At 40.7% G+C, this 220,063-nt stretch overlaps 4 protein-coding genes across 8 annotated transcripts; 3 read left to right on the forward strand and 1 right to left on the reverse strand.

Annotated features, from left to right (window-relative positions):
- Positions 1-54,567: 54,567 nt before the first annotated feature.
- DARS1 (aspartyl-tRNA synthetase 1) lies at positions 54,568-111,245 on the forward strand. The gene is made up of 16 exons (XM_067549516.1): positions 54,568-54,780; positions 56,417-56,474; positions 57,650-57,742; positions 66,290-66,392; positions 82,616-82,718; positions 84,038-84,118; positions 84,815-84,874; positions 100,037-100,148; positions 101,992-102,126; positions 103,121-103,268; positions 104,252-104,398; positions 105,837-105,879; positions 106,734-106,814; positions 107,509-107,620; positions 108,846-108,917; positions 110,599-111,245. Exons 1-16 carry the CDS (start codon positions 54,715-54,717, stop codon positions 110,688-110,690), a joined length of 1,506 nt encoding a protein of 501 aa, XP_067405617.1. The 5' UTR covers positions 54,568-54,714; the 3' UTR covers positions 110,691-111,245.
- Positions 111,246-122,632: 11,387 nt separating this feature from the next.
- Positions 122,633-154,110, forward strand: MCM6 (minichromosome maintenance complex component 6). The gene is made up of 17 exons (XM_067549909.1): positions 122,633-122,805; positions 124,323-124,469; positions 125,013-125,123; positions 125,903-126,152; positions 127,572-127,737; positions 127,820-127,965; positions 128,960-129,110; positions 130,334-130,475; positions 135,744-135,885; positions 136,050-136,157; positions 139,801-139,956; positions 140,827-140,955; positions 141,540-141,701; positions 146,689-146,824; positions 147,108-147,275; positions 148,876-149,015; positions 153,598-154,110. The coding sequence occupies exons 1-17, from the start codon at positions 122,699-122,701 to the stop codon at positions 153,709-153,711; spliced, it is 2,475 nt and encodes an 824-aa protein (XP_067406010.1). The 5' UTR covers positions 122,633-122,698; the 3' UTR covers positions 153,712-154,110.
- A 7,428-nt stretch (positions 154,111-161,538) lies between these two features.
- LCT (lactase) lies at positions 161,539-189,035 on the forward strand. Its single transcript, XM_067549517.1, has 17 exons — positions 161,539-162,196; positions 163,421-163,500; positions 164,855-164,938; positions 168,163-168,265; positions 169,477-169,555; positions 170,300-171,008; positions 171,378-172,023; positions 174,451-176,013; positions 177,196-177,464; positions 177,669-177,959; positions 179,791-179,989; positions 180,781-180,983; positions 181,508-181,617; positions 183,544-183,678; positions 185,880-186,103; positions 187,747-187,983; positions 188,802-189,035. Exons 1-17 carry the CDS (start codon positions 161,539-161,541, stop codon positions 189,011-189,013), a joined length of 5,802 nt encoding a protein of 1,933 aa, XP_067405618.1. The 3' UTR covers positions 189,014-189,035.
- A 1,868-nt stretch (positions 189,036-190,903) lies between these two features.
- Positions 190,904-216,865, reverse strand: UBXN4 (UBX domain protein 4). 5 transcript variants are annotated; one of them, XM_067549518.1, is made up of 13 exons: positions 216,663-216,865; positions 207,784-207,886; positions 207,061-207,089; positions 205,861-205,979; positions 201,552-201,702; positions 200,943-201,051; positions 198,304-198,358; positions 197,924-198,088; positions 196,636-196,763; positions 194,355-194,457; positions 193,732-193,863; positions 192,838-193,043; positions 190,904-191,513 (listed from the first exon to the last, which is right to left on the reverse strand). In XM_067549518.1, the coding sequence occupies exons 1-13, from the start codon at positions 216,742-216,744 to the stop codon at positions 191,375-191,377; spliced, it is 1,521 nt and encodes a 506-aa protein (XP_067405619.1). In that variant the 5' UTR covers positions 216,745-216,865; the 3' UTR covers positions 190,904-191,374. The 5 variants fall into 5 exon arrangements, with proteins under 5 accessions (XP_067405619.1, XP_067405621.1, XP_067405622.1 ...); XM_067549520.1 differs by having other exon boundaries at positions 207,837-207,886; positions 216,663-216,811; XM_067549521.1 differs by lacking the exon at positions 207,061-207,089 and having other exon boundaries at positions 216,663-216,761.
- Between the last annotated feature and the right edge of the window lie 3,198 nt (positions 216,866-220,063).

The raw sequence follows: 220,063 nt of genomic DNA on the forward strand, positions 1-220,063 counted from the left end.
CTTGCCCCCAAGAGGTCTCAGAGAAGAATGGCCAGGCTGCAGTACGTGATGCACTCCACCCCGGTGGAGGTGAGCAGAAAGCTGCGGCGGCCCCACTGACAGCTAGCCAGCAAGCAACCACCCTACCCCTTGAGACTGTGAATGAACACTTCCCCCCTTCACCCATGACTTGAATGTTCATAAATAAAAGTTTGCATCATTTCAACACATTTCTTTTTTAAATCATATGTTGTCCTGGAGGGATTTGGAGGGTACAGATATCAATTTGGGTGAGATGTTTAGCAAAGGCAAACAACATACAGGAACATAAATCAGTCCTGCATCTCATTGCAGAACCTGGTTTTCAATGCTTCCCTAATGCAAAGCGCTCTGCAGTTAGCTCTAAGCATACTGCTAGCATCTGGCTGCTCATAATTGGGGGCCAGTCTTTCTGCCTCCACAGCCCAACCCTGGGGGAACCTCTTACCCTTCGCTTCATGCACATTATGAAGAACACAGCACGCAGATATCACCAAAGGGAGGTTCTTTTCACTCAGCCTAGTGAGGAGACTCCTCCATCTGCCCTTTAAACACCCAAAGGCACGTTCTACAACCATTCTGCAAGTGCTTAACCTGTTATTCAAACACTCGTCGCTGTCAAGGTGCCTGGTGTACGGCTTCATTAGCCAAGGAAGCAAGGGGTAAGCAGGATCACTATGGGCATTTCCACACCCCCAATATGAATTTTTTGGTCGGAGAAAAAAGTGCCCACCTGCATATTAGAGAACAGCCCCGAATTACGAAATACGCGTGCATCATGCACCTTCCCAGACCACCCCATATAGATGTCGGTGAAATGACCCCGGAGATTCACAAGGTCCTGCAGGACCATGGAGAAGTACCCCTTGCGGTTTATGTACTCAGTTGTTAGGTGGGCAGGCACTAAGATAGGGATGTGCGTCTCATCAATGGCCTCCCCGCAGTTTGGGAAGCCCATTCTGGCAAACCCCTCCACTACGTCCTGCACATTTCCCAAAGTCACTACCCTTCATAGCAGAAGTGTATTGATGGCCCTGCATACTTGAATCATGGCGGTGCCCACTGTAGATTTACCGACTCTGAATTGATTCCCAACCAAGCGGTAACAGTTGGGGGTTGCCAGCTTCCACAGAGTGATGGCAACTCTCTTCTCCACAGTCAGAGCTTGTCTCAAGCAAGTATTCACGTGCTTCAGGGACAGGGCCAGCTCCGAGCACAGTTCGAGGAAAATTGCCTTTCACATACAAAAGTTTTGCAGCCACTGGTCATCATCCCACAGCTACATAACGATGAGGTCCAACCAGTCTGTGCTTGTTTCCCGGGACCAGAACCGGCACTCCACGGACTGCAGATGATGCGTTACAGCCTGCAGCAATTGGGAATTGTTCTGCTCGATGGCTTGTAGCAGGGCAGCCTCGGTGGCATCACTGTTGCCTATGCTTTGGCTTCTTGCTCTACTTCGAAAATACTCAATGATAAGCCACGATGTATTTGTGACGCTCACAATAATAGTGCAGAGTTGAGCTGGCTCCATGTCTCCACAATAATGGCAAGCGTGTGGAGTAAAAAAATGGTGCGAAAATAGTTTTCCTGTTTGGGGGAAGAAGGGAGAGGGAAGCAGCGTTGCATCATGGGACAATGATCATCCCAACAGCCACCGCGGCTAGTTGCACTGTGGGATATCAACCCACAGTGCACTGCTTTGAAAGTCAAAATAAGCATGGTGAGTGTGGATGCACAAGACCTGCGCAAACAGCATGGTGTGTACACGCTGCTACAACTTTAAGTAAGTCGACTTCACTTGGCAGTGTAGACATACCCCTAGTAAGATTTTTCACTATGTTAAGCCTGAAGACTAGCACACACCAATGACTAGTAAGAAGGGCAGTCTTTTATGGTGTTGCATTGATCAAAAATAACACATACCCCAGAAACAACAAGAGGTAGCAAACTTAGTAGAAATAATGTCTTCATAGGTAAACTTTATTCTCTTTTTCTCACCACAGCCTCCCAAATTTACCCCTTCTCTTCCCCATAACTATTGTTTCAAGAGGCACAAATACCAGTGTCAAAAATAAATGAAAGTCTGGGTTCTTAAGGAGGCCTTCTTTTAACTGGATTCCTTGGAAGAAAAAGTGTGGATTTTTAAATTATATTTTGGAAAGATTTATAAAAACAAATCACAAAGATTTATTAAATTGTTTAACTTCATGCAATTTGAGCAGTTGCATTGAAATGAATAGGACTACTCCTGGTACATAATATTAAACACATGCATGAGTCTTCAGAGAATCAGGGCCTAAATGATTCTTCTAAACGAAAGACTTGAGCAGATCTCATTTTATATGACGATTAAATGAGCCAAATACCTCCATCATATAGCTCCTTTAGTCCCAGTGTTTAAAGCATTTAATAGAAATCAATAGTATAACATGTATGCAGAAAACCTTGCATATATTGGAACCATTTAATCCAGATGTATGGTAATTGGCTATTAAGGTTCAGACCTATTTTAGATGATATTTTGGTAAGGATATCATTATAAATCAATTAGATAAAGATGTCTATAGCACATAAATACTGTTGGGTCTTTGCATTCCATAGGGATTAAATGAATACAAGGCTAAATGTTTAGATGGATTCCTTTCAACTCAGAACTGATAAAATTTTACATTGTATCCTCTACCACTAACTTTTTACACCCTATCCCATCTGTACCTGGAGTCTTCCACAATTTAAGGCTTATAATTATTTCACTAATTTCCTAAGTGGTATTTGGGACCCTTTCTCCATTAAGGAAGTTCACATTGGTACAACTACATAGACTGACATCAGTCCGAACTCCCAGTGTGGATGTGCTGTACTAACACAATACAAAGCTTATTCATGTGCAGCTTATTTCAGCATGACATCAGTTATGCACACCTACATTAGGCATTTGCATCAGTGTTGTTTCACCAATGAAAGTTACTTTTATGTAAACAGGGCCTAAGATTACATTTGTCTACTGTATCAGTTGTAACTAGGTTTCTCCTTCAAGAATTGTATCGTCATGAAAGGTTCCAGTCTTGGAAACTGAACAGTTTACAGCACAAGCAGTGTTGGTACAAGTTTACCCTCACACTGTCCCAACACTGATTTGGAGAGATCACTTCTGTAAATGAAGAGAGTGTTCACATTCCTTCCATTCACTCCTTGGCCTCTATAATCAGACTGCCACATGCCAGGTTGCCAATATGTGATGTAGATTCCTGTCTAATAGCAGCTGGACTGAGACTACCAATGTATTTCACATAAACCACCAACAGCCATCAGATGGCAAAATCTTTGTCACTACCAACCCAGGCAGATTCACACCAGGGGCCTAACTGTAAAGCTGACCAGTCTAATCCCATTACAGTTCCCCTGTTAAACTGATTTTGTCAAAAAACAAACAAACCTAATCAGGGAACCATTACCCAGATTAAGCCCTACAATAAAAACACACATTTTTCCACTGAAAAACACACTTGGAAAATGCTAGATATTAATTCACTCTCTGGACATCTCACTCCTAAAGAGTTCTAAAATTTTAAAGCATTTTGAATAATCAAAGTTGCTGAAGTACTTCAAAGCACAAAGAAATACCTGCTGGGTACAGAAAACAGACATATTGACCTCATAATCCATAGATATTGAATTTCCCTCACTGAAATTTTGTTTTAAAAGTTAGTAACCAAAAATGTAAATTCAAGTAAATAAAACAACCACCTCAACATATAAGAAAAAACAAACAAGGCTTAAAAATGAAAGCCTTAAACAGTCCAAATTTCAGAAATATCTAAACTTAGATTCTCCCCTTCTTCAAGCAAACAGACCTTGGAAACCTTCCCTCATCACCACCAACACTAACAAAAAATAAGAAAAACCTAAATACACAAATCAAGACTCACTGAAGGATTCTTTGTTTTAACCTGCTGAGTGCACAGATGTCTTCAAAGGTCAATCAGCTAGTGGTAACCAAACCATGGAGCCTCAAGGACATCTTCAAAGTGCCACTGACTACCAACCTGAGCACTAGAATACAGTGACCTTTAATTGACCTATCTAAAAATAAGGAACATTAAATAGAATCTACTGTGGTATCAATGCAAGAATATGTCTATGACTGAAAGGTGTAAAAATGAAAAGAGCAGATCTGAGTGTTTACCTGCACGTCATTAAGGCAAACTATTCAGTAGTATTTGTAGCAGTGTTGGTCCCAGGATATTAGAGATACAAGTTGGGTGAGTAATATCTTTTATTGGACCTAGTTCTGTTGGTGAGAGAGACAGAAGTTGGTTCAATAAAAGATATTACTTCACTCACCTTGTCTCTTTGTTAAGGCAAACTGTTAGTTAACAATTGACTTTGTGAGAGTCATAGGTAAATCCTAGTAAAGTCTTGGCTGCCAAGTGTGGATTCGATTAACATTCCTTATTGTTAGTTAAAATAATTACCCAAATTGGATTATAGATAACCAAGCTTTAGTTCCTTCCCTATATATGTTAAAACATGCTAGGCTGCATTACCTTTCTACCTTATGAAATTTACTGCAACTACATAGAATACTCAAATTTAGCCCATCTAAATGTTGTGGATTAATTCTTCTTAATCCTATTTTAAACGGATATACCAAAGGAGAAATATCATGCTCCAAGGTTGAAATACCATATCACCAGATTTGCAACATGCACACTTAAGGAGACTTAAGTGAAATCTGTTCTGGCTAAAACAATAAACTGATGGGTTTCTACTGACTCCAAAATGTACTCATCTTGAGTTAATTGCAGCTCAAAAGGAGGCATGGTAGGGCAAGGACCATCTTTTTGTTTAGTGTTTGAATAATGACTAGGACAATGGTCCTTGTCTAGGGCTCCTATTGCTACAACAAAACAAATACTAAACATTAATTATAATAATTAATAATGCAGTGTTTACTCCTATTCTACCATCTTGGGCTCACTTAAATGAAGTCTGTTTCAAAGGTGTAAATTATGCTTGACGGTAGGTGAAATAACTCAGGGTATGTCTATACTGACAGCGGCAAAGTTGCTGCCATCAGAGCGATCTTTCTGGATTGATTGAGCGGTCAGTGAAGACCTGCTCAATCGATCGGGAAGTCGATGCTGGTAAACCACCCCCTCAAGTGGCGTAGCGCTGTGTCAACGGGAACACAAGGCCTTAAACAAAATGACTCACTCCATTTTTCCTCTTTGTCTCTCATCATACATACATACATACATCAATTGCAGTTTCATTTGTGGGAGGAAACCTTTGGCATGATTGATCCTTAGATTCATCTCCCTGCCTGGGCTCCTGAATGGAGTCCCCCAGCTGACTGCCAGTCCACAGTATTACAATACACCCCCTGCCATAACACTTCTGAGTCTGACTGCAGGCCAGAGGGAGTAGAATCTATGGCTTTGTCTTCACTGACACAAAGGTGGTTTTTTACAGCTAGATTAGATAACTAATGCCGGATAGTTATCTTGCTGTAAAATCCTAACTAGATACAATGCCCACGGCTGATCTCATCTAGCTTACCTCATAGTTAGACTGCAGTGCCTTATCTCCACTAGGATTTTACATGCTAATGCATGGTAGTTAACCCATGGTAAAAAAAACACTCCTTTTCTCACTGAAGACACAGCCAATGATTCTGCTCTAGAAAGGGGCAGTTACAGGGAGCCACATAATGCCTTAAATTGTACCTGATATATCCCCATCTCAAGCAAAAGCTGCCTCCACAGCCATTTACCAAAGCAGACCTCAGGAGCTGGCCTGTGCCAAATGCAGCAGACATTGTTCTTTGCCTGGTGCCAGGAACTCAGAGGAAGACTAGAGGCCCCCACACACACGGAATTTCAGTGAGTGGCACTGCAATCCAGCGCATGCAGTCACAACATTGTTTAAATTTGGCTTGGTTGCCCCTCTGTCATGAGAGAGGGGCACCTGGGTCAAACCTAAGTGGCGTTGTGACCCTGTGCCCAAGGTCCCAATGCCAAGAGAGGGGAGCCAGCCCCAGCCACTATGAGGTGAGTGCGGGGCAGCAGGGCTGCACAGAAGGTTTTGGGGACCCAGAGTAAAATCTGAAACTTTCCCCCCCACTATTTCCAAAACATTAAATACACTGAGGGGAAACCCTAAGGGTTAGATGCTCAGAATAACCTGTTACCAGGACCCTAAGTCCTGCACTGCTTCTGATAATGCCTAGTTTGATCCCTCATTTCCTACTTATTCACAGACTTTCTTAAATAGTACTCTTTCACACTTTGCAGCTTAGCCTAAGGAAATCCTGCAAGAACAATGTGTGACTGAAATACACGCAGGTTGCCCAACTGGTAGTAAGATCCATCAAGGCTGCTTCAGTTAACAACAAGGCAGAGAGCTCTGCTACAAGCAAAACACAAAAGGTATTTGTTTAGTACATGATTATTTTTTATTCAAGGTTTTCCAGTTTTATTTTTCAGTATATCACATAAAGTTCCTCTTAACCTGACGGGCCCATCTCACTGTCAAACTACACTGCTTCCCCTGATAAACCCGAGTAGGTAGAATCTCCAAACTCTCCCAACATATACACCCCTGCCCCAATAAGCATTCTCCTACCAGCCTTTCCAGTTCATGAATTCTCTTGAAATCTCCTTTCAGCTGCTGAAATCACCCTGTGTCCTGTGACCTTTTTTTTTTTTTTTTTTTGTTAAATTTAAAATGAATATAGTACTGGGAAAGATGCTGGCTTGATGGCACTGGAGGCTGACATCCTGTATTTATCTACAGAAAAGATGCAGCACAGATGGTGGCTTTGCAAACTTCCCCTACACTGCCCTATCAAAGTCCTTCAGTCTTATTCCTGAGAAAGCACCTCTAAAGGTGAGGAGATATAGTGCAGTGTTCAGGGACCCTGGATTCCACAGCCTATCAGCTGAGATTGTCAACAAGGGTGCCAATTGATTCCAATTATCCACCTCACAAAATCAACATTCCATCTTTCTACTGTGAACTGGATTTAGACCACTAATTTGTTTCACATAGGCTAATAAACAGCCACCAGATGGATGGCTTTCAGCCATTTCAAAAACAGGCTGGATTTGGATCTGGAAGGGAAAAGCTCTGTACCCCTTTACAGAATCTCCAAGCCAACCAGTCTCCCTTTATCCTGTTTCTTTGTATGTATTTATTTAGATTTATACAGTGCCTACTATCATCTCTCACTAGTTAAAAGCAGTTATAGATGCCTTCTATTCACAGCACACCCAGTGGCCATGCCTTCTCATTTTCCAATGTGCCTTCATTGTGCAGAGCTCCTTCAGTAGAGGGTGCATGCAGTACAATTCTATTCACAACAGGCGTTATGATTCAGACAGCGGGGGATGTGAGTTAGTGGGGAAAAAAAACTTGTTTATCTCTCTTTCCCAGAAGCTGCTCATATTGGCTAACCAAACATTTGATGTTTCCATCCTCAAACTCTAAACATCCATTTCCATTTTTTTATTTGGAAAAACCTGATACGTTATTCATTAAATATATGTATTCAATATTTTTTATCCACTGAGATATTTACATAAGACATTTAGATGATGCAATTACTGAAACTTCTTTGTTGACTCGAACATGAACAATTATCATAAATGTATCTTACGTATTAGTATAATTTCAGGTATGACAGTAAAGGAAAATATAAACCTACAATAAGATCTAAAGTTCATAGAATTTTAAAAAAATAGTTTTACAGTCCATTGCTTCGTGACACATTCTCTAACTTTAGTCATGAAAGATAAAAAGAAGCAACAACCTAAATCACTGGCTTCAGTTTGTTCTTATGCTGGAAGCTAAAAAGCAAATACTGCTACCCATCCAGTTCTGACAAGAAGAGGCATGGCATGAGAAGGATTATATGAACAAAGCAGATAGTGTTACACCTTTTATCAGGCCAACAAAGAGATTTTAATCCTCAGAATTTTGAATTCACAGCGCAAAATGTTCCAATGAGAGCACTGTTGCATTATGTACCTTTTGCTTATCTTTTACACTTAAAAATGCATTTCCTTCAGTTTTCTGTAAAAGAAAAAGTGCAGCATACCCATTTACCCACTGCAAACCTCATTGTGCTCAATCATCCTAGCTCCAACAACTCCTTCTCTCCTCTTGGATGTATAGCCTTCAAAAAGGATGGACTCTGGCCTAGAATCAGATCCAAAGCCCACTGGAGACAATGGAGACTCCCACTGACTTCAGTGGGCCTCTAAAGCAGAGTTTCTGGTACATTAGCTTTTCCAATTTCCTTCACCATGATCACAGTTAGCTGACTAATTTTGATTAATTGTGATTTTCAAATAATTGGATCTTTTCAGAGGAAGTGTCACACTGTGCCTGTGCAGCTTAAGTGATGCAATGATCAGAAGAACCATGGGTTTTCTCTGTCTTTTCCTATTTTATATGTTGGCTTTTCAATATGTTTGCTCAAATTAAAATATTACCTAACTAGGCATTAGGACTTCAAAACCAGCACCTCTCTAGTTATAACCCTGTTTTGTATAGCTTCAAAAATCAACATTCATTCACCAATCGTCGATTTCTAAGCACTTTTGTTTTTCTGAAATAGCCCAGCCATTTGTCTGATGTAAAAAATGGCATCTGTTTGTAATTTCCATGCTAATTTGGCATCATAACCCCCTTTTGATGACAGTCTGTACTGTTTCCCCTTTTTCTTCTGCTCCCTTCAGCTGCAGGACCCAGATGTTAAGTTCAGGAAAGTATTTTTCCTGGCAGTGATATCTGGGTCTGTCACTGGCATCTTTGCTGGTGGCTGTTGTGAAGCTGCCTGTGAGATGGTACAAGATCAGACTGCAGACAGGCTTTCTTATGTTGATTGCGAAAACCTTTTTTAGTTGCCTTAATTATGAGGAAAGTAACTAAAATATCATGGACATGTTCAAATTGCAGATCCCATGATCTATTATGCTGCTTATCTGTTTCCACTCTTAACATCTCTTTATCTTCCTCCCTAGCATCTATAATCAGAAACTGGAAATGGGTGGTAAGGGGTAGACTTCCAAAAATGCCAATAAAGTACTAGAGGTGGTGGCACAGTCTTAAAAATTGGCCCAAAAGCAGAAAAGCCAGGTGTAAAGGAATCAGGGTGAATGATGAGAGAAAGGGGAAAGAAAGAGAAAAGAATGAATGGAAAAAACACAGGAGATTAAATGTTTGTGAAATTTTTAAGGTATTCTGCTATCTGTCTCTAAAAATGTTGTTAAATTCTTTCAAAAATGAGCAAAGAAAAAGTGTTTATAATAATACTTTTCTGCAATTTTTTCCTTTTTTTTTTTCTCTCAACCCCATTCTTTTCTCCTGGGATCGGTTGCTGCAGCATTTGCTTCTCTATCACATAGAAAAGGTATTTATCTCCTCAGAGGCTGTATTGTGATGATCTTACTCATCACAAACCAACTGGCCTGGAGTGCAGAATGAGTCAAGCAGCTTGCATCTTCTCCTGAAGCACAGGAATAGCACTTGTGCACTTAGTCTCCTCCAGCCTCATGAGTGACAAATCCATGTTTTCCTGAAAAAAAAGGCCACCACAAGACTGTACAATGTGCTCCCTTTCCACTCAGATGGAAATATTAACTCTGCAGTCCAATACAACTACTTTTTAGAAAGCATCCAGCATAACCAATATTACCAAATGCTTTATAGTGAAAGGCAGAACAGAACAGAGTTGGGTACAGCAATTCAGAGGCAGAAAGGGAAAATAATGCACCGAATCACAGTCATATAAAAGAGAAAGCTAGTAGAGATTTGCTTGGTCAAGAAGCAAACAATTATCCTTGCAGGTTATTAACAGGGGGAAGAGGACAATACAAAGGTATGATAATGTGATAAAGGAAAGATAAGTGGAATTTAATCCCAACAGTAGATGAAGGTAAATCGAAAAGTTCTAAAATGAGATACTACAACTACGTAGCACTTGTGTAGCACTATTTATCTTCAAATGGAAACTGATCTAACTAGACATTAATACTACTCCACTCCATGGTACTTGAGTGACACACAATCAAGAAGTAGATAAAATTTGTATTACCCACCTTTCACAAATGAGGAAACTGAGGCAGAAAGATTAAGGGTCAGATTTTAATAAGTGGACTCTAATTTTAGCATCTCAGTGTTTGGCTGCTCAACTTGAGACATTTAGCACGATTTCCAGGAATGTTGAATGTCCACAAATTCAGCTGAAATCAATAGGAGCTGCAGGTGCTCAGAGCCTCTGAAAAGGAGGCTCATGATATCTCAAATTTGGCACACAAACTGAGGCATGCAAAATTAGAAGCCCTTTTTGAAAGTTTAAGCTTATGTGTCTACTCTAGGCAAAAGAGGGAGTAGCTACAAACCAGGATTAGAACTCAGGAGTTCCCAGGGCCCAGTCATCTGCTGAGACCACTAAATAACACCTCTCTTTGGGCTTAAACTTGCAAGACGCTAAACACTCTGGCTCCTGTTCAGCAAGTCATTTATGCACGTGCTGAACTTTAGGCATGTGAGTAGTGCTATTAAAGTCAATAAGATGATTAAATGTTTTGTTCCTGGGACCAGAAGGCTCAGTACAGTACAGGATCAAACCCTTGAAAAGAGAAAGTGAAGAAGAGAAACTCTAGCTAGGCAAGGCAAGGCAAGGCAAGGCAAGTGAAAGAGCAACTCCCAAGAACAGAAAGCTGCATGGAGGAAACAGAGAGAAGGCCATGATTGGAACAGTGAAGGTAGGTGGGTGGATGTGAGATCAGAAAGGGAGAAAGTGGAGCAAATCCAGGAAGAGATTTGAAAATCAGGAGAGCAATTCCTGAATCTGATTTGGAGGTAGATGGAGAGTTAGTGAAGTTGACAGAGACTGGCAATGAAACAATCTGTATTCCAACACTGAGAGAATAATCTGATCATAGCATTTTGGACTTCCTAAAGTTTGGAGATTAGGCCCTCTTTAAAAAAAAAAAAGAAAAAAAAATAGTTATTTGGGGCATCTGACTTGGGATATGTTAAAGGTGAATGACTTTCAGAAGTGCTGATCATACCCTCCCCTCTAGAAGTTGTCTTTTGAAAATGTAGGCTTAGAGATTTAGGGACACCACAAAAGAGGCAATTGCAGTAGTCAAGATGGATGTGACGAATGTCCTAATTAGTACAGATTGTAACAGAGGCAGGCTGCAGGACAGGGTAAAGTCTGGCAGTGTTCTGGAGGTGGTGACAGACAGGCTGTCCAAAAAAAGAGGTGAAAGTGAGTTTGGGGAGAGCAAGGTAAATTCCAATATGTAAGTCCTTGGGATCAAAATAAAGGGTTGAGCAACTGAGAGCAGTGGCAAACTCAGAGGCATGGAAAAAGACGACATTTTACCTAGTTGGACACACATTGCACACCGTAGTAGCAGCAAAAATGACAGTTAAACTCAAAATTAATGTTTTTTTTATTTTCCTTCAGCAATGTGGAAATCTCCAAGAAATTATTCTTACAGCTCTTCTTACAAACAGGCTTATGGAGATTAGGTGCTGTTTGGAGTTTGTGATCAAAGTATTGGAAACAATCGCCTACACTTGTAACCGTGAAAACTTTAAATCTGAGTGTGCAGATGGAAAAAGAAAAGCATGCCCATAATTAGCTATCTTGCATATAAAAGTTAGAACAGTGACGCATACTAATACAAGTGAGATTAGCGGCAATAAGTGGACAAAGGCAGTAGCTTCAGAAATCCCACAGAGATATTGTCCGCTCCCTCTGTTCATGATGTTCAGCCATTTTTTGCACTTGCAGGGTCTTCTACTATCAGGGAAAATCAGAAAGAATAAAAATGTGCATGTATACAAGCACGCGTGACCTTCCAAGATAAGATGTAAAGCTTGGACTCCAGCTCCTCTGTGAAATAGTAGTAATCTGGAACAGTACTCTGGGTATTGGCATGAGAATAAGCACAACAAGGTGATTAGTACAAGTAGGGATGGATGAATAGGCAGATAATTGTATTTAGATGAGCCCCGTACTTGGAGGTTCTGTTATGCGAATAATAATGGGAGGATATACAGTTGAGGAAAACATGTAATAGAAATAATGGGGTTACAATATAAACCATGTTGGACAGGGAAGCAAGAAAAGCAGCAGCAACTCAAGAGCAAAAAGAGAGGAGAGATGTGTTGTTCCTGAATGTGGGTGTCTGTTAGATACTGAGCCCTTCATCTGGGCATAATTAGCAGACAGATGTAGGAAACCCCAGCTGGGCAGGGCAGGGCAGAGCAGGAAACCGGAGTGAGAAGATTAAGCACTATAGTAGAAGCACTGTACTATGAAGCAAGTAGCAGAGGGTCAGTACACACAGCAGCAGCAAATGGGCAGCATCACAACCCCAGCAGGCAGACAAGAGAAAACAGAATTTTGGTTTATGTATTATTTTATTTTATTATGGGTCTTAGACAAGATTATCTAACCATTTCCTTCCCTGACAGTCAGATAGGATGCAATTAGATGAAACTTTATGTGGGTGTGTAAATTAGATAAGTGAGAATACAATGAGATATTTTTTGTCCTGCAGCACTGAGACCAGCAATTTCTTCCAGCTAATTCAGCATCCATTATGAGGAAGAATACTGCATATGGCTGAGCTACATACATCACATAATAGAGAATCTAAATTCAGTCACCAATTGTTTGCAGTGCTCTGAAGAGACAGAAATTTCCCTCAACCCTCTAACCTGGGTTTCATGCTGTGTGAATATCCAGTATCTGAATAGTTTCCTATGGCTAGTAGAAACATGTCACTCTTCAAATAAATTATAAATCTATACATTTACTATTTGCTTCACACACATTTAGTATAGAATTATAGATGTTAGAAATGGAAAAGACCTATTAGATCTTCTAGTCAGCCATCCTGCAAATGAAAGAATGTTCCTTACTACTAGTATCAAAAAAAGTAAAGTAATGTTGTAGCAACATCTTTGTGACAGTAGTGTGCTACCACTGCAAAGAGAAGTAGTTCTCATTGGTTAGCAGCAGCTGCAGAATGTGAAGGAATTTCTAACGGTGTGTCTTAATAATGAGTCATGCATAATGAAGTATAAAATTTCTACTGGAGTTCATGGAGAGGCAAAATTCTGGCACAAACGATCAAGGCCTTGAAAGGAAAAAAATGTGTTCTTAGTTGAGATAGCCAACTCAAGTTCACTAGGACTTTACGTCAAGTTAGTTAAGACCAGGAAGTTTGTAGTTTTCACATGATTTAGCAAGTCAAGTTAAAGACTAGCCTCCCCCATAGGCTTTAATTTGACCTGCTAATTTATGTGAAAACTACTACTGCAGCCTTGTCTTCACTAGGATTTTACCTCGAGTTAGTTAACTTGAGTAAGAAAATGTCTCCATTGCTTTAGTGAAGACAAGGCCTGAAAGGAATGAGACAGATGGAGAGGGAAGCAAGAGCAACATGACAAGGGCAAGCATGGTCCAGAGTAGTTCTGTGATTGTGAATTTATCATCAATCCATTTTCAAAGACTTGTATAGGTGTTTACAAAGAAGAATCAGCCGACAGCCAGGTTAGAGCTACCTAAATCCTAAAACAAAGCCTTCTTGTGGGTGAAGTTTTTCACTTTGGTTATACACATCAACTGTCCTCATTCGGGAGAGACAGTGTCTATTTTTAGACAAATATTTACATTCTGCCCCTTCAAAAATTATCTGGGCTTGTCTTTACTATTTGAACATGACTGTGACCATAAGCCCATGACTTTGTGGTCAGTGTAGACACACTCAGCACTATGTCAAATAACCATGGCCCGATTAACTGACACAATTTGGCCTCGTCTATACTGACTGCAAAGTTGATGTCTGCACTGTCAGTTAACTTGATTCTCCACAACTGTGTTCAAACATGGTAAAATTCTATAGTGTAAAGAAGCCCCACTGCTCCAATTATTTCAAGGGAGAGGACTTCAATAACTAGTCATAGATTAGGGGTCTATTCCAGGAGTGGGTGGGTGAGGTTCTGTGGCCTGCGTTATGCAGGAGGTCAGACTGGATGATCATATTGGTCACTTCTGATCTTAAAATCTATGAGTTAAAAGTTATTCCTCCTTTTCGTACTGAATATTTATAGGTGTCAGATGCTGACAAGAACTATTAAAATAAAACCTACAGCCTCATATATATTACTCATAACAAAATACTGCAGTATTCTATGGTCATCACCCAAAACACTGGAATAATGCCACTGTAAGTAAAGTTCGTGAGAAAATGTTTGTTTCCCCAAGAAAAAGTCAAAAATTTCCACTGAAAGCAGAAGTTCTACTATGAAAGTTGTCTTGGTAAAACTAATTGGGGGGGGGGGGTGTTTATTGCTGCTCATAACACTACAACGCAAATGTGCTTTGTTTATAAGTACAAAATGAAATAATTTTCCAACTGTAAGTACTACAAATTCAGCCTGGGTTGTGAAAGTCAAACTTGGTTTTTTGAGGTTTTTGTTTTATTTTGTCTTGGGGCGTGAGGGGATACACAACAATACAAGATTCTTCAGGTCTATACCTGCTCCCACTTAGCTATGCAAATCAATTGTCTCCTAGTTGCTCAGCTCTTGTAGGTCAAGATCATATTGACTTCTGCACCTCTTCAAATCAGAGGCCATTTGTTAACAATCCAAATGAAGATGTATAAACCATGAAAAAATCTGTGTCAGTTCTTAAAAGGAGGAATTGTGTATACAGGCCACATATTTGAATATTTACCTACCTGATCTCTATGCACAGCTGCTGTTTGCACACAAAAGCTGGTGATAGAGGGGGAGAGCTTATGTGTGCAAAGGGTTGTTGGACAGATACTTGCATTCACAAATAGTTGCAGGTGCAAATGTGCAAACCTGCCACTTTGAATACATGGCCCATTATTATAAGATTCATTCACAATAAATTAGACAAGTACCTGCATTGTATCAGAAAAATACACAGTGTATGTATAGTGAGCCAGAACTTGTTAGGCCACAACTTGTTACCCATCACCATGGTATCAGAGTGCATTCCAGTAGTGTATTAAGCAATATTACTTACATCTGTCACATGTGGTTCGTTTTCTCTCTCTCATCCTCTCCCTCAGAGCGAAAATTGCATGCGCAATGTAATTTTGGTTTCAGTAGGGCAGATCATAGACATGTAGGACAGCTTTATATACAGTTACATTCATCACTATTTAAAAACAAATTGTAATCACTAACAAAGGCATTTGACAGTGAAAGCTCATTTGTGAACCATATTGTCTACAGAAAATACTTCATGGAACTCCAACTCCCAAAATTCTTTTGAAGTTTAAGTACTGATATGCTCCTTTGAAAGTATTTCAGACAACTTTGTTATGAGAGAAAAAGTCATGAATATTGCCAAATGCCTTCTGAAGAGTTCAGATAATTGCACCTTCATAAAAAGAAAAAAAGTCATCCACATTCCATGTGATGTTAGCTAATCAGAACTTTTGTCACTATACTGTAGACACAACCAAAGCAGGTTTTGTTTTATTTTTGTTTGTTAGAAAGACCAGCAGAAGGAAAAACAGTAGCAACTTGCAAGCAAAGGAAAAAAGGTACTCTAAAAAGAAAAATGCTTACTGTTAATGTGATTTGTTTTCAATAGAACTGCTTCTGGGATTCGCTTTCAAACTACAGACTTATCAACTTTAATTTGATAAGGGACAATGCTATGCAAACTGTCTGAGCCACTTCGACACTCTCACCAAATAAAAGAACACATGTATCACACTTGCAAGTACGAAAACATTCGAGTGCAGGTAACTCAAGAATAAAGAGAAATGGCCTACCATACAAATGTGAAAATAATTACACTACAGATAGTAAAATATAGTCTATTAAAGATGTTATGGCACCAATTCTGCCCTGAGATATGCCTACAAGTTATCATGGGAGTACTTTGTAATTACGTTCAAGAGCATAATTCTGATCTGTTTTATAGCGCAAACAGTCACACTCTATTTAGACAGATCTGTCATTGTTCTTTAGAAACAACTGCTAAAGTTTCCTTTTATTATGATTTTCTTTCATTATCAAGGGATGTGTTCATGCCATCACTGCATTGCTTGCTTCCCTTTATTACATCCTTAGATATTAGTTCACTAATCCAGTCTCTCTGTACTTTTTGTGGTCAGAATCTTCTTACATTTGAGAAATAATGATGGCAACAAAGCAAGCTGAAGATTTTGGTTCATCATACCTACAGCAGTATGACACATTGGGGAAGATTTTTAAAAGACACAAAGAACAGTCCAATGAATATTTATTTATTATTTAATTAATATAATATAATATAATATAAATATAATATTTATTAAATATTTATTAAATGTAGATGCTTAACTACCATTTGTGCCTTTGAAAATCTCACCCATTATTAATAATCTCCCCGTAATCACCCCTTCCTGTACAGGAATAAGTTCTACTGATATCAGCATCTTAACTGGTATAGCTGCATCCACCTAACAGGGAGTGTAACACTTTATCTATGCTGGTAAGCAATGACAAAGGCTAAGGGTTAGCCTACACTGCCCAGAATATGCCAGTACAGCTACACCAGGATAGCTACAGTGGCAGAGCCCCCTAGTGTAGATGCAGCATATGCAGAGAGGAGGAGTTTTTCTGCTGATGCAGTAATACCACCCCCCACCAAAAAGCACCTACATCGGGGTAGGTAGGTTTGGGTAGGTTTTTTTCACATTCTGACTAACACAGCTATACCAACAGAACTTTGTAGCATAGACCTGGTCTAAGGGACTTTACTTTCTGAGAAGTACAGTAATCTCTCACACATCATGAAATTGAACTGGAAAATAAAAAATAAGGAACTACATCTTGAAGTCCTTTCTAGGTTTTCAACTATGCTGATTTCAAGAAAGATTTTGCTTTAGTAAAGACTCAGTAAACTAAGCCCCAGAGCCTCGCCTCCAGTGGATACACCTAGGGTGCTGGCATGAGAGGAGGAAAACTGAGCTCATTTCATGTAGTATAATTTCATGGCAGGGAAAGAGGCAGGCAGAATGAGCTTCAGTGCTATCTCCAGAACCCAGAAGTTCTCCCATAATCCAAGCAGATTCTGTAGATCTGCTGAGGGACAGGAGCCTTCTGCATAGGGGACCTAAGTTTCCACACTGGCTCTGGAGCCCCTATTTCTGTGACAATGTGACCCTAAGGCACAGGTCTAGTCACTGCTGCTCCCAATATCCTGCTCCTGTAGGGGGATCTTCGGTGCAAGGTGGTTCAAGATAAAATGTACAGAACCAGGAGCTGCACTCCCTTTTCCTGGTCATCTATGCAGGACTAGTGGGAGGACAACTGTGGGAAGACAATGTGCCACCTCCAACCTGGCCCACCCCTTCTCAGCACAGGCCTACTCACTCCCTTTACATAGAACCTGACTCTGTGGATAGTTGTCTCCAGCGTCACAAGAAAGACAAGACAATGCCAGGGAAGCTGGCACAGAACAATGAAATCTCTATGCAGATGTAAATTTCTGGCCTGTCATTCTCTAGCTTTGTGACTCCATCAACCATTCCTTCTCCTTCCCCAAAGAGGGAGGCTGCCATTGCTGCAGACTGCAGAGGCCACTGTAGACTTGAGGCTTCGATTGCAGAGCAGTTCCACTGCAGCTCACTAGTCTTTGAGTGAGATTTGAGTCCTCCCCGCCCAATCCAAAAGAATTCCTCAGGGCACAACCAGATTATTCAGGCTATGTGCTAACAAAGAACTTCAGGATCTAGCCCAAGAGACCAAGCATTAACTACAATGGGAGTTTTGTGTGTATAAAGACTACATAAACTGACCCTAAACATTCATTCAGATTATTCCAACAACAGTTCTGGACCGCACTCTGCTTTGGAAGCAAGAGTGCCCAGCTTCAGGGGGTAGGAGAAGAAAGAGTACATTGACATGCTCTTCAGCAAACCCTGTGGCACAACTTTAGAGTGATACTGATGAAATCTGAAGGGAGTTCCATGCAACCCTCTCTCATAGAAAGCTGCCACAATATAGGAGCTAGGAAGAGGAATTCCTCTGTTTGAAGACCAAAACCCTGACCTACTGCATAAGACGTGGCTTGGAAAGCAGGCTGAAATATTTAGACCAGTTATTTGCAAATATTTTTGGAGCCAAAATGTCAGCATCTGAAAGTTAGTGATTGATTCCTACCTCAATAAAATACCACTTACAGCTGATATTATGCTATATATAGCTATACAACAGACTTTGTGCTCTTTATATTTCTCAGGGGAATAAACTTTTTACATCATTGTGTTCTCTCAGAGAATTTACATTTGCGCTACCTTATTTTGTTGTTTCCTGTCATCTACAATAAAAAGGCATCCACACAGTAAGTATATAGTTTCTCTTAATGCACTGAGAAAGATAAATTCTCAATGCTTTTATTTCACACATGAAAGACTGTACTTTTAAATATTTGTCTGAATTGCATCTTTCACTTTGTAACAACTTCTAATAGCTCAGTGCTTCAAACTCTTACCTCTGCCAATGAAATAGGTCTATCAGTATTAACACGTTAATTCAAATATGTGATCTAATGGGATCCTGGCCCTTAACAAGCAATACTATCTGCATCCGTAGTACAATCAATGTGAGATGGCTAAATTCTCACATATCAAACAAATGTTCAGGACAGAAATTAAACGGTTTGCCAAAAGACTTAATCTGATATAGTACTATCAGTTTTCTAGTCTTTCTTGACTATCCATGTAGCATGCATAGGATATATAAAGGTAAATGCAAGCTAACACTACTGAATTTGTGCTAAAATCAAATCTCTAGCTCTAGGTTTTGAGATAAATTAGTTAAAACAAGATTTTGAATGATTCAAAATATGTTCTTCAGATTGTGTTTGCCAAACCGTAATGTGTTTGTCTACAACATATGGTATAGTCATTACTTAAAGGCTGGTTCTCAGCAGCACACTTCTTTCCCTATAATCCACTATGGTGATTGAATTTGGGGACTCATCTGCTCACATCTATTGACTTCTCAACATAATCTCAAACATTAAGTTAACTGCTGCCACTCTAAATATTGTAAGTGTTTTTTATAGCATAGGTGAATAATAGGAATGTGATTTCACTTTATCCAGATCTATTTTAAATTATTGTCAGAGAAAAGAATAAAGGGAACAAACAGCTGCAACACTGAATCATGTAAATACAATGACATGGCTATATAATGTAAGCTCCTTGTTACACTGCTTTCCTATTTTTTAAGTGAGGAATGTTTTTTAAGCGATAATCATTCTAGTCTAGCATCAGAACACTTTAAAAAATATACCCAAGAACAGGGGGGTACCTCTTATATTGGGGTATCTAAGAATACACATAAAAAGAGCTTTTGAGAAATTTTATTTTAATTAGCTTTATCTGAGTGTGTGAGCAGTAAAAGGGAAAATCAAAGGGTTGCCTGTGTGGTGCCTCTTGGTAAAATAATCAGTTTTGATGTTACTCTTCTGATAACCCACAAGATTTTGGGTCGAGCAAGGGGCAGCTCTTTAGGATTTGCTCCCATTTGACACGGCTTTGACAAACATATGTAGATTTTATCCCAAGCCAAACCTCAGAACACATTGTATTGAATGATCTTTATAGTTTATAAATTTATAGTTTATAAATATACTTTTTCCAAATACTGATTTTCCTTGAACATCCATGCAGCTAAAGACTGAAGAGCAGAAAATGTGGGAGAGTGAAACTAAAAGAAAAAATCTAAAATTATAAAGAAAATGACAACTGAGTCAATGAGCCACCTCTGTTAATGCAGGGGCAGATCATCTGGTGTGTAATTTGTCATAGCTCAATTGACATCAATGGATCTCCCAATATACAGAATAAAGTGAACTCAGATTGGATGGATTGAGTACACATTTCAAGAATGTGTTCATTTTTAGAAGCATACATTTAACACCAATTCATGATAACTAAAACATAAATGTTGGTTACCACTCTGACCAGTCTGGCCTTTTACCAGAATTTACCTCAGAAAGAAGTTTTCTGTTGTTAATTCCGTGACTTCACTCTGTAGCACTCTGTAGGAATGAAAGACTAAAATGGAGAGATAGAGGGAGACAGACAGAAGAATGCTGGAAAATGGTTAGGAGAAACAGAAAAGTATGAAGATTATAGAAGCCTGTTGGAGCATGGTACAATATGAAAAAATGCATGCACAAAAAATAACATGACCAATATTACAATCAGAAAAATACATTTTTTCATGCTACATCATCTTTGTATATTTTCAGTGCCATATTCCAGCTTTTTCACTTATATACCTCAGCCCTTCCTTTCTCCAGAAATAAATCTAGAAATCAGTTCTTTTCTTTTCTTCCATAGCTTTCCTCAGCAACAGACTCTATGGTCCCATATATATTGGAACAGCGCTAAGTAGAATCATAGGGTGAGATTCTGTGCTGAGTCTCCCACAGGGCTTGTCTACACTTGAAAGTTAATCCAGATTAAAATAGTGTATAAATTTAAAGTACAATAGCTATTCTTGAGTAACTCCACGTGTAGACAAACCCTAAAAGGAGCAACACAGAACTCCCATCCCAGGGACGGGGGAGATTAAGGTGGGAGGCCCCCAACATAATGTAAACATGGGGTCTGTATAAATTATGGCAACCTCCTGGTTCTGCCCTATGCACCATAGCTCAGCCCAGAATCTTGGTAGCACTGCATGTTTTGAGACATGCCATAGCCTAGCATGCCCCTACACCAAGTTTTATGAGGGGTCCTTGGAGGACAGCCTTATGGCTTTCTTCTTCAGTGCCTGCACCAGGGAAATCCTTACCTGACCAGATGCAAGGCTTTCAGAGTCCATTTATGCCACTCTGGCTTTTTTACCCACCATAAAAGGCCAGAGCAAAGTCAAGTATCTCAGTCCTAGTCTTGAATATGGCTTTTGAACACTGTTCTGACATAGCTTGGCATCACCCACCCCAAAGAGCCAAAATCATATTAGAAAATATTTTTAAAAGAATCATGTTTTTCTTCCAAACATGAATCCATTCTCAGTGTAGACAGCAGCTACATCTATTACTCTTTTCATAGGATAGTTCTGCTGGAGTTCCCTAAATAGTTTTAGGGTTTTTTAGATGTCACTTTTTTAAAAAGAAAAATGTATCTTGCTGGTTTTGATCAATCCTTTTCACAATTTTGTAAACTTTCAGCAATGAAAGATGGTTTGACATATATTATCAGACTGAAATGTATTCCAGAGTTCTGTTTGCAGTAATAACTTATTTAACCAAGTTTTCTATTACACTCTCCTTTTTTCATTGTTTTCTACAGTACCAACAAACGTATGGCATATGGTGCACATGAGAATAAGTCATCTAAAAAATCAGAAAGGGGAAAGTAGGAGAAAAAAATCACAGGAGCTAAGTATACTTACCAGTTGGCAAAGAAGGAGAGTTAGTAAGCAGCAGCAAGTTACAAAATGGCCACCTTAGAACTGCAGCTGTGTGTCTCTGCCATATTTAAAGAGTCAGGCTCCAGAAAGGCTTTCTGGAAAAAAGTTCCTATAAGAGAATGACTTCGTATCAGAAAGGCTTAGAGGGATCAGAAAAGAAAGTGCTCCTGGGAAAGCAGGGCTAGCCCTAGACCAAATGGTGCCCCAGGCGAGGAGCATCGACTCTTTGGTGCCCTCCTCCATTTGTTAAACTTTTGAAAACCTTATTTTTTATTGCATTTGTAGCCCATTTCATTACTTTGATGCGTGATTTGTATGCATGATTTAATTTTAAGAGTAACTGAAATGCAGTAACATCAAGAAATTGAACACCAACATTGGGTGGCCCAATATTAAATAGTGTTACAGTAGGTGAAAGCCTTAGAATGTTAACCCTAGTTCTTTAGTTCCAAAAGTTGCTTTTCTCACCTTTGCCCACACGATCTGAAGCACAGCATCAGAAAGATCCAAAGACTGGCCACTGGCATTTTCAAGAGAGAAAATAGCAAGCAATGTCTGTCTCTCATTGGCCATCGTGGATCAAGGACATGTTTTAATGAGCCTGACCTTTGAAAAGCTGCACTCACCATTCGCAACTGTGACTGGCAGTGTGAGCAGAATCCTCAAAGCCATGCACACATTAGGAAAAGTGTCCTTTGGCTCTACATCATGAATGAATTGGAGAACTTGGAGTGAAGAGGGCTTCCCATGTGGCAAAACGTGATAGATGTTGTCCAATTCAACATAGAAGTCTTAATCATTGACATCTGAAGGTTCCCCATGTGTCAGCATCTGGTAAAGCTCTGTACAATTGTTCAAGTGTTTTCCTTTCCGCTGGCAGCTTACTAAGGTTTCTTTGATGGACTCTCGAGCAGTGTCAACGAATGAGCAAGACACCGCCCTCTTGAATTTTTCTTCCAAGCTTCCCATCACCTCATCTCTGCCCTCGTAACCAAACTGTCTCTTCTTCCAATGAATATGAGATTCCTTGAAGACAGGCTCAACTTCTAATTTTTCCACCATTTTTTTGGGAGCTGTGATGGCATCTTCAAATCCGTTGTCTCTATAGGTCACAATGAAATCAAGGCAGCTTCTTATCAAAGTAGTAGTGGTTGTGATGTCCATCAACTGAGTTTGTAATGCCTTGCTTACAACATTTACTTGGAACAGGATATCATGCCAAACCACAATTGAGTCCAGAAATTTGAAGTCAGCAATCTGGTTTGCCAGGCTTTGTGCTCCATGTTGGATTCCAGCCTCGGCTTTGCTCAACTGCGCCAGTTCCATCAGGGAGTCATAAACCTCAATCACTTGGTACCTCACTGTCTTACTCTATCAGTGCGGCTCTTCCAGCAAGTGTCACTTAGTGGCTTCACAGTCAGATTTGTAACATTGTCCGTGATAATCTTCCATCTGATAGTTGATACTGAAAACAGGCCTTATATCCGTTGCAGTATTCTGAAGAGAGATACTGAATCTGAAGAAAATGACGCTTCATCTCACACAACCAGGCTGAGGAAATGGTAGCCACAAGGCACGAAGAAAACTCTTGGATTCAGCACAAGGAACCTTGCCTAACAACAAAAACAGCACCCCAAGCTCAGCGCCTCCTCAAGCCCAGTACCCCAGGCAGTCACCTGAATCACCTGCCCCTAAATCCATCTCTGAAGAGTAGGGATGGGTTCTTTTATACCACCACTGTAGTAGCACAGTGTAAACTCTGATAGCTAAACTCAGTATCTGTATGAGTAGTAACAAAAATCATTATTGTATCATGTGTGTTTGGTGACCTACAAGAAATGGCTTGGTAACTGTCCAGATGCAGTAGATAAATGTCAACATCACAAAATCTGCTACCACAACTAGCACTCCTGGTATCAGGAGAGATACCAAAGACTGAATGTGCACAAAGACTGAACTTCCCTCTCAACCCTAGAGCCTGCCAGGTCAGTGTCAAGACACATTGGCAAGGCAGTGTAGAAAGTTTGCCTTGCCATTTCCCATCCCATAACTCTTATGTGAACAAAGAAGGCTTCTGTCTCCAGGACTGTCAAGGTAGCTTGCACTTTGCACAAGCATTGGCTTCACTTCTGAAAATGCTAAAATGAACATTGTAATGATCTCATGTCCAGTGAAGCAATTGTAAACACATAAGAGTGATGTACAGAAACTTAAGACTATCGGTTAGCAATTTGTACCCTGTAAGCAACTGAATTTTTTGCTTGCCCACCTGTGGAGTCTCATGTTGTTTATATACTATATTCATAAAAGCATTAGGAGACAAATTCATCTCAAATATAGCTCAACAGAGTTACTCCAAGGATAAATCTGGCCCTGTTACTTTACACACAAATTAACCATGGCTGGAAAGGTATTAATACCTTTACACCCATTCCCAGACAGTCTAACATGATATCAAAATCCCTTCTATGGGTTATAATGGTACCAAAATTACAGGAGTCTACATTTTTTACAGGTAGGCTCTTAAAACCTCTGGTACAAATACTAAAGCCCTTCTGATAATGTTCAGGCCCTTTAGAGCACGTGTGGACTCTGAGGCAGCTAAGCTCAGTCCCTCTGATTCTGTTCAGGTCCCTTATGACTGGTGTGGTCTCTCTGAAGAATACACAGCCCATTTGCAACAGGCTTAGCACCTTCATGCTGGTCACTCTGACCCTGGTCCTTTTTCATTCAGCTCATTTGTGGAATTGGCAAACAATGCCCTTCATCTGACATATTTCCATATTAAAATATCAGGTAAAAATGCACATTCCAAAGGATCTCTTATATGTGTGACAACAGTTCATTATTAGACTATTTTAAATTCTTTCAGATAAAGGGAGGTTTTCCAAAAGTAACATCATAGAAGAATGTGACTTTGTAGAAGGGCAGGGAAACACCACAACCATTCAGCCATCCCTGTGATTGTTACAATGATCATAGTAATTCTGCAGAAACACTTCTATGCTAAATTGAAATGTAGCAATCAGTATCAATGGGGTTTATAGGGTGGGAGTCTATAGAGAGAACATTAAATTGTCCAAGTGAAATGATATCAGTGAAAATCTATGGAAGCCAGGTCAAAATAAATCAGGTTTATGTCACTAAAAGTCAGTGCAGATCATGTTATGATGTTCAGATGAAATGAAATAAATCTCTCTGAAGTAGAGTTCTGTGTAGACTTGAAAGCATGTCTTTTTCACCACCAGAAGTTGTACCAATAAAAGATATTATCTCACTCACCTTGTCTCTGTAATATCTTGGGACCAACATAGCTACAACAACACTGCAAACACAAATCTGTCTGGAAATTCATGTCCAGGTCTTATTACCATGTTTGAACAAAATTAAACTAGGTAAATATGAATCTGTAGAAAATGAAGTACTATGCCACAATGACAATTATATATGCATATAGGGAGCACGATCTTCAAATGTGAGAGTCCAATTCTGCACTGGATCCTTAGCTTGGCACTTAAGCACTTGAAATTGGTTTTAGGAGACTTAGACCAGGTTCCCAAGTGAGTGCCCAATATGTAGGATTTTAAAACTTAAAATAGGCTCTCAGGTTTAAAAACTAATCTCTAGATGCCAAAAGGAAGCAAAACCACAGAAGAATGGAAAGTGTGAGTTAAATGCTGCTATAGCAACTTTAATTCATCCCTATGGTACTTTGGTTTTATCAGGTAGCAGCAGAACACTGAGCAACCAAATTACATATCTCTTTTAAAGTATTCACAATTACTTAGTGCACAATTTGTATAATAGGATCACAGTATATTTGTACAACCTATAGAGTCCCTAAAAAGATTCTCAGTCCCAAATCCTTGATCATTTGATAAAACTGAGCCTCGTTGAGTGAAGGCTTAAGCTAAAGCAATAATTTAGAATTTCCTTCCTTTGTGAATATGTGTCCTAACCTTAACATTATTTTAACATTGTTTTGTGTGTTTATTCTATTGTAGGGCATGGCAAATCTGATAAGAGAACAACAAAGGTCAAGCCCACACTAGGAAGGTAAAATGAATTTCCTTTCAGATCAGAATGGCTGAGATACCCACATACCCAGAAAAACCCAGCAATTTCTGACAGCCATGATCATAATTTCTGACATGGAATGAACAGACAGGTTTTTGGTTAAAGAGCATTCTCTGTTATGATGTTCAGATGAAATGAAATAAATCTGTCTAAGAAGAGCTCTGTGTAAAGAACTTTTTGGTTAAAGAACATGGAGAGAGTCAAACACAATGCTAACTTTCAGGCTTATCTCTTCTCTGATGGACAATCAGCCTGGCTCATTTCCTGGGCATCAAGAGGAAAAATGTGTTTTGCACAAATCACTGAACTGAGAAGAATTCGAATGATATGCTTGATGACAGCAGCAACACAGTACCTAACAAATACCCCAGGAAGTTAATATCTACTTTTGAATAAAACTATGAATATTAGGCTGCACACACAACATTTTATCCAAGAGGATTTGCTTCTCTCAGTCACCCCCACAAGTTACATCTGTGACTGTCACATTCTTTGGGTAATTCATTCTCCTCAGTCATTTTAAGTTTGTTTCTCTAAGGGGAAATAAAACAAAAATCATATTACTGAACCCAAATGGGTTCATTTTAATTTAATAACTTTCCAAAAAGGAAAGGCATTATTTTATTTCCTTCTGTTTTGCTACAGCTTCTCTTTTAACCTTCCATTGTGTGAGCTAGTAACATTGTTCTGATACTATTAGAACATGAGATTGCATTCATCAGAGATAATGTGAGAAGATAGCTGGGACTTGTTGGGATTTTTTTTCCAAAGGGAGAATTTCCCCAACCCCTCCCCGCCAAATCCTGTGTCAGGCCAACCATCTGTCCAATTGAGAAAAGCTGGATGTTGCTTCCATCCAAGCTGCTCAGTGCTGCTCCTGAAATTGGCTGGGCATGGCTGTTTCAAAATAACAGTGCCTTCTCTCCAAGAGGAGAGTTTGACCATTGCCTTCACAGCTCTCCCAGACCCTGATAGGACAAGATCAACTCTCAAATGGATCTCAGATTCAGATCCCAGATATAGTTGTTTCTTAATTTTAATGAATAAAGGACATTCATATTAGTTAATGGATCTCTATAACTGGAGCAAAGCAAGCATTGAAAGAACAATTTGATATTGATGGTGAGTAGGGCTACTGGAAGCATGAACCACAGAAATTCTGCACTGGAACACAGATTTATAACAAATTAATCTATTTATTATGACCAATGATTCTACTTATATGATTAATTATACTTACATTAGATAGAATTTCCTTTTTTCCAGAGGATGTAAATTCTCATGCTTAAGGACATAAACCAGCCACTAACAGATAAGGCTTAGGGAGAAATTTCCCCTTTGGGCAGTTTAAAAACATAAGAACAGCTGTACTGGATCAGACCAATGGTCCATCTAGCCCGGTATTCTGTCTCAGACCGTAGCCAGTGCCAGACACTTCAAAGGGAATGAACAATTTTTAGTGATCCATCCCCTGTTGTCCAGTCCAAGTTTCTGGCAGTTGGAGGTTTAGGGACACTGGAGTATGGGGTTGTGTCCCTGACCATCTTGGCTAATAGCCATTGATGGACCTATCCTCCATGAACTTATCTAGTTCTTTCTTTAACCCAGTTATAGTTTTGGCCTTCACAACATCCCCTGGCAATGAATTCCACAGGTTTACTGTTTGTTGTGTGAAGAAATACTTCCTAAAATTTGTTTTAAACTTGCTGCCTTTGTTTTAAACTTGCTGCATTAATTTCATTGGGTGACCCTCTGGTTCTTGTGTTGATTGCCTCTGGAGCCTTTTAAAAAAATTGATGTTACACTAGCTATTCTCCAGTCATCTAGTAAAGAGGCTATTTAAGCAATAGGTTATACCACAGTTAATAGTTCTGCAATTTTATATCTGAGTTCCTTCAGAACACTTTGGTGAATATCATCTGGTCCTGGTAACTTATTACTGTTTAGTTTATCAATTTGTTCCAAGATCTCCTCTACTAACACCTCAATCTGAGCCTGTCCCTCAGATTTGTCATCTAAGTGTGAGAATCTCCCTCATATCCCCTGCATTGAAGACCAATACGCAGAATTAATTTAGCTTCTCCACAACAGTCTTGTCTTCCTTGAGTGCTCCTTTAGCATCTTGATCATCCAGTGGCCCCACTGACTGTTCTGCAGACTTCCCGCTTCTGCTTAAAAAAAAATTGCTGTTACTTTTTGTGTCCTTAGCTCTTCACATTTGAATTCTTTTTTGGCCTTCCTTACTTGACTTGCCAGAGTTTATGTTCCTTTCTATTTTCCTCACTAGGATTTGATTTCCAATTTTTAAAGGATGCCTTTTTACCTCTAACTGCCTCTTTTAATCTGCTGTTGGCATGGTGGCATTTTTTTGATCCTCTTACTGTTTTGTTTTTTTTATTTGGGTTATACAGTTAGTTTGATTCTCTATTATGGTGTTTTAAAATAATTTTCATGCTGTTTGCAGGCATTTCACTTTTGTGACTGTTCCTTGTAATTTCCATTTAACTTGCTTCCTCATTTTTGTGGTGGGTTTCTTTGACATTTTTCCCCCAGAAGGATGTTAAATTTAATATCATTATGGTTGCTATTATTAAGCAGTTCAGCTATATTCACCTCATGGATGAAATCTTGTGTTCCACTTAAGACTACATCAAGAATTGCCTCTAGCCTTGTGGGTTCCAGGAAAAGCTGCTCCAAGAAGCAGTCATTTGTGGTGTCTAGAAATTTTATCTCTGCATCCTTTCTATAGGAGAATAGTTGAAATCCCCCTTTATTATTGTATTTTCCACCTTTGTAGTCTCTCTTATCTCCTTTAGCATATCACAATCACTGTCACCATTCTGGTCAGGCAGTCAGTAGTATATTCCTACTTTTATACTCTTATTGTTCAAGCATGGAATTTCTATCCATAGAGATTCTATGGTACAGTTCGATTCATTTAAGATTTTTACTTTTTTGACACTATGCTTTCTTTCACAAATAGTGCCATTCCCCCAGCAGCGCAACCTACTCTGTCTTCCTATATATTTTGTACCCTGGTATTACCATGTCTCATTGATTATCCTCCTTCCACCAAGTTACCATAATGCCTATTATATCAATATCCTCAATACACTGAGACTCTGCAGTTCTGCCTGTCTTCCTGGCCTTGCACATGGAACTGGAAGCACTTCAGAAAACACTACCACAGAGGTCCTGGATTTTAATCTCTTACCTAGTAACCTAAATATGGCCTCCACGACCTCTCTCCTATCTTTCCCTATATCATAGGTACCTACATTTACCATAACCACCAGCTCCTCCCCACCACTGCAAATAAGCCTATCTAGATGTCTCATGAGATCTGCATCCTTCACAACTTGCAGGCAATTTACCAGTCATCACAAACCCAACTATCTATATTTCTAATAACTGAATCCATCATTACTATTACCTGGCTCTTCCTAGTAACTGGGCTTCCCGCCGGAGGATGAGTATCCTCAATGTGAAAGGTTACCAGGATATCATCTGGAATGAGGGTCCTAAGTATGGGATTGTTTCCCTCCATTCCAGGTTGATGTTCATCTTCCCCAAGACTTTCATCCTCCTTAATGGATTTTAAGACGCCGCATCAGCCAAGCGTAACGCCGACCGATTCCACATGCCCGCAACACTCCCTCATTGCAGGGATCCCACGCACCCAGGGCTCCGATGATCAACGTGTGCGTTTGTACCTCGTAGCCCTTTGTTCTCAAGATGTCGGTCGGGGGGGCGTATCTCTCCTTTTGAGCTCGGGCGTCACAGAAGAGCAGGGTACTGTTCTCAAAGGGACCATGACATCTACCATGATGATCTTCTTCCTCGTCAGTGATGATGAGGCTGTACAGACCATTCTGTTGTGCCCCTGTCTTATCTGTATATCTCTCTGTCTCCGTCAGCTCCTCCATTTCAGCCACTCTGGCCTCAAGTGCCCATACTGTATCTCTCTGGGCCATCAGCTGCTTGCACCATATGCACATATTCACTACCTGCCCACAAGACAAGTAATTGTACAAGCTACACTCAGTGCAATAAACAGGATAGCCTCTACTCTGCTGTGGGACATCTGCCTGCATTATTTTTATTTTTGCAGGGTGGGGGCTTTTGGGGGAGTGAGAGGGGGGTTTGGACTTAAGTTTAGATTGTATTTGTTAAGTGTATCTGCCTCTTATACTCCCTCTCTAAACTCCTCTTTTTGCTGCTCGTTTGCTAGCTCCTCTGGTCACTTAGGAGCTGGCTTTTTAAACCCTGGTTCTCCCTGAGTTAGTCCTGCCCTCTCATCAAGGGATCCTAAAGGGGTTAGTGATCAAAGGATAGCATGCCAGAGATTCATTAATAAGTTCTCAGCCTAGCCTGACAGGCTGCTTGGCTCAGTACAGAGTCCCCACAACAGAACACACTCTTTAATCAAGCAAGCACAGCAAACAAGCAAGCACACAACGAAGAAACAGGTACATTCACCCCAAAAGTCACATAGTCTCGCCTCCTTCGCCTGGAGAACACCCTCTCAAAACTCCCATTTGCTGCATTATTCCATAATTATTCAGCATGAGGTTTATTTCATCTTCCTCTGGTACTGTTTACTGTCAAAGACAGGATACTAAGCTAGATAGACCCCTGGTCTGATCTGAGATAGCATCTCCTAGTTCTCCTGGGATTTTTGTTTGTCCCAATATTTTCTGTTGAAATTAATCTTTACAAACTTATGTTTCTCTGGACTCTCTAACTGGTCAAAACAAAACCTCAGTGTAAACTGAAGAATCCCATGAATCTGAAGAATCACAAATTGGAACATCAGCTCTAAAGGAGGTAAGGTTACTAACCCCATTCATCTCAGTGAGCTGCTAATGCTGAAACCAGACATTATGTCAGCATTAGTAACTTTTATTTAATGATTGTTTAATAGAAATACCCAGCTTTAATTTTGTTGTTTATTTGATGTGGTTAGATTCATTTGAGAAGTTATTCCATAGGAGTGAGGTCTGTGAGCTTTAAAGATGTAAAAAATGTGAATGTTCTGTCAACAAAAAGTTTTCATGGAAGTATGAATACCTCATATGTATCAATTGAAAACAAATGGGAGTTGTGCAATACGTATTAGTTTAGGCTTTTTGAAAATTCCAGCCTAAGGGTTTGTTGCTTAGGTCCTGCTGAATTTCCTTGGGGGAAATGCAGTTAAAATTAAAACCTCTATGTTAACAGAAAATAGTCACTCAGCACAATGATGCTACTATTACCTATTTAATCGTTGATCTCTATAGTAGAGACATCCAGTCCTCAACCCAGCACTTAATGATGCCATGCTGAGGAGCTCACTCACTCTGTCAAGCTGACACAGGTTGAGGGTTTGTCTACACCAGTGGTTCTCAACACTTCCAGACTACTATACCCCTGAAGCCTGAGCCCTGACATGCAGGCCTGAAGCCAAAGCCCAACCACCCAGGGCTGAAGCATGTAACTTAGCTTTGCAAGGCCTCTTGTGGCTTGGTTGTCACCCCCTAATGCCGACCCCGCACTTGTGACCCCCCTAAACCCAGCCCAAGACCCCCCCGGGGGTCGACCCCCAGATTAAGAAATACTGATCTAGTTGACATACCTGCTGGAAGATCCCTGCACATCCCCAGGGGCATGCGTACCCCTGGTTGAGAAACACTGGTGTACGCTACCAGCAAAGACCCCTAGTGGAGACCTAGTGTATACTGGCAAAAAGAGTTATTTTGTCACTACAATTAAACCACCTCCCTGAACAAAAGTTATACCAGAAAAAGGCCTCTTTTGCTGGTATAAGTGGCGTCTACACAGGAGGCTTTGCCAGCATAGGGTTACAGGTGATTTTTTTCACACTGCTAAATGACATAGCTATGCCAGCAAAACTTTGTAGTGTGGTCCTGGCCTGAATTTATTGGCCTGCATCACAGAAAGCAACTCTCTTTCTGACTCTCAGAGTAGTGTAAGGGAAAATTTTTCTATATGGACATGACCTTTGCTATCCACTTCACAAGACATGGTGGAGTTGTGTGTGTCTATTCATTTTTAAGCTTTTCAAAAGAGTGCAAGTTCTAAATCAAACAAATTAATAAATCCTGTGAACCTGATCCTCTAATTTTTAACAAAGTTAAACAAAAATTTTTTACAACCCCTCTGAGATCAGGATCTAGTCCTCTAGCTGTAGAGAGATTTCTCCTTATATAGCTGTATTTTCCCCATTTTCCTTCAGTCCTTTCTCTCTCTTTCTCAGCTGCCAGAAATTTCTGAATTGGTGAGCTCACTCTCTGCCTCCCTTCTTTTCCTTTTCCCTTTCTCTCCCTCTGTCCATTTCAATGGGCTCCTGCAGTTACTCAGGCAGGCAGCATTCCGTTGCCAAGCAACTCTCTGAAAGAGAACGCATGCTGCCCTTCCACAGACAGAATGTGGCTGTCTGTTTCAGTGATGCTGTGGCCTAATTTCTGCCTCCCTTGTATTAAGTACAAAAGGGGACATCTCCAAATGCGGCAGGAGAGGGAATATTGAATTATTTGCACTATTTTTTTGGTTGCTTGTTTTCCCCCCACTCTCCTGATTGGGTGCATCCCCTTGCAACCCCGGGCCCCCACAAGTCATGCAGGACTAATCCGCTCGCATGCATTTGGAACTGTTCATTGTGCCTTGCAAATCACTGCCAATTTTCTGCTAGCTTTTGGCTGAAGTAATAGTACTTATGAAGATCTATTAAGCTTTCCCTTAACTCTCAGTTAAGGATAATTTTGCATGTAAATTCCCAAAGCCATTCATTCATAATCTTTTCTTACCTGACTCTTTCTCTCCTGTTTTTATTACCATGGGGCCCTTTCAAGCATGCAAGCATAGTCTCCCTCACTTTATCTCCTTTCAACGTGTCTTGCCCAAGACAAAGAGCAGCCAGCAGACGTTCCTTAGGTTTCCCCTCACCCCAGGAGAAATCAACATTTTATCCATCCATTCAGAGATGTTTGCCAACTTTCTCAAAGTTCAGGAATATCTGGGTCCAGATTTTCTAGTTTGGATTCATCTCTATTCCCTATCCCATAACCCCTCACTTTCTATTAGAGATCAGAGTATCATTAAAATATGTATATTAAAGGCCCTGTTTTGCAGTGGTTCCTTACATTCTTTTATTGGCATGATTTTAATACAAGCATTACTGATGGTAAATGCTGTAATCCATGCCTTTGTCACTGCCATTACAGATTGCAGCACGCTCATTCTACTTGGGGGTGCATATGAACACCAGAGGGAAGATACAGATCATGAAGAAGCCCAATATTGTTGCAATGCTCTGTCCATTCCTTTCACTTTTGGACCAAGTTTGATGTCCCAGGCCTAACCTACAAATTCCTAAATGAGTTAGCACATGGCTACCTCTGAGACAATCAAGAATCTTCATCCAAAATTCTCCACGGCAACTGTAATCCACAGAGACAATGCAGTTAAGTAAGGCCCTGTATGCTCCATATGCATATTAAAGATCCCATAGGGATCATCCCATGTAAGAGGTGGGGTCCCAGCCAGAATTTCCCACTTTTCCCCATATTGATTATGGAACACGCTGTGTGTAAGTTGGCAGCTACTCCACGTCCCAGAGTATTTCAGTGTACATATTGCAAAGAGTAGAATAGTGTGTATACCATTGTCTTCTCCTGAACAGGATCAGATTTGTTCTGTTGTGTGCCACTGTTCTTATACTGCCAGCAAAGTAACTAAAGTGGTAGAGTCATGTTCTTTGGGAGCAAATGATTGACTTCTGTTCCTGTTATTGCTGTGAAAAGCCAAGAAACCATGGAGATTAGTGTAATGACAACTGTGAAGTCAAAGTATAGTTTATGAAATGTTTTGGGATCCTCTGGAATGAAAGATGCTATTTAATTTGTGTATTTGTGTGTCTCCCCCATATATATTATTTGACATTGCACAATACCTCAAGCCTCACACATACACATGTCACACATAGTGGAATGGCATGAAAGTCTATCCTCTCAAAAACACAGGCTGGTAATACTAAGACAACAAAAACAACAACAAAATAGGCAATCTGATTCTTGAAGTGAAGACAAATTCCCTACTCATTGGTAGTCAATCTAAGAAAGAAAGAAAGAAAGAAAGAAAGAACCCCAAAAGTTGCAGCTGGGGTTGACAATGCCAGTGAGCATAATTCCTATGTTCCTCTACCAAGCAGACTTTTATCTGCTAAGAAATGCAATGGCACAAAACAATCTATCACATGGATATTAAACTCCAAGCCCACTGTCGGCTGCAGCTTACTTTATGGATCCCTGTAGCTCTTGCCTCAATTTAAGATGACACTACACTTTGGCCCACTGCCAGCAAGCAGCAAGTGAAATAATGCTCCAGTTCTTTGCACTGTGAACACGCAGCTGTCTTCAAAGGGAAATGGACTAAACCTCATCCATTTCTCTTTTTCAATACATGTTTAAATAGCTCTGCACTTAGAAGGAAACTGACTAAGATTCATTAGTTTCCTTCTGTATCTAGCTCATTGCTTCTGGAAAGGGAAACAGACCAGAATTGCAGGATCCTAGTCAATTTCCTTCTGCAGCCAACTTCTGCCATCAGTTACACCTGTGCAGCTCCACTGATTTCACTGAGGCTGCTGGTGTATTGAAAACAAAATGTCTCTAAGCCCTCTGTCGGTGATGTAGTTTCTCTTTAAATAGGAAAGGGCCTATTAGGGAAATTGAGTAGAAGAATGCTAGTCAGTTTCACTCCATAGAGTCAAGAACTTTTGCTGCCCTGCAGAGACCAAACATTTAGGTAGGTGCAAGAGCAGAAAAACAAGAAAGGAGACTTCTGACAAAGAGGAGACAGCAGAAATAAACAGGACAGAAAAAAGGGACACTGAGGAGATACCAAAATGGAGAAAGAGCAAGAAAAGGGTGGTTCTTTAAATGCTTCACTTACATTTTTGCCACTGAATGGAAAATACAGTTAAATGAAACACTGAATGCAATAACTAACTAAAATCTTAGAGACAATCTAGTTCTTGGTTTCAAGTTGGTTTTGGAGGGGGACATCAAGATGAATCCATTGGCATGGACAGACCAATTCCTTCTCCAATCTGGAGTCAGCACAGGATCTATTTTATTAGACCACCTCAAAGATTATGAGAAGCAGTAGGGATTCAGGTGGCTCCAGGCAGGATTCGGTTCAGCTGGTGGATTACTCTATCAATGGTCTAGTTGAATATTATTATACTTTGTCTTCAGTTATTGAAACACTGGCCCCTAAACATCTTCATCCACTTCATTGTCTTCACCAGTCACCTTGGTGTATAGCAACCTATGACAAAAGAAGAAGAAAAGGAGGCTAGAGTGTTAATGGTGGAAATCCTGTTCTGAGTTAAATCAAATGGGAGAAACATATAGGAATGGAAGTGTGATGGGGTATACTATACTCCACACTATACTAGAAGGGGTTAATGAGGCTGAGAGGGGGCCAATTAACTGGATAGGCCACAGCTATGGAGAACTCGGTAGCCTAAATAACTCCTGAATGTTGATGGAACCCAGGTGAGATAGAATAGGCAGGGCTAGTATAAAGCCAAGAAATTGGCAGTAGAAGAGGGCTGCTGTGAGGGAGCCTATCCCCACTCTCTAGACATTAGAGAGGGAAGGAAGAAAACCTAGGGGGAAAGGGTGTAGGAAACGGCCCAGGAAACGATAGCAAGGTTTAAGATAATGCAGAATTTGACTGCTGATTAAAGGGTCCCACAGCAGGAACCTTGAGTACTGAATGGGCCCAGGTTACCCTTCCAGCCCCTGGGGAAGTGCCCCATTCTGGGCAGTGAATGGGAAGACTGCCTGAGAGAGTTTGTATGTAGAAACTTTGATACCCCAGAAGGGGGAAAACACACAGTGACCTTGTGGGAGTGCCAAGCCACAAAGAGCAAGCCATGAAGAGAGAGTATCCTGAGTCACAGAGGCGGAGGTGGGGGCAGCAGGGCATGATTGAATGGGCCCAGAGCAGCAAGCAGGAGCTGCCCTAGCAATGAGTGGGCACCATGGCAGGGACAAACATATAGGAAACTCTCTATTTTATACCATGACTGGGTGATGGAGGTCACAAAAGGTTTCTCCACCTCAGCAGCCACAAAGTCCTGATCTATGATACTCTGGATGGGGAACAGCCTAGTTGTCTCCACTCAGTTATGGACTTGAGGGATTCTTACTGTGCAGTTTTCAATTTATTTCACAGAGATCACTTGGGTTCAGACCGGACCAGAAGCCTCCAACCATATCTGGGGAGGGGAGAAATGTCTGGGTTTCAGAGAGTTTGGGTTTTTGAAGTTCCAGAGGTGTGTGGGAGGCTGTAGACTATAACCCACAATTGGATTCATGTCCTAATCAGCTGGTGAAATGCAGCTTTGGGACCAGTTCTCTCCTGCACCCAGAGCTGCTCATCACAATAGAGTGGGGGACCATCAAGGAGCTGGTTATGGCTCCCCTATTCAGTGGGCCAATCTGTGCCAGCCCTACAGTGAGTTAGAGTAGCCTACGGGCACAGTTCTGCTCTACCTCAATGGTGCTTTATAGCCTTCATTTTGACCAACACCACTAATTAAAAAAACAATGCAGTATTCACCAGAAAAAGGCCCCTCTGACTTACATAAAGGCAGACAGTCTGATTCAGAAATTCATAACTACTTGGACAGTCAAAGCAATAAGGTGGGCAATCTGTCCCTTTTACCTTCACAGTTTATATACCTACTCAAAAGTCAAAAGACTGAGTGTCCCACCCTTCCCTTTTGTCCTAACAAATGGGTGTTCTACAGGAAGAAATCAGTCAACATTTCAAGATTGTATCAAAAAACAAATAGTACGTGAAACAAAGACATTTTACAGCTCAGACTTCCACAGTCAGGATTGATTTGTTAAGCATTTTCCCCCTCTTTATTTTTAATGTACTTTGAATAAGATCCCTAGAACAGAAGATACAGAGATAATTCTAACTAGTCCAGTGAGTATAACTAATTTTATTTTCTTACCCCTTTGTTATTTGTTTTTGTCCTCATAAGTTTCCCCAATTCATTCACATTGCTGAAGATGCATCCTCCTCTGCTCCTTACATTTACTAGAGTCTTTCATATAGAATTACTTCCTTTAATTCCTGCTGTGCATGCATGTGACATCTAGTTCCACCTCATTTGCTTCCAGCTCAGATCCTATCAGAATTTACACTTCTCTCCAATCTCATACAAAATGGTCTCATGTGTAGACTGGATAAAAACACACTCTCATTTCATCAAACTATTTAAATGGAACTTGGACTTTTTTTTTTTTTTTTAAAAATCCTAACACTTTGACCTGAAAATTTTTTAAATAGCAATTCCATTAACCTAGCTACATGAGTAACTATAAACTGCAGCTTAACTCATTTAATCAGCAACAATATTCTGGCAAGCCTCCCTCCAGTTCCCAAATTTACGGAGCCATGGGATGTTTCCAGAGAAATACAATGAATTGTAGGATGTGAGATATAGTTCAGTAATCTAAAATCTATGGACCAGTTCATGGGGTAGGCATAGGCTTCTCTACATGCAGGAGACAAATAACTCCCACTGATGGCAATTACCCATATTTTATGGGGGAAGACTAGGCCCTGAAGTCCTTAACTAGGATGAATTGTTGCCTTCAATTACATCAGTGCTGTCTCACAGACTTCAAGGAGACTGATAAATGCTGTAAAAATACCTGGTATATATATATTTAAATATAAATATAGGCCCACCTGCATAAATACAGGCCCACCTGAGGGCCGGGAGCAATAGACTGCTTGCCCACCCCACCTGTTGGAAGGCCGGGGGTTGTAGACTCCTTACCAGCCCTGCCCAACGTGAGGGCCAGGGGGCTACAGACTGCAAGGGAAGCCTGCTCCCCCTGGGGCCAGGGCTAAAGACTCATAATCTGTGAGTTTATTCCCATAGACCAAGGCACTGTGGCCTTCCTCGGAGGAAGGGTCATGATACCCTGGTTGGACCGTGCCACCAGCCTACAGTGATCCACGGCAATTGTCAGATGGTTCCTTCTCAACAGTTAAAAGTTGTCACCAGCTTCTGTTATTAAGCCCCAGTTTAACTCCCTTATAAATGGTTTGGAAAATTTGGTTTGGCCTGCAAATTACCAGATTTACTCTGAATGCAAAGGTAAGTTTTTTGGGGAGAAAGTATGCTCAAAGTTCTTTTCTGCTACAGGTCATTAAAAATTACTGATTTGAAATTATATCTTTTGTCTAATATTTCTATGTCACCCTAGCTCAAAAATGATTTGTTACACCTTCAAACTTTACACATAGTTGAATATCCATAGCAATTGCACTGTCTCTGTGTAAAGTGAACGTGTTCTAATTAACCAAATTTATTAATGATTTTTGTTGTGGGTAATTTGGGATCCAATCTTGTTCCTATTGATTTCAATGGGAGTTGTGGTTTTTTGCCATTGACTTCAGTTGAAAGACTGTACTCATAGATTAGTTATCAATGGTTCACTGTCAAACTGGGTCCCACGGGGGTCAGTCTTGGGTCCTGTTCTATTCAGTGTTTTCATTAATGGCTTGGATAATGGAGTAGAGAGTATGCTTATAAAATTTGTGAATGACACCAAGTGGGGAAGGATTGCAAGAACTTTGGAGGACAGGATTAGAATTCAAAATGATCTTTATAAATTAGAGAATTGGTCTGAAATCAACAAGATGAAATTCAGTAAACAAAATGCAAAGTACTTCACATAGAAAGGAAAAATCAAATGCACAACTACAAAATGGGGAATAACAGGCAAGGTAGTTGTACTGCTGAAAAGTATCTGGGGGTTATAGTGGATCTCACATTGAATAAGAGTCATCAGTGTGATGCAGTTGGGAAAAAAACCTAATGTCATTCTGTGGTGTATTAACAGGAATGTTGTATGTAAGACATGGGAGGTAACTGTCTCACTCTATTCAGTACTGGTGAGTTCTCACCTGGAGTACTGTGTCCAGTTTTGGGCAGCAAACTTTAAGAAAGAAGTGGACAAATTGGAGAGAGTCCAGAGGACAGCAACAATGATAAAATAATGATAAAAGGTTAAGAAAACCTGACCAATGAGGAAAGGTTAAAAAAAATCTGAGCATGTGAAATGTTGATAAAAGAAAACTAGGAGCGGGACCCAAAAACAGTCTTCAAATATGTTAAGGGCTATTTTAAAGACAACTGATTAATTGTTCTCCCTGTTCACTGAAGGTAGGATAAGAAGTAATAGGCTTAACCTACATCTCCCTTGCTGAAGATTATCTATTAGGAAAAACTATCTAACTATAAGAGTAGTTAAACTTTGGAATAGACTTCCAAGAGAGGCTGTGGAATTCCCATCACTAGAGGGTTTTAGGAACACGTTGTACAAACACCTGTCAGGTGTGGTCTAGTTTTACTTGGTCCTGCCTCTGCACTGGGGGCTGGGCTTGATGACTTCTTAGGTCCCTTCCAGACCTACATTTCTATGATTTTGTGTATTACATGTAAATGTATTCTTGTCAGGTAGGAAATTAAATAAATATTTTTAAAAAAGTTTTGGGGTTTGGAATAGCTCCTAGAAATCACAACTGTTTGATACCAGATGCCATTATGGAAGCATTTAATCACAAAACAGTTCCAACTATGTGCAACAATTTGTGCCCAAAGTAATCAGATCCACATTGTCTGCAGTGCCACAAATCGTTGTAGTAATTGTGGAAAAAGTGACTAAACTGCAGCAGATAGTAGTAACTGCCCACTGAGCATCCCTTTTACGTAGTTCCTCTATTTCATCCTCCGTCATTTTTAGAAGCAGGCTGTTTTAAAAGTCACTCATTCTAAAAAGAAGGCAGTGATTTGGATCTCTGGCAAGGACCATTCAGATGACTAGTTGAATATCTCCTCCTAACAGCATTTTGTTAGGGTTTGTGGTTTTGAAAAACAGATCAGTAATAATTCACATGTAATTAGTAATGTATTGTGCCATGTTTTCCTCTTAATTTGGGTCTGTGCATGAGTGTTGTCTTAAGGGTCAGGAATTTCAAAGCACGTGGTCATTGTAGATACTGAACGCTACTGAGAAATTTTCAGGAAAAAATCTTCTACCAAACTACATAGTGGCTGATCTCTTCATAACACAAGACATCAACATTGGAAGGAAAAGGTCAAAACACAGCTATTATGCCCATCAACAATTAAAGATCTCATTTGGTGCAAAGATAGCATTGGACATCAAACCATTATATCATCTACTGCCAAAGAAGAAGCATGTGTAGTGGTCAGAGCAAGAGACTGGGTGGGCAGGAGTTTGGAGTTCTGCTTCTGGATATGCCACTCATGTGCTCCATGACATTGAGCAAGTCACTTAACATGTTTGTGCCTCAAATTTCTCACCTGTGAAATCGACTAATGCTTCCCATCCTCACAGAGATACTGTAAAGTTAAAAGAAGTAAACAATAACTAATTAACATTTCAATTTATAATATAAAAAAATTCCTATCCAAGGATCTAAGTGTTTTTTTGTATGTTAAAACGTGACACAGAAAAGACAACCAGAAGCCTCTCCTCACTTCCAATTCTGGAAAACAAGCAATCAAAAATGAAAATCAAGTCCAAACAGTGCTCCACACCATTCACATGTACCAGCCCTCACTGTATGTCTACACCCTACAAAGCCCACAAAAATATATGAGGCTTGCATAGTCCCTGAATGTTAAAAATTCAGACTACTTCAGACTAGGTTAGGGAGTGAGGCCCTCATAGAGAACATCCTGCTAGCAGTTTTTAAAATGAGCTAGCTCCACATTGAGTGCTTCTGCTGATTGCAACTGCAGGGGGAGAGGCAGTTTCTCAAGCAGACAGATCTTAAATTATTTAGGGCTTAAAAAGTCAAAAGCAACCCCTTATACTCCATATAAAGATCCACAGGCTATTAACACATGGAGCACTAGTGTCCTGTGCTCCTGGAGAGATGTGCTCCTTAACAGGTTGGCTGTTGCATTCTACACAAACTAATTTCTGGAGGGTTATAATGAATAGCCCCATTGCTGTAGTATAGTCTGAAGGTGACAAAAGTATGGAACACAGTGGCAAAATGCAATTATTTACTGCCTTGTAAAGTGCTTTGAGATCCTCAGATGAAGGTGCTATAGCAGTGCTGGATATAAATATTATATAAGAGAGAGGCTCCTTAAACATTTTCACACTGAGAGAACTTTACGAGTGCCTTTACTTAAAACTAAGACCCATATACTTTTCACTCACTGTTAAACATTTCCATTATAGTTTACAGAACTGTAACAATACTTCTGAAAAGTCACATGACCCAGTACTCCAGCCATTTAAACCAATGGGACTATGCACATGAGCAAAGTCTGACGGATCAGGTTTACAGTTTATAAACCTGTGCCATTCAACCAAAATGTGTTACTTAAAGGCAACAGCAAATGAACCAATGAAAACCACAAACTGGATACTCACTGCACATCAGTGAAATCCTCCAACTCTAACACTGTTTATGTCTCATTTAAAAAACAGGAATTCAGGACAATATAAGTCCTTCCTCAAAAAAAAAATGTTTTCCCCTTCTGGACACTGTTTCACAATACAATTGTTGGACAATGTTGTGTTTAATACTAATCAGTCTGGCATCTTTTGTGCTTTCTTAACATCTTTTGCAGCTTTCTTGTGTTGTTTTTTAAGGGCTTTCTTTGACTAAGCCTGTTTATAGTACTAGAAGAGGAAGAAACAAAGCACTTGTAAAGCTTGTTAAGAAGTAGTTCATATGCTATTAAAGGTGACCTTGCCACTTCCAGTTCTATTTATTCTACTTTCTTTCCAAAGCAGGCCAAATCATTCTATATAAAATGTAACACTTCTGAGTAGAGATGGACCTGAACTCAAAGCCAAATCTGAACATGTAACCTGTTAAACTTTTAGCCAGTACAGCAAGCCAGTGGTCCCCACTAGGGGAGCACAGAGGAACGTTTGGGGGGGCTGGGCGGGGCCTAGGACAGCCTTATGAGGGGGCAAGGAGGGAGCACCACCCAGCCCCTCTCTTCCCCCAGCTCCACTCCAGCCCTGCCCCCAGCCGCAGCTGCAGCCCCGGATCTGTCCTGGTCCCCGGCTCGGCCACTGGCCCCCTGCCCGGCCCCCACTCTTGGCCACCAGTCTCTGGCCCCTGCTCTTGGCCACCAGTCCAGACGCCAGCCTCTGGCCACTGCTCTCGGCCACCAGTCCCTGCTCCCGGACATGGCCCCTGGCCCAGCCGCAACTCTGCTCCTGGCCTGGGGGAGGAGGGAAGGCACGGACACATTCTATTACTGGCAAGGGGGGGCATGAGAAAAAAAGTTTGGGGGACCATTGTCTAAGCCTATCTGATAATGGGATCTTCAGTCCAGCAGACAAAAGTATACGATCCAAAGGCTCAAAGTTAAAGCTAGACAAATTCAGATGGGAAATAAGATCTACATTTTTAATAGTGAGGGCAATTAATTATTGGAACAATTAACCAAGGGTTGTGGTTGATTCTCCATCAGCAATTTTTAAATCAAAATTGGAAGTTTTTTACAAGACATGCTCTAGTTCAAACAGGAATCACTTTAGGAAAGTTCTATGGCCTGTGTTATGCAGGAGGTCAGACTAGACTATCACAGTGGTCCCATCTGACCTTAGATCTATGAATCACAGCAAACCGAAAACTAAAACTCTGTTTATGCTAGGATCAGAAATTAGCTTGCTACAACCACATTTAACAACAGCAGAGTTCTAGCATAGTTTCCCTGATCAGGGTGGCAAGAATATTTTTCTAAAACCTCAACTAGCCAACCAAACGTTACAGTCCTGAGTCTCCACTGACTTACATTGGTTTTACAGTGGAGTAGCTCCACTGACTTCTGTAAATTATTCCTGATTGACACTGGTGTGAGAGCAGAACTAGGCCCTACTTCTCTTCCCATCCTCACCTCAGATGTAGTCTACACAGTAATTTTACAACATACCTCTAAATCTGTCTTCAGACAAAAAACTCTGTCCACCTTGGAGAGGGAGATTCTGCTAGAGTTCTACTAGAAACAACATAGCTGTACCTAATACAGATTCCACATGTGCACAGAAACTCAGTGAGATCCAAATCTTCTGAAATTGACTGAGTAACACCAGTAAAGTTAATGTAGTTACACGGGGTAAATTTGGCTTATACGCCTTAAGAGGCTGAAAATATGTCATTTCCTAATTACTTTTACACACCCATTCATAGAATCATAGAAGATTAGGGATGGAAGGGACCTCAGGAGGTCATCTAGTCCATCCACTGCTCAAAGCAGGACCAGCCCCAACTGAATCATCCCAGCCAGGACTTGTTTTATTGAAATCTGATTCTTCAAAAGTAATTAATAGATATCTAGTTTCATTTGGTGTTTAGAATGCATGTGACAGAAGCAATATAAAATCATAAGAAAATTATGATAACAGATCAAATGGTACAGACTTCGAAGGATTTTTCATGTTGCTTTTTGTACACAAAAATATAAGATATATGTTTTGAAAAGTTACCTTTTGACTATTCTTTGCTTTTTCCATCTACTAGACATTTAGCATCTCCTGGAAGATATACTTTCTCAAGAACTTGTTTTATTGACAGAACTTCATCTCTGTCCATCTATCTTGAGATTCAGTACTGCTGCCCACCACTGTAGTATTTCAACACTTCCACATTAATAAAATTAGCAACAGCATAGCTTCTAGTGGACTTCATGGAATATCTGGTTCTTTTCCCTTTTCAGGTTTTCTGGTTGGTTGGTTTTTTCACAGGAAGTTTAGCTTTGGATAATTTACTTCAGGAGTAAAGTGACACAGGATGGAAGTAGTTGATATTGTGAATGTGTTCTGGTAATGGGGAAAGTTCTACCAAAGCAGAAGGTTTAGCAGATTTTCCTAAAGGTGCTCAGACTTTGGATTCATCTGATCTTCTTTGGAAGTTCATTCAATCACTGGATCCCCTTGACTGAGGACACTTTGACTTTGGATTTCATATACTTAGTTTTGAGCTTTGTGATATGTTTTGTTCCAGAGAAACACAACTGAGGTTTCAGTTTAAGTAGTTTAGAGCTGGTAACAATGTTAAACTAATAATCTAGGAAACTGGCATTCTCTCTGTATTGACTAAATAGGTACATCCCGCCAGTGGGAGTACAAACTTCTCCATGTTGCCCCACCAATGTACCTCACTCCTGCATTCAAGGAACTACAGTGTCTTTAGTGGAACTATTCTGTCTTTAGTGGGTGCCAAGAGGGTAGTTCAGTCCACAAGTCCGTTAAACCCATACCTTCTCCACTGAGACTGCCAATAGTGATAGTGGATTTTATGATACGGTGGTTTTCTCTAGCAGTGGCACAGGCTCATGCATTACACCACTGCATAATCTAAGTTCTTCAGGAAGCAAGTAAGTTATATGATTTTTTTTTATTTAAAGAACAATTTAATTTAAAAACCAATTGCTCAATGTCAGAAAAAGGAGAAAGTGGTCCTTACTGCATGTTATTGGCATCTTTAGTCATAGTTTCATTGTAAAAGGCCAAGGATTGAAAGGGCATGAAGACTGATCAACACTGAGCCACACTGGCAGGACAGAGTAGGGAAAGTACATGTTGGGACTTCATTCACCAAAACTGACAAGACAGCACCTTTCACAATCACTAAATTCATGTGAAAAGAGAAACCAACCAAAAAAAACCCCAACTCACTTGGCCCTCTAAGACATTATAAAAACCCAGCCCTTCATGAGTCAGATGTCACATAGACCAACAAACATTTTTGTAATTGTATGGAATGCAAATCATCTGTTATAGCACAGAAAGATAGATTAATCAGACTTTTGCTTTACAGAACCAAATAGTAAGATTTTAAATTAATAAATTAAATGTTTCGATAACTGACATTTTCTAAGAAAGCTGGAAAGATACGTGATTAGAGTATATTTTAAATGCTGTATTTAAATACCTTCCATGACATTGTTCTCTTCCATTTTTTTGCAACTAGAGAGAGTTCAAATCCACTGAGCACAGAGAGGCTGAAATGTAATCATAAGAACATATTTAGTAAAGAAATATTTACTAATTGATTTACTGTTCCATCATCTCCATGGTTAATTCAGACATAGCAGCCATGCATAGTGAATTAGTTGGAATGTCTGCAATAAATGAAAAAAAGATGTCATTCCACTTGTGTGCGCACAAGTTTCTACAAACAACATTGCAGCCAGGTAAAGAATTTATCAAATCTAAAAGAGCAACAACAAAAAAGGGTAGGTTAGGATTTCTATAGTTTCATTTGTGAAAAAGAAATGATGAAATAATAATCAGTCACATCCTGTTCACCTCAGTTTCCCTACTACAGACATTGGGCCACATCCGGATCTTTTTTATCTGCTGTAGAGGAACGCATTAAATGAAGTGCTTGATGAAGACTAAAACCAGCAACTCATTTAAAACCACAAAGAAGAGGCTCCAAATGCCTGTGGCTGGTGGTCTACACCCTACAGCAATTAGGGGGCAGGAGGGGCAGCATTAGGGAACAACTGCTCTCTGTTGCATATATGTCTTGCATAAGGTTGCCTGGGATCTCTGTTCCCCCGTTTATATACCCCACTCTCTTCTCCAGCACTTTGTATCAAGAAAACTAATTCTCCAGCTCAGGGACTATGAATGATGCTTGTATGTTGATTTGAGGAGGGAATGTAGTCACTTGATATAGTGACACAAAGTACTCCCCTTCCCACAAAAGTTAAATATATGTTCTCAACCTGAATGGGAACCTGACACACAGCACAACCACTAGTCTGGTGTTTCATATATTTCAGCACTGACGGTTCCCTGTAGGATTACAACTAATAATAATAATACTCTTGGGATCCAAAGGCACTTTGCAAATTATATACATACAGTCCTACTGAAATGCTGCCATCTCTGGGAAGGTAGTAGAAACCAACCAGTACAACTGAATGAAGAGGAATATTTTAACTAAGGACAACCGGGAAAACTTCTGTTGCTACAAAAAGTGCTGAGAAATATTTAAGATTTGCAGACAAAACCTAGGTTTTTTAAGTTTGATTCAAAAACCCATAACAGTACAAAGTATCTAAAGAGTTAGACTGGAAATTTAGATTATAAATTTACTGATATTTGCAGAGTTACTTTCATAGTACAGCAGAGGCCAAGTTTAATGAATGAAATCTTTTCTATGGTATTTGGACAGTAAGCACTTAGTGTTCTGTTTGCAATGTTTTGACTAAGACACAACACATTTTGTGTTACCACTTACGTGTTTTTTGAAGTTCCAAAAGCTATTTAAAGTTAGATTATCCTCCCGGTTTATGTACAGACTGTGTATGTTTTATTTAATCATTCAGGTTTTCTGAATAAAGTTAAAAGATGATACTGTAAACTGTGTCACTTTCTGTGTGTCCCTCCAGATGATACTGGAAATATCTACAGAACTAACATAATTACTGCATACAAAATACTATATAAAAATACATTAAGGTTGCAAGGTGAAGCATTCAAAATTAAGAAATGCCCAAATTAAGGCCCAGATCTTACAAAGACTTAAATACATGGTTAACTTTATGCACTGCAAGTAGTCCCATTGACTTCAATTAAAAATTAGTGGGACTTGAATTTCAAAGTAACATAGACTCTTTTGAAAATGTTACCCTAAACCCCTGTAAAGTGATCAAATTAAAACCAATTTTCACCAGACCACTAAAGGCAGACATATCAACCAGGATTATATCTCTGTCAAATTTCAAGTTTATAACATGTACTGCTAAGACACTGGAGCTGTTCAAAGAAAGGTCACAAACATTCAAATGTAAATGGTTAATGTGTATATTTCCACACCCCTTGAGGGCTAAACTTTTTTTGCTCAAACATAAAAAAAAAAAAAAAAGTTCATGAGCTGAGAACAAACACACAATTTCGTCCCCAAAGATAAAAATTTAGCAAAGTTATATGGACATTTAAAATATTTTTTAATTTATCTATTGAGTTTGCTACATATAATCTCAGAAGAGATGATATTCTATTCTCTGCTCATGGGGAAGATCAGGGGCCAGACTGAGCTCTGGTATAAGGGGCATTACTCTAATGAACTCAATGGAGATACTTTTGTTTACACCAGAATTAATTTGGCCTAGATATATTTGTCTGATTAGGTCTGGCACTGAAAGGTTTCAAATGTAATGAAAGAAATTGCAGAAGGAATCCTTTTAGCTATTGGCTAAATAATGCTTCTTGCAAGCTTTAATAGTTTTTCTTCACTGTATGGTAATGATGACTTTTCTCAGGCACAAAGCATTATGGTTTTTATCAATGGTTCATGCCAAACACACACCCTTAAAAGAAATCAGCCTAAAGCAGGTGCACTGAGCTGTCAGACCTTGAAATTTGTTTTGAAACCAACCACCTGTTAGTGTAATTGTGTAGCTATTTTTCCTGGCTTATGGGATTTTAGTTCAGCTGTTGTTCTCATGCTAGCATTTATTTCCTCTAGGAATCACTCAGTCCACTTCCACATTTCCACTGTGTGACTAACATCTTGGGGTCTGATTCAATGTGTACATGTAAAAATGTCTGTTGTAGTTCCCGTAATCAATAGCAGACTTTGTTTATAGATAAGTCTTATGATTTCTGTAGGAAAATGTAAGAACTGTATTTTAAATCATTTTTATTGCATATAATCATTTATACGACCTTTCTGAGTTCCCTGTTTGTTTTAGACAGGGACAAAGAACATTTACTCTTAATGGATAAGCTAAAGGATCAGATTTAGTATTGGTTCCTGACTCATATTTTACTAATCTAGTAGCAGTGTTCCTGCCACTGTATCTAAGGCCTGAGTCAGCATTTCTATTATAACCTTCTATTTCAAAGGGTTTATAACTTGACTGCAAAAGTTTAGTCCATGTTGAAATTTAGCAGACAAAGTCTCAAGGCAAAAGCACATTTAGTTGACAAAATCTGAAAGAAAATAAATCTATATCTATATTTGTGTTACAAGTATTAAAAAAAAAACAGGTGACTTAAGATGCTTGTTATGTTTCTATAACTCAGAAAAGGCATTTTATAAATAACATTGTTCTTGCAATTAGTCTAAAATGGACAATAGTTGGCTTTGCTGTTTGGAAACAACAATTATAAAGTGTGAGATCATCTATGTCAGACTGTCTTCCTAGGGTACAGGATCATTCTTGATGGGGCCCAAAAGTGTACAAAGAACTTTTCAGTACAGAAAAAAAAAAAGACAAGATCATTGCAGTGAAGATCTTAAAAACTAATTTCAGACACAACACCACAGGGGTCACAGTGCACAAGGGAGTTCTGGGGAGAAAGGACAGGATTCACATCAGTAAGATAAGGCAGTTGCTCAGTGAAGGCTAGTGCATGGCAGGATGAAGAAAAAGAAAATTTTATGATGATAAAATAAATACACTGAATAAATAGAAGACAGTCAACAAATTTCTTGTATGCTTTATGAAAGAAGTAGTTCTTCAGGAAGGATTTTAATGAAGAGAAGGCAGTGGCTTTGCAAACTAGCTCAGAAAAAGCACACCATTTTATAAACAAAGTCTTTGCATCTATAAATAATAAATTTAGTAAGTGAGCAAATAACATTTTTATTGATATATTTTAATTTATTATAAGCACACAATTTCAAAAAAATAAAGATACAGATCTATATGCATAAATGAGGTATTCTTGTCATACAATGTGCTATATGCTTTCAGAGGTACTTATACAAACTACTGAGGCACTGGTAAAAGCACAAATAATGGAAACTTTAAGTACAGTAAGCAACCCCTACACAAGTGCACAAGGGGGAAAAGTTCAAGGGAACTTTCTAGTAACTGCACCTTCTCTAACCCCACAAAAGGACCTGTCACAGTTGAGGGTTGCCAATCTTGGTGGGATGTATTCCTGGAGGTTCATCACATGACATAATCTTTAATTAAAAATTAATCTTTAATTCCTGGAGATTCCAGGACAATCCTAGAGGGCTGGCAACCCTACCACAGTTCAGGCCCTTTGTTTTCTGGACTGCTTTCTGCCAGCACCCTATTGGACACAAGCCACCCCAAAAGAGGCAGGAGGAGGTGGAGCCATGGCGTACAGCAGTGGTAGTGCTCTTCCTGCAAACTGGAAGGCTCTCTAAGGCACTGTGCCTCCTACTAATCCTGCTGTAGCCTTAGCATTAATTCAGGGTGCAAATACACCTGTCACAGATAACAGGTTTTTACTCGGCAGCTACATAAACTATGTAATTAACAAGTTTGGTGAATGACATGTATAGTCACATAGACATGAAAACTTTATTTAAAATTCAAATAAATAAGAGTGTTAATGCAACTGAACCAAAAACAGATACATACAATGGAAAAATCCCTAGTGCTGTCACACTCACAAACCCCTAGAGACGATGGAAAACACAGACAGAAGGCAGTCAATAGAGTACATCATGAGTGGGAGGCGACAGTCCAGTTTATATCAACCTGTCAATCCTGTTGTGCCCAATTATGGTCAGGCAAACGCCATCTTTACACAACTTTTCCCTGTCTATTCACACGTCTGGGACTATTTTCATGAGTTCTCAGCCCCTTGCCCATATGTGGTACTTTGTTTGGTATTCCGCAGCACCATAATTAAACTTCCAAAGCTGCCCTAAGTTATCTGTGCCAATTCCTTTCTCAATGCTTTCAATATATCAATGTGGTTAGTTCCATAGATACATGCACACAAAAATCCTGCAAAAACTACTACCTTAGACTTATTTTTGCTTATTTGCAATTTAGTTGTTTGTCACAAGCTACATGTTGCTAAATCTTATAACCTTAGGTGAAGCACTTGTGCTAAGTCCAATGATTACTAGGCCTTAGACCTCAACCTATTGCCAACCCCTTCCTATTTTATGTACTTCCCTACTTGTGTTTCAACTATATGGAAATCTCTTATAACTACTAACAGCAACATTTTCACCAATATATAAATTAAGTTTGCTTCATAATCTCCATAGGATCACACCATGGGTCACTAATCAACACTGCTGACTAGGTTGTGCAGCTTCACCATGCACTCACCGAAGGGCTATAACTAAAAGCCATAATACAGCCCTTCGTGTATCTGTATACATGGATAATTCATTAGGATTCAATACGTAAAACCAATGAGCAAAACACAGTGGATGTAAATATGAAAATATCAATCAAATATCTCTTGGCATAAAAACAATGGAAGGTAAATGGAAGGATAAAATATTCGGCATTTCTTTTACATATGCACTGATAACTACAATATTTGCATTCACACTTCAAACATCTGTATGATGGAAGTAATACAGGACAACATTTTTGTAGAAGTGTGAAGTATTATATCCCAGTTGGCTGCAGTTTTTTCACTTTTATAAGCAGTGATTAACTATGCATCATCTGAAATTTGAGTAGTTTCCTTTTTCAGCCATTTAAAATCACCCTGGGACCCATTATAGATGAAGTGTCAACAAGATTTTTCTCCTGTTTCATGTTCCATCCTCACAGATCACAGTACATGTTGTTTTATTATAAGGAAGACCCTTCCAAAACTAATTGAGAAACTCAATTGTCATCAACATCTTAATGAAAAAAGGTTACAAGACTTTGTATAAAGTTCTGTTAAAAGAAATACCTCTTGCTTCTTATCATAAGCACGTATGTCTCCAAAGTTTCTATTTCATAGAAGTTTTATTAATTGCAAATGTTGTTTGTTAGAGGAAAACCATGACTGAAGCTGTAAAACAAAGAGAATAGTTGTGGCTTTAATCTTTTGAATAAGGCTTTGTTTCCCATTGACTAAAAACTTCCTAAAGGAAGTGGAGCTGGGAAAATCCAGGAAGGATTTGGATTTGCCAAATCCAGTTCCTACTCAGATTTGGATGCAAAGCCTTTGTTATTCATTTTACAGACGTTTGTGCACAATTTTTTTTGATAAATTACAAAATACATACTTGCCAACATTTGAAAGTTATAAATAACTTAGCTTCCTCTCACACAGACTATGAATTTATAATTTAAAAAAAATTCAAATACTAATTCAAGTTATCTTTTACAGATGCTGCAGGGAGAATTTATGTTTATACTTGTTTGTTTTTAATTTCTTGTGGAGGCACTCCGACACTGAGCTGATGAGCCATATAAATACTTAGATAAATGAAATTGTGGAGAAAAATACATATGCAACTTTTTGTTCCATTGAAACACGTTCTGCAGCATGCAAAATAGGAGAAACTTTAAAATCCTTTCCCATGACAAAGAGTCATTGGCACACTAAAAAGTGTACTAGATGGCAATAAAGCTGAGCTCCGAGGCCTTTCTGAGAAAACCCAATTTTTGTTTTTTCCGCACATACGTTTTAATTCTATACTTTAGTTCAAAAGTTCCAAGATTTGACTAGTCAAAAATGCAGCCTCCTTGTAATCAGAGCCTAAGTAAACATTATTATACGACAAATCAGATGACTTTTTTTATCGTAAAGTGATTTAAAATCAAATGCCTAAACTCCTTCCCAAAACCACATTTTATATTTAACTCTCCATTTCTGATTAATTAAAGTGCATTTTGGGAGATTAAAGGATATCTAATACATTTTTGTAGATTGTTGTATAGACAGGGATTGATCATGTGAGGTGCTGAGCACCCTCAATTCATCTTGACTTCAACAAGCCATGTGACTACTCCACATCTTGCAGGATTAAGCTCTTAAGTGCAAACAGCAATATATTTTAATAGCTTTCATGATACCGATTTTAATATGAAGCGCATGGAGCCTTAGGCCAGCCTCCAAATGTTAGTATTTAAATAATATCAACTCTAAACAATATTTAAACATCTAAACAGCATTTGTGGCTAAAGATCAAATGTATCTGTAATATTGAAAGTTGACTTTAAAAACTGAAGTCTATTAAATAAATGTGAAACCTTTTAGTAAGGACATATGGAGGTATAAATAAGGGACTAACTTTAGCAGCATTGAAATGCAATGGAGCCAATAAAAAAATGTTGGCAGAATAGAATTGAAAAATGATTAAATGTCTGCCAAAAACCAAACCAAAACAAAACTGGGACTGTCTTTTCTAAACAGAGCAATTGGCAATTCTGTATTGCACTTCTGATCATAACACTTGCCAACTATCTTTCAGATAGCGAAGCTAGTTTTAATTTAAATCCCAAATTGCTGATCAGATCTCATCTTGGATTTGTGGTTAATTATATGCCTGAGACATAAATTATTTAGCACTAACACATGGTCTGTCATGTCTTGTTACTTAAGTGTAATAGGCCTTTCATCCATGTATACTCAAGAGGACCATCTGATTGGCTGCTGGTGATGTTATCCCCATTTGGTAATCCGCAGTGAATCCACAGGGAATAGCCAGCCCATTCTAGGCAGAGCTCCCAGTGTCTTTTCTACTGGTCTGTGCCTAGTAACAGGTTTTTCCTACTCATCACTCTTGGGTTCACTGCAGGTAGTGCCCCCAATTAAATGGTTTTCAATAAAAGTGCCTCAAAAAGTGGCAACCATTTTCCATAACAGAAGGTACAGCAGATGAGCTATTGTTTACCTTTAAACAATGCCTCTTGTACTCTTCAGCAAGCTTGTCCTAAATTTTGTGACAGTGGGCCTGGATCCTGTGGCGCTCTGGTGCAACTGCTTGGAAATCCTAAAGCAGCTTTAAATACACATAAAATTGAGTTTTGTATTTAATCAAATATAAAAAATTAATACAATTAGTACAATTGTCATTGTATTTTAATTTTTATGTTCTTTTTTATTTTCAGTGTGTTGCAGAATTTTGTACTGAAAATGCATTTCTGTATTGTAGGGCATGTGGAAGATGAGATTTTTGGCAGCTGGGCAGAAGAAAGTTGGGGATCATGGCACCTGGGAGGTGTGAGATGTGGTTTGGACTATGGGAAAAGCACATTAGAAGTGGATGTTTCTTATAAATGGATCAGCAATGAAAGTTAATGCTGCTTTTTAAACTCCCACCTTTATAATTCAGAGTTACTATTCTGTTTAAAAGAACAGTTCACTTAGAGTAGGTCAAAGCTGAGAAGTCACAGGGGATCTATGCAATAGAATCCAGTAGGGGTTCTCAAAAATGTTTTTTGCTGAGACCCCTTTGAAAATATTTCAGGCTGTGACGAAACACCCAAAAAAGTGATGGACCCCCCCCCCCATGCCATTGCCACCCTTATTGGCATGCATGGGGGCTGACAACTCACAAACACCACCCCCATTAACCTCATGACCCCCTGAAGGGTCATGACCCCCAATTTGAGAACCCCTGACTTAGAGCTATTGCTTCAAGCTTTTTACACTCAGGCAAACATCACTGCATCACTTTGTACTCTAGTTTGCATTTGTCAGGTTCTGTCACAAAAAAGAGTTTAAATAAAAGTGCAGATTCTGCAGCAAATTCAGTGGTAGTGAAATTTCAGAGAGCAATGAGCCTTTTCAATACAGCAGCAAAGACACCTTTCATCTAGTGTTGAGGTGCAGGATTTGTATTTGCTGTCATTAAGTGCAACTGTAGGAACTGGGAAAGAGAAATCTGACACTTCTTGAAAGCCTAAAATTTTGGTGCTCATATTACTGTTAAAACATAATATAACTATCACTATGCTCTCTAGTTATCTTTGCTGGAGTGGTATCACAGAAATGCTCAGACCGGTTTTTAGATAAAACAAGCTGGGCGAGGTGGTATTTTTTATTGGACAACTTCTGTTGGAGAGACACAACATTTCAAGCTTACACAGAGATCTTCTTTAGGTCCTAGAATGTGTTAACTATTTATGATAAACAATCTATTCCACCTTGTATTTAGCTGTGACATGGAGTACCTTTCCCCAAAGCGAAGAGCTCTGTGTAGTTCAAAAGCTAGTCTCTTTCACCAACAGAAATTGGTGCAGTAAAAGATATGACCTCACCTCACCCACTTTGTGTAATACCCTGGGACCAACACAGCTACAGTAACACCACATACTAACCACATTTCCTCTCTTTTTGCTAAAGCCGTCACCTTCCAGTTGCATGCAGCAATTCAGGGGCAAGAAAGGATTCTGTGTCACGTATGAGAGTCTGTGCCTGCTACAGTTCACAACCACGCAGACTCCTGCTGGGAGCGAAGCTGCACCAGAGCCAGTACAGAATAGTACACACCGGGGCAGGCAGCGAGGAACACCAGTCAATGCTGCGAGAGCTTTGTGAGGCCACATGTAGACACTCAAGCGCCAGTTTAATCTGGACTCGTGTGTTAACCCTCTCCCTCAGTCTTGGGGTGGGGGGAGGGAAAGCATCCAGAGCGGGAAACAGCGGCGCAGAACCTCCACTGCTGGCACCAGCTGGGCTCTGGCTGGCACCTGCAGGCTGCAGCAGGCGGAAGCACCTGGCCTTGCCTGGCGCGCGCTATCCCCCAGGTACCGGCCTGCCCGGCCCTCGCTAACGGTACCGAAGCGATGGCTGGGGCAGGGGGGGCTGGGCGCCCCGAGCCAGGCCGCCCGCGGGGAGCACAATCACTGGCAGTGGGGTGGGGGAGGGGCCTGCAGCGGTAGAGCTAGTGGATACGGGGGGGGGGGGGAGGGGAAGACTAGGCCCCAGTCGCCCAGAGAGCGAGCGGGGGCCGCAGGGGCGGGGCGGAGCCGAGCCGGCCGGAGTGAGAAGAAGAAGTAGGACGAGTCGGACGTGAGGAGGCGGGGCCGCTATGAGAACAGGCACCTAAGACGAGAGGAGCCCGCAAGTTCTGTCTGCAATTCTCGCGAGAGGGCCCGAGCCCCTCGGCAGGCGGATGTTCTCGCGTTGCCGGGAGCCGCTCTCGCGAGCGTTGTGCCTGGAGGCGAAGTGCGGCCACGGCCACGCGCGGTTAGAGCTGACTGAGTCGTGTGCGCGCGCGCGCGATCAGAGCTGGGCTAAGGGGCAGCGGGGCTCGCCACGTCCTGTACGGGAGCCGCCAAGGGACAGTCACAGAACCTGCTGCACTGCAAGAGCCGGCCAGATGCCCAGCGCCGCCCGCAAGACCCAGGAGCGCGACCGAGCTAGCATGGAGCCGTCGCCAGCCGATGTGGGTCCGAGGGCTGGAAGGGAGAAAGCACCCGGGGGCTGGGCCGCACGTCCAAGGAGGGGTGCTTGGGGCTGCCGTGAGGGACGGCATCCCGGGGGAGGGCTTTGGGGACTGCTGGCTGGCGAGGAGGCCCAGGGCTGTGCCCACCCTGGGGGAGGGGAAGGGAGGCTGGTGTCCCTACGGCAGGTGGGGGGAGGGGCAGTGCGTATAGTCCAGGAGATGGCTCCGTGCTCGCGTCCCACTCCCCGGCCTGGGTTCCCAGAGGAACTATTTCCGTCCCCAGCAGCTGGCCTGTCACAGGGGCTCTTCCCTACCGCAGGGGGTGGCTGCCTCTCTGTCTGCAGGTCTCTGTGTTTACACGGCCACCCTCCGTGTAGTAGCTGAGCTCCTGCCCCACAACAAATTAGGCTTTTTATTCTCTCTGTCATTGGTGTGCGTACCACCGGCGACCCCAGATCATAGAATCATAGAGTTGGAAGGGACCTCAGGAGGTCATCTAGTCCAACCCCCTGCTCAAAGCAGGACTAACCTCAGTTATATCATCCCAACCAGGGCTTTGTCAAGCTGCAGCTTAAAAACCTCTAAAGATGGAGATTCCACCACCTCCCTAGGTAACCCTTTCCAGTGCTTCACCACATCCTAGTGAAAAACTTTTTCCTAATGTCCAACCTAGACCTCCCACCCTGCAACTTGAGACAGTGGCTCCTTGTTCTGTCATCTGCCACCACCGAGAACAGCCTAGCCCCATCCTCCCTGGAACCCCCTTTCAGGTAGTTAAAGGCTGCTATCAAATCCCCCCTCATTCTTCTCTTCTGTAGACTGAACAAGCCTAGTTCCTTCAGCCTCTCTTCATAAGTCTTGTGCTCCAGCCCCCTACAATGACAAACGCTCCAGTTATTCCCATGGAGCAGTCATGTACCCAATCAACGCCTCTGTCACTCTACACCAAAATATGAGTTACGGCAGGATCACCAGTTCCCGGTGGCCTGGGAGGCCTTAGTGTCTTACACTTTGAGATCACAGGTCAAAGCTAAGAAGTCGAAAATCAAAGTCTTTCTGCGTATAAAGAAAATGTTATCTTAGTAATGGCACACGGCACAAGCATCAATTTACACATGCCCAGAGAGCAGACTTGTTGAATTTTAAAATGTGAAAAATGAACCCTTCATAATTAATTCTGGGCATAGAGGGCTTCACTAAAAATAATTCAGAATCTGGTGAGTCGCTATTATCTGGAAGTAAATATATACAACTCCCCAAATAGGCTAATAGAATAAGAAAAATGCCAATTCTGTTCACTTGTCAGTCACATGCCTGAGTAAATGGATGAGCTTTACTTTGTTCCCTGGAATCTGCGAATATGGGTTCCGTGGGACTAAGAGGGAAAATGGATTTCAGGATCCCTCCACTGTGAATGCACTGTTCCTATGTATTTAATCTAGTAGCTGTTGTCAGTGGTAAATCAGCTTGTCTTGACTATCATAATAACATCTGGGGAAGCTTTTGGGGAGTAATGTTATAATTATTTTAGATTACTCTCTTGTACTGACGTGGACAAGTTGATTAATTATTTTTTCATGCTTTTATATAAATTTCTTAGACAAAATAATTTTTGTTTGTTCCCCCTTCCTCTTAGGATTATGCTAAGGAAAGGTATGGAATGTCACCAATGATACAATCACAAGAGAAACCAGGTCAGTTACAAAAAGAAAACAAACTTCTAAGAAAGTTTATACTATGTTGGTTACTTGTGATGCCAGTTTTGAATTAAAACACCATTTTTCTATCTTCTATGTCACTGCTTGTCTCCCTATCTTTGCCCATTTATCCTACATCACAGATGTAAAAAATAAATCCTTTTAATTGTTACTGCAGGACTATTGCTTTGAAATGTTTACATGCTCTGAAACCGTATGCATTGATCTGCAAAGACAGATGATGAAATATTGGACAGTAAAATATGGATGTCACTTAGGTCTAATCTACACTTAAAATTAGGCTCAGTGGTTTGAAAAAAATCCAACCCCAAGTATTAAAGCTGTGCTGACATAACCCTTGGTGTAGACCCAGCTGAGTTGATGGGAAGAATGCTTCTGTTGACCTACCTACTGTTACTTAGGGACATGGTGTTCCTTCAGCAATGGAAAAACCCCTTCCGTTACTATAGGCTGCATCTGCGCTACAGGATTATGCTGGCATAGCTACAGCACCGTAGCCATGCTTCTATAGTCCCTATAGTGTAGACATGGCCTAATTGGTTAAAATGTTAATTTTTTAATAGGGAAAGTTCCACAGATCCTCACAATGCCTCTTCAGCTTGTTTGTAGCACTGGAAGTAGAGACACACTTTTCAGACACTGAAGCAACCTAAACATCTCTCGAAGAACTTTCCATTTTTGTCTTTGAACCACACTGCAGGGATGACCCTTTCTTGGGATTAAAATAAAATTGCCATGTACAATGTTACCATTCTAAAACTGATTTAATGAAGTTTAAATTAGCTCAGCAGGTCCTAGGACATGGAACAGCATTTGTTCCGTTGGTTTGGAGTACACTGCTTCTATTCTCTAAATTCAGTTAGGCCTTGTCCCCAGTGATTATTACAAGTCAAACTATAAGCTAGCCTGAACCAATTTAAAGCTAGTTGATCAAAACAATTCATGGCCTATGGGATTGGGATGTTTTTAGCAATGTCCAAGTTACGTCTCTAGGTCATGACTCCCTTCTGCAGTAAAGCCCTCCTTGGACGTGCTAAAAACTAAAAGTGTTTACAGTAACTGCTGTAAAGAAGTGTAGTGTTTAGAGTGCAATGACAAACAATATTTCTGTTAAGCTAAACATACCAAAATAACGGTTTCATTTGATACAGATCGAGTTTTGGTTCGCATAAAAGACTTGACAGTAGAGAAAGCTGATGAAGTGGCTTGGGTTCGTGGCAGGATTCATACAAGCAGAGCTAAAGGTGAGTTGCATCCAAATTTTCTCTTTTTTTATTACAATAAACTGAGTATTTTATATTTTCCTTACTCTGTGTCCTTCACCAGAGAGAAGAAACACTATGACTCTACTACTTGTGTCTCTTACAACAAAAAACCAGTTTACTTCCAGAATTTCACTATCCTTTTTCAAAACAATTAGCATTTATTTCACCATTACATTTTAATTATTGTAAAAACCAATACAATTTAGAATATGGCAGCATACTATCTTGCTATCTAATACTATGGCAGCATACTATCTTGCTGCCAGTGTGATAATTTGAGTCAGTAGCAGTCTCTCCCTCTCTCTGTAGAATCCTTGGGAGAAGAGAGACTCTGAGGTTGTTCTTCATTAAACAGAAATCTGTATTGAAATAATACATTTTGCTCTATGTAGCTTTGCTTTTACCTCCTAAGTTTAAATTACTGGCAAAAGGTGTCCAAGAGTTTTAAAAAAGACGTAATCTTAGTTGTTCTATTTTAGTTGAACTTTAGAGATTTGTTATAAAGCATACTTTAAGGCTAGATAAACATTCAGATTTCTAAGTAAAATTGAAACGCATTCCAAATCATTGGACAGACCAAAATCACTCTATGCAAGTTGAATAATCAACGTATGGCTTAGTTTTGTTGCATCTTGTCTTCTAAAGAAAACAAAACAAAAAATTTCAAAACATTTTAGTTTCAGATTACCAAAATCTGGACACTTTAACTTCAAATTAAAAGAAAAAAATTAATCTTTCTCAATTGAGACAAAAGGAAAGTCCTCTGTAGGTCCTGAATACTATGGGCTGTCGCACAAGGCTGACAGCCATTTTTCTTCACTGAAACCTGAAGTTCTCCCTCGAGATCAGTTTGCAATGTGCAAACTGAAATAGGCTTTGGCCTTTCAAGTGACATCAGACACTGACAACTGTTGTGTTGATTTCAGCTCTTTTTGTCTATTCTGTTTAGAATTGATAGTCCTCCCCAGACTTGGGAGAAAAGAACATAAAGAAAATGGTCTTCAGAAATTACACATGATAGTGATCTGAGAACAGGAAAAAATCAGAAGGCAAAGAGGGGAGAATAGTTCAGTCCAAGAAATTCCCTGAGAAACCAAGTTAGTTAATCTGTCTGTGGAGATTAAAAAACAAAAGAAGAGAGAGAGCTTATTCTAGTTCTTTTATTTTCCAATAGAAAATCCCTCTTGCTTTGACAGTGTTTGCGCTACCCTCAGATCAGAAAATGACCTTCTTAAGACAATTAGATTCTATATAATTTTAAAAGTTTTAATTTGTTCTCTTAAAAAAGTTAAATTTAGGGAGATCTGTCTGAGTTCTGTAGTTGGCTCTGCGTGAGACTTCTTATGTGTTAAGTTATTTAGCCTCTCAACATGTGGTTTTTCACATATATGACATTGGGATACTGTCTATCTCAAAAAAGTGTATTGAGGCTAATCTCATTATTTGTACACCACTTTGAGCAGACAGAAGACATTAATTAGATATGTAAGTTGTTATTTCTGTATTAAATTTTTATCCACAGAATGGATACAGCATAGGCCAGTGGTTCCCAACCTGTGGCCTGCGGGGGCTTTCAAAGTGGCGCACCACTCCCCTCCCATTGGCTGCAGAAGGGAGCCCGCTACGTAAGGGCCCTGCTGGAGCGCGTTGCTGCGGGGCTAAAAGACTAAAAAGACTAAAAGCACTCTCCTCCCTCTGGCTGTAGCAGCGAGTACAGCAAAGCGCTTTGCCTGGGTCCCTAGGCACTGGGGTCCCTGCTGGAGCCAGAGGGAGGGGAGCATTGATCTCCCATCCCCCTGGCTGTAGAAGGGAGTCATGGCCTAGAGATCCAGGTGGAGTGCACAGGACTACAGGACCTGTACGGTTTCCCTGCTGCAGCCAGGGGGATTGGAGATCAGTGAGGAGGGGGGCAGCCTCCTCGCTGTACTCCTTCTGTCTGGCTGCAGTGGGGGGATGAGGGGAGGGCTACTGGCGGAGACTAGTGGCCCTTCAGAGTTGTAACAATGATATCTGTGGCCCTCGAGCCAAAAAGTTTGGGAACCACTGGCATAGGCATTACTTTGCAAATGGGTCGGTAAATTCAGATTGCTGATAGAATTTACAAACATTAAGACCTAAAACTACTGAGAGCTGCTTTCATCATCATTATTTATTATTATCTGAGACATTTGAAACAGAATTTAAAAATAGCTAATTTAAATTGGAAACACAAAGGGAGTTTTGTGGGGCTGGTGAAGGAGAATGCAAATACAGAGTTCTGTAATACGAAATAAACCAGTCGAACTCTACTCGTGTGTTACAGTCTTTGTATTAACAGTGGTTCAAGGCTTTCTTTAATGTATGCATGGTGGTGGTACTTTGGTCAAGATTGCATATCTAACTCCTTAGTTATGTGTAGAGTTGGTTTGTTCTTTCCCTCCCTTCATCTTTTATCTCAGGCAAGATCATTTTTGGCTAGATGAAAAGAGAATGCTTCTTGGCAGGGCTCTCACAAGCTGAAGGACAAATAGCAGGAATTGCCAATAGGGTTTTTTCCAGGAAGTGCTCTCAGTATTGGTGCTTTATCTTCTCTTCCTCTCCCTCCTTGATCTGAAATAGTAACAATTTGTTGAGTTTCAGGGTGTGCTGCAAGGCTCGTTCATTTACCTGGGCTTTTGGAAGTCGCAAGGTTATTATCATGGTATTGCCATCCTTCTGCTCTGGTGCTGGTGGCAGCACTGCCTTCAGAACTGGGTGCTCAGCCAGCAGCCACCACTCTCCAACCACCTAGCTCTGAATCCCAGTGCTTTCCTTTTCCCTTAGTCTCATCTAAAAAGGCATCTAATCTTGAACTAGATATGATCATGGCTCCTCTTTGATATTTTGTTTCACATGGTTTAGTCCTCTGGGAAAAAGTTCAGATTGGTCCTGCTTTTTTTTAACTGTGCTGTTTTAACCATTCCGCAGCAGTGAAATTTGTTTGATCACTTACTTATGATTTGTGTGATTAGAAATAGTTGATATACTCCACAAAAAGTCCTCTTTTCTCATAAAAACAAGCCAGCATTGCTCATGGCAAAAATGTTCGAGTCTTTTTGTAATGCAGCCTTCCATCAATTTGTCGCAAACAACTTTTCACTTTTGGTTTTAGTAAAATTGCTAAATTGTTGTTTCTGACTTGTGCAATTCAGTGTCCTATTTAGTTTACCGTCCTCTACTCATATATTTACTAGTATGATTAATATGTATCTATTTTTAACTGTATATTTCTTAAACTCTAAATCCAACATTGCTCAATATCTAATGTATTTGATCAGATTTCCTTGTTTGTAACTTCTGTAGTGGTGTTTAATGTTATTTTTTTTTTTTTTTTTTTTATTTAAACTAAAAATTAACACTTACCAAACTGATATTTGGTGGATGTCAGATAGGGCTAATTTATCTGTGGAAGATTCTTTTAAAAAATATATATACACATATGTATATATCACTGAAAAGAAGTAGATTTGTCTTTATACTGTTAGTTTGTGGGGCCATATTTAGTCAACAAAAACACAATACATTTACCTCTGCAGTGCTCTGTTTAACTGTAAAGCTTGAAGATTTTTATTTACATCAGTCTCTTAATGCTGTTTGTGTTACGCATGTTTAAGCCCATCCTTACATACCTATTTGTCTCCTTTGCTTTTGCGTTGCATCCCTGAGGTATGGAAATTTTTTGTGATCTGTTTTCTGAAAATCTCAAGTCAATTAATTGAGTAGAACTTCTGAAATCAAGATAATAGAGTAAAAAGCCTTCAAAGTTCACTAACTTTTAAGTACTATTTGGTTCTTGGTTTTGTTTTTATATTGGCATTGACTGCTTTGTTTCTTTCAAACAAAATGTGTATCAGATGCTCTCTCTCTATTGAGACTTGTCTAAATTGTCTGCAGCTGCATGTTAGAGTTGCAAGCTACATTATTGCAAATTAAATCTGCAGTTCTGATTCTGAAATCCTTTAATGCATAATTTGAACTGAGAATATTTATATCTGCAACACAAATCATTATATTAAAATTATGACATTATTCTTATAATTAATCATTAGATATGACCAAAATCTCATAAAAAGTGGCAGGAAAGCTACTGATCGCTAATAAAACTGAGCACTCCCTAACATTGTTCCTTGGGGAACTGTGTTAGAACAGGTGTATTCGGCTGTGATAGTAGCCCATACTGCCCCCAACAGGCAGATCATACCCATACTTGACCCAGATAAGTTGAACTTCAGGAATTCGCTGTTTCCTCCAGTGTGGAAAGAAAGATTGAAATGGAACTAGCATAGAGAGCCCAAGTGTTCTCCACTTGTGAGTGGAACATGGGTTGTGAAAGGGAGTCGAGTGTCACTTTTGCCTGAATGATAGGACTTTTCATGAAAGATCAAGAAGGCTAACATCTGTTGATGTAGAAGATGTTTGGAAACATATCCAGGAATCATCAGGAATTCCATAAATCCTTATGCCTCCCCATTTTTTGTGGCCAGAAAAAAAGAATGAGGATGTACAGGTGTGCATAGTTTAAAATGCTTTGAATAGATATACAATCCCTGATCAGTATCCTACCCCAATAGTAGTGATGCCTTACACTGCCTAACAGGAAGCTATTGGTTTTCTGTTTTGGATCTGAGAAGTGGGTACTATCAAATACCCATAGGACCATCTGATATAGCAAAGACAGCCTTTGTCTGTCCACTTGGATTCTATGAATGTCTGAGAATGCCTCAGGGAATATCAGGGTCCCCAGCCAGGTTGCAGAGATTAATGGAGTGGATGGTTGGTGACATGAAGTTTCTGGAAGTCCTGGTGACTTGATAGTGTTCGGTCACACTTTGGAAGAGCATGAAGAACACTTGTGGAAAGTGTTGGATCGCCTGCAGGAACAAGGGTTGAAACTATCTCTAGACAAATGCTAGTTCTGTCAGGAAAAAGTAAAGTATAGAGAGCATATCGTCTCTCAAGAGAGAGTTGCTGCAGATCCAGACAAGCTGGAATCCCTGATGACATGGCCAAGGCCCAAAATCTTGAAAGAATCTTGAGGTTCTGACATTATTTTAGACAATTTCTAGAGGGATTTTCTGCTTTTGTCAAGCCTTAAAGGAAAAGATCAGGCTTTGCATCCAGGTGCCAACTACTAGTCAAAGAACTCTTTGGAGACTGGTAGACTCCAAATTGCAAGAATGCAGTTTGGATGTTAATAGATGCACAGATACATTCTTCGGTTAAAAAAAGTATTTGCTACATGTTGATGCTAGTGTGAAAGGACTTGGAAGAGTCCTCTACCAAGAATATCCATATGGATAGAGACCAGTTGCCTGTGCTAGTAGGAGTCTGGCATTGTCAGAGAATAACTATCCAATTCACAAACTAGAGTTCTTAGCATCAAAGTGGGCTGTGACTGAGAAATTCCATAGTTGTCTCTGTGGAGTGAAATTCACAGTCCATACTGATAACAATCCCTTAATTTATATTCTGAAAAGTTGTCCTGTTTGGATGCCACAGAGTATAGGTGGGATAGCAACATTGGCCACCTGTGATTTCCAGGATATGTGAACTTGGATGCTGATGCATTATCCTGAAGGGCACCTGGGCAGAGGTTGCCAGGCCAGGAATGGATTGACATCCCAGATCCTGGAGTGAGAACTTTGTGTAAAATGGTTGGGACATGGCCTACTGATACAGTTAGTGAACTAGATTAGGGTCATCAACATGTTTGGAGCGCCTCCTGATACTATATCTGAAGTATATACAAATGCCACCCATCTAGATTGTACTTTATTACCCAGATTACATAAGGAAGATATCCACTCTGTCCAGCTTAGACTGATCCTGGCTGCCAAAAAATTGCGGAGACCTGCTAGCACAGAATGCACATCCAGAGACTGGTTAACGTCGAAAGGAAGCCTGGTATGTTGAGAGAATAGGGACTTGATTCATCACCACTATCATCAGCTGGTGTTGCCAGGAGATATCAGGGACCTAGTGCTGTACTCTTTGCATGATGAAAGAAGTCATTTTGGGATAGATCAGATACTTGAGATGGTCAGAAGAAGGTTCTGTTGGCCCAGATTAGTGAGGGATATAGAGGAATATTTTAAGAATTGTGCCAGATGTTTAGCTCAGAAGACTTTACACAGACCATCTGCCCAGGTAACATCCAAAGCAAGGAACCCATGGATCTTGTGTGTATTGACTTTCTGTCCTAAGAACCTAACAACAAAGAGAACACTAACATATTACTGGTAACAGATCATTTCATTCTATATGTGCAAGCATTCCCCACAAAAAATCAGTGTGCTATTCCTGAGTCAAGATACCATGAGACAAGCACTTTGTGCACTATGGTTGGCCTGCCAGAAATCACTCTGATCAGAAGTGTGACTTTGAAAGTAGTCTTATTAAAGATGTACTACAAATAATTGGGGTGAAGAAATCCCAGACCTCTTTGTATCACCCACAAGGAGATCAGAACATTTCAATAGGACACTTTTGAACGTGGTTGGAACATTCAGCCCAATACAAAAGCACAAATAACGCCAACACATTTTACAGCTAATACACGCTTATAATTGTACCACCAAGCTTGTTACAGGGTAAAGGAGAGATGGGGAAGACAGCAATGTGCTCACCGTGCCAAGGAGTTTGCCTGAGGAGTTGCCTATTTTTCCCTGAAATGGGTTTGCCGAACTACTCTGGGAGAGAGCAGCTGGACTTAGAAACACCAAGGAGATCCCTTACATTGTGGGGACATTTTCCACTGTGAGCAATGCCTTTTGTGGCTCCAAAAGGGTTGGCCCCAGAAGGGTTAGCCCCTTGGGCGAATTGGCACCCTCATCACTTTCCTGCACTCAAGCACCTTCAGGCCTGCAACAACTCATAAGGGTATGTTGGTTCCTCCACATTATGGAGCCCACTAGTGTGAAATAAACTGGTTCCATGAATCTAGGGAAATCCATCCTGTGGGATAGTGTTACTTGCGGGTTGTGTGCTGTTAACTTGTTACTGATGTACTCACTCCAAATTAATCTTCCCCTTCCCTTTATGTGCTTCCTCTATCTCCCCTTCTAAATAAAGTGTACCTTGATTGTTGGTTCATCCATTACAGAAGTATCAGGCTAGTCATAGAGATAAGTACCAGGTCAGGGATAGTTGAAACCACATATGGTAGGGATCCTGACTACCATAAACAGTTAGGTGAAGGCACCACGAGTTAGCAGCTAAGAAACCAGGCAGTTGACACTCACTGCAGCTAAAGCAGAGGAAACCAGTTAGGCGTTCCTGTTGATGACTAGTTACCTAAGGGGTACAACAACCCATAAAACCCCCTTACATATAGACAATATAAGTTGGTTTTGGTGTTCTGCAACGTAGGTAACCAACAACTGTACAATGACCATTTTTAGAGAAGCATCTGGCTTTTAGCAGACACGCATTCACCAATTTAATGGAAATATTGCTGTATCAGTATGAGTCAGAGCTGAGTATTAAAAGGGTGTTGATGCATCTTGTCAAGTGATGTTAACAATGGAATGTATGTTAACACTTTTTGTGTCTGAACAAAATGCAATTAAAATCACAAACTTCGCTGCAAATTAAATTAAGTAATACATTTTCTTTAGACATGTGAAAAGAAATGTCAGGATGTTGTAATTGTCAATTAAATAGGTTTGAGTGCGTTTAACGTTACTGAGTGAGACACATTTCAGAAATCAACAAATTGCATTGTGGTACTCTCTGCAAACTACTATTTTTGTCTTACTATCTGTTCTCTAAACACCAGATAAATAAATTGATCTCGTAGGAATTTCCCTCTGGTTGTTAACTGTTTGGTTCTTGTACTCTCTCAGAATCAATATTCTTTCTTGTTTAGTGTGTGTGTGTATAAATATATATATAATATAAAATGTTTTGGAATGGACACTGATGTTTAGTTCCTGTAATGTAAAATCAAGACTTCTTTGCTCTGTGATTTTCAGAGCAAGTCTGTAGTGATCTAGAAGCCTTTCTTTTAATTTTTTTTTTTTTTTTTAATTTTGGCAGTGACATTTAGGATGGGGAGAGAAAAAGGCTGTATGACTTATTCTAAAGTGATACAGACTAGAGAAGACTCCTGGCTTAACTGCAGTTCCTGTAAAGTGAAACTTTGGGGAATAAAAGTGGGAGAAACTTTAGGAAAAGTAAAACCTATGAATAAAAATAATTAAGATTTAGAAGCAATATCAAAAGACAGCTGCAACTGTAACAGTAGGGCCGGCTTCACAAAAAAATTGTTTGAAAAATGTCAGTTGCTTTAAAAACAGACTATTTATAGAAATTTTTTAAATTTTTCATAGGTTGGCGATAAATAAAATCATTCTGGCTTATCTGCAATGTTGGATACATGTGCACATATTTACTTTGTTTTGTGTGTGTTAAAAATCAGGATTGATTTTAAAATAGTAAAACATTTCTCATTCACAAAGATCCTGAGTAAATTGTCGTTAATACACCTGCATTTTTTTTCTCCTTCAGGGAAGCAGTGTTTCTTAGTCCTACGTCAGCAGCAGTTTAATGTCCAGGCTCTTGTGGCTGTGGGAGACCATGCAAGCAAGCAGATGGTAAAGTTTGCTGCCAAGTAAGCAAGCAATTATATCCTGTTGTCAAAGTAAACAATGGTTGGTTCCACGACTCCGAGGGGTTGGGACCATTTTCACACATTAACATCAATGCTTCGTTTGTTTTAAAATGTAGTTATTTAAATTGTCAGTTCTCTATTGCGTTGAATACATTACACTTACAAAAGATAAAAAAGAACAGAGACTTGAAATTCATTCTGAACTGCTGAAGCAGCATTCTTTCTCCACGGACAACCTATGTTTTCTTCCAAGCCAGCTAACAAAAAGCCTGGCTGGCTTAGCATAGTGGGGCACTTTTTATTTGGTGGGGGAGGGGAGAGGTGTGCACGCATGCACATGCTCAGTTTTTATTTTCCTTAAGTAGTAGATCTGCAGCCTCACAAAATATTTTTAACTAGAATAAATATAATCTGTGAACTAAATTCTATTTGGAAGAAATTCCATGTTGCAAATTGATTGAGTGGAAAAAAGTGAGAGTTGTTTCTTTGAACCTAATTGGTCTAATTTACTCTTTATTGTCCCTTTCAAGCTGTGCTTTTAATTTTTTTTTTAAATTTTGGGCAATAATTACACTTTTTTCCAATTAACAAGAATGTTACAGCTATTTACATTTAGTTATTTGTCTTGTGTTGTTATTAAAGCTAAAATGATGAATGTGAGTTAGTATTCTCTTCTCTTTGCCCTCCTTTGTTAAGCTTGACTGGGCTTTCAAATTTTGGGTCATTTGTTCCTTTATATGGCTGTATGGAATAGGTAATTTTATAGTAGAACTTTTTGAATTTACAAGGCTTTTAGCTGGATGCCCATAAATTAAGATATAGAACCAATCAATATGTTTAACATGTGGCACTTGAACTGCTGCTGTTCAGTTCTTGGCACTACCCATGTGACTGGGAATGAAGCCCCTTGTAATTAGCTGTAAAAGTGTGAAAGCCTTTGATGTGTTAGGGAAAGTGGGGAATTCATTATACCATAGACTCCCAGAAGCAGAGTAAGAAGGTTAGAATAATGTATCTGGTGATTACATGCAAGGCAATGGGAAAACAGAACTGGCAATGTTTGTTCTTTGGCGGCACATAGTGTTGGCACTACCAGCAGGAGATATGATGTTTACAGGTGTTGAGGAGCCAAAATGAAGTGTTCTGTGTCTCCATGTGATGGCCTGTGTTTAGTTTTTTCCCAGAGCTTAATGGATACTTTGAAAGAAAAAGGGTTTTCTCTCCTGCTATGCTCTCTGTATGATCACCTCCTCTCAGATGGCTTCATTTATGCTAATGAGTCCTGAATCAACCTTTCTAGCCCTGGCATCCAGCCTTGTCCAGTTTTGCATTTTCAGCTCTGTCTCAGACATCTCTTCTTGGAGGTCCTGCTGTTATCTCATATTCAGTCTTTCCAAAACTGAATTTTTTATTTACCTACCAGTTTCTCTTCCTCTTCTTTTCTTTGTAATCACCGTTGATGCAGCTCTACTATCCTTCCCATTTCCCAGGCTCAGAATGCAGTATCATCTTTGATTTTTCCCTCTACTCCTTCGCCTGTGTGCATTCTCATGCTAAATCCTGGCACTTCTTCCTCTTTCTTAGCACTAATGTCTGCATTTTCCTTACTATCCCTACTTCTGAAACTATTTATCTATGCCCTATCAGTCAATTGTTTTGATTGGTGTAACTTTCTGACTGCTCTCCTCTATCTCTTTGGTGCCTTACAGCCTTCCTGTTTTTTACATGAAATTCAAGATCTTTGTCCTCACCTTCAAGATCAAACATAATCTCACCCCCATAACTTTATTATTTTTTTCCTATGCTCTACGTGCTTCTTTTTTTTTGTTTTTTTCTTCCTTCATACTGCCCCCTATGCTTCAAAGAGTCCACCATTTCCTCTCCAGCAATCCCAATCATCATTTCCACTCCCAGTCTCCTCGACACAAGCCCTGCTAAACTCATTCCAGTACACTTTCGTATTTTGCTTTCCTCCCAGTGATCCCTTTTTAACTATCTTACTTGAACTTTTGTCTTCATTATTTTGTGTTGACTAAGATTATTTTATGCCAGTGGCCGTTACCTTTTACAAATATAATGCTGTTTATAAATGATTAATAATAACCATATTGCTTCCCTGCCTTTCTTGATATCTTTTTCAAGTTGTCTCTTGCTACCAAAATATTAACTGAGAGAATATCTTTTACTTCAGAAAATATTTAAGATTTAAATTCACCTTTTCCACTGTGGCAGCAAGCGGACCTGAGCATTCCTGTAATACTTTCGCATGTATGAAAGAATACCCATCACTCTTGTCTCTGAGTTACCTTGCCCTCCCTGTCTGAAAGTTTTTGTAAGAACATATGTCCAAGAGCTGTTTTAAACATCTGGTGACATGATGCATCTGTGGTTTACAAAAAGAACCTAAGATATTCTAATGTCAGATAGATGAGATTGTTGTAAAAATTCTCACAAGCAGTAAACATACTAGTTCCTCTTTTTTGTATTGACGTATGAAAAGTGAGAACTTTCATAATACGTGGTCTAACAGTGTTAACATACTGTTCATAAATTGTATTTTAAATGCTTCAGCTCTCATGCAGTATTATTCCTTTTGTTTAGAGAGAGACAATCCATCTCGTCTCCGCTTTTAAAAAGAGCTTGAAAAACAGTAAATTGAACTATGATACACTTCTGCTTTTAATTTTTTTAAAAAATAAATGAATTGCTGGAAAGAATGTCGTGCCCATAAGAGGTGCTGTATTAACAGCCCTGGAATTGAAGTCTAGAGAGCACAGTGCCATGGGCAGTGTCAGTCCAAGCTTCCCATAACACCCCATCAAAAAGCCCATTTCTGGAGTGGACCCTCTGTAGGAGTAAGGAGGACTCTTGTCTCCTTGCCGTTTCCGTTAGAGGCCTCTGCTGAGACTGCCAACAAGGGTACTGTTAACCAGTGCAATTAGTGATTTGTTGAAACTTACAGTCAAAATATTTTGCAAATTGTTTTCCCCAGAAGGTACTGGGTGTGGGTGGTGCTGATTTTTTTTTTTTAATCCTTTGCTTATCTTTTTCCCTGCTTCTCAGTTTGTACCACAGGAGGCCATGTGGTCTAGCAGTTAAAGAAAAAGATCTCTAGATTCTAATTTTAAGATGAGGTACTAACCTCGTGTAACTTTGATCAAGTAACTTGGCCTCCCTCTGTTTCAGTCAACCAACAGGAAAAATGGAGTTTAAAAAAGAAAAAAAAATTGCTAGGAATCAAATTAATTGAGGAAATATCTTTTACTTCAGAAAATATTGAAGAATTAAATTGACCTTTTCCACTGTGGCAGCATGATTTAAGAACAATTTAGGGTCTGGAAAGCCTATTTTATAGTGAGAGACTAAAGAAGCTCAGTCTATTTAGTTTATCCAAGAGGAGGTTAAGAGGTGACTTTATCATGGTCTGTAAGTACCTACACGGGGGAAGATTTTTGATAGTATATGCAATGACTGGAAATGAAAGCTAAACAAATTCAGGCTAGAAATAAGGTTCAAATTTTAACAAAGGATAATTAACCGCTGGAACAACTTACCTATGGATGTGGTCAATTCATTTGAAGTTTTTAAAACTAGCTCAGATGACTTTCTAAAAAATATGCTCTGTTTTTCTCAGAAGTTGAGGGCTTGCTGCAGGAAATACTTGGTGAAATTCTAGGGCCTGTGTTATGCAGAAGATCAGATCAAACTATTATTATGACTTTTGGTCTTAAAATCCTGAGAATCTGAATTAACTTTCATACTAAACTTAGATCTAAAGGCTTACCTATGGTTAAAAATCATTTGTGCAATGTCTGAACAAAGCAAATACTTTATAGATCCATTTTACTGAATTTTATTCCTGTTGTTAGCTAATATTGTATCAGTTTAAGAAATTTTTATGCTTTCAACTGGTTTAAATGTACACTGTATATTGAACATCTGTCCGAAAAATGAACTGTATCTTTGAATCATCGTCAGCAGTAAAGTATATAAGTTTTAAATATCCCAAATGCATTTCCTTCGGTCTAATTTAAAGGCAGACATTTTATTTTTGTATAATTTAGTAAATAATCATTCAAATATATAGTTTTGTCCAACCATCTTACAGGAAACACAATAGTTTTGGTAGTCAGAGAAACAAAGGAACAGAACAATATATGAGTGTATGTAAATATTTACATTTTAAAATATTTTGTTTTCGATCTAAAGTAAACTAATAAGTAAACTGGCTTCTTGCAGTTAGTTCATTAGACTGTTGGTCAAAACAGCAGCGAATAGAAAGTGATTTACTACAAAGTGGCTATTGTGGGTTTTGTTTGCCATATGAATCTGATGGTGAAAAATGTTGTGTCAGAGAGACTGCCATAATGCAATCATGTGGTTAAAATAGAAAGTATAGAATAATATACATACAGATAACAGAGAGAGACCTAAGACATTTGGTAGCCATTTTAGTAACTAAACTCTTGTCTGTCAGCTTTCAGGAAAGAAGGTTACAGTGTAGAATAAGGGAGTATGTTGCCCAGAGAGGTTCTGTTTTCTGTAGTTGAACTTATGAGTCTGTTATTAAAAACCGCTTGATATAGGCATAAAGACTAAAAGACTGTAAAACCTATGTAAATCAGTGTTTTCCTTCGTGTTCTAGTTCAGCTGCTCTCACACCTTGTAACCTAATTTACTTAACTGACGTAATGTATATAAATATTGTTGTGTTTAATAGAAGTAGTTACAGTTTTTGGTCAATGTTTGTAGCTGCTTTGGGTAAGCTGTGTGAATACTAAGGAATTTTACCAAAAAGCTCCCACCTGACAAGGGAGAGTTCTACTGTAGGCAAGTTTCCAACAGCTTCCAGCATAATACCATGATTGTTAATTAAAAAATTAACCTGGTTTAACCTGGTACCAGGTTTAATTAATATTATAGATTCTTCTATTAAACAGTGATCTCTGGGTGCTGGAACTGCCCATTGGGACTATTAGCAACAGTCTTAAAATAGAGCAGCTTTGAGACTGCTTTAATTTATACTTGACGTCATACAACGCCAGATCAGAGAAATAATTGTCTACACTTGAGATGCTATCCCACTTCAGTGTAGACACTACTTATGTCAACAGGAGGGGTTCTCCCATTGGCTTAGGTAATCCACCTTTATGAGAGGTAGCATATAGGTTGATGGAAGAATTTTTCAGTTAACCCTACCGCTGCCTAACCTGGAGGTTACATTGGCTTAACTACGTTGCTCGAGGATGTGGATTTCTCAAATCCCTGAGCAATGTAGCTGGGTCAATCTAACTTTTAGTGTAGACCAGGCCTTCAAATCACCTTTGAGTCCATCCTTCCTCAACTGTGCTGAGTGCAACCCAGCCACAGCTCAGGACCTGAGTTTTTACCTGCATGCTGGATTTGAAGTCTGGCATAAATGAGCAAGAGCATGACTTGTAGTTTTACAAATATATTGATTTTAACGTAAGTTATGAAAATTTGTAAATGCAAGGCAGAACACATGCAGGAGAAAACTCCATTAAACTTGATGGATGTGGTGCCTCTGTATGCACACACAGTTAATTGCACAACTATTTGGTTGCAGACATTTACAAGCATAGCTGCTAAAGCAGAAGGATACTGTATGATTGGCAGGCTTAATGGTTTTTAAAGCAATGGGTAGTAAAGTGTGTTCCAGACTAAGGAGCTTTACATCACTTTTGTAACGGTTTGTTCGCAGCAGAGAACTTGCAAGCTCTTTTAGCAAAGATTGCAGAGTTTGTAAGCTGTGGTAGGTAAATGCTAAAAAGTAACATTAAAGCTAAAAAAAAAATAAAATGTTAAATTCGTTGTATTTCATATGTATAATATATTCTATAAATATTTTCCTTCTTACATAAAAACTTGTATTTAGACGGTCTGTTAATACAAAGCATAAAATATATAGGATGTACAATGTGGTAAGTGAACATCACTTTTGGAGTTTCCTGACTCTTAAATACTTGAATTTGCTATCTTAATGGTAGATCAGTGCTAGGAATTTTTCATTCAAATCATATACTGTGGTGTTACTTACGTATGCATTAAATGAGACTAAACTGGTACCATAGGTTACAAAGATAATTTACTATACATCTAGAAATCCATGTGTGTGCATAGACATTTAATTTCAATAAAGAATAATTGGAATTATTGTACATTTACTAAGTTGCTTCTGGTTCTTTCTTTATAAATAGAATCAGTCTTCAACAAAAACCCATGCAGTGACAATTCAGTGGTGCCAATGCTCAGCCTTGCAATGAGAAATGACTAAGAAGCATTATGCAAGGCAGCTGATCTTAACTAATACGATCTTCCCGTGTGCAGAATGTATTTCCTTTGTTATGGTCAGAACTTGAATTTTTAATTGATGATGAAGGAAAATTGCTGTTACCATATTAAAAACTTTCATCTTCAGTTAATGTAGCTCTATTCAAATTTACCAGAATGTCAGTGGTATTGCTATCAGGGTGTTTACAGTGGTGTCAATATTAAAAAGGAAATGAGAGAATTGAAGAACAACTGTTTCAGGCTCTAGAAAAAAAAATGACTGAGTAAAACTTTGGTTTTTAACTGTCATTTATTTTAAAAAGAAGCGGGAGCTAGTAGCTGTTTGTGTAACATTTTAACATAATATCCTCCATTTAAAATTGCATATTTAATTTAGCAACATGTTTTTTAAATGCAGACGTCTCTGTATTTCAGCTTCCCACAGTCCGTTTTTTGCACCTAAAAGGCATGTTGCTGCTGCCCACAGACTTTCTGAGGAATTTCAAACAGCATCAGCTGTAAAGCAGCGCTTTCCTGTTACGTGCTTTTTGTAACACTTCTCCATGTCATTCATCACACTTGGGGCCCCTGTCTAGTACGTGGGTAGGGTGGATTTTCACAAAAATGAATTTAAAGAAGGTATTCTATTGGTTGTACACTTTGAGTATATTTAGCCTATAGTGCATCATACTGATTTGAGAGACTGTAGCAGATTTAAATATACTAAGAGATTCTCTGCTTAGCTGGTGACCTTACCAGAGAAATATTTCAAAATATATACCTTTCAGGAGTTATTTGGCCAAGCTTTTTGAAGGCCTTACTCTCAACTCAAGGGCATTTCTCTCTCTGTAGGTAATGTGATAAATTTTGAACAACATATCCAATCAATTCCAAAATTTCAGAGAATGTTCTAGGCATCAGTGGGCAGAAACTTATTGATCTGAGGGGAAATCGGAAAACTGGAAGGGGGAAAATTGGGGGGGGGGGGGGAGGACATGAAACTGATGCCACCTGTTCAGCACTGCCACAGCCTCATTCATCTCTGTAGTTGTCTATAGATCAGAGAACTGATATTTGGCATCAATTAACGCCTTCCAGAATAACAATACCCTGTTTTATCTCAGTTTATCCTACCAATAGAGTTGAACATGTTGACATCCTGAATGACTTTTCTCCTAGACAGAAAGAAAAATGATGGAGGGGGATGAGGTGGGGGGGATGTGCACCCTGGCATGGAGGAGAGAATGGGATACCCTGGTAAGTAGGAGTGGGGAATGGAGCACACAGAATCCCTGCTAGGGAAGAGATTGGGGGATCCTGGTAATGAGGAAGAGGGGCACATAGAGCCCCTAGCACATGGGTTCTCAAACTGGGGGTTAGGACCCCTCAGCAGGTTGCGAGGTTATTTTGGGAGGGGGCGGGGGGGTCATGATCTGTCAGCTCCTATGTATGCTGTGGCTGCGACTGTCAGCACCATCTATGGCTGACAGCTGGAGCCCTTCAGGGTTGGGTGGCTGGAGAGAAGTGGCTGCTGGCTGGGTGCTCTGAAGGCAGCGCCACCCACAGCTGCAGTGCAGAAGTTAGGGTGGCATGACATGTGGGGAGTCATCACTCTTTTGCAGAGGGTTATCACAGCCTGAAATATTTTCAAAGTGGTACCCAGAAAAAAAAAGTTTGAAAACCCCTGCCCTAGCATGGAGGGGAAGGTGGGAATGGGGGACAGACAGACTTCCTTGCATGGGAGGGAGAGGGAAATGGGGGGGATGAGGGTTTGCACAGAGTCTCTGTTATGGGGGAGAGAATGAGGGGCCCTGGGATGTGGAAGAAGGTCTACACAGAGGCCCTGGCCTGGGGAAAGTGGGAATGGAGTGCACAGAATCCTTGGCAGGGGAGAAGATTGGGGGATCCTAGTATGGGGGGGCACACAGAGCCCCAGGCCTGAGGGGAATGGAGGATATGGGGGGAAAACAGAGAAATGAGGTGCACACAGAGACAGTGATATTGGGAAAGAATGGGAAACCCTGGTAACAGGAAGAGGGGAGAATGGGAGGCATACAGAGATCCCCTGGGGAAGTTGCAGGGAGTTCCTGAAAAAGAAGAGGATGGCACGCATAAAGCTTGTGGGAAGGGAATGAGGGGAAGTCTATGGTGTGTGCATTAAGCTCAGCCTACACAAGCTATGAAGTGGTTGGCCCCCTACTGTACAATATCTACCATTAAAGACTAAGTGGATCAACTGGCTAGCTGTGCTTAGAGACCATTGATCTGCAGGGATAGTAAGCCTACATATGCTGCAAAAGTGGTACTGCGCTTGGGATCAACTGTTCATATTCTTCACTTGGGTTACGACTCGAGTTCTTTGTCACCTTGACATATTAATCCCAACTATACATACAAGATGATGGGATCTAAATGAGCTGTTACCACTTAAGAAAGAGATCTTGGAGTCATTGTGGGTAGTTCTCTGAAAACATCTGCTCAGTGTGCAGCAACAGACAGAAAAACTAACAATATTAGGAAAGGGATTGATATAATAAGACAGAAAATATCATAATGCCACTATATAAATCCATGGTATGCCTACACCTTTAGTATTGTATGTAGTTCTGGTTGCCCCTTCTCAAAAAAAGATATATTAGAATTGGAAAGGTACAGAGAAGGGCAACAAAAATTATTAATGGTATGGAATAGCTTCCATATGAGGAGAGGTTAAAAATCTGGGAATTTTCAGCTTGGCAAAGAGATGACTATGGGGGGGATATGATAGAGGTCTATAAAATCATATATGGTGTGGAGAAAGTGAATAAGGAAGTGTTGTTTACTCCTTCACATAACACAAGAACCAGGGGGTAACCAATGAAATGAATAGGCAGCAGGTTGAAAACAAATGAAAGGAAGTACTTCTTTATACAACGCACAGTCAACCTGTGGAACTCGTTGCCTGGGGATGTTGTGAAGGCCGGAACGGTAAGGGGTTAAAAAAGAACTAGATAAGTTCATGGATGATGGCTAATAGCCATTAATAGACCTTAGATGGTCAGGGATGCAACCCCATGCTCTGGGTATCCCTAAACCTCTTGACTAGCAGAAGCCTGGAATGGACTAAAGTGAGTGGATCACTCAGTGATTGCCTGTTCTGTTCGTTCCATTTGAAGCACCTACCTGGCTTTGGCCACTGTTGAAAGACAGAATACTGGGCTACATGGGCCATCAGTCTGACCCAGTATGGCCATTTTTATGTTCTTATAATTCACTATTAAGTAAGTCATATAATTAACTAAGATTTAAAACTGACCCATCACCCCCTTTAGCTAGCTGCAGTTCTTATGATGCTAACCTTAAGCTTGGAGAATTATAATGCTGCAACTTCCCAGTGTTACTTTGCAGTCATTAGGTTTTTCATAAAATTTATCACTTTTATGTAAAACCGCAGTGAATCAACCTGAAAGTGAAGTCAGTTGTATGTATACAACCTTTCTCAATAACAGTATCTCCTAATTCCATGCTAATCAAAAGTACAGACTTCACTATTTAAATAGGAGTGCCCTCCTTCAATAAACAATACACGGGAATGATGTTTTTTTAAAATATGAGTGCATATGAAGATTAACTTTTAGTTCCTATTAGGTTCTTATGTGGTTTAATTGAATGGGGAAAAACCTGAGAGCCAGGACTTTTGGGTTCTATTCCCAGCTCTTCCATTGACTTACTCAGTGACTTTCACCTTTCAGTTTCTGTATCTGAATAATGGGGCATTTGATTACCTACTTTACAAGAGTTTGTGAGGCTTAAATAATGTTTGGAAAGTGCTTTAAAACCAGATCTTCACTACAAAGTTCTGCTGGCATAACTGTGTTAAACTGTAGTGTGAAAAAAACCACATCCCTAACCCACATAGCTATGCCAGCAACCCCCTCCCACACATACAGAGTTCTTTTAGCTATATAGCTTATGTCGTTCAGTGAGGTGGTTTAACTATACCAGAGAAAGAATCCCTTTTACTTGTGTACACTGTATTCACAAGGAGATTTTGCCAATATAGTTGTATAGCCTTTGTACTGTAGAGTAACCTTAAGAACGAAGTGATTAGTACTACAAAATAACGTTAATTGTAATAGTTGTACTGTTTATACTTTCATAGGACAGAAACATGAAAAAATCCTTCCCAATCCGTCACCTTCTATCATCTTGCTAGCAATGGTGTACACAGTGAAAATTTGTCTTAGTTTAACATTGCATCAGAGGTAAATTATATGTTTGTATAATTAGATGGTTGAAATTATTATTGTAAATCTACTATATATCGGGTAATTATTCAGATAAGTTAATTTTCATGTTCCCCTGTCTCTCTTGTTTATCATTATTGTTCACCACCTCAGATTGCTTGATTGCTTGTAACACACATGCTTTAAGTCAGTGGTCTCCACATGCTTTAAGTCAGTGGTCTCCAAACGGCCACGGCCACGGCCACGGCCACGGGCCACGGCCACGGCCACGGCCACGGCCACGGCCACACACACACACACACACACACACACACACACACACACACACACACACACACACACACACACACACACACACACACACACACACACCCCGTATCCCTGTCAATGCCTTTCCTCCCCCAGCTGGGAGTGGGGACACGGTCAGGGCTGGGGGCTGTTGCTGGGAGTAGGACCGTGGTCGGGGGCTGAGGCCATGGCCCCAGGCAGACAGGGGCTGGGGACCAAGGCTGGGAGAATGGCTGCGGCAGCCGAGGCTGGGCGTGGGGCCAGGGCCAAGACAGGAACCACAGCCTGCGGTTGCTGGGAGCCGAGGCCGGAGCCACAGCTGGGAGATGGGGCTGGGGCAGAGTGGGGCAGGGTAGTGCTCTCTCCACACCCCCATGGGGGCTGGCCCGGGCCCTGTTGGACCCCTCCCCCCATGGTCCTTCACAACCCACTGACTAGGGGATGCACCTCACACTTTTGGGACCTCTGCTTTAGGTCAGATTGTTGAGAGAAGTTTCAAAACCAGTGGTTCTGTGTGTCCCATTCTCTCCTGTTCCCCCTTTCCATTCCTTCTCCTAGATTTGTTGCTTTTAAAAGTATTCAGTAGTGATAAATTCAAATGAAGATAATAGTTTTGCATTGTTTAGTTATCCTCCATTTTAAATTTGTTTGACATTCGTTAATAGCTCACACTTGAAAATCACACTTTTCTGAAAAAATTATTTACTTACTATTGTTACACATAATCCCTAAAATAAAAAAAAGACAAAAATAAGCAAAATATTTATGTATATTTTAAAAAAAGAGAGTCCTGTAGCACTTTAAAGACTAACAAATTTAATTTTTGCAGGCATAAGCTTTCGTGGGCTGCAACCCACTTTGTCCGATGCAGGACTCTTGTTTTTGCTGTATACATTCAAACACAGCTACCCCTCTGGAAAATATTTATAGCTTCCTTCATTATATACACTTTGTGGGTGGTCCATTTCGCTGTTCTCCTGATGTTCAGGTGAACTTCCTGTTTCATGCAGTAGCATGAGACTCTTGTACTTTTGTTCTGAGGGTAGATCTCAGACTCTGCAAGTGTTACCAATAACTGTGCTGCTGTGATCTGATTTTGGGTCCAGAGTGACTCCTTTTCTCTGAGCCCCTAAAAGAGTCTGAAGTGTAGCAGTAGGAGTGGAGGAATTGAGAGTAGTCTTTTCAGTTCTCTGGCTTCTAGGGGGTTAGACTAGATGGCCCTTGGTAGTCCCTTCTAACCCTATGATTCTGTATGTGGCAGAGAGCACTGGGAATCTGCTGTTGAGGCTGTGGAAGCCCTTTCACTGGCTTGAGGGAGCACCATGAACAGGGAGCCAACTTCTGCTTTCCACAGGCCATGGAACAGAAAGCACCATTGAGGGGAGAGAGAGAAAGAATGCCCTCCCTCAAAATAGGACCAAAAGAGACAAAGGTCAACCAGCCTCCTCCCCCTTTTGCTCCATAGAGCTAGGGGTACAGCAGAGCCATGAGGAGCAAGGTCCTAGAGTGGGTCCTCTGTTCACCTCACCAGATCCCTCCATAGGAGTAGGGCCAGGAGAAGGTATGGGACCTCGAGAGCAGTTGTATCTCTCTTCTCAGAAACCAGGATTGGCCAGGAAGCCAGCAGAAAGTCTCCACTCCTTCAGAGAGCTGGAAGGCAATGGGGATTTCCCATCCCTTGCATGACTCTCTGCAGCAACACCGGGGCTCAGAAGAGCAGTGGCAGTCCCCATCGCAGTTTCATCTGTAGGGAGTTGGAATGTAGCATGTTGGAAGGCTGAAAGTTGACAGGAAAGAGGCCTGGCCAGTAGCATATGAGAAGAGTGGAGGCGTGAGGCTGGAAATGTTTGTGACTTTCAGGCTGCTCTTGCTCCCTTTGCTTGAAACACTCATCTCAACAAAAACTTAAAGAATGATCTGTACAAAACATTGTAAAAAAGGAATTTAAGAAATGTCTGGGGTGCTGTTAGGAAATTTTTTTAATTAGTTTTTAAGAACTCTTTGACTGTTGACTGAACTTAATTCTATATAACATTAAAAATAAGTAGTGCTTTGATGGGAAATTACTAAATGTCTGCTTCACATGGAATCTTACAGATCAAGAAATGACTGATTCATTTAAAAAAGAAAAAAGTCTTAATGGTAATCTTTACTTTACACAAAGGATGATTCAATGAACAGTCAAAGAATTTGGACATTAAATCACACTCTAATTCGTCATTCTTGTTAGCTGAGACATAAATATTAGTATTAGTCTATCTCTGCTGCCTTTGTAATCAATGGGAATTTTACCATTGATTTCAGTGAAAGCAGAGTGAGTTAATCTTAATATTGAAATCTTGGAAAATCCCCCTGTAAAGCTTGAGTATAAAAATTTAATTTGGAGAATTCCTACACAGACTGAAAACTTTTCAATTTGTCCTTAGAGTCCAGATGCCCACGTTCTTATGAAATGGCTGTGAGTTGGCAAACAGTTCTGCCAACATGCCAATAACAGAAGCATCTTGCTTTGCTTTTTATATCCAGTGCTACGACAAACAGCGGAACTTGATGAACCAGGAAAAACCTTCAATAGTCTATGCAATGACTAAGAAATAGTCATGAGTACCCACTTCATTACCAAGTGCTGTGAATTTACTTTCTGTATGGCTTAATTCTGCTTTTTGGTGGTAGTGTTGTTTATTTTTAAAGATACATGGAAAGGAGAACAAGGCTTTTTGCTGTCTCCTCTCCTATATCACTGACTTTAAAGAACAGACAACCATTAGAGAACATTAAGAAATCTTTTTTTTTTTGTTTATTGTGTGGAGTAGAGTTTGGTAGGTAAAAGGGGAAGGCATGTGTTCTTCAAAGTTGTTTTAACTGCTAATTGTCAGGTTCTTTTAGATGGCAGAGAACCTGTTTTCCACATTACCCAGTGTATATTATTCAGTGTATAAGGTAGCATTAATTGTCCTTTTGGATGTGGTTTATTAAATATGATAAGTATACTTATCTGCAATATGACAACAATAGAAAATAAAGATGATGAACCCTAGAAAGATAATGGAGCAAATAATTAAGCAATCAGTTTGCAAACACCTAGAAGATAATAAGGTGATAAGTAACAGTCAGCATGGATTTGTCACAAACAAATCATGTCTAACCAACCTGAGAGTTTTCTTTGTCCCAGTAACAAGCCTTGTGGTGTGGATAGGGGAGAAATGGTAGATGTGGTATATCTTGATTTTAGTAAGACTTTTGATACTTTTTTGCATGACCTTCTCATGAACAAACTAGGGAAATACAACCTAGATGCATGGCCCCCACATGGGTGGGGGTACACTTTACCAGGGCCTGGAGGCCCCAGGGGGCCCGGCTCAGGCTGCAACCCCCATTACCATTTTCATGGCTTATGAGGTATGTATGGGATGAGGGACTGTGGTATGTGTGAGAGAGGGGGCCTGTGTTACAAGTTTGTACTGGGCCTGAAAAAATTATGCTTGGGCCCTGCCTGGATGGAGCTACTATAAGGTGGGTGCATGACTGGTTGGAAAACCATTCCCAGAGAGTAGTATCAGTGGTTCACAGTCAAGCTGGAAGGGCATATTGAGTGGAATCCCACAGGGATCAGTTCTGGGTCCAGTTCTATTCAATATTTTCATTAATGATTTAGATAATGGCATAGAGAGTACACTTATAAAATTTGCGGATGACACCAAGCGGGAAGGGATTCCAAGTGCTATGGAGGATAAGATTAAAATTCAAAATGATCCGGACAAACTGAAGAAATGGTCTGAAATGTAAAGGATGAATTCAGTAAGGCAAATGCAAAGTACTCCACTTAGGAAAAAACAATCCATTGCACACATACAAAATGGGAAATGACTGCCTAGGAAGGAGTATTGTGCAAAGGGATCTGGGGGTCATAGTGAATCACAAGCTAAATATGAGTGAACACTGTAACACTGTTGCAAAAAAAAGCAAACTTCATTTTGGTATGAATTAGCAGGAGTGTTGTGAGCAAGACATGAGAAGTAATTCTTCCACTCTGCTCCAAGCTGATAAGGTCTCAGCTGGAATATTGTGTCTAGTTCTGGGCACCACATTTCAGGAAAGATGTGCACAAGCTCGAGAAAGTCCAGAGAAGAGCAACAAAAAGGAAAGGTCTAGAAAACATGACCTATATTGCGGCAAGGGTGGTTTAGGTTGGACATTAGGAAAAGCTTCCTAACTGTCAGGGTAGTTAAGCACTGGAATAAATTGCTTGTGGAATCTCCATCATTGGAGATTTTTAAGAGCAGGTTACACAAACATCAGTCAGGGGTGATCTAGATAATACTGCCATAAGTGCAGGGGACTGGACTAGATGATCTTTTGAGGTCCTGTAATTCCATGATTCAGAGAACTAGCTGTAAACTCTATGTATATTTTCCTAGTTCCCAATCCTTTCTTTTGGTAGACTTCTTAGAAGGTAGTGGGTTAATATAAAATTTAGCTACATCTTTTCTGAAAAAAATTGAAGCATCAAGTTATATTGATTCAGAAACTTCTGGTCAGATTTAAGTTATATCACTGATGTGAACCAGCACCGAACAGAATAGAAACAGAACCACAGGCCAACAGTCTAGGAAAAAAGTGACCTAGCAATTTGAGATGATTCTTCTAATTAAATGGCAAAGAATTTAATATAGATCAATAGGATCTAAACTACCTTCTTCTTTAACAAGCCTATTTAATCTAGGACAGCCATTTGGAAGGAAAGGAAGAGTATATTTTTTCTTGACGTAGGCATAGCGGTAGTAAAAATAGACAAATGCAAACAATTTGAGTGAAGGTGTTTGTTTTTGGATTTAAATGAGCATTTACCATGGCTTACCTGTACCTGAAAATAGGCCAATTATAGCACAAGAATATATATTATCTATCTGTCACAGAAGGAAGCTGATCACAGAAGCAACAAAAGGCAGGCCAAGAAATCTAGGGATGCAGAATGCAAACGTATTGGCCCTGGCAAACCAGCTTTCTTTCTGCTTCTTTTGCGTACTCCAACTTTTTTACTCAGAAGGCTAGGATCTGCCTCCCTATTTGTTTAATTTTAAGTTTAACTTTTTTACCAAAAGTAAATGCATATAACCATAATATTAACATGGATTTGCATCTTAAGTGTCAGCTTAAATGAGCTTCCTGTTTGAGCTCACCAGCAAAACACAAACAAATCTGTTAATTTATTGCATTTGCGGGGGTGGGGGGGAATTTAGTAAAGACCTCTTGCTAGCTCAATACTAGTATATAATAAACAATGACTTTACCTAAAATGCTTTATTCTGTTATGTTGTTCCATCATTACATACAAAACATAGTCTTCTTGGTGGTTGATATTCAAATTAGTACTTAAAAGTGTGATGAAATTATTAAACTGACTATCTTTATTGACAGCATCAACAAAGAGAGCATTGTGGATGTTGAAGGTGTTGTGAGGAAAGTGCATCAGAAAATTGGAGGCTGTACTCAGCAAGATGTTGAGCTGCATGTACAAAGGGTAAAAACATTTTAAAGCAAATAGTGCACAAATTTATAAAAACTGTCAAATTTATGTTTTCAGTAAAAGGTCATCCATAAGATTTGTAGACTGGTCATACAGTAAACTGCATTCAAACACAAACTGAAGTACTAAATACAGTAAACATGAAGCACTCCTGTTTTGATTTTGAGAGAGATGCATGCAATTTTAGGAATTTGTGGTTTCCATCTGCTCTTTAAAAAATCTCATTTGGAATATATTTTGAAGTATTTAGCTAAAACATTTTGGCTAGGATTGGCTTTTAATTCCAGTTCTGAGTCTTGTCAATAGCAAATTCAGTCCATACAAATCTGCCTCTTTCTTTGTAGGCATAAGCCCAGAACTTTTCCTACATGTTTGTTTTAATACAGAAAAATGTATATTTCTTCACTCTGCTGCACATCATAAAATGTGTCCCCTCTATAGGAGTAACGCAGTGGCGTAATGACACCAAAGTTCTGTGAAAAACATTTAAAAGAGTACATAAATTCCCCATAGTTTGCACATTGAGGCTGGGAAAGTGCGGTTTTATAGATGTTTGAATAGAATTAGGATTTCATATTTCACCAAAAGGATGCTTAAGCACTTCACAAACTATACACATACAAACTATTGAAATGCAGTCACCTTGGGGGTGGAGTGCAGCAGCCAGCCAGTGTACAACACATGACATAAGTGCAGTGGAGAGGTAAATTTAGCCGGGATACTGAGGAAGGCCCCTAAACTTACTAAAAATTCCATGAAAGTTGCTTTAATAATCATGCAAATCAGGCAGGCTGTGGATTTTTATGAAAGTGTCCACATATGCCTCACCATATACTTAGTGTAAACTAAGGGACTGTCTTTTAATCTGTGTTTGTGCAGTGTCTAACACCATGGGCTCCTAATCGGGGCTTCTAGATATTACCATATTGCCAATGCAATAATACTTTAATACTACAAGGACATTTGTTTATTTACCTCAGAAGAGAAAAGAACTGACGTGACCACTCAGGTTCCAAAAGCACGGTTATGAATCATTAGGCTGGCCCCTCAGTTAGTGTCTCCTTGATGTGGTTATGCCAAAAAATGATAATGTTTTTTTGGAGGAAAGAAATTATACTAAGTGTTCCCAGTACAGCCATGAGAATAAAGCCAAATAAACGTCTCCCTCTTTTGACTTTTGAGTAAAATCGCACACTTCCAGTTAACGATTTATGCAAACGCTGTTTCATGTTTATGCCAGAAATACCCTTTTGTAAATCACACTTTGTTTTGGGCTGGGTTTTATGCTATTTCTGGTATTGTCTCACTTTCAGATCTATGTGATCAGTTTGGCTGAACCCCGACTGCCCTTGCAGCTGGATGATGCTGTTCGAGCTGAGGTGGAAGGAGAAGAGGTGAAAAACTTTTCTCCTTAACACACCTGTGAATGTTCATTGTATTTGTAGTTGAGCAAAAGTTTGAAAGCACATAGTAGCTTCTTTTCTTAATGCAGTGGTTTTTGCTTTTTGGCTTTTATTTAACTTATTTTACATCTGGATTGTTCCCTGAAACCTTCTCATCTATGTAATACTTGCTGTGGTGCAGTGGGTAGTCAGACCTACATAATTTGAAAACTCTCTATGTTGTACCAATTAGTGTTACAGGACTTCATTCTGAAACAAGTACTTGTGCATGTTTCAGGTCTTTGGCAGTCCTCAAGGCTAGTTAATTGTGAAAGGCCACATCTTGAACACTCGTGATCATACTGGGAACAAAGAGCTGGTCATAGATTCCAAGGCCAGAAGGGAACATTGTGATCATTTAGTCTCACCTCCTGTGTAACACAGGCCATGGAACTTCCACAAAATAATTGCTTTTGAACTAGAGCATATAATTTTTAAAAAATCCAATCTTGATTTAAAAATGCCAGAGATGGAGAATCCACCACAGTTCATTTGAATTGCTCTACCAGGCCCCTCAAAATAGTATTAGAAGACCTTCCACCAAATTTGCAAGTATTCCTTTGCTTTGTAACCAAAATGTTTCACTCTATTGAATGTATTTCTTTGTGTGTATATGTTTTCATTACATACTTTTGTACAATTGTTTAGGAAGGAAGGGCTACTGTAAACCAAGATACACGCCTGGACAACAGAGTAATTGATCTGAGGGTAAGGAACTGGTTATGTTACATGGTTAACTGCAGCATTTTAGAGCTTAAATATCTTTGAGACTACTCCAGGATTTGAGTTAATTGTTTTGAGCTCATGCTAACTGATAAATAATATTGGGGGGGTGGGGGAAACAATTGCACTAGTAATAATTATGCTAAACGTCCACTTGAATTGAACTCCTACCAAGATTTCAGGATTTCCTAGTATGAAGATTCATGGGTTTTAAACAGTGTTCATGTCCTCTTAGATATCTGATTGGCATAGAATTCCAAGGATTCAGGTAAGGAAGTGCTCTATGAATACAAGAGATAGACACTAGATAACACAATAAGGATCGAAAGCATTTGCAGGTGTAAGTTAGAGAATTATTTGACTCTGTGTGCTCATTTTAATTTGAGTTCTTGGTGAAGATTTGAATTCAAGCCCCCAGAGATGAATGGTTAGATCCATTGCGTAACTAATCCTCAGTTGTATATACCTGAAAAGCATGGGCAGCCATAGTGGGAATAAAAAAAACACAAATCTCTGAGATTTATACTATATATTCATCAGTGCTCCTTCAGAACAATTGTCACTCCTGTTACATTATTTAAATGACCAGGGTCCCATGTAAAATTTTCTAGGAAACTTTCAAGGTCAAACAGAACTCAAATGCAAAGTTTTGCTCTAAAGAGAAGATAGTTTTTGTTTACAAACAATTCAAGAAAAATGATTGAAAAGTGTGATCATCAATTTAATTGGAGATTCATATGAACACCTGATCTCCTCTTCTCAGCAACTAAGATTAATTTGGATTGTTATCACAGTAGGAGGTTTTTATTTGCAGCAAGGTTACTTGCTGTAGGATACTGAGCACTCTTAACTCTCTCTCACTTCTCTGGAGGTATTCATCAGAATCTCATTGCATGAGTCCCTTCATCAGTACCTTATTTACTACTAAATATACTAAACCGGAGATAGCTGTAAACAAGAAAGACAGAGAAATAATATGGAGGGACCTAAAGTTAGAAATATTGGCAGGAAATAACAACTTGAGATTAGATTTGGCCATAATGCAAGCTAATGCATCTGGCAAGAAAAAACCTGTTTCAGAGTTACACAGTGAAGGAGAAACCAGGAAGGCTGTAATGCCAAAACAAACATAAGGGACAGAGCAGAAAGGGATGAGGTGAGGCTAAGATAACGTGGAGTAACTGTGACCTCACTTGTCTCTATCTTAGAGGCCTGTTAGGTTAGTAAGATTTTCCCAGTATCCTGAAAAACTTATCACCTTAGACAATTTTCTCGTCTTAACATCAATTAGATGCAACTGGTGACTTTCAGGAGGATGGACTCTCCTGCATCTTTTTCTACCTCAGGTGTTCTTGCTATTGTCAATTCCCCAAATGCCACAGAAACTCTTGGGCCCTCAGTTTCCATCTGACTGCTTCCCAAATTTCTCCTCTGTCTTTAACAGAAACCATGTTCTTCCCTTTCCCCTACTAGTTAAGAAGAACTGGTGGTGATGTAATGGGAGAGATCGTGTTATATGCGTATTAAGTGAATGTCTCAAGAGTGTAGCTCAGAAGAGTAGCTGAAATCTAGTAAGATTGTTTAACTTTTTAGTGAACTCTGATAGAAAGGTCAGAGGTTAAATTTTGAATACTTTTTCCCTCACAGACACCCCTTCCTGTAGTCAGCAACTTGACCCCAACTTCCAGTTGACTGAAGTTAGGCACTTTTTTGGCCTTCTTTCACCTAATGCTTGTACAGTTTCACTCTAACTCTGTTATCTTTCTGTTGCCTATGTGAGTACAAATACTTGCCTCTGTGTTCTGGAACAAATACATTTGGTCAGGCTCATGTCATTTCATAAGCTGACTTTCAGTGTTCTGCAGCTTCACTTCACAATAGAGGACACCAAATTTGGTTATGCATGAACCTGACCCTAAATTTTTGTTCCAAAACAGAGAGAGAGAGTCGAAGAAACAGACAAAAAAGTCAACAGAGTGAGGGAAACTATCAGTGTGTGTTTCTGTATGGGCATATGATTTTATGCAGGGGAATCCCATCATAGAGCAGGGAGACCAGTAGGCCTTGTCTGTACTAAGTATCTTGTCCTAAAATTTTTATCATTGCTTTCAATGGTTCCTTTGCTAGTAACAGTATTGGGAGCGCTAGTATAGACATGACTCCAGGCAGCCACGAGGTCTGTTCAAGAGGTCTGTTCATGTAGACGTGGTCTGAACTGGGTTTAGATGGCATGGTAATTAAAAAGCCAGGAGTCATCTGAAGCCCTTTCTACATTAGCTGTACCACGGTTGCTCTTATTGATGTATCTGAACCATTGATAGCAATGACAGGAAATGTTAGCAAAAGAATCCTAATGCAGAGACAATCATAACCCCTCCCCATGAGGTGTGGTGAGGCCAAGAATATAGCATTTAGTTCTGGTACCTCCTTATTAGAAAAATTTAAACAAACTGGGGAGAGTTCAGAGGTGAGCAACAAAAATCATTAGGTAACTGGAACCGTTGGTTTATTAGGAAAGACTGAAAGAACTAAATACATAAATCTTAGCTAGACAACAACTAAAAAGTCCTTATACCAGGTCTAAAACTCTGCTGACCATTTAACTACATTTTTTTTTAATTTTAGCTTGGCTTACCTCATTTTAAACACAATTTAACCAGCCAAGTGACTGGGACCAAATAACACTTCAACAGAGTGTAGAAACTATGTTCTGGGCTATAGAAATGTGATTTCCAAACTCATTATGGCCTCATCCACAATGGTATGATAAAACAAGTTAGCCTGAACTTATTCTGAATTGTGTTTAGAACCAGGATGGCAAACGAGGTTTTAACCCCAAAGTTGGCCAATGGGGAAGCGAGGCAGAAGTATATTATTTTGAAGAATACAAAATTCAAGGAGAGAGACATGGTATGATACAAGAGGCATAATTAGGAATAATGAGAGAGAACTACAGAAGAGAAATTTTAAGATAAATATTAAGAAAAGTATCCTGACAGTCAGATGATAGTGAGGAATAGTCTCCTAAAGGAAATGGCAATAAAACATTCCTGGATGCAATTGAAAATACACTGGGCAGTAGAAAACGTACAGAACAGTCTTACACTGGATAGATAGACTAAGATTGCCGTATAGACCTTTTACATTGTTTGATTGTTTGTTCTAAATTTATGGAATTTATGCTGTTTGCCAGAAGCTGGGAATGGACAACAGGATGGATCACTCGATGATTACCTGGTCTGTTCCTTCTCTCTGAAGTATCTGGCATTGGCCACTGTCGGAAGACAGGATACTGGGCTAGATGGACTATTTGTCTGACCCAGTACGGCTATTCTTATGTTCTTATGAAGTCTAGAGGTGAACATTTGGTTTTTAAGATTCTTTTAAAGAGTGGATGGGGATGAAACACTTGATATGTAAACAAAATAAATAGCAGTTCAGCCCAGGCTACTTAGGGAACAAGGGTATGAGTGTGCAGAAAACTACTTTGGAAGATTAAGTGACCATATCACCTAAGTAGAATTCTGCTAGGCTTTAATCTCAGATATGATCTAGTGATTATGAGAAAAATGGTACATCTGGGGGATATTTTGAGGCCCAGGACTCTTACCTGAGACATCAGAGAGTACAGATCTATCCTTGCCTTGACGACTGGCTCATCAAGGGCAGGTCGCAAGCTCAGGTCTAGTGCAGAATTGGGTCACCTGCCAACGTCTGGGTCTACTTGTAAATGAGCAAGTCAGCTCTATCTCTGATCCAGCAGATAGAATTTATATCCACCCAAGACTCCACCCAAGCCAAGGCCTTCCTTCCAGAGCCTCATTTCTGAGCCATGTTAGTTCTCTTCATGTGTATTCGAGCAAGACCACATGGACATGCCTCAGGCTGCTGGGGCATATGGCAGCCTGCTCTTACATGGTACGCCACGTGTCTTCACCTCAGACCTCTACAATCATGGCTGGCCTCATTATACATCCCAAACAGACACAGTTTGGACTCTATGGTCACAGTCTTACTACATGTCTGTTATCCCTGAACTGGTGGATGAACCTGCGCACAGTGGTGGAGGGCATGCCCTTCGAGGGGTTATTCCCCTCAGTGACACTGGTCTCCAATGCCTCAGACTTAGGCTGGGGAGTCCACATCAACAATCTCAACATACAAGGGACCTAGTTACAGGAGGACCGCAGCCCCCACATAAATGTCAGAGAGCACAAGGCAATACGTCTAGCTTGACAAGTGTTTCTTCCCTATGAAGCGGGCTAAGTGGTCCAGATTCTAATAGACAATACCACTGCAATGTTCTACATCAATAAGCAAGGTGGAACCTGTTCGTCAGCTCTGGGTTATGATGCTCCTCACTTGTGGGACTTCGCAGTATAAAACAACATTCATATCTTGGCTTCACATCTCCTAGGCAAGAGGAATGTGCTGACGGACCTTCTCAGCAGGTCATTTTCAGATCACTACAAGTGGTCACTCCACCCAGAGGTTGTTGGCATGATCTTCTGGAAGTGGGGGACTCTCCAAGTGGACCTTTTCTCACCCTGGCAGAACAAGAAGTGCCGCCGGTTCTGCTCAATCAGCAGTCTCAACAAGGGCTCCCTATCCGATGCCTTCTTTCTCCCGTGGGCAGGAACATTCATGTACACCTGATCCACATAGTCCTAATAAAGATCAAGCGTGACAAGGTGAATGTGATCCAAATATCTCCCATGTGGACACAACACTAGTTCAGCACACTACTGGAGCTGTAAACTGTATTCCCCACTGGAACTGCCACTGCCACTATGGCCAGACCTCCTTTCCCAAAACCACAGCCATCTTCTACAGCCAGGCCTAACATCCCTGCTCCTGACGGGTTGCAGCTGAGGTGGCTGAACGCTGATGAGCAGGCTTGCTCAACTCAAGTTCAGCAGGTCCTGATGGGCAGCAGAAAGCCCTCCACCAGAACAACATATATTACCAAGTGGAAGACATTCTCCTGTTGGGCTTTGAGGAAGAAAATCTCACCTTATTAGGCTTCAGTTCAGTCTTTATTAGACTACTTGTTGCATCTCAAACATCAAGGTCTAGCCCTCTCATCACTGAAGGTTCACCTGCGGCCATTTCAGCCTTTTGCCCTCTGGTCCACAGTAGATCAGGGTTTTTGTTTCCATGACATGACAGTCAGATTCCTTAAAGATCTGGAGAGGCTTCACTCTCCGGTCAGGGATCCTGTACCTCCGTGGAACCTGAACCTAGTTTTATCAAGACTTACGGGTCCCCCCTTCAAACCCTTGGCTACCTGCTCTCTACTGCTTCTTTCGTGGAAGACAGCCTTCCTGGTGGCAATTACCTTGGCACAAAGAGTCTCTGAGATCAGAGCACTCACTTTAGAACCACCATTTTTTATTTTATAAGAAAAAGGTCCAGCTGCAACCCCACCCAGCTTTCCTACCGAAGGTGGTATCACAGTTTCAAAATAACCAGGATATATTCCTCCCAGTGTTTTTCCCGAAATCACACAGATTAAATGAGGAATGTAGATGGCACACCCTGGAAGTTAGACAGACCTTGACCTTCTACATTGAAAGGACTAAAGTCTTCTGCAGGTCCACATAGCTCTTCGTTGCAGTGGCGGAAAGGATGAGAGGTCTGCTGTTTTCCTCCCAAAGGATCTTCTCATGGTTAACCTCTTTCATCAAGTTCTGTTCTGCGCAGGCAAAGGTGCTTCCACCAGCAATCGTTACAGCCCACTCTACCAGGGTACAAGCCTCATCGGTAGCCTTCCTGGCACAGTAGGCAATCCAAGCTTCTGAAGAGCCACTACCTGATCCTCGATCTATACGTTTGAGTCCCATTACGCGATCATCCAGCAGGTCTGGGACAACAGTATTTGGCAGAGAAATACTGTAGATGGCACACCCATGAACTCCGAGCCCACCTCCAGCGATACTGCTTGTCAGTCACGTAGCATGGAATTGACATGAGCAAACATTTGAAAAAATGGTTTTGTAACTGTTGTTCTTCGAGATGTGTTGTTCATGTTCATTCCATGACCTGCCCTCCATCCCCGCTGTTGAAGTTGATGGCAAGAAGGAACTGAGAGGGCGCAGGGGTGGTGGTGCCTCATTTTCCAGCATATGAGTGCACCAGAGCCAGCACTATGGTTACTGCTGAGGCAAAAATTTCCAGTAGCCATGTACGTGGACGCGCGCACACCCTTGCATGGAATGGACGTGAGCAACACATCTCGAAGAACAACAGTTACGACAGGTTAGTAACTGTTTTTTTCACACGTTACAGTGACGCATGCTTTAAACTAATAATCCTGAGCCTGCAGTAGGCACTGACTTTTCATTCATTATAGAATAAATAGAAAGAATGCTTACTCCTTTTGCACACCATTTAAAAAAATAAATAGGTGATTGGGCATAAATGCCTCATTTTCTTCGAGTGATGTCCCTGTGGATCATCTGTCGTCGTGTCCTTGATCGGAGATCTTTACAGCAGTACTTGTCCAGGCCACCCATGTACATCTCCCATCTCGCAGCGCCGTTGGCATGTCTTCTGGCATGCGCACAACTTGACCCCCTCAGTTCCTTCTCAACCATCCACCGTCCGAGACAGAGTGATAACAGCAATTAAGATTCTTCTTCAAGTGCTTGCTCATCTCCATTCCATTATAGGTGTGTGCACACCTCCATGCATGGTTACCGGAACGTTTTTCCCCTTAGCAGACTCCATAGAGCCAGCTTTGGTGCCCCATGGAGCCCTACGCCCCCTCAGTTCCTTCTTTCTGCCCCTGACAGTTGCTGGAACTGCCATTACTTGCATCTTCATTCCCTACTATTTGAACTCTTGTTGTTGTTTGTGTTAATTAGGTAGTTAGATTAAGTAACTGTTAATAGTGGTAGTTAGATACTTAGGATAGTCTCAGCTGGGACTTTGCCAAGACGGGTATGCTCTGGTCACTGGGTTTCAAACTGTGTGCCTCCTGCGGGAAGGCTTTCCCGCTCAGCGACCCCCATGACAGCTGCCTGAAGTGCTTGAGGAAGCCCATCGTAAGGAGAAACGCAAGATCTGCAAGACTTTCAAACCCAGGACTCAGAAGGACAGAGAAAGTCTGCGGCACTGAAAAAAAGTACGGTGCTGAGAGAGAACACGGCACCCACATTGGTACTGGGGCGTATTACAGCACCGACAACTGGCAAGGTGCTGATCACAGCACCAACAAACACCACAGAATTGACGGAAAGTGCGGCCTGACACTGGCACTATCCATGAAGAAAAGGTGCAAACAACATCACCTGACACAATCCATCCTGATTTCGTCCCCACGGTCACCTACAGAAGGGATCGCAGAATCACCGGTGCACTTCGCACATGATGAAGCATTCTCCCCAGTACGGTCTCAGGGCAGAAGACGACAAGGCAAAGGAAGCTCAATTTTCATCCAAGCACTCCTCCCACACCAGACCATCATTTGAGGCAACAAATATGCCCCTCACAGAGGACACAAACCATATCCATAATATGGTCCACCGTGGCTTGGTCCTCCTATGCTATACGTTATGCATCAAAAATTGCACTTCCTATGGATGAGGCACTAACGGAATCCCCCAATAACATATGGCAGACACCAGCTACCATTCCTCCTACTAATAAGAGAAGCTATGGGAAATACTATATCCCAGCCAAGGGGATGGAATTTCTATTCATCCATCCACCTCCAAATTTATTGGTTGTTGATGCTGCAAACCAAAGGGGCAAGCAGACAAATTATGAATCAACACCATATGATAAAGATTGGAAGAGGCTCGATCTACTAGGCAGAAAGGTTTACTCATCTTCCACTTTATTAATGAGGGTATTGAATTATGCAGCATTACTTTCAAATCATGACCAACATTTATGAAAAATTATCACAATTTATTAATGATATACAGGAAAACAAAAGAGATCAGTTCAAATCTTTGCTCAATGAAAGACAACTTGTAACCAGAAAATCACATCTTAGATGTTGCTGATACGATGGCCAGAACAACAGCCATGGCCATAGTTAGGCGTAGGGCTTCTTGACTCCCCTCGGCAGGCCTTCCTAGGGAACTACAAAAACAAATAGAAGACCTTCCATTTGATAAGACCAAGCTCTTCTTTGAAAGACAGATAGTCCTTCATTCAGTGAAAGATTCCAGGACAATGCTTAGAACCTTGGACTTATACACACCTAGAACAAGGAGGAAACAACACAGGTTTCAACTGTATGACCACAAATACCCCTTTCAGTCACAATACAGACAATACAAGCCACAGAAATGGAAGCAAAGAACACAGAGACGCAGACAGCCACAACAAACATTGTCAGCTTCTCAAACATCATCATCTAAACAGTTTTGAGAATTTGGTTGTGTGTCTGAGAAACCCCACTCAGCAAACAGTGCCAGCTCATCAATCAGAAATTTTGAATTTTCCCTCTCAACAATTCCACCTCAATTAGTCAGCAATCACAACAGACAAATGGGTCTTAGAAATCATCAAATCAGGATACACTATCCCATTCACATCCATCCCTCCCACCCACAACCCTTTCCCGTTCCTCTTCAGGAACCCATCTCACGTGCAAATACTGCACCAGGAAATAGATCATCTCCTACAACTAGGAGCAATAGAGCATGTACCATTGCATTACAGATGGAAGGGGTTCTATTCCCACTACTTTGTGGTACAGAAAAAGAATGGAGGATGGAGACCCATACTAGTTCTCAGGGCACTGAGGACAAATTCGTGAGGCAACAAAAATTCAAGATGGTCACGTTATCAGCCATAAAACTGGCACAGCAGAGAGGGGACTGGTTCTCAGCCCTCGATCTTCAGGACACTTACTTCCATATTACTATCCACCTTGAACACCGACGTTTCCTAAGATTTCTGGTCTCTGGCAACCATTACCAATACAAAGTACTACCATTTGGCCTATCTATGGCACCGAAGGTTTTCTCCAAAGTGCTCGCAGTTGTTGCGGCAAATCTAAGGAGACAGGGAATCACAATTTTCCCATACCTGGACGATTGTCTAATAAAGGCACCCAGTCAAACCCTAGCCAGGCAAGCTACTAGCCAAACCATAATACTGTTTCAAAAACTAGGACTCAGGATAAACAACAAAAAATCCACTTTAACCCAACACAGTGTTTGGAGTTCATAGGAGCAGACATGATCTCGAGAATAGCCAGGGTATCATTACCAATGCCCAGATTCAAGACTATTACAGACCTGATATTACTAGTAAGAAACAGTCCAACAGTAACAGCATGCATTGCTCTACAGCTCTTGGGACACATGGCAGCTATGACATTCATGATCCAGCATGCTTGACTACATATGTGATGCCTCCAACGGTGGTTTGCTTCAGTCTACAGACCAAACAGACACAGTCTAAGCAAAGTGTTAACATTACCAAACAAGGTAAAAGATTCCCTTCTATGGTGGACCCAAGAAAACAATATGATGATGGGAATCCAATTTTCACAGACTCCACCTACAATTATGATTACCACAGATGCGTCACTTCTAGGTTGGTGAGCGCTTCTGCACAACCATACAACACAGGAGAGATGGTCAAAAACTGAAACCAGTCTACACATAAACATCTTAGAGCTCCGGGCAGTGCGCAATGCCTGCTGTCACTTTCTACCATTCATAAGAGACAAATCGATAAAGATAATGACGGACAACATAGTGTGCATGTTTTATATCAACTGCCAGGGAGGAGCAAGATCCCACTCCCTCTGCAGCAAATCAATAAAGCTTTAGAACTGGTATATAAAGCACAACATCAACATATCAGCGACATACCTACCCGGGAACCAGAATACCATTGCAGACAATCTCAGCAGATACTTTGCATAGAATCACGAGTGGGAACTGAACAACGAAGTCCTGAAAGACATTTTTCATCAGTGGGGACATCCAATGTTCGATCTCTTTGCCACAAAACAAAACTGCAAGTGTCATCTTTTCTGTTTGAGGGCGGGACTGGGACCAGAATCGATGGACGACGCCTTCTTACTCAACTGGAACAAAGGCTTTCCCACCCATACTAATGATACCCAAGACCATCCACAGGATCAGGGCTGACAAGGCGATGGTGATAACAGTAACAGCAGCGTGGCACAGGCAGATGTGGTTTTCAGATCTCCTAAAAATGTCAACGTACAAACCAATTATGCTCCCTTTGAAGCACAATCTCCTTTCCCAGAATGACGGCTAGATTTATCACTCTGAAATACAGAAACTGTTAACAGCATGGTTTATAACTGGTTCTGCCCTGATGAGTTAGAATGCTCAGAACAAGTTAGACAGATACTATTAAATAGTAGAAAGCCATCAGTGAGAAAAACCTACCTGCAAAAATGGCACAGATTCGATCCATGGTGCAGAGAGAGAAAAATATTGGCGACATCCTCATCCATCCCTGCTATCCTCGAATATATCCTAGAACTAAAAAAATCAGGTTTATCAATTAGCTCCCTAAAGCTACACCTATCAGCAATTACTGTCTTCCATGACCAGATAAATGACACAACCATGTTCACTCACCCGATGGTAAAATGATTCCTGGCAGGACTGCAAAGGGTATTCCCAGTCATATGTGCCCCCACAACACCATGGGATCTAAATCTAATACTAAGGACCATTACCAGGACATCATTCGAACCCTTAGCAACATGTTCACTTCTCCACATGTTGATGAAAGTTTCCTTAATAGCCATCACATCAGCCTGGCATGTAGGGGTGATTAGTACACTCATGGCCTACCCACCCAACACAGTATTTCATAAAGATAAGATCACCCTTAGACAGCACCCAAAGTTCTTAACTAAAGTAGTGTCTGACTTCCACATTAACCACCTATTCATTTACCTACCTTTTATCCGAAACCGCATATTAATGCACAGGAAGCAGCACTCCATGCTCTGGATGTCAGATGGGCGATAGCATTTTACCGAGAGAGAACAAATGGACATCAACCTATGTTATGAACAGAAAAACTTACAGGCTCCCTCAGGAACTAGAGCTCATTCAACAAGAGCAATATCCTTTTCCATAGTGTTCCTGAATAATGTTCCAATCATTAACATCTGCAAGGCAGCGATATGGGCTTCAGCACATACTTTCACAAAACACTATGCAGTTGATCTGCTAGGGATGCTGCGCTAGATCTAACTGTACTTTCATCTGTACAAAACAACTAATACCGAAGTCTCTCCACCAAATACAGGGCACTGCTCTATGGTTATCTAAAGTGGAGCACCTACCTGGACATCACTTGAAGAAGAAGAGGAAAAGGTTACTCACCTAGTGCAGTAACTGATGTTCATCGAGAGTTATGTCCCTGTGGGTGCTCCATTACCCACCCTCCTCCCCTCTACTTCGGAATTCCAGTATGGGACTCTACAGTAGAGAAGGAACTGAGGGGGGTCGGGTCGTGCATACATCAGAAGACGTGCCAACAGTGCTGCGAGATGGGAGCTGCACATGCACAGCCCAGATGAGTACTGCTGTACAGATCTCCAGTCAAGGACACGACAACACCTAAAGTGGAGCACCCACAGGGGGACACATCTCGAAGAACGTCAGTTATTGCTCTAGGTGAGTAACCTTTTCTTCAGCAATTCTTGTGAGATTATCTACCATCTAAAAAATGAGCTCCATTAAACTTTTAATATGCTGTTGAGAGACTGAAGATATTTTAATGTCCAAAATATAGTAGTGAACATGAAATTAATATCTCTGTCTTGTAAAGAGGTTTACAAACAACTAATTAATCCTCTCTTCCCTGCATCCATTTGAATTCATTAATCCTAATTTTTATAGATGTGGAAACAGAGGAAGATAGGTCGTGATTTGCTGTGGTACCAGAATAAGTCCACATCAGAGACAGGATTAGAACTCATAGTTCTGGCTCTGCACACCTGAGCTTGAATTGCAGTTCTCTTACAGCTCAGTCCTGCAAGATGCTAAGTGCCTTCAATTGTATTGGAACATTTTTTTTCTGTCTAGGTATTTTGTATGGCTACAATCACTCAATTGTAGACAGAATACCTTTTGATTGAAATGTGCTCACTATATATTTACATATCTTTAAAATGCATCTTAATTTTAATTCTACTCTATATTGTTTAAATGACCAAAAACATAGTAGTATAGAGCTGAAAATGGGATCAAGAAACCATAGGATTCAAATTGTTAGTAGTATTTCTTCCCATTGTTTGTGACAGGGGATGAATTGGCATATGACACCAAATCAGAAGACTTACTTGAAACATTAATACTGCAATGGGTAAGTGGCATGTGTTCATTTCAATTTCCGTTTAATTCTATGAAGCAATCTTCACAGACTACGGAATGGACTCAGACAATGTAATTTGCCAGTATATCAGTGGAAGGTTTTGTACTGTAGGAAAAATAATTGCAGCAGTGTAACTTTTTTAAAGGCAAAAGTGAAAATAATTCATAGTAAGAGCTTGGTGCTGTCTTTAATTTGCTCTTTTGTACTTAGGTATTGTGGCACATGTGGTAATAGCATTACACACCACTGTGAAACCCCACAGTACTAGATACATCAGCAGAGATAATTAAGGATAGGGTGACAGCTTGAATTCCTTTCTTTAGTCAGTTCAGTTTAGATTTTGGTTGTCCTAAGTCTTATTTTATTGCAGTGAAAATGTTTAAATTATAGAAGTGTTGCTTCATATTGACAGGGAATAATCTTCCACATCTTCAGCTCAGGTCTGGCAGGCTCAGGAAACTGGTAATAAGATACAGAACTTTTCACTTCTAGGTCAGTAGTTTAAATTCATCTCACATTGATAGTGATGGCTCTTTAGCAACCTGTGTGAAAGAGTTGGTGGCCTGTCTAATTCCTGCTGAAGAGATTTCCACATCCCAGTGGACTTCAAATAGGTACCTTTGTTGGCAGTCTCCACAGAGAAGCCAATGATTGAATGAGCATTAAAAATCAACTACCTTCTCACCTTTGGAGGTGGTCCTGTCAGGTCAGCATTGAGGCACTTTGGAGAGGGTTGCAATGTCACTGCTTATGCTGTAACCATTACATAATTAAATAAAAGGATCAGGTCTCCAGGCCTGTCAATCTGACAATTTTCACAAATACTAAGCTTTTTAAAAAAGATAATTTATTACTATATGTGGGGATAAGAAGCCATGGTCTTCGCTTTGCAGTCTTGCTAAACAATTGAAAGAGGAATTATTAGGAAAACTACTTATAAAAGAGAATGGTTAATCTCAGCTGGCTTTGTTACTGTGCAGTGTTAGGCTGCAGAACAAATGATTGCTTTCAGATTGGGAAGGAAGAGGTATAGCAAAATCCCATTTCTTAATCTTTATTTTTCATGATTTTGTAGCCCAGGAGTTCTCTCTCTCATAGAATTGGTGGTAGTCCATCAAACAAATTATCATAAAACATTATCACTCTGCCACCTAAAAGGAATACTCTAGGTACTTGCCTCTGTGAGCATTTTGATAGTGGCATATATCTTCTTCCTAATCAGATGCAAAGCATTGACAAACACATTAGGTCCAAAATTTAATGGCTTGGATTGTCATTATGTGGTGGACAATGTCTTCCAACTTCTCAGTAGCAGATTGCAAAATAAGAAGATATCCCCCTGGTCTGGATGCAGCATTCTACACTGCCATGCCCAATTTGTTGTTTTGGCATCTGTGTGGGGGCTGTCTCTTGGAATGAGTATATTTTGGAAAATGAGTGGGGTGGGGGATGTGAAAAAAGGTAAAAGGGACTTAATCTTAACTGTTCAAAAACTTAGTTTCCGCATTCTGAGAGTATTGGGAGCACAGTTGTGGTTAAGCCATCAGTAAGTGAAAACTCCAGCAATGAAGAGCGTCTCACCCACTCATATACCAAAATATGTAATCAGACTGATAAAATGCCAATGAATACTAAATTATTTTATAGCTTTCTGTTTTGCTTTCTCAGTTGCCTGAAATTTTCATCTTCCAATGGAGATGAGCCTAGGTTTGTTTCAAAGCATTCAGTAATGCTGTCTGTTTAAAGTCGGATGATTATGTGATTTGTTTTGATTGGTTTATGGGCATATGTGGTTTGGTGGCATGTCATGTGAAAAACCACAAGTCTCTCCTCACTCCAACTGAAAAGCCAAATGCACTGCTGAAAGAAGAAGTAAACAATGCTATGACGCAAATCATATTTTTTTAAAAAAGTTTTCAGTTGCTTGCAAGAACTATCTGATGTAGTTACATGCAGCTGTAGAACACTAACTGTTAGATTTCACACTCTACAAGCATGAAATCAGATGTGGGTTCAGTGTTGACGTATTAAAGTATTTTTCAGCATTGCCTTACTTTTTTCACACCAAAGCTCCAAAAATGCGTTAAAGAAATATTTAGTGCACTTAAATGTGTAAGTGGGTTAATTGTTGCACACACACAAAAGCAATATTCTTATAATAGCTTTTTTCAAGTTTTCACTTATAAAGGTGATTCACATTTTACAGCAAACATGGGACAGACGGAACAAAAAGCCGTTTACTTGACCAGTTTTTGTGGGAAATCTTAAATGCCTTTGTCTCATTTTGGGGGTTTATGTTTACAGGTACATCTTACATCACCTCCAACGGCCCTGTATTTCAGTGGTCTATTTAAAAGGACTGAACAAATCTTTCTCCCTTATGTGTTTTACCAAGGTCATTGTTTTTATCTTGTATTCATTTAAAGCTAATTCATTATATATTTCTGCATCTGTTTGGGTTCAGTGCAAAGAAAGCGTTCTAATAGCTTTTACAGCATTATCGTACTCTAAATCTCGTCTTGGAGAAGCATGTATCTCACAACTCAGTGATTCTTTAAGAGGGTGTAAAATGCATACTGGTACCTTCTTATAACTGAATGCACTGTAAATTAAAGTAAAAGGGTGTCACTTGTTACCTTTTCTGGCTAATCAGTAATTCTCAGTTCAGATTTCTCTCTTTTTGGGCACTTGGGAATATGGAATAAGCATTCCTAAGAGAATAACTTAAACATTCCCATGGTCATACAAAAGTAATAAAGTCCAGCAAGTAAAACTACATCAGGTTTCATTATTTTATTTCCTTTCTTATAGACCTCTACTAGTCAAGCAGTCTTCCATCTTCAGTCTGGTATCTGTCAGCTCTTTCGAGAAACTCTCATTCACAAGGGGTTTGTGGAAATTCAGACTCCCAAAATTATCTCAGGTACCGTACGGTTTATTTAACTACAGATCTGAGGAATGGTATTTGCTTAGCACAGCGATACTGGATTGATATTTGTGGGGGGCTGAAAAATTATGATTTTTTTTAATTTAACAAGCAATAAATTGTTACTATCTTTTAGGTTTAATGTAGCAAATGTTTAATATAGTATCTTCTGGAAAGGAGAAACTGTGTTCTGTTGTTCTCCTGTCCTTAGATGTTAATAGTTGGCTTGTTGCTTGCACCTTTTCGTGTTCGTTAGTACTCCTGACAACAAAGGATTATTCAGACCTGGCTTGCTGTCTCTCCTGGGCATGTAAAGATCCCGTTAAGTTAAACAAAAATTGCTCTTGGACCTGAACACTTTTGAATATTAGGTACCACCAATCTAAAATCTGATACACCTGGTTACATAAACAAGAGGAGATTTATATACAGTTAGATTAAATGCAGCTTCCCCAGGAGAAGAGCCTTATCACACTTGGTACTGTACACAAGATCATTCCATGGTAGAAAATATTGCAAACTGTCACAACTGTAGAGAGCAAAATAAAGTTATTTGAAGCTGCTAGCATAGCTTTGCATGGAAGCATGGCATAAAGCTAACGCACATGACTAGGAGTTGGGAAATGTAGATTCTGTTCCTGGTTCTGCCACTGATTTGCTATTTGACTTTGAGCAAGTTGTTTAATACCTCAGTGCCTCACTTCTCCCATCTATAAATTGGAGCTGGTATGTACCTGACAAAGGTATTGTGAGGCATCAGTAATGTTGGTAAGGTGTACAGTGATTCTCTGATGGAAGGTGCTTTATCGGGGCAAAGTATTAGTAGTGGTGTTCACATCTTTCTTAGAAGTGAATTTTGTAACTCTCCTATTTTATGAAGCCAGTTGTCAGCTGAGACCATAACAGCAACCTTTTATAATCCAAAGTCTCACTGAAACCATTCACCTCCTTCACTTCAGCTGTCTCTGTTTTATAAAAAAATGAAATGATGGTGTAGTACAAATGGCTCTCAAGGTTTCTTTGCATACAGGTGTGCCATTTTCTGTGTTATGTACCAATAGTGCAAACATCCTATTTGTTTCAGTAAGGTTATGTTTATGCAAAACTATTAAGAAAAGTAGGTACAGTCTATGCTATTTTTCATATTTAAATATCCTAGCTGTCTCAGTCTTCAAGATTTCAAAAGTTGTGGGGCCATGCTCAGAAATAATTGTTACTGTAATTAAGCCATTTCTATGGAGAATGTGCAAAAATAGTGGCTGAAAATCAGAGATCTTTGAGGGGGTTGTGTTGTAACTCAAATTTTTGTGCATGAGAGTTTGAGGAGAGACAGTATGGGTAAGAGAGATGCTCATCTTAGTGGAAGAGACGATAATCTTTCAGCATTTACATAGTGCTCTCCCACTTTCAAAGCTCTTTAAGAACATTAGCTAATGATTCCTCACAACACCCTTTGTTAGCTAGGTAGGTAAGTATCATTCTGATATTGCAGATAGAGAAACAGAAGAGTGAAGTGGCTCACCCGAGGGCACAGAAGGGAGTCATTTTCATCTGTGGGATTAGAATGCAAGAGTTCTTGGCTCCTAGGATTTTCCATACTCTCGTTCTCTCTGTGTCTCAATAACTTTTTATGCCCAGTATGTTACATCCCTAAACTGACTAAGTGATTTAGACGCACAATTCCCATTCAAATTAATGACTGCTCCAAATATATGCCCCAAATTGGTTTTGAAAAATCTCATCCTAAACTTTACATACAAAACCAAATATACTTGAATTGATCAACCTCAGATTTCTTTTAAGTTTATATTTTAATTGCTGTAAACATTTGCTTTTTCAGCGGCCAGTGAAGGAGGAGCCAATGTGTTTACTGTATCTTACTTCAAAAGTAGTGCCTACCTGGCTCAGTCCCCACAACTGTACAAACAAATGTGTATTTGTGCTGACTTTGAAAAGGTTTTCTGTATTGGACCGGGTAAGAATAACTTTGTTTTGTATGAGTTTTTCATGCTGCAGTGATGGCTTAGAACAGGCCTGTGATAAATGGGATGATGTGCACACACTGAAAGTTTGAATCCTTTCACTTCTGCTCTGCATACCGAACAAAAGTTTCAAGGAAAGGCGACTAATCAGACTGACATAATGACAATGTTTAAGCGGTTAGCTGGTGGAACAAAAATACAATGCTGAAGTCAGAAGCATTGATAGAGAGCACTGGTGTTCTCTAGCAGATGTTGCCATGTAATACTCCAGGCCCTGAGGTGAAGAAAAAGGATGACTGGAGTGGAAGTTAATAATTCCAGTGATGAGCTAAAATAAGCTAGCAAAGCTCTTCTACTAACTCTGTGATGCCATAATCAGGTGATTCTTGATGAACATGCTTCACTTGTCCAATACCAAGCAGTTAAAAATATGCATACAGTTTTGTACATGCTTTAAATTTATTTTAGTTCCTAAAATGTGTCCATCCTGTGTTGTGTGTGTACAAACAACTTCATTTAAACAACACCCCCAACATAAATTGGATTGAGAGCAAAGAACCATAGGCCTTAATTTCCAACCTTCTGCTCCTCCGAAGCTTTGAAAAAAAACAGAGATAGCGTCTGCTGAGCACTAACACGTATCTCTTTCAGAACTGTAAAACTGGTCCTTTTAAAGATGGTAACTAGTGATTTATTTCTAAATTGGCAGAACAACTTCTAAAGTAAGAGAACTAAAGATTTCTAAAGGTACCAAATGTTGTAGGTCTTGCTCATTAGCAAAAATGATGCTCTGGGGACAGCCCCTCTACAAAAAGAGTTGTGTGTGGTTTTAGGTAAGAGGAATTGTCGTGCTTACACATGGCAATGCATGATTAATGCAAGACATAACATGATTGATTGAGTTATTTTTTGTAAGTCAGATACTGTTGTACTCATTTCCCTTAAGAAACAAGGCCAATTTAGAATTTGTACTCTTTAATTTTACAGTGTTTCGAGCTGAGGACTCCAATACACACAGACATCTAACTGAGTTTGTTGGTCTGGATATTGAAATGGCTTTTAATTACCACTATCATGAAGTGGTAGATGAGATTGCGGACACTTTAGTACAGATATTCAAGGGACTTCAAGAAAGGTAAATAGAGCATTTTTAATTCCTTGGACAGCATCATTTGCTTGAGATCCCTAGGGTCCTAGTAGGAAAGCAGTGGGCGCTCCATCCTCAGTTTGTCAAAATTGCTAGGGACCTGATTTAAAGAGAGCTTCAGAATTAAAGCTCCTTACTCTGTGCTTGACTCTCCCTGTGTGTCTTAGATTTTGGAATTTAATGAAGAATCAGGACATTAAATGATCTTTTTCCACCCAAGGTTGTAATTCCAAGGGAATATCAAATTGCATTAAGAAAACTCACTGTTCTTCTGTTGGAAAGACCTCAAAGCAGAAATGATCTGTCTTCAAGTTTAAATGTCCTTACTTTTGTGCACATACAAACTCTTTGTCCTTATTTTGATATTGATCTATATATTTGCTCTTACAGAAATGTTTATAAAATCCTATTTATTGTAGTAGTCAGCATATCTGCCACAAAAGCCAAGAACAGTATTTTCCATTTTTTGCCACATACTTCACATGACAAATCTAGTTCAGCAAGTTCTGGGAGGAAATCTAACATCCGTTTACAAATTATGCAGTATCTTGCTGCCAGAAACACAGATCTTATTACCTGACTAAAAGGAAATCTGTGTTTTATAATGTTTGATGTATGTAATATTTAATTTCAAAGGAGTAGAGCTAGTACAGAGGGGTTTTTTTTTTTAAGGGCAATGATTATGTTGAAATAATCTGGTCAGTCAATTCTTCTTGAAAAAGGAATGAAGTAGCAAGAGTAGTGTTAAAATATTTAACTTTTGTAATATTTAAATGGATTGCATTATCTTGGATGACATTCAGTTTTTTGATTACATAGAACTCTCCCAGAAACAGCTTCAAAATAGTTTTTGTGTGTCGCAAGAGTGACCTCAAGTGGCAAAAATATGCACTGCAGTTGTAAACTTATTGCTTGCCTGTATAGAAAATCTCTCTCTCCTCTACCCCCACCCTGCCCCCTAATGTGTGCAGGTTTCAAACTGAAATTCTGACAGTGAACAAACAGTTTCCATGTGAACCATTCAAGTTTTTGGAGCCAACTTTGAGGTTGGAGTACAGTGAAGCTCTGGCTATGCTCAGGGAAGCTGGAGTAGAGATGGGGGATGAAGACGATCTAAGGTACATACATATTGTTGGAATGTAGCACAATCATGTGAAAATAATCTAGCACCCACTGTTGTTAAGGTGTTGATTTTGCATTGTGTGACCAAAGAGCATCAAAACACATCACATGTTTTCAAATGAAGAGTAAACTAGACCAGTGGTTCTCAACCAGGGGTACATGTACCCCTGGGGGTACGCAGAGGTCTTCCAGGGAGTACATCAACTCATCTAGATATTTGCCTAGTTTTACAACAGGCTACATTAAAAAGTACTGTCGCAGTCACTGCAAACTAAAATTTGTTTATACTGCTCTATGTACTATACACTGCAATGTAAGTATAATATTTATATTCAAATTTATTTATTTTATAATTATGTGGTAAAAATGAGGAAGTAAACAATTTTTCAGTAATAGTGTGCTGTGACACTTTTGTGTTTGTCTGATTTTGTAATCAAGTAGTTTTTAAGTGAAGTGAAACTTGGGGATACACAAGACAAATCAAACTCTTGAAAGGGGTACAATAGTTTGGAAAGGTTGAGAACCACTAAACGAGACCATATTTTGTTGAAAAATTAAAATGGATGGATATTAAAATAGTTCCTTTCTTTCACTGTAAATTTTATATCTTAGTAAGCCCTGGGACCCAACACAAAATAAACTAGAAGTACAAAGAGGATGGAACTCCTTTCAAGAATAAAACATTTGTCTGCCTAGCAGTGGCAGGACTTTACCTGAGCTGCTAAATCTGTGTGAGCATGATTTAGTTAAAAAAAAACTCTCCTACCATGGAAACTGGCTTCACATTTTTTCCTGTTTAACATTGGTCCTGATCTAGTTCCCATTGATATCAGTGGAAGTTGGATCAAGGCCCTGTGTGTTCAAACAACTTCCGAGTACGTTTACCACATCAAAACATTTCTGTTCTTTCGCATATATACAATACCATTGGTGTGTGTATCTCTCTGCAATAAAAATAACAGGTCTCTGCCCCAAAGAGGTTGCAGTCTAAAGGCACAATATTGCAAATGCTTATTACTGTATCCAGATGGTAACATTTTACATGTGTTTTACACAAATGTAAATGATTGCACAAGGTGCAAGACAGTGAGGAATCAGGCCTATAGCTTTTCACTAATCAAAATAGTGTGAGAGGAACTGACAAGGTAATAGCAAGCACATCTGTAGATATCAGTTAATTCAGGGGGTTTATATTCCTGCAAAGTGGAAGGTTTTAGAACACAACCACAATTCATTTAAGAACACAAAGAAATGTGATGAATATTTTAAAAATTATGAATTGTAGGATCTAAAAATATTCAGGAACTCTTAGTATATTTTCCAAAGTGGTGTGTGTGGAAACCCATCAGATATAAATCTGTTTAGTTCTTTGAGATGTATGCTTGGTAAAGGTCTAAGTTGCTTTATTCTGATGGTGAGAATATTTGTTTTCAGCACACCTAACGAAAAGCTCTTGGGTCGTCTGGTGAAGGAGAAGGTAACTGTTACTTTAGAATAAATTACTCTTTTTATTAAAACTGAAGTTTGATCTCTATTACAGGCTGTTCCCAGAATAGGCCAAAATAATTTGGGCAGCTTTCTGTGATTGGCATAAGACTTTCTCAATTATTGTTTTAGATGTATAATTTTTTTTATTGTTGCTCACCAATCTATTGACAGTTTTTCTTTCACATTTATAATTGTTCTTAAAAGCAAGCCCTAAAGTAAATATTTGAATTTCTTTTTATTGGTTTGTTTAATATTTCTTTTTTACCATCTCACTAGATTGTAAATTCCAAAAACATAAGGCTTTAAAAAACTGCTCTTTCCGGAAAAGATTTTTAGTTACTCTAACTAAAACACAATGTGAGTTTCTCCTGGTAGTTCTGCAGCAACTACTTCACTAACAAACATCATTCTGAATATATTTACCCAGGTGCACTAAGAACATAAATAAAACATAGCCATTTAGTCTGGCTTCCATTAGGAATGATGGGTGAAGAGAAAATCCGTGATTGGCAAATTAAATAAAAACGCATTTATTAGGACAAGGAATTTTATTTTCAAGAATGTTAGAGCTCATAACAAATGCTGTGTCCAGAAAGCTAGTAAAGATAGTATAGTAGTGCCCTTTTTAACTATTGATTTTCAAGCTAAGAGATGGTGAAATAAATTGACCAACTGCTTCCCCTTAAATTGTGAAAAAGTTAATAAAAAGATGAGGTTGTAAATTATAACAGACCTTTTGTTTAGATTTCAAAGAATCATTGGTTGTGGCTTCCTCCATGTAACCCTCATCTCACCCAACTTGATCTAATATTAACTTTATTAAAATTTCTGGTATTCTTACAGTACGATACAGACTTCTATATTCTTGACAAATATCCTCTGGCTGTGAGGCCTTTCTATACAATGCCAGACCCAGGAAATCCTGTAAGTAAAGTTTTGTAATGTTGTCAGTGTAAAAAAGCAAAGTTTTAGTCTTGCTATGAAAAGCTAATTTGACAAAGCATAGCTGAGTTAAAAACTTTCTTATGTGATCTGCAGTTCCAATGGGACTTACGTTATGCATGTTGTTATTAAGGGTATACCAATATCTGATAGTTAAAATCTCCAGAAAGAAAAACAGAGCTAGTTAATGTCAGAACCCTATTGGAGAAAACTTCCCAGCAAAAGCCTGGTCTGTCAAATTACTGCTGTTTCTGTAGTCACTAGAGCACGGAGAGCAAGACGACTATTACAGGGGAATAAAAGCTGTAGCAGAAGCTATGCGTTCTTCAGTTTTTTTATGGAGTCTCCATATTGTTCCCAGAATTGACTCTGCATTTTTACATTTACATTTGCTGAAACCCCAAATACATGCGTAGTGATTCTGCAAAGAGGGAGGTGGTAAAATTCAGGTTCATAAATCAGTTTGTCTGAATATGATGACAGGAAGCAGAGCTGAGTTTACTGATGCTGCTGCAGCCCAGAGTACTTCACACTGTCACCTAGCTGCATCAGGTATCATAGGTGAGGATACTGAAAAGCGCATTTTGGCTGGCTGCAGGCTGAGCAGCTGTCTGTGGGAAATACACCCATCTGTCCAACTTCAGTCACTAATGAAATGCAAACTTTTCCTTTTCAGAAAATCTCTAACTCCTATGATATGTTCATGAGAGGGGAAGAGATTTTATCTGGGGCTCAGAGAATTCACGATCCTCAGCTCCTGACAGAAAGAGCCCAGCATCATGCCATTGGTAATAAAATGTTTTAAAGCTAAAATTTGAAAAATTGTGAGATAGAATTTGTTTTTCCATATGACTTCCACAATCTGTGCAAAGCATTGGTAATGAGGGAGAGAACAGTTCAAAATTGAAGCATGAAATGAAACCTTTTTTTCCTGTCTATTTCTGTCTTTAGTTTCAGGCATGACAGGCATACTCCTTGTCTGAATCATTTTTATCAAGAGTTCTGAATATTTTTCTATACCTTTAAAGGAAGATTTTGGGACAGAATTTGATACCATAATGTGGGGCAATATTGCAACAGTAATACTGGCACTTGCATAACATTAACTCATTTCTTTCCATTTTAACCATTATGGTGTTAATCCTTAAGAAAAATCTGGAAACTATTTTCTAAGGGCTCTAGAGAGTACAGGAAGTAGGAAGGCTTTCTGCAGCGACAGACAGGGGACTCTTGCCTGAAGCAAGTTCCACCTGGCATGGTTCCCTACAGCTGTAAATCTAGCTGGTTTCTGGTATACCGCTTCTAGTGCAACCCCATACTGCTGCTGGTACCTAACTTGACTCTTGAGCTGTGAACCAGTAAGAGGGGAAGTAGTTTATGTAGGGAACATCCATCAGTGGAGTGGGGAGGGAATCAGCATGAATACCGCCTGGATAATAGAAGGAAACAGAAGGAAAGTGAGTGGAGAGCAGGAGTGAGGAGACTGTTGAGTAGGGTACTTTGTGTGAAGGGAAGCAAGTAGGATAGCAGTGGATTCGTCTTGGACATAAGGAGCAGCAACTGGCAGGGGGCTTGTGCTGGTGGCAGTGAGGAGATGCAGAGGCTGAAGAGAGTACGCAGATCTTCATCTTCTCAGTACAGTGTACCAGCATGCATGTTCCACTATATTTCTCAGCTCTGTAAAGGTTAAGATCATTATGATGTACAGTAGAGGCCTAGCTGCTGTACCATTATAGAAGGCGTTCCCCAAGTAATCAGATCAGGGGACTTCATGGAGTTTCATTGGTTATAAATTAAAGAGAATAAAAGTCATAGGTTCTAGATAGTGCTTCATTATTTGCATCTGTTTGATGGCTACAGACCCACATCTGGTTTCATAACTTCATTGCCCAGTTTTGTTTTGTAAAATCATTATGGACACACCTAATCATTTAGTCTTTTGGGCTTCTTTGAGTATGTTACTAAGCTGAGACCTTAGCTCTGCATGAAATTTAAAATTCTTTTCTTTTGTAGACTTGGAGAAAATAAAGGCTTACATTGATTCCTTCCGTTTTGGCGCACCTCCCCATGCAGGTGGTGGGATAGGTAAAGTATCTCCCTTAAGTTTATTTTTGCTAGGTTCCAGCCTATGTTTAACTTCAGATGATCATTCTCAAGTAACTTTTATATATGATTACAGTAATCAATCAAGGGTTCAGAGTAAAATTCAAAAAGCTAACCTGGATGTGTGGCGTGGCCTTGTTGAGCAATATTGTTAGCTCATCAAGAAGCTAAATTGTAAGCATTAGGTATTTCATAAAATGGAAAATATTAAGGGAACAATCTGACAAGGTTCTAAGACACATGTGCATAAGAATAACTCCCTACTTGTTTGTCACATTGATCATTCTGATTCCCAATAGAGGGGAAGAGAATTTTTAATAAAAAAAATAAAATATGCTACTTCGTATGCATTTATTATAACTGACTTAAAGTGAATAATAATAGTAGAAGCTCTAGGCCCCTCATTGCTTTTGATGAAACAATTCTGAAGTCAGGAGAAACCAGTGATTGCTTTTATTTTATTCATGGTGAAGTTACTCAGCTGAATCTCGTTGATCAGCTTTGGCTGCAGCTACTTGTTCAGCAAAGATATTGAGGTTTAGGGGCTTCCTATGTATGAGCGTTTTAAATATTAAAGTGAACAAAAAGTGTATAGCATTAAATTTAAAGATGCATTTTAACCCATAGCAATTTGTAATTGCACACATTGTTCTCAGCAGCAAAATTTAACCTATTCATGCATTTTGAAATAGAGTTCTTTGTGTGTCCTAAACACAGTAAGTGTCCCCAAACCAATGCTATTTTTGGGTCTATCTTTGCATGTGTGTCTTTTTATCTTTGTAAAATGAATTTAGAAAATTTGAAACAAATGTTCAGAACAATTTCGAAATCAGATCTTTTGCTCAGTAATTAGATTTATAAGAAATTGTAAACAAAGCATTGTGGGGAGAGAGGACTTTATGTAAGATTCAAGTGTCATTGAGCTGGAAAGGCAGGTGAACAGTGAAATGGCGACATTTGCAGATGACCCAGTTATTAGTTTGGTCACAACTAGAGAAGACTGTGAGGAACTTCAGAGGGACCTAACAAAGCTAGGTGAATGGGGAACATGATGGTAGATGAATACACATTACTTCACATTAGAAGGAATCATAATTTCAGCCAGCAGTATGTATGAGTTCTAAATTACCTGTAATCACTAAGAAACTAGGAAGAAACTTCCCCTAAGCGCAGGTTATTCCATAATTGTCTACTAGAGCTTCTGACACTTTACCCTGAAATATTTGATTCTAGACGCTGTCAGAGACTGCTCTGATCTGTACTGGCAGCTCCTGTGTTCTTAAGACAGCACTTCTAGCTCTGATTCTTTCTCTCTTCTCCATCTTTATTATTATTATTATTATTTTTGTTTGTTATTATTATAGCACCTAAAGGACCCCAATGAAATTGGAGCCCCATTTTGCCCTTTAGTACCCCCTTCTTAGTGTGCATAACCCAATCCAGGCACACACTAATTTTATGAGGTAGAATAACACATGGCAGAATATGTGTGGTGTGAAACTTGCATTTTTTTCTGGTGCTAGTTCCATTTTGTAGTCAGTTATACTGATGCCTCACAACACTTGTGTGCACTGTATAAGGCTTGCTAGAATTGTTAACTGTGCGTTCATGTTGTCAAGTGTTAGAAAATAATGACTGATTTGACTGAATTTAATTTTTGCAGGGTTGGAGAGAGTAACTATGCTCTACCTGGGACTAAACAATGTTCGTCAGACCTCTATGTTCCCTCGGGATCCAAAGCGGCTAACGCCTTAAGATGTCTGTCTGAAAGTTTTCTCCAGTCCCCTGCTATTGATCAGCCTGTACCCTGCATACTTGTAATATGCAATAGAATAGGGAAGTCAAATCTATTGAAGTGCCATAACAACAGTATTTTGAATCCTCCACTTTATTTATTTAAAGGGAAGTACTTTTAAAAATCTGGACTCTTTGCAATAAGAGATGTATGCACATTTTTTATTTAATGTCATACTTACATTGAGTTAATGTTATACTAATGCATTAGACCTTAACAAAGTTTCAAACACTTCAGTTTTAATAAACTGTATGGTTGTGCAATAAAGATTACAAAAATGTGCATTTTTAACTTACAGCAACAAGATTGTATATCTTGAAGTACAATTTTTGATCGAAGCTTAAACAATAACGTTAAACATTGGTAACCCGAAAAGAAAAGAGTAGCAAGTTGCTAACTAATTTACATGGTAAACTAAGTATCAGGGAAAGCAGGTGAAAAATTGAATGTTCTGAATAAAAGTGTTCATACTAAATTGTAAAAATAGATTGCAATAAAATTCTAAAAGTAAATTATGTACAGTATTCTGTCTTTTTTTCTTTGGGTTTATATAAAATAATCCTGTGCATATAGAAGTGGTTTTGAAAAGAGATGCTACAACCACCTAAAGTTTAATTATTTTTCTTTTTGCGTATAACCCCTTCAGAAAGTAATATAAAGACAATGGGGACCACTTTTGGTTTTAAGATACTGTGTATATATACACATGTATGTGGCGGGAACCTGTCTCACCCCAGTCAGGAAGGGGGTTAACGAGTTACTCTGGGCACAGTCAACTCCAATCCCACATACCTGTGAGGCCTGCTCCACCTGGAGAAGGCCAGCTCCTTAAAAGTGAGTACCCAAGCTCAGTAAGTGGTGGCACACACACAGAAGCAGAGTTAGTTCACAGCTCTTCCTGAACCCACAGAGCAGGGACTGCTGGCTAGAAAAGCTGCTGAAGATCCTCTGTTGCCTGGACCCTCTGGAGATGGGCCTTGTTTATTTTCTACTTTTCTTTAGAACCCAGGAAGCTCATCCTGGCCCCTCAAACTAATAGTGAGTTAGAAACCCAGCCTTAGTTCAGAGAACCTCGTATGTTGATGGAGTTCTCTAATAAAATATTATCAGTTTAGAATGCTAAACGTCCATTAGATGTGAACGTTAAGCTTTGTGAGAAGGCCTGCAATTCAAAGAATACACTACACAGTTTTGTCTAACTCTTGTGATGGTTTACTGTGGAATCTTCCCAGAATTATTCATTTCTGTTTAAAATCTGTTGCAGTGTCCCAGTTGTATTCAACAAAGCTAAAGGGATTATAAATACAGTTGATTGTCACACATTTATTGGTGCTAAATCCTAGCTTCAAGAAAGTTGTTTATTCAACTAATCCAACTGGAATTAATCAAATTCAATTAACTTTTCTCATACAGAGCTGGTAATGTATCTGGATGACAGCCTTTTTTGGAAACCACATGATAAAAAAAAAAATCACTGACTCATGTTTTGGGGAAAAAAAATAAATAAGGGAAGACTGTTTCAGAAAGAATGGAATGCAAGTTGCTGTTTGCTCCTTTAGCCATGCAAGTGTGCAGCATGTTTGGTGCATACGTGCCCATGAAAAATCACTGTGGCTACTCTCTGGCAATGTGCTGTATCTGTTTTTCCATAGGAGCAATCCTAGCTCAGGTTTCAGTTCAGTTTATTCACACTGGCAGTACTAGGGCTGTATTTAGGATGAGAAACTGGACTCCTCTATATGCATAATCCTTAACATGCAATTTCCTCTTTGTGGCCTAAAAAATAATTTCCAAGAATAATAATCTAGATGTAGAAAGTATTCATCCTGCAGTGGTTGTGGGGTTATTTAATGTGGGGTGTTTTGGGTGTAAAACTATTTATTATAGGATATAGTTACAAATAGTTGTCTCATAATTTTATGTATGCTGTCTTGATAAATACTGAATTTCCTATAGCAGATTTAGAAAAACCAAGTGTGCATAATCCTTAATTTCCACCAATTTTGGGGAGACCCAAAATTTTAAACATAGATATTCATGACTTCTTCATCTTTTTCCAATCCAGACTTTTTTTTTTTTTTTTGGTATTCCTTAAAATAAGAAAGAACAAGGACATCAGAGTCTCGTGTAACTAATCAAACATTCCAGAATCAGAAAGGATATTAGAGAGCAATAGCCACAGAGCCTCTGTAAAACTTGTTTTGCTTTTAGCATTTTCATATGAAGAAAATCTATGAACTAGTTCTCTTATGAGAAGACTTCCATATACTTCATAAGAGAGTACTCTGTCCCGCTGGGCAGATTCAAAGGCAATTCAGAGCTGTAAATCAGGGAGCCCAGGGCTCTGAAGATCATCCCCAGCTGCATACAAACAGAGTCCCGCCTTTGCCAGCAGGGAGTCAGGCAGAAGCAAACATTATTAATATTTCCATTCCGTTATTTAACTTTAGCAGTCAGAAGCATGCAGTTATGGGGTGGACCTACAGAGCAGTGATCTTCCTTATTGACAGCTCTGAATTGCCTTTGAATCTGCCCAGCAGGAGGACAACCCACTTAGGAGTGCTGCCAGGCATATTATCCTGTAGCTGATAAATTAGCAGAGAAGCCTCATACTAGGAAGCAAAAACCATTTCACAGAGCTATTGAAAGCTGCTCTTAACATTATATAAATAGAGCAAAAGAAGCTGGTACATTTTATTAAGAAAGAAGAGAAAATGCATTTTAGGGTAGCTGGTTTGACATCCCTATTCCTCCTTCCCCTCCGGCTGCCCCATTCATGCTTGGACTGGATCCTGTATACTTATAGCTGCCTGGCTTGAGTTTTGTTTTCTTAATACAGTTTTACTCAGTGCCATCACCAGCCAGGTGTCAAGTGAGGCAGAAAAATAGAATGCTTTGCTCCAAAAGTTATGGTTAAAAGAAGAAATGATGTATGTAGATTAGCTTTCTTTAAATGCACTGTTAAAAACTTGCGAATGTTAGTCCTCCTATTTAACTTGCATTTTCCTTTCCCCTCTAGCCCATTTTCTGTTCGTTTGTAGTCTTTTTATGTGCAGGGATTTGTTTTCCTGCTTGTGAGAATCTCTTGGTCTTTCTTAGTGGTCACCTTTCTTTCTAAATTAACCTTACAGTGTATGTCTCATTTTTTCCTGAACATTTGTCCACTGTTAGAATCTGGTCAAAGGTTCAGTTTGTAATGATGGTGCATGGGTGATGGTGAAGAGGATGTTGAAGCAAGATGCAACTTCCATTAACCTTCATATGATTTTTAAAAAGATTTACAGCCCTTCTACAGATGAGAACCAGAATGAGAGTTGGATTTTAGCATGTATAGTCCATGTAACATGAGTATTCACATGATAAACTCATATGTGGATGTCTTTACAAGTGACTAGGTGCAAGCCATTAACAGGGTAGATGAGTCTAATGTGAACTAATTTACACATTTTCTGCTAATTCTAATGTCATGGCTTTTCTTTAACTTCACATTGACACACAAGGTCAATGTTTACATTGCTAACAACATAGACATCATCCACCGTGGGGAATGTATTTGCCCCTTATACCAGTCTAGTGTATTGAGGTCAGGAAAAGTGGAAACAGATAGGGAGAGTAATTTCTATCTTAAGTGAAGATCTCCTGCCTGAGTTCTGAAATAAAATATGGTGGAAAGGAGGACACGGACTAGATTCCACCAATATTCCAAATAATGGCAGAATGCCATGATGTCTTAGTTGTGTTGCAATCTCATATTACTGAAACATTAATTTCCAGCATCAAAGACACAGCCATTAAAAAATGACTAAGGAGATCACAAAGAATACAAAATTCATCTTTTCATTGGTAGAAAAATGTATTGCCTAAACATTATAGCAAAGGTCATTGCAACTGGATAAGGGAGATAATGTTAATGGCATACAGATAAAAAGCAAACAATTTGCACAGTTTTGGGCTCTTATTGCCTGTCTGCTCCCCCTCTTCACTCAAACCACAAAATTAGTTGCTTCTTCCATCATATCTTCCTGCCCTTTGCACTTAGAATCCCAGTACTACCAATCTCAAGAGATCAAAAATCATGACTGGCCCAGAATATCATGGTTTAAAAAAAAAAAAAAAACACCTGTACCGTATTGGGCTTTTTTGTCTCTTTTGATGTTTGAACTCCCCCTCCCACCTGTATGTATGTCAGAGAGAAATTTAGTGTTGGCCACTATCCCAAATGTATTGGGTAAGGTGATTCTCGCCCCTGCTGCAGGAGCTCTCACCCTTAGGCCTGCCTATCCCCTGCCCAGCAATTAATTCTCACTCCTCCACCCCTTAGTTCTGTCTCCGTTCAGCACTTCCCCCAACCAACATCAGTTCAGCTCTCACCATCGGTTCAGCCCAGCCAGCCTCCATCAACTCAGCTCTTAGCCCCTCTCCCCACTTTTGCTTCTCCTAGTGTTCTTCACCTCCCCTCTCCCAGGCCTGGGGGGCTGAAATGGGGTCTGTTTTACCCCTTTCCAGGTCAGGTGCTGCAAGGGCAGGGGTGAGGGATGGGGGAGAAGCAGTCCCATCCTGTCTGTGTTTCTGCTGAGCTACTGGGCTCTTTGCTCCCTCCTCCCATCCAGTGAGAACAGGGGGACTGAAAGAGTTGGCAATGCTGGAACTCACTCCTTGACCCAATCTCTTTCTGTCTGTTGTTTGCTTAGGGCTTGATCCTGTAAGGAGCCAATTATCTGGTCTAGTGAAATACTTAATGCACATGCATGGCTTTAAACCCTTGCTTAAGTTTTTTGACAGATCAAAAACCTTTATTTATTACTAATTGTGTTTATTGTGGTAGTGCCTCAGCATGTACACTGAGTACCTTGAAGAGCTTACAATCTGATTAGACACAGCAGACACAAGGTGGGAGAATGGGTGTAACACACCAAGTGAACAATGTGTTGGTTTGTTTATGGGGTGGAGCAGGACAAGTTATTTACCAAGAGATCGGCTTAAATGGAAAGGGAATGGGTTGAGGAGGCCAGGACAGGAAGAGGGGCAGGTACAGAGTAAAGCTGAGGTGAAGAGAGTGTAAGGGAGGAGGAACAGGGTTGGAGTGCACAGCCAATCAGCACAAAGCAGAAAGTCCAGTCAAAACTGTAGAAAGTTCTCTGAATGTCTGGAAGTCCCTGTCTGTCTGCTTCTACTACCACCAGCTGCCATAGCTGGCTCTTCTCTGCAGTCACATCGCCCCTGCAAGGCCATATGGTGTTGGCAGGAGGTAGAGGGGATAGAGAGAAGGCTTTGGGATAGTGCTCCCAAAATGAAGAGAGGCTTAGGTGGTCACCTTACAGGATACAGCCCTTACAGTGTAAGATATTTGGAACAGAAGCTTGCTTTTCTACATGTCTGTAAAGCACATGTCACACTGACGCTGCTATGTGAATGAATAACCATTATATTGCAATGTGTCTTAGGTGGAAGTAATACTACTAGTCCTATCACAAGGGGATGTAGTAAGTGAATATCAGTCTGGGTCAGCTCATCTGTGGTACAGTTGCAAACATGCTTATGTTACTATAAAAGATACTCTTAGAACAATATAAAGCCTAATATTTCACTAGATGCACTGTTTCATGTTCATATTGGCTGCTAGTGTTAAAGGATCTGGATGTTGGCTTAAGGATGAGCTAAATGGCATGAAGTGCAGTCATCCACTCTGAACACTGGAGAACTTACTGACTGACTGGCCAATTTCCATTTTTCTTGGTTACAAGCAACAGCAGAGTTATCTATAAAAAAGCTCTAACTATTGTAATTCATGGTAGCTATTGACTCAAAGGGTACAGCCAACTAATTGACTAGACTTGCAGTTTGATATTAAGAATGTTCAAGAGACCAAAGAACCAAGCTCAGTCAAATGTATTGTCTAAAGACAATACAATATAGGATAAAGAGTTAATACATCACCATTCCTTCCCAGGAAGCAAAATCTTGCAGCATGTTCAGTTCATCTTACACAGAAGTTGTGCATCCCAAATGCCCCCTTAAACTAGCCATTTTTATAGGATGGTTGTGTACAAGTTACACAATCCTTTCACATCAAAGTTTAACTAGCCAGGTTGTGCCAGCTGTGTCTTTGGTGCTTCCTGTACTTTCCTATCTTTCATTTGAATATTAAATTCCAGACATGAAGGGGCATGTAGATACTTCCTAATATAAAGCATTACATGATTTCCTTGAAATTCACTGTACCTTTGTTTCCAGATATTACATTTTAGAACAAAATGCTCATCCATCTAGCTTTTGACAGTTTTTGTATTTGCATAAGCTAAGTGCTAAGCTACACTTGTCCCAGAACATCTTGGGATATATGCCTTAGCATAAGTAGGCAACAATAAGTATAATACAATTTAGCATGATTGCCCAACACACTCACACATATAAATACCATAATACCTATCAATATAACTTGTGTGTGTGTGTCAAGTTAGCCAATGTATAGAGTTGTGTGTGTGTGAGAGATACACACACCTCTATGCATTGGCTAACTTGATAGTAACTGCCCCATTAAACTGGCATGAAAGGAGTTAAAACATTTCTGTAAACCTTTAATACCTCCTATGTTCACCATACAGGTATTTAATCTTATCAACTATTTAAAAAACTCCCCTGTACATTTATTGCATTGACTGTAACCCTTAATTATATTCATATTTGGTTTATCTCCAACAAAACTGATAATCCTACAGGTAGCTCTGCTGAGTTTATGATGGGTTAGTGGTGATTTTTTGTTTGTTTGATTTTCCTACTCTGGACTCACTTTCACCTTGGTAACTGATAGGTACACTTTATCTGATCTTTTGATAGAAGTATAAAGTACTGTATTGCAATTGTTCACGTTACATGATTCCCGTTAACTTTGCACTCTGATCTTGTACTTCTGAAACTTTGCTCAGAACTGGTGGTAATAAAGTGGGGTTACTTGGGGCTTGTTTATATGGAGAGTTACATGTGTGGCAAGCTGGGGTGTAAATCTACAATGCACTAGCCTGCCATTCACTAACTCCCTGTGAAACAGAAGCAGATCAAAGCACACTATAGAACTTCTAATGCACTGTAGCAGAATCTATACATCCAGTTAGCACATGGCAAGATAGCACACTGTACATTTACAACCCAGTCTGCTGCACACTGAGTCTATGTATAGACTAGCCTAACAAATCTTCCCAGGAACTTCCTTGAAGAGAGATCCTTCTCAATGAAGGTGCTAGGTTTTGCTTCATGTGTTTTGGTTTCCTAATACAGCTCTTAGAATATTTTGCTTTGAGTACTATGTAATTCTTAGCCTTTATGTTCTCTGCTCCCCCACACTTCATTCGTTTGCGACTGCTTTCTTTTATTACAATGTCTTAAAGCTGAAGAATAGGGCAGAGAACTGAGAAGCATGTTATCTGGATTCTATTTCTGACTGTGTCACTTAGCCTCTCCGTGCCTCGATTTCTACATCTGTCACATGGGGGTGATGATAACTTCCTGCATTACAGGCATGTGTTGAGGCTAAGTTGCTGTTTGTAAAATGCCTTGGCTAGAAGGCATATAGAAGTTTGTGCAGAAGTCTTGTTTATTTATTCAGTCTGTAGTACTATAGTATAGACCACAGCACAGTGCTAGTTTTATTGGCACATGACTTCTAGCCAAGTTGACCCATATGCAGTGAAATGCAGACAGTAACCTAGATAGATCACTTGCGCTGTAACCATAGGATTTAGGGACAGTACTTGGAGGCGTATTTGAACTACTTATGTTAAGATCCATCCATGTTGGTACTTGAACAGTTCAGATTTAACCATCTGAGCTTTGTAATGCTGAAATATAATCTGTATATTGTACTCTAGTTGTGGTATACATGTGTGAATGTGATGACCTCACTAAAAGAGCAAATTTAGTGGAGGCAAGACCAAAAACACAGAGCAGAAGTTTGTTGATGTGGCGGATGTTTTTCTAACGCTGTCTGGGTCCAATGACCTTTTAAAGTGAGTCTCACCTTTTACAAAAGTGATAAACCCTTCAATATAAAAGTTGATGAGGGAAAGGACAACAAAAGCTTAACAAAGTAACAACATGCAAGAGGGCACCACTATGGGTCAGCTGCCTCCCACTGATTGTTTGTAAGTGTACCTAGATGGGACAGCTGTCAACACTCCAGTCTACTCTGCCTGAAATTAGTCTCATGGGACTGATAAAAGACAACTATCAGATTTCATGTTTTAATGCAAGTACTACGCCTGTATCTCTTCTGTCCTAGGAAAGAGTCTTTTATTCATACCTCCCAAAACAAGCTTCCCTCTTTATTTATAAATATTCACTGCTGCACTGTATAGACTCATTTCTACAGGTGATCACATATTGTTGTTGCAAATAGCATTCACTTGGAATTTATTTTTGTTTGGGACTTGTTCACAAAAGAGCTGATTTCTGCAAATGTACTTGTTTGGAAGCATTTGCTGACCAATTTGGACAAACAATATCCAGGCTAAGTGGTTTTCACAAATGGTTCACTTCAATTATTAGCTATTCTTGTGTGCATGTACAGGGTATATTTGAGACTCACCAGACACCTGGGCTGCATATTATTGTGCCCACTCTCATGTCTGAAATTTTTTAAATAGAAGAATGATGGATTCTCCTAATGAATAATGGACAATCCAGGATTAATTTTTGGACATCTATTAATTTATGTTAAATCAGGATTCATAAACAACCTACTCTCATCCAAATTCTTGCAAATAACAGCATGATCCCACAGACAGCACCAGAGAGAAGTTGGCCATTTGTTCATGAATATATTTGCAAATGTTTTTTAAAATTATTCAACTAATTAATTCTTCCTTATTTCTCTTAGGACTTTAAAAAAAGAATGTGTTGGCATATAAGCATAAAATCAATTTTTAAAATCCGTGCAGGTTCCTTCTTTGCTTCATTTCAATGTTCAATTCTCCTTTAAAAAATAAAAATAAAATGCTTTGCTTTTTCATCTGTGCACCATGTTGCAACAATCTGCATAAAAAAACAGCAAACATTTTCTAATCTAGGGAGACTGACCTAGCTAGAATTTCTGAACTTTGGCCTCCACAGCAGATTGATTTTGGTATATGCTTATCTGAAATATGACTGAACCATACAACATTTTATCCTACTGTGACAAAGAGAGAATTTTTTGTAATTTTTTTTTTATCTTGTGAGTGCCTCAGTTGCCCCTTTATGCTGCATTGTTACCCAGTAGGGGTAGAAAAGGCCAGTTTGCTCTCAGGGCAGGTTAAGGGTATGTCTACACATAAATTGCTGCAGCTGCACTGCTGTAGTAATTATTGAAGACATTACCTATGCCAATGGGTGGGGTTCTCCCATCAGCATAGAGGTGGTAGCGAGGTCAAGGGGAGAAATATCCTGTCGACCTAGAGCTGTCTACACAGGGGGTTAGGTCAGTTTAACTGTGTTGCTCAGCATGTGGATTTTTCACACCCTGACCAATGTCATTATACTGTCCTAATTTCCTAGTGTAGACCAGACCTCATCGATATAGGTGTGGGTGTTGCCTACCTGTCTAGGCCTAGCTGTCTATGTCCTCATATCAGTGGAGCATTTGAGAAGACAATGGCAAATACAATTGCCAGGACATTGACACCTACCAACCAATGCACCAAAGGGGTACAGCTTTCCCCACCTCTCCACAGGGAGCTGATCAACATTCCCCATCTGAAAAACAAAGAACTAGGAAGGTATGAGGATAAGTGTTGATAGCTGGAAGGTGCTGGGACTCTCACCGGGAAACACAGAGCATGAAGAAAAAGTTTCACTACAGCTTGGCTGGACTCTGGGGCTGGGCTGATCAGAATGGTCTATGCCAGGGGTAGTCATTAGTTAAGCCATGGGACAAATCCAGACCACAAGCCACTTTTAATCAGACCCTAAAATCCTTTTATTTACTTATCATGATTGTTATTTTTATTTCTCTGGAGTCTGGACCTTGACAATACCTTGATCAAGAAATGTGGACCTTAACAAAAAAAATAATAGACTACCCTGGTCTATATGTTAATTTTCATTTCTCTGTGCTAGCCTATGGATTTCCTAAGTTGTGTTCCAGTTGACTAATAACCCTACTGTCTTGACACAGCTGTGTGCGGTGCTGCCAATGCTCTGTGAGGTGCATTAATCCCTGAGGAGTGCACAAGTCTCCATCAGGAGTCTGTCTCAGTTGGACTTGCTGAACAGAGCTCCTACTGTGAAGCAAGAAGTGGTCCAATCTAAGGGGCAAGCCAGTGAAGCCTCTGGTTTCCCCTGAGGAAGGCTGAGACCCCTAAAGGGGTTGGGCTTCTCCTAGAGACTGTTCCAGAGCTGGGCCATATCAGCAGTCCTGTGGCTCTGTGAAACCGACTCACCCCAAAAATGCACTGTCAAACAGTCTCGTACCGTTTTGTGATTGAGCCCTGCTCTACACTTACCTGGAGATTTGCGGCAGTTGAAGGGAGTTACGCAAACTACGCAGAGTAGCTTGTGTAACTCCCGTCAACTGCTGTGCTTCCCTTCTGCGTGCTGTCTTCACTGCACTGCGTTGACAGGAACCGTGTTCCTGTCGACACAGTGCTATGCTACGCTACTTGAGGGCGTGGTTTTACTCAGTCGACTTCCTGATCGATTGAGCAGGTCTACACTGACCGCTCAATTGATCCAGGAAGATCGATCTGGCGGCGGCGACTTTGCCGCTGTCCATATAGACATACCCTAAGTCAAGACTCTGTGCAGTATGCTGCACCTACCTCATAATTACAATGACAACGCTACGGCAGGAAGAAAACTACTGCCTTTGAAAACATTGAAATCCTAGGCTGCCTCTAGTCCAGCAGAGGCTTCCAGCTGGGTAGACCATTAATTTCTGCCTAGGGGGGCCTAGCAATGTCTCTCAAAACGTCATCGGAGTTGAGGTCAGCGTTCGCCAAGAAGAACGATTATTCCCCAAGGGCGGCCACAACTGGCTGTGAGCACTTGGCACAATGGGGCCTTTTAAGGGTGCTGGAAATTTAGCCCTGTGAGCCTTGGCTTGGCAGCACACCGGCTGCAGATGCCGCAGCTGGCTTGGGGTGTGCGGAGGAGGTGGTCGGGGGCCCCATGAAGAGGGCTGGCAGGCCTGGGGTGAGGGGCGGGTGGGGATTGCCCTCTCAGGACCCGCTCGAGGTAGGCCCGAGCAGTGGGAGGCAAGGCTGCCCTCATCTCCTGGAGTAGGTGCCGGGGGGTTGAAGGCTGGAGAGACCCAGGCGGTGCCCAGCGCTTGGGGATCCATTCATCACCCCGCGTAGTGCAGGAGGTCTCTGATCTCGGTGACCCTGCCTCGGTGGCAGACTGGCAGCAGCGCCCGGGCGGAGCCAAACACAGGTTATGTGGGGCGCTGCTGCGCACCCAGAGGGGAAGCAATGGCGGCAGCTTGCCCCGACCCCCTTTCACCGGGGGGGGGGGAGGGGGGGCAGCTGGCAGGCGGCCAGGCTCAACTAAGAGGCCTGGGACGGGCGGACTGGAACCCTGGCAACTCCGCCCCCGGCCCCCTCCAACGCCTAGCAGCAAGGGGCTGATTGTCGGCAATGCGCATGCGCAGCCCCAGCCGCCGGAGGCGCTCGGATACTCGGCTGTGAAAACATCCCGTGGCTGTTTCATGATGGGCTCTTCATTTGCCGTCCGCCGACTTGCCGCCGTCCCCTTTAATGTCACCTCCCCTTTTACATCGCGGCCCGGCCTCTACCTGTTGTGCCCGAGCCGGGTTTGGCGCCAAAATCTTCGCGGGGAACATTCGGAAGGGGCGGGACGCAAGGAGAGGCGGCCGCTGATTGGTCGTTGGTGGCGCCCGCTGGCCACGTGGGCTCTGTCTGTGCAGCGCGAGCAAGCGAGTCCCCTAGCCCTGGGACCGGTGGGGTTTGCTGTGGCTTGGGGAGGCTGAGCTCGAGCCATGGACCTAGTGGCCGGAGAACCCGGGGCGGCGGGGGCCGCGCACCAGCAGCTCCGCGATGAGGTGGCGGAGAAGTGCCAGAAGCTGTTTCAGGACTTCCTGGAGGAGTAAGTGCCCCCGTGCAATGACAGCTCTGTGGCCCCCGCCGCCGGACCTTGTCACGGGGGGGGGGCAGCAGGGACCCTACCCTGGGGAGTGGCTGCTCTCCCCCCACTCTGTGCGGTACAGGGCTATTGCCCCTCCCCCATGCTGGGCAGATGTTCCTTCCTTGCAGCAGCCGAGAGGAATGGGGGTGGGGCGTACAGGCAGCATTGCGGCTGCTCTGAGGTACTGGGGCTAGAGGCACTTTCACTTGCAGTCCCTCCCTCTCCAGCCTCCTCCGTAGCCCTGTCTCCCCAGTCCCTAGGAGCTCTGCCGCTGTGCGATGGCTGCCTGCGCCCTGCTGAGGCCTCCCCAGCCAACCTGGGTCTCAGTTAAAACCACGGACGGTGCACCCACGACCGCGTCCTGACTCATCGGCGGCCGGGGACTGGGTGGAAGAGTCTCCGAGTCCTGGCCTGGGTCAACGCGCACTGCTTGACGGGGGCTTAAGTCGCTTGGCATCTTCCTGCACTGATGCTGCCTCTCCGCCCTAATTCAGATCAGACATGTGTGAACTTGTTTTGTACCCTCTCCTTTTGCGACATCGACTGGTTGGTGGCCATTCTGTTTGACTGGGGGAGGAGGGAAATCTTCCCTCTTGGTTTACTTTTGTTTGAGCATTCCCCTGTTCAAGCAGAGTATAATCCCCTCGATGGATTACAAATTAATAAACTGTTAGACTGTTATGAGATTTCCTTGTACCTTACTTGTGCTTTGGTGTGTGCATTTTGGCTAGCCCTGCACAGAAGGTGCTAACTTAACTTGACAGGAATCAGCCTTTGTTTTGTATCCTCAGTTTCTTGTATGATCAAGCACATGTTACACACAAAGGTTACTATTAGCAACACTTGCATTTTGGCCCAGGTTTAAACTGTATTTAAATTGATGCTCCATAATATCTAATTCTATCATGAATGGTGAGTCTCCTCTAAGGCAGGTGAGAGAGAATGTGGGTCTCCCTTGGGTTTTCTTCCCAGAGGGAGGTTTTCTTCCAAGTCATTGGCAGAAATATTTATTTAGTAGTTAACAAAGTTTTGAACAGTCTGGTTGAAGGTCCCTGCATCTCTTGGTTCCCAGCTTCCATTTTTTCACTCGTGATGTTCTAATTTTCCAAGGGGTCGTCTATCAAAAAACAAGGATGTTATATTGTGCTATTCCTCATATAATCTGTAATAATCATAAAGAAGCAAAAACACGCATTTTACTTGTGCAGATCATTGGTAAAACATAAACAAAATGCTGTCTGGGGAGTCAGGTATGTGAAATACAGATTCAGTTGTATTCATTCATGTTGAAATCTCTATGTGTGGGTCAGTGCACAAAGAGACATGAGGAAACACGTTTTTGGCAGTAACATTTACAAGTGATGGTGGCATATGGCCTTTTTTTACCCCCATTATACAGGGCACAGAAGAACTGTATTCAGTTCCTGCTTGGTATACAGTACTGCAAAACTTTTTTCTTAAAATGCTGTCACTTTCAGATTCCAGAACAGTGATGGGGAAATCAAATACTTGCATGATGCTGAAGAACTGATTCGTCCAGAGCGGAACACATTAATTGTAAGCTTTGTGGATTTGGAGCAGTTCAATCAGCAGCTCTCTACCACTGTCCAGGAGGAGTTCTACAGGTAAGGCTCACTTGAGAACTGGACAACATGACTGGGATATTAAAGTTAAAAATACTTTCCCCATTACATCAGAACTTTCTGTTGACTGGCCCGATTACTAGTTCTACCCACTGCAGGTCCTGTGTTCAGAACTACTACCAAACATGCGACAAATAGGCAATTGTGTTTGTGCTGTGGAGAAAAGTAGATGGACAATATGGAAATACAAAATGAATCCACCCATTGTAATACTCGCTACTTGGAAAATATTTTATTGAGTCAATTGCTATTTTCTAGTCTCAACATTTGTTTCAAGCTAAACTTAACCTAGAAGATTTAGTAGTGAAATAAGCTTTACCCAAACGCCTTTGTAGAATGAGGAGCAAAATTGTGTTATCACACAATATTTCACATTTGGCATATTTACACTTGCTTACATGTGTCCTTGCGTATAATAAGCCAAAGCCTGCACATTTATGAGGGAGGCCTTTAACAGGCCTTAGTAAAGGGGAAAGGAGTTCTGTGTAACTTGTGTAAAATGTGAAATTCTTTCCTATATTTCAGAGTTTATCCTTATCTGTGCCGAGCAGTGAAGACTTTTGCCAGAGACCATGGAAATGTTCCTCCATACAAGGACTTTTATGTTGCATTCCAAGATCTACCTACCAGACACAAGTAAGATGTGTTGGTTTTTGTTTCCGTCGCTTGTAAGTAGACAGACAAGTCACAGAATGATTATTTTAAAATCAATTTAAAACATGTTATTTTCAAAACACAATTCTTATACATTTGTGATGCTGACTTAAACTTTAGGTATCATCCAAATTATGGTCTTTATCACAGATAATTTCAGAAACACAGAGGAAATGAGCAAGTTTCATTAATGCTAAGCATGATATCAGCTGTAACATGTTTGTTCTTGAATTGTGTTGGTATAGTCCTGAATCCTCTTAAATGCCCCAGTTAAGTAAAGCACTTAAGCATGTGCTTAGATTCCATTGTATTCAGTAGAATTTAAGCACATATTTATCTTTAAGCATGTGCTTAAGTATAGTAGAACCTCAGAGTTATGAACACTAGAGTTACGAACTGACCAGTCAGCAACACACCTCATTTGGAACTGGAAGTACACAATCAGGCACTAGCAGAGACCAAAAAAAAAAAAGCAAATGCGGTACAGTACTGAGTTAAATGCAAACTCCAAAAAAAAAAAAAAAAAGGGAAAGCAGCCTTTTTCTTCCTCAGAGTAAAGTTTGAAATCTGTATTAAGTCAATGTTCAGTTGTAAACTTTTGAAAGAACAACCGTAATGTTTTGTTCAGAGTTACAAACAACCTCCATTCCCGAGGTGTTCGTAACTCTGAGGTTCTACTGTACTTTGTTGAAGTGGGGCATAATGTAGAATGCCAAGTCAGCTAAGAGTTGAATGGCTATTCATTTGATGTTTTTAAACAGAATTCGAGAGTTGACGTCAGCCAGAATTGGCTCATTGATGCGTATTAGTGGACAGGTGGTACGTACCCACCCAGTTCATCCAGAGCTTGTAAGTGGAACCTTCCTGTGCCTAGACTGTCAGACAGTGATAAAAGATGTGGAGCAGCAATTTAAATATACACAGCCAAACATCTGCAGAAACCCAGTCTGTGCCAATAGAAGGAGATTCCTGCTGGATACAAACAAATCAAGATTTGTTGATTTTCAAAAGGTATTTCCATGTCTTTCCTGAAACTTTGTTTCATGCATCTGTCAATGTCGTCTGCGTGTTTAGAAGGTGCTACTGCCACTAGTTCACATTTATTCTTGGTTATATGGAATCAGATAGTTTGCAGTCCTAATACAAGGCACCGGAATTTAGGACAAGTGGCTGCTTTCTGTTTCTAGAAGATATATTTTTAAAAGTGTTTGAAGTTACTGATGGGACAAAAGCAATTTTCAGACTTGAGATGCTTTATTCTTGAGTTTAACAGTTATTAACCTTGGTTATGACTAAGTTATGTTTAACATGGTACTGATGGGCAAAACCAACCGATGTTATCAGGCTTTTAAAAAACATTAACCTTCATCTCTTTCTATGCTGAAACACTTAATTTTTTTAAACATGGTTCAATGAGAATGCTATTTTGGACTGCAACTTTTTTTTTTTTTTTTTTTTTTTTTATTACCAGGATGCGTAAAAATTGATGATTTTTGGAAAATATAAACTAATTGGATTTTTTAAAATTCAGATCTTTTTGATTTTGTTGTTTAAATTATATTTTTTTTTCTTTTAAAAAATAAACCTATTTATAATCTGAATTTAAAATAAAATATGTTAAGGCTTACATTTATAATCTCTTAAAACATTTTAAATGAAAAAGAAATATGCTGTTTTGGTTTAATTAAATTCCAGTTAGTATCCTTATGCTGTCTGACACAAATCCATGAAGAAAAAATTAATTATCTAAATAGAATATATTGCTTAACATACTAAAAATGTACAATTAATAAGAATCAGAAAATATTAAAATATATATATAATTGCTTAAATAAAGGCGTATAGTTACAGTGTATCCTTCTAGGAAGCAAAAAGATGTACCAAATCTAGTGTAAAGGTTCTATTTAGTTGTATATCAACATGATTCTCATGATTATATCAACCAGAGTGAATGTTTTCTTTCTTTAGAAAATAACTGAAGTACAAATGGAATCTATTTAAAATAAGACTTTCCACTTGGTGATTTAAATTGACTAGATTTTTAAATCAATCCACCCTATTTTTTTTACAAGCTTAAGTGGGCAGGTAGCGTCTAAATTAACCTATGCACTCCTTTTGAGGAAGGAAATGAACAGTAAGTTGGTAAGCCAAGTAGATTGAGCTCTTTAAGTCTGTCACTGCAAGGCATTTTCCTCAGCACTCAAATCACTTCTGTGACTCTTCTTTGCACTCTGTCCAGTGTTTCCAACATCCTTTTATCCTCTACCCCAGTAGGACATTTTTAAATAGTAACCTTTTTATTTAAAAGGCGGTTGCATGATTTTGCCATTTCCCCACACGTTACATATCAGAAGTTGAGAAATCCATTTTTAATAATGTAAAGTACTTTGTCAGTTTCAGCAGAGCATTTAATATTCTCTTTCTCTTCAGGTTCGCATTCAGGAGACCCAGGCTGAGCTGCCGCGAGGAAGCATTCCTCGCAGCGTTGAAGTGATCTTGCGTGCCGAAGCAGTAGAGTCGGCTCAGGCAGGTGACAAGTGTGACTTCACAGGATCGCTGATTGTTGTGCCTGATGTAGCTCAGCTATCCACCCCAGGTACGCTGCTGTCTATGAATGGTAACTTAGGCTGTCCTGTGTACGTGTTTGAAACAAAATTAAGGTCTTGTTCTTATGGCAGGTGTGCGTGCGGAGACTGGTTCCCGTGTCAGTGGTAAAGAGGGTTATGAAACTGAAGGAATCCGAGGACTTCGTGCTCTGGGAGTCAGAGATTTGTCCTATAAACTAATCTTCCTAGCATGTTATGTTGCTCCAACAAATCCACGGGTAAGTATTGAAAGAAAATAGATGTAAAGATCTGGCTTGAAGATAATAGTGGGTTTTTTCCCTCTTCTAGAGTGTGAGGCTTTGGTTTATATCTGTTGATAATTTTGCTCTGGATCTGACATGTTGCATCTGTTATATTCCTCTTCCATCTTGGTTTATGAAGCAAAGTCTCTCTTCCCACATTCTTACTGTGACAGGGTCTATCAGGTCTTTTCTGCCCCCTGCTAGCAGCATCAGTGCCTGACACTTCCTGCCCGAGAAAAATTTACTCAGTTTGAGCAAACCAACAAGATAGTCCTCTAGAGGCCTAGAAGAGCCAAAAGGAAATACTGACCACTCAAGAACCAGCAGGTCATTTAAGGCCCACATCACAGCCTTGCCCTAAACACTGCAACTAAGCACAGACATTTTAAATAACTATCTGTGGCTAAGTTTTAGCACCACATTATGTGGTCTGATTAATAATTCCACCAGCAACTTTACATCTGCATAAGACATAAAGAGCATGTAAATCCTTCCTAGATTTGCTGGAAGAAAAGGTATCCTTCCTCTAGAAGTAGTGATATGTCTTCCATTTGCAATTAGTTTCAAGAGAGAATTAAAAGGACATAGTTTTATCACAAACTCTTTAAGCCATTTCATCACTGAGCTTTCTGTTGCTATGTGCAAAATACTGCATGTGGCGCCATAGCTTTACAAGTGAAGGGGTTTGATGGTTTCTACTGGAAAAGAAAAGGCTGTTCCAAATGTACTTTTTCCATGGAAATCAAAATATGTCACTTAAATTCCTCAATTTTTGATTTCCCTGTTAAACAAGCCCCCGTGCTTCTGTAGAGATTCCAGCAGGCTACACTGAACCAGACTCCTGGTTTGTCTCTTCTAGGCTGAGTTTGTGTGAATTCAAGCCTGCAGTGTTTTGTTTGTTTTTCAGTTGCTGCCATACTTTCGGATTTGTATCATGTTACCTCACTCTTACTTTCTAACCTTTGTTTAGTTTGGTGGCAAAGAGCTCCGAGATGAGGAACAGACTGCAGAGAGCATTAAAAACCAAATGACTGTAAAGGAATGGGAAAAGGTGTTTGAAATGAGCCAGGATAAAAACCTTTACCACAATCTCTGTACCAGCCTCTTCCCTACTGTACATGGTAAGAATCTAGCAGTTATGGCAGGGTGATGAGCAGGTTGTATTCTTGATAGTATCAGCTACTGCTGGTGGCTCTTCAGTCGTGTTGGGACAGGTTGAAGCCATGTAACTAATATCTCAAACCGACCTGTCTAGTGTTTATAGTGCTCTATAAGAGGATGGTATTTTTCTGGACTATCACTTTGCAAAAGGATAAATGGATACAAATCAGACATAAAAAATAATAACATCCATAAACCAGTCAGAGAACACTTCTATCTCCCAGGACACTCCGTATCTGACCTGAAAGTTGCTATACTTCTACAAAAAAATTTTAAAAACAGACTTCAAAGAGAAACTGCCGAGTTAGAAATTATCTGCAAACTTGACACATTCAAACTGGGTTTAAACAGGGATTTGGAATGGCTATCTCATTACAAGAAGTAATTTGCTCTGATCACCCATTTCTCACCTCCTGCTCAATGGTTGTCATTAGGCCTCAAGTACCCGGCTTTTATCCACCTACCCCATTGTTGTCTATGCCTTTGGATATGTATATGTTGTCTCCTATATATGTTGCCAATATTTGCTGTATTATTTCTACCAACTGCATCTGAGGAAGTGGGCTGAAGCCCACGAAAGCATATGCCTGCTGAAATTAAATTTGTTAGTCTTTAAAGTGCTACAGAACTCTCAGTATTTTGCTTCTGAATATTTCTGAATGAAATGCAAATCAAAACAGTAATTTCCAACACAGGGTGACCTATTTATTAGTTGTTCAGTTGGTAAACCCTACAGCCGAACAGCTAGATATAAACTTTGTCTGGTATAGATAGACACTCTTACTTCAAATATCTCAATTCTGAATGGAGTATGTGAAATACTGTTCAGATAAAAGCTGCATTTTGATAACAGGCCATTTGGACACTGGCTCAGAACAATTGCGTGTGAACTCACTTAAGTCCATCTGTGTTTCTGAAGAAGTCAATCAGCTGAGTTTTTGTCCAAAGATTTGGTGCTGCTAAAGCACCAGAGAAATCAGCTTCCTTGTGATTTGGTCTGCCTTGAAATTGCATCAAGCATATAAATACTGGTTTTCAGTGCATGTTGTTCAAAAACAGCAGGTTGGAGCTGATACTCAGAAAACATCCTAAAATTCCACTGGGCTGAATTTTTATCTACGAAAATCGTAACATCCCAAAGCTGCATTATGGGCCTTCACTGGAACTTCTTTTTATGGGACAGGTAATGATGAAGTGAAACGAGGGATTCTGCTGATGCTTTTTGGAGGAGTTCCTAAGACAACTGTAGAAGACACTTCATTGCGAGGTGATATCAATGTTTGCATTGTTGGTGATCCAAGTACAGCCAAGAGTCAGTTTCTCAAGTAAGCATCTCTTTAAAATCCAGCATTTAATTATGTTGCCAGTTGTAACCAGAGCTGGGAGTGTTTGTTGGGAGACAGTTGCAAAATACTTAACACATATGGGAAGACAATGTATTTGCCTAGTGAGCCAGTATTTTGATATGTGTATTCAGGAACTTTAAGGAACACTGTCAAGTAGTTAAGAGTTAATCTTGTGTGCCTTAAAATATTTCTCTTTTGGGTTTTACTGTATCCCAGAGAATAAAAAAAATCTTTATAAGAGTCAAACCATACTTGATGCATATATGTGCAGTATATTTGTTCTGCCTTAAGTCAAGTAAAGAGGAACAAGTTATTTGAGCACCTATTTCCAGAACTATGCAAACATCACTGAATATTTTTGACAGATACAGAAGCAAACAATAAAATCTATTTGCTACACCACAAGAACATTATGGTGGTGGTGAAATTAGATGCCAAGAATGAACTGGTATTTGACAACTCTGGTAATGTGTTGCTTTTGACAGAATTTGAGTATAAATGCAGTATATTTTAAAATAAGTCTCAGAGTTTCCCTTTACAGCAGATTTAATAGTGGTCCATGTTACCCATTCGTACAAAATAAGATAGTAAAGTTATTATATTGTTTACTATTTTTGTAAATTAAAACATCAGATATGACATGATGCATTATTTTTATGGTGTTTCCACTCACAGCATAGTCTAGAGGAATGAGCATAAATTTTGTAACAGGAAGAACTAAATTCTAATTCCAGCTCTACACTGACTTGTCATGAGGACTTTGACCGATTGTTAAACATCTCTGCCTTTTCTCTCTATCTGTAAGATTTGGATACTTTACTTCTTCAAGTGCTTGCTCATGTCCATTCCCATGTAGGTGTGTGTGTGCCATGTGCACTGTTGCTGGAAGCTTTTTCCCTAGTGCTATGTGTTGAGTCGGCTCTGGTGCTCCCTGGAGTGCTGCCTTCATGGTGCGGTATATATATGCCGCTGCCTCCCTGCCACCTCCTCAGTTCCTTCTCGGTGACAGTCACTGGAATGCTGTTCTCTTGCTTTGCAAGTAGTATCAGCCAGTAGTTGTGCCTGTAGTTAATGTAAATCATTAGTTATTAAGGTGTAAATAGTTTAAGTAGTGTGTATTTAGATTAGTTTAAGCACTTAAAGATTCCCGCCCGTAGGCGGGACTAACCTGCCTGGTATGCCTGGTTCCTAGGGCTTCAAACAGTGTGCGACCTGCCCCAAAGAAGATACTGGTAAGCAGCCCTCACGACAGCTACCTGAAGTGCCTGGGAGAGGGGCATGTCCCTGCGAAGTGCCAGATTTGCAAGAACTATAGGCCAAGGACCAAAAAAGGACAGGGACAGTAGATAAAAGTTCCTCCTAACGAAGGCTGCACTTTGCCCAGCATCAGAGTATCAGTTAGACCCATCACCAAGCACCGAAGCCTACCCGGCGCCGTGATTCTCCCCCGGCAGCCAGATTGTCGGCACTGCCGGCACGGCACCATTCTACAACGTCAGTGCCAAAGAAAAGGTTGAAGAAATCAAACTGTGGACACTCCCCAACAAGGAAGGACACGGAGAGGGCAAGCCCAATAGAGGGCCCCCCTCAGATGACGGTCAGCCAACCAGCATGCACCATTGATTCTGGCCCCGTGGGGGGAACCATCGAGTCCAGCGCACATGAGCTCCCTGCTGAGGGTGAGCCAGGACGGAGGTTTGACCGTGGCAGCACCATCAATGCCAGAAACATACGAGGCAGCGAGAAGTCTCTTGACCTTCCCAGCACCTCCATCTCTTTTGAGCCGGAGTCTGTCACGGGCAGCTCTGCTGCAAGAGGCTGCCTTGTGGAGACCAACCCCTGCACTGGGCAAGCCAGCAGTGATGGTGAGGCACCGTCCCCCATCTTGCCTGGAGGCGTGAGGCTTGACGTTGTGAAAGCAATTACCAGCACAGCGTAGGTCACAATCCCGCCATGGGACAGAGTCCTGACGACACTTGCGGTCCCGACAATGCTCATTGTCACAGCATGAGTACACAACACTAAAAGATATGGCGCTGTCATGGTCACCCAGAAGTGACTCCTCTGGCTCAGCATCCCAGACAGAATCACAGTGGAGTGAATACTGGTCAGGCCAGAGATATGAGGCAACATCTCAGGGGCCTATCCTACCAGCATGGACACCAGCCCGGTGGCAGGTGCCACCCCAGTGGCTGATGTGGGCTCCATGGATGTCCCAGGCCTTCCAAAGCTCCCACATGGGTCAGTCGTACTCGGCCCCCTCGGAAGTGAGAGTGCCCCCTTCTTCTCCCCAGTCAGAGAGGGGCTCGGTACCAGGAGTGGAGATGACAGAGGTCTGCAGGACCCCAGCAGGAGACCCACCAGCACTGGGGGAGCCCCAGGACCCTGAGTGGTCCTGGCCATCTCATCATCCTCCCTGGATGAGGCGGTGGCTGGTACAGGATGATTATAAGGCCCACCAGGAACTCTTAAAGAGGATGGCCCAAAACCTTGGCCTGAAGGTGGAGGAAATCAAGGACTCTGCCCCAGCATTGGTAGACATACTGACATGACCCGACTCAACATGGGTGGCCTTACCCCTCAATGAGGCCATCTCAAAGCCAATAAAGATACTATGGCAAACCCCCGCATCCCTCCAGCCCATGGTGAAACAGGTTGAGAGGAAGTACTTCGTGCCCACTAAGGGGTAAGAGTACTTGTACACACACCTTTCTCTGGGATCCCTGGTGGTCACAGCTAACGAGCAGGAGTGACAAGGGCAGTAGGGCCCATCTTCCAAGGCCAAGGAGGCCAGGAAATTGGACCTACTAGGGAGGAAAGTGTACTCCATGGGAGGCCTCCAGTTAAGAATATCAAACCACCAGGCCCTCTTAAGCCACTATGACTTCAATTCATGGACAGTCATGTCTAAGTTTAAGGAACTCCTTCCGTTGGGTCTAGGGTGGAGTTCGTTGCATTGATGAAAGAAGGCAGGGCGATATCCAAGACATCTCTCCAGGCCTCCTGGGATGCTGTGGATGTGGCAGCATACTCCATGGCCATAGCGGTGGTGATGAGGTGTCGCTTCTGGCTCCAATCATCAGATCCACCCAACAAGGTACAGATGACAGTACAGAACCTACCGTTTGAAGGGGACTTCCTCTTCTCTGACCAAACGGACACACAATTACACAGCCTGAAGGACTCTTGGGCCTGAAGGACTCTCTTGGGTGAGAGCGGTGGAAGAAGTTCTGACGGACCTAAGAGGTACAGGATTTTATTCATGTTATTTTCTGATCCCAAAGTCCAACGCGGATCTCAGACCCATACTACACCTGCGAAACCTCAACAAATTCATGAAGAGACTGAAGTTTCACATGGTCTCCCTGTCCTCAATCATCCCTTTCCTAGATCCAGGTGACTGGTATGCCACCCTGGACTTAAAAGACGCATACTTTCACATAGTGATATTCCGGGTCTATAGGAAGTTCCTCCAGTTCATCGTAGGTCACAACCATTATCAGTTCATGGTACTACCCTTTGGCTTGTCGGCAGCTCCGAGAGTACAGTAGAACCTCAGAGTTCAGAACTACTCGGGAATGGAGGTTGTTTGTAACTCATGCAGATGGTTCTTATGAATAGCGGGAAACCGCCATCCAGATCGGTGTATCTGGCAAAATGGAAGAGGTTCTCATTGTGGGCATCAAAGAAAGGGCTCCTACCAAATGAGACACCCATGCCTCTTATCCTGGACTATCTGCTCTGCTGGAAAAAGGAAGGCTTTCTGGTATCGTCCATACGAGTTCACTTGGCCGTGATCTTGACTTTCCACCCCACTGGTACATGGTCGAACGGTATTCCCTAACCTGATTTCCTCCCAGTTTTTGAAAGGACTGGAGCATTTATACCACAGGTACATCAATCGCTGCCTCCCTGGGATCTCAACCTGGTGCTGTTGAGGCTCACAGGACCCCCATTCGAGCCAATGGCGATGTATTCCTTGCTCCATATCTCTTGGAAAGTAGTCTTTTAGTGGCCAATACTTTAGCTAGGAGGGTTTCAGAGATTAGGGCCCTTACCTCCGAACTGCCGTATACAGTCTTCTTTAAGGACAAGCTGTGACTTCAACTACATCCATCCTTTCTTCCAAAGGTCATCTTGAACTTTCATAGTAACCAGGACATTTTTCTCCCGGTTTTTACCCAAAACCACACACTACCAGGGAGGAAAAAAGGCTTCACTCACTGGATGTAAGGCATACCTTGGCATCTTACATAGAGAGGACCAGACCATTTGAAAGATCACTCAACTCTTCTTGGCAGTTGCGGAAAGGATGAAAGGGGGTCCAGTTTCTGCCCAGAGGATCTCCTCGTAGATTACATTATGCATACATACATGCTATGGTGAAAGTCCCATCTCCTCACCTGACTGTACATTCCATGAGGTCGCAAGCTTTATCAGCAGCATTTGTGGTGCAGGTTCCGGTCCCAGACATCTGCAGCGTGGCAGCCTGGTTGTCCATACACACATTTACTACTCACTATGCCATCACGCAACAGGCAAGAAGTGACACTGCCTTAGGTCAAGCAGTCTAACAGTCCATATCAGCACGAAACTTCTACCCCACCACCTGACTCTCAGCCTGGGAATCAACTACATGGGAATGGACGTGAGCAAGCTCTCGAAGAAGAAAAAATGGTTATTAACCTTTCCGTAACTGTTGTTCTTCGAGATACGTTGTTCATGTCCATTCCAAAACCTGCTCACCTGCCCCTCTGTCGGAGTAGCTGGCAAGAAGGAACTGAGGGGGCAGCGGGGCAGCAGCTGCCTTATATACCATGGCATGAAGGTGCCACTCCAGGGGGCACCAGCACGTACCACTAGAGAAAAAACTTCTACACACACATCTACATGGGAATGGACATGAGCAACACATTTCGAAGAACAACAGTTAGGGTTAGTAACTTTTTTCTGAGGTCCGGTTAGTATTTTTAGAGGCTTAATGTTTGCATAGCATTCAACACTTGAACCTTGTAGTATTAATTCACAGTGGGTCTCACTGATCTCAGTATAGATTAGTGAGAATACACTTATTTGGATTTATTACTTCATTTGATCTCCTTTTAAAGAAAAGAATAGGTGTTACCGTGGCCTGATAGAGTATTTGAAGGCATCACTGTAAAAGTTCTTGTATCTGCACCTCTTGCAACATTTCTAACAAAAGTGGATAGTGCAACGTAATTACTTATTGGTACCTCTCTCCATCAGACACGTGGAGGAGTTTAGTCCTCGTGCTGTGTACACCAGCGGGAAAGCTTCCAGTGCTGCTGGTCTAACAGCAGCTGTAGTGAAAGATGAGGAGTCTCATGAATTTGTCATCGAAGCAGGAGCACTGATGCTGGCGGATAATGTAAGTCAACTAACCAAAATCTGAATAGACATTTAAGACTATCAGGGTTCCTGTACTCTCTTGGGGATTTCGATTCACTGTATACAATTTTGCAAAAGTTGGTCTTTTTTGGTCTAGCTGCTGTAAAAGCTGGATAATCTTATTTCTACACTCTCTTGCATTAGGGGGTATGTTGCATTGATGAATTTGACAAAATGGATATACGAGATCAAGTTGCCATTCATGAAGCAATGGAGCAACAGACTATATCCATAACAAAAGCAGGAGTTAAGGTAATTTTCACCATTCCTGGCAGAGTTTACATGCGTATCTGTGTATTTGTAACATATATGTTTAAATATGGAATATGGTCTAGTGTCAGATTTCTGTGCTCAGCTCTGCAATGGACGCATTATGCTGTGAACAAATTACTTAACCTATCTGAGCCTCCCTTTTCCGCATCTTTAAAACTAGGAAACCTACCCTGGATGCATTGAGCCTTATATAATATTTTAAAAGCGCCTGCTGCAATATTTCAGATACTAATGTCTTAACTGTTAAAATGTTGACGTCTTCTTCAAGTGATTGCTCATGTCCATTCCATTATAGGTGAGTGCACGCCACTGTGCACAGTTCCCGGAACTTTTTTCCCCTTAGCAGATCCCATAGGGCCAGCTCTGGTGCCCCCTGGAGTCCCGCGTGCATGCCGTGGTATATGAGGCACTATCGGCCCTACACCCCCTCAGTTCCTTCTTTCTGCTCGTGACGGTTGCTAGAACTAGTCTTGCTGTCTGCAAGTACTATTCCCCTTGTTTGAACTCTTTGTTATTCGAAGTACTTTAGTTAGTTTTAAGTAGTTGTTAAGTAGTGTTAAGTGTAGTTAGATAAGAAGTCCCTGAGGGACTTAGAGCGGCCAGGCCATGCCCCGGTAGCCCGGATTTAAGCCGTGTGCCTCCTGCAGGAAGATTTTCCTGCTCAGCGACCCCAACAGTCGGTGCCTTAAGTGCCTGGGGGAAGAGCACAGGAAAAATAAATGTAAGATCTGTAGGGCTTTTAAACCATGGACTCAGAAGGACCGAGAGATCCAGTGAAAAGCCCTGCTCATGGAGGCAGCGCTCCACCCGGCGTCTGAGCCATCCCACTCCACCTCGGCACCGAGCATGACCTCAGTGCAGAGTGCACTGCTTGCACTGGGCTCGACTCGACACTGACCAACATCCCTGGTGCCGATGAAGAAGAGACGGAGCGCGGACACTCCCCTGCCCCGTCGGTGCAGGCAGGGTCAAGTGCGGAGATGCATTGGCCACGGCCCGTCGAGTCTTCTCCAGTGCCTGCATCTCTGAGCAGGGAGCCTCCCCCGACACCTGAGAGTGGAAGAGTGCCCCTGCCGATGCCGTCGACACCGGAGGCTTTTCAAGCAGCAAGAGCCTTGTTGGCCTTGCCCATGCCAGCTCCGCGCCCCCCTTCCGCTGAGGGAGAAGGGGCCGGTGTCCCAGGGCAAGCCTGCGGTGGAGATCCCCGGTACAGGGAGGAAGATCTCCTACCAGATGGCCACCGGGGGTAGAGCGAGAGCGCTCCCCCAGCAGTCGCTCCAGGTCGGCGTTGTTGAGCCGGCCTGCTTCGACTCGGGATGCGGAATCTCCCTCCCAGCGCCAACGTTGGTCCCTGGCGCCGGAGGCGGCACAGGCCAGGAGGCGGCACTGGTCGAGGTCCGCCAGGCAACACTCAGACAGCTCCTTCTCTGCATCCCCGGCACCGAGGAGTTCGCCTGCACCTAAGCGGCGCGTAACCCGGTCACCACATGAAGACCCTGCACCGTGCAATCCCCGATGAGGAACCAGGTCGCCGGAGTCAGGTTCGGCACTGCGGAATTTGGAGTGGCACCGGTCTTGGTCACCAAAGGGTAAGCAGCACGGTAAGTCCTCGGTGCCAAGACGACACTCCAGTATCTCGAGCTCCTCGGAGTGCACCTCTGCTCGCCGGCACCGTTCGCGGCGATGAAGACGGTCCTCGTCATCCTCCAGCTCGGAGGCGTCAAGAGGATGGTCCCTGGCACCAGATGGCGCCTGGGACCAAGGTCGTGCACGGCACCGCAGGTCTAGTGGCTCAGGGTCCCACAGGGGGGACAGTTGTTGGGACAGCTGACACCACCACAAGGCGCCACAGCCGGCGGTGCAGTCAGTCCCAGCGTGGCCCCAGGGTCAGTGGCCGCAGCAATGGCCGCAGCAATGGGCTTATTGGGCTCCAAAGGTGCATCCAAATGGGACAGGGGCCACAGTCCATCCTGTCAGCAGGGGTTCGGTCCGTGCCTTCGGCTCAGAAGAAGACCCATAGACACCACTTCTCAGATGAGGAGTTGGACCCCATGGAGGGACCCTCTACGGGTGCATCCCTTCGTCAGTTGAGGGAACACCCGGACCTGGACTCCCTGCACCTCACGGCCTGGAGGCCCTGTGGCTGATGGAGGGGGAGAGAGCCTGCTCGGTGCAGGCCCAACAATTCCTGCTTGGCAGCAGGAAACCTACACAGGTCGTGTAGTGGGCTAAATGAAAACGGTTTACCTCTTAGACGGAGTCTGGGGCAATCTGCCTAGCCTATTGCCTTAACAGGCAACCCTGGAGTACCTGCTCCAGCTAAAACTCCAGGGTCTAGCGCTGGCCTCACTGAAGGTTCACCTGGCGGCCATTTCAGCCTTCCATCAGCAGCTAGAGGGGAGACCGCAGTTCTCCCACCCCATGTCGGTCAGGTTCCTCAAGGGGATGGAGAGGCTTACCCGCAGGTCTGTGACACGGGGCCTCCTTGGGATCTCAGCTGGGTCCTCTCGAGATGTATGGGGCCCCCTTTTTCAAACCCTGGCTTCATGTCCCCTGCTCATGCCTTCAGGGAAGGGAGCCTTCCTCGTGGCCATTACCTCAGCTAGGAGGGTCTCCGAGATTAGGGCCTTGCCTTGGAACCGCCTTATACAGAATTCTGTAAGGATAAGGTGCAGTTGAGGCCACATCCAGTCTTCCTGCCCAAGGTGGTTTCCCAATTTCATTGTAACTAAGATAATCTTCGCCCTGTTTTTTCCCAAACCACACGGTTCGGAAGAGGAGAGGAGATGGCATCTCCTCGCGGATTACGTCATGCATCAAGATCTGCGACCAGCAGGCAAGGGTGTCCTTTCCGGGAACCATCACAGTGCATTCAACCAGGGCTCAAGCGCCATCGCCCAGCAGGCGACAGAGGACGTGGGATTCGGCAGAGTTGTGCTGAGGGCTCACCGGTAACTCCTACCCACCTCCAAGATATTGCTTGTTTGTCACCAATAATAGAATGGACATGAGCAATCACTTGAAGAAGAAAACTAGGTTGCTTACCAGTAACTGATGTTCTTTGAGATGTGTTGCTCATGTCCATTCCACAACCCACCCCCGTCCCTGCTGCTGGAGTTGGCAGAAAGAAGAGACTGAGGGGGCGTAGGGCCGGCAGTGCCTCATATACTGTGGCATGCGTGTGGGACTCCAGGGAGCACCAGAGCCGGCCCTACGGGATCTGCTAAGGGGAAAAAAGTTCGGGGAACCATGCACGGTGGTGTGCACTCAGCTATAATGGAATGGACATGAGCAACACATCTCGAAGAACATCCGTTACTGGTAAGGAACCTAGTTTTTTAACGCGAACTATATATCAGGACAAAGTACTAGTTAGCCAAAACCCTTAACCTTTTTTGTGGCTTCATTTCTACTGCTTTTGTTGTGCTGCTGCTGTCAGTTGAGGTTCCTTCTAAATCAGTGATGATATTACAAAGTACCTGGCTGCATTAGCAGACAGATGGCTACATTCTATACTTACCAGTTGGAAGGGAAGCCATAACTTCTTGGGTTTGTTTAGCAAGTAGCACTGACAAGTCACATATTATGGCTTTGGTAACCTTTTTTCTTCTTTCGTTATCAGGCTACTCTGAATGCCAGGACCTCCATTTTGGCCGCAGCAAACCCAGTTGGTGGGCGCTATGACAGATCAAAATCCTTGAAACAGAACATAAATCTGTCAGCTCCCATTATGTCCAGGTTTGATCTCTTCTTCATTCTTGTGGATGAATGTAATGAGGTAAGTACAGGGGCAGTGGCTGTCAGCAGCCTTTTCTTGACTCTCTTTGCATTCTACAGAATTACAAGGCTGGAAATACAAATCTGCTGCACAAATTGTGCTGTTTAAGATGTTGACCTTTAAAATCTTCTAGTAGTGATTTAATCTGTGAGCTGAGAGTATTACTCATCCTTAAAAACGGCTGGGCACTGAAGCTGTGCGTGCTGCTGATGGTCCACATGGTATTTGCCTTGGGTGTGCTGAGACTACAATTTACCATGTTGTCTGTGTTTCCTTGTACTCTCCTGTCACTCTGTCTATCCATCTTTTATCTGTTATCTTATACTTAGATTGCAAATTCTATAGGGTGTAAGACTGTCTTTTTGTTTTTTGTACAATGCTTAGCATGATGGGGCTTCTGTCAATGGCTGGAGCTTCTAGACTCTATGATAATACAAATAATAATAAGAAAATGAGATGCAGAAAACAATGCCTTTCTCTGTACCATTTCCTAAGATTGATTCTCTGATAGACATTGAAGACATTGAGTTGATGGAATACACAAAGTAGTCTGAGATGCAGGAAAAAATAATTTAGAATTCCCTCCCAACCATTCTACCATTGGCTTGGCTGAGACACTATTCATAAAGTTCCAAGAGGTCATGACCAGTATAATTTGGGTTTTTTACTACCTCTTCCATCTCTTTTAAAACTTTTAATGTTTCCAGTGGTGTCCTGTGGCATAGTTTTGCTTCTGGAAAAAGTAGCTTTGTCATCAAGGGCATGAACAGGGGAGCAGGAGTGAAAGAATAATGTCTCTGTTGTCTATTAGTCTTTTGATGATAGCTCACTGTTATGTGAGAATGATCTAACAAAGCAATGACTTCTTAGGTTACGGATTATGCCATTGCCAGGCGCATAGTGGATCTGCATTCCAGAATAGAAGAATCTGTTGATCGTATCTATTCACTAGATGATATCAGAAGGTACCTGCTATTTGCAAGACAGTTTAAACCAAAGGTAACTGTACTTATTATATTTTATCTTATAATACAGAAAGGTCTAAGAAAGTAAAGCTACTCTGCTTAATGCTTTATTTGTTCAGATAGAGAGAAAAATCAATGAACTTGATCCCACAGTATAGCATGTAGTGTAATTAAGGTGTGGTGTGGAAGCTTGGAATATTTTGAATCCAGTTGCTCTTCTTATAAATGCCAGAGCCTCAGACAGCACAGTTGAGATTGGGTTTAAGAACTTCAGCTGAGAGTCTGTCTGTACCACAAGCAAATCAAGAGTTTTGTTATGTTTAATTCATGTCTCTGGGTATGGGAGACCAATCACTGCCTCAACAGTGTCTGTTAATCTAGTTGAGCAACTTGTTGCTTAATCAAGCAGTTGAGTTGAACAGCTTTTTTGTTTTTGTTTTTTACATGGAAAAATGTAAATTTGAACACAACAGAAGCAAGATCTTTGTTGTTTATCCAAATTACAATTTAAAAATGGCTTTTAGAAATATACATTGGAATGTGCAGAAGTTCCACTAATGGAAGCAATATACTTATGCCAGTTCATTGTGAACAAATGTACCATCTTATTTCAATCAGATTTCTAAAGAGTCAGAGGACTTCATAGTTGAGCAATATAAACGATTACGTCAACGGGATGGCTCTGGAGTAACGAAGTCATCCTGGAGAATCACAGTACGACAACTGGAGAGCATGATTCGACTATCTGAAGCTATGGCTCGAATGCACTGTTGTGATGAGGTAACAAATAGCTTTAAAAAAATTGCAAACAGCTACATAAAGGCAATTAGCAATTAGTATTCATCTTGAAATTGGGCAGTGATACTCTGAATTTACTTTTTCCAGGCCATTTTCTTCCTCAACTTAAAATCAGGTCTCTGATTTAGCCAGTACTAAGTAGTATGGCATGTCAGTACCTCTTTCATGCTGCAGCCTTGTTCTCCCGTATTTTAAAAATAAATCTCTAGCTGTTTTGTATTTGGAGATATACTGTGGCTCACATTTTCAAGGTTAACTAATGTGTGATCTGCCCAATTGGATATTAATTCATATGCTCCACAATATTACTGTAAATGTTCACTGCTCATCAAAGCATGGAAGGAAGGAGAGGGAGTATCAGATTATGAAGATTTGCACAATCTCCTGAGTTACATCACCATTGGCAGTGTGGTTGAGTGGATTTGAAAGATGATGCCACTCTCTTCCACCCCCAATCAAGAAGGAGCCAAGCAGAGACCAGTAGGCCGTTAAGCTTCACTGAGGGAATGCCGAGGATAAGGAGCCTAGCGGAGCCCCTGGGTGTATTTGGACACAGTGAGGGGGAGCCAAGCCCAAGGAACCCAGAGAACATGCGTGATCATATTTATGCAGTTGTTCAGATCTGCTGAGAGTGGTGTCTTCTGTGAATGGGATTTGGAAGAATGCACTACATTTTTTCATAATCTTTTCCCAGTTTAGAAACCTATCTGATTGAGGGTTTGTCTGCATATGGAAGTGAAGTCGATTTAATGTCAATCGACCTTCACCCACTGAACTAATGAAGTTGGTCAGGCATGATCACACCACGCTCATTGCGTTGGGGGAGTGCATCCCCACCAGCCGCTCTTGTATCGATAAGCAGAGCAGTGCACTGTGAGTATCTATCCCACAGTGCAACTAGTCTCCAGGGACTTTCTCGCACCATTTTTTTTTTTTTTTACACGCTGGCTCTTCTGCGTGTACCCCATTGCCAGAGAAGCATGGAGTCTGCTCATCACAAACACCTCGTGACTTATCCTGCAGTATTTCCAAGGCTGAGAGAGCAGGCGCAGTGTGGAAAATGGCGATGTTACTCAAGCTGCCCTGCTGCAAGCCATAGAATGAAACAATTTGAAGTTGTTGCTGGCTGTTCTGCAGCATCTGAATTCGGTGGAGCACCGTTTCTGGTCCCGGGAAACAAGCACTGACTGGTGGGATCACATTGTTATGAAGGTTTGGGATGACGAGCAGTGGCTCCAGTACTTTTGGATGCCTAAGGCCACTTTCCTAGAACTTTGTGCAGAGCTGTCCCGGGAAACTAGCAACTCCAGACTGCTACCGGTCAGTTGGGAATCAATTTGGAGTCAGTAAATCCACTGTGAGAGCAGCTGTGATTCAAGTGTGTAGGGCCTGTAATAGATTTCTGCTAAGAAGGGTAGTGAGTTTGGAAAACATACGGGGCATAGTGGATGGTTTTGTTACGATGGGGTTCCCTAACTGTGGTGGGGCAATAGATGGCACACACATCCCTATCTTAACACCAGACCACCTTGTCACAGAGTACATAAACCAAAAGGGATATTTTTCCATGGCATTGCAAGAACTGGAGGATCATAGGGGATGCTTCACTGACATCAGCGTGGGGTGATCTGGAAAGGTGCAAGACATGCACGTCTTTAGGAACTCAGATCTGTTCAGAAAGATGCAAGCAGGGACTTTCTTTCCTGACCAAAAAAAAAACTACTGATGATGTTGAAATGCCAATAGTGATCCTGGGAGACCCAGCCTACAAGGCCCTTACTTCCATGGCTCATGAAGCTGGACACCTGGACAGTGATAAGGAGTGGCTCAATAATAGGCTGAGCAAGTGCAGAATGGTGGTTGAATGTGCTTTTGGGCATTTAAAGGCTTGCTGGTGCAGTTTGCTCACTAGGTTAGATTTCAGTGAAACTAATATCCCCATAGTTATCTCTGCCTGCTGTGTGCTCCATAATGTCTACAAGACAATTGGGTTGGGTCATGGAGGCAGATAGTCTAGCCACAAACTTTGAGCAGCCAGATACCAGTGTAACACTGAGAGCCCAGTGAGGAACTCTGCACCTCAGGGAGGTATTGACAACCCGTTTTTGTAATGAGCAACAGTAATGTGTGTCTATTATCTGTGCTGTGCCTTCCCATTTCATCTCCCCCGCAGCACTGTCCCAGCACCTTCCCTTCCCCCACCACCCATCCCCATGCATGTAATAAATAAAGAGTACTTAATTAGTACGAAGTTCACTTTTATTGCACTTCCGTAGCAGTGGAGGGAAAGGAAAATAATTTAACTGTTTGTAACCATTTTCATGGAGTTGGGAGGGAAGAGAAATGCGGTGCTTGTCTTTGCAAACACCAAAGCCCGCATATTAAAAGTTTTTTGAAAGACTCCTTCTCTTCCTGTTCCCCTTACCCTCTGTTGAGTGGAGCACGTACTATACCCTGCCCACCCTCCTCCTGAAACACTTGGGGGTGATGGCTTGGGAAGAGGGCGCTTGTTCCTAGTAGTTCTGCAGGGGCTGCAGAGGGAGAAACGCCCAGGAGAAAACACATGACCACCCATTCCCCGATCCAGAACACCCAGAACTACCTCATGTCAGGGAACATGTGGTTCAGGGACACAAGAAACATTTCCTGGGCGGGGGATCATATGCACTTTTTTTTGGTTATGAGCACAGGTATTGTAAACTTGCACCATCTCCCCTAGGTGACCCTATGTGATATTAGTCTCCTGAGGGTAACAGAGGCGGAAAGAGAGCAGTTGCTGCAAGCGTCTGGATACCGGCCTGGTCCTTATGTTGCTATGCTGTGTTCCACGATGATGTCAGCACATTTAATAACAGAGTGGCATAGGAAAGTGTCCTATTGTGGTGTAAGAAATAAGGCTGCCCTCCCAAGAAACCTTCTGCAAAGAATTGCAGAGTACCTCCATGAAAGTTTTCTGGAGATATCCATAGAGGATTCTTGGGCCATTCCTGTGCACATAAACAGTCTTTTTGGGGGGCAACCCTCTGCATAACTGGAGTATCAATGAGGAAGCCCTTCCCCACCAGACCTAATAATTTTTTTCCTATTAACCTGAACCCAACAGAGGATGTAACCCCAGCACTGTAATTTATATTACATATTCAGCAGATGTGTCTTCCTCGCCATCTCAGTCGGTTAAGAAGCTATCCTGTATCCAGCTGGGCTGCTCTGGAGTTAGAAACAGCTCCTGGCTTTTGGGGAGAATGGATACCCCACTCACTTGCCCCCCTTCCTCCTCTTCCTCATTTACAGTCTCATCGTCATCAAGCCAAAACTCAGATTTCCCCGAGGTTTCAATGCTGCATCTGGAGGCAGTGGTGGGATTACCGCTGAGAATCGCATGCAGCTCCTCGTAAAAGTGGCATGTCTTTGGTGACAAGCCAGAATGACTGTTCACCTCCCTTGTTTTTTGATACGCCTGCCTCAGCTCTTTGATTTTAACGTGGCACTGCTGCGTGTCCCTATTGTGCCCCTTCTCTTACATGCCCTGGGATATGTTTTCGTAGATATCAACGTTTCTTCTGCTGGATCAGAGCTGAGACTGAACAAACTCTTTTCCCCACACACAGATGAGATCCAACACCTCAGGTCTACTCTACTCCAGGTTGGCGCATGTTTGGGGCATGCAGTTGCCATGAACAGCTGTGCTGGTGAGCTCTCCACGCTGACCAGACAGGAAACGGGAATTTAAAATTTCCCAGGGCTTGACCAGGGGGGAGGGGCTGTTTCCTGTGTACGTGGCTGCAGTGCAACGGAGTTAAAAACAATGTCCAGTACGGTCACAGCGGAGCATTGTGGGATACCTCCCAGAAGCCAGTGATGTCAATTTACGCAATGCTCCACCTACACTGATGCACATTTGATTCATCCACTTCGGTTTTAGCGCTGTGCCTCTCGTGGAGATGGTTTTATTAAGTTGACGTTTCCAGCGAGTTAGGACGGATCTGGCAGTGGAGACACATACGTTATGTGGTTGATGGAAGGTAGCTTCCATCGACCTAACTTCACAGTGAAGACCAGGTCACAGTGTGAATAAAGAATTAACATGATTTTACTGATTTACTGTTCGAATTTTTGACGCACTTTGTTCTAAATGGGTATGATATCCAAAACCTGTCTGCTAGTTATGTTACAAAGATGCTTGTCAGGTCAGATTTTTGGCTAAGTTTAGTTTTAAAAACAAACCTTGCAGCTTATGGTCGGGCCAGTGAAGATGATTATAGTTAACTTCGTTCCAGTTCCAGGGCGGACACACTACAATTATAAACCTTCTTGAATGCTGTTGCCAGTCAAACATCACAACATTGTGTTGATTTATTGGAAACCTCAATGTGAAACAAGCAAGTTTAAATTTTCATTGTTCTAATAATGTGCAAAAAACCCCTAGTGAATAGTAAAAGTGTCACTCTTTAAGAAAAAGTTAAGACTATCTGTAACTTAGGTAATGTTGCTTGTGGTGTTAAGGGTCATCAAAAGTCACTTAATGACTTCATAAAAATGTCATTGCGCGACTGCATGTTCATTGTCTCAATGTTGTCTATTTATGTGGGCTCAGTTTGAATAAAAACTTCTTTAATTGCCAGCCCTGCAAACTCACCATCAACAGGCTATTTATTCCTCAGTAATCCTATGCAAATTTTCTGAAAGTCACAGCTGTCAGAGGGCATAGTTTGGCCTTCAGAATCTTCATAGTTTATGGTAATTGCATGAGATAGAAAGAACTCAGCTCAGTTGTCAGGGCTGAGGGTGAGTTTCTGGGGCCGGAAGAAATTTTTTTTCTCCTTTTGATACAGGATCAGTGAGACGTTGGCAGCGTAGATATGAACGTCTCTGCAATTCCATTCTTAGTCACTACTCAGGGTAGAATCACAATCTGAAGTACAATTCTTAGGTTCTGAACATGTAAATATATTTTGCAAATCTCTTCCAGGTTCATCCAAAACATGTGAAGGAAGCATTCAGGTTATTAAACAAATCTATCATCAGAGTTGAGACTCCAGATGTCAACTTATACCAAGATGATGAACAGCAAATGGAGGATCAGGAGGCCCAAGATGGAGTCAATGGTAAGTCGCTTGCTGACAGTTTCTGGTTTTGCTTGTGAATGGGAGGAGAGGCCTTCCAGTGTTTAGTGCTTAACTGTTTGACAGAGTCCTTCTTCTTTTGTTTCCTGCTTCTCCTTCCCTCCTTACTTTCTCAAGCTCTAGTGGCTTGAGTAGGGAACTGTTCTTAACTCTGCCATTGTTTTGCTGTGGTCTTGGGTAAGTCACACTGCTTTGACTTCCAGATCAGTATAACGATACTAATTACCTAAAGTTTAAACTTAATACATTAAAATTGTTGATACAGGTGGTACAGATGCTCCAGCAGGTGTCAGTGGCCTTGTGAATGGGATCAGTGGCCACTCTGAGGATACAAACAAAGATGGAGCTCCCAAAGCTTCCTTGAGACTTGGCTTCTCTGAATACCGCCGAATCTCTAACCTCATTGTGCTGCACCTCCGGAAAGCAGAAGAAGGTAAGAACTAATTTTAAAAACTATGAAGTGAATGGTCTACATCATCATCAGGCACTCTTTGGTTGTATTGTAGTGCAGGGCTACAACTCCGATCTGGTGTTTGTCAGCAACGACATAGCTGGTTCATGTAACAAACTTAGTTTGGGTCCAATTCCACATTCGCAGCACTGCCCCCTTGTCATTCAGACCAATACAGCCATAATGCCAAATTTAGTACCATCTGAGCGTGACTTTAATTTTAAGACAGCAGAATGAAAGGCCTTCACCAATGACTGCAATGCCCTTATACGAAAGTTCGAACCAATACTAGAAAATTATGACCAGTTTGTCAACGCAGTACATACTGTCAAAGCATACTGAATGAGTAGAGCCTTGCACGGATACACAAACGTGGATCCACATCTGCCCCAATCATCTTCCTCTGACTGCCAGCCACAGGATCGTCATCCGCACCCGCTGCTCTTGGGCCCTCAATCAACTCTTAGTTGGCCAGCCTGGTGCAGCCTCCGCCACTGATCAACTGCTGATCGGGGGCTCCCCTGATCGGCGGCCAGCCCCCACACCTGGATCTCAAAGGCAGGAAGCAGCATCAAAAGCTCTGAGCTGCAGGCAGCTGCTTCCCCACCTTTGAGATCCTCATCTGATCTACCATCCGCCAAAAAATGATCTGCAGATATCCACGGATTTGCAAGTCTCTATTAATGAGGCTGCAGAACAAACTATTTGCCAGGACTAACATCTGAGTTACCTGACAGGTACACACAATACAAGCAGATGTTCAAAGCAGACCCATTCATTGAGGAAATCATTGCAACTGGCAAAGAACTGGTCTCTGCACTAAAGGAGGAAAAACAGCAGTAAAGGCAGAATCTCATTGAGAATGTGGACTTGACTCACATCAGTAAGAAAGCATAACCACCCAAGCAAAGCAAACAAAGCAACGTTACTGCAGACCAAGTCACATGCCATCTCCTAGAAAATAGCAGGGAATTGAACAAACAGCCTAAGATGTGGCTTAGGTGGCCAGAGGAGCAGGAGACTTGTATACTGCGTTAACAATAATATAGCAATCCTACAGAAAAATTTAGGTTTGGAAGTGAAGACTACAATACCCAGTTAAAACTGCAGAAGTGGTTTAGGTGCACAGAATGTGCAATTATTATAGAAGACCTTAGTGGTTTTCACTTTCAGCAAAGCAGTAATGCTTTTTTTTTCTGTTGGCTGTAGTAGGAGGAAACTAGACAGCGGAGCTTGCTGTTGCTTCTTACCTTTTGAATCTTCAGGCTGGTGCTTTTGCCAGATGGCTTATTTAGTTTGTGAGCTGCATGGATGGATAGAAATGAGAGCTACAGTTCTCATCTAAATAGCTGTAATGTGATTGTGACACGTAATCTGTCATCAGACACTTCTCATTTACTGGGAAATCAAAACCCCTTGATACAAATAATCTGACTAGTTACTTCAGGTTTCTCTTTACCACATTGTAAATGTTATACTAAGCCTTCTGTTTGACAGTTTGTTTGGTATCCCACTGCTGCTGTATGCTTATGCAAACTGGAGATTGTAACTAGAATAATCTAGGCTTCTTTTTTCCTTGCAGAAGAGGATGATTCCTCATTGAAGAAGAGTGATCTTATTAATTGGTACTTAAAGGAAATTGAATCAGAAATAGAGTCTGAAGAAGAGCTTATAAATAGAAAGAAGATCATAGAGAGAGTCATTCACCGACTTATACACTATGTACGTATATAGTTGCATGGATATTTAAAGGGGTTTTTAGCTTATAAATTGTTTTTGATACTGTATGTTCCGCACTTGTGAAAGTATCTTTGTGCTCAGGCACCAATGATTGGTGCTGTATAAATACCTAGATATTTTGCTGAACCTCTCTGTTAAAATTCTGGTCATGGAAGGAATGTCAGAATTACAGACTAAGGACCTGGAAAAGCGGTGAGTGGGTGTGAGTGAGCTTCAGCATTACATGCCTTCCCTTTCCAAGTATTAGTGGATTTTCTTTGTCCTGCTGAAGTGTGAACAAGAAGGGGTTAATAGCAGGCAGAGATACTCCTTGAAGACAGTAACTTTCCATGGACTCCTGTTTTCAGGGCCCATATTTTTCTTGTTGTGACTTTGAGGCATTCAGTCATTAATGTGAGCTTTCTGAGGAATGGAACTTTCACCTTCCCTTGGTCTGTGTAGCTGAAATATCCTCACTCCTGAGTTTAGGTCTCTGCCATGGTGGCATAACTCGCTCTCTGGAAATTTAGACTCTCAACTGTATTAAAATGACAGCTGCCAGAGGAAAGCTAAGCAGTCAGTTTTAATCAAAAGCCTAACTAGAAACTACTGCTTGGTCTATACTTGGCAAAAAATGTTTCTTCTCACTATGGCAGTGTCTGGGGCAGGCAAGTCTGCTACTTAAAATAGTGCAAAAATGTTGCTAAATTGACTTGCTATGTGAATGCTGCAGAACCAAGAGTTGCTATTCAGGGGTTTTTGTACCTTGGGAGAGAAACTATTCCTGACTAAGTAGATTAAGCTAATTTGGTATAAGGCATTCTTATTCAGGAATAGTCATCATCAAGGCAAATCCTAAAGGGACATGGCCTCCTTGCAGATCAAGTACAGATCCAGATTGATCTCCAGCAAGAAATTGGTTGGAGTTCAGTCTCTGTTGTTGGCAATTTTATTTTGGTAACTATTTGCCAACGGTGTAATGACATTCCATGGTAAATGCATTTTGTAATTCATTGGTCTTCCATCCTAATAATCTATTCATACCAAAAAAGCTGTCAAAACTGAACCAGTGCTAATGAAGGCAGTTGCTGGGTTTGACTCTGAATATCCTTATTGCTGATTTTGTCCTGCCACTTAAAATGGAGTAACTGATAAAGATTATGAGAAACAAAAACATCAATCTGGTGTTCTTCAGACTTCCTTAGTGCCCATTCCTAGTTTCACTGCCATACGATCGAGTTGGTATAGAGTTGTAGTCCTATAGATCCACAGCTTTGTAGAAACCTTGATATCACAAAGTCTCCGTAGAGGCCATTTAAGGCCTGGAATATGGCAGCAACTGCTGCTGTACAGCCATCCGCATCTTGTGAATATCTTCCATGTGGTCTGTGGTGCTTCCTGAGTATTTGACAGTTGCCACCTACTCAATATCCTGCCAAGGCAGCTTAAAACTGAGCTAGTTGTAGGGGGGAACTGGAGGCTGATAATGGCCAAGGACTTGGTTTTGTCTATATTAATAACAAGGCCAGTACATGCTGCTTTTTGACAAACCAAGTTAGCCATTATCTGAAGCAATTCACCAAACCGAGCCAACATGGCAATGTCATCAGCATATTCTTGGTCTCAAAGCAAAATGGTATTCAGCTTAATGCCACCAACAGCTGCCTGTTTGTGAGATGAATGTGCCTGGACGGTATTTCTACTGAAGCTGACCACGTATGACAATCTGGTCAGTTTTCCTTGAAACTGAAATGGCTATGAATTTCTCCCATCTGCTGAGGCAGAAATGACCAATGAAACCTTATGAAAAGGCTATACTAGTATTCTGGAGTAAGAGTGTCCATAAATGGAGTTAATCAAGAATAGTTAATTTCCTTTAAATTCACACTGGTTTAGACTGGATTTATATCCATATAGCTGGCTTTAATGCTGAGACTTGTATAGGGATGAAGTAGTGCTCAATTGTACCATGCTGATACAGTAAATGGACTCTTGTAATGGTGGCATATAGTATACAAATTTCAGGCTTGATTCTCTCACTACTCTGGTAGTGTAAATGAGGCCTTTTAAATGGATGTTTGCCCACGTCAAGGCTCCTTTAAAGTGGCAGAATAGTGTAAAGTGTCTTAGAGGATGTCTACTCTGTAACTGAAAGGGTGGATATGTCTACACTAGACATGTAAGTCGACCTATATTAGGTTGACTTACAGCCACTGCAGCAATTACTGTGTGGTGCATGTCTACACTATTCTTCTTGGGTCGGTGGTGTGCGTCCTCGCCAGGAGTGCTTTTATCCACCTAAGAGAAGGGCAGTGTGGGGAGCTGGTTTCTCAGCTCCTTCAGCAGCTCCATGCTGGGAGCCCAGCTGCCTAACAGGCTGCCGGCAGGTTGCCCCCCACACTCTCGTTCCATGCCAGGAGTGTGGGGGAAGCCGCCTGGGGCTTCTCGCCTCCTGGGGAACTGGGGCAAATCAGGAGTGGGGGAAAGACATCCAGCTCTCCAGAGGAGCCGGGGGGATAGCTGGGCTCTAGCTGCCCAGCTTTCTTGTCAGACAGTTCACAGCCAATGTGAGTAATGCAGTGTCCACACAGACACTGCATCGCCCTAACTACACTAACATAAGCCTTATGCCTCTCATGGAGGTGGAGTTATGTCCATGGAGTAGGGCACATGCATCGGTGGAAAGAGGGCTATAGTGTAGGTGACATTAGGATGACATAAGCTGCCTTACGTTGACCTGACTCTGTAGTGTAGGCCAGCCATATCCACATTGGCTTTAAGCTAGCTATCACCACGTAAAAATATCAGGGAAGATGCGGCAGCATGGGTTTCAGTGTCTTACTGACACCCAAAGCAGTTCGCCAGCAGAGTTGGAACCTTTGGTTTCTCCACCCTGATCTTTGCCACTTTGATAATAGTAGTAGGTTGTCATTTTCTGTGCAGACCAGCATTAGAGAGGGATGAGAGACGCACAGTGCCGATGGCTCTCACAGATACTTGCCAGCACCAAAAGAATAGTGAGACTCTGGAATCTTGGGTTCCAGTCCATGCTCTGGAAGGGTGTGTGTGCTAGATGGCATAGACTCTTCTGCCCAGTCCCCTCTAACCTGTCCAGCCTATTCCTGACCCCTGGCTCCTTGTCCCAGTCCTATTGTTCCTATTTACCCAATATCAGTCTGTGCCTCTCAGGTTTCTCATCCCAGGCCTAGTCTCTCTTGCCCAGCCAGTGCCAGTTCTCCGACTCATTAGATCTGTCTCCCCTGTCCCCAGACTCCCCATGGACTCTAGCTCAATTTTTCTCGTCTCCCTGCCCGACCACCCCCCGTCTCAGTCTCACCAGGCTCCTTATCATGATTTGCTCCTTTCCCTGCTCATGGTCTGGTTCTTGTCTCCTGCATTTGAGTCAGTTGACTTGCTTCTCCACACTGCGTGAGCACCAGCAGGGGAACATTGAGTGAACAGGAAAGATGGGCTCCTTGCTCTCAGTTCCATTACCCAGCACCACCTCAGTAGCCACTAGAGGGAAAGTTCTGCTTTTGACTCTGGCACATGCTCAGTTGCTTTGTTGGTATGGTATGTGTGTAGTCTGGGCACATGTATGAGCTGTCCTCAGAAGATGGAATCTTTGGAGATTTTAGCTGCTAAAATTCAAGTTTTTTTACTGAGCATGTATGAACTGTGAATTCCCACTTTCCCCCCAAAAATTTTATAATTTGGGCAGATTTTCAAAGGGACAGCAAAACACACATCCCTAGCATAAAGGCCACATCTAAATTTCAAGTCCCTTCTTCAAAGTATGAGGGCGCAAGAGCTGTTCAAAGAAAAGGTTACCAAAATATTTTACACTGGTAAACAGTTTATTTTTTTCCCCTGGTCTCATTGTTGGGAATGGATGAAACATTTTGACTGAAATTTGTAAAATAAAAATTCATCTGAGATATACACCCAGCATGGAAAATTTCAGCTTGGATGGCTAAAGCTTGGTAATGTTATAAACCATTTAAAACATGTTAAAGTTGCTCAACACTTTCCATTATAAACAGTAGGTGGGACAGATAGCCTGTGGAATCTGTCTTTCTGCAGGGGGAATTGAAGCAGACAGCATGACAATGGGAGAATGGGGAGAGAAGGGGACAATACTAAATAGCAAAATAGTAAAAATAGCGGTGAACCACATCCTTGGTAGGAAGGCTGGTCCAGTGGTTAGAACACTAGTCTAGGCTGTGGGAGTCCTGGATTTAATTCTCTGCTCCACTACAATCATTCTCTGACTCCAGGCAAGTACCTAGACCCAGATACCCAAAAGTATTTAGGCATCAAATTCGCATTGAAATCTGTGCCTCAGTTACACCATCTCTACTTGGATACCATAGCGATGAGGGATGCCATATAAATACTTAAGATAGAACCGTGCACAAGGGAAGGAAGCTAGGAAAAAGATGAAGTAAAGTGCAAAAAAGGAATTGACTTTTCTTTTCAAAATGGATGAACACTTACTGCATTAGAGTTACCTTTGAAAAATAACTATGTTCAATATTAAGGCTTTAAGCTTTTGTCTGAGTAAGGATTTTTGTGTCTGTTTCAGGACCATGTTCTAATAGAACTCACCCAGACTGGGCTAAAAGGCTCTACAGAAGGAGAGAGCTTTGATGAAGACCCGTTCCTGGTAGTTAACCCCAATTATCAGCTGGAAGACTAGGGGTTGTGAAATACCACAGTAGGACTTCATTTGTTAATTGCATGTTGGAAATGCATTCTTTGTACATTATTGCAATACTCAATGTATAGCTAAATTCTTAAATTTGTATGAACTCTGGTGTGGAGCAATGCTGTTAGTAATACATGATTATTCATAGATAGTCAGCATTCCTGGAACCTGTTTTTATACAAGACATATTATATAATGTTTCTGTGATATATTTTTAATGGCAGTCTTTCAAAGGTCAGGCAACAAGATCTCTTCAGCATGGAGCTATCCAGATGTTTTTTAACAATGAGGAAATTTGCATCATTCTTCTACAGTATTTGTTAGTAAGATTTTATGCTGTAGATTTTTACTGTTACGTTTTTCCTAATAAATAAAAATGTGTTAAATGTCTGTGGGTGTCTTGGAGATGGCTTTGTTCTGAGACTGGGTGCTGTTCCACTTACGAACTTTCCTCTTGTTCTTCTCTGCAAGCTGAAAATAATTATGATAAATACTTGTATTTCAGACAAATTTTACCTTCACTGTCTAGCTAACATTATTTGTAGAGGAGTTTTTTAAACCTTCCAATATCAGGTAAATAGAAAATCTGACTTTCATTTTATTTTAAGCTATACTTTTTTTTGTCGCATGTTTAAAGTAAAACAGTCAAAACAGACAGGTCCAAAATATGATGTTGCCTGAAGAGGACAAATAGTCTAGTATTTGGCGTTCTCCCTGGTTTGTGAGCTGGAGAAAACGATAGCCACAGAACAAATGTGGATTCTTATGGTGTAGATTTCTGTGAATTAGTAACCAGATTTTTAACCTTCAGTCCTTAAATCAAATCTTAGGTTTATTCTGCTTAGGTGAAGTTGTGCAGTGAGAATCTCCTGACATCTTATGCTAAAAAAGGCAAAGAAAAGCACAAAAGGTGAGCAATTGGTAATTTTTACTCTTCTTGTTTAGCTTTGTCTTCAGAAGAAATAAAGATGCTGTCATAGCGAACCAGGCAATGTAGGGACCTAAAGATCTCTTTGTGGCTGATAGAGAATAACAAACCAAAAAAAACTTTTTTGAGTGATTATCCGCACAGATTCCACTCTTGGTGTGTGTGGGGCCCACTTGTGAATGGGTCTCACCCCTTGTGTGAAATTGTATTCTTGTGAATAGCAGTGACCATTGGGGCTGCACTTTTTGGTCCTAGGCCCTTGCGATCACCGTAATTGAGGTATAAAGGGCCCTCAACTGCCTCTCAGATCTTTCTTGCCGCCTCCTGGCTGCGAAGCAGAACTCTGCAGCGTCCATATCTGTTCACCTACAAAGAGACTTAGTTAGACCTACTATTATTAAGGTTTTTAGTTATATAGACAAGTTTAATTTACTCATTGGTGTAAAAATAAAGTACAGTAAAAATAAAAGTAAGAAATAAGGGGTTTTGGTGAAATTCAAGACATTGATCGGGTTCTTGCCCCCCTGCACCGGGGCTAGACCTTCCCCCATCCCACCCATAGGCCAAAAGTGGCTAAAGGCAAATCTCCAGGATTTAAGATCTGCCTTTCTTGCCATTCTGTAGTGCCCTTTAATGATAGCCACTTGAAGTATTTCTTGTGCTTAGGAGAGGGGCTGCTCAGCGTACAAGATGTTTTCAAAGCACACTGTAAGAGGCATGAGAAGGCAGACTGAAGCTACATCTTCTGGTGAGATCTCTGCAGGCATTTACAGACCCTGGAAAGCAACTGGAGAGACCACCTTTTCTTGGTTACTCTCACTTCTCTAGTTCCATTCTGCCACCGACCCAGGAGATGGGCACTGCTCCAAAGATCAAAGGTGCAGTTTCTTCCCCTCTGTCATGAGACAAAAATCATGTCTGAAGATTGAGCTTATCCCAAGCACTCAGGTGAAATAGGCCCAGATGGTTGCTTCACACCGTTAGCACTGTGCTGCTGCTGGTGTTGTTCAGGCAGCAGACCCTTCTCTGCACTGCATGCATTTGCAAGATTAATCTTATGTTGACAGCAGTGGTGCCAACAAAACACGTGCTGGGCTAATCAGTACCAGCTACTGAGGCCCTGGTGAGACGCGCAGCACTGGTGGATTCATCTGTATAGAAAATTTTACAGGCATAGAGGCATTTCTTGGTGCCAACTGACTGGACCCGGTACCAGAGTTCCCAGTCCTGGACAGACTAAGAGCTGGTACTGGCCACATGCTTGGACTGGCATGTCCCACTTATGGATGAACACTTAGCTTTCTCATCCTCTTCAGGAGAATGTAGCAGATTATTCTTGCCAAATGTGACCCTTCCCCACCAGAGATAACCCTGTGGGATGTGAACAGGCAGTCGAAGGAGAAATCCCTAAGAGGCACCCAAAAATCTTCTGGATGTAGAAGGGAACCACTGATCTGGGACCCTCCTGTGAGCCATCCTTCCCCTCAATAAATTTACCAACCTTGGGCCCTGATAGTCTCCTTGCGGGTATCAAATCCATACATTAGGAAAGTGGCTTCCTCAGCAGACTCCAGATCAAGATAATCTTCCCCAAAGTGACTCAGCTGGGTGGCTCCAGTACCCGTTCTGGTAACAAGTGTTGGAGGAGGAACAAGAGCTTGGTAAAGAAGACTTCTCCTCCAACAGCAACCAACCATTGGTTATTTCTTCCTTGTTCCCTAACAAGGTGACAAAGCTTCTTTCTATAGCCTCCTTGGATGTTATCTGACTTTCTGCACATCCCTCAGAAAAGCAGCATCAATTATTGGACATCCTATAGCCCTCATTGTTGGGTAGAATGGCCTTACCAATCAAGTAGGGGATTTTAGAACAGGCAAAGATTACATGACCCACTCCTTCATGTGTCCCCATGATCTCCAAGTGTGCAGATAGGAGATACCAGGTTCTGGCTAATGGATGTGAATATTTTTTTCAGAATTCCATCCCATAGTGTCTAATTGTCCATGCCATCCAAGAGAGATCAAAGCAATGGACCAGATCCAATTTGTCTGCGAATGAATCTTTTTGGTTGAAAAATCTACTCCTCGGTGATGCTTCAACTACAAGTTGCCAGTTAACAAGCAATTCTTGCAAAGTCTGATTTCCTGTTACGGGACAGACTCCACCGACTGACAAGTTCCTAATGAATACCAAGAGGAGCTAAGGTCAACCATGGCAGAGACAGCTAGCTGCTAGAACTGCGCTCCAGGTGGTTCTTGATGCTTCAGAAACAAGGGCCAGGACCAGGACTTTGACTGTGACAATGAGAACATCATCCTTGCTCCAAATGTTTGGCATCCCTCATGAAGTTCAAGCAACTATAGAGAATTTGTCTTTTCGGGGAAACTGTTCAATAATGGCACAGACAAGGCATTGTACGCGCTAAAAGATTCAAGAGAGATCCTCTACTTCCTGGGACTCTGCTTTCCAATTTCAAGACATAAACAGCAGCAACGTCCATGATATTTATCCAAGTACAGATCTCAGCAGCAATTTTGCCCTCAATACCTATCAGTGCCACTGAGGAAGAGGCAGTGTTTCCACCAGTGATGTTCATTCACCTTAACTGCCCTTCAACAGGGACGAGAGCCCAGAAAATAACTTTGATGGGACAGTTGAGAGCCTGGTAGACCCTTTTGTTCCGTTTGACAACTGCCTGTTTTATTTCAGAGAAGCTTGGTCTGAGATTACCTGGGACCAGTGGATTTTCAAAATTGAAAACAAGGGGGATCTGTCCCTCCTTAGGGACCCTTCTCACGAGATGATGTTTCTGAGACAAGACATTGACTTCATTTTGTAGCTGGGAGCAGTGGAAGAAATGGCCCAAGAATTCAGAGGGAATGGGTTCTACTTTCATAGATTCCAAGGCCAGAAGATACCATTGTGATCATCTAGTCTGACCTGTATAATACAGGCCACAAAACTTCCCCAAAATAATTCCTTTTGACCTAGAGCACATCTTTTAAAATTAAATAAATAATTCACTGCTTAATCCCAAGAGGAAAGGCAGATGAGAACCCATCCTGGGTCTTTGTGCTTCATCTATCATTCAAATTCACAATGGTCACCTTAGCCTCTATCATCTCTTGTTTTGAATCCTATGGACTGGTTCGCAGTTCCCAATCTGAAAGACTTTCTTCCAAATTTCTGTATTTCCAGCCCACAGAATGATTCCTGATAGGAATATCACACTACCAGAACAAAGTCCTTCCCTTTTGTACTATCCACATCCCTGAGGATGTATTCACCAAGGTCCTCACTATAGCAGCAGCACATGTAATGAGACAAGGAATTCAGGTGTACCCTTACCTCAATGACTGGCTAATATGGAGCTTATCCCTACTGCAGTTCAGATTCTATATACAAATAACTCTTTGGACCTCTTTGCCTCTCTGAGCCTCGGAGTCAGAGGTCCACACTAACTCCAAGACAAAGCATTGAATTAATAGGGGCAGTGTTAAATACCAGGTTGCCTCAACAGAGGTTCTGCTTATAGACATACAACATCTACAACCACAGCCCATGACACAAGTGAGAACTTCTCTGATGCTTCTGTGGTACATGATGTGTACACACATCTTGCCTCATGCCAGACTCTCTGTCTTTGTTGAAATCAGTGTATCTGCCCAATAGGGACAGCATGGTCAAGTCAATTTCCTTCCCCAGGAAGACCTGTCTTCATTAAACTGGTGGCTGCAACCGGAATAAGTATGCAGGAGAATTCCATTCTCTAATCCCCTCCATTGAAGATTCTAATTTCAGATGCCTCCACTCAAATGTGAGTATGACCCATAACAATTTAACAAGAGGCATTGCAGTTGTAATCAAGACAATTCACTTGTATGCAACTATCGAAGAGACGTAATAAGACCAGCAATCACTAACCCAATAATAATAGGAACCAAGGAAGATGCTAAATGTATTTGTCTGTGTAACTATATCCTGTAGAAGTTTACCAATGTAACCAAATTAGCTTTTAGATGCTGAATCCCTTTCATGGTTCAATTTCACATACATAATGTAATGGTATATGTTCAGTCAACATTAAGATCAAAGATGCGAGACATTACATTAAACTCATAATATTACAGCTGTTGTCTTCATCTTATCTATCCCTGTTTATGATGAGTAATGGGCAATTGCCTTATGTAAATCAGTGTACCTGGATTACCTCTGTGTGCATAGGAAATAGAATGTTAACTTTAGAGTGGCGGATCAGGGGGTGCTCAACAGAGAAGAATTCGCAGTCACATGCTGTGTTCAAAACGTGACTGCCTGGTTTAGCTATAAAAGAGAAGCCTCGGGTCTGATCCTGCCATCTCCAGTCTGCTGAACTTTAAACAGGGAAAGTTTTAAGCTGTGGGACTGAGATCTCCAAGTAGTTACTTGTCATATCCTGGAAAATGCATAGAATGACTCTAACAGACTCTGCATCTAAGCTGCCATTTGGATTCTAATCTTTTAGGATGATTCCAGAGAGACTTGCGTGCAAGCCAGCAGACTCACTGTCATTGCTACAATTCTGATCTAAGGACTTTGTAATGTATATGATTCTTTTAGCCATTTAATAATTCTCTTCTTTTTCATTATTAATAAAATCTTCAGTTAGTTTACTAAGGATTGGGTGACATCCTGATATTTTGGTAAGATCTGAAATATATTGACCTGGGGATAAGTGTCTGATCTTTTTGAGATTAGTAGAACCTCCTGTATGGTGAAATGGGTTTTCAGGCACCTCTCCTCCAGTTCTCCAAATGGTGAGTCGGACTGGAATGCCTAAAGGGGACTGTGTTTTGGCTTCTTGTTAACCAGTGTGGTGCTACAGAAGCTCATTGGTTACTGGTTTGGTGAATCTAATTATAGAATAAATCACAAGTTTTTGGGGTGTGTCTGCCCTGTTTTTTGCAGTCTGCACGGAGTGTGGCGTTCTCAGTGGTGATCCATTTTAGGCACTTGTCACGCAAGGGAAATGATCTGCTCCCAAATCTTCCCTTCACATCAACATGCGAGAGCAATTTGGTTGGCATGCAAGGTGTTTCCACCACTACTTCAGTGTCTAACTGTGTAGGTGCTCACAGACAATAACACAGCAAGAAAGAGCCCAGTCATCTCCTCTCCACCCCTACTGTACCATGAAACCATATGTCTGTGGGCTTGGAGTATCCAGCATTTTGTCACCCTCACTTCTCTGCTTTCTGGGCTCTCAGAACACCCTAGCAAACAAACACATTTAGCAAAGACCTCTTGGAGAACCATGAATGGTCCCTTAAGCCCTCCGTTCTCTAACCTGTCTCTACAGATGGGGATCTCCAACAATTAACTTATTTGCCCACAGTTCCGAGATCTCTCATGGATACTTTTCTCAGCCCTTAAACTCCAGATCTAGTGTACGCTTTTCTGCCAACACCTATGATCTCTGAGTGTTGAGGAAACTGAGATGAGTCAGGGACTATCTTCTTAACAGGCCCCAGCTTGGGCCAGGCTGTTCTTGTACTCAGACCTGTTGAGGCTATCAGTTCTGAAACAACTCATCTTAAAGATTATACCTTGATCTAGTGACTCAACAATGGCTAGGTCTTTCATCTGGACCCAGAGTTCCTGCACCTGACTGCCTGGATATTGTCTGGCTGACATATACTAGGAGGAGCTGATTTGTGGCAGTCCTGCACATCATGCTTCAAAGTAGGATGCCATCCATGAGACAAACTTAGACCAGTACAAATGGAAACCAATTTCTGTGTGGTCTGAACAGCAGCACTATGCACCTCTGCAAATGACAATCCCAAATATATTGGACTGGTTGCTCTTGCCCAGGCAGTCAGGAGTGATCCTTTTCATGATTTTAAAGTTTGTCAGGCTGTGATCTCAGCAAACCATTCCCCTGTACAGAGCCATACAGAGCCACGCAGTGTTTAACTCCACTGTGGCAAAACATAGTGAAGGCGTAATCCAAGCTTTTCCACCAGTCAGAGAAATCCCTCCCTGGGATCTCAGTGTACTGTTAGTCGACCTAATGGGTCCCTCCATTCGTGCCCATTGCCAACTGCTTGCTTCTTCACCTCTTGTTGAAAATAGCTTTCCTGGTGTCCGTAACGTCAGCCATGATGCATCCAGTCAAGGCACCCACTGCTGTATCTTTGAACTACGCGCTTTGACTGAAATTTGTAGGGCAGTGACTTGAAGTTCAGTCAACACCTTCTCCACTCACTATGCCTTGGTTCAAGTCTTCAGATCAGATGCAAGTTTTGGTGGGGCTGTCCTTCAGCTGATGAGTAAGTAGGATTCCTCTTACCAATCTCCAGGATGGGATACTGCTTGCTAGTCCCCAAGAGTGGAATCTTTGTGGACAATCACTCTGAGAGAATGGATAATTACCCCCATGCTAACTGTGGTTCTTCAAAATGCATTGTCCACACACATTCCACAATCTACCTTCCATCCCCATTAATTCAGAGCCCTGACACATGGGATTCTTTATTGGCAAGGGAACTTGAGAGGTGGTTGAGGCTTCCCAACCCTTTATATCCTCAGGTACTGTGCTCACAAAGACTTCACGGGCACAGGTGCAACCCAAAAAGACACTGCTGTTCAAAAGATTCTGATCTACGCACCAGGAGTGGAATTTGTATGGACAACACACCTCAAAGAACCACCTTTCTTACAGTAAGGCAAGTACGCATATTTTTGTTTGTATAATCTATGCCTTGCTAAATGGGGCAGCTGTGAAGTGTTTTATCTTTGTCGTGCTAGCTGCTCCTGGGTATGTTATCTGCAAGTTAAAGGTTAATTTTATTATCTTTGCTTTAGCATAAATAGAATAGGAAACTGCTCTCTGAAGCAGGTTAGCAAAGATGGGTCTGGGTTGCAAGGTAGTCTTAATTTTTCTTTTCTTTTCTCCTGGTTGTGGGATAGACTGGAAACTAGCTCAGAGTTTTATTGCCATTGCTGGTCCCCTAAACAATGACTCGGTAAGGAATTTAAATCTTCAAAACAAGCTCCTAGGCAAAGAGGCTCTTGATATGGCAATGGATGAAGGACATTATTTGTGCAGCCAGCCTTTTGTGGCTTCTCTGCCACAGTACTTCTCCTACCTTCATGCAAGTGGTGTGACACATTATAAAATCTTTATGTCTTGGATACACATTCTTCCAAATGGGAATGCCAAGAATCCAGATGAGACTGAAGTGCAGTGCTATCGACAACTTCTTAAGTCTCTTACTGCTGCAAATCTTAAGCCAGTGGTAATTCTGCATCATAAGCATTTGCCTGAGGTTGTGGTTATGCAGTCCACACTTGGGAAGCACAGCACCTTTGCCGACCTCTTCGTGGAATATGCTGACTTTAACTTCCGTTCTTTTGGTGATTTGGTTGACATGTGGCTCACCTTTTGTGATTTGCCTGAGGTCATTGAGAGTCTACCCTATGATGATCCTCAGACTTCTCTCCAGATTCTAGCTGCTGCTCATGAAAAAGCTTATACAATCTACCATGAAAAATACTCTTCGAAAGGTAAAGTGAAAATGGGAATGGAATTCTGTTTGACTTTCCTAGACAGTGTGTGAAGTGATGAAACTGTAGTTGACTGGCTGGCTGCGTTTTGTTTTGTTTTGTTTTTGGGGGGGGGACATTTTGAATGATTGGTTTCTCTGAAATCTCTGCTTTTAAAATGATGACGTATTCCATTGTTGAGTTCACACTGTAAAGAACTAGCTAAATTACCTGCTGTTTTCTTAAACAGTTTGTGTCTTGGACATTTTTAAAGCGTGAAAATTGTGCAGTAAAGACGATAGTCTACATTAGAATGTATATAATCTAGGGCTTAATTCAGAGTCTTGCACTCATTCCTCAGTGACTCAGATCTCTTGCTGGCTTTCTTCTGTGTTCTTGTATTATGTTAAACTCACAGACACAAATGAAGTTAGTAGGAAGCTTCAATGCGAAACCTCCCTGGCTTCCTGCTATCGTGCCTGCCCAGCTCCTTGCAAGATAGTCTGTCTGGTGGGCTTAAGAGGAGCCAGGAAGCCTCGGCAGCTTGGACTTGTACATTAGTGGCTCTGGGGCCACCCACTAGACAGACTACTGTGAAGCTATGGCTCCCAGAGCTGGGCCGAGAATAGTAATTCCTTTCTGCAGAGAACTTGTGACATTTTTGGTTTTCATTCCTAATCAGAACAAAACAAAACTTCTAAATTCTCTGTGAAACTGAATTACCATTCTCCATCCAGTTCTAGCAGCCACCTCCACATGGGAGAGGCTTAAGGCTTTTTTCCCTTTAGTCCATATTTTAGGGACTTTTTTTTGTTGTTGTTGGCTTTTTTTAAGAGTCTTTAATGCTAGTTCATAGGTTTTGGTTAGAGATGAGGCTTGCTGTCCTGAAATTTTTCAATTTAGGGACTTTTTAAGTAGTTCACGTAGATTCCCAGCCCAGAACAAATTTATGAATAAAAATGCTAGTGCAAGAGAACCACCAAGGTCCTGAAAAGTAAAGGTCTTGCTTAGTGACCCATCAGACCTAGAACTTTTCCACTGAACTTCTGGCATTCTGTTGAGCAGTCTAGGACACATGCTGAACTCCTCCTTTTTTTGACCCCAACTAGATGGACATCTTTTAAATAATGTGATCAGGAAAAATTGGTTTCTAAGATGTATTGTGAATCTGCATCTTTCGTTCTTTCCCCTCTTTCTACTAAATAAATGATATAATAATAGGCACTTATTTTTTATATTTTTCAGATGGAAAACTGTCCATTGCAATAGAAATTGATCATGTCCCTGGGAGAGCACCATTGGGATCCCTCTCAGCCTCTCTTAGGGTGATACTTTATTTTCTTGGAACTCTTGTTTATTAACTTGCATTTGATTAGCAATTTTTATTTAGCGGAATAAAAATAACTTACTGCAATTGTAATTGGATCTACCTGATTCAGTAACGTCTGTTTATTTCAATAGTTTAATCATGTGAAGCTGAACTAATTTTAAACAATGACCAAATTGCCCTGTTGGTTTGGTGAGCATTACTTAAAAAGCATGGACACTGTTTTTATCAGTTAAAACTTCATCTGAACATTTTAGCACATGAGCAACTTCATTGGCATGAGTAGTCCCAGTAAAGTTGCACAGGTGCATAATTATTTTAGGAGCCAAGCCTTTGAGGGATTTAATGATATATTTCATTCACAATTTGCAGCTGTAATAATGTGCATGTTCTGCATGTATGAAAAGGCTACTGCAGAGAGATGCCAAACTGTCACTTTCCATGTGATTCCAATTAATAATAAAGGAGTTCACATTTTAAAAAATGACTAATAAAAATCCACTTTTCCTATTTTATTTCCTCTGTAACTCTTGTCTCTCACATTATTTTTCTAAAGGGCCCTGTAGGAGCTGTGGGGATGCTAATGGTTCCAACCTGAGCTATTCATGCTCTGTTGGCCAAGCATGTGTGGTTGGCACAATCTGGAGAGAAACCAGTCTCTTCAGACAAGTTGTCAAGCGAGGGCTTCGATTGGAGTGGGAGGCTGCAAGTTTAGAGCTCATCTTCTCTAGTGAACTCTCTGGAAAGAGCAAACACTATCAATCTGCTGGGCCCAGAAGATGCTAAGATTGTAATCAGTGAACAAATAGTTTTTAGGCATTTTAAAGTAAAATAATGAGGCAATATGTGCAGGTGTGGCATTATCAAAGACTTTTTACAATGTACTTTCTCCAGATGCATATTGATGAACTGTTCTGAACCTTATAGTCAGTTGCAAAACTTTATCTACAAGGCCAAGACTAATCATGAACTTCCTCAATCTTAACAGTTTAATAACTAATTGCAGATGATAAATGTTAAACACATAAAATACTCTATTTGAATAATTTGATCAGCTTCCATATCATTGTAATTTTCCTGAGAAACAACCGTATGGCTTTGGAAGGATTGTAAACCAAATGACACTGATTCTACATGGTGTTCAGTGGGATTGGTATGAATATACCCTTTCCTGATTCCCCCATTTCTGTAGGACTTCTGAGTCCTAGAACTACAGTCACTGATAATCTTTTAGCTACTTTATATAATACTTGATTTTAAGAATAGCTGCCAGTTCAAGGGGAACATGAATTATTTTTCTGAGCAATTTTTAATTATTTCTGGAGTAGTGATTTGCCTTGTCTTATTTCCAGGACTCTGTAGATTTTCTCTCGCTGAGCCTGCAATACAACTGTAGAAATGAAGTAGACTTGACAAGGAAGTTGAATGTGTTACAGGTAATTCCGAGCAATGTTTCAAAGTGAAAACTGTACTATAGAGATTTCTAGACTGCTTTGGACTTTTAGGGATCCAATCTGCTTTCATTTACGAAAGGACAAATCCTTCTGTGCCTGTGTGATTTGTGCCTGTATAACTGAGGGAAGAAATGTGCTCTTAATGTTTTAAATTCCTATGTAGAGATCTTCACCAAAGGGAAAATGTTCTAAATATATTGTGCATGTGGGGAAATGCATTTTTCACAGCTACTGTTTGAGTGCCCTCAGAGGAGATGGAGAGGGTTATTAAGGGGGTCAACTTTACCCTGAGATAACGTATCAGTGGTAGAATGGAGTAGATGTGTTTAAGTCCATCGTTTCCCATATAATTCCATTGAACTGCTGAAGCCATCTATCATATCTCTAGCTGTGGTTATGTGTAATATCTTAAGAAAGCCTATGCAATAGAAACAATTCATTTTACAGCTAATGCCTGTTTATAGCCACTTCCATATGAGGAACTCAAAGTAATTTACAGACCGTGTATTTGCCCTCTTAAACGTTCTGTGAACTAGGTGCATGTTGTCACAATTGAGGGAAACTGCACCTATATTTCCACTTAGTGGTCCAGCAAGGGCACCAACCCTCAGGCTTCTAGCCCCGTAGCCGTTGCCTTGCTTGGATGAAGCCCGATGTGTTTTTTTCCCTCCCGACTGGGATATTTCCAATCTACATAGCTCCCTGACTGTGCTATGAATTCACTAGCAAAAGACAGCCTGCCTAAGCAGACCTGCTTTGCTCCTCCCATCTGAGATAGCACACAGTGTAATTGCCAACCATTATAAGTTACCATGCAGCACTTCCTATGCTGGCCTATTTTATTCTTAAGGTAAAAGCATGACAGAGAAAACATTAAAACTGTAAAAGAACCTACATGCAGACTGATAAGATTGCCAGAGATCACCCTAACTTGGACATAGGCTCTGGCTGGTGATTAGTCTTCCAAAACCCATAAAGGGATCTCTTGTATGGTCACAAGTTCATAACCTCAGCTCAGAACTAACACCCAGTCTTATGAAGCCTCAGTAAACCCAGTCCTTCCAACCCTTCCTGAAGGATTGGGGACCTCCATGTTCATGTTCAGGTCCTGTTAATTTGCCGGATTAGGAAGCAGGCCCTGAGCCTGTTGTCTGTTTATCCCAAAATCCTTTCTTTCTCTGTTGTTCCCTGGAGAATCCAGTTTGAACTAGTATATTTGTACTTCTCCAGAGGGTGGCTTCAAAGGGCTGATAACTGGAGGAATTTAATTAGCATCCTCCTCCTCCTAGAGGAGTTGTATACAATCTCCATTACATCAACAATTGCATTTTTAATACAATGAACTCCGAAGATGTTAATATAAACATCAGTGATTTAAGTTGAGTTCCACAAAGTTTGTCCAGGATATTATCAGTTTGTCGAACAGGTTATCCCCATTTTTGCTGATGTGGGCACAGGGGTTGTGAGGGTACATAACAGGTGAGGAACAGAACAAGAAAGACATCCCAAGTTTGCTGATTCCTTCCAATCCCGTGCCTTAATAACATGACACTTGTTCCTCACTGAGCACTCAAATGTTAGGGTGTTGGCCACGTTTGACATAGAGAAAGATGGGAAGCTGCCTGTGCATCATCTACGCAAAACACGATAGTGGTTTAAAAGATGCCCATTGTCTTGAGAAATCCACAGACATTGATTGTACAAGCCACACAAGGCCAGGGAAATCCATGCTCTCTGAAGCATAAATAAATGGTTCTGTTTTGTCATCACAGGTCAGACAACAGCCATGCTAGGAAACAGCTGTGTGGTGCTCATTGGCATGTTGTTTCTTCTTTTCTAATTTACAACAGGTGTTTGAAAACAATGAAAATACATACACAGTTTGGGCAGTGATCATTGATGCATTGAGCAACTGAAATTACATACCACCTTTTATCCAAGACTTTCAAAGCTCTTTACAAATTCTTGCAGCATCCTTGTTAGGTGGGCAAGGAGTTTCACCTCCGTTTTACATACAGAGATGCTGTTTTATTCTATTCCTGCATTCTATTCCTGGCTTTACAACTGCACTAGCAAACTTTGTATCTGTAATTATTCACTTGTGGTAGCAGTGGTGGAAACATTAGCATGGACTAGGCTCATGGTAGGGTTAGGTGACACAATGATAAAAGTGCTAAAGGTCTTTTTTTATTAGTGCTCCCATCAGTTCTACCATAGATAATGAAATACAGCTACCAAATTTACTGGTGTAGGTGCATCCAGAAAAATTATTTACAGAGCCAAGAATGGAAGTCTCCTGGAGTTCTGGGTTCTGGAGTCGCCTGGCCAATTGACTCCCTCCAGTTAACCCTTTCATCAAGAGCTGGTCAAGCATTGTTTGTTGTTGAAACTGTTTCTCGATGAAGAACTTTTTCTTTGTCAGTTTTTTTTAAATGAAAAATCAACCTCCCAAAACTTTAGTCTTTTTAAAATAGAGGTTTTTTGTTTTTGTTTTTGTTCTTTTTCAGTTAGCCATTTTTAACCAGTTTTACTTATAAGCAGGGATGGAAACAGTATCAAATATCTCAGCTCTCTCTCCCTTCCCTTGTCCCTTCCCCCAATCACATGAGCCTTTTACTTCTACCCTTCCCAGGTTTTGACCCCAGGAGCAGGCAAATGAGCTTTATACTCTTCCCCACTGCTGACTAGTGATATTTTGAGCGCCGGACCATTCTTGTCTCTGCCAGGTCTGCCTTGGCCCTAGACATTGCTGCTGTTTTGAGCATCTTGCCTTACTGCCTCCTCTACTGCTTAGCATGAAGCAGAATGCAGACTCCAGCAACAACAGGAAACTGGGCGAATCTGCCATGTGGTCTGGCAGAAATGCCCTGATTCCTTCATTCCTCTAGCTATAGATGCTCTGTCCCACAGTACCACCTGTAGGCTTCCCAGGAAACAAGCCCGTTCTCTAAATGTATACCCAAGGGTGAATACTGAAGAGGCTTCATAGGTATGTATGTGCATATTCTATGTAGTACAAACAATGCAAAATATTTTCACCCCCACTCTTGATTATGTGTTAATTTGCCTTTAAGCATTCTTATCCCTGACATGCAATTTATCAGGTTTTAAATTCCATGTTGAAAATAACATATGCCAAGCATGTAGCTGTGCTGGCCGTTGCTTATCTCCTTCATGTCACTTGATGTTATGTTTTTATTTTACAGACTATCAAGGAGAATACAAAAGTTTTGCTCTTTAGTCTAAAACTTCATGAATGTAACTCCATGAAAGAGAATCCATTTATACCAATAGCTAGCATTTTCAAGGGTAAGTAACGTGTTCAGAAGGAAGGACGGTCTTGTGGTTAAGGCACCGGACTGGGGCTCAGGAGACTTGATTCAGTTTCCAACTCTGCCAGAGACTTCTTGTGAGATGTAGGGCAAGTCGCTCAATCTTAATGCCTCAGTTCCCCATTTGTCAGATGCGATTTAATATTTCCTTCGTCTCATCCTTTGTCTGTTTCATCTGCCTAAATTGTCTCTTACTGTTTGTACAACACATTGTACAATGGGGCCTTGATTTTGGTTGATTCCTTTAGTCTCCACTGTACTACAAACAAGAAATAATAATAAACCACATTTTGGTTGAGCATCTAAACTATAAAGCTAACATTTCAGGGACTCTGAACGTAACCCTCCCAAGCAGGAAGTATTGGGAAAAGATAGTTTTTAAAAGACTGGATTTCAAACCACAAGCTTCTGTTCATCGTAATTTCTCCTGACGAAATATGGTCATTTCCCTAAATCCCTTCAACACATCCCTTGTTCGTCACCCACACAAATCTCCCAGCACAACCCACATGCTCACACAAGTCATCTGTTTAAGGTTTCTTAGAGCTACCTGCCCAAGGAATGGGGTAGCTTAGAGAGCTGCCTGCCTGGAAAGTGGAGCAGCTTGGTGAGCCGCCTGCTGATGGAATCGACAACCTTCCATCCCCTCCATCTCCCTGATTAACTGCCAGTCTGTGCCCCTTCCCAAACAGAGCATCGATCCTCCAGAATCAGAGGGCTATGCCAGCAGTCATTTGGCTGAGTTGCACATGCGTCAACCTGAGTTTTGTTAAAACCGCCAAGGCGTGGGAGGGGGGATGAGTGAGAGGGATATGTAAATGCTGCTGTTTGACCAAAATTGTAGAAAACCAGGAACACTAAGCTCATTTGCCCAAAGCAATCCTGAAATTGCCTGCCTGAAAGTGTTATCCTTACCGTAAACTTGAGTTTTTACCATAAAGCAACAGGTCATCACTAGTTTTGCTGTTAAGGTAAAGGGGGAGAATGAAAGAAGGTGGAAAAAACGAGAATGGGAGAACAATACAAAGTAGCTAGGAGAGAAGTTTTATTGTAGCTAGTTAGCACTTAGACAAATCTGTACATACACAAACGTTTATCAGGTGCCTATGGGGAATTGAACTGGGCTGACTAATATCAGAAGTCACATGTTTTATTGCAACGAAGTTGTGTTTTTCTCTTGTTTTTCAGCCATTAATCAATACAAGGCATCGGCAATAGGATATGATGTTAATGAATTCTTAAAGTACTCACCAGATCATACAATTAGGTACATAGTTTTTGTTCCTTAAGTAAAGACTTATAAACTGTCATATCCTGTAGAAGAAAGTGTACTAGAGAGACTGTGTCCTAAAGCCTTTAATAAACATACCACTTCAAATCATTTTAAAATTCAGTTTCTTTTTAAATAGAAGTGCTCTGCATTTCTTCCTTCCTCATTCATCCAGATTGCATCAGGACTATCAGAATATCTTGTACTCCTGTAGATCCTGACCCCATCACTACATCTTACAATAAAATGCCTTCAAAAAAGGCATTGCCATTCATGTGAGGCTAATTGGATTATACACAAGTGTATATGGTAGCTGGCTCTGTACAGGGAGTCTTTGCGAACTGCACTAGCATCGTTCATTATAGTAAGTGCCTCACATTACAAGTTTTGCCCTTGTGGGCTTGATCAGCTACATAGCTGAGTGGATGCAGTGCTCATGGAGTCAATATGTGCCACATGGGTTTTGTCTTCCTCTTTGACTCAGGTGTAGTCAGACAGGCCATACCTCCCCCAAAATACTGGCTTAGAAATGTCTCTTACGCAGGTTTGTAGATTTAGTCCCTCGTACACCAGAAGTGAGAGATGATAGAACACTGGATTGATCACAGCATTAAAATAACACAATGTAGGTAGTATGTTTGAGCTGAAAAAGAATGACTGTTTATTAGCCTTATAGTCTGCAATTTGTAATAATGGCTCTCATCACGACTTTTAATTGTTTTTTTTTTTTTTTATCTCTAGTTCCCATGTGGATAATATGGTTATCCAAAAAAGACTACAAGAGAGCCAGGCTGCTGTCATTTCTCCTCTCTCCTCCTATCAAACAGTTTGGGAAACTTTTGCTAACCAGTCCGAATTGGAGAGAGACACTTTTGTTCATGATGTTTTCCCAAATGGTTTCCTCTGGGGCACATCCACCGGATCCTTTAACGTTGAAGGAGGCTGGGCCGAGGATGAAAAAGGAGAGAGCATTTGGGATTGGTTTGGGCACCAAAATCATGTCCACATGAATCAGACCGCAGATGTGGCATGTGACAGCTACCACAAAACTGACTATGATGTTTACCTGCTCAGGGGTCTTCAGTCAAAGCTGTACAAGTTTTCTATATCCTGGCCCAGGATTTTTCCCGCTGGCATTGGAAACAGCTTCAGCCCCCAGGGTGTAAATTACTACAACAAATTGATAAACACCTTACTCGACTCTAATATTGAGCCCATGGTGACCTTGTTCCATTGGGACCTACCACAAGCACTCCAAGATCTTGGTGGATGGCAGAATGAGAGTATTATTGATACATTTGCAAACTATGCAGACTTCTGCTTTGCCACCTTTGGGGATCGGGTTAAATTTTGGATTACTTTCCATGAACCTTGGGTCATTAGCTACGCTGGCTATGGCACTGGACAGCATCCCCCAGGAATCACCGATCCGGGAGTAGCATCTTATAAGGTACCCACAAAGAGGAGCTTGCATTGTTGGGTCTGTTGTAGTTGTGCTTTTTCTTTGATTAGATTCTGTTTGTGTTGATTCTGTGACCTGATGGTGGGGAAACCTCAAATAACCTGTATCATTATGCAGAGGCTTAGCCTCCCCCAGCTTCTTATACACGCTGCTCATGGTGACAGGAAAAGTGTCTTTCCTTATTTGATTCAAACTAGTTTAGGTAGCACTTTATATGAATTTGATGGGGGTTTTGTGTTGGGTAAGAATGTTTAATTTTTGGTTGTACGTAATGTTCATGTTTAAAAGTTCTTAAACTGCTGGCTACAAATCCGCGTGCAGTGCCTTGACACAATTCCTTCCTTCTTTTCTCCCAAGGTGGCTCACTCCATTATTAAGGCGCATGCAAAAGCTTGGCACTTATATGATGACAAATATCGTTCCCAACAGCATGGTAAGGTGGGAATGGTGCTGAATTCAGATTGGGCCGAACCCAAGACCCCAACAAGTTCTGAGGATGTGAAAGCAGCTGAGCGATACATGCATTTCATGCTAGGCTGGTTTGCTCACCCTATATTTGTTAATGGTGACTACCCAGATATCCTGAAGTCCCAGATCCAGCAGAAGAACCAGCAGTGCTCTATCTCAGTTGCCACCCTCCCTTCATTTAGTGAGGAAGAGAAGTCCTTAGTGAAAGGGACTGCAGATTTTTTTGGTCTTTCTCATTACACTTCCAGACTGATCAGCACTGTGGCTAATGACAGCTGTATTCCAGGCTATGAGAATATTGGGAACTTTTCCCAACATGTTGATCCTTCTTGGCCACAGACAGCCTCATCTTGGATCAGAGTGGTCCCTTGGGGGCTGAGAAGGCTGCTGAAGTTTGTTTTCCAGGAATATACAGGGACTAGGATCCCAATTTATATTGCAGGGAATGGTGTGCCAACAGAAGATGGAGGGGATGTTATTAATGACACAAAGAGAACAGATTATTTCAGGCTGTACATCAACGAGGCTTTAAAAGGTATGTAATATTTGTTTTTAAAAAATGTTTAGCCATTAAATTTCTCCAGTGTTTTCACTTTAATCTGTGAACATTCTCACTTGTGTGGTACCATTAAAGCTACATCCTCTGCCAACTGCAGCCACTAGATGTGTCATGATCCCACATTCTTGAGCAAGACTATTGACTGACATTCCATTTAGTAGAGGGAAACGGTTTATGTGCATACTATATGCAGTATTGTAACTGTGTTGGTTTCAGGATATTGGAGACACAAGCTGGGTACTTCCCCGAATTATACATGGAGCTCTAGGAGGTGGTGGTGGGATTTCTGCTGAGGATGGCATGCAGCTCTTTGTAAAAGAAGCAGGTCTGTGGCTCCACACCAGAGCAACTGTTAGCTTCCCTTTCCTTCTGGTACACCTTTTGTAGCTCCTTGACTTTCATGCATCACTGCTGCTGATCCCTCTTGTAGTCCTTCTCCTCCATGCTCTGAGTAATCTGCTCTTAGATGGTCATGTTTCTATGGCTGAATCGGAGCTGTGCTTGCACAGCCTCTTTTCCCCACAGACCCAGGCGATCCAACACCTCCTGAGCAGTCCAGGCAGGAGTGCATCTGTAGCATGTAGCTGGCATGGTCAACTGGGCAGGTGCTAGGTGTGTTCTAGAATTGGTAGGTGTACTCTCCAAGCCGGGCAACTAGGAAATGGAATTTCAAAAAGTCAAGGGGCTTTAAAGAATTGGGGCATGTACCTGACCTGCTGGGCAGTGGAATTCAAAATGTTAATGGCGGTCAAGGTGGGGCATTGTGGGACACTTCCTGGAGACCACTAAGGTTGATATAAGTAATGCAGTGTCTACACTGATGCTACGTTGACCTAACTTCAGCCTAAACGCTACACCTCTCATGGAGGTTGAGTTATTAAATTGGCTTACTGGGTGAGCTATGTTGGTGGGAGGGAAATTTTAGCATGAACACTTAGGTTGACATAAACTGCCCTCCGTTGACCGAACTCTGTAGCGTAGACCAGGACTGAGTACGTTTCTGAGACCTGAAGAAAAGCTCTGTGTAAGCTCAAAAACTTTTCATCAACAGAAGTTGATCTAATAAAAGATACTACCTCACCACCGTGTCTCTCTATGTGCTTACTATGTAAGGCTGGCAAACTTGGGCCCAATCCTGAATTGAGCTCTAAGGGAAGACCCTTGTCTTCATACAAAGCCCTGCTGAATTTGTGACACAATCACCTGCATGATTTATACTATTACATCTGTTTGTAGTCTCCATGGAAGGGTTGGGAACTGAATACACAAGGCAAGTGAACTGCCCTCCCAGCTGAGTAGAGATTCCCTGCTGGTTGTAGGTGATGCATCTTGATAGGGCAATGTGAGGAAGTGGCACTGCTGCTACTACTATACATGTTCTGTGGTTAATTAGAGGACTTTCTCCAGGAAAGTCCAACCAGTACTGAATTTACATGACACTCTTGTTTAAATATAATAGTAAGCCCATTAGAGATCCATACACTTGTAATGGCTAAAAACACTTGACTTTCAAAAATAAGCATGTTGACTCAGGAAGCAAGAGGGCAGAAGAAGAAATCAAAAATGAGACTTTCAAAGGCACAAATAGTCCTTAGGCACCTAATTCCCATTGATTTTTTTGAAGGGAGTTAAGCACCAAAGAGCAACTTGTGCCTTTGAAATTCTGCCATATGGTATCACAGCTCATAGTGACTAGGTTGTTGGGTCAGTTTATAGTTGCAGTTTTGTAACTATCTAAATCTCTTCCCCCCCCAAGTACAACAAATTGTGTCTTGTCAATCATCGTATTCAGTGATTAAAAAAGTTATAAATTATAGCCCTGAAAATACTCTGCCAAGGAGACTTGAGGTTATTTTTCTTAAATAAACAAGGAAAAGAGTTAGGGGAAACATATTCGTAGTATTAACACAATTCCTTTTCTTTGAGCAAGTCCATCTCAAATTTTAAAAAAAATCAAAACAAAATATTTTTAAAAAACAATATTTTTAATCTCAAAGAACAACTTATGGAAAAGTCATCATGCTCTAGGTGTTATAAAAGTACAGGCTAGCGAGTGCATTTATCACTGCCAGTGGTTTTTTTGCAGAGAAAAGTCCCGTTACTAATAGAACAGAACTGGGCCAGTTTTTTGGAGTCAAAAGATCCTAGATTTTATCCTCTACACAACGTTTGTTGACATAGATGACTATAGTGATATATATCTGCACAGTACAGAGATTAATTACAATGTCTTATGGTGACTGGTGTTCTTAGATACATGAGATACTTTGGTCTTTAACCTCACAATGCATCCTTGAGTGTGTGGGTATTGAGCTGTTATCCTTGTTTGTTCCTTTGTGTAACATTGCTATTGTACAGAAAAATATTCAAAGTCTAACATATTTTTCTATTATGCCTTAACAGCTATAAAGCTAGATGCAGTTGATGTTCAGACATATATTGCCCGATCCTTGATGGATGGTTTTGAAGGCCCAATGGGTTACAGTCAACTATTCGGACTACATCACGTGAATTTTGAAGATGGCAACAGACAAAGGACACCAAAGGAGTCAGCATATTTCTTCTCCAATGTTATTGAAAAGAATGGTTTCCCCACTGAAGTCGTGGGCAGATCTTTTCAGTCACTGACATGTGATTCACCTCCACCATCAAAGTTACTCAGTTTACCAGCATCTGAAGTACCTTCAAATGCAGAGATTGTTTGGAAAAAGTTCTCAACCCAAACTAAGTTTGAAAGGGACATATACTTCTATGGAACCTTCCCAGATGATTTTACATGGGGTGTGTCCTCCTCTGCCTACCAGATTGAAGGAGGTTGGGATGCAGATGGCAAAGGTCCTAGCATTTGGGATAACTTCACCCACATCCCAGGGAACATAAAAAATAATGAGACGGGAGATATAGCTTGTGATAGCTACAACAAACTAGCTGCAGATCTTTACATGCTGAGAGCTTTAAGAGTAAAAAGCTATCGCTTCTCTCTGTCTTGGCCTCGCATTTTTCCTAGTGGAAGAAATGATTCCATAAATAGACACGGGATTGATTATTACAACCAACTTATAAATGGTTTGATTGCAAGAAATATCACTCCTATGGTCATTCTGTACCACTGGGATCTGCCTCAAGCTCTCCAGGACATTAATGGTTGGGAGAACGATTTATTGATTGAACTATTTGATAGTTTTGCAGACTTCTGTTTCCAGACTTTTGGAGACAGGGTGAAATTTTGGATTACATTTAATGAACCCTTCATCATTGCATGGGCCGGATATGGTTTAGGAGTGTTACCACCAAACATGAAGGATAATCCAGGTCACACTCCGTATAAGATTACTCACACGTTACTAAAAGCTCACGCCAGGGTCTATCATACGTATGACCGCAAATACAGAGCAAGTCAGAAGGGGGTCATTTCTCTGAGTCTCAATACTGAGTGGGTTGAACCAAAGAGACCAGATGATCCTAGAGATGTGGAAGCAGCAGATCGCTACCTGCAGTTTACTCTAGGGTGGTTCGCACACCCAATTTTCAAAAATGGTGACTACCCAGAGGCCATGAAATGGACAGTAGGGAACAGGAGTGAGCTACAGAACCTGCCATCCTCACGCCTGCCAGCTTTCACAGTGGAGGAGAGAGAGTACATCAGGGGCACAGCTGATGTCTTCTGTATCAACACCTACACCTCAAAAATTGTAATGCATAAGACCACCAGGCTGAAACCATTCTCTTATGAAAATGATCAGGAGCTATCGGAGGAGGTTGATGCATCCTGGCCTACCTCGGCAGTTACAGGAATGAGAGCTGTGGCCTGGGGTCTCAGGAGGCTGCTGAATTGGATTAAAGAGGAATATGGCAATCCCCCAATTTACATAACTGAAAATGGGGTGGGAACACAGACCAAATCAAATGTTGACGACACTAGCCGGATATTTTTCTACAAAACATACATCGATGAAGCTCTGAAAGGTATTGGAGTAATTTACAGTAGTGCTAGCATGACGATGAAAGATTTCCACTGTCATGGGCTCCAGGCCTGCTCTTTCTACCAGTGAGGAATGTCTTTTAAAAAATAAGTACTCTTGTGTCTTGCCCAACACACCAGAAAGTGAAGGCGCTTAGGGTGAGATGTGCAGCTTGTCAGGTCTAAATTGGATGTCATCCTTGAAATATTTCTACAAAACAAAAATTGACCCCCATCTTCTCTATGCTCACCTTCACTTAGCATTTTACCTTACTTTCCCATCTCTTATGTTATGCTGGCTGATGCGTCTGGCATGGATATATTGAGTCAGGCCTGAATAGACAATTACCATCCAATGGTGGTTCTGAATTAGGAAGCTTTCTCTGACATTGTCCATTCCATGGCCAGACAGCACAAAGAGGCTGCAAAGCTACTTTAAACAGCCTGTTGGGGATTCCCCTGGTTTTGGGGCATCTCCAGGCATCAAAGAACCAGCAAGGCTGGCTCGGCACATCCCTACATCACGTGGTGTAAGAGTGTGTCGGAGGGGAAGGGGATTGGCTGGAAAACATGGAACTCTTTGGCTGTGGCATGGCCCCTTGGGAAATGTTGGAGCTAGGCATTATTTAGTGCAGCCTTACGGATCTGAGGCATGGAGACTTGATTTTTCTATGCGCAGGCTTGGGGATAAAAGGGGAATTTGATTATTTTAATTCAAGTAACTAAACTAGAGATGACCTGGTGCCATGAATTTCAGCTCTTGACTTTGAGAGAAAGTTTAGGGTGTTCACATTCAGGGTTTTCACCTTTCCCCCCCTGCCTAAACTAGAACAAACAGAAAAGACACTGGAGCCTTACAAAACTTTCACTTTATTGTCTTCTGATAAATGCTGATTGATAAACCATGCTGCAGTGTACTGACTTTGTGTACGTGATACTGCCCTCTAGGTGTTGGCCCACCGAAAGAGTAAGGGATGCTTCTAATGCTACTAGCTGAGGAAAGTCTCCTTTAGCTCAAAGACAAGGGTTCTAGTCCCAGTTTCCCGAAGGAGTGTATGGTTCATCTAGTGTTCGTGTTCGCAGATGTATCCTTTTGTGATACTTTTATAGTTTACATTATACTTCACTGATACAGTTCTATCATGTATGCTGATCAAGGAACTATTTTCTTTTAAAAATATTTTCAGCCTATAAGATGGATGGCGTTAATCTTCAAGGATATGTCGCGTGGTCTCTCATGGACAACTTTGAATGGTTGAATGGTTACAGTGCAAGGTTTGGACTGCACCAAGTTGATTTTGAAAATCCCAACAGGCCAAGAACCCCTAAACGCTCTGCTATGTATTATGCTGAAATCATACGCAACAACGGGATCCCATTACCAAAAGAGGATGAATTTTTATATGGGGAATTTCCAAAGAACTTTTCCTGGAGTGTTGCAACCTCAGCATATCAGGTTAGGAAATCATAATGCCATCTGTATATTACCAGTGAACAACTGATTGTATTCAGAGAACATTCAGAGCTTTCATAAAATTGGGGAAGCTTATAATAGCTAATATTGGACTGGGGAATGCAAAGACATTTGACAAAGTATGTCCTAAAATTGGGATTTAACCTCAAAATCAGGAGATAATTTTATATATATATATAATTATAGATTGAAGGAGCCTGGAGAGCAGATGGAAAAGGACTTAGCATTTGGGACCAGTTCGCTCATACTCCCTTGAAAATTAGCAATGATGAAAATGCAGATGTAGCTTGTGACAGCTACCACAAGATTGAGAAGGACTTGGCTAGTCTGAAAGGTCTCAAAGTGTCTCACTATCGCTTTTCAATCTCCTGGCCCCGTATTCTCCCAGATGGAACTACAAAACATGTAAATGAAGCTGGATTAAACTACTATGAGAGGCTCATTGATGCTCTCCTCGCATCTAATATTAAACCTCAGGTAAACATCTATATATAATAATATTCCAGGACTGTCACTGTCTGTCTGTGTGTCATTTAAAAGCCTTGAATGTCTGTTGAGTCAATGTGAAGCAATGGAAACAGTTGCTAGCATGGTTGAGAGCTCTTTTTGTTTAGAATATCACCAGGTTTGATCATCGCTGGTATTTGCCATCTGCTACCATCCAATTTTTAAGTTCTCAGCCGTTTTTGGCTTTTTAAAAAATATGACTTTACACTGGTATGATAGCACAGGCTTTCCAGTCCTACATTTTTATGATTCTACTAGCTGAAGTAACCTCAAGAGGTCATCTTGCCCATTCGCTCACACTGAGGCGGGATTAAGTACACCTAAACCACCCCTGACAGCTGTTTGTCTAACCTGTTCTTAAAAACCTCCAGTTTTTAAGATGGTGAATTCCTTAGATAACCGGTTCCAGTTCTTAACTAACTTTATAGTTAGAAAATTTTACTTATTATCTAACCTCAGTCTCCATTGCAGCAAATAATGGTGTTGGACTGTCACTCCCATAGAAAGTTATTATAAACAGTTGGATAACAAAGATAAAATTCTTCATTCTCTCAAATTGTCATGTGCAATCATTCTTGAGCCCCAGTCCTAAGAGGTGCTGAATTCCCTCAATTTTTATAGACTTCAGGTGGTTCAGAGTTTCACAGGATTGAGCCCCATCTGTGTAAATAACAGAATCAAAGTTTATTTTCCATTTCAAACATTAAACTCACAAATGTCTTAGCTTAGCAAAAAATAGGAATTTTATTTAAATGGATAAAGAGAAACCACATCTTGGGTTTTCCACTTGCAGTCCTTGTGGTGTGAAATGTGGGGCTGAGAAGAAATGCTTGATGCTCATGGAATCTTGGGTTTGTTTGTTTTGTTTGTTTTTTTTAAATTTCTAAATTTATAGGGCTGTCAATTCACTGCCTTCCACTGGGTGGATGCGGGGAGGGAGGAGTTACTAGATTCCAATTTTAGCTTGTTTTGATGACAATTCCAGAACTGGTGTGGTACTAGGGTAGCAATAGTCACCCACTTGGGTCCATTACTGGGCTGTTGTGACTGTTCATTACACTAAGGCTCAAATCCAAACCTGGCATAAATAAGTGCCTCTCCAGGGCTGGATTTTTACCAATGTCTGAAAAGACTGTAGAAGAAATGAGTAGTTACAGTATTTGTGGATATTAGTGACTACTGAATTGAGCCGCACACAATACAGGCTTCAGGAGACTCCCTTTGTTACAAAACAATTACAATAGAATCTCAGGGTTATGAACACCGGAGTTATGAACTGACCGGTCAACCACACACCTCATTTGGAATTGGAAGTACACAATCAGGCAGCAGCAAAGACCCCCCACCCCCTCAAAAAAAAGGTAAATACAGTACATTACTGTGTTTAAATGTAAACTACTAAGAAGAAGGGAAAGTTTAAAAGAAAAGATTTGACAAGGTAAGGAAACTCTTTCTGTGCTTGTTTCCTTTAAATTAAAATGATTAAATGCTGCTTTTTCCTTCTGCATACTAAAATTTCAAAGCTGTATTAAGTCAATGTTCAGCTGTAAACTTTTGAAAGAACAACCATCACGTTTTGTTCTTCACAGTTACGAACAACCTCCATTCCTCAGGGGTTCATAACACTGAGGTTCTACTGTAATGTTAATGCCTTCAGTCCGCGATAATCATGTGATCATAATGCAGGCTTTGTATTTGTAAATAATGTCATGTCACTTGTTCATTTCTTCATAAATGAGAGTGAATCAGTGGCTATCTTATAAAGTAACTAGTGATGTTTGTAACTTCTCTCTCTACGTAGGTAACTATTTACCACTGGGACCTCCCACAGGCCCTGCAGAATGTTGGGGGATGGGAGAATGAAACTATAGTTCAGAGATTTAAAGAATATGCGGAGTTCCTTTTCCAAAGGCTGGGAGAGAAGGTGAAATTTTGGATAACCCTCAATGAACCCTATATCATCGCAAATCTTGGCTATGGCTATGGCACATCTGCTCCAGGTATGTCTCCTGTATTGAAGCTGCATTCTCAGGTGCAAGTGAAATGCTCTGAGAAGCAAGTTCACAATTACTCAGGAGACAGAGAATAATTTTTTGGCTCAAAAGGCCTGAGTTTAATTCCTGAATCTGCCACAGACTTTGTGTGACCTTGGGCAAGTCACTTTTATGTCTATCTGCTTCAGTCCCTTAGCTGTAAAATGGAGTTAGTTTATATTGGGAGTTTCCAAATAACTTTTTTCATGGAACATTCCTTCTGCAACAAATTAGGTTAGGAAATAACAATGTAAATTGCTAGTGGACAATCAAAAGTGTATGCAGAAAACACCCAAAGCTTTTATAAAACTGGGGTTTTGCAAAGTTTTACTTAATAAGGGCATTGGAAGGATAAAATCTGTTGTTATGAGGTGATGGGTACTAGAGCACTGAGGGCCATATAATTACCCAGAAATGCAGGGCCATACAGTACCTCCTGTGGAGACATCTGCTGGTGATGTATGGGACCTCTACACGGATCCCTCATCATTTCCTTGAAATCATCCCCTCATGGGAAGTGACACAGCTTCACCACATCACAGATCTCCAGGAAGGGAAGAATTCCCTCAGTCCCTTGGAATTCTCTCTGTATGTTGTTCTGGACCTCTCTGCCCTACCAGGTTGGCTGTGGTGCAAGATGTGACTGCGTTTATTCATTTATTGGCAATTCTAGTTGTTCTTTTTGCGTTTCCCTGCTAGAAACGGCAGGTTTGGTTGTGGGAGCAGCACTGTCTCACCTCATGTATTGCTCTCTTCAGGAATCTCTGTTAGACCAGGTAAAGCCCCTTACATAGTAGGGCATAACTTAATAAAGGCCCATGCTGAAGTCTGGCATCTGTACAATGAAACCTACCGTCCTAAACAAGGAGGATTAATCTCCATTACCATTAACTCTGACTGGGCTGAACCAAGAAACCCTGACAAGCAGGAAGATATTGATGCCGCTAGGCGATATGTGCAGGTACAGTACACAGGAGATCTCACCAATACACGCTTTACTCTTTCTCACTCCCATTTTCCTAATCTCATAGTTATGGTAGTTGGTGCCTACTTACTGTGATGCAGACATGCCTAGACCTGGGTCTCTGCCTTACTATTTTCTAATAGATTGTTGCAGTGAACCAAACATAACACTGAGGCTCTCAATATCTTTTCATGTACCAACAGTATTAATAGTGTAAAACATCTTTAAGATTTTTGTCTCCCAGGGACACCTATTGCCTGCTTGATAATCCCCTGTAGCAGGGCTATTATACAGCAAGCAGCAGAGAAGAGCCAAAATAGTAATACAGCATCACAGCCTTGTTCTCACTGATAATGTAAGGTTCTTCCCTGCATCTCTTTTTTTCTCGTTCATTTTAAGATCAGTTGTTGGTAAATGGTATGGCACAAATTTTGACATTGGCTAAATAGGATATTAGTTCATGGTATTCGGTTGCAGATGTGTTATGTAACTCTGCACCCCTCTCGTATTTCTTGGCTTAGTTTTATGGTGGTTGGTTTGCTCATCCCATTTTCAAGAATGGCGATTACAATGAAGTGATGAAAACGAGGATACGGGAGCGCAGTCTGGCCCAAGGGCTAAACAAATCACGGTAAGAGCCTGGTAACATACTTGCTCATGTCTTGTTAACTTCTACCTTGCAAAATTCCACTGTTCTGGTAAGGATGTGTGGGTTGGTAAATATTGTGACAGGGTCAGACTAGAGGGCTACCGGAGAGTGCTTGAAGGCCAATATATCAGCCCCAGGCTCAGCAAGTCCCTTTTTCCCCTGGTAGCTGAGCAGGGGTTACTCCAAGTTAATTAACACACCTGGAGCCAATCAAGGCCCCACCCAGGACTTGTTAAAAGCCTCCCCTCCAGAGAAAGGGAGTGGCTGGAGTTGAGAGTGAGGTGAGCTACTAGAGAGTGTGTGAGCAGGCAAGACGCTGTCAGAAGCCAGGAGGGTTTAGGAGAAGGAGCAGGATGCTGGCAGACAAGAACCCTGCAGGTACAAAGACTGGGGGAAGGAAGAACCCTGCCTGAAGAGGACAAAGGACCTTTCCCAGGTCTGGAGGCCTGAGGGAAAAGACCTTTCCAGAAGGGGAAGCTAGAACTGGACATTTGGTTCGGCACTACCACGCCCACTGGGGCTGTCAGAGGTGAAGAGCCTCCCCTGGCAAGGAGGCCAGGAAGGGCCCCTGTCCAAACTGGGTGTGGACTTTAAGTCAAGGGGCACAGGGAAGTAACCCAGGGAAGCTAGCAGCTTTCCTGAAGCCAGCACTGCTTTGTCGCGTCCTTGGGTTGGGGCCTGGAGTCGAGGGTGGGACTGGGCCCCCCACTTCCTACCAGCCATTCACTGGAGGGTGGGCTATGGGGTGACAACCATAGGGTAGTGAGGAGGGGCAAGAGTCCCAGCGAAGAGGCAAGAGCCTCTGAGAATCAGAGACAGGACTGGGACCCAGCAAGGAGCGGCCATCTTAGAGAGGCTGTATTATCATCCCCCATAACTAGAGAGTGGAAGAACATTAAGGGGTGAAGCAGTTCCCTGACCTACCGCACTATTTTCTGCACATCTCATTTGCAAACAAAATGAATGCTTGTAAAATCACTTTCTTCAAGAACTTCTTTGGGGTAGTGACACAAACAGGCAGCTCAAAATTGTACATTGGATGCCCTGCATTGGAAGACCTAATATTCCTATATAGTTGCACTGAGTGTTACTTTCAACTGCTCTTAAAATGATTTGTTATATTGTTGTACATGAAAAATTGAAGCACAGCAACTCAAGAAACTTAGTTCAGAGGCACCAGTCTGGCCAGATGGTCCATAATTCCATTGTGATATCTCAGCCTTATCATGAGATGTTAGGAGAAACTTCTGTGCTGCAGGTCACCTTCCCTTTCTCAGAGTGTGGCTACACCCAGGCCAGCATGGTGAATCCTCTTCACTTTCATAGCCTGGTGTAGCAAAACAGGCAGAGCTTGCATTTGAGCTGTGGAGTATTTTTGATTCTTGAACTCTGAAAAGGTAAAGGAGTATTTGCAGATAAAATGCGGTCTTGAAGAAATTGCTTCGTGTACTCTGGAAGAGGTGTGGTTTGGCAGCGACAGCACATTAAATGTTTGAGTTCTGTTCACAGCTTGGGAAGGAGAGTGACCTGGTGGTTGACTGTCAAGATTCTTGTGTTCAAGTTCATTTCTGCCACTGTCTCACTGCATAACCTTGGCAAGTCTCTTAACCACTCTGTGTCTCTGTATTCCAGTCAATAAAATGGGTATTATGATGCTTTTAGGCTGAATACATTGATGTCTGTAAAGCACTTTTTGCTTCACAGTCACAGCAGGCTGCATAAGTTCAATTATTACTCATGATTAATGTTAACATTCTAACAGGTTTGTAGTTTCTTTAAGGGGATTCAATTTTTTCCTGAAACTGACTTGTTTTTAAAAAGGAAAAAAGATTTTTTTTGTATTCAATCCTTTAAATATTTCCCAGTAAAAGGAATTTTAATCTTTCTTGTTTTTCCCTTTTGTTGCAGACTACCAGAATTTACAGAAAGTGAAAAGCAGAGAATTAAAGGCACATTTGATTTCTTTGGTTTCAATCATTACACCACAATATTGGCATACAATTTAAACTATTCTTCTGCCATCTCATCCTATGACGCTGATAGGTAAGACATAAACATAAAGTTATAGTAAAAAAAAAACCAAAAAAACCAAAACACACTTCTGGAGCCTGTGTCAGCATGATCAGTGTTAAATAATACAAATCAACTTGACAGACCCTTGGCCTTTTAGATAGTTTTGACTTGGACTAGTAAAGTTTTCACTGGGTCAGAAGTTTGGGCACTGTTCAGAATTCAGGCAATAAATGTGATACTTGCTGCCCTTGCTCTATTGTCAAATGCATACGACCATGAATTTTTAGCAAGAACAGAACCACTAATAAAGGAAAATCTATTTGTCTATTCACATTTTTGTATCAGCTGCTGACAGTCTTGAAAACAGTATCTTCATCTGGCAATAATCTGCATTTGAGATGGCACAGTGTACTGGTTTTTAGATACTTAAGGTTTGTCTTTTCAATGTGTGTTAGTAATAATGGAATTTGTGTACCAACTACTGTTTTGAAACTTCAAGGGTTAAACAACTTTAATATTAAACATATTAAAGCGTCTTATTTTAATATTAAAATAACCATCTGGCCTAGTTTTAGATTTAGTAGATTAGCAAATATAGCCTGCTTTTATTAACGTTTTTGGTTTTATAGAGGAAGAGATGCTATCATGTTCCTCTCCATGTATGGTTCCACATAAATAGCTGTTTTGTCATCAATGTATGGAGGGCGTCTGGAGATAATTCCCATAACTTCAGGGAGAGCTGGGTGTAAATCACCCCCTTAATGAGAGAGATGATAAACACTGGTCAAAGGGGACCACGTTCTCTGACAAAGGAGATATTGCACCCAACTCCCATTAGAGTTATAGGAATTATCTACATATATGGAGAGGAAAATAAATGACCCTTATCATCCTGCTATCAGCCAAAAAATTAACCACTCACTGCATTAAACTATCAAATTGGATTTGGATGAGCTCTCAACAAGCAAGTAAAAGAATGGGGACACATCGCATAGAGGGAGGGGAGGGATCTAGAGAGCCCACTAGCATCCTCCTCAAATGATTGATTTAAAAGACTGCAGAAAAACTCTGTCAAATTTGGTTCTCTCTATTTTATGTCTATTTTTTGCTTTTTTGAGTTTTAATCGGTTGCACATAGAAATTCCCTTAAACTCAATAGAGCTCTATGAAACCTGCCCTTCCTTTTGAAGCTTGAACCCTTCTGTAATTTTAACCAAAAACTATATACACTATGGACTCAGTCCTGCATTGCTTGTGTCCCCAAAATTGCCATTGATGCACAAGGAATGCTGGATTGAGCGCACTCTCTCTCTTGGAGGTTCTGACGTATTTAGCTATACACTTTAGAACCTCCAAGAGAGCACTAGCACTAGACTGGATTATTTGAGAGAGACTGTTTGCACACACTAGCTAGCTTTTGATATAGGTGAAGCCCGGGGTTCTTAATAGACTAGTGAGGTTCACCTCCCCACACCCAGTCAGGATCATACCTCATTCTTGAGGCCACCACAGCAATTGCTTATCTGGAGAAAAGTCATGCTAGGGGAAGGTATTTATTTGTGATGCTGTTCTTTAAATTACGTTTGTTCTTTGTCCCATCTTTTGAAAAAACAATCGTTCTTTTAGGTTTTTATTTCACCCCCAACATATTCCTGTCTCCCTGTCCCTTCTCCCCCCACCAAATAAAAACCATTTGCTCTCTCTCCTCAAGCTCTTTTCCTTCTATGCCATCTTGTGGTCCTCTCAACCTTCACATGCTACCCAGTTCCCTGCTTCTCTTCATTTCTGCTGTCTTGCCAGTGCTACCCATGTCCCTTCTCCCTTATATGTGCTGCCTGATTTCCCTGCTCCCCTGAACAGTCTCCTCTCCCAGGGCCAGGTCTTGGTGATGACTGCCAGTGTCAGTAGACGGCTGCTTCTGTTATTTCAGTCCGAAAGACCCAGAAGTTGAAGGATAGAATTTGTCTGAAAGTCATTCATGTGATCTGTTAATATTTCTTGTTCATAAGCTATCCCAGGCATTTCTATAGAGCATATACTGTTGAATTGGAGACAGTAGCTCTTCAGGGAAGGAATCGGCTCTCTGTACAGGGCCTAGCACAAAGAAATGGCCTGGTTGGAACCTGTAGGCACTGCTGTAATACAAGTAAATATGAATGTACAATCTGATCCTTGGCCTAAGCTGTGGGAGTTGGCAGAATGTTTTATTGTTGTTGCATTCTTATCCACAGGGGCGTAGCTTCAGTAACCGACCGCAGCTGGGTGGGCTCTGGCTCCTTCTGGTTAAAGGTGACCCCCTTTGGCTTCAGAAAGATCCTGAGATGGATAAAGGAGGAGTATGATAGCCCTCCAATTTACGTTACGGAGAATGGAATTTCTGAACGTGGAGACCCAGGCCTCAATGACACTTGGCGAATACACTACTACAAAAGTTACATTAATGAAGCGTTAAAAGGTACAGGTTCCTTCAAATGAGTATCTAAAAACTGATCATCCCAATCTGTAGAAAGCAGTACTTTTGATCAGGCTAATGCTTTCACGTTTTCATTAACGGGAAACTTGTAACGTATTGCTCTTTCTTAGTTCAAGTGACATTGGCATCATCAGTGTTTTTGGGGCTTGTCTCAGAGAAGCAGTAACTCTTCTTTTTCAAAATGGTGTCCCTCTGGGTGCTCCACTTTAGGTGACTCTAGAGCAGTGCCCCTCATTTGGTGGAAGGGACTTCGGAGTCAGTTGGTTGGACAGATGAAAGTATTTAGTCCTATTGTGGCATCTCTCCTGGATGCATGATCAATTGCATACTGTTTTATTAAGTCTGTGCAGAGGCCCACGTAGCTGCCTTACATATGTCTGTAATGGGAACATAGGTTTGTTGTTAAGGCCTACTAGAGAAGTGGACATCGCTCTGATTGAATGTGATCTGGTTCCCAGGGGAGCTTGTAAGTTTTTTTTTTTTTTTGTTCTTTTGTGGCTTTTTTTGTTTATAGCATGAATGGATACATCCTGCTATCCACTTAGATAGTCTCTGAGTAGATATCTGTTTGCCTTTCTTGCGTTTTGCCACAGATCTGAAGAGTTTATCTGAGTGGGGAGTTGGGAGGAGGGAAAGAGATGGGATTTTATTTTTTTTTTAATTGGAAGGGAATAGGCAGGGTTAACTATTGACTAAAGTAAGGCTATTTCTAAAAGTTATAAGTATTAGGACGAGTTAAGTCAGGAACTGGTGAGGGCTCCGTCTCAGGCCATGGACGGTTGAGAAGGAATTGAGGGGGTTGGGTCATGCATGCGCCAAAAATGCACCAGCAGCAACATTGAGAGGGGAGCTGCACATGCATGGCCTGGACAAGTACTGCTGTAAAGATCTCTGATGTGGGATGCACTGACATCTATATTGGGAGCACCCCCAGGGACACCACTCAAAGAACAGTGAGAGTCAGGAGGGGAGGAGAGAGACTCCATTGGCTTCCACCAGGGCTAATTTTGCAAGGGGGCTGGAGCTTTCTTTGTCATTTTGAAATGAGCTCTGGCCCCGTTTGTAGGCCCATCACTTGTGAAAAAAGTGTGAATTGGCAGTACTACCCTTGACATGCCCAGATGAATCATCAGAATCATGAGAAATGGAAAATCATGCAGCTGTTCAAAATATGATCATATCCCCTCTTCATTGGGGGATGTCACAGCAGTCGTTTACACACTGTTTGCAATGTGAAGGCTGGCTTCAGTCTGGAAGACCTTCACTTTTTAAATGACAGCTTAGATTGTGGAGCACAAGTTACCAGCCATCAGAGAGTACTGACTTGCTGAGCCATTATGAGGTAGCTCACTTGGGTGCCTGATTTTCACATCAAAGATAAACAAAGTGTGAAATAAGGATTTCCCTTTAACTGTTAGTTCTAAACTAGAATTAAGGATGGCATGAAGTATGAAACCTGGCTTATATAGTAACTAATTCCTCCACCACTATGCATATCACTTTGATAGTGTACTGAATTGCCTTCCATGTTGACAGATGCCAAGATAAACATAGTAGATTAATAGGCCTTAAAATAAGTTAAATACCTACATGATCATGCTCTTACATTTGGTGCATCTCAACAGCTGTGGTACTTGATGGTGTTGATCTCCGAGGCTACACTGCATGGTCTCTGATGGATAACTTTGAGTGGGCAACAGGCTTTGATGAAAAATTTGGTTTGTATTACATCAACTACACCGATCCCAATCTGCGCAGGATTCCTAAAGAGTCTTCAAAATATTATTCGTCAATCATACAATGTAATGGTTTCCCAGACCCAGCAAATGGACCACATTTGTGTCTCCAGCCACAGCCTGAAGGTAACTAACTAGAAGCAGAACATAGGGATTAATATGATTAACGTTCATGGTTATCGAGTTCCAGAGGGGTAGCTGTGTTAGTCTGTTTTCAGCAAAACAATTAGCCTTTAAGGTGCCACAGAACTCTAACAAATTTAGATGCTGACGAAGTGGGTTTCTGCCCATGAAAGTTTATGCCCAAATAAATTTTAGTCTTTAATGGTTAAGAGCATCCTAATGATTTCTACATTTATGTAATAAAGTACATTACTTTGTCAAATTCCCTACAGTCCTAACACAATCCATATTAAGGGCTCAATTACGGTAATTGCTAAATGAGCTATTATTAGTGAATAATACAATTGGAAGTGATGTTTCTTACATTGAACTACATGGGGCTGCTTGCATACACTTTCAAATATTACTTTACATTTTTATGAATGAAGAAAAACATCTAGGACCAGTTGAATTAACTTATAAAGTTTTATTTCCTTGCAGTATGTACTACTTGTATCACACCTTTGGCATATGTGATGCTTTTCAAAACAGGGATTATTTTATTATTTTCAAAAGAGGTTCCTGAGAGTTAGGTAAACAAAGGCTGCATAAACTAATAATGATGGATGCTGGATTAATGAACTTTTTTGTTGGGGGAGGTAGGTCTCCTTGTAGTTGGTCATTTTAATTTGGACAATAGGTGGAAGAAGATAGGTTAGTAAGACAGCATACTGATTAGCTGCCCTCAAAGAGCCCTTAATAAGTAAGTGAGGAGAAATCCACTAGTTCTGTACATATAGTTCATAACAGGTATTAATGATTTTCAATTTTTGGCTTCCCAGGTACTACTGCACCAACTTCTAGCACAATGGAGCCCATGCACAACGTGTCCAGTGGGAAAGTAAAATTTTTGGGATTAGATCTAACTTCATCGAATGCACAAATAGGACTGTATGTACTCTTTGCTTTTGCTGTGATTGGTGTGTTAGGACTTGCTCTTTTTTCATACAAATGTAGTAAGTTATCCAAAAGAGTGAGGAAACTATCACGATAGAGTTAAGTAAAATGTAAATTTGAGTGTGTATGCGCAACATAAGATGTCTCCTTTGTTAAAGTCTTAAGGGCCAGACATAAAATACCACCTTGAGTTGGTAGCCCAGGGACAACAGATGAAAGAATCTTAACAGTAGCAAAGATTAATTTAAAAAAAAAAAGCTAACCAATTATCATGATTTTAAAGGCTAGTGTTGGCAAGTTGTTCACCGTTTAAAAAAAAAAAATTAAAGTGGCTCAAGGAGAGACCTCCTTAAGGCAAAATGCTAGTCTGCACTATAAGTGACTAGTACAACATTCCAAAAAGATACTTGACAGCTTTTGTTGTTTCTAAATATATATCACTGGACTTGAAGTGTAATTTTCATCTGTCCCCCTCATCCTGGATGTAAATCTCTTAGAGGAAGACCTTGCTGCTCTGACACTTGCTAATGTTAAGCAACATGAGCTACTTTCTCACAGACATAGCATAATTCCCCTTGTATGCAACTATTTTGATTTAACATTACAGCATTTATAATTTGATCACTTCTATAAAAGGTCTGCAAAGTTAACTCTATATCCAATTTGATTTACACAGTAAGTATAACATTTTAAATACTTCATTTTTATTCTCATATCAGACGAGCTCAAGCTATTACGGAATTGGAATGCATTCAACAAATTGTCCTTGAATTTCAAACAAAGCTTTCCAAAACATTTAGACTTGTGATGTAGCATCTTATTATTATTTCCCATTAATATCAGTATGAGTCATGTTAATATTTTAAAGCTGCTAATAATGGTCTTGTCACTGTTTAGATTACAGAAGCATTTACACAGCTCAAAAAAAAAAGTATGTTAATACTACAAGGGATAGGTGCTACTACAAAAACTCTAAAGACATCAATTAAAACTAGTCATCTAAAATTTTAATTTTTGCTGTTGTCACATGGATGTTCAAAGTCTGGCCCTAGTTTATCATTTTAACTTGAACGGTGTCTAGAAACTTGGGGTCTTGGGATGCTAAAGTATACATCCTCTAGCAACAACCATACAAAAAACATGTGTTTGTAGTCAATTTCTATGCTTGCTTCCTTCACTCACCCTCCTCATAAAAAGTTGGTCTCTGACTGATTATCTTGCCTCCTATTTGTCGGACATTCTTTCATTTACAGCTGGAGCCCCTTTCACTTTCTATTAGAAAAATTAAGCTGTCTAATGTTCAACAATGTCTTTCACCTCTATTCAAAGTTAAACAATGAAAGGTAAGGCAAATGAACTTGTTTAAGTGCAAAAAGAGGTAAGTTATATATTAAGTTTGTCTGTACATAGAAGCTGCTCTAAGGCGTGATGATAAACTGATGCAACTTCAAAAAACACTTATCAGACCTTTAGTTAAACCCCTGCAATCCAGACTCTAACAATTGTTAGCTATATGCAAGATAAGCCTGGTCTACACCTTTCAGCTTTCATTTGTTGTTGGTGAGATAGATACGAAGTGGAGTTCTTGAGTTTGAAGGGAAGTACACTATGGGAACTCTTGTAAATGCTCTCAGCAAAGGCTATGTCTTGGTGACACTAAGCAATAATAATGTTATAGTCCCTGAGATGTTCCACTTTACCTGGGGAAAACAGGGTGGAGCTAGATGGGAGACAGGGAGGGTCCTGCAGCTTTTCCTCTTAGTGTTCCCTTGAACCAGCCTAGCAGCTCCCCAGTGGGAAATAATGCACACAAGTCTCTCATACTAACCTGGAGTTACTCTTTGTTTGTAGCTGCTAGTAAGTCTTGACATATTTCAAGAAAACTAAACTTAATCCTTTGGAGCGTGTGATGTTAAGTGTACATAAAATGAACACTCCATGCAAAGTATACTACAGAGAAATTGTATACAAAAACAGGAACTGTGTATTAGTTTTTTGAAAAACAGTTTATTGAGTGGCTGGCAATTAAAAACTACAAGGTTTTGCTGGCAGCTGCAGAATCAAGAGAAAATTAAACAAATTATCTGATTTGCTAATTAATGCCTCACTCATTGACCTACCACCATCTTCATATAAATGCTGGGTCTTAGACTGCTGTAGCAAAGTAAGCAGATTAAAAAGTGCCTTTCAATATGGCAGTAGGGCTAATGAGTATGAAATGCTGATAAGTTTCAAATCCTTTAATTCTTTGAGTTTTTACCATGTTAAATAGCATAGCAATCATCTCTCCCCACTTTAGGTCTGAGTTAGGCAATTTGTATTTCCATCATGGGGATATGAAATAAAGCATTATATAGTTCAGTCAGTGTAACTAACACACAAGCCCCCCATCCAGCAAAAGTTTTAGTTCCATTAAATCAAATAAGAAAAACAATGATTATTGTCCAGTTACTCAAAATTACATTTGTTGGGTGGAGTTTCCATTCCATGTATTGTTTTCATCTTCTCCATCATCTTGAGTCCTCAATCTATATATTTTTCCTTCTTTTTTAAAGTCCTCCCCACGCTTTTCCAGTACTCGTTTCCTGACTGCTTGCCTAGATATGAAGAAAATGCAATTTGAGAAGAGTTTCCTTAACAGCAATTACATTTATATTATCTTTCTCTATGCCAAGTCTCTACCTCTCACTTTGAGGTTTGCTCTGACTAGCACAAAAAATTACTATCTATTGCTTTCCTACAGACCACAGAATTCAATTTAGATTCAATTCAGATTTTAGGAGCCATGCAGATCCCACATCTGTAATAAATGCCTACTATGGAAGCGACCAACAAATCAGCCTTAAGTAGTGGCTCTGACAGGGAGAGAAAGCCTTTGCAGCTTCTGGGGGCAAAGAGCAGGTGAAACAAATGAGAATTTCTTCAACTCTCACATAAGGTAACTTCCCTGTACAACCATAGCTTGAGAAGATTTGAGGACAGTGGGGAAAAATAAAGAGAACAGATTTGAGGCAGTCATCTGATACTCTGGGGAAGGAACAGCAGCACTTCCAAACTCTCCCAGCCACTTTATTCATTAAAGCCACTGACCACAGAAGGCACATTCTCCAGAACTTACTGATTATACACTAACCATTCTTGCATTAAAGATGTTTGAGAACTAGCTCAACAGGGCACTGGAGTTCAAAGGTATAAGCAAGAGCCTGATGGATGGCTGGGTTTTAGTTATGAACTCCTCTCCTGCTTCTAAGACTGTTTAAAGTCTTTTGGCAGGTATGCTGTAGCTTTGGAGAAAGGACATTTCTCCCTGAAAATCATCACTTAGCCCCAAGCAGAGTGCAGTGAAGGATGTTCATCTGTCTAAGAATTCTGAGTAGAGCTGAGAGAAATTTGTCAAATAGTAAATTCTCCCAAAAAATAGTTTTGGGGTGACCAAAACCATTCATGAATTTAGGTTAAATTTGATTTAAAAATTTCCCCTCTTACTTTTTATTCAGCTAAAACTATTAAAGAAGTCAAAATTCATTTTGAATCAACCTATGTTCTTTCAAAACAACATTCAAATATTTCCCTTTACCTTAATGAATTTTTTTCACTTTTTCATATGGGAAAGTAAAACCAAAAAATTATTTGCTCTGCTCTACCGCAGAGTACCTCACAACCATTAATAGGGAAATAATATCCCCATTTTACAGATGGAACTGAAGCATGAGCTAAATTAAGAGAGATGCCCAAGATGACACAGGAAAGTGGTGGCTGAGCCAAGAACTGAACCCACATCTCCCAAGTTCCAGTCTAGTCCTCCCTGCCTCACAAAACTACTGTAGGCCACTAGCAAAGATGTTAATAAATAAATAAATAAATAAAATGCAGTTTTATTCTTAACTACAAATTAAAAATAAGACATTCAGATCTGCTTACCTGTTCGGCTCCATTGTGCTAGATGGTGAAGGATTTGAATGTTCTTGATGATCTGCTCTTACTGTAGGTTGCGAGGGGGGAGGGCTGGTAAATAAGAAGTTGCTAATAAATCTCCAGACAGCTATGAGTGGATAAAGAATTGTACCCAAGAATTTCCAAAGGTCTCCACCTGAGGCCTGTACTACTGATGTAGCAGGTCTTCCCGCCTATTCAAGAACAAAGGAAGATAAGATATTTTAAAGATCTACAGGTTTAGACAGGAGAGTTGACATACCAGTGGTTGAAAAGTACCTCAATGCACATGAATTGACACCTAAATATTTCAGTTGGTTCCCACATCTCCAATTCCACCACAGTGACACAACGTGTGCTGGAAGTGAGGTCTGGGCACTTACTATAGAAAAAGGCAGCTCACTGTCAGCATACCCTTCATGTTTAAGAATAATGCTAATTTATTTTTAAATGCTAGCCTATGTCTGAGGTTAGTCTAGTGCTCCATGAACATACACTTAGCATTACAAGCTGGCAATTTGTTAGATGGGGGAAGACAAAAGGGAAGGCTGCAAGTCTAAATTCCAAACAAGAGTTTGTTTTAGCAGCTTCTAACCATTAAACATATTTACTTTCAAGTTTCCTAAATCCTGAAGAATTTAAATCCCCTTTATAAGCACACATCTCAACCTTAACTATTGAACTGTAACTGATGCCTCTAACAATAACACCATGAAGACAGTCATCTTTCAAAGCTGACAAAAAATGTATTAAAGAATTACACTAACTAAGATTACGTGGTTTGGGACTGGTAATGTAAAATGGAGAGACTATGTCTGAACTGTACCTGTAATGAAAGATACAATATTGCACTTATTTACTTGAAAAGAAACATATACTTGCCGGCAACAATACAACTGAAGCACTTGGTGCAAGTTCTAGCTCCAATAATTTCTTTCCATAATCTTCTTTGGTAAACTCCCTTCTGGGAAACATTGTAGCCAATGAAAAATTACCATAAGTGTTGCCAACAGTCTGTAAGAATGCAACAAACTATTTACATTATGTTTATATGGCTCATGTATTACATTCAAAGTATGAGGAGATTTGCCCCTTCCAATATGCTTTCCTGCAAAAACCCCTCAGTTCTATTTCAAAACATGAGAAACCTTCACATCAGAAACATGCATGATTTTTCCATATGTGATTTCTTCTTTCCTGCCACTTACATCCTTCGTTGGGTAGAATAGGTATTCTTCCAAAAAAGAGTTAATGCTTCTCTATTAGACAGTAGATGGTGCTGAAAAGTTTGCAATCAGAGCCCTCGCTGTATACAACAGGAAGGCAAAGTGAGTCCCTAGGCTGGTGTTCAGAAAAGCAAACTACCGGTATGTGCCAGCCGTGAACCTTTTTAAAAGTCAACATCTGGCAGCCTTTAATGTCCACCTCAGCAGTAAGAGGGACTATAGCACACAATTTTGAGCCCAACATCTCTTGTAACTTAAAAATAAAGGACAATGATTTACCTGTGCAGCAAACTGCCTAGCTTCTTCCAAGAGGGCTTCCGAAGGAAACTGATTAGTAAAGGAAGATCCATCTGGAAGGCGGAACTGAATTCTGGTTATAGCACTGTGGGAGACATTTCACTTTTAGTCAGTGCACACAAGAATTTCAGGCAAGTGTTCCTAGGTCTTTAATAATATAAGGAAGTGTAACCATTCTTTTCTATAGCTGATTACTAAAGCCAGAAAGAGTGTCAGTATGAATCCACAAATTTGGGAAAGCACAGGACTGAAAGCTGGAATGCTCTAGAAAATAGTAGCCAATGGATCATGCATATAGTCCTCATAGAAATAAGCTTTAGATGCAATGTTGTACAAAGAGCCAAGAGTGCCAACGCCCACCATTCTACTAAGTTTTTTTTCCTCCCCAGGATCTGTGCTGTCAAAAAAGAATGTTGTCCACATGCATTCTACTGTTGGTGCATGTGCCAAATATCACATTCTTTTGGACAGAAGTGGTTGCTGAGGCAGCGCCTGCACTCTAGGTATCTTTGTGCTCCAAACCCAAGGACATGAAGAGCAGGATAGGTCCAAACATCCCTCACTTCCTTTGCCAATACAGAATCCCAGAGGAGCAGGATTCCATAATAGTGGGGAAAAGGATGGGTCATGGAATATGGACAACACATCTCAGAGAACCAGTTACTGCAGGGGAAGTAATCATTCTTTCTTCTTTGAGTGATTGTCTACGTGGATTGATAACTAACAAGCAGTTGTCTGTTTGCTTGGAGGTGAATAGTAGAAGTTCTTACATCACTAAGAGGACAACCCTACCAGAGAATGCATCCAATCTTGAAGCCTCTACCAAAGATAAGGTCATGTAAACGTGTGAACTGAGCTCCATGAATTGAAAAATAAGGACATTCTTCAAAATAGGAACAGAAGCTGTCTGAACTCTAACGTAGCTAGATGGACCTAACCTGGCTAATTCATAACACATCCTGTTGGAAACACATTTAGGTAATCTGAAAATATTGCCCGACCTTTAACCCTTTCTACAAAGCTATAGCCTAAACATACTTCTAAATGATTTTGTCCTGTCAATGTAAAAGGATAATGAGCTTCCCTCAAAGTTGAGTGGAGCTTGTGGAAGAAAACAGGGAGATGAATGAACTGGTTTACATGGAACAACTGTGGACAAGAGCTTAGGATAAGGCCTGAGAATGACTTTGTCCTTATCAAATACTATGCAGGGCCTGCATCTCCCATACCCTGAAGATGAAATAACCACTAAAAAAAAAAAGGCAGTCTTCACAGATAAGTGATAACAGGAACAGGCTGCTAAGAGCTCAAAGGAGAGATTCACCAACACTGCTGATACTACAGTATACTCAATTATAATACTGAGGGAGTGGGAGAGAAAATATGAACAAGGCCCCCTCTTAAGGAACATTACTTCTGTTAAAGGGGGTGTGTGGAAGAGACAACAGTGTGGCCCTGGATAGCGGGGGCGATGTAAAGATATTGTTGCTAGATGGACCCACTATGGAGCAAGATTGCTTCAGAACTAGAAGACAGTCCAATATTGCTGAAGTGGTTGTTGTCAAGGTAGAGCTTCTAACAACTGGGAGCTGAACCAGCACTACTGCAAAAGTGGAAAATTTCCTAGAAAATACTAGTGTAGACTCAAAAGATTGCTAGGCTTCTAATTCACGTAAGTAAATAAGATAAGATGTTTCACAAAATTCTGGAAAGTTCTCTGCTATTTTACATACTGATGAATAAGACAGAGGTAAGTACAGTCATTCTGCAAAATGGATTCAGGTTAAAAAGAGCAGATTTATGATCTTGCTGCCTATCACAGAGTCCTCAGGCCCTAACCAGCACAAACCGGCTGTCCACAGAAATAATGCAAAAGCAAAAACAGGTAATGTAAGAAAACAAACTTGCTCCTAATAATAATAATAATAATAATAAAAGAAAGCCACGTTTGTACATACATCAAGCTGAAAAAATGAAAAAACAGACAAGAAGGTTCTGAGTTAATGCACAGGGAAAAAAATTAATCTGAATAAGATTTCTGTATATTCCTGATCGTATCATTTATCAGTCTGAATAATGTGCTTCAAGTAGAAAGCTTGAAAATATTTCTTGAAAGAATCAACAATAGTTAATCATTCCAGTGTAGTGTCATCTAGTAGATTGGGCTTGACAAAAAGTCTCTACATTTCAGAATGAAGGCTAGCCGTTTCCTCTTCTCCCTCCCCAAAAATATATACTACTAGTGTATTGGCACAGTGCTCACCTTCTTTCCTTTAGAGAGGCTTCTCTTCTAGCTTCTGCTTCAGCCTGCTTAGCTTGCTGAGCTGCAGCTTTTGCAGCTTCTGCTTCTTCCTTTGTCTTTGCAAAGCGAGCTGCTCTTTCAGCACGATCCTTTTAATGCAACAAACACAAATATGTTAACTTGTGCTGTAAACTGTGTTAATACCTGTTCAGACAGAGTAACTGATATAATCTGCAATTAACCGTCATATGAGCAGAGGAAGGGAGAAAAAGCCAGTCATGTTGCAGATACTGCAGGAAATAAACTGTTCACATCTCCTAACTGTTAAGCATCTATCTTGTTATTTGATAAGTTATTCAGTGTGCTGAATACTGGAATTCAAGCTTACTTTTGTCCAAATTTTTCTAAAACAAATTTTGGTACAGCACTAATGCAAGTCCTAATTTCTAATCACAGGACTCTTCAGATGTTATAATGATGAAGTTCTGAGAATCATCTAGAAGGAGGTATTTCTATTGGTTGAGATGTGACTGACAAGAAATTTTTTTAGTTTTGGAGGCAACTGCGAAGGTGGTGTTGTTCAGGGCGATTGTACATCATCTCTGTCAGCATTTCTGTACTGCATTTAACAGTATGTAGCCACTCTTGCACTCAATGATAGCTCTTCATGAAATTCTCCATATCATGGCAATATTTTCAGATTATCTAAGTGGGTTTCCAACAGGATATGTTATGAATTCAGAGAAGCTCTGGTATCATTACATTCACTCAGACAGAACGGGAAAAGAGGCATCACTAGAAGTTTTTTGGGTTTTTTTACCATATAAAATTATTATTAGGGAACTAAATGCACAAAGTACTAGTAACTGATTAAAAAAATAGCACATTCATTTACCTTATCTCTTTTGTGCCCCATGTAACCTGTTCTGGTCTGTGCCATAAGCTGAGCTAATTGCTACTTGGTATATGAGAAAAAGGAATCTTTTGCTTGTGCACACAATCCATTTTTAAGGGATTTTTGTATAAAGAAAAACAAATTGTTGGTTGCAAGCTGAAAAATTAGATGCTTGTAATAATCTATAGTTTACAGAAGCTCTTTGACAATAATAACCACTAATTGAAAGCACAGCTTGCAGGAGCAAAAAAAAAAAGAAAAAGAAGGGAGGACATTCAAACACTTTTACAATAGGTTTGCAATCTGTTATTTTAGTTTTCCAGTATACTGGGGGAGGAAGAGGGAATTTGCAACAAATTACGAAATCCTAAGTAATCTGATCAATTTATCTCTGTTTTAAAAACAAGCCTTTACCATTGCAATCTGCTGTTTTATGCGCTCCCTAGCTGCTTTTTCTTCTGCCTTTTCTCTGTTCCTTTCTTCTAACATTCGCTTAGTCAATTCTTCTTCGTGTCGTCTCCTGTAGTCCAACATTTCTTTCCCAGTTTTTCTTCGATCAATTTCTTTCTTAATTTCCTTCTAAATGAAAAGGACACACATTACAGAATTTAACTAACAAAATATTTCTTTTGGACAATAGCAAAACTTGATTTTAATTGAACTGGAGCCTACACTGAAGATGACTAGATTTAAAATATAATCTAATTATATGAGTGTTAAAGAAAAATCTCAGAGACTGAGAGAAAAACCAAATAAGAATACCACTGACAATAATAAATCTAGTTACACTTTACCTGTTCCTCCTCTTTCCTTTTCTCTTCTCGTTTTTCTTCAAGTTTTTTTGTTATTCTAAATAAAAAACCAACCAGATTAAAAGAGAATTTACAACTGTGGTTTGAAATTAACATTTTAATTTTGGCTTTTAAAAGGATTAGGCAAAATTCAAGTCTGTTACAAATTTTTAACAAGAGGGAAAAACGTGAAAATGACTATGAATTTATGACACGGTAATCCTATTTTGTGGTCCCATTCTGTATAAACAAATAGGGGTTGCCTTATGTGGAAGATTGAGTGCTGATTCACCAGCCAGTTCCTAGTCTCCAATATTTTGATGTTTTCTGTTTTAAATATATCCCTTCTATCATTTATATTTTATATGTTATATTTTTATAAAAATATTATACTGACCAAAAAGTCTTACGCACTCGTTCAACCATAAAAATGTGATATTTTTATACCCTCTCTATAAATGGAAAAAGAAAACAATGCCATAACCAAGATCTCAAATTCAGGACCAATGAGAAGATCAGGAGTACTGCGTGTCCCTTCCCACAAATCTCTCCATAAGGAGAGTTTAGGAGCTCCACAAGGTCCTTGCCTCCCCCTCTGCAACTTAGCAAGTTAGCCAGGCCAACACTGTTTCTTCATCCATTTGAGCTCTCCCTCTCAACAATGGTAGTAGCTTTAGTCCTTCTGGAACTGAACTAGGAAATGACTGGAGATTTATCAGATATGTAAGTGATAAATTCTTCAGGGTTGGCATAATTATTGATGGAAGATGATGTATTAAGAGCATATCAACTGCAACCCTAGGTGAGGAGTCCAGCTCTCTATATAAACACTAATTCCTGTCAACAAATACTTCATTTTTCTGTTTAAAATAACCTAGCAAATTAAATGGCAAAAAACTTTGTTAACACAGAGTTGCAGTTCCCTGGTGTTAGCTCATGTCCCTCTAGAATGTTGAATTCACAAAATTCAAACTTCTGCAAACCAGGCAATACAGAGTTAAGGTATGCAACCTTCGCTCTGCCCTCTGAGTGATGCCCCCATATGCCCATAAAACACACACCCACACTCTTCCTTTTCATGATAATGGATGGGGCTACCTGCTCACTCAAACACTGAGCCTACTGCCCTGGCAGAATAACACACTTGCAAAAATTAACCACTTCAAACACTTTTATAAGCTCTTCACAATTACACACAAGGTATAACCTAAATCTGTACCTCCCACTACTCATCACTAAATCCATAGATTGCTCTCATATCCACCTCATTACTGACAATACACCTGGCAGCAAGACCCCAGTGCCCTGCTACTGACACAAGAAACACAAATCTGTATCGAAACATCAAGGTATATATGTACCTCTTTCCTCTGATAACACACATGGGTGAAACGGACTCAGACCCAGATCTCCACATATGACTATCATAGCTGCTCCAAATGCTGTTCAGCTACACCTAACACTGAATGCAGTTGCAGTGCACGCACATCATTCCCAATGACTACTGCCAGCTCCAGGGGGGCAGAATTAAGATTGTACAGTTATTTAACAACTCCATATTTCCTGATTTTCAGAAGTTTGAGTTTTGTGAACTTGATGTTCTGGAAGGGCCCGGGCTATCCCCAAGGCAACCTTAACACTGCATTAACAAAGGTTTTTTCCCCTCTCCATTTAAGTCATATTGCAGAGTAAAAGAAATCTTTTTACCCTAATGTTAGCCATAAACCGTAGGTCTAATTCACTGAAAGAACAGCCATCTTTGATTGCTTTAGGAAAAGCTTTTACTTCACTTAAATACTTCTCAACCAGGAGTTACTAAAGAGTTAGAGCTCAGTTTTAGGTGTTTTTAGGACATTCACTAAACCATTTTTGCTCACTGGCAATACTCCACTGAGCTATTTAAAGAATCCAACCCACTTCCCCCCATTTAATATTAAAAGATTTATTGGACAATTAACAGTATCAAGTTCTGCTTTGCTTTTCCAAATAGTATCACTCAAACCCGTGGAAAAAATATTAACATGCCTATTCAACTCCCCACTACCAGTCTCTCCATTAATCCCTATTATTAAGCCCTAACTTGATTTGCTTATAGGATATTTTGAAGGAAAGAAAGATCTGCTTTAATTTGATTAAACATTCCCTGACTATCTTGAGCGTTCGATTCAACAGCAAAAAGGTTGAATAATTGAGTGCAGATCTACCAAAAAGCATGCTTAATATGCCAAACTTATCACAGTCAAAATGAGAGAAGAGAGACTTTCCATGCCCATCTAGTCACCATGTTAAGCAACAAAAGTCAGTTAATGAGTGGACAAAGGGACATTTCAAATTAAGATTAGAATATTACAGATTTGGTTCTGACTGGTAGATCAGCACACAGCACTCAGATTTGTCACAAGGCAAAATCTGTTAGCTCTGGAGTCTGAGAAATTAGATACTTAAGATTTAAAAGGCACTAGTTTTAGCCATTTTCTAAAACTCATTAAAACTTAATTTAAAATAAGAAATATTTTAATCATGCAATTTTGGTTCTTATCGCTGTTTTTACCTGAGGAAATGTAATCAACCTTCAAGAAACTTTTATTAATCACAGTACTTTAGAACAGATAGAAAGTCTACAAAAAAACCCAAAGACAAACCTTTCCACTTTGGTTGTAAGGTCATTCACAGGCTGCGGTTCAGTCACTTTCTCATCTGAAGAATTATTTGATTCCTGAAATTGATTTGCTTGGCCTGAATTTGGTCTATCTTCAAGTGTTTTAGGAAGTCATACAGAGGAGGAAAAGAGGCATATTTGTCATTGTAGAAAAACTAAGAGCCCATTACTGCACTTGTTAATATTTTTGCTAACTATTGCCCTCTTAAAGAAACATACTGGGCTGTGTTGTACAACTGCTGTTTATCAAGCATTAATTCCTCTTAATAAACGTGTTTTACTAATAAGATCAATAAACTAAGAAGGAACAGATATATAGAACTGAAGAACTGAATTTAAGAACACTGTAGTTAAATAATTGATTAATTACTGCATTAAGAGTATTTAGCTTTCTATTCATTACAACAATGTGAGATGACAGAACTTGTGGCTTTGTCAGTGGACTTTCTGCAAGATGTGCTCTGAGAAAATTCTGGCATCCCAACAAGGACACTAGTGTTTTATCACCATTTATGTTAATTTTATGAAGATGGCAATCATAATACTAATATTTCAAGAGCAAACTAGCATATATAGAGTTGTTAATAATTACCAGGAGAAGTGCTTATTGTCTCAAGTTGTGTTTCACAAAGCTCCACAGTTCTAGACTGAGCGTTTTCCAATGCAGTGTTAGACTGAAAGGAGGGACATGGAGCAGACAACTGATTCCCATTCGCTAATGCTTCATTTTTTACTGCATGCATCTTAGAAAGAAAAAAGCAGTGATAGACAAGACTACAAAATTTTGATTGTACACTCTGGCTTGAAGCTTAAGCCTTATGAACCATTTTTTCTTTGGAGGGTGAAAATAAGCCTTGTAAGCCCTGTCCAAAATACAAAAATAAACATTCAAAAAGTTATCAAATATGTTGTGTCCCAACTGTACTCCAACTTTTTTCCTAGTCTGTACACACTGAAAACCTGTGAACACCATATTAAGAAACTTATGCTTCTACCAGGCTTATCTCTCAGTTCCCGTACATGATTTTAACTTTTCTTCCTGTCTAGACTGATAGAAAAAAAGTTACAACATGAGTAGGCTAGAACCAGATTTGAATATGATTACTGCTGGAATGTAGCACTAGTCCTACACTTTTAACATCTTTTATGTGATATGTGGACAGACAAAGTGGGTGAGATATCTTTTACTGGACCAACTTCTGTTGGTGAAAGAGACCAGCTTTTGAGCTGACACAGACCTTGTCTTCAGGTCTGAGAAAGATACGCAGGCTATTTCTACACTACCACTTATGCCAACAAATCTTATGTCACTCAAGGTGGTGAAAAACACACCCCGCTGACCGACATAACATTCGCCAGCATAAATGGTAGTGTGCACAGTTTTGCTATATTGATGGGAGAGCTTCTCCTGCCGACACAGCTACCACTGCTCGTTGAGGTGGTTTTATTATGTCCACGGAAGAGCTCTACCCCATTGGTACACAGGGGCTACATGAGCGATTTTACAGCAGCACAGCTGCATCAGTACAGCTCTGCCACTGTAAGGTCACTAGTGTGGACATGGCCTTAGAGTGTTACAGCTAAATAATGGACTTTAATAAAGACACTGAATTTATGACTTTTTACAACAACCTATGACCTACTAACTCTCCTTTGCCCTACTACTGCATAAGTGTTAACTGTCCACTTCACGGTTAACTCATGTTTAACAATCTCTTCTACCCTACGAACATAAAATGGCCATACAAGGGGCTTGTCTTCACTTACCTTGGAGATTCGGCAGCAGTCGACCGGAGTTATGCAAGCTACGCAAAAAACTTGCGTAACTCCTGTCAACTTCTCTGCTTCTGTTCTGCGCAGCACTACACCACTTGATAAGGTCTTAATACATCGATTTCTGGATCGACTGAGCAGGTCTTCACTGACCGCTCAGTCGATCCAGAGAAGTCGATCTGACGGCGGTGAATTTGCTGCCGTCAGTGAAGACATAGCCAAGGTCAGACCAATGGTCTATCTAGTCCAGTATCCTATATTCTAACAGTGGCCAGTGCCAGATGCTTCAGGGGGAATGAACGGAACAGTACAATTTATCAAGTGATCCATCCTGTCATCCAGTCCCAGCTTCTGGCAGTCAAAGGTTTAGGCACTCCTAGAGCATGGGGCTGCGTCCCTGGCCATCTTGGCTAATAGCCACTGATGGACCTATCCTCCATGAAAATATCTCATTCTCTTTTTTAACCCAGACATAGTTTTGGCCTTCACAACATCCCCTGCTAACGAGTACCACAGACTGATTGTATGTCATGTGAAGAAGTTCTTCCTTTGTCAGTTTTAAAGCTGCCTATTAATTTCATTGGGTAATCCTTCATTCTTGAGTTACATGAAGGGGTAAATAACACTTCCTTATTCACTGTCTCCACACCATTTGTGACTTTATAGACCTCTATTATATCCCTCCTTAGTCATCTCTTTTCTAAAATAAACACTCTCAATATTTTTAATCTCTCCTTATATAGAAGACGTTCCATACTCCTAATAATTGTTTATGCCTCTTTACTTTTTCCAATTCTATTTTTTTTTTTTTAAAGAATTGCATGCCGTACCTCAAGGTGTGGGCATGACATGGATTTACATTGTGGCATTTTTTTCTGTCTCCTCTGTCCCTTTCCTAATGGCTCCTAACATGGTTAGCTTTTTTGACTGCCACTGTGCATTGAGATGATGTTTTCAGAGAACTATCCACAATGACTCCAAGGTCTCTTTCTTGAGTGGCAACAGCTAATTTTAGACACCACCATTTGGTATGTATAGTTGGGATTATTTTCCAACGTGCATTACTTTGCATTTATCAACAATGAATTACATCTGCCATTTTGTTGCCCAGTCACCCCAGGTCAGCGAGGGGAAGGGAATACATATAGTTTGAGCTTCTAGTATGATGTTTATATAAAGTTTCTATGTAGCTAGCAGACATTTCACTCTTGTGACTGTTCCTTTTAATTTCCTTTTAACTAGCCTCCTCATTTTTGTATTGTTCTTTTTAAATTAAATGGTACTGTGGTATACTTCTTTGGTATTCTCCCATTCCCCCCCTTGACTGCCACTGCGCACTGAGCAGGAGCCAGAGTCAGAGCTGCTGCACACTGTGTTCTGGAGGAGTTTTAAAGGACCACTGTGCACTGATGTGGCCCAAGCTCTGCCAGCAGCTGCACTCCTGGGTCCTGCCAGCACCTATGGAAGTGCAGGGGAGGGAGGGGCACTGGCAGCAGGCTGGTGCCAACCTCCTGCCATATGTTGCCTCTGGAGCGCAGCAGGCAGTGCAGAGCAGGGCGAGCCCTAGGGAGAAGTGGCTGAGGGCTGGGACTTGTAGTGCCAAGGGTGCAGGGCAGGCCTCCCAAGTTTAGCCCAAAGGCAAGAAACAGGAATAAGGCAGAGAGCTGCTTGCAAATCAGGAAGTGCTGCCTCAGCTGGAAGACACTGACTGCAGGGTACTGTTCCATAATATTTTGTTCAGAGTAACGAACAATCTCTATTCCCGAGGTGTTTGTATCTTTGAGGTTCTACTGTAGTTGAAATCCCATTATTCCTGGGTTTTCAGTTTCTGCAGCCTCTCTAATCTCCCTGAACTTTTTACAATCACCATTACCATTATTCATATACCCATTATTCAAGCATGGAATTTCTTTTCATGGTAGTTTGATTCATTTATAATTTTTACTATATTTGACTCTTCTTCTACATACAGTACCACTCCCCAACCAGTGCAACCTACTGTCATTCCTATATATTTTGTACCCTGGTATCCCATTGACTATCATTGTTACACTATGTTTCTGTGGTGCCTATTATATCAATATCCTCATTTAACACCAGGCACTCAAGTTCACTATCCTAGTATTTAGACTTCTTGCATTTGTATACAAGCACTTATAAAATTTGCCAATATTTAGTTGTTTGCCTTCATGCGATATAATTAAATGGGACTCTTTTTCATTTGACAGTTTTTCTTCAGTTCCTGCCTGTACTTTTCCAACTTCTATCATCTCCTCTTTACTAGGATACAGCGCATCCCCTTTAATAAATCCTTCCCTGAGGGATGTGTCTGTCCAAAGAATGTGCTCCTCTCTACCTCTCAGCTTTCCCCCAGCCCTTAGTTTAAAAGCTCCTCTATGACCTTTTTAATTTTACATGCCAGCAATCTGGTTCTGTTTTGGTTTAGTTGGAGCCCATTTATCCTGTACAGGCTTCTCCTTTCCCAGAAGGTTCCTCAGTTCCTAAGAAACCTAAATCTCTCCCCCCAACACCATCATCTCAGCCACACATTGAGACCTTGCAGTTCTGCCTGTCTAACTGGCCCTGTGCATGGAACTAGACACATTTCAAAGAATGCTACCATGGAAGTCCTGGACTTTAATCTCTTACTGACAAGCCTACATTTGGCCTCCAAGTGCTCTCTCCTACCTTTCTCTATGTCACTGGTACCTACATGTACAACCACCATTGGCTCTTCCCCAGCACTGCACATAATCTGTCTAGATATCTTGATAGGTCCACAACCTTCGCACCTGACAGACAATTTACCTTGCAGTTCTCCCAATTATCACAAACCCAACTACTACATTTGCAATTATGGAATCCCTCATTACTATTACCTGTCTCTTCCTAATAACATGGCTAACCGGTTTTCAAAATTAGTTCAGCTTTGTTTAATGTAGACAGGGCTGAAACTTTGCTGCCTGAGAGTGAGAGAATACCAATCCAGTAGCTCTTGCTCCCTCATACATTTGTTCTCAATGACCTTTGTTCTCTTGAAGAGGCTTACACAGAGCTCTTCTTCAGGTCTATGCCCTCATGACAGCATTTCATGATACTGAAAAAAACTGGTTTGTAAGCATTGTTACCTGTTTGACTTTGTGGATTCTGGTAATAAGCTCCTCTGCAGAGACACTGCCAGCAATTACTTCTAAGGGGATTCCATTGTCTCCTATAAAGAAGCTGGATGGAATACACACTACAGGATCTGCACAGTAATAGTAAAGGCCAATAAATGGATGTAGTTAAAGCAGCAAGATTAAAGGAAAAACTAATGAGTAAGCTAGAAAAGGAAAATGGACCACATAAATCTGAAATCCACCATTTTTAAAACAGAGCAGAAAGCCTAGTCTAAATTAAAGCACTTCTCTCCAACACAAGGCTTAAAAGGAAATTATCACGCATGTAACTGAAATCAATACTGTTTGTGAAAGAATTCATAAACAACCCAGAGCAGTGTATCATGTATAATTGTATTAAAGGTAACCTGATTGTGCTTTAGAACAAGAAATATATTACGTTTTAGTGTTAAGCACAACTGAAATTATAGTAAGAAATCCATTAAAACTAGTGCACATCTGAGTGTCATATCAATGTGACACATTTTAATTGTACTTCAATCAACACTAGCTATTGAAAGAATCTAATAAAAAGGTAATATTAAAAGTTATCTACAATATCCAAAGATGTTGTTATAATTTGCTCTCTTCCTCTCTGTCCCCCTACCCACCACCACAGAGAATTGTATAAGTTTTAAGTAGAGAGCTATTTATTATGCATAATGAAGTTACTCTTGATTTATACCTGCATAACTGAAAGCAGAATCCAGCCCTTGGAGTCAGATTTATTTTATTCCTTTTCCTCCATCCCAACTCCAATTAATAGCACGGCATTCAATTCTTTATTTTTTTCTAAATATTAATACCAATACAAATCACCAATTGTGATCTTTCAAGTATCCAATGACTGGGTTATTCCTATCATGTGGAAAATCTGTTTGTCCTCTGTTCAGGGGACATTATGTGATCAGTTGTTGAACTCACTCTAATTACATATCTTTACCCAATAACTGAAGGATGGAAGCTGAACGTAATGGCTTGTAACTACATAAATATACGTAGTTACATGTACTCGTACAGATAATTTTCTACATTTACTCCTATGCTTTATGAAGCAGTTTCAACAGTGTCTCATTGCAAATATTAATCCTAGAGACAGAGCCCTGTAGTTGCAAAGAACAAGTATCTCTAAAACAAAATGTAACATTTGAACTGATTTTAAAAGGATACAGATTTGTGAGAACTGTAGACATGCTTCACTGTATAAAGCAAAAGACATGTTTAGCAGATCATCCGAATCACTTTGCACCAATCATTGATTAGAAAGGGTTAGTCTCTTCACTTCACAACCTATAAGTGACACCCTCAACATTTCAATAGACTGTCTACCTATGAAATGGAGCAGATACATACACCCAGGGCTAGTGCTACAATTCTGACTAATTCAGTGAGGGAGCTGGTGTTTTTGTAGTGTGCACAGCAATGATCCTAGCGGTCCTGGGTTTGTTTCTGTTGGGACACCAAGGACTGCAAGATTTTTCAGTTTTTGTGATTCATGGAAATTTCTGAACTAGCTAAAATCTTCAACTTGACAAATTCAAAAGTCCTTTTAGAACACACACATTTGAATGATTTTATAATACTTCATTATTGTGGTTCTTCACTTTCAGGAAAAGCACAAGGCTCAATCATGTGATCTGGCTGTTGATTACAGTACTGCAGGAGGAATGTAACTAAAATACTGTTAAAGCTGGAATAAATCATATGCATCATCTAATTTTTTATCCTCCAGCTGCACCAAGACTATTGAATGTACTTCAGATGCAAAGTCCTGGAGCAAACAGCACTGTCTTTAAGTCAGGGAGATGTCTTAAAGAGCCAGGTAGTAGTATTATTATTAACCAAAACTGAAAAAGGCTGTACAACATGTAAAGTGTTAGAATGTGACCAAACCTTTTGATATCAATTTTAATAGCAACAAAACCATCTGAGGCTGCTTCAGTCACCTTCTCATCCTCCCAGCTGGCAGCCATCTGTGTGGATTGTTCATCATCACCTGCAAGAGATATGCTTTCTTATCACAAACATCAGACATCACAAACTGCAAGTTCTGGTCTGAAATTGGCCTTACTAAAATTGCATCAATTTGGCTCCACATGGAACTGAAATCTTCATACATTTAAAAACCCTGTATTTTATTTATTGTTTTAAAATTATTTGTTATTTTGTTCTCAACTGCAAAAAGTAGTTTTCTTTGAGACTTACTCAAGAAAAGGAGGGTTAAAACAAAATGTAAATACTTCAAGAACATCCAAGCCTAAATTTTTAAGATTAGTTAATAAACCAAATACAAATCTTGAGGGGCAAAAATCAAGCCAATTATCCCAGAGGTTGGTATTTTGCTTGAAAGTGAATAGATATCAGTATTCTGTTATTTGAACAGTGGAACACATTTTACATGTGGTCATCAACATGCACACCAAAAAGACCTTGAACATTTTGAACTGGGAATAATTTGTATTAATTTGCTAATGGTTAGTAATGATATTTGACAGCAAATTCTAGCAGCTTGCTAAAATGTTCATTAAAACCTGTCTTCACTTTTTTTTATTTTAAAAATGTATTTTTACTGCATTTTGGGACAGGCCATTTAACAGTTTCTCTCTTGCTACAAAGTAGCTCTGTAAAAAGCTTATGATTATTACTGTGTATATAGTAGTCTAAATGTGCATGAAGCTTTGTGTGCGCAATTACTACAAGATCAAACAAATGAATATAGCTAATGTACCAAAATGTCAAGTCTTTCATCAAACAGATAGGGCAAATAGTGTAACATAGTATTCGCAAAAGAAACATTATAATTGTGAATTAGAAGAAACTTTCATTCTAAACCTGTATACTATAATATTTCAGCCCCAAAAGTTACATTTTGGAAGTTCTCATGCTTGGCAGACCAGCTAACTACTTTTGGAAAATCTGGAGAAAATCCATTCAGGCATTTTTTAGTTATTAAATAATATTGTTCAAACACTTTTTTTCTGGTTTGACTTAGATTTAAAACTTTTATGCAAGTATGAACATAAGCCACACACTCTGCTATATTTGAAAGATTAAATTGTGAAAGTACATGCTATTTTCCATCACATCCAGTTTCAGAAAAAGGTTTGATAGCTAATGAAAGAGTGAGAGCCTCTAAGTTCAACATAATGAACTGAAGTCACTCTCCTGATCAGTGGAGGCTAATCCAGACATTAGAGTAAGCATGCCTCTCTTTTGCCTATATTGCTTCAGCAGTCTCCCTATGAGTGTGTCCACACTAGGAAAACGGATGGTTTTTTACCATATGGTAAAATCCTAGTGAACACATGGCCAGTCTGTAGTTTTGACACATTAGCAGGTTAAAGGTAAATCCTAGGTTCCTCACTAGTGTTTATCTTTACTTACTAATGTGTGAAAACTACAAACAGCCTTGTTTTCACTAGTATTTTACCACATTTTAGTTTTCCACATAAGCTAACATAGTAAAGAAAACAACTTTTTCCCTAAAAAAGACAAGGCCTATAAGCTAAAAGATTCAGTTTTATTTTGAACTGATGAAGCTGATATCAACGCACAGCTACATACATTATATCAAAAATGTGTCTGGAGAGGAATATTAATCAATCTTAATCACCTAAACATATTCACTTGTAATAAGCAAACAGTCATCCAGAAAAAACTAATCTAGTCATTTGTTTTATTTAGAACTGTAGCAATTCTTAATAGTTTATTAACCCACTATTTTGTTTTCTTCTGTAATAAGGATTGTTTATATAAAAGTGGCTATTTCATAATAGTATTAGTTGGCTCTCTGTTATACAAATATATTATCCAATGAGCACAAGAAAGTGTTTCTTGTACATTGCTCACACAGTATTCTATTAGACAGTTATTACTATATTTTTTAATGACAGTTTGGACACCCATTCTTTTCATCATGCATTGCACCTTAAGCAGACCATCAGGCCCTTACTGCTTCTTGAAGGAGGGTTGTTTCAAACCAGCTACGCTAAGACAAGTGTTTTCCAACTACATGGATCAGTTCTTCCTTGCATGTTCTGTACTCCAGGAATTTGGGACAATGTTGTTATTATATTATTTCTCTCTAGTACTACTGGAAAGACTCTTATAATTCCACTTAATAAACTTTGAACAAAAAAGATCTATAAAATTATTTGATCTGGCAATCCTTTGGATTTTGACACATTTGTCTTCTACTCTTCTTTAACATCAGTGGTTCCCAAGGTACCATCTATAGATCACTGTTGGTCTGCTAAGAACTTTTCAGTGATGTGGTGTTGGATTCTCCTCCTTGCTTCCAATTGCTTAGAGACTACTAGGTTCTTCACTGCAACCTTTCTTCAAAAAGGATACATTATCCTATTAGATATCTAAAAATACATAAAGCCTTGCCTAATACTAGTTTTTCCATGTAAGCAATTGCTGCAGTTGCCACAGCGATGTTGTGAGATCAGATCACAAGTGTAAGAAGAGGCTGTCCAAAATATAATCTCTATCATGTGTGACCCAAAACATGAAAAAGTTGATAACCTATTTTACATAAACCATGTCTCATGCCATTTAATTTAAAATCTATGACCATCAGTGGAGGGGGATTTCTATTTTGTGTCTATTTTTGTTTACATAATCCTACATAAATCGTCTTTCAGGGTTAAAGTTCATCTAATGTTTCCTACTGTAGTAATGTTCTGAAATAATAAAATTAATACAATTATTTAAGAACTCAAATGCATATAATAAGCATCATAAGATCCAAGATATCAAGTTAAAAGGGAGTTCTGAATGTTGTACACTATTTAGCAGAATTACCAACTGGCAGAATTATCTTGGGACTCTAGCTCCTCAGGCTGTCAGAGAGCTCTTACATTTCTAAGATGGGAAAAGTATCACTTTAGTACTTCTAGCAGATGAATACATTTTTGATATAGTCTCAATAGAGAGCGCTGACCTTTTCAGTTTGCTGGGTAAATATACACAAAGAGGATGAATGTATTTTCCACATTATGCAAAGACTAGAAAATCAAACCATTCCAGACAACAAACAGAAACTGTCTTTATCTTTGTGTCTTGTACAATACTAAACACATTGTTGGTGCTAAATAAGCTTTTCCATAATCAGCATCATCTGTCAAAGAGCTCAAATCTCTTCATTCTCGAATCCTTTACAACTATACACAACACACAGTACTTCAGTGGTTCTTGAGAATTAAGGCATTAATTAGGTCCTAAACTACAATTTCTTTTGGCTTCTTCTGGTATTCAGTAGACCTTTATAAATGGATATGTCCAAGTCCAATTCTAAAATGTATTGAAGATTTTTATGTATTTGCTGACGTATAATTAATAAGCTAAGAAATCATAAGCAATACCACTTGTGACTGAAACAGAGATGTTATGGAATTAAAGAAATTCAGTTTTCTGGATACCCTTCAGTAACTGAAAGTGCTATAGAGGCATTTTAAGTTATAGAAAAATATGCAATTTAAACAGAGTACACAATTTATTAAGTCTAAAAACTCACATCTTAAATATCTACATTTGCTGAAGCGTAGCTTCCAGTCCCAGAAGGGTCAACTCCACCCTTCATCTTTAAGTAAACTGAACTCCATTCCAGTTGCCTCTTGTCTTGTCTGTGTCTTGCTCTCTGTCTACCTTTTAGAGGAGATCTTTTTTCTAAAAAAAGGTCCTACTGGCTATTTATTAAGGTTAAAAATCCCACAGCAATTTCATATAAAAAGGGTTTGTCGTGATGTCCAAAGTTTCTCCTCCCACTACCACTGGTTGAACTGTTAACGTCCATCCCATTAATGGCACCGTACATATATAATTTGAAAAATGCTTTGATATCCATTCGAATGAAAGGTATTTGTCAGACAGCAATTCAATTATTACACCTTACTTTGAAACCATGTAATGAAAAAGCCATACAGAAATGCACACATGTTCAGGTTAAGGTTATTATAAAAACCTGAATTCTGAATTTCCTGACTTGTTCATTATAATCTTAACATTGTAATCATATTTTCTGTTTTTAATTTCTTTTATTTTAAAAAAGGGAAAAAAAGAAAAGCCATTCAATAGGTATTTTCCAAAAGGCACCTAACATTTATTTTGATGTCCAAACCTTAAAGCCAGCCAAATTGATTTTCTTTAGTTTTCACTTCTGTTCCTAAAAAAGTCACCTCTGAGGCAAAAAAAAAAAAAACACAACAAAAACCGTGAAGTTTCAGTTTAAGTGGTATTGTTTTAAAAAAATTATCCGCCTTTAAAAATACGTGCTTATAAATGAAAGTGCCATCTCAACTATAAAAAAACATAAGTATAGTCTGGCAAGAACAAACACCGTAAAACCTCATGTGGGCAATACAGAAAGGTATCTGAGCAGGTTTTGCATCAAATGAAGGATTAGTTTTAAAGGAACTAATTTCAGCAAAAAGTGAAATAGAAAGCTTTGTATCTCTTCACATTACCTATCTATGAGATAGAGAATCAGCTTTTAGTATTAGTTATATTTCATCTTCTGCAAAGCAGTACAGTTAGTCAGCAGTTATTTGAAACTAGTGAGTAACCTCTTTTGGTTTGCTGAAGGTATACATTCCCTAGGCTGCTTTTTCCCCCCTGGAAGTCTCCAATCCAATCCTCAACTTTATTTAATGGTTCAAACCAGGTTACATTAGGTGCAGGCATACCAGCACTCCCTGCTCTTTAAAACCAGCAGCCTCTGACCCATTTATTTGCAACTTTATATGAATTCCTCAATTTACTTACCTAATATGCTTTTACACACCTGCCATATTTGAGCTATACCAGTAAGCTTTATAAACTGCGAATGCAAGTATTATTTAGGGTTATTGTGGCAAGAAAATGGTGTTGAAGAAGGCTAATGTTAAATGATTGACATTCTTATATAAATTTGTTTTATGAGATCAAGATAATCACCCAGTCTGAAAGATACCCAAACACAAACTCTTTCCTGACTATAAAATATTTCAAATTCACTGGGAAGAATAATCCAGTGCTTTATTTTCCATTGTCTGTTCAGTTACAATGTCGACTCTAAAATTAAGCAATTCATTTCTACTTTTGCTCTTCCCCACTATCTTTCTCCCCTTCTCTTTCTGGCTCCACACAAATTATTGATGAATCTGTGGAAGCAATATGCATGTTTAAAAATGTTTTCTTGCTGATAGCACAGTTTTAGAATAGTTTCGTTGACTAGTGTGGACAGATACTTTTATCAGAGAACAGTTCTGGACAAACTACAAGCCTACAGCATGGCTCTAACTAACACTGTTCATAGAAAAACTGTCACTGATGGGAGTAATATAAAAACCTATCCCTGTAGTATCCAAGGTCCTTAAACACAGCTGTTGCCAAGCCTGAGTTTAAGCGTGGTATGAACAAGATGTGGGTATGTCCTTATGCTTGTCCATCCCCTTTGCCCACAGAGAGAGTGAAACTACCTCCTGGCTAACTGAGACACAAAATAATTGTTCTGTGAACAGAGGGCTTCTAGGATGGCTCAGCAGGAATGCTCAGAGCACTAACAGTTTCATTCTGGAGATGCTGGTCCCACCAGGGAAGAGGTCTGCAAGAGCAGCAGTACAAGCACATCTCTCTCCTGTAGAATTTCCATCAAGAGGTTTTCTTTTTAAAATACTTGCTGTCATGCAACCAATTTAAAATCCCTGTAACCATGCAATCATCCGCAAGCAGACATATCCACGCTACCGCAGTTTGGTTCATGCTATTATAAAAGCAGGAAAAGACATACATAATTTTCAAATATTCACTAATAAATCAAAAAATCCTTAAAAAACAAGGTTCAGCACACACTTCCCATTTACTGGTATACACATGCAATTCTGAAATTTTAACACATACCCATGTGAGTTATAAATGAAAAGAGGTCTGAAACTTTTCTTCAAACAGTAGATAAAAATTTACTTGGCTCTTTTCTGAGTTATTAAACTTTTCTCAAAATATAAACTTCTGGGTCAAGATCAAGATTCCTCTCTTGCAAAAGGCTCCACACAGGAAGAGCCCAGTGAAAGCCTGGGGATCTGCCCACATGGAGTCAACTGCAGAATGAGGGAACAAATATGAAAAATTTCATCCCAAAAGACAATTGAATAGGCAGGGCTCTCAACTTGAACAAAGGTGTTACCTCACAAAATGTTACAATTAGGTAAATGTTACGTTTTAACTACAAAACTAAATTTAGTTTAGCCAGCCCCTTCCCCCGCCACCAAGCTTATTCATACAATTCTTTACCAAATTTGACCTGTTGTCTAGAATAAACTAATTCATTTCTGTTTATCTGAAATACCTTATCTAATCTCAACAAAAATAGCCAACAGGTAGGATTTGGCCCAGTTATGGCCATTATTATTCAAATTTGGCTCTTCATTTTAGAATTTAGAACATAAATCGGGAAAGAGACCAAAGAGCAGCCGAACTGAACTGGCAACCTAAATAAGTGGTAAGTGATATTCTGTTACCCTTGACAGGATCACATTAGAAACACAAGTTAATACATTTCACAATCAAAATGGTAGTAAGTATTGAGTATACTCTCAAGAAGCCATGAAATGGCTGACATGTCCATGAAATTAATGGAAATGTCTCAGCCACAAGCAGGAAAAAAAAAATCAGTCTTCATCCAAGTCATGACATTATGTCTCACAGGTAAACTGTCAAAAGTTGCTAAATGTGTGTGTCAGAAGACTTCTTAGTTGTTTGCTAATTACCTTTCCATTTGACCTTACATAACATAGTGTGATAATTACATCCCTAACTATGGGGTCAGGGGAGAAATTGCTCACTCTGTATATAAATCTGTAAAACACTTTGAGATCTTTGGGATAAAAGAAACCACCTTAAAAAGATGTTTTGTTGAGAAAGCACTAAGTTCCACAGACAGCTCCTTCAGAGCTTAGAAACAATATCACATCCTGTTCTATAGCAGGAGGTGTATAAAACAGCTGGGCTGAGCCAATTCCATTTTTTAGCCACCACATTCATTATCCATAGTTATCTCCTAGTGGGGAATGAAGAATAAAGAGCGCTATGCCAGCCAATACCTAAATATTATTATTTCCTATTTAAATTGTCTTTAGTGAGTTTATTTATGAATAACTGAATCCCATGTTTTGATGTTTTTTTAAAAAGATTTTCTTGACATTAGTGCTATGATTTGTTCTGGGCAATGGTGGTTGGTTAGTTAGTTTTAGCTAATTTTTTGTATGAAGTGCTATGGGGCCTTGAAGCTATAAGTATCTAAACTATTAATAAAGATCAGATTCCATGACTTTCCGGGACTTATTTCTGGGGTAGAGCTGGAGCAGCTGTAAGGAGCGGCCCCAGGACTGAAGCAGCAGCTGGGGTTGGGTCCTGGCAGTGCTCTGTTATTCCCCCTCCAGTATTTTTAGTAAAAGTCAAGAACAGGTTGTGGGCTTCCATTAGTTTTTGTTTATTGCTCGTGACCTTTTTTTTTTTTTTTTTTAAACTAAAAATATCCATGACAGAATCTTAACCTTAACTATTAGTCATCAAAATTAAAAAAAACATTCATAAACAAACACAATGGAGACGAAGTTAAAAAAAAAAAAAAACACCCTAATTTCACCACCTCTCAATTTCTTATACTTTCTAGACTGTAAAGCAGTGTGTATGTGTAAGGGTGGTAATGAGAGAGCTGTACCCAAGTTTTCTGCATAGAGGACTCAAAAGAGCATGCAGACTGCATAGGAGCAGCATAAAAAGTTACAGATGTGATAAGACTGTATGCAGAATTATACAGGGGACTAGGCTAGTAGAGACAGTATAGGAACTTTGAAGTACCTATGGGGGAAAGCCTGGAGCTGAGCAGGGCATGGAGAACCACCATACACGGAGTTCTAGAGCACTAGCATGACTGCATAGAGAAAATTGTGTGTGGTGTGATTGGGGAACTAGCACAGCAAAGGAGGTTGTAAAAGGGGGCAATAGAGACTGCTGTATAAAGGGGCAAGCAGTTGTAAAAAAGCTATTGAGGGCACTGAAAAAACAGAACCAGGAAACTGCACTGCAGGGTACAGAAAGTGGCAAGTTGGTACAGCTAAATAGTACAGACAGCTGTATAGGGGCCTAAGAACTCCATGGAGAAGTATAGGGATGTGGAGTCATCACTGTGTGTTACACGGAATGTAGGGTGGCATGGAGACTGCTTAAGGCAGTAGAGAGAGCATATCACAGCATGGAGCATTACAAGAGACTTAGGGACTGTATGGGGCAGTACAGAGAGCTATATAGGAGCAGAAGTAGTATAGGAAGCCTAAAAACTGCATGAGGCAGCACAGGGAGTATATCAAAGGAATATGGGAAATGATAGAGTATGGGGGTGGTATAGGAGATTACAGGGTCAGGTGACAGTATAGCAGGCTTAGGGGCTGCCTGGGGCAGCACAGCTGGTGATATAGGGGACGACAGGTCAGGTGACGGTACAGGCTTGGGCCTGTCTGGGGCATCACAGCGGGCGGTATAAGCGACTAGAGCCAGGCAAGAGTACAGAAGGCTTATGGCCTGCCTAGGGCACCACAGAGGGCAATACAGCGGACTACCAGGAGGACTGGAGACGATATCGGGCATTTGGGGCCTGCCTGGGCCAGCACAGGCGATTATACAGGGGCGGTGTACGGAGCCCGCAGCACAGGGGCTGCCTCGGGGACTGTCCGGCAGCCAGGGCGGGGACAGCAGGGCCCCGGTCCCGGCCCGCGCCCCCCGGCCTGTACCTGACACGAACACCACAAAGACCGAGCTTTGTTGCTTGGCGGCAGCGATGGCGGCCGGGATGGTGCCGCGGAACCACAACATGATGCGCCCGGGCTCCTCCGCTCCGAGTCCTTGCGCCCGGACCGAACCCGGCCCTCCCCTCACAGCGAAACGGCGACTAACCGCTCCCGTTCCGAGTAACGTAAACGTAAACCCGCCCAGGGCGCATGCGCCGCCTGGCGAGAGAGGCGGATCCCGGAGGTGGTCGGTAGCGCAGGGTGAACCTGGCTGTGATTCGGCGCAGCACGTTCGTCTCCCCTTCCCCCCCGGCCGTGAGTGACATAAGACGCAGCGTAGGGGGGTGTGTGCGCGCGCGCGCGCGCGGGGTGGTCGGGGGGCAGAGTCTCCACGACAGTGAACGAAAGAGGGAGGCGGAGGAGCAGCGCACTCAGCAGGGACAAACTGCTGGCAAATGGAGGCCGGCAGCCGGGAAAGGCCAGCGAGGCTGGATGGCGAGAGCTAAGAGGAAGGGCGGGCCAAGGCCTACTAGCCAGTCACTGGGAGCCGCAGCTCAGCTTAGATCAGCCCGGCCCAGCCCTCCCTTTCCGGGGGGTGAAGTGGTGCCCGGGTCTGGCGCGCCCCGAGCCGGTCCCTTTTCTGCAGCCAGCCTGCCGCGCCCCTCGGCCCGCACACAGCCCTCCGGCCCCTCCCGCTTCCAGCAGGTTTCCTGGTCTCGCTCTTCTATGACATCCGCTCTCTGGGCGCTGGGGGGAGGAGGAGGCCGCTGGCCGGCTGGGGCGGGGCCTGTTCCCGGCCCTGCCCCTCTCGCAGCCACCCTCCCTCCCGTGGGGGCAGCGGCCTCGAGCGACCAACGGACCAACTGAGGGTGGCGCCAGCAGAATTCCTGAGGGGCCGGTGTGGGCTCCTGCCCCTCCCCCCACACTTGTCTCCAGCTTGCCTGCGACACTTGCCCGGCTGGGTCGTTGGCCGCCCTGTGAACGTAGGCTCCGCTCTGGCCGCCTGAGTGCGGCCCCCCCCCGCTGTGCGTGGAGCGCGCGCCTGTTTGCCCGAGTCTCTGCAGAGCCCAGCTAGCTACCCACGGTAACTGAAACGGGATGTTGGTGCTGCCCAGTTGCAACCTGCTGGTGAAGGAGAGCTGCCTGCATTAGGAAACTGCAGTAGAGCCCCTCACAGTACAGGAGATTCGTGTTTACCTGTGGGTCAAGCTGGTGCAGTTGTAGCTGAATTAAAGGAGGAAAAACACCTTCTATTAATAGACCCCCCCCTTAGATCTCTTTAAAAAAAATGGAGTCCTTGTTCCACACAAAGTAACAGTGCAATAACACACTGTACAGCACAGTTTGCTGGCCATGGCATTCTACAGGAGATAAGAGATAATGGCCCCATTTCACCAGTGGTTCATTTAATCACTTCTCTTTCCTAGATCAGTTCAAGCATGTTTCACTGAGGTCTTACTATGCACAGTTAAATGGGTTAGTAGTACAAATAGCATTGAACTTGACTAAATAAATCAATTAGCATTATCAAAATATTACAGCAACCCTTTATTAAGATCACCCATTCAAAGCTATATAAGGAGAAGGGCAAAACAAACTTTGAGCTAAATACAAGTAACCCTTCTGTAGTTACAAAAGCAATATACTAGAAAACTAGAATAGTGACAAGAATGCCAAACATAATGTGGAGAGAAGGTAAGATGTCTCAGTGCCTTGCTACTTGCTTAGGTAACAGCTGCCCCATCCACACAGAAGTTATAGGACATTACCACCCTTCAGGTTTAGTTGTAGAGGAGGAAGAGAAGATATCTAAACAAAAATAAGGACACTGATTTCAGCAGCCTGCTCCTGTTACTTCACCAGAATTTGTGATTTAATTTGGACTCGGCTTCAGAAGTGAAAAACGCCCCAATCCAGTCTCTCATTATTGCAAACATTCTTAATCTAACCAAACTAAACTCGTGTTGTATAATTAAAGTATGATACACAATATTGTTAATTTTTAAAATGGTATTTCTCATATTAGTGTGAGATCAATTACAGGGCCCTACTGATTGCATATGTTAAAGCCAGTCCGTTTTCCACACTGTTTTTTTGTGCAGCACATGGCATTACTGACAGTTTCACTATTAACATGACTGTCAGCAAGGTATGTTGACGTTATTCATTGTGATACCTATCTAATTCAGATTCTAAGGCCCCTAGCATGGGAATTTACTTTCTGTCTGTAAAATTCTATGTTCACCAATTGCACTATACAATTAAAAATGAACTGACATTAAGCATTACATGCAGCCTTCTTTGTCTGTAAACAGTTTATTTTTAGTCAACTTTAGACCAGTTTTAGAGTGCACACAGTCAGCAAACTACAGCTTTTTGTATATAGCCCTCTGGTTTGCAGCACTGGTCTCCTGACATTCAAACTCTCTTCAGAGCTACAGCAACATTTTGTTACAGTTGCATGCACCCCTACAGAATCACAAGTTTCAAGAGTGGAAGATAGCTGTACCAGAACAGCTGATAAAAGGAGAAATCAACTAAATTAAAATGTTTGTCTTCTGGGGCCAAACTGGGAACATCTGTGCTTCTTGGATAATTTTAGCAGCAAAACAAGAACAGATCCCAACTCAAGGAGCTTTAAACAATGACCAAACATGACCAGAAAAAGCAAGGAGTTACAAGCAGGATAAAAATTCATCTTTAACTACTGAAAGACCACTTCACCATAATTAACCACAAATCTACAGAGCCAAGACTAGAACTCTGGTCCTTCAACTCTAAACACCCAGGGCTTTACTTAGCTTGAATTGAAAGGTCCCTATTAACTATAGGAGGACCATTATAATCTTTCTAATTTTCATTCAGCCAGCAGAAGGTAACACTCACACAGATAGCCCAGAAAAAGTGATTAGCAATTTTGGGTTTCCAATGTGAGACAAAATAGCTTGATTTTCAGAAAGTGATGAAAATCAGACCCTTTAAAAATGCTTCAAAAGTTGGGCAAGTCAGAAATCAAGGCCACCAAAATCACTAATCACTTTGAAAATTTTGGTGATAATGCCTGCTCTTCCTCTACTGAAATCAATGGCAAAAACCTCCCATTGATGTCAGGGGGATTGAGATTGGGTCAATTTTGGAATTATGATTACTTCTGCAGGGTATTACCACAACATTGCTTTTATCTTTATTCAGTCTAAATGCTGAATGGTATGTATTCCTCTAAACATGCCTAAAAAGCCTCAATAATAAGCAATTTACTACATCCAAATAGTAAGAAAACTTTTAATCATTTTATGAAGATGCTTACAAATGGAGCTAAACACAGGGGAGCTTAAACTCATAGTCGTCGGCTCCAACATGGTAGGCGGGTATTAGCAATGAACCCTTTAAGAGTTTACTTTTTT

Source organism: Emydura macquarii, unplaced genomic scaffold, assembly GCF_026122565.2.
Source record: "Emydura macquarii macquarii isolate MOO-44397 ecotype Brisbane River unplaced genomic scaffold, CSIRO-AGI_Emac_v2 contig_1253, whole genome shotgun sequence".
Lineage (NCBI taxonomy): Eukaryota > Metazoa > Chordata > Testudines > Chelidae > Emydura > Emydura macquarii.

Excerpts from the sequence above, each read along its gene's own strand:
- DARS1 (XM_067549516.1), top strand. The coding sequence starts at position 54,715 with ATGCCCAGCGCCGCCCGCAAGACCCAGGAGCGCGACCGAGCTAGCATG. Across the intron at positions 104,399-105,836 it reads GGGGATGAAGACGATCTAAG|CACACCTAACGAAAAGCTCT; the intron begins GTACATACATAT and ends ATTTGTTTTCAG. Across the intron at positions 107,621-108,845 it reads AGCCCAGCATCATGCCATTG|ACTTGGAGAAAATAAAGGCT; the intron begins GTAATAAAATGT and ends TTTCTTTTGTAG.
- UBXN4 (XM_067549518.1), bottom strand. The coding sequence starts at position 216,744 with ATGTTGTGGTTCCGCGGCACCATCCCGGCCGCCATCGCTGCCGCCAAG. Across the intron at positions 207,887-216,662 it reads CTTTGTGGTGTTCGTGTCAG|GTGATGATGAACAATCCACA; the intron begins GTACAGGCCGGG and ends TATCTCTTGCAG. Across the intron at positions 207,090-207,783 it reads ATTAAAATTGATATCAAAAG|TGAAGCATGTCTACAGTTCT; the intron begins GTTTGGTCACAT and ends TGCTTTATACAG.
- LCT (XM_067549517.1), top strand. The coding sequence starts at position 161,539 with ATGGGTCTGGGTTGCAAGGTAGTCTTAATTTTTCTTTTCTTTTCTCCT. Across the intron at positions 172,024-174,450 it reads CATCAACGAGGCTTTAAAAG|CTATAAAGCTAGATGCAGTT; the intron begins GTATGTAATATT and ends ATGCCTTAACAG. Across the intron at positions 187,984-188,801 it reads TCTCCAGCCACAGCCTGAAG|GTACTACTGCACCAACTTCT; the intron begins GTAACTAACTAG and ends TTGGCTTCCCAG.
- MCM6 (XM_067549909.1), top strand. The coding sequence starts at position 122,699 with ATGGACCTAGTGGCCGGAGAACCCGGGGCGGCGGGGGCCGCGCACCAG. Across the intron at positions 125,124-125,902 it reads GATCTACCTACCAGACACAA|AATTCGAGAGTTGACGTCAG; the intron begins GTAAGATGTGTT and ends GTTTTTAAACAG. Across the intron at positions 127,738-127,819 it reads AGCTCAGCTATCCACCCCAG|GTGTGCGTGCGGAGACTGGT; the intron begins GTACGCTGCTGT and ends TTCTTATGGCAG.